We start from the raw sequence: 251,964 nt of genomic DNA, 5'->3' as shown, positions 1-251,964 counted from the left end.
AGGGGTTTGTGTCGTTGCATCCTGGTCTTCTGAAAGTGTTTTTGGCATCTGTATTGGCAACTTCAAAACCTAACCTAACCTGTCAAGGAATTTGCGGGCCATTGTATTTGTTGTCAGTGTACACCACTATATGATCTCAGCGTTAAATTATAACTACAATAAAACAAGTAAGGAAGGGCAAAGTTAGGGTGTTACCGAACATTTTATACTCTCGCATGACAAAGTGATAATCGAGATTTCATTATCCGTCATTTACATATCTTTTTATTTTGCTGTAAAATTAATTAGAATTAAATTCTGAGAGATTTACCGATATTTTCGGTGAAAAATTAGGTTAGGTTAGGTTAGGTTAGGCACTGAGTTCTTCGTGTTCGATATAAGGGACCTTGAAAAGTTATATATATGTATGTGTAAAGTTTTATTCCGCTATCATCATTTGTTCCTAATGTGTATATTATAAAGAGAAGGCATCAGATGGAATTCAAAATAGCGTTATATTGGAAGAAGGCGTGGTTGTGAACCGATTTCACCCATATTTCGAACATATCATCAGGGTATTAAGAAAACATTGTATACCGAATTTCATTGAAATCGGTGGAGTAGTTCCTGAGATATGGTTTTTGATTCATAAGTGGGCGAGGCCACGCCCATTTTCAATTTTTAAAAAAAGTTTGGATGCAACTTCCTTCTGCCATTTCTTCCGTAAAATTTTGTGTTTCTGACGTTTTTGGTTTGTCGGTTAACGCACTTTTAGTGATTTTCAACATAACCTTTGTATGGGAGGTGGGCGTGGTTATTATCCGATTTCTTCCATTTTTGAACTGTATATGGAGGTGCCTGAAGGAAACGATTTTGTAGAGTTTGGTTGACATAGCTATAGTAGTTTCCGAGATATGTACAAAAAAATTTTTAGGGGGCGGGGCCACGCCCACTTTTCCAAAAAAATTACGTCCAAATATGCCCCTCCCTAATGTGATCCTTTGTGCCAAATTTCATTTTAATATCTTTATTTATGGCTTAGTTATGACACTTTATAGGTTTTCGGTTTCCGCCATTTTGTGGGCGTGGCAGTGGGCCGATTTTGCCCATCTTCGAACTTAACCTTCTTATGGAGCCAAGAAATACGTGTTCCAAGTTTCATCATGATATCTCAATTTTTACTCAAGTTACAGCTTGCACGGACGGACGGACGGACAGACAGACATCCGGATTTCAACTCTACTCGTCACCCTGATCACTTTGGTATATATAACCCTATATCTGACTCTTTTAGTTTTAGGACTTACAAACAACCGTTATGTGAACAAAACTATAATACTCTCTTTAGCAACTTTGTTGCGAGAGTATAAAAACGAACTACAAATCTTTTATAGGAACAATAATGATTTTACGACCTTTCTTACCTTTTAAGAAATAATCGTTCGGTGGAGAAAAACAAATTTCTATGCAGTCGAGCATATTTATTGCCAATACAGTTTTCATCGATTTATTTGAATTCGGAAAAATATACAATATCGGTAAATATAATGTAAATATTGTAAAAGACAGTAACACTTATTGACTAGTAAAAAATACAGTAGATAATTATATATATCATAGATAAGAATAATACGCATGCAGAAATTTATTAATATCTAAAACGCATTTTATGCCTACGCGACAAATATCTACGACGGTACGAGTATATGTATGTATATATATTTATACTATTTTTTTATTGAAAATATCAAAATTTGCGTTTGAAAATTTGACATAATAGTTATTGTTGTATTTTTATATTTATTATTTGCTTTTAGAGCATTACCATGCAGTTTCACTGTGTACCGTTATGCTGTTATTGCATATGAGTTTTAAAGTAACGTTACAGAATATCGTTTTGTAATATGTGGAGGTGAAATTATTGCATAAAATTATTGTGAATTGCATCACAAATTATAGGTTAGTTTTCTGCGTTAAATAATATTTTTTTATTTTTAATTTATGCGCTGTCTATGATTAACACGCGCAGCTATCGACGTTATTTTTTTTATATAAAAATTGTGAGCACTTTTTCGCACTGTGTTTGTATTTGAATAATAAACAGTTAAGGTAAAATATCAATATTAACATTACACGCTTAAATTGAATTTAAAGCATTATGTAAACATTTTGTGGCACATATAATTATTTGAAATACACATAAATATTTGTTCGTCAATTATAAATAATAAATATTGCTGATTTCTGTTTTTTTTTTCTTTCAAAACAAACAATTCACCACACATAATAATTTACAATCGAAATACGTAAATGTCAACATGATTGCTTACGTAGCTAAACGTAATTCGCTGTCGTATGTGCGTTGTGCGTTTCGTGTAAGCTTTTGATTTTTCGGTTAGTAAAATTTTCTTAATGTGTTAATTTAAAATGTCTTTTAAATGCATTTACCGTGAATATCGTGATACATATGTATTTGATTTATTTACTTTTTTTTGACATGTTAGACAACACGTATTTCCTTCATAATTCTTTGGTTATACGCTTGAACGCTTGCAAACATGCCAGCTGGGCACTAGGAATTCTCTTCAACGAAGGAAAATTGTAACAATTGGCCCACTTCCAGCTGCGGTAAACCCTGCAAGTACAAATTAAAAGCTTAAATATACCTTAAATGCTTTGAAGACGCTTACCTGCACAATGATTTCGTGTATACCGGTGCCGGCGACGCGAAACAGCACTGGCTCCGCATAAGTGCGTCCACCCTGTTTCAGCACATCACAAGCATCGAATACGAAATCATCCGTTATACCCTCACATTGCTCGATATTAACAAGTTTTAGCTGTGAACAACGACGCAACAACACCAAAACGCCAATGTTTGTCACGGCGCGACAATTTTTAATGTCAAGTTCCTGCAAGTATTTTAGGCGTTCGGCGAACTCGAAGAGACACTCATCGGTTAGATTGTCATTATTAGGGCAGATTAGGCTGCGCAATTGATGCAACCTTGATAGGTAAATGGCACGTTCGTGTGTGATGCAATTTCTTGCTAATATCTCGAGTTTTTCCAGCTGCTGAGTTTTGTGTGCTGCCAGCGCAATGAATAGCGTTTCACGCACCGCGCCATAAGAGTGCACCGTAAGTTTACGTAGTGCGTGTAATTGCGCTACACAATCGTAGTTCACTTCTTTTTCACAGGATATTTTTAGCTGCTCTAATTGACGACAATTGCGCACCATTTCGCTGTAAGCGCGCGATGTAAGCATTTTGCAGTGGCGTATGTCTAGGGAACGCAAATTAAATAAACACTTGCAGATGTCGATGAAATGGCTGGTCTGCAGATTTTCACAACCGAAAAGACTAAGCTCGTGCAGCTGATATAATTTACACAGATTTTTTCCTGTAAGTAAAACGATTTTTGTTAAATAAATACAAATCAATAAACTATATTTGTGTTACAAACCTGTCAACTCGAAACTCTGATCGAGTATCAGCGCACGCAAATTGGGCAGTTTTCTTAAGGCAAGCAAAGAGTTGTCGTTCAGCGAGAAATTATGTAATTCCACATAAGTGACTGCATGGAAACGTTCCAAAAAACGCAACAAACTAGCGGATTCCACATTATTGCAATTCAAATCGACGCGTCGCACACGTGGACTTAGTTCGCTTATGAAGTCTATGCGATCTTGATAATTATAAGGCACTGCACCAAACAATTCTTCGATATTAGCGCCAGCCATTTCAAAAAATTCACGTATATCCCATAATGTCATGCCGATTAATTGATTCATGTTGAAAACTTTAGATGTGCACTTGCAAATGCGCTTAAAAATATCACGAAAACGCCGACATACACGCGAAAAGCGTATTTGATCACGTAATGGCAGATAAAGGCATATGGTTTCTAAGCACTCATCATTCAATTGCAAGATATTGGTGCGCATAGTTGTATAAAAGTCGATCAGATCACCATTTAGATTTAGCGCAGCAATGCGTGCGTTGAAGTCTACGCCGCCTCTATAAGCTTCTGGTTGCTCCCAACTCTCGCATGCATTCACAAAGAAACGCTTCTTTTGCAATTCATGCGAGAAACGCTGCAACGCCCTGCAAATATGAAACCAATCAGTAGTACAACATCAATCAATACAAGCGAAAGAAAGTGCAACGTACCTAGCTGCTGCCAGCGGGTGCGCGAAATGCACCACACCGATCGGTGGTTCCGCAGTGCCTGTTGCATATTTATCACGTTGTAAATACACTTTGAGCACATCGCCAAATTGCGAAAAGTACTTGCGGAGTTCTAATTCGGTGACCTGCAAGAGAGATAATTAATTCTGACGGCTTGCTATTAGCTGGAAATGCGTGTAATATTTAGCTCACTTTGCCATGCAATTGATAAGCTGTGACATTATATACGAGTAGGTCATCTTCTGTGTATGCTTTATCATCAAGAAAGTAGTAATTGGACTTAACTTCAAAGTAAACAAGCACAAGTGTAGGCATTTATTATTAAGCAATTGCATGTAATTAGTTGTGTATACATTGCTGCATCCAAATAAATGTACTTACGCTTTGTAAAATCCATCTGCTGTTTTTCAATCAACAACTAACAGTTTGTACACTTTCCAATCTATAAAATGCATAAATTTTTAAATATCTTTAAATCATTACTCACTTAATTGGCCACAACAAAATTAACTCATCCGCACAAAACAAATATTTTCTATTATTAAAGAGTTCTCTGCTTCTTTAACTAGTGGCATTCACAATAATGCTGTTGTAGTGTTGGAGTTTGCTTAGTATTCGGTTATCTAGGTATGCCAGTTATTTAAATCTGGTTAGACACGAATAACGGAAGTCCAATGTATTGACAGTATTGGCTTGGAGACTAACACATACACATCTCACATACACAGCACATATACACATCACATTTATAAGTAAGCGATTAGTGATTGCATGTATACAGAAGTTTCGTTTAACAGTGTGAATTAGTCCTTGTGAAACTCACAGAAACTTAACAGAAATCTCTGTTAACGCGCTGTGTAATTAAACAGTCTGTAAACCGATTGTTGGTTTGCAGTGGTATATTACGTAAATTATTCCTATTAATATGAACTTCTAAAATTAAAAATAAAAATAAAAAACGACAACAATAATACATTATTATTACTTTTTGTTTATTCATATTTTCCATTTTCACATTTAGATGTATTTCTTGATACAATTTGTTCCTTAAGTTTTTTTTATTCATTGTTTTGGTTGTATTTGCACATTGTCGTCTTTTACATGTGTCTGTCTGTATGTATGCATGTTCATCAAATGTTATGCGCTTAAAATATGACATTTTCTTTCTTTTTTTCACTTATGCTGTATTTAAACTAAAATGTTTGTAAATTCTCTTTATTTATTAATACGAATAAATACCTGTAAATATAATACAGTGACTGGCTGTAATATTCATGCTGCTCTTGCACTACTTTCTTACTTGTTTAATTCTAATTTTTTTTTTAATTATTTTATTTTTATGTAACTTATTTTATTTTTATATAACTTATTTTATTTTGTCCTTTAAATCTCGCTTTGAAGCAAAATTTTGCATTGTGTGCACAGTTGCACACGCACATGCATATGTACAGTTATATTTTGTTGTTTTTGAGCAAGTATGCGGTGTGTGTTTGAGCATGTTTGTAATCTATATTTGAGTATGTAAGTTTGTTTGTATGTATGTCTTTATTGTTTCATTGCTTGGCTTTCATTTGCATGCTGCGTTGTTAAATGTTGCTTTTACGGTTATTTTTATTTTCAAAGCAGTGTATTTTATACGCCTGCTTTGCTTGGCTTGACTTTTATGTGTGTGTATGTGTGTATGTCGCTATATACAGTGGTCTTGTATCGCAGTGATACTGAGAAGTGTGCTTAAATTTTAGTTGATTTTTCATTTATTTTTGTTTTTTCTTTCATTTTGGTTTTTTCTTTTATTTTTATTTTTTAAATTATTTATATTTTTTCATTTATTTTTATTTAATTTAAAAACTAATGTAGCAACTCTGCAAACTACCACGATTACATATAATCAGCAATTTCTTTTGGTATAATATAGTTTTCTATATTTTATTTTGGTTGTGTTTTCAGCAAAAAAAAATATATATATATTTATATTAAATATTATTAATATTTAATTATTTTGTTTTTAGCAAAACAAAATAAAAATATATATAGTTATTAATTTTTAGTTTTTGTTATGTACATACATACATCGTACATATATTAAAATTTATTTTTTTTTTTCAATATATACATATAGTATATTGTTTTAGTTTTTGTTTTATTTTCAATTATTTTTTTTTAAGCTCATTATAATATATTTTTACAACGTTTTATATTAATAATTTACATTTCACTATTAATTTAAAATTAAAATAAATCAAAATTAACAAAAAAACAAAAACATAAGCTTTATTGTGTTTGTTCTTTACTTTTTGTTTAAATTTTTCTAAATTTTCAGTTCAAGTTTTGTTCTGTTTAAAAACTTTTTATTTTATATTTTTCAATTTCATAAATTTTCTTCACTTTTTAGTTAATTTTAATTCTTTTCATTTAATTTTTACTTTATATTTTTGTTTTTTAAGCTTTATTATTACCATTTTTTATTTATAATTTTCATATATTTTTTTAAATTTTGCTTATATTTCTATTATTTGAATTTCATTATTTTTTTAATATTTATTTAATGTAATTTGCTTTTTTTTACTATATATTTTTAATTTTTATTAATAATTTTTAATTTTTACTTTTTTGTCTTTTATTTTATTATATTATATTATATATTTTTTGTTATTCGTAAATTTTATTTTTAATTTATTTCAATTCCATTTTATTTATTTTTGCAAATGCTTTTTATATTTTATGTTTTATTATTATTTTTTTTTTACTTTATAAGTTTTACTTTTTTACATTTTTTATATTTTTCTATTATTTCAGTTTATTTGTTTTATGGAAGTTTGCTTTCATTTTATTATATTTTATTTTTATTTCATTACAATTTAATTAAATTTTTTTATTTTTAATTAAAATATCTTTTTTTTATTTTTACTATTTATTTTTGTTTTAAGGTTTTACTACTTTTTATATTTTATAATTTATAATTTTTATTTTTTTAAGTTTTTTTATTTTATTTAATTTTATGTTATTGTTTTTTTACCATTTTTTTTATTTTAAGGTTTTATTACTTTTTTAATTTTTTATTTTTTTATTTAATTTATATTTAGGTTATTGTTTTTAATATCAATTAGATTTTTATTTTTTTTATTTTATTTTTTTATTTTATTTATTTTTATGTTATTGTTTTTAATACCTATCAATTAGATTTTTTTTATTATTTTTATTTTATTTTTTTTATTTTAATTGTTTTATTTTATTTTATTGTTCACATTATTTTTATCTTTTTTATCAATATTTAGCATTATATCATTTCTTGTTTTAATTATAAATTTAATTTCTCTTTCATTTATTTTAAAATTTGATTTCTCTTTTTTTTCTATTAATTTATTTAATTTAATTGTGTAATTTTTTTAAATTTTATATAATTTTTCATATTTTAATTTTTTTTTATTATCTTTATTGATATATATATTATTTTAAATTTATATTGTTTTATTATCACTATTGATTTTTTTTATTTAATTATTGGCGTGTTTAATTTTTACAAGTTATTTTATAATTTTTATTTTATTTCAAATTTTAATTTTATTAATTTTTTTTTAATTTTATTAATTTTTTATCTTACCTTTTATTGTACTTTTTTATATTTATTAAATAATTCTATTACATTTTGTTTATTTTGCTTCTACATTATAATTTTGTTTCATATTTTTTTTTAATTTTCTTATATAACATTAACTTTTTTTGCGTTTTATTTGAAAAAAAAATTGTATAACATTTTATTAAATTTTTATTTAATTTTCCTCATTTTTGCTTAGGCTTTATTTAATTTTACTTTATCATGCCTTACTATATAACATTTTTATTTTTTTTTTAGTTTTATTTTTTATTTTAATTTTAAGTTCTAACATTTTTTATTTCTTATTTCTTCTACTATGTATATTGTTAGTCTACACATAAATAGTAATTGCCCTTAGGCTTTAAAATATAAAATTATTTTTACTCAAAAGCCACAACAACGCTCGGAATGGTCACAACTCACACACTAATTAATAAATGGACTCAATTTTTAGCTCTTATGGTTTTTGATATAATGAAAATATTTATTATATATTACTATATATTTTTTTAACATATTTGTCGTTTTTTCGCTGTTTGCTGTTTGTAGCAGTTAGATATTGAGTGACCAGTTTAAACAAATGCTTTAATGCTAATTTTGGACTGCAATTAATGTCAAGACATAGTTGCTAATTAATTTTCTGCTTTTATGAACATTTATATTATATAATATTTTTTATGTATTTTTTATTTTATTTTATTTTATAGTTTTTATTTATTTTATTATATTATGTAGCCTGATTAAAAAAAATTATTAACGAAATTATAAATTATTTATTTATTTATTATAAATAAAATTTTTATTTATGATATTTCGCGTCATTATTTGTTAACATTTATTAACAATTTTATTCCATTTAATTTAAAATAAAAATTAATTAATTTTAATTACTTTTTAACATAACTTCTCTCATGTCCTGTTTACAACATAAATTCATATCTCTCCAACCATTTACACAATGTAATATTTATCTCTCTTTTTTCAATCTAATTCGCTGTGATACTCTAACGCTTGCTTTTTTCTCACATGTTGCATACAATTTACTGCCTTTTTTTTAAATAAAAATCTAGTCTTTGCGTTGCTTTTATGTATTTTTCCATTTATTTTAATTAATTATATTTTTTACTACCATTCTTCATACATACATACATTGAGTTACTTACATCAATTATTTTCCCTTACATTTAGTAAATTTCTACTTTATATTATATATATTTATTTTTATGACCTTAAACAATATTTAATATAACTTTTGTTTGTTATTTATACACACACACTCACTCATAAAAAAAATTATCATAACCAAACATTTAAATTGATTACTTTTTCTCACAACTTTTAACATATGAAGAAAATATTACAACTATTTAAATATTTTTGAAATAAATGTTATTGATTTTTGTATAAAATTTCGTTGCTACTTTTTTTAAATTTTTTTATCTCCTATTATTTCAATTGCTATAATCGCGTAAGCGGTGTCTACGCCATTGAAGAAAGTATTTCAATGTAAGCATACCTTTATTTCTTATAGAAAATAATGAATTCTCCAATTGAAGGCCATAAAGCTAAAATACTAAAATAAAAAAAAAAAACATATGACTATTTTTTTCAAAATTTTTTTAAGTTCAAAAATAAAATATTTTTGGTTTTTTAATTGTTATTTATGTATTTCATGATTTTTATTTTTACAAAAATTTGTAAAAAATGATTTCCAACATTTTAATAAAAAAATTGTTTCGACGTAATAAATTTTTGATTTTATTTAACTCAGAAATATAAAACTTTAATAATAAATTTATTAGAAAAATTTAAATATGTATTTTATTTTTAAATAATTTTTGGAATTTCAACATTTTCTTAAATTTTTAACAATTTTAATGTTTTTATTTATTTTATTATTTAAATATTTTACAAAATTTAATAAAAAATTATATTTAATTTTTTTTAATTCAAAAATTTTTTTTTGTTTAGATAATTTTTATTTTTTTTGATATTTTATTTTTTACAAAAATAAATAAATGTTTGAACATTGTAATAAAAAAATTATTTCGAAGTAATAAATTATTGATTTTATTGAACTCAAAAAATATAAAATTTTAATAAAAAGTTTATTCGAAAAATTTAAATATTTTATTTTTCAATAATTTCTGAAATTTCAACAATTTCTTAAATTTCAAAACATAATTGTTTTTATTATTATTTAGGTATTTTTAAATTAAAAAAAATTAATAGAAAAATTTTTTTCGAAATTTTCAAAATTTTTTTAAATTAAAAAAAAATGAAATAGTTTTTATTGTAGCTTTTTTCAATTTTTTTGTTATTAATTTTTTTCTAAAATTAGTAAAGGTTTCCAAATTTTAATAAAAAAAGAATTAGGAGGCAACAAATTATTGACTTTATTGAGCTAACGAAAAATTAGTAAAAAAATAATACATTTTTGCAAAAATTTAAATGTTTTATTTTTCAATTGCTAAGTATATATTACTATAATTTTTTTACATAACTGAATGAAAATTATATTTAATTTTTTTGTTAATTTAAAAAAATTAAATAATTATTTTTGGGTAATTTTTTTTGAAATATTTTCATTTTTTTTATTTTAATTTAAAAATTTTTTTTTTTTTTATTTAAAAAAATAAAATAAATATTTTTATTTTTACTATTATTATTTTATTAAATTCATTGTTATTTAAGTTTCCAATTTCCATACACTCTCGCGCAATAATTAAAAAACAACAATTTTCTTGCTTCAGCATAACAGAAATTTATTAATGACGAAAAAATTTACGCATGTAAAAAATTGTATAATTTTAACTTTTTTTGGAAATTTTACCCTGTCTCTGCATAACAATGCTTCTAAATATTAATTAATTTAGATAATAATAACAATTTTTAACTAAAATCAAATTTCAATTTTGTAAAATATTCACTAAACTCATTTTTTAATTTTTTTCATTTATTTATTTCTTTATTATTTTAAGTTTTTAGTCTTGCTAGCTTAAGATTAACAAATTATAAATATATTAAGGCCTTAATGCCTAATAAACATACTACGACGGAATTTGTTTATGACCAATCTTAAGTTACTACCGTTATTTGTAACATGTGTATGTGTGTATGTATAAATGTGTGTCTGTTTAAGAATTTTTTACAAAATTTACATACTTATGCTTATTTAATTATAACAAAATGCGAAAAAATTGTTATAGAATAATATAAAACATTTAATATGTTACTATACAAAAAAATTAGCAAAAAAAAAATAATTTTAAGTATTATAAAAATGTATTTAAAAAATATAAAAAAATTGTTTAAACGTAAAACAATTCAATTTTAAATTTAATATACGTGAAACTAAGCTCGACTGTAACAACTTATGGAACGTAACTGACAATGGTTACCGTTATCGGCCATGGTAACCGACTATTTGATGCCTGAAATTGAAGCCCGCGATCTCAGCGACATTTGCTTTCAACCAGACGGCCTCACTTCCCACATATCATATCAATCAATGGATTTATTGAGTGAACACTTCGGTAAGCAGATAATTTCATGTTTTGAGTAGATCGATTGGTCACCAAGCTCGTCTAATATCACACTGTTAGACTTTTTCCTGTGGGAACATGGGTTGTTTTAAGTATATGCGGGCAATCCTGCTTCAATTCAAGCCTTGGAGCAAAACATCACGCGTGTCATTCGCCAGTTACCAGTCGAAATGTTCGAACGAGTCATCGAAAATTAGAGTCAACGAGAATTGATTGAACGATTGAGAGAGATAATCCTCAAAAAATACATGCCATAGCTATATGATACTAGACATTACCCATTAAATTAGAAGTTTCTGTGGTTTTTCTTTGAAAAAGTGGGGAACCTCGAAGTGTATCACCCTATAACAGAGTTATTCTAATTTTGATTGATCTTGCACAATTTTTCTTACAGAAAATACATTACTTTAATGAGTCAAAGTTTAATAAACAAACAGACAATATGAAAACAAATGATAAATATTTTGTTTCAAAATTTTTTTAATTAAAAAAATAAAATATTTTTTGTTTTGTAAATATTAGTTGGGAATTAATCAAAAGCAGTTTTACAACAACATTCCATATGCTCGCTTGCTCGTTTTGCCTTTAGCCAATAAGCGGCGACCCCTGCTTCGCTGCTGCAGCGTGCAACCACTGCTTATAACAAACCCTCCACTTGCTTATGCCTTATTTGCTAATTTCTGTGTAAATTTTCATATTTTATTGTATTTTTTTTAACTTTCTACTTTTTAATATTAAATTTTGCTAACACACTCTCACTCATAGTTTGTTTTTCTGAAGCTTACTAAGTTATGTATTAATGCATTGCACATTCAGTTTTATTTTTTATATGCTTTTATTGATATTTTTTGAATAACAATTACAGTTTTCAATCGTTTCCACTTTTATATATATTTTTTTTACTCACTAACATTTTATGCATTTTTATTATTAACATTTTCTTTTATGCATTACACGCTTTACACTACACTTTTATTATATTAATAATATTATTTTGGTATAATTTAATTATACGCACAATATTTGTCACATGCATAACTTCAATCTGTTTTTTATTTAATTTTTATATATTGTTTTTATTATGTTTATTATGTTGTTTTTGTTTTCTTTGCTTTTTTGTTTACTGGCATTTTTATTTAACATTTAATGCATCAACATAAATATATTACGCAAGCACAGTTACTTTTTACAAGCATTTTACAACGATTCATTTATTCGCCTATTATTTTTTTGCTTAATTAATTCGTATAATTTATACTAGTTGTCCCGGCGCTTAATTTAATTTGGGGAGAAGCTTCACTCCTCTTTGCCATTTCGCATTTTTGTACCGTCCATACTAAAATTTCTATTTTCCAAAACAAAATTTTCCAAAATCACTCTCAAATATTTCGTTAATAATCATTTTTAACAGTTTTTATTTATGCTAGTAGGCATTTTAAATGCATACATATGATGTATATTTACAGTTATATATGTAAGTGTAACTAAACCCCACACTTAAATTCATTTTGCCCACAGTCTGTCTTTTTCAAACATAAACACCAACAGCTGGCTTAACAATTTCTGTATTTCTTCGCTAATTGTTTTTATTACGCTATTAGTTATTATATTTTTGTTTAATTAATTTAATTATTTTTAATTTTGTGGCAATTGTTTTAATTATTTATTAATTATTTTATTTATTTATTTTTATTAATTATTTTTTTATTAAATATTTTATTATTTAAAATTTTTTATTAATTTTTATTTCAATTTATTTTTAATTATTTTAATTTTTCTATTAATTACTTTAATTTTTTAATTTTTATACATATTTACTTTTATTTATTTTTATTTTTTAATTGTTTATTAATTTTTACTTTTATTAATTTTTAATTATTTTCATTTTGTATTAAATACTTTTTTATTTTTAATTATTGTTTTTTATTAAATATTTTAAATTTTTTATTAATTTTTACTCCAATGTATTAATAATTAATTTAATTTTTTATAATTATTTAAATTTTTTTAAATTCTTTTTATTTATTCATTAATAATTAATTTAATTTTTTATAATTAATTTAATTTGTTGTTAATTATTTATTAATTATTTTATTTTTTTGGTAACCTTTTAAATATTTTACTAATTTTTACTTTCATTTATTTTTTAATTGTTAAAAACATAAGCATAATTTTTGAAAAATATAAATTTTATTAGTATTTAACATTTCGAAGTTAATTAATTGCTCAATTATAAATTTAGTTGTTGCAGAAAGTTAAAATCATAGTATAAATATAATAATATAAAAAAATCAAGCAAACTTTTTTTTAAATGCAAATTTAATTATTACAAACTTAATAATTTAAAATTAATTAATTACTAAATAAAAAAAAAAAAACATAAAAAAATGTATGAATAAAATAATTAACTTTTAAATTTAATTATTGAAAAAATTAATTACAATTATTAATATAATTTTTTAATTAATTATTCCTTAATTTTTTATTAATTATTTTTTCGGTAATCTCTTTAACATTTTATTAATTTTTACTTTTATTTATGCTTTTATTTTAATTTTTTATTAACCACTTTTAATTATCTTCAATTATCTTATGTTTTTTTTTTTTAATTTTTTTTATTTCTGTATTAATTGTTGTTTTTTATTTCCATTAACTGTTTTAAAACTTTTTTTTTATTTTTTCTCAATTATTTGAATGTTTTCAATAATTATGTTTACATATTATCTGGTTTATTAATTCTTTTTAATTGTTCTTTCTTTAAATTTGTTTTATTTTAAATTTTAAATTTTTTTTATTTTTTTTAAATGCTTTATTTTAAGATTTTATGTTTTAAATTTTTTAAGTATATTATTAATTTAAAAAATTTAATTAAAGAAATTAAATAATTAAAAATAATTAAATTTCCGAAAAATTTTAAATAATTAAAAAAAATTAATTTAATTATAAAATAATTATTTAAATTATTTTTTTATTGATATTCTTTTTAATTAAGTCCATTATCGTGTATTATCTATAATTTATTCTAATATTTGCGTTCATTAATTTTTTAAATTTTTTTTAATTTAAATAATATTGCTTATTACAACATAAACATCAAAATAATTAGTAAAAATGTAAAATTAAAATTGGAAACAAAAATATAGACCAATAGTAAAAAAAATTAAAATAATAATAATAAAAATATTTAAAATATAATAATAAATTTTTTGACCGTCGATCTTTTTTTTTAGTTTACTTTTTTAATTACAAACAATTGTTGTTAATTACTTATATTTTGCATTAATTATCTTTTTGATTAATATATAAATTTTTATTAGTTCTTCTTTTGTTGTTAATTATTTTAATAATTTTTGTACCACGTAAAGTATTTTATTTTTATATTAAGTTTAATTTTTTATAGAAATTTATATTTCTTGAATTATTAAATTTATTAAAACCAATTTTTATTAATTTTTTTTAATTTGTTATTTTTAGTTTTAGTTAATTACTTTTTAATTTTTATTAAATATTTTTAATTTTTGTTGATTATTTTTTTTTATTTTTAATAATTATTTTTAATTTTCATTAATTGTCTTCAATTTTTATTAATTAATTTTAATTTTCATTGGTTATTTTTAACTTTTGTTAATTACTTTTTTGATTTTTTTTTAATAATTTTTTATAGAAAATTAAATTTTTTTAATTACTAAATTTATTAAAACTGATTTTTTATTTATTGTTTTTAATTTTTATTAATTTTTTTTAACTTTTATTAGTTATTTTAATTTTTAGTTAATTATTTTTTAATTTTATAAATCATATTTAATTTTTATTAATTTTTTTTTAATTTGTTGTTAATTACTTTTTAATTTTATTAATTATTTTTAATTTTTATGGGGTATTTTTTAATTTTTTGTTAATTACTTTTAATTTTCATTAATTGCTTTTGGGTTTAATTCATTAATTTTATATTTGGTTAATTATTTTTTCATTTACTTGAATTTTAACATTTTTTTTATAAAACCTCTACACTTTCTCACTCTCACAATGGCATATTTCTTTCTCAAGCATTCTAAAAATTATATGAAAATTATTTAAATTTACGTTTATTGAACCTTTAATTATTTTTCATACATTTATATACGCGTATAAATAAACTACCTTATATATATTATATATGTACATATGTAAAACTTAAAAATATGCAGCGTCACACATTTTGTCGCCGCAATTCAACACACAATATACACATACATATGCATCTATAACTGTGTATGCGCAGTTTCAGCTCTTAAACATGTAATCTTTTAAAAATAAACAGTGTGTCTTAAAATTAATCAGCTATGCCAATATATTTATTTTTATATATTTTATTTATGCTTAAATTCACTGTCATTTCAAGTTTGCCCTTGTGCCTTACACACATACATTTGACTTATTGTGTAATTTATAATAATATTTGTTTTCTGTAAAAATCAGCCAGTTCTGCTTTGGATAATTATAATTAATTTTCCTGTTGTCTTGCGTTTATACTTAAATTAATGACATTTATTTTGTTGCTTATATGTATATACATAAAATTATTACTTAATTTCTTAATAAATATTTTTATTTATTTATTTTTTATTAAATATATTTCTTATACAAATATGTATTTTCATTGTGTGAAAATTAAATACAATACAACCAACACACCCTGTACACCGCTGACTCGTTACCGGCTGCGTTTCACGCTGCCGTCGTCGTCGTAACCGTAGTTGCGCGCCCAACAGCTGTGTACACTCAGCTATTGTCGGCCGTTAAACAGCTGTTTCCGTCTCGTGCGTGCATTCAGCTGTCTAACAGCTGATCTCGGCATGTTTATCCTTGTAACGATCGTTGTAACCCTGTATTGTGAATGGCGCCGCCGTATCGGCATTCACCGCCGCCGCCGCAACACCATTACCATTTACAGTCGCCACACCATTCAACACACCGGACGGTCCATTTGGCAGCGTCGCATCGATCATACCGTTAATTTTTTCAACCCCACCAACACCAGCACCACCATTTGGCAGTGGCAGTTCCTTCATAGCCACATCAGCGCCAATCAATTGATGCGTTGCGTTCACCGACGACGGCATCATCTGCACGTTGGCATAGGATGAGGTGGCGGCAGAGTTCATAATGCCACCAGCGCCAACCTTATGCTGCTGCAGACTCTTGGTGAGCGTCGCCGGATCGAGTGTGATGCCGTCCAATTGTGAGCAGAATGACAGTGGCGGCTGTATGGTAGTCGGTGTCGGTTGTGGCGTATCCAAGCTGATCAGTTTGGCCTCCTCCATTTCGTGCACGACATGCTGGTCTGCATGTGGATGTTCCTGCTGGTGATGATGATGATGATTATTATTATTATTGTTGTTATTGTTGTTGTGATTGAGCTGATTCATCTTAATGCCATTCATGCCATTGTGCAATACCGGTGAATGTTGACTACTGCTGTTGTGGCCATTAGTCAAATTGCCCGCTGCTGCCACACCATTCAACACGGCATCATGTATGCTGCGCTGCGAGTCGTTGGCGTTTGTTGTGCCCACGCCGCCAACAGCACCGCTTAATAGCGGCTGATCGCTCTTGGAGTTGGGTAAGATGAAGGAAGTCTCCCAACAGTCACTGTCACCCATAGCGGCCGCGGCGGCGCCGTCTATATTGAATTCGACATTTGGTGCATTAGGTGACGCAACTGCTGGTGGTGTACAGATATTGGCGCTGCATGCCGTTGAAATGGTGGCTACGGCACCGGTCGAGTCGTATGAACCCTCAGTTGCGCTGGCATAGTCCATGTTGGCGATTAGACCGACAGCGGCACCGCTGGGTAGCGGGATCAGATAGTCGGACGTTTGTGGTATTGGTAAGCAGAATTCTTCACCGCCTGGTGGATGCAAAACAACCTGATCGCCATTGGCTGTTAGCGGATGAAAGATGCTTTCTGGTATAGATGACATCATTAGTTCTTCATCCTGGAATGGAAAAAATAAATTTTTAATACACAAAAGATTTTGATTTCAATAATGTTTGTACTTACTAAAGTGACCTCATGAATGCGGTTTAGCAGGCTGTGGAAATTTGGGCGATGTTCTGGTGTAGGATTCCAGCAATCGGCCATTATACGGTAAATGGCTGGTGGACAAGCCGGTGGTGAGCCTAAGCGTCCACCATTAGCAACCAGTTTCATGACTTGAGGATTCTGTAAACCCGGATATGGCATCATGCCCAAACTGAAAACCTGTAAGTACCAGAGTACCAGACATTCAACATAAGTTTACTGCAAAACCTTTATTTTTAGCTACGTTTACCTCCCACAAGAGCACACCGAAGGACCATACGTCGGTTTTGACCGAGAAGATGCCATCCACATAGGCTTCCGGTGGCATCCACTTAATAGGTAGCATGGCTTTACCACCTTTGCGATAGTAGTCACTGCGGTAAATATCGCGCGCCATGCCGAAATCAGCAATTTTCACCACCCTGCCGGGACCCCTGCTGCTCAGTAGGCAATTGCGTGCCGCTATGTCACGATGTATAAAACGTTTGCTCTCCATATATTCGCAACCTCTAGCCACATCCTCGGCACATAATAGCAGATCTTTCATGATGAGCTGTGATGGACGGTCGGGTTTGCTGCGGCCCTCACGTAAAAAGTTCTTCAGATCGCCACCAGCCAGCAGCTCGAGTACAATGAAACGTGGATGCCGATCAAAGCAGACGCCAAGTAGGTGTACCATATTGGGATGATTGAATTTTGACATTATGGCTGCCTCCATTAAAAAGTCTTCTTCAGCTTGGCGTGTGGACATTTCCGGTAGAGTTTTTACGGCCACCGGCATTTCAACGGTATCATTGTCACGTGCACGATAGAAACCTTGGTAAACTTCGCCAAAAGCGCCCTGTCCTAGTGCTCTGCGCATAGAGTGGGAAAGAGATGATATGAATAAAATGGGTACAAAAGTGTTGAAGCAGAGTTTGCGCACTTACTTTACAAGTCTTAAACTCTCACGTGCGATTTGCGGCAGTTGCTTGACATCGACCCGCCCATTAAGTATGCCGTCGCAGCCATAGTTGGGATTAAAGTTAGTCAGATTTGAGTCGTCAATGTTGTGGCGCAAGCGACTGAGTTGTAGATCCTGTTCCAAAAGCATCTTGTGTCGCAGTTTAGCCTGCTTTTTACGCTGATAACGATTATCTGTAAAGAGCATTGAGTGTATTCGCATTGGCAAGAGTGTTAAAACTAAAATCTTCAACAATATCGGTATGTCTTTTTTCGACTTACATAGAATGACGATGAGCGCTGTAAGTGCGGCGCCCAATAGCACAACCAGGAATATAAAGAATCCGATGAGATAAGAGTATGACGAGCTCTCCTCGGCTAGCACTACGCAACACAAAAACGAGCATTAAAAATATTATAAAATCTTCATTTAGTGCGTCTAACTTACCCTCACACGCAGTTTGGTTATCTTTCTTGAGACGCCAGCCATCCGGGCAGATACAACGCACCGACGACCGGTATTCATCCAGCGCTATACAACGATAATCGCAGCCGCAGCCCTCGATAGCAGGTATGATTATCACCGAACCGGAACCACTGCTCGCGCCCTCATAGACAATGCTGAACTCCTTCAGGCTACGGCTAACGCTAATAAACGAAGTGCCGCCCTCACCGTTCGATTCATTTAGATAGACGTCACCACCGGCATAGCCACCGCCACCACCACCAGTATTGCAACCACCACCGCCGCCACCAAAACCACCTTGACCGTGCTTGGTTACTGTGCTTACGTTGTTGTTGCCCAAACCTTCAGTGTAGCATGAGTGTCCGCCATATCCACCTTGCAACAGTGCCGCACCATACTTCAGACTCAATCTTTGATCGCTTTTGGCACGCCAACCACCGCCGGGACCAGCAGTCTTCAGATTCATTTGGTCGCCATGTATTTGTCCCGTAACGCCAAAACGGTTCGGATTCGGCTTTTGTCCATGTTGGAAATCTTCATCGATATACTGGCCAATACCGAGACCACCACCACCGCCAGCAATTAATAGCGGTACAGCCTCGTTCTTAGCGGAGTTTAGCTGTGTTTGCGCATAGTTGAGTATACTTTCTTGACTTTTTTACTTTTAAACTTACCAGGAAAACAAAGGATCCACCGCCACCACCACCAGCGCCATTCTCAATGTAAATATTCTTCACCATATGTTGTTTGGAACTAAAACTGTATTTACTCAAGTCCAGTTCCTCACCATCGGCGCCACAGCCTTCCTCACGACCAGCGCTCAAGGATTTAATGCAAGCATTCTCGCCCTGTTGGCCCACAAGTATATAGAGCTCCTCATTTTTGTGCAGCTCGAGCACGGACACTGCCATGGCGCCACGCGAGGAACCAACGCCGCCAGAACCCAAACCACCGCTGGCGCCCTTAGCTATAATGCTGTAAAAGGTAAACGCATTCATTGAAGTGATGTCGTGTCAGCTAAAGTTTTGTTGATACTCACGTGTAGTAACCTTCGTGTGGCACCTTCCATTTCTGCATACCCCTATAGTTACTTTCTTCTTCGATAACCTGCACCTCGTTTAATACGTGACTTTGATTGTTCTCGTTATAGGCGACCTCGCATTCCAGCTGTGTCGGTCCTATCATACCACGCGTGTCACATGTTGTTAACTCTAGATCTGTGTGGAAAATAGCATATTGTGAAACTTGTCGAGATAATATGGTATGGTTCCATGTAAAGTACTTACAGTGTTTATGCTCATAATCTTTATGCGATGGACTTCGGAAATTATGCCGCACGTCCCAGTAGTTATAACCGTTAAGATGCTCTTTTGGTATATTTAAACCGAAACATTCGGGACTTAAGGAAATATCATCGACTGCCACATCGGAGAAGATACGCATGCCTTTGCGCGCTTCAAAGTGTAAGAAGTATCTGAAGAAGGAAAGAAGGTTCAAAGTAAACATAGAAAAAGTTGTTAGCAACGCGGAATACTCTAAACTTCCATACGGATGGCTCGAAAATGGACAAAGTAGTTGGTGTAGGAATATGCTCTCTGAATAGGCATAAAATAACCTTTTAAATTGGCGGTCCACTGCAATATATTTCAAGCTGAGGTCTTTGCTATTGCGAAAGCCGTGGAGCTGGCTGCTAAAGCACTTGCAGGCAAATCCAGAGTCAATAATGGACAAGCAGCACTCAAGGCAGTAACGTCGTACGTATATCGCATATCGGCATATCGCGTGTCTAGGGAAGCAGGACTGCAGTGAAAAGTGTTGATAGAAGTACATAAGCAACTCTAGTTCTACTGGGTCTCATAAAGACGTCGAGGGTAATGAAATAGTGATCGAGATTGCCAAGCATAGTGTGCGGCTTACATCCGAAAACGTGATTAACATTGGGAAACCCATGCATTGTCTATACGACGAACTTGACAGAAGCCTTTACCTTGCTTCAAAACCCGATGAAACGAGCTACCTGGGTACAAAACTGCCAAAGGCATGTGGAAAACGGTAGATCGGAAGTACACAAAATTCCTATTGGTACTCGATAGAAGAGACTGAAGGAACATGATGGGAATACTAACTGCTCACTGTCTGGTGACGACACACGCCGACGAAAGGGGCTGGCAGATCGTGAAGACTGTAGGAAATGTCTAAGGCAGGACACCACGTCCCGCATTGGCAAGACTACCTAGTAAGCATCTGGGATCACCACAGTATGATACATTGGATGAGGTAGTGATAGTGAGGCCGCAGAGTCTGTTAAATCAGGCATCTTAAATGTTGACTATACCTCTTGGTCTTAGCAACTGAACTCCATTTGGTATCGCAAAAGACCAAACTGGTCTATGCGTGGCTTATTGGCATACCAGATTAACCTAAGCTAACTTAACCTTAAGGCTCTGTTTCTTTTGGAGAGTCTTATCGTCAAAGTCATCTGCTGTGGCTTAGATTCGGGTTTCGCGAAGTAAAACCGTCATATTACTTGGTTTTGATCGGATACCTTACCTTTAGTTAGCGACAACAAACCATGGATTTAATTGTAGTCTTAATATCATGGAATTTAAACACGTTCGCTTATCCAAACCTCCTTGATCAAGTTAAGAGAACTTATGAAAATTTCAATTGATCTCAACTGAACAGAATTCCTTTTAGTTCGATCTTGAGAATTGGAGTCTATAGACTCGCAAGTCCAAACTGTTTGAACCTTTTTAGTGAAGAGTTGTGGGACTTATATTTCCAAGGTCTTCAAAAGCCATTGAAAGTTTGGACCCTTTTAGACAGAAGTTGTGGGATTCACTTCTTCCAAAGTCTTTGAAAAAATTGAGTTTCTGGATAAGATACTGTTCACTAATTTGAGCTGAGATATAAAGCTGATGAACTTATTTCAAAGCTGACCTTTTTTACCAATCTTTTTTTTTGTAAATATATACTTATATATGAACTTTATCTATCACCACTTACTTGGACGTGATGTTCGGTAGTATATATTCTGCGCGCAGCCAATCACTACCCTGATTCTTACTACTCCACCAAAGCGTCGTTGTTATATTCTCCTTTTCCTTCATCTCAACAACGGATAAATTGATGCTGCCCGGATTCTTACCGAACTGATGTATGTAAAATCGTACTACGCATGAGTTCCTATACGGCGAATTCGGATTGCCGTGCACCAGCGGTGGCGGATTGAAGGTTTTACTAATCATGAACGCATTGCTGGCGAAACCGACCTGCGACGCCTTATCCGAGTTGTTCATATGTTGATTCATATTGACGAGCATATAATAGCCACCGGTGGCGTTCAAGAGATGCTGCTGTGTATGATCGCCATCGGGTCCGGTGTCGTGTGTGGGTGAGGCACCTGTATGACGCGACCACGTGAGCATCGTTTTGCCCGAGTCACGCCAACCGCACCAGTCCTGCTCAAAGTCGCAGCGGCCGCCATAAGGGATTTTGTCTGTGTGGAAGAAAAAGAAAGACAGTGGCTTAAGTGTTGAAAAGAAGATAAGCGCGCATAGTTGAATTCAGTTCTTTTTTGCCGTGTAGAGTGGCTGAAATTACTTGCTTTATGAATTTCACTCGAGCGTACTTTTGACTTGACATTGCAGCGGTCAAGTAGTAATCAGCAGCTATTATGTAAATTATTTTAACAATGACAGCTACTGTCACTCAACAACACACTCGCTCCACACTTCTTCCGTACCGTTATCTTTTTTAGTATATACTAATGTATGTATGTAGAGTCTTCAGTTCACTTACCGCAATTAAGCAGCTCATCTTCGCCGTCGTCGCAGTCTTTGGTGATGTCGCAAATACGCGGTAACGGTATACAAACCGGCACTTTATTCATCATACATTTTATTTGCGATGTACTGCATTTCTCCGATTTGGTGCCCTCTGGGAAACAATTGACCATATGTAAATTATCGATGGCCACATGCGCCTTCTGACTTTCGCCAAGTTTGGGCACAATCTCGAAAACAATGCGGAAGTCACGTGATATGCGTCCGAGCCGATAGAATTTACGTCCCCATTGGCGATAGTTGTCGCCCACAATTTCGGCTGGCACCCATGAACTCTCCTGCGAATCCATTGGTTCGACGACGACACGCGAAAGTCCATGACTCATATCGCTTTGATGCATATAGACTTCGAGGTAACATTTCTCCATGGTTGTGCTGAATTGTGGGGATGTGAGATTCACTTGCTCAGTGGTGGGCAGCAGACGCGCATATAAAAAGTGTCCTAAAACATATATTGATGTTGTGTAAAATAGTAATAAAACGGTACACGACATTCACATACCATTTCCATCTTCGGTGGCGTCTGCTATAGGGCCAGGGTATAGACCGGTCATATTCTTTTTTACTAGCTCCATACCGCTTATCACTTGAAAGCCATCGTGTAGTCCTTCGGCCCATTTCCATGCGCAAGCATTCTCAAAAGTGCATTTCACACCAAGCTGATCTTCAATTTCCGAGGAAGGTGTGGAGTCAGTCTGTGTTTCGTAAGGACTCTGTAGATGAGAAAATTTTATGATGTAGTTTAGTTGAAGTTGAGAAGGGGAAACTGTTTTTTAGGGTGAATGTTAGATCGAAAGGATTATTTACTTTAGTTCAGGGTACTATATTTATAATTTTAATAGACGTGAGAGTCATATATTTGACTGGTAATTATGTTAGACTCAGAAAAGCTGCTCTATATGACTTGTTTGGGAGCCTGTCAAAGTGGAATCGCCAGAAACTTCAAAGTCGATAAGCTCACTTGAGAGTGACGTGACCACGGTTTACCCAAATCTTATCAGATTAGAAATGAGTCGGTACTCCGCTATATTTTTGCGCTCTGAGAGACATCCCGTGATTTTGTCAAGTACTGGCAAACAAAGAGAACTTCTGCTGCTGAGACATTTTTTTAACCTTGATTGAAACCCAAGAGATCTTTTGAACAGCTAAGTATTATGACTGGAAACTGCTTAATAGGCTCACACGCAGGGAGGCTACATATTTTGAAATTGCAAATCTGTGTGGAAGAGGGCTCTTTTCAAATGTTGAGCTTTTGCCAGACAGTGACTGGGTTGAATATTAGCCGTCTTAACAAATTTGTGAAACTTTTATTGATATACCATATACGATTGCAGTGATCCATATCTGAGTATCACAAAGCACCAGCATTCACAGCTGCCCAATTGAGATCTTGTATTTTCTTTGTTGGGAGGATAAGCCCTACAACCTAACCTAATCTAACCGTGAGATGAGAGTATTAGGATTCTAAAACCAAAAGAGGCTTCGTTAGTAACTGTGCTAAGATTTGAGATATGATCTCCGAATTTCTAAAACAGTAAATTTGGCTTTTCTTAAACTGTTCGATTATTCCTTGAAAAAGTAAGATTGCGACGCGTTAAATATGATATTATTTGTTCTCATTTTAAGATACGAAAAGTAATAGGACTGAATCGATAAAAAAAAAATATTGAACTAATCGTTACAATTCTTTAAAAAAATTTCAAAATAGGCTGCTTCTGCGTCGATGCAGCGCTGCCAGCGCGGTTTCCAAGCATTGAAGTCGTCACGGAAGGCATTCTCCGGGATATCCTTGAGAGCCGAGGTACATGCTGCTTGGATCCTCATCATGGTGCATCGTTTTCACTTGAATTTGCACGGTCTTCATTAGCGGCCTCTTTCCGGCTCTGCAAAAAGGTCTGGTGCCACTAAAACATACCACTGCCGTTCATTTGCTAGTTAGGAACGCTCTCTCCTAAATCCAGTCGATTAGCGCACACTTCGACGTACAGTCGCGGCAGAAGAAAATCAGTCCTATTACTTTCCGGACAAACCCTGGATATCAAGAGCTTAAAAGCTCAAAGTTCTGCTGCTATTGTGAACTGGTCTTTTCGTTTGAGAGGGCTAAGGTTTCAGCTAACAGACACAAGATGATCCTGAACGATCGCTTGTATGGAAAAATTTTTAATTTGAAGAAATATATTCACCGAATTTGTCATGATTTATTGTTCAATCGGAATGTCGGAAGAAATTTTTCAGATCGGATTACGGTAGCCATGAAAACTGACCGACCAAAGTTCTTCTAAGGAAGCTTTTGTATTTGGATGTTATCAAGGTTAACGTTTTAGCTTGTTTTAGTCTACAAAAGCATAAAAAGCTCAGATGGCATGCTCTTAAGATTGGAAGTGGGAGCAAGTGTTGATTTCTAAAGCCTGAAAGTAGTGATCATATTGAGAGGAATTGATTGAAACGATCACATTGCTTTTGTATTCCTTGATACTAAGTAGAAAGCTCTTTCTAGAACTTCAAAGTGAAAGCTCTGACGATGGAACCGAAATAAAGTTTTTTTCTTGTTTTAGTCCATAAATAGACAAAAGGCTCAGTTGGCATGCTCTTAAGCTTGGAAGTTGGAACTGATTGAAACGATCACATTGCTTTTGTATTCCTTGATATTCAGTAAAAAGCTCTTTCTAGAACTTCAAAGTGAAAGCTCTGACGGTGAAGCACTGATCTCGGTAAATATTCTTTTTACAAAAGAAGTTATTACAGATAATAAGTGCGAACTGAGCAATCAATAAACTGTAAGGAATACATTGGTCTCACAGTTTAAGTTGGAAAGCTTTTGAAAGTTTATACTTTGACGGAATAGTTAACTCCTAGTTGAACTATAGCACTATTACGGTGAGCTCGCTGGCATCCAGCCCACAACTGCCAGTGCACTTTCCATATACGCAATTACCAAAGGTTGTCATCACACCAATCACTTTCATTTAGTTGCCATTTTTATTAAACACTAATTATTTGATTACCTTCGAGGAGCAAACAGGCAGCTGCACGAGTATGTGAGTGGGTGCTAACTTTAAAGCAATTGAATTTCACATCTCGCTCTCACTATCAACATACATATATATTTGCCTATGCACTGCACTCGACAACTGCTCTAACAGCGCTGCCACCTAATTGATTGAATTAAGCGCATTTCTGGCCTGGAACCATACACCACTTGGAACTACTTGGAGCAATAAACTGCGACAACACTGGAGGAGCTGCCAACCGCGGTTGAGCAGTTGACAAGATGCAACAACAAAAAAATTATAAAAAGAAACTGGAGGGGCGAAAATAATTTGCGCTTTAATTTAAAACAACAACAGCAAAACACTTTCTGTGCTTTTTTTTGCTTTTCTTGCAGCTGTCACCATAAGTTTGCCGCAACCTCGGCTATTTTGTTGCTTAAGCGAAATATACGCCACGACTATTTCTATGTATAGATTGTCTTTGGATCGGCCTGCCAGGCTGTCTGTGGCACGCGGCTGCTCATTAAAGTGACAGTTGCAACATGTAATGCGGTTGCGAGTTGTGTGTAAGTAGCGCGCTGTGACGTTATAAAGAGGTAAATGCCTTAAGTTCATTTCCGTTAAGTGATTACGGAGCATTACGCGCGACGCAGTACAGCTGCAGCAAGCCACAACAAGCTGATGGTCTGACGGACGCAACACATACCGCCCGAGCTGGTGGGAGGCAAGCGGGTTGGCTGCTGTTGCCTGTTGGCGTAGTCAACCAGAGCTTGTGGACGAGACATTACTGGGGTTAGATGGATGTGGCGTTCGGCGATAAAGGCTGTACAGCATATTGCAAAAAGCGCGCAGCTGCATTGATTCACTTATAGAACACACGTACAGAGAAATATTTAAATCAGTGCATTTGTTGGCAAGATTAATGTTTCGTGGATTTGCTATTTTTAGTTAATAATAAGGTGGTATAGGCGACTCACCGATTTGGGTGCTGTATTGCGCATCTTCTCTTTGATCACCTCCAACGGATCTCTGTGTTCCTCAACGTCGCCGTCATGGCCATCGATATTTCCATTGGTGACACCGCCTTCCGGTTCATCGGCTTGTCCCTGTGGCGGAAAACGTTGCTTATTCAATTTGCGTATTTCCGAAATGGAATTGTACGACTTCTTCGGGCTAACACGGAACGGCTTGGCATCGGTGGGGTCTATAGAAGCGTATAAAAAATATAAAAATAAATAAATTCGTTTTGAAAAAACTCGTAACATAATTGCCAACACACTTACCAGCTTGATTGACAACGAATGGCGTTTGATAGTGTGCTGGATATTGTGTCTCCACACCCGGACGCAATTGATCACCATAACGGTCGGCCGGTCCTAAACTGCCCAAACCATCTATCTTGCCTATGGACGAAGTCGCCGAATAGGATGGATAACCGACATTCGTGCCACTAATACCGCCACCTGGTCCGCCCACAGACGGTTTCATCAACTCTTTGCGCAACGAATCGATGCCACCACGTCCACTGTTGGGTCGTCCAACACTCGCACCCAAACCGGACAGATTTAGACGCCGTCGACTAGTTTCGCCGCGTCCACCACCGCGTCCACCTAAGGACGGTGGCGCACGTGCGCCATCCGGTCCGTCGAAGTCATCGTAGGGCAACATGCCACGCTGCGTCAACGACGACATGGTCGCTTGCGGTATTGGCATATCGCGTGTGCGTCCGTTGCGCAGCTGTTTGCCGCTGCCCAGATAGTTGTGCTGCTGTGCGGCCGCAATCGAGTTGTAGCTGGTGTGATTGAGCAGTGGCCGCTGGCACGCCACCGGCGTTAAGCTGGTCCAGCTGTTTAGCACCAAAATGGTGCATAATATACTGAGCAGCGTGCGTGGCGTTGATGTTAAAAAGATGGTGACCTGCAGCGACCGCGACGGCGTCGTCGTCGAAGCTGTGGACTTCTTGGACGCGCAGTGTGGCATTTTGCGGAAGGATAGGCTTTTATTGGCGCTCTTTAGAAGCGTGCTATTCTTGTGCTATTAAGTTGTATGTTTTTTTTTTTGTAAATTTTCAACACTTGTGTACAATTTGAAACTGTTTTATGCTTTACTACTTCAACACTTTCAAGTCTTTTGCATTGACGACTGCGCTAGTTTGGGTTTAACTTTTAAATTTATTCCAACACTTTGGTAAGACGTTCGACGACTCGGTTGGCACATTTTCCAGTATTTTATTTGCAATCGCTTTAATCATGTTTTCTTGTTCACGTATTGTTTTCGTAGAATTTGAAGCAGTGACATGGAGAATTATGCATTCAGCCACGCCTTCAATGTGCTAATAGGTGGCTTCCTATTTGGAAGCATTGTTGGTAATAAAAAAGTGAAAAACCTGTAAGGGAGAGAGAATTCAGTGTATTAGTGGTGGTTCATTTTGAGAATAAAGATGAAAAATTTAAACGTATTACTAATATTTAGATATTCACAAAAAGTTCGAAAATTTGTTATCGATCACTGTTTACATTATAACATGAGGATTGCACCGCGACTTTAGGTCTATTGTGCCCACTGTTTTTGAAAGATTTTTTGTTTATTTTTTTTTTGTGGAAGTTCAGAAAATAGCATATTTTTTATCAACACTGTAGCCTCTAAGTCTAAGTTTTTGAAGTTTTTTTATTTTATGTGCCAATCCAGCTTCATTTTTTAGATCAAAATGTTCACTCTGGCTTGCAAAACTCTTTCGTAGCTCGCTCATAAAGTCAGCAAATGTTTTAGTTTATTTAGTGCTTTAAATATTAGTTCAAATATTAAATGTCACAGCCTCGTTGCTGGAGTCGCATTGTTATGCTACTTGGGTGCTAGTTACTTCTAATTAGATGTGAATTTCAAAAATAATTTTTTACGAGTAATAAACATGTCTATAGCAATTATCTGCGTATGGGTCGACACTGGTCTCGATTATGAAGAATAAAATCAGTCAGCAACTAACAAAAATTTTATTTTTTTCGCTTGTTGCTTTGAAAAAAAAATTCGTAGACGCTTCTAAAAAAGTCCATCAAAGTGTGCGAGAACAATATTTTTTTACTCACTCCAATATAGATATACATACATAGATGTGTATATTCAAAATTATTAAAATCGACCAAATATCTTTTAGAAGTGCCACAAAATTAATGAAATAATTGTGTTTATTAAACTTTTTCGAAAAAGCAGTATTTGAGGTAATTTTGAAAAAAACAAAAAATACAACAAAAAAATATGCCAAAAATAAATAAATCAGTTTTAGTTTCAACAGCTCATTTATACTCGCGAAAATGACATTTACTCCATCAGTTGAGTTGAATTGAGTTGAGTTCAGTTGAGGTGAGATGAGTGTTTCATACAACATTCTGTCTTGTATGCTTTAATTCACAAATCCTATTTCGAACTATATCACTAAATCAGTCACTAAGGGGTATAAAATATAATTATAAACTGGTAATCTGGTCTTCAACAGTCTCAAAACATCACCAGCTTCAACATTTCTGGTAAAAAAATAAATATGATTAACAAAAAAAATTCATTTATAAATAGTATGTGCGACATTTTTTTAGGGTAAATTTTCGTAATAGAAAATATTTGTTTTTGTAAAAAAAGTTTCGTAGTCGAAAGTACTATTTTGTAAAAATTAAAAAAAAAAAAAACTTGTTTATTTGAAATTTTCACAAAAATTTTGAGGTTATTCGTAAAAGGTGTCAATACAAAAGCTATAGATCTTTTCATTAACTACAACTTTTTCATATAACTTTTTTCTATGCAACTCATACATCTTTTTTGAACTCGTTAAAAATCTTTTTTTAATCTTAAAAATTCAACCAGGTCCTTCTCTTTCCTTTTTCCAATATTGGATTGCCCAAAATTCAACTAAGTCCCTTCCCTTCCTTTTTCCAACATTTTATTGGCCGGCATTTATTTTTCTTATCATTTTTTATCATTTAACTTTTCTTTTCCAATGGTTTTCAAGTTTCTAGGAATTTTTTGCTTTCAAAAATCATTTACCTTGTTCTAGAAGAACAGACCTTTATATGAAAAGTACAGGTATTACATATATTTAGTGCTTATATCACATTTAATAGAATTAAATGGCTTGTACTCGTATAATAATTCAGGGTATTAAACATTAACCAATCTTAAGTGTAAACACTACAGTTTGGGCACTTGAGATGAGTTTTAAGGATAGGGAGTTACGTAGGATTGTAGCCCTATTGTATATTTCGGGCTCAATTAGCACTTGCTGTGCCATTTTGATGCACTAGTCGTAGGCCTTTTTATATATTGTATTATTGCTATTACGTTTCACCTTCTCGTTCAAATCATTTCGATGAAGCTACTATTGTCCGAAATTTGATGTCTGTAACCCATTCAAGGTTTGTTGCTTTATGTATTCCATTGGTTCTGTGTCGGATATTCGATAGGGCTGGGCATTCACAGAGAAAGTGGAAAATTGTTTCCTTATTCTCTGCTAATTCACAGCCTCGACAGTTGTTATTGTAGGGCGTACCCATTTTGGATGCCTGTTCTCCAACTGACTCTAATATGTTACTAGTTAATCTGTAGATACTTTTCCTGGACCTATTTAATAAGTCGTTAGAGTCTTCTTGTCATATTTTGGCCATAACTCTTTATTTATATAGCATTTTGTTATAATTTTTCATCTGTATATACTTGTATATTATATATAAATATTTGCTAAGGACTGCGTCGAATAAAATTGTCCGTTACAAAAATGAAAAAATCTTTTAAACCAGTTGTCTGATTTTTATAAACTAAAATATTTTATTAAAAACATTTATTTTAAATTTGGAAAACTGAAGAATAAACCAAAAATTATGTGTTATTAATAAATATTTTTATTTTTTCCGGAACCCCGTCCATTAGTGTTTTTATGGTAGTGTCCGATACTCTCATAGCTGCTGAAGACCACTTTCTTTTAAAATTTTGAAGGTCTTTGGCCACTTTTTTTGTTGCCTTCATCTCCCTTTTTACTAAAGCCCAGTATCTCTCAATCGGCCTTAGTTCTGGACAGTTAGGTGGATTTGCTTCTCTTGGTACATAAATCACTCCATTCCTTTGGAACCACTCTAAGGCTGTTTTGCTATAGTGACATGAAGCGAGGTCAGGCCAGAAAAACGTGGACACTTCATGTTGGCTTAAAAATGGGAGCAATCTCTTTTGTAGACATTCCTTCACATATATTTCGCTGTTGATTGTACCCGATGTAACGAATGAGCTGCTTCTTTTGCCACAACTGCAAATTGCCTGCCACACAAGAAATTTCTTTGGAAATTTTGTCACTTTTTTGGCTTTGAACTTTTCCGCAACATTTCCTCGAAAATCGGCTGTATAAAATTCCTGTCCCGGTAGCTGAGAAAAGTCCGCTAAAACGTAGGTTTCGTCATCCATTATGCAGCATTCCAATTTGTTGAAAAAATCTTTCCTCAGCTTCTTCGCTCGTTGTTTTGCAGTTTCGTTCTTGACGACGTTTCTATCTGGAACTTTCTGAACCTTGTACGTCTTCAGCCCAGCTTCCTTCTTCGTCCTGCGTACAAAAGATTCTGAGCAGCCAACCTTCCTCGCCAATTTCCTGCCCGAAATGCTTGGGTCCTTCTTGAGAATGGTAACAACTTTCTTCGCCTTCTCCCGATCATGTGGCCCCGTCTTTTTACCAGAACCTTTCTTCCTGTCAATACGCACATCTTCCTTAAAACGTTTAATAACTCGAGAAATGGTTTTAGGGTTAGCCCCTACCTCTTTGGCAATTTTTTTAAACGACCACTGCGGTTTCTTTTGAAAAAATTTAATAATTTTTTCGCGCACTTCCACTTCGCTTGCCATTTTCGCGTTAAATAAATTTTTATTGACTCTAACGGATACATAATATTCTTTGACATTTATTTCAGAGCTACTAAGATAAAAATTTGTTTATTTAAAATTTTTATATGCACGGTATGGAAAAAAATGTAACGGACAATTTTATTCGACGCAGTCCTTATATTTGTTGAAATTATATACTGAGCTCTCTCCTGATCGATGCTAGCGGGTTTGGTATTAACTCCGCCTCGGATTCGTTTCGAAAAGCTACTGCCTTTGCCAACTCGTCTGCTTTTTTGTTGCCGAAAATGTTCCTGTGGCCGGGAACCAAGATCAAGTCTAGGTTGAGCTTGTCTTCTAGTAAGCACAGTGCCTTCTTGCAGTTAAGAACTATACTGGAATTAGTCACGGGCGACGACAAGGCCAGGAGTGTCACCTGGCTATCCGTGTACTATATATTGTTGCTTTATGTATCCCCTCGTAATTATTCAAAAGAGTTTCGCAAGCCTTCTCTAGGCACTGAGCCTTCTGCTTGTAATTATTTTGCTAGCCGAGAAATGTCCAGATCATCGGATTATACTCCCGAGTCGTTTTGGGGCAAAACTTGTCCAGCAGTTTTTATGTATTGGTTTACTACGCTATCTAGACTAGACGCTGAGAAAATTTAAGAACTCTTCAGCTACTTTTATGAAATCATTACTCTTTAACTTTTGATCAAAATAAAATCTAAAAATTTTGCAAATTTCCGCGTAAATTAATTTATTTCTGGGCTTTTTAATACCCAATGCTCTGATTATACTCTAAACAGGGTATTTTAGTTATTATTATTGTTAAGTTTCGGTTTGACCAGGACCGTCATACTCGTATAAGCATCCATGACATCGCTAAGGAACTAAACATTCATCATCAAATGGTTTTGAACCCTTTACAAAAGGCTGACTACAAAAAGAAGCTCGATGTTTGGGTACCGCATGAATTGTCTGTGAAAAAATTTAATAGACATCTGTGATTCTTTGCTGAAACGAAATAAAATCGGACCATTTTTGAAGCGAATGGTGATAGGAGACGAGAAGTGTACCCAATACGACAATAATGTGCGAATAAGATCATGGTCCAAGCGGGGTGAAGCTCAACAAATAGCCGCAAAGCCACGATTGACGCTTCGAAAGGTTGTGCTAAGTGTTTGGCGGGATTGGAAAGGAAACATTTACTATGAGCTGCTTCAGCGTGGTCGAATGATTGATTTTACATTTTACTGTCAACAACTGATGAGATTAAAGCAAGCAATCGAAAAAACTGCCAGAACTGTTCAACAAAAAGGACTACATATTCCATCAGTATAGCGCTAGCCCACACACATCATTGATGACTCGGCAAAAACTGTGAGAGCGTGGCTGAGAAGTTTTGATGCACCCACCATATAGTCTTGACCTTGAATCATCGGATTACCATTTGTTACGGTCAATGCAGAATTCCCTAAATGGAATTAAGTTGGCTTCAAAAGAAATTTGTGAAAATTACTTGTCGCAATTTTTCGACGAGAAACCAGAAAAGTATTACACTGATGGAATGTCTTTTGCGGAAAAATGGAAAAAAGTGGTCGACCAAAATGGTACATAATTGATTCAATAAAGATCAATATAAATATAAAAAAAAAATAAGTTGAAGTTTGATTAATTATACGAAAAGACTTTTTCGACTACATTAATATGGAACTGCCAGTGAAGAATACCTGTATGTAATTTATTTTTGTATGAAATATGAAAGCTTCTAACGAAAATAGGCGTTACTGAAACGAAGAAAGTAAAATTTTGCTGGCAAATTTTTTTGCCTTTACGCTGGAGAATGCTTACTAATTTGAAAATTTTACTGCAACATTTTTACGCTTTATCGTTTCCGTTTTCGGTAGAGACTCTCCGAAAAATAATTAGTAAATTTGGAACTTTGAAATTTAGAGAAAAATATTAAAAATTATTCACAATTTTGTAGCGCTTTTATGGATGACCCGTAAAAAAGCTCTCTGCTGCTGCATTGTCTTTGTGTTGCAGCGTTTCGGAGTATTAGAAATGCTTCTTTTTGGTACATTCTTTTGCATAATTTTTATATATTTTCACATTTTCGACACAAAATGTTTTTGGCGTTCATTGATTTTCCTTCATACTCGTACAAGCGCTTGCATGAGGCATTAGAACTGGCTGCTAAACTTTGAATGTTTTAGGCGCAGATTGATTGCTTATAAGCAAGAGCAAGTAGTTATTATAATAGAATTGGCATTTCGTCTGCTAAACTTTACTTTTGCTATAAAATTCAATTTCACATTGCACGGCACGGCTGCTTGCTGCCTTTTTCCATTAGAAAATTGTGTCTCGCAAATATTTTAATTTTCCTTTACTTGCACTTTTGTGAGCACTTCTAGCTAACTTATTTCGTAGCTGAACTAAATTCGCATTTGAAAACTTTCATTTTCATTAAATTTCACGCTTTGTTATGCGAAATCATCACTTTCGTTTTCCACAAAAAATCCGAACAATTTATGCAGCACTCCACTTCACTCCAAATAAATTTTCACTTCGATTTGCGTTGCTTCGTTTTGTTGCGCTGTTTCATGGATTTTCGCTGCCTGAATTTGGGAGCCTCGATTTCTTGCAAACTTTTTCTCCGCACGCACACGTTCGGCTGGTGGCCATATTGCACAATTTTTCAGCAAACCGTCACAGCGTTTTCTAGCACAAATTACAATTACAGTTTCACAAACTTCAAGCAATTTCACAGAATTGCATAGATTTTCACATTTTCTCTTTTAATTTGCAAATTATCACAACTTTAATTAGCAAAGAATTAATGAAATACATTTTCGTGTCGGAGCGTTTGGAAAAGATTGCTTGCTTGCTGGCTTCTTCTGCGCAGAAATAATTCGCAAGCAAGTGCTGTGCTTGTTTTTTTTTTTGCTCGCTACTCGGCCAAACGACGAAAAGCAGTCAGAAAATTGGAAGCTGTTTTTGGACACAACAGCAGGAAGCAGGCAGCAGCAGCAGCCGCAGCGCAGCATTGGAGGCAGGCAGCGAGCGCAAGCTCGAGAGATGCTGGAGAAAAAGAAGAAGAAGAAGAAGCAGCAGTAGAAGAAGACGACGATGAGTGGAGGCAACAGCCGCAGTTTTGGCGTATAGACGAAGCGCGTTGTGCTGTAAGAGAGAGAGTTGTATTGTTCGGCAACGCGTTGTTGAGCGCGTCGACGTAAAGTTGACAGGATGTTTGGGTATTGGCCGCAGTTTCGCCGATTCCCAACAAAACAATGAGCGGAAATTTCACATCTCGTTTGCAGAAAATTTTAGGTTACACACAGTCAGTGTCGAAAAAGGCAAACTGCATTTGCAGGATGCTCGTACTATCGAACCAGCTCGCGCCCAAATGTTTGCTGTTGTCTTTGCTTGCGTAAAAATACACACTCCAGTTGGAGTTAGGGTAGGCGCTGCTACTTATTGTGGGGCGTCGCTGAAATTTCACTTTTAACATTTGACGTTAACGTTGGCGCTGACGTTGCTGTTAGCGTTGGCGATGCGGCATTGTGAGGTGTATAAGTACACAATTAGTTATGGACTGAATGATGTTGTTTTTTTATTATATGAACACATTTTATGAACTTCTTTTTTAAATTTTGAAGCATTTTGAGATAACAGCACGAAGATACGTTCTCTTTTTCCTCTCTACTTCAAGGACGTATAGCTCTGTGCTCTAGACTTTAATACCCCGTTGAACAACGTTTACAAATCGTTCAACTTACGAAAATTTACGTTCTGTAAAGAATGCTTTGCTCAACTTATAGTCAACATAATCCTAAGCTTAAGGCTGAGCTGGGTATAGCTGAGCTCAGGCTACTACCGGGGTCACAGCTGGCGGATACTGGACGGCCAATGCTAAGTAAGTTAACTGCAAATAGTAATACGCAGCCCCTAACCAAGAGCTGCAGGAGAGGAGGGCTTGGCTCAACACGCGTCACGCGCCCAATGAACCTTCCGCGAAGAGGCGAGAAGATGCCGCCTTTAAAGAAGCGGCCACAACCCCCACCGGAGCTGCACCGAGGGAGAACCTACCCACGAGGGGGAGGCAACAAAGCGACGAAGGATACAGCGACCAGCACCAAATGTGCACATAAGACGACGAAAAACCCTGAGCAAGATCCCATCAGAATTGAAGACAGTAAGATTTTGATTATGGTGTACTGGAAAACCGAAACGGATCAGATCGACAAAGGGCTGGGGAGGGTAGTATTCTGTCACCTCAGTATATAAGAGTGACATCTTACCGAAATGGCCGGCAGGCTAACACTGCCCTCACCTCCGTCTCGTTAAAACCATGGCAGGTCTTCAAGTACGTTCAATGCACGTCGTCATAATTTCTTTGGCCGTACAGGTTCAGTTGAGACGAACACCTGATTCGTGCCCGAACCTGGCTCTGAACATAAGCTCCCATAAGGACTTGTGTCAACCCTTGCGTGGCAAGGTCGTAGCTGAAAGTGTTGTACGAAGACGGGGGAGAGTCGCTTCGGTGCCGTTCTCAGCAACTCGGATTGATGTATGGCACAATTTGGCGAATTTTACGTCGAGACCTTAAATTGAAAGCGTAAATAATACAGATTGTGCAAGAACTGAAGCCGCTCGACCTTCCCACATCGCTCTATGGGCTCTTGAAAAGTTACAAGAAAATTCACCGTTTCCTGCCAAATTTTGTTCAGCGTTAAGGCCCATTTCTGGCTTAGTAGGTATGTAAGTAAGCAAAATGGATGCATTTGGGACAAAGAGCAATCTGAAAAGATTCAAGAGCAGCCCTTGCATTCAGAAAAAATATTGCTTTGGTGTAGTTTATGGAATCATCGGTCCATATTTCTTCAAAACTGATGTTGGTGAGAACGTAACCATCAATGGCGACCATTACAGCACCATAATAGCCGACCATATGATGCTTGAAATTGAAGCTCGTAATCTCGGCGACATTTTGTTTCAACAAGACGGCGCCACTTCTCAGACATTGCATCCGCCGATGCATTTATTGCGGGAACACTTCAGTGAGCAGATAATTTTACGTTTTGGGCCGGTCAATAGGCCGCCAAGATCGTGTTAAAACACACCTTTCGACTTTTTTCTGTGTGGATATGTAAAGCCTAAAGTCTATGTGGACAACCCCGCTTCTAGCCAGGCCTTAGAGCGAAACGTCACGCGGGTCATTCGTCCGTTACCAGTCGAAATACTCGAACGAGTCATCGACTCATCGGATGGACGATCTGAGACGTAGCCGTGCCCAACTTTTGAAGGAGATAATCTTAATAAAAATAAACGCCAAATAATGCACCTTCGAATGTTAATGAACATTCCCTATTAGATTTGAAGTTTCTGAGTTTTTTCTTTAAAAAAGTAGGGAAACTCGTCGGGGATTACAATTTCTAACATAGTTTTCCTAGGTGGTAAACTTTGTAAACCCTCTTGCGGGTATTAAGAAAATAATTTTCGAACAGAATAATTCGAAATAAATTTTCGAGTAAGCGAAAAATATTAACTGGAAACCTTTTCTCTGCTCATCAGTTTGTTTATGTGTGTGTGTGTATGCCAGTGATGCTGCTGTCAGAACGAACTGAACGCCAACTTCGCTGCTAGCATCTTATCGCTGCCGCCTCCTTTTTCATGCGCGCAACACAAATGTTATTAAAGTAGAACTCTCTACTGTTTTAAATACGCTGATTACATATATAATCTGTATACATACATATATACATATGTACTTATGTCTAACTCCACATTTATGGAAAATATTTGTAAACATACGATGCCGTAGCACTCGTTGGTCCATCCAGTTACCAGCTCGCTACGACTGTACATAGGCAAGACTGTCAACTACAGTTACATTGTATTCGGCCACACATGCGAGTGTGTGGGTTATGTTGTAGTAGTACGGTTCGTTTGGCTTTCACTTACATTTACGCCAAGAGTTGTGCGGCCAAAAAATCCAGCTCAGCTCAACTTAATACGAGCAACACTCAAAATGGCGTAAATGAACGAGCAATGACAGCAACGACGACAAGGACAACGAAACTACCAGCAGTGGCAATGGCAATAACGACAATGACGACGACGACGGTGACGACGGCGACTCACGAATGTGCAAAGCGAAAAATCAGTGAAAAGAAAGCAAAATCGTTGCTAAAACTGCAACAGCAACAATAACAAAGGGAAGATTTTACGCGACAACATAGACATCCATGCATTGTGTGGTGTAGGCCAAACAATAGCGCAAAGGGCAATAGTAATAATAACAACGAAGACACAGCGAGCGCAGCAGTGTACAAACAACTGTGCGAGCGCAATATGAATACGGAGTATGCACGTGAGTATATGTATGTGTGTGTTTGTGCTGCATTGGTAGAGGGAAAATGTAAATGAAATTTATAGAAAATGCGGAGAATGAAAAGGAAATACGTAAAAAAGAATTGTAGTGAAAAACTGCAAGTTCATAGTACACACTGAATAGTAACGGTGCATGTGTATTGGTTGTATGCGCGGTTGCTCATACGCCCTGCAGTACGGATGTGGATGTTGAGAGGCTGCATAGTTTTTGTTTTTTCTATGAAATAGCAGAAATAATGAAAATATGTACTGAGCTGGTGGGTGTGTTTGTTGCAATTGAAGTCATATTAAGAAATTTATACTAGCAAAGTTTAAGAATTTCATAAGGTAGATAAATACATTTTTGAAAAAATGAAAAAAGACAATAAAAACGTTAACTTCTGAAAACTTGTAATGCTGAAAACTTGTAATACCCTTCACAGGTGCATTTTTATAGCATAGAAGTGTATAAAAACATCTTTATCTTGATATTGATCGTTTGTTTTGTATCGCAGCTATATGTTATAGTAATCCGATCTGAACAATTTTTTGAAAGATTGAAGCATTGCAGTGAATACTAACTCCTATCACATTTCGTGAAGATATCTCTTCAAATAAAAAAGTTTTCAATACAAGTATATGTATTTAATCGTTCAGTTCGTATGACAGCTATAAGCTATAGTAATCCAATTTGAATATCTTCTCAGTAGATTGTATTATAGTCTTAGAAAATAACCTATGCCAGCACTCGTGACGATATCTTCTCAAATGAAAAAGTTTCCCATATAAGCATTTGATTCCAAATGTTCACTTTGTATGACAGCTATATGCTATAGTGATCCGATATCTGCGATTCCGACAAATGAGTAGCTTCGTGGAGAGAAAAGGACGTGTGTGAAATTTCATATCGATATCTTAAAAACTAGGCATTGGTTCTCTTATATAACGCTTTTCAATAAAAGTTGAAATGACATATGTAAGTATAAACTGGCCTCAGTGAAAAAAAAAATTGTGTATACGTTCGATTAAAAAGTAATTCATCATTTGATCAATTCGAAGGTAATCTTCTAATGCCTGCACTGAGATGCTCGTGCTTATTAGCAAATAATTTGGACATACGACTTTCACAAGCTTCCTTTGAAGCGATTTTTTTCCCAGCAAGATCATTCGCCAAAGACAGGAACAGCTAATAATGACTTAAGTCCTAGTCCGCACTATAAGGTGGATGTATAAGAACCTCCCAATCGAACTTTCGAAGCAATTTGCGAGTCAGTACCGATATAAGAATCTTATAATCGAACTCCCGAAACTTCTGGCGAGTTAGTATCAATACAAGAACCTCCCAGTCGAGCTCTTGAAGGTTATGGCGAGTCAGTATCGATATAAGAACCTCCTGATCGAGATCTCGAATCTTCTGAAGAGTCAGTATCGATATGAGAACCTCCCAGTCGAACTCTCAAAGCTTCTAGAGAGTCAGTATAGACTCCTCCCGCCCATAGAACTCTAGAAACTTCTTGCGAGTCAGTACCAATATAAGAATCTTCTAATCGAACTCTCGAAGTTTCTAGCGAGTTATTATCGTTAACAGATCCTGCCAATCGAAATCTCGAAGCTTCTGGATATGGAGTATGTGTGACCTGGTGTTACCCCTAGGGGTTGACTAAAGCTCACTGCTTCCGAGCTATTACTTTCTTCAGCTCATTGATGATTATTATCGATAAATATTGGTTTGGCAATCCGTTATGCCGTTGTTTTGTGTAAAGTTTAGCTCTTAAACTCACTATCAGTGAAAAATGTAATTTATGCAGACATGTCTTCCTATATATAATACTCAGGATTTAACCGATACAACCTTTTGAATCATCAGTATTTTGATCATCAGTAATTCTGGTGACTAGCGGTGCTACACTGTGCTCCCTTGCTAAAGTAAATCTTCAGTGTTCTACAAGGACGGTCCTTTGCAAACATATAACTCACCTTCCCGAGATGTATGTATATACATATATGTACACATTTGGTTCAACAGCTTTCAGAATTAATATTTATACATATACAACTCAAACTCGTGTAAAAAAATACATATATGCACAATGTAATGTTTACCGCATCCATATCATCGCTAGGGATCCCCTAAGTAAAGGTTCAAAAGACGTACAAGTACCTTAGACACAGAGCCGCAAATAAAGCAACTCAAACTATTGCTCGTATTACTTACACACTCACACATGCGATTGCACTCGCTTTTGCATAAAGTTAGGTATGTAAATTTGTAAGATTATGGGTGAGTGTGGAAAGTGCATGAAGAGAGGCGGGCAATAATTGGAACGTATGCTGCAGTGCAAATATGTATGAGCAAATATATATGTGTAAATATGTATATGCATATCAAAGTGAAGACAGTCGGCGTAGGCTGAGTTGCTTTAGAATAATACGAACTCATATAACAGATTTCATTCAGCACAGATGCACATACGGAGTATGTAGTAAATTTACAAGCTGTTGCAGTGAGTTTTTACGAAGTTATAGAGCCTTCAATGAAGAAAATATGTACTATTGCGACAGGTTAACAAAACTGTCTGAATATATATACCCGTGGGTTTTAAGTTTGCAGGATGGAGTCATGTGTAGAAATTCACGCAAGTGAAGAAAGTTCTTTGAGCGCCATTTACTTGGAAGTGGTCAGAAACGATACTTTTATATATGACTCAAGCAGCTCACGACTTCCGGCCTAAGACTAAATATCCTATGAGTAGCCAAAGAACATCCGTTTGAAGGCGAGCTAAAGTGAGAAGGCGAATCATCCTTCCGCAGGGTTGTGCGCTGGGTTTGGGACTCGCCAAGTAAAAAACAACTCCAATTGAAAGGCTCAAGGCTCCTTTTGATGACGGCCACGGCTAACGCATCAAGGAATACGATTTAATGGCATGCACGTGTCAGGTACCTTAAATGGCTAGGTGCCGCTGACCAGCTAGTTGAAGTCCTCGTAAGAGTAAAAGCTGACATCACTGCCGTCCAAGAAGGGTGATGGACACGACAAGAACTGAAATGAGTAGGTCCTTGTGGCATTTACTACAGTGGGTGCATGAAGGCGCGCAAATTCGGGATGGAAGAGAGACTCCGTCCCAGAGTTCTAGCATTCGACTAGGTGGATGAACGTCTAGCCACAGTCTGGATCAAAGCGAAGTTTCAACATATCGCTGATTTGCGCCCACGCACCGACGGAAGAGAAGGACGATGTGACCAAAGATTGCTTTTTTGAGCACTTGAAGCGCACCTATGAGAGCTGCCCCGTTACGATGTTAAATCCGTTCTTGGTGACTTTAACGCCAGCCAGCTTGGGCAAGGAAGGCACCTTTGGCACAACAACGTCGGTAAATTCAGTCTCCATGATGAAAATGAAGAAACATGCCGAAATGGGTTGAGGCAGATAGATGTCGACGGGGACCGAAATATGTTTATCTCTGCTACTAGATTCCAGCATATTCATAAAGCTACTTGGCTTTCTTCGGAGCGAAAAACCAACAGCCAGATCGATCATGTTGTGATAAATGGAAGACACGTCTCCATTGATTTAGACGTGAGTACGCTTTGATGTCCTGGTATAGGCTCGGACTACTATTCTGTTGCAGCGAAAAACGCACGTCTACAAACACAAGGAAGGTTCGACGTCGAGAAGCTGCAATCATAGCGGACAGCCGACTTTACATTGGTCGACCAAGAAAAAGTTCGAATAGCTAATACCCGTCTGAAGAACAACAAATGCGCAGGGGCCGGCCCAGTTATTCCAATATGGCGGCGAAGAGCAGTTAAGCTTCTCAGTAGAATCCGGTCGAACGAAAGCATACCTGAAGATTGGAATTTAAATTGTACTCTGCCCTATCCAAAAAAGGGAGACCCACAATCTACGCCAACCTCCGTAGGGTAAGACTCCTCAACATTTCATATGAGGTTTTTTCGAGTGTAGCGAGGAAAAGACTGAAGCCAACCGTCAGCGAGCTGATTGGATCTTATCAGTGTGCAGAAGAATTATTCTGAATTGCCTTTGGTTTAGTTAAAACTAAGAAGAAATGAGCTTTAAGCTTACTCAAAAGCAGCATTCAAGCAAAAAAGACAAACGATTTTTCGTTTCTCCCTTGACTCCTTGAAGTTGATAAGTGATAGTATACAACATTGTTAAATATAAATTTCCTTTTTTAATAAAAAAAATTATAGTTGCCTAATCGCTTTGTAGTATATGATTTCCTGCACTATATATATATGTAACACGAGCTGGACAGCATTTTCAATTTACTACTCGCCGATGAGACAAAAATCAATGCAGCACAGGAAATGGAAAATTTCCTTCTTATGAAAAATAAATATCCGTTCGGCCTGCATTTTATGAGGCTTAACAAATATACGATTGCCTTCATTTATATGTATGTATGTATGTATCTATGTATATACATTATGCCTAAGTACAGTAGCGCATTGTTGCATCACAGTGCCGTTTCTCATGCTTTGAGTGAGTACATTGCATCCGCATATAATACTGTGGAGATATATGTATGTGTGTTTGAATGTATATATGTACATATGTATGCTTCGGTGTGTGTATATAGTCCTTGACCATTTGGTATTTGGCGTATTGCAGTTGCATACAAGCGCATTGCTTGCTTCATTTGCTCCATTAAATATGTAATGGCTAAGAGGGATATTGTTTTGATGTCGGTGACAGAGAGAAATTGAAAATTTTTGGTGTAGGCATTTGGGAGATTGCTAAAAATACTTTATTTCACGTGATGAGGTATGTATACCGGTGCATGTATGTTTATTGGAAATTGAAATTAAGAAAATATGTAGCCTTCAAAACAGGGTGCTTCCTGGGTGATACTGTTTGAATGAGACTGAAGCTCAGATTTTTTTTTTGATTTTAGGCGACTAACGGCAGGTTTCTAAACCGGAGCTTACTCTTGTAAGACGCAAAGTGAAGATCTAGTGGCTTATGTTCAGAGCATACTGATGTTATGGAGGGAACACTTCTCCAGCGTGCTGAACGGCTGTGAAAGTGCAAAATCTAGAGATGGCGAATCCGATTCCCTAATCTATGACGAGGTAAAAGATGTTTCTTTGCCCGACTATGAGGAGGTTCGAATAGCAATTACCCGCCTGAAGAACAACAAAGCGACAGGGGACTATGGATTACCGGCCGAGTTATTCAAATACGGTGCCGAAGAACTGATGATCATGGATCAGATTCTTTGTAGAATATGGTCGGACGCATGTAAGATTCTATTGCGCGTACTGTGTGAAATTATATTAAAGAAAAAGATTAACTGAACGATGAATGACCACCGTCAACAACCTTATCAGTATGGTCTAAGACCTGAAAAATCTACAATCGACCGGATTTTCACCATGCGCCAAATCTTGGAAAAGACCCGGGAAAGCAAGACGATTCAGCCTACCTCTTCGTCGATTTAAAGGCTCTATGCTGCTATGTGCGAGCTTGCTATCCCCGCACAGCTTTGTAAGCTGAGGTTGAGCAACACTAAAAACTTTGTCAGGTTCGGAAAGGACTTCTCCGAGCCCTTCGTTACCAAGCGAGGTTTTAGACAAGGACTACCTACCGTGTGACTTCTTCAACCTATTGCTGGTAAAAACAATGACTCACATGTTACTTTTGACAATCATAACTTTGAAGTCTTAGATAATTTTGCCTATCTCAAAACCAGCATCAACGCCAACAACAATATCAGCCCTTCCAACAGGTGCTGCTTTGGACTGAGTAGGCAATTAGGAAGTAAAGTCCTCTGTCGACGAACATTTGGTCTTGGTCATTGTTTCAGTCTATTATTATATATGGTGCAGAGGTATGGAGAATTACATCATCTGATGAGTGAATGATTATTAGAGAAAGATGCTCTCAGAATCATATTAAGATACTTTACTATTAATGTAACTAAAGAATCTCATAGATTGTCCAATATTTGCAGTAAAACACTACAGCGATCTTTGGTCTGTTAAGCCCTCTTCTGCTACCACAACACACCGTTTAACCCAGTCAAATTAAAGCGGCTTAGTAAAGTTCCTGGATTAATGGCTGTAATATACGTATATTCTCTCACCAGATTTAATTAATCATAGCCCGACTTCTTCTTCTGGCCATCACGGTGCAATCCAGAAAATGTGTTCTGGTGTCTCTACTTTTTGGGTACAGAAGCGGCAGTGCCCTAATTTATGAGGATGACATCGCAGTCTGAAGTGACCTGTAACTCACAAGCTGCCTTAGTTTGTTTCTGGGAAGACTGATTAGTGGGAAGCAGAGTATTGAACTCTTCCAGAAATAGCCTGGCCTGTCAAAGTGCAGGTACTTGTTGCCAGTGACGTTTGCAATTGGCCCTTCCTTCAGTCCGTAGCTACTCTCGTACGGAACCGGTCCCATCAGACTGCTTGCCGCTGATTTTTTCGGTCGGAAATCGGCTTGCTTTTTCTATATTGATACCTCTATGCCTAGGGACTCATGTTAGTAGGTTATTTTTTTAGTGACAACCATGTAAGGCATTCTTTTGTACTACAGTGCCACTGTTGATTTGATTCAAATGAACAAGGTTGTATGAAGTGCCAATTGATTATCATTGAGTATAACAGTTCGTTCCCCATTTTATCTATAACAATATCTGTCTTTGACATAGAATTAAGCTTGGAAACCGCACTAAGAAAATATAGATAGACCAAGATAGCACCGCGAACTTAGATCGGTTATGCCCTCTCTTAAATCACAAAGACTCATCAGGCCCAAAATAAAGCCCCTGTTAAAGTCCAATATACTGTTAGGTGCTAGTGAGGCGATGTGATTCCTATTTGGAAACGTGGATTCCAGGGCCTTTATGCCGCGGCTGCAGGCTGCTATGCAGTCAATTAAGAGTTGTTCTCTGGAGTTTCAGGCTCCCTGTCGTAGAACCGCTTGTCGCACTATACCAGCCAGTCAATGAAAAGATAGAATTACTTATACTTCCAGTTGCTCTATAGGCAAAAAATAAGAGTTTAATATGTTTTCTGCTAGGCGGTTGATTAAGAGGCCGTTAAAGTGTGAACACCATATACTTGCTTTTAAAAGCAATCATGGTGAACTCCAGAGGAGAGCTAAGAACTAAGTTCATGCTCAAATATTGAGATATTCCTCTTGCTGTGCAAAGAATTTGAGAGACTGTGCAGCGCAACGCTTTGGTTCGATAGGAAAATAATTTTCCACTTATATCATGTGATTTTAGGTTAGATTTCTTAGACTTTTTCCTATGGGGTATGTTAAGTCAAAAGTCTATGCGGTAAATCCCGCTTCGTTTCAGGCAGGCCTTGGAGCAAAACATCACGAGTGTCATACGCCAGTTACCAGTCGAAATGATCGAACGATTCATCGCAAAATGGACTCAACGAATGGACTGTCTGAGACGTAGCCGCGACCAACATTTGATAGAGATAATCTTCAAAAAATAAATGCCAAAGACTCTCCTTTCGAATAAGAAAATAGAAATAGAAATTGTAGAATCTCTAGAAAATAAACTTGGCTGATACAAAGAATATATATAACTGTTAAAATATCGAGATATTTGATGGGAAGAACAGCAGGTTCCAAAAAGTGCTGACTAAAGCATAGGTAAACCTCAAATATTTTCTACTAAAAACAAAAATAAAAAAGATCTCATGTGTACATTTTTCCGCTAAAAGGGCAGTGCTGCACACGAAACAAACTAAACACACGATTTCGAAACGAAAAACGACGAAAAGAACGCTATCAAATCAAAAATGAACCCTTGCAACCAACAATAACAATAATAAAATGTATAGAAAGAAACAATGAAAATAAAAGCAAAAACAATGCCGCCACGACGCCAACAAACCGAAATCAAAAGCGAAGCAGCAACAAAAAAAAATCGACGAAAAACGATAAAAGGAAGCCAAAGAAGCATAGAAAAAATCGAAAGAGGATGCTCACTGCCGAATAAAATAGATAGGCTGGCAAGCTGCTGGCGAGCAGACGAGCGAGTTGGACGAGCAGAGAAATTAGAAAACGAGCAGCAAAATTAGATTTTTTACGAAACGAGCCAGCACACATAAGTAGCCGAACCGAGCTCGAGCTGCTATGATATGCCAGTGGCCAACGGCACAGCGACAGCGACGGTGGACTACGCTACGTATACGCAATCAGGAGCGCACAATACAATGCGGCTCTGAAAGCCAACGCACACACACATACATGCAGAGACTTATGCTTATTAATACATACATACATGCTTTTAGGCGAGCGTGCGTGTCTATGTGTACGCATCAATTATGTATGCGTAAACTCTGCAGAGACACACTGTGCTGTCGGACGCTGGCTGTTGAGAGTTGTGAGTGGCAAGCAGAGTTGGCGCGACTTTTAGCTGCGGCGCTGTCAATGATACGGCTACCATTTGAGTTACCACCAAGTTGCTGTGCTGCTGCAATTGGTGTTTGTTTTGTAGCGCCAATTGTTGTTTTTGGTGTTTATGTTGTTGAAGCTGAAGCTGTACAGCGGCTTAAGCGACGGCGTTGGAGTTTTTGTTAGCTGTGCCTTCAGCTTTCAGCGAACAGTGACGAGTGTTACAGCTGTTGTTGTTGTTTGAGCAGTAGCGATTGCTATGACTGTTGTTGTTGTTTTAGCAGTAGCGTCTTCTACGGCTGTTGTTGTTGTCGCAGTAGCTAACCGTTTTCGCTGCCACGCAACGTACTTTTCTCTACTCATTTGGAGTCAGCCCTAAGCATGTTGCAAATATATTGTATATACGTAAGTACATACATATGTATATACACATATTTACGCATACATATATACAGTCAGTTATACTTTTCTCGTTGCTGTTATGCCTATATCCCGTTTGGTATGTTGGAAAAGTTGTGGCGGCGCAGGAAAAAATACCAGCATTAGTTGTGAAAAATATATTATTTGCTGTTGTTGTTGTGTATTTGTATATATTCTTTTAATTTTTCACTTGCTAGCGCTAACGGCACCCAACACACACACAAAAATTTGCACACAATTCGATATGTATGTATGTATATATTTTTTTCATTTGGCAAAGCACAGCTTTTTAGCCAGAATTTCGCTTACACACACACATACACATATGCTTTCATATGAAACAAATTTTCACAAATTACAATTTTCGTAATTTTGCAGCGCATTTTTTCCTTGCAACACTTACTTTTTGCACTTTCGCATTCACATTTTTCTGGAGCAACTTTTGCACACGCTTCAAAAACGCACGGAAATTTCAGATTTTTCACAAATTTTTTCCAACCATCCCAATAAAAAAAAAGATGAAGAAAAATTCTCTACTTTCTGCAATTTGTATTTTCTAGCTTTGCTAGCAAACGCGCTGATTATGCGAACAATTTCGTTTAGTAACTGCGCATCGGACGCGTTCCACAATGAGACTGACTGCAGCGAGCAAGGATGCTGTGCTGCGCGGCGCTTGGCACGACGAACACACGCCACACACATATACCCTTACACATAACTACATATGTTCGTATGTGTTTGGTCGCTGGCAACCGATGCCTGCCTTTTTTCCGACTCGGCTAACACGAATTGTGCTGTGCGCGCTGAGTTCGAAATTATATTTGGCAGCAGCGGTTGGCGTTGCGGTGGTGTAAGGCGGCGCCGGCGAAAGCTTGATATAAATATTAACCAACGGCAGCGCTGCAGTTGCCTGTCAGTGAGCGCTAAGCGGCATAACTGTGTTTGAAAATCGCAGCAACTGTGCCGCTGGCAGCGTGCTCATTAATGCTAGCGTCACTTTAAACTCTCTACGCCTCAGTGTCAGTCGCTCTGCGGTCTGCTGCCGCGTCGCCAGCGTCAATTGTATTATATTTTCATTGATTGCAGCGCCTTGTTTCCAATATTTGCTGCTTTCATTGCATTTTCTGCTAGCAAAGCTATTTGCTGTAAAGTGACAACTTTCCTGCACTAAACTAATGGACAGCAAATTAACGGAAATTATCGCATGCCACATGAAGTACAGCAGTGTTGACGCGTAGTTTTGCGAAAGTACAGACTCATATGCAGTTGTTAATGAGATTTTTGGCGTGGACTGTGTCGAAAGTTTGAGTTTAAGTTGCAATGTTGAATTTTTGTGATCTGTGTTATACTGAGGAGTTAGCATCATTTCTAAAGCAATATCCGACACAGGTTCACTTTTAAATAAGACAAAACAACTGCTGCTGCTTGCGAGATGAAATAGTGGTTCGATCTGGAAGTTCTCTTCAGATATTTTAGAGTTGCCTTACCAAATAATTCATGTCAAATTTTGTAAGAATATCTTGTCAAATTAAAATTAAAAATTTTGATCGTTCAGTTTGTATGACAGCTATATGTTATAGCAGCCCGATCTAAATATTTTCTACACATATCGTACCATTGCCTAAGATAATAATCCTTGCCAAGTTTTGTCAAGATATCTCGTCAGATAAAAAAGTTCTTCATATAAGCACCAAATTTTGATCGTTCAGTTTGTATGGCAGCTATATGCTATAGCAGTCCGATCTGAATAGTTTCTACACATATCGTAGCATTGTTTGAGACAATAATTCATGCCTATTTATGTCAAGATATCTCGTCAGATAAAAAAGTTTTTCATACAAGAACTTAATTTTGATTGTACAGTTTGTATGACAGCTATATGCTATAGCAGTCCGATCTAAATATTTTCTACACATATCGTACCATTGCCTAAGATAATAATCCTTGCCAAGTTTTGTCAAGATATCTCGTCAGATAAAAAAGTTTTTCATACAAGAACTTAATTTTGATTGTACAGTTTGTATGACAGCTATATGCTATAGCAGTCCGATATCAGAAATTTCGACTTATGAGCAGCTACTTGAAGCAAAAAGTAGTTTTGCAAAATTTCAGAGCGATAACTCAAGAACTAAGTGACTAGTTCGCGTATGTACAGGCAGACGGACTGAAGGACATGGTTAAATTAATGCAGTTTGTCACGCTGATCATATATATACATATATATATTATAGGGTCTGCAACGTTTCCTATTGGCTGTTGTAAACTTCGTGTCAATCTTTATATACTCTTTTCAAAGTATAAAGAGTTGCTAAAGTGAATTTCAAATAAATCACTAGTTTTGGTGTTTGTTTATAGGCCGTAAGGACTGTTTGAAATCCCTTCACACCATATAGGGATTTGATATCCTACATAAGTGGTATACGGATGAAACCAGTTCTTCTTTTACCATGGATTTTTCGCTTTCCCCGGAACCGCATTCGCATTACTTCAGGGTAAGGTTTACAAAATGGACTCAATGTAGGACGGTTCCTGCGCTCCTTGCGGCCAGGAATGCCCACGATTTTGTAACTGGCATCGAGTTATTGGCTCACCTTTTACTAACACGAATTTTCTGAGGCGGGAAAGTCCACTTCTTACTCTGTTTTTCTCTAGGAGCCATTTAAAATACCTTCGTACCATATAGAGTTCGTCATCGTACATGAGTTCACGCCCAAGTCCCTTTTTCAGCACGTAGTTTTGTATGAAGGAGAAATTTTGGTGATATCACAAATCGTATTAGTCCTGAAGTCGATGAACCCAGTGAACATCCATAGCGGCAACTATGAACGAAAATAAAAAAAAAAGTCCCCAAAATGATTTTGAAAAATGAAGAAAAAAGAAGTTGAAGCTCGAAAGCTATTACGGGAACCTTTGAAGATATAAATATTTGGGAATGCGAAAGCCTTATGAAAAGTAGGTACTATGCAAGCTCATAGATTTAAAAAGAATGACAAAAACTCAGAAACTGGGCTTTATGTCATCGTGTTTTTATCCAGCGACTCATTCCTGTGTATCAGACCTCACGAGAATATTGTCGAAATTGTTTTATCAGAACATTTTATACTAGAAATTATAGCCAAATGAAAGACTGAGTCCACAAAGAAAGTAAAAAATTCTTTTAATCAATTTCTTAAGGTAGAAAGAAGGTTGGTGAAAAAGTTTACTATCTGGAACAATCAATTAATGTTATTTTAAGCTCAGATTCCTTTAGGGAAATTACTATCCATTCCCGCAGTAGAGCGCAATATTAGTCTAGAACTTAAAACTGCGGGCTTGAAGCTCATTAAGGAATGCCTGACCTTACTATCAACGGCTAGGGCTGACTTCTATATAAGTTGGGTTGGGGTATCAGACCATAGCGAAAATGCTGGCGACTGTAAAGCTGATCAATTGGCAAGGAAGAGCACCTCAACCCTTAGGTTGTTGGAGTGGGAACGGGTCAGAGATACGCCGTCCTGTTGGGAGCTTGGAGAGCACTGTGCAATGATTAAAACTTGTGCGGTCACATTGTAAAGAATCGCATTTCAACTCAGCTTCTATGTCATTGGAGTGGGAACAGGTCGGAGCTCCGAAGCCTTGAAACCTGTGTGGTTGAGAGCTGATGAGTTTGGCGTTGGAATGGGAATGAGTCGGAGCTCCGCTGTTCTGTTGGGAGCTTGTTGAGTGTTGGGCAATTTTTGCAGTCTGTACCATCACAATATCCGTATAGTTGAAGGTAAATCACTATAGAATCTGCGAACTTTTCGTATTCAACAAGGTTAGACGCTCCCTAACCTTACTAAATATCCTAACTAAGGGTTCTAACTGGTCATTGTCTTATTGGTATCCACTCAATAAAGTTAAAAATCTTACGTCTTGATTAGCCCGTTATTACAAGATCAAGGCTAAAGTACAATATACAATATTCAGGTTCAGGGAAGAGTTTCTACATAATTTACCATACTTAGTTATATGGCTTTCTATAATTTCAAAGTTTTTTTGTCAAATTATTTTTTCTAGTGTATTTATTTTACGTATCTCTTTCCTCTTACTTGCATTCACAATTGTTTGTTTTACTTCCCTTCGTTTGCATTGTTCTACAAAATTATTTGTTTTCAATCTAAACAAACATAAGCGAATGCGAAAATGAACGCTCTCACACAGAAATTCTCGCCACTCATTAACATCCACCCTCAATTTGGCTCTGACAAATTGTATACGCGTGTAAATCGCTACTACCAGTCGCAGCTAACAGTCTCATTTGTGAAATATTTGATATCCTGCGGATGCGACAAGGCAGCCGACGCTGTTGCTGGCATTGCCATTGAGCTTATAACATAATTATGAGTACCAAGGAATATATACGTATATACTATCACTATGAGTTGGTTTAGCCATCTTAGTCTTTCTGTATACATATATGCAAACTAGTCTCTCAGTTTTTGAGATATCGATTTGGAATCTTTTCGCTACTTGTCGCCAATTCAAGATACCAGGTCCAGCCAGGTAATTCTCCACTTGATCTCAACAACAGAGTGTAGGTTTTCCTCTTCCTTTGATCTCACCTGCGGAGACTGAATCGAAAACCTTTTAAGCAGTAGCGTTCTCTTCCATCCGGACAACATGACCTTGCCAGCACAGCTGCTGTCTCCTCATTCGTTGAGCTATGTCAATGTCGCCGTATGTCTGATGCAGCTCATCGTTCCATCAGCTGCGTTACTCGCCGTTGCTAATGCGGAATGAACAATAAATCTTCCGCAGAACTTTTCTCTCGAAAACTCGTAACGCCGACTCATCACATGTTGTCATTGTCCATGCCTCTGGTCTATATAGAAGGAGTGACCTATGGTGTGTGGTCTTTGATCATCGAGACAGGACTTTAGCACCAGCACCAAAGTCGCACGTGCTGATGCTGGTTCCAAGATACACAAAATCATTTACGACTACCAACAGTGATGTTGGAGCCATGTCTCGAATGCGATGACAGTTTGTTTGATGATAGGAGATATTTTGTCTTGTTCTCTTTCACAACTAGATCAGTTACGCTTTGCTTCGTTATATTATTTTCTCCAGCAATTGATTGATGAAGTTACAGAATTGGGAGTCTTCTTGCATGAAACTTCGCTTGATATCGAACGGCTCTGAGAGATCCTTCGCGATTCTGACGAAGCTTTTGGTGTTGCTCAATGTTGAAATACCATTTCCAGACATAAGTAGCGGCATAGAGGCAGTTGCTCTCCTTGCTGTTGAAGGCGGCTTTAAAATCGGCGAAGAGATCGTGTGTCCATTTTCCTTTCACTGGTCTTTTCCAAGCTTTGGCGCATCGTGAATATCTGTTCGGTTTTAGATTTTTCAGGTCTAGAGCCATACTGTTAAGGTCCAATCAAGCGGTTGTTGACGGTGGGCTTCAGTCCTACACACATTACGGCTTATCTCACGTTAATTGGCGCAGATTGTGAGGTCCCCTCGTTTGTGGATTGAACAGAGCACACTTATGCTTCAGTCGTCGGAAATGCTTTGACTCGACCATATTTTGCAACGAAGGTGATCCTTCTTTGCCGCCGTAATTCAGTAGTTCGACTGGTAATCCATTCGCTCGTGCCGATTTTGATGTTTTTCTGGCACGTTATTGCTATTTGAAATTCAGCATAGTCGGGCGATGGACCATCTATTCCTTCGTCATTTTTTTTATTTATTTGCCGCATAAATAAAAATTGAAAAGTACCAATATCATACCTAAATTTCTTTCGCCCTCACATTGCCGCTCTCATCACCAGCTTTGCTGCAATTTTCACATTTATTATTTAATGCTTGCTCTCAGCAATTCACAACGTTTGCTACCCCCACCCGTTATGACTTATTTTGTTTTTTGCCACTGACACCTTCCAGCCCCCTTTTCGCATTGCCATAGGTCACAAGTCAGCACTGAGTTTAGATTTGTTTTTGTTTTTTCTTCTTTTTAATTTTACACATCGCGACGTGCGCATATGTGTGTAATTGTTGCTTGCACCACCGAATCCTTTTTACTGGCTCGCTTACTCAGTTATGTTAGCTGCTCTGCTAGTAATATTATTAACAACCCTCATTTATAGCTTGCAGGCTGCGCAACTTGCTTGCATCTACACATTTTGCACTTCTATGTAACGTTGCTTGTATTCATGATTCGCAGTTTGCATTACTTCGTTTGCTTGTGCTTGCAATTTTTGTTGTTGTGCATGCACGACAATTTGGTTTAACTTCTGCAGAAGTGCCACCGCCCGCCAGAACCGGAATATGCGAAGCTGCAAAAGCTAGCTACCGTTAGCGATTGCAAATCTTTGTTTGCTGCCGACTGCAACCGTTTGCCGGTTGACGCGTGCCGATTGCATTTTGCTGCTGGCTGCGCTGCCAGCGACGCTGTCAACGTTGTTGCTGACGCAGTTGTTTCGTTCTCAGTGTGGCACCCGCTTTGAAGTGAGCTTACAGTTGGGCTGATGAAGAAAAAAACATTTCTTAAATGGAAGTATTTTTTCTTACTTTATCTGCTCGTTGATGCGTTTTTGGTAACCCAAAAGCACCCTTGATATGATAAGCTCCATTCTTTTTATACTGCTTCCTTAGTATTTGAGCTTGGTTTGATCTTTCATTCACAAGATTGCACAAGAGATGATCCGCTGTTTCCATGGTGTCCTGTTCTAGACATTTTCTGCAGTCTTCTCGTTCTGTCAGCTCCATCCTGCGAATGTGTGTCGCTACCGTTCTGTGACCAGCTAGTATTCCCATCATGTTTCTATAGTCCCTTCTATCGTCATATAGATAATGCATGGGTTTCCCAATGTTGATCACGCTTTCGGATGTTAGCCGTACACCATTCTTGGCAATTTCGTCCACTATTTTATTCCCCTCGACGCCTTTGTGTTTTGACGTCCAGTAGAAGTGAAGTTGTCTGCTTCTAGCTATTCTTTCCACTACCGCCCTTTTTCCCAAGAAACTTCTGGCCGGTATGTGATACCAGGTTACTGCCTTGACTGCTGCTTAACAGTCTACGTAGATGTTGACTCTGGAATTGCCTGCTGCTGCATTAGAGGCTAGCTATGCGGCTTTCGCAATAGCAAAGACCTCAGCTTGAAATATACTGCAGTGGTGTGGTAACTTAAAACGTTGCGTTATGTCTAACTCTGGACAGTATATTCAAGCACCAATTGCATCGCCCATTTTCGAGCCATCCCAGCACGAGAGACATGGTCCCTTCATCTTTCTTCATCGTCCTCTCGCCAACAAAAACCGAGTTTTCTTAAACGTTTACAGTTGTTGACAGAAAGAGAAGTGGTTATCCTCGCGTAGTTCGTACCAAATTCAGACATAAAAACTATTATCAGAAATTCCCGTAGATGTAAGAATTATCATTAACATTATCAAAACTTAACCGAGTTAAATTCTATATGAAAGCCTATCGTCGGTCAACTGATCAGCTTTTGATAAGGCGCTTGAAGTAAATTAGGCTCAAACACAAGCTTCTTTGGCTACTTCACCCTGTCAACGGCCAGAAAGTATCCTTTTTACAGAGCAAATAAGTTTCAATTTCGAAGAAGTTTTTGATAAGCAAATCGACAAAATCAACGACCAACTTCCAGAGACACAAAAAATGTTATCCCAAGGGTACAGTGAGATCTCTATCCATCCCATCCGCTTTACTTCTGTGAATAAGAGGCTAAACCAGGAGCAAAAGTATATCAGTAGGATGTTTTAGAAGGTGTGGTATTTGTAAAGCAGTTAAGTAGTACTCTATTCGATGGAGAGTATTGGATCTCCAGCAATATTTTGCCCCAGCACATAAGGAAAAAACCACTCAGTATTAGTATAAAAGCAATATTCCTGGTTCCATAGCTGCAGATAAATGGCTGACTGGAATTTCAGACTTGAAAACATTGGATTACAGTTTGTGACCACAGTTGGCGCATAAGGCCTGTCGAGTGCCTCAAAGAAATTCGGAGCGCCTCAAAATATATTTGAAATATTTGCCGTGAATACCAAAAACTGTAAGTGGTACAATTGATCAATGTAGAAATCGTTTGAGGGTTTGTGTGGAAGCAAAATATATTATAGTTTCAGTCTTATAACGGTCTGAACTTGTTGTAGATTGTTGAACTTAACACAAGTATAAGTAGTTATGTAAGTATCGGATGCATTATTCCCTCTTTTAAGTTATTGTGGTTATGACCGCTTCTAAAACCACCAAATGTTATCCAGTATTTAAATTATGAATTTAAGTTCAGACCAGTTGTAACATTAATACTATTCCGTTTTCAGATAACTAAAAAATTGCAACGATCAGCCACTTCCGGCCTATTAGTCGATAATCTATACACTAACAATAAACACACTATATAATTGTAGAGTGTATTCATATAAAAATAGCTATTCTTCTTTCGAAAATATTCGCAGATGCTGCTCTGTATGTGCTGCTCTAGTCTTCAATTTTTCGTCTGTGCTGACGTCTAAAAATAAGTGAAATGGCAAAAACGTAGACGTTGACGACTTTGTGTCCACAACGTATGAAAGAAAAATACATGCTATGTAGGTATATAGCATTTGTGTATATTTATATGGAAATATTTGCCTATATGATACATATACATACTTGTGTAGTATCTGCTTAAAAGTAAAAAATATTCTTTAAGTGTATATTTAATAGAATGTACGTAGCCAAGTGTGCTAAGTGTGTGAATAATACACTATATGGCATTGGTTCGCAAATCAACTCTGAAAAATTCCGGCCTCTTTTTACGAATAGCTTCGCGCAAATGAGGCATAACACTCAAATAATATTCCTTGTTAACAGTTTGGATCATCCAAGGAATTCGGAGTATATCAAGCCTCGATCATCGAAGAAAACTGGCAACATAGCCTTAATTTTGACCTGCTTTAACGTAATTTTTTCGGCCTCTGCTTACTTTTGCCACGATATTCGGCCGATTGATCGCCTGTTTCCGGGTCGTAAGTACAGATCCAAGACTCATCTCTAATAATAATACGTTTCGTGACAATTGGTAGTCGTCAAGCATTATTTTACAGACGTGACGCTGTTTTTCGAAAATTGAGTAATTTTGGAACTTATCGTGCTTTCACTGTTTTTAGACCCAGATGTTCAATAAAAATGGTTTTCACTGATCCATCTGATATTTCGACGATAACAGTAAAACCTCTAATCGTAAATTGTCGATTCTCTATGCAGTTCATCAGTTTGTGTTGATGACCATCCTGAACGTGGTTCGTCGTCAAGGAGTTCTGAAACACCTTTAGATTATTTGTACCAATCAAAAATAATTGCTCGCGGCAAATAATTATTACTGAAGACCTTTCCCAACATTCCGAACGTTTCGATCCCAGAAATTTTGATTCCGCACACAAGATTTAATGGAACTTCTTTATCGAACTCATCGTAAAAATCACCGAATGCACTTTATGTACTTCACAAAGACGGTCGTATACTAAGCACTAATAATGTTTTTGATATGACATTTGACATTTCACTGACAGGCATACCTGACAGCCTAGAAAAAAAATTTCGACGACTGGATTTTTGTTCGAAATTTAAATTAAAAAGTCTTACTACTTTTTGCCCATAGTAAATATTCTACGTGATATTTCAGAAACTCGACCTTATATATCATAGAAGGTGGCATATTTTTATATTCAGTTATACTACAATTGTGTACGATCATGTTTGTATATATATGCAAAGATTTTGTTATTATATATATATGAATATTTCGTGCCTTTTTCTCTCGCCGGCCATCGTCTGTTTTGAAAATCTCGGAAATTTGTTTGCACATTTTGGCGCTATGCCTTTCCACACCATTTTCGTGCTTTTAATTTAATTATGACTTTTAAATTATTATTGTTGTTGCTATTTTTATTGTTATTGCTTTTATTATAGCACTAATTGTTGTTTCATTTACAGATGGGTTGTTTGCTTTGGCAAAAATATAAATGCGAAAAACATGGAAATTGGAAAAGTTTTCAGACGATTTAAGTGCAAATATATATAAATATTTCATTACTACATCTGGGCAAAATAAGAACTGTTATAAAACTATAATGCAGCTGATATTAAAATATTTATGCTTAAAACGTATTTATTGCTTCGAAAATTCGTGTATTTATTTTGTGTGGAAAAATGAATTTCAAAAATGAAACTCTTTTCAAGAAAAAATGAGAAAGAGGTTACGACAGTATCGAGCTTTCACTAATTTTGGAATGTATTTGGCAGTTAGGTTAGATGGCTGATCGGAGATCACACGTAGACTAATAATGTAGTCCGTTGTGATGCCATTGAAAAAGAACTTCCATGTTCGGACTTGGCGAAGCGCTTTGTAGCTAATAAATAGTTACACAGACGCTTAACTTCAACACCCGCCAGTGCGGCGGGATGTCCCAAGGTATGCGCCCCCAAGTGTCTAAGTCTTGACCTCCCAAACGCGGAACAGTCAAGAAGGAAGTGCTGGCTTATTTCTACCGCATCTTTTTCCAAACAGCTTCTGCAGTCCTCATCCGGTAAGATACCCATTCTTACCGCATGTATGCCAATAGGGCAGTGGCCTGTTAAGAGTCCCACTATTAATGAGAGGATAGCCTTACTGAAGGCTAAGAGATCACTAGATCTCCTGCGATCTATCCTGGGCCAAAAGGCTTTTGCGACCGCACATGTACCGATGCTGGCCCAGCGTTGAACTTACAAAACATTATTTTATTATACTTCAACTACAAACTGCAGAATTTTAAAGAAAAAGATCACAAAAATATGTCAAAAGCTTTTTCTAGCAAGGACTGTTACAGGAAAACCGTAGGTCTTGAAACGGACCAGTCTCGATGTGACGAGACTTTGCATCCAATAAACGGTCGACCTAATCGTCCAGCTCCTTTGATGAGTTGGCGTTTCGAGTTTTTGAGAGAAAGGTTCTGCGGAAGACTTATGGCACTTTGCGCATGGGCAACGGCGAATACCGCAGTCGATGGAACGATGAGCAAAATGAGATATACCATCAAATTGACGAAAGAAGAGACAGGGGCTACGCTGGCTAGGTCAGGTCGTCCGAAAGGATGAAAACACCTCAACTTTGAGAGAATTCGACGTAGTATCCGCCGATGGAAGCACAGGAAGAAGAAGACCTCCACTCCGTTGGAACGACCAGGTGGAGAAGGACTTAGCTAAACTTGGAATCTCCAACTGAGAAAAGAAAGATCGACTGCGCTGGACTGTAACCGCGGTAGAGCATCCCCCAGCAGAGTCGGTAATTCGAGCAACCATGGATTGCTTACGCACCATATTAACCCTAGTGGATTATGCACATCCTCTGAGCGTACCGACGACGCTATTGCTGTTGTTTAGCAGAGTAATGAAGAAGGCGCGAGTGAGAATGGTCACAAAACGGGGTGGCCACCGATTTCCAGAACAAAAATTTTGCTCAGCGATGAAGCTTAAGTTTGATTGAATTGGTACGTTACTAAACAATATTGTCGCATTTGGAGTAATGATAGTTTAAAAGCCGTTATTGAGACGCCGATACACCCAAAAAAGTCAGTCTTTGGTGTGAATGGTGGTTAGCAGAAGAAATCATTGATTCATATTTCTTCAAAAATTAAGACGCCCAAAATACTGCAGTCAATGTGGAACGTTAAGAAGCCAAGGATTAGATACTCTTTGGTGCCTAAATTGGTGGATATTGATGTGGATGAGCCGTGGTTCCAACAAGAGGGCCATAGAGCCCACGAAACAAACCATTTATTAAAGAAAACTTTTGGTGAGTGATTCATCTCGCTTAGTGAGCCTTTGGCGTGGGCTCGAAAATCTTGCGATTTAACACGGCTGAATTTTTTTTGAGCTGTTAGGGGTAGTCGCTTTTCTACGCAGTTAAATCCACGACGATTGACGCTTCGAAGAGAATATTCGACTTGTTATTGCTAACATTAGCCCCAATTGCTACAAAGAGTAGTTAAAAATTGGACCTATTGGCTAGACGAGCCAGCCACGGCTGTCACTTGATACTGATTGCCTGCATTTTTCTTCAGATCTCTTGTCACCTTAAAAAAGTCAATTTATTTGGTCCAAAAATGAAACGCAATAAATTTTAAAATAAGAATTCCAGCAAAACAAGCAGACAACAATTTGTTACGCGTGCCGGTTACAAATGCATACATACACGTATGTACATATATGAATATAGTATATAGTAGTATCATACATACATATACATATATGTGCGCATAAAACATAAGTGCCACACAGACTCATTACTTCCTTGTCGTTCAAGGTTCATTTCAGAATTGCCAAAAATTTGCAGATTTATTTACATATTGTTGTTGTTGTTTTTTTAGGTTGAAATATCACAGCGTAAATGATAATAAAATTAAGTGAATTTATCGCGCTTCGTCACTTACCCCTATAAACGAATGAAATGAAAGCGATGGCTATTGTGTTAAGCGGCGGCAGCTGGCGATCGGATCGCTGATTCGGACGCTTTAGCAGTTTGTTACTAATATTTGTACGCCACACACATTAATGGACTTGTTTGTATGTATGTAAGTATATGGATGTTTATTTTAACAGGCGCTTGAACTTTCCTCACTTCACGTATATTTCTTCAAGGCACTTGCGGCACCGACCGCCACAAATCGCAGCCGCCGAGTTAATTCAATTCAAAACCAAGCAAAAAATCACACACATACGCGCATACACCAATGAAATAACAACAAAAACACTGCGCGTATATTAATACGCTTTAACAATGCCCACAATTGTATTAAAAATAAAATCACTTAGTGGATTTGACGCGAAATATGCGTAAGACTGCGAATTGCTACACGTCACAAAAAAAAAAAAACAAAATCGTCAGAAGACAACACAGAAACTTTTCGAATATCTACGTAACTGAAAATCTACACATTCACTGTCAGCACAACCGCTCGATCGCCTGTATCGCAAGAACGCTTATCTCAAACTGAACGCTGCGATCGTACTATGATCGTAAGATCGTTTGTGGCAACGGCGGCGCTGCCGTAGAGCTCCTTGCATCAGCACTTGACTGACAGACTTCGCGGAAATTTCAAATTTCTCGAAGACACCGCTGCACTGAGAGTGGGATTTGCGCAATCGGAAAGTGAAAAAGCAAAAATGAAAATACAAAAACAAAAATGAAAATACAAAAACAAGAATGAAAATAAAAGAAAATTTATGCTACATGCACTTGTCGCACAGTAGCCACCCTCGCTGATTAGCTGACGAGATGGGAAAATGCCTAGAAAAAAACAAAAATACACACAAGAAAGGCAGCAGCAGTGAGCAAGACTAACTCGATACAAAAGCAAGAAAAAGCAAACACAGTAAAGTCAAACGCAGCAGAAGATATTTTATTTATAAACACACACCCACGACTAGCTATATGTATTATATATAGATTTGTATGTCTATATATATGTATGTCTATATACATACTTGTATGTCCATATACATATATATGTAGTATATAAAACCGACATATGTCATTTGTAGTCAACACAAGTGACGTTTCTGTGAGGGTTGATGACGGTGGCGTCAGGATCGGTTCGCCAGCCAGTAAAAGTCATTGCGCATGCCTCTTTGTCCATGGCACCCCGTCGGCAAGACTTCAATCAGTTTTCATTGTTACCTTTGGCACGTTTTACGCAAGAAAAAACGATATAAATTTTTCTTAATTTTCATCATTCAACCTAGCATAGACCTTCAAAGAATATTTATGGCAATTTCATTCGCAAGTACGCAAGTGACAAAAAAAAATACTCGGAAATTGTCAATTAAATGCAAAATATTTAATTATTCATCAATATTTATTCTGTTGCCTTCAAAATAATAGCCACCAGATGTAATATTTTATTTATGCCAACGAGTTTTCAGTCCTCGAAACACTTTTCAAAAGCAGTTTTTGGGATGACCTTCAGCTCCTTTAGCGAATTTCGTTTTATCTCTTCGATCGACTGAAAATGGGTTCCATTCCGACAATTTTTGACTTGTTTGTATATTCATAAACTCATGTTTCATGGACCATTATACAAGGTTTGTCTGGAAAGTAATAGGACTGAGTCGATTTAAAAAAATTGATTGAACCAATAGTTAAAATTCTTGAAAAACTTTCAAAATTCAAGCATTGAAGGCGACACGGAAGTCATACTCCGGAATAACCTTGAGAGCCGAGGTGCATGCTGCTTGGATCCCCTCTGTGGTCTCAAAATGCTTGCCTTTCATCGGCGTCTGCGGAAGCGTTGGGATGCCGACCTTGGTTAACTAGCTGTTCACAAGAAAGACAGTGTTAGTTAGTGTATGTTAGCAACTTCCTATCGGCATCGATGTCTTGTGGCACTCGATTGTCCCTTCGTTTGAGTCTCTTAAGGACTTTCACGTAAAACTTTGCGTTGACGGTTTGTCAAGAAGCAATAAATTCATTGTGGATGATGCCTCTGATGTCAAAAAAGACAATGAGCATTGTTTTCACTTTGAATTTGCTTATTCTTCGGTTCTTCCTGGCCCACCAAAAAGGTCTGGTGCCACCGAAACACACCACTTCTTGCTAATGCAACATCAGGATAAGCCTGCTTGAACATATCAAACGTCGCTGTCACAGCTTTACCGAGTTTCACACAGAATTAAAGGCGTAGCTTTGCTCTAACGAACGCTGCATTTTCGGCTTGCACCACTCACAGAAACACTTCGCGCAAAAATGTTTGTCCTGACTGTCCAGGTACTCGGAAACAACTGACCGGCCGCTCGTTCGTTAGCTAGGAATACCCCCTATGGAATCCAGTCGAACAGGAAAGTCGCGGCGGACGAAAATCAGTCCTATTACTTTCCGGAAAAACCCTGTAATGTTCTCCATTAAGGTGGGATTGAAATTTGTACTATCAAGCATGTCCAAAGAGATTTGTTTACCGTACTCTTATTGAAAAAAATTCAGCCTTATCGAGACGTGCCAAGCAAGAACGCGTTTCATACCCAAAATATCCACCAAAATAATTAGAACGGCTCTGGAATTGTAAAGGACCAAAACTGGTCTATGAGTGACTTATTGGCCTACCAGATTAACCTTAACTAAAATAACATTTATGTCGATTTTCATCGTCCAGTTTGTATGACAGCTGTACGCTATAGTTGTTCGATAACGGCAGTTCTGGCAAATTAGCAGCTTCTCATGAAGAAAAGTATGTCTGCGAAATTTCAGATCGATATCTCAAAATCTGTAGGTCTAGACTAGATCATGATATATATTTCCACTGTTCTCGGGTCTCAAGACAGTTCGGAGTTGTTTGCTAAATATATCCCGCAAGGACGCATAATTTATGCTCCTGTTCTCTCCTCTCTCCACCCTTCTAGTGCAACGTTAAGCGGTAGCTGCTTGAATGATATATGCACTAAGATGAGAGACGAAACACATGAAACAGCCCTTTTACAGTTTTGCCGGCACCTTGCTTCGTATACACTTTTGTATGTATGTATGTATACACATATGTATGATTTCTACACATGTTCGTGTGCCCACTTGACTTCACAACATAGTACGGAAATATAATTTATGAGCAGCACTTTGTTGTTGTGCGACTAGTTGCGCTGATCGTGAGGGCTGCGTGTTTGGCTTGTTGTTGTGTCAGTGGCGCAGCGGGCGGGCAGTCGTGTGGCGTCTATAACGTCATTAAATCAAGAATGAATAAGCAAAACGAAGATGCTGAGGGAAATGTATGTATGTATATTCACCAGTACATGTGTGTTTGTATGTATTTGTGAATGTGGGCGACAGGAAGTTGTGTGTGCGTAACACAGTGTGTTAAGAGAGAGGAAAATGAGCACAAAATTTTTATTTAGTTAATATAAAGGCAAAAATATATTATATAATTTTATTGAAAGACAAAGAAAGTATGAAGAATGCTCGATGTGGATGAGATTTAAATTAATCCCGATATTTTGCGTCGATATGTGATAATTTCCCTACGCAGTCCAATCGACGATCATCCGAGTGGACTACATACGATGGACCCACAAGGTTATGGCGTCTGCATTTAGAGATGCACATGGAATAAAATAAGGAAAAGGAAGGAAGGAGGATGAATATTATATTGGACCGTCTGAAGCACGGAATCGCTGAAAAACTAATATCACAAGTCAGTCAAAAAGTTGGCAAAAATCCCTGAACTAATATTCGCATCGATTTCGTATCCAACGTATACTCTAGATCTGGTCCTCAACGACTATTTTCAGTTCTCACATCTCAAAAGAAAACCCGCTGGATTAAATTTTCGTCGACTGAAGAGATGATCGCCGAAACGGAGGCCTATTCTGAAGCAAAGGGCAAATCGTAATACAAAAATGATATCCGAAAGTTGGAGGGTCGCTATAAGCAGTCTATCACCACAAAAAAATATATAATGAAGGATTTCAGAAATACTTATATACATATATTCAAATAATTAAATAAATTGAAGATAAAATAGCTAGAAAATGGATTTGATACGTAGTCTAATTATCACCGAAAGCGTCAGTATGGTATATTTGTATCGAAAATCTAGGCTATCTGCTACTACAAAACTACGATAAAACAGCGGTTGACCACCAACTACGTAAGATGATCACTAATTAGTGCTGCACGCAGCAAAGTAGAAAAAATTCGATCCATCAGTAGCCGTAACATTTCATTCGTAGAAGTATCAATTTTCCAGGATATTTTTCTACAAATTGTTATTGTACACACATGAAAACATTTTCACAAAGAAAATAAGAAACGAACTCAAGTGGGCATCCCGCTGTGGCGCATGTCACAACGTTTGTAGTCTGCTGGTACTCGTATACAAAAACATTGATGTCTGCGGTTGCTGCGATCTTGGACTGTACCCTCGGATGGTGTCAATGCGGATCTCGAGACTGATTTGTTGATGGTAATTATTGTGGCGACAACTGTTTGTTTACAATTGGATTCAGTTTCAAGTGTCTAAATAAAGTATTGGATTTCTTTGCGACTTCCGTAGTATATAGGTTTAGTCATACTTACGATGTTAAGGCAAGAGTAAATGATATATACATATGTACATATATAGGGCGTTTTCAGGCATGTAGTTTTTAAGAATAAATAAAACGCATTTTATTTAATTTTCATGACCAAGAACTTAGGTGTATTATAAAAATTAAGGTTTGAAATTAAGTGTCAAAAATAATATCAAGAAAGTGCTGGCAGTTTGGTCGGTTCGGTATGAAATTACGAACGAACTACTATTAGACTGTAAATCAAATAGCAAATGTCAAAAAGATCGAATCGGAAAAAATCATTATCGCACTGAAAATTGCACGTCGAAAATACTTGCTGTAAAATCTAAACCGACTTCTCTAAATCCAAATCTCTTATAAGTCTGGCCGTCTATCGGTAGCGATCCTCATTCTATCATCTTTGTAACCACGTGGGTATCGTGACCTTCTTTATTCGGTCAGTTGCGCTCTTGTTATTTTCATCTGCCTTCTTTAGCTTCTACAGTTTTTTTTTTCGTGCGATAGAAGGTCAATGGGATCATTATTATTTGTGACTAATGTTCATCACCTGACGATGCATTGTACCCTGGTCAAAACCTTACGCCGGTTTTCCTTTTTGAGTACATTTCCCCAAACCTCTGCTCAATATAGACGCTCGTAGTTGTTAACATTAAGAGATTTCTCTTTTCTTGCGTGGGCTCTCCCATGTCGACCCTTAGTCTGCTAAAGTGGAGGTTATATGACGCAAGCCATGTTTTCGTCCGAATCATGATCTGATTAAGTTTTTCTCGGGCTTCCTCTGTGTCTCGGTCTAATTTTAGTGTATTACTAGAACTAAACGCGTGATACTTAGCGATTTCCACTATTATTTGCTTCCAGAGAGAGGTCTACAACTTTTCTTTGAGGAAAAATTTCTATTATCTTTGTTACAGTAAACCTCAAAGGTCAGCCGTAGCTGAACGAAGACCGTGGAGAGTCGATGCAGCGCCATTCGCAGCAAATCGGACTGACGCACGGAACGACTTGGCTCATTTTACGTCGAGATCTTAAATTGAAAGCGTACAAAATACAGCTTGTGCAAGAAGCTCTTGAAAAGTTCTAAGAAGATCCACCGTTTTCGAGAAAAAATTTGCTTAGCGATGAAGCCCATTTCTGGCTCAATGGGTATGTAAACAAGCAAAATTTGCCGCATTTGGGACGAAGAGAAACTTGAAAAGATTCAAGACTTGCCATTTCATCCTGGTTTATGGGCCGGTTTGATGCCGGTGAAAACGTCACCGTCAACGGCGACTGTTATCGCGTCATGATAACCGGCTATTTGATGTCTGAAATTGAAGCTCGTGATCTCGGCGACATTTCGTTTTAACAAGACGGCGCCACTTCTTTCAAGTCGCATCGATCAGTGGATTTATTTAGTAAACCCTTCGATGAGCAGATAATTTCACGTTTTTAGACGGTCGATTCACACCAAGATCATATGATATCACAACGTCACACATTTTTCTGTGGGGATATGTAAAGTCTAAAATCTATGCGGACAATCCCACTTCAATTCATGCCTTGGGGCAAGACATCACGCGTCTCATTTGACAGTTGCCAGTCAAAGTGCTCGAATGAGTCATCGAAAATTGTATTCAAGTTGGACCATCTGAGATGTAGCCGCGGCCAACATATGAAAAAGATAATCTTCGAAAAATAAATGTCAAAGAATGGTATAACGAATGATAATAAATAATCCCCATTAAATTTGAAATTTCTGCGATTTTTCTTTAAAAAAGTAGTAGTTCGAAATCAACCTTTATAATCATATCATGTATTCTTTTGAATTTAATTAAGTAGATGGTGCTGGCATTTATTATATTCAAAATATTATATTAACTACTATTTATAATTCCAAAATGTTACTAAATTCCATAAAATTATATCTTAACAAGTTCAGTGCATTTCTGGGTTTACAGAAATCGCAGCCAAGTTCAAGTTGCACCTGGTTGTCATTGACAGCTGTCAAATATGTTTACAACTATTGCCATGCGCGCGCATTGAGAAGCAATTGGCAGTAAACCACGAAGTAAATATGAAAAGGAAGGAAGATAAAGCACAACAAAATGCTAAACCTGAGAGAGAGAGTCACTTATATGTACATATATATAAACAAAAGGTTAGGAAAACAAATATATAGATAACTAAAAATGTTGACATTCAAATAAACAAAACAACGTAGTATTTGGCAACAGAGGAAAACGCGAGCGAAGATTGGAAGGAAAATTGGAGAGCGTACGTGAGAGCTGCTGTGTAACTGTACATAAATGAAATGATGATAACGGTATATAGAACATATGGTGGAAATTTTATTAATAATTTACGAAAGGAAATTTTTTATTTTAAAGAGTATGTTTGAGTGTATATTTTTGTTTAACATTTTTTTGAAAAAACTGAAAATGTTATTATTATTATTTTTTTTTTTTAATAATTTTTATGCAAAATCTGTAAAATACAAAGTCATTGCTTTATGATCAAGGGCGTCTATGCTTACATAGAGCGACACCTTGAATTTCAAGGGCAAAAGGGGGTAGCGTTTTCGTCATATGCCGGAGGTGAGTCCATGCCGAAACGACTATCTCACACAATAAATAAATACGTGCCACATTTCAAGTGTACGTGCCTCCAACAAACTGTTGCAGCTTATTTTGGACGCTTTGTTGTTTGAGAAGCTTCGATAACACCGTCGTGTCGTTGCGCTCGACACTCGGCTAACGAAAACTCGCACGTCGTCTATCCAGATATATGTAGATGTTGTTGTAAAGTTTTGGTCTCAGTAGTGATTTTGCTTGTAGCACCAGACCAGCTTTGAACCCGCCACATATTTATCGATTGCAAGCACTCCTGCCGAACTACCGAATTATGCGCGCGTCGTCCTTGCATAAACAGACACTCGCACACTTGACGAGTCACAAACGAACGTGCTATGTCAACTAACTGAACATTGTACTTACATAGGTATATGAATACCGTTATAGGCGCTCGGCCATGTGGTGGCATGCGAGCCAACTCCTTTTGATGTAGACACCCACGAAACACGAAGCTTCCGCCGACATCAGGCAACAGACTAAAAGTGTCCTTTGCTCGCAACGGTTGCACTCGAAACTCGCGTACGGTACTTGTAAACGTGGCTAAAGCATCTACCAAAAATACATATACATAAAAAATATTGAATTTTTGCAAATTGTAAAGTGAAATTTTGAAATCGTAGCAAATATTTAAAAGTAAATCATTCGTGTTTCGTGCAAAGCCTGCAGCGGAGAAGAATTTTGTGTTTGCTTGTTTCATTTGGCAAGGCTTCATTTGCTGCTTCTTTAAATTGAAAAATTTTTTGGTTGTACACAAGCACACATAAAAGTGGTGGTGAAATCTCCTCTAGGTAGCAAAGTCAGCAGTAAAAATATTTAATTTAAAAGAAGAAATTCAAAGTTACGCACTTCAGCGAAAACTACGCATTAGCTAAACGTTCAAAGGCTGCTCAGCACCTACACATATACACAAATAGCTAAAACTGTAGCGCGTCTGCAATTCAAGGATACAGCTTTGCTGGGCGCTGCTTTCAATTCACATTCTTTTCACACAGCGGTCAAAACGTAAAAGTAATGCAAATTTTTGTCAAAATATTTTCTTAAAATTCCTAAAATCCATTTTCGCCATTTTTTAGCACTTTTTCTCTGTTTTTCTAAATCTTACATGCACACACAGAGTTGTAAATACATACCACGCATACATACACAATTTTTGTATAACTGTTTGCCTCCTCCCTCTCAACTAACATGCATAGTTTTTGCTTGCCTCAGACAGCTGTGAAGTAATTTTTTCTTAATTTTCGAAAAGTTTTTTAATTAAATTTTGTATAAAATCTTTTTAGTCTTGAATCAATATAATAAAATTTTTACTATATAATATTTTTTTTACTTTAAATGTTTTTTTATTTTAGTAAAAAACTTAGTAAAAATTTACTTATTTTTAAGGTATTACATTCAAATAGATTTGTATCGAAAATTAGCAAAGAGATCAAGAGATCTTTTTTTTAAATGTATTCTCTAAAAATACAACATTAATCATTTCATATATACATATATACATACGTATTAATATCTCTTTATTTTCTGCAAATATTTATATATTTTTAATTATTTATTAGCATCAATTAAATAAAAAATTAGAAACAAAAAATTCTTAAGTAAATAAAAAAATATTAAATTTAAAATTAATTTAAGGAGGCATTCAAAAAAAAATTAAACTTATAAATGAAATAAATTTAATATATAAATGCTTTTTAAATAAAAAAAATATACAAAAGAAAAATTTAGAGAAATATTTTGCTAAAAAAAATAAATAAGTAATTTATACAAATCAAAAAAAAAATTAAGTTTTCATAAAAAAATAGTAAGAAAAATAAATAAATTTTAACATTAATAAAAACTTTTATATAATAAATTGTAAAGAAATATTTTGTTAAAAAAAGTATCTAAATAATTGAAAAATATTTAAAACAATTAAGAGTGGATATTATAATAATTAAATAATCTTTAAAGTAAAAAAACAATAAACTGCGAATTTATAAAAACAAAAAAAAATTAGATTAAAAAAAATTAGGTATTAAAAAATATAATAATAAATAAAATCTGATAATACACGTTTTTATAAATAAAATAAAATATTTTGTTTTTTTAATAATAAAATTAAATAACTATTATAATTAAAAAAATATTTTCAAAATTATTAAGTCTACAACTTTGCTTCCGCCGTTTTTTTTTTGTAAATTTAAGGCTTTATTGTATGAAAATGGTCCAAAAATGTTTTCCCTTATTCCCTCAAAAGGCAATGCATAATTAATACACGAATTGCTTTATGATCCATTTCTTTGTAAGATAACACAATTTGCTTTACAAAAATTCTATATTTTTTTTAATACCTAATAGAAATCATAGAGATGGTAGTACGATCGAGGTACAGTAATAATATTGTCTATGTATGTGTCAGCCTCAGTAAAGCGTGGACGGGTTCTCAGACGCACTTTTCTTGGAATTAGAAAAGAAAAGCAAAATTTCCCGCAAATGTTGAGAATTCGACTCAAAAAGTAACATTTTCAGTTGAGAATAAGTTTCGGATCCAAACAGATCTCTACAAATATTTTGTTGCGTTTATGTTGACACAAATGTCCAAGATCGATATAAAACGATTTAATCGGCCAGTGCTTGACCTTAAAGAGATCTATTGGAAAACGGCGGAAGCAAAGTTGTACACTGATAGACAAAATCGGCATACGATTCGTTAGATAAACGAAAAACATTATACTTTTATATATGGTATCGACCAAATTTTATCTATTAGTGCCAAAACCACATACTTTTAACATGCCACATACTAAAAAAACCAATCATATAGAGTATAGTCAGCTGGATGTTCGAAAATCCAAATATTAGTTATGTTAGTTTTCGCCCAATTTTAGCCATTCTAGGCGCAATGAACAAAACAGGCTTTCTTATTTTCATTGGGATAACTCACATATTAGCCGATATAAGCGGTATAAAATGATCTGGAAGTTCGAAAATCTCTATATTATTTATATGAGGCCTCAGGAAAGTATTGACCCGATTAATAGAATCACCTTTTTCAGGAAAAAATTCTCTGTGGATTTCAATTGTATATCTCAAACACTCTCCGATATTTTCGTTCAAAAGTCAATTATATATACTGTCCAAAAATTCGGTGTAGCGGCTTGAAGAGTTTTCACTTGATTTGAACAATTTCTGATTATAATGTGGCATACTCTAAACATTTGCATACATATGTGCAAAGGTTAAACCCGTAACAGTCGTTGCCTCTTTATTTGTGTATGGGAAAGAAAAAGAATTAGATAGAATTTAAAATTCTGTTTTATGGGGACTTGGTTGTAGTCCGATTTCGCCCTTTTTCGCACTGGGACATGGAAATGTGAAAGGAAAACGACGTACTAAATTTAGTCGAAATCAGTGCGTTGGAACTCGAGATATGGAATGTCACCATAAAGTGAGCGGTGTCAAGCCTGTCGTCCAATATTCAGCCCGACTCCTATAAAGTGTAAAATTTTATGTCTCTTGGGTATTGAGTTACTGGTTCATTGCGTTTTAGTGAGTTTTTAATTATACCGTTATATGGTGAATGAACGAGATTATGTATATTCCGATATTAACAAACAAAAATCTAAGTTCAACAATATAAAAATGTATGTAAAATTGAAAGAGCGCAATAAATTGAGTTTTACCCTTATACCTTTCAAAATTATGAGTGTGAGTGTTTCATATATTTCACATGCACACATACATAGGTACATATATCAGTGTGTTTATAGGTTAGCCGATAATTAAATCAAATTTTGCTCACTGTAGCGAAAATTTGGGTCAATATCTCCCAAATGAGCACCGATACATAAGCATAAATAGCAATATGCATAAGTATACATATGTATACATACTTCGAAGAGAGTATATATTAATATCCTATTATGTATCTGTACTGATGTACTCGTACTCTATGGTGAAAGCAGGAAATAGCAAAGCATTGCTTAAAAAAAATATTTAATTTTGCTAATTTTTAAATATATAAAGGATATTTATGTAAGTTATTATACACGTATGTGTATATTTATATTTAATATTTATTATGCATAATACAGAGGTCTTTAGGAAGCATTTAAGTAATTTATATATTTATTATATATTATACATATATATATATATATATATGTATATAGTCTATACAATATTCTTCTTTAAAATTTATTTATTTTTCGCCGCAAAAATTTTTTATTACATTCTTTTCCCCCACATTTTGAAATTCTGCCCCCTCTTGCACATTTCAGCGTACTGCAGTACCTCCCCCAGTGCAACAGTACCGTAACCACTGTCAGTCAAACACTTTAACCCTTACAGTACGACACCAGCCCCGAAATGGCATGTGATTCTTCTTGTGCATATTTTTAATGATTTTTTTTATTAATTTTTCTTCTTCATTTTGTTAACTTTTTTCTAAAAGATTTTATTATTAACTTTTTTCTAAATTTTTTCTCAAAAGTTTTCATTCCCTTACGAAATTTCTCCCATTTACCCCTCGCATTCGCATTTTCTCTACGTGTTTTTGCAGTTTCCTCCCCTTAAAATAAATAGAAAATAATAATTAATATTAAATTGTTTTGCCTGTTTGTATATAATCAATTGTTGATATAAAAAAGTGCATAAAATATTTGCAAAATGTTTTCCAAAATGTTTGTGAAATTTAAAACGAAATGATATGAAATCTAAGTTTCAACGGATTTTCGCAGTTCGCTAGAATCCGTTAAAAATATTGCAATTTACTGGCAACAGAAGTGCAGTAACAACAACAGTAGCGTGTAGCTAGCAATTAAATTTAAGAGGTAAGTGAGTAATAATTAAAAGTGCTTGATACAGGGTGTGTCATTTTTGCGTATAAAAAATTGGTAACGACGAAGAACAATCAATCAAGTGGTAATTATTATTGGTCAGCTGCACCCAGGTCCTTCTTCACCCGATTTTTCGGCTTGAAATGCCGTCCCACAGTTCTCTTATACCGTATTTCTGACGAATGATCTTAGAGAGTGGAATACAAGTCGAGTAGAAAACCTTTTCGCTACCGATTGCGATAGTGGCTTCTCGACGTCGTACCTTCTCTGTTGTACAGACGCGGATGCGTATCTTCGCTATAACAAGATAGTGGTCCGTGTCTATGTTAGGACCTCGGAGCGTATGCACCCCAAGAACACTGAAGATGTCGACGTTGCACCTTTCCTGCTGTACACAGGTGCGTCCGTATCCTCTCTTTAACAAGATAGTGGTCCGAGTCTATATTAGATTCTCGGAGCGTGCACATATTAAGGACACTGGTGATAGTCATTTATCACAACATGTTCGATCTGGTTACGAACTTTTCAATCCTGAGACAGTCAAGTAGACTGATGAATTTTCTTGTGCTGGAATCTGATATCACCGACAACCATATTTCGGTCCCCTGCTAAGTCATGGCTGAAATTAATAAGAGCTAGCCGCGCCGACCACGTGCTCGAAAAAATTTTTAAACATAAAGCTAGTCTCTTATCTTTTTAGTAAAGCTGATTTCATATTCTTTTTTTCTTCTTGAAAATCACATGTCTAAAAAAAGGTCTTTGCTATACGATTTAAAGCAATGCTGCTACAGAGTATAATAGAAGTACGGAGTTGGGACTTTTAGTACCATCAATTCTTCGTCGACAGTGTATATGAACCGTGCGAGGCATGAGGAACTTCGCTTTCGGAATAGACGGAATGCAGCTCCGGTCCACCGCTTTCAGAGCATTGTAGGTCTCCATACAATCTTGGAAAGAGCACATCCAGCAGTTTCAGCTCTATTGCTTCCCATTTCTCCTCCCTAACTTTTTAAAGGGTGTCTTCGGTCATTTAATACCAAGATTAAGCGCTGGCCGACGCTGCCGCCCTTGGTTTTTGAAGGTTTCTCTTAGTCAATTGGCTACAATTCCTTTTTCGGATCCGTGGGTGTAAATTGCGGTCGTTATGCCGTATAAATGGCCTTCTTCCATTTTCTTGGTAGTCCAAGCCAACCTTTCCTCTTCCTCATTCGACCGATAGGACTTGTAGCTAAGCATGTTTGTGGACTTTCACCGCCGATTTATCGATCTTTTAGGTTTGGCAACAGCGCTACAACCCCTATAAACTCATCTCAGCAGAAATAAAACGCCTCAAGTCGTTCCATAATCGTATATCAGTCCGAGTTGCTGCGAACGACGCCGCATCGAGTCTCCATGGTCTTTGTGTACAGTCTCAGCTAGAGCTGTTATATTTTCTTCGCATGATATGTCAACGAAAGGCTATTAAAAAGTACTTCCACTTGGATCACCTGTTATAAAGCTTTGCCAACAGCTGAAGATATTTTCCCGGCTTTGTTTCTTGCAATTTACTGAAGTATGAAATGTTCGTTTACACCTAAACTTACCCCTTTCTTCTTTGTTAAGTGCAGACATTTCTTGATGTAAAGGAGAAAATCAGGCTGAATTTACTTGATGCTTTCGTAGTTCCAGTTTTATCCACAGGCTTAGCGAGTTTGCATTTGTTATTAGATTTGATTCATCATTTACATTTTCATACTAACTGTACTAAGTATGTCACACATTCCGATGCATGCATAGTAAATATGTCAAGCTTTCCAATGAAGGGAAGAGATGTTGCTTGACAATACTGGAACGGTCAAAGCCGGAAGTACGCATAAGTGGCAACCATTAATTATAGGTTACAGTTAAGACTGTATCTTTGATACTATTACTGTCGTTAGTTTGGCATCATAATATACATACATCTAAGACAGTTCTATCTACCGCCTTGATTAACCCTTTTGATTAGGTAGCTACCTTAAACTCAATGTGTTTCCAAGGACCTATACATAAATAGTCAAGTACATAACGCTGATTGCTCAATAACAACAGCATCTAAGCTCAAGGTTCTGGAAACATGTACATACCTATGTACGTGGCTGTCTACTGACGTAATGCAATTTATTTTGCTTTTCGTCGTGTATACGTCATGGAGTTGCTGGAGAGGCCACAAGTGTTGTGTCAAACTGCAAGTGATTTACATATGTAGAGATAGGCAAAGGTTAGTAGCTGGCTAAAGCATACATATGTTACCCTCAATTTTAGTTGATATTGCAATAAAAGTGTTCCAATCAATGTAAGCCGGTTTGTGCCAAGTCATGCGCCCCTCTTTTAATATTGCATGAAATTTTATGATATGGAATGGAATCTATAATATTAAAGAACATTTTTTCTGGTTTTTACAGACATCTCATTTTAGTTATATCCACACATTTCTGTTAAATATTACACAACTAACTTTTACACTTTAATGCCTTTCACAGTAACCCCAAATGCCCGAAGCTCTGACACTGCCCGGCATGGCTGATGCGGAGCCAGATTTGTCAACGTTCGAGAATAAGACCGGCTTAGCCGAGGATATGAAATTTCTGGCATCGATGCCAGAGTTGTGCGATGTGACCTTTTTGGTTGGCGATACACGCGAACCAGTATGTGCGGTTAAGGTGAGTTTGGTACTATTAATGGAGACCAAAAATCTGTGTAAAAAATCGGTGAAAAGCAGATATTTCACTCATCATATGACATTTGTTGCACTGTTGAAACTTTGAGAGCTCGAAAGGTTTACCTTTACTTTCTTTCATTTGAATCGGTATTTCTATCAAAATATATGAGAAAGTAAGGTTATGTTACATTAATGAAAAAATAGAGAAGATCTTGTGTAGTCTGAAGACCATGTCCACTAAGTAGTGAAGGAAATATAGAAACCATAGCTGAGGATATACACGTAGACAGTCGATTCCACGCTCTTCGCAGTAACTTGGATTGACGTATGGAATGACTTGGCGGTTTTTACGCCCCCTCTATGAGTTCTGGAAAAGTTCTAAGAAGATCCGACGTTTTCGAGCAAGTTTTTCTTCATGTGGTTTGTGAGCTAGTGGAATCGTCGGTCTATATTTCTTCAATTATGATGGCGGTGAGAACGTAACCGTCAATTGCGACCGTTATAGTGCCATGATAATCGACTATTTGATGCCTGAAATTGAAGCTCGTGATCTCGGCGACATTTGATGCAACAAGACGCTGACACTTTTCACACATCGCAACAATCAATGGATTTATTGAGAGAACACTTCGGTGAGCAGATAATTTCACGTTTGAGCCGATCGGTTGGTCACCAAGATCGTGTGCTATTACACCGTTAGACTTTTTCCTGTGGGGATATGTGAAGTCAAAAGTCTATGCAGACACTCCCGCTTCGCTTCAGGCCTTGGAGCAAAACATCACGCGTGTCATTCGGCAGTTACCATTTCGGCTGGCTCAAACGAATCAGCGAAAATTTAACTCAACGTATGGACTATCTGAGACGTAGACTCGGCCAACATTTGAAAGAGATAATCTTCAAAAAATAAATACCAAAGAATGTTCTTTTGAATATTAAAGTTTACGATTCTGTGTTTTTGTTTTTAAAAGTAGGAGACCTCGAAATAGATCACCCTTTGGAACTAGTAGACAAATAATGAATGAAAGTAAGACCGAACGTCAGTTATAGAAATTTCTTTTGGACACTAGAGATCTATGTGAGATTCGTGTGATACTTGTTCCTAACTAAAGAAGAAGAAGGTTATGTTTACACTTGTCATGGAAAGTTTGACGGATCTTCAGCGGCTCCATCAATCTCCAACCAACTTACGAATTTTCTAAAATCTGAAAACATAAATTATTGCAAAAATATGAAGCCTTAAGTTCACAGCGTTACCACAAGTTAAACGTTTTGAATAGAGAAACACTTTCACTAGAAATGCTTTAATAGTTTACCAAGAAATTTAAGCTTTTAAGCACTGTTATTATATTAATTTCAAAATAATTAAAGTACAGCCTTTAAATGCTCTATAATACTCACGCTTTCACTCTCTCTCTCCACAGGCTGTTTTGGCATCGCGTTCGCGTGTCTTCGCCAAAATGCTGTACTCGGCGCCATCGCCGCAACGCAAACGTGAAGCATCGACCAAAGAGAATAAATTACGGCTTTTCCTTAAGCGCTCATCGGAGCCACTGTTGAATCTACAAAATGCGGCACAACAGGTTGGTTTTGGGGGTGCTTGTTATGCTATGAAAAACAACAAAGAAATATTGTATATAAGGCGTATCTATGTACATAAATGAGTTTTTTTTTTTTGTTACGGAAGTACATACATATATAATATACGAGTTTTGTGTATTGTTTTTATGTATATACGTACACAGTCTCACATATACATATCCATGTATGTGTTTTGTCTCTCTATGTTTAAGTGGTTTGAGCGTCTGCGTTATGTTTGTGCGTTAACATGTGCGTGCATAATGCTGTTATGTGTAACAGTTTGTACCCAAAAGTATTTCCCCCGCAGCATTTATGAAGAAATTTGTAATCCCAAACCTTTTTGGCCCCGCAATCATAAATTCAACAAATTTTCCTCTCCTCGTTGTGGCAGTTTTGCCGTTTTGTTGTCGAAAATAATGAAAAGTTTGTTTTGTTGTGTTTGTTTTTGCCAAATAATGCTTTAATCTCTCTGTAATAAATTAAGAAAACAATATTACATAATTGTACCCGAAAGCCTCTAGGTAATCATAGCAATTTCAGTATAGCTATGCTTGGTAAATTAAGTCTTATAAAATAACTCCTATAAATTATGGTATGATTTATAAGTGGATACCTATTTATTTAGAAAATAGTAATCTCTATAGTGTCCTTCTCGCTTCTAAGGAGCTGATTTTAGCAGCTTCTACCTTAACACTGGACGTGCTTTGTTAGTCGAACCGTCCAGGGTTAAGGTTTTGTTCGATTTAATTATGAGTTGTATGTTCTATATTCGAAGATAAAGCCTGCTTAAAAATCTTCTTTTTTGAAAAATGTGTTTTGCTAAATATTACCTTCCCTTTTCGCTTTTCACTATTCAATGTCTGGTTTCTCCCTCATAATGGACCAAAAAAAGTAAGCTCTTCGATGTCATTACTTCCTGGATTAAATCGAAGATTTTATTTAGCAGTAGTAACAGATTGATCGAAAACATGTTGTCATTTTGTATATAATTTCATCATCTTACTCTGTCAGTAACCCTTGTCCTTACTGGGAATAGTAAATTTTCTCAAACTTCTCTAGAGATGTAGTTTTTAACAACTTAACCATCCGCCATTGAACAGAACAGGTAGTAATCACTTGGTGTGAGGTACGGACTATCAGGCGGATGCATACGCACCTCCTAACTAGGCTCATGGAGCATTTGGCGAGTCACTATCACATTAGTTGTGGTCCAGCCTTGCCATGATGAAACACAATTCCTCTCCTATTGACCAAATTTGATTTGCTTTCCTCAATCGGCCCAATTGTTAACAATACAGATTCGAAATAAGAGGAGCCTCTTCAAGTATATGATTCCCTGTCAATCCCACATAGAAAAGACCATCAATACTGGCTTGTCCATTGTTTGCGCCGGTTCATCGCTGTTCGAACACCGCGATTTTTGTCTGATGTTTCCGTAAGTGACTTACTTTTCAACACCAGTAACCATCCACTTCGAAAATCTATCGATTTTGTTGCTACTCAGCAGTGTTTCTTAGATGGAAATTCGGTTAATGGGGTTCGTTTGCACTCATATATCGGTCCTTTTTTTTTGTATTCAGCCTTGTTTAATTGATTTCAAATGGATTTTTGTGCTATTTTTATTTCTTTCTCTTCGCTGTTTGGCACCAGTTGGATATTGCGAGCGAAGCCGGATCCTTTTCCACCTGGTCTTTCCAAACGGAGTGGAGGTCTTCCTCTTACTCTGCTTCAACCGGCGCGTACTGCGTTGAATACTTTCAGAGCTGGAGTATTTTAATCCATTCGGAGGACATATTCTAGCCAGCGTAGCTGCTGTCTCTGGATACGCCAAACTAGTTCAACGTTGTCGTATAATTTGTTCCATCGATTGCGATATTCGCCGTGGCCAACGCGCAAAGGACCATAAATCTTCGGCAGAATCTTTTTCTCGAAGACTCGTAACGTCGACGCATCACATGTTCCCATCGTTCATGTCTCTGCACCACATAAAAAGACGGGAATAATGAGTGACTTTTAGAGTTTGGAGCTTGTTAGCAAGAGTTATTCTGCGTTGGATTTTTTTTGTTCTTGTTAATACTGGCTCCAACATAGACGAAATTATCTACGACTTCGAAGTTATGACTGTCAGCAGTGACTCCTCCTGCGGGTAAGGGGGGACCCCCTTTGGGAAAACCGAATATGCCCGTGGTAAGGCATGCCTGGCGTAAGAGGCGACTAAAATCATGGCCGCCAGTTCAGAGTTGTGTGGAAACTCAACTGGTAGTAACTACGGTTACAAGGTCTTACCAGAGACTTTAACCTGGTACCACGGGGAGCAGTAAGCCCTTGGAGGTAACTCCAATCTGCTCATTGGGTTTGGCCCTTTGTGGAGTTTCTTGATGGCTGTGGTTAAACCCAAATCGCGGGAAGAACTGACTTTGTCAGTTCAAATGTGGAGTTGCATTGCAACCTGGCGCCGTGCACATAGTACGGAAGAGGTTTTAGATGGGCCTCGAACCCTACCAAGGTGGTTAGTGTGTTCATGCCCCACTGCCGATTGGTAATGAAAATGTTTACCCAGTTTTTAGGGCGCTGATCGACGCATTCAATTGATCCATTGTGCCCACGTTAAAACACACTGACAATTGTCAACAGTGACGTGAGAGCCAAGTTGTGAATATTTGGTTGATGACAGGAGATACTTCGTTTTGCTCTTGTTTACTACCAGATCCATTTGTTTCGCTTCCTCATCTAGTCGTTAGTAGTCGTCTCAATCCTTGTTCCTTCCATCACCCTTCTTGGGCAGCGGTGATGTCACACTTTGCTCTTACGGGGGCATCAACCAGCTGGGTAGCGGTACCTTCCCAATTAAGTGACCGGACATTCCAGGTGCATGCCCTTAAAACGTAATCCTTAATGCGTTTGCAGTCCAAGGCTATTGTTTCCTTTTCATTGAAGGCGTTTTTTACGTGGCGGGTCTCAAACCTAGCGCACAATCCTGGATAGGGATGGTTCGTCTTCTAACTTTTGCTTGCTTTCAGACAGATATTCGTTGGTTAACCAGAGGATACTAGTAAAAAGACTGGAAGTCCTGAGCTGTTGGAACCAAATCTAAAAGAATGGCGCTCAGCGAAATTTCCTTACATGCGTGAACTCCTACACATGACTCCATTCTCCATGTAGATAAATATGAGACAATTAATAAGACCCTGATGAAGCTTTCAATTTGCACCATGCGGACAAAAGTTGTATAGGGATTTGCAGGGAACTTCCTGGTCTTCCTATTCTGTTGTTTATACCGTGATGTTTCAAGTATATAATCCACACTATCTTCTGGTTATAGTTGTAACCAGTTGTAAAACTACTCTAAACTTCCTGCTCAATAATAAAATAAATTCCAAGAAATTTGTATATATAAGTATTTTAATCATTTACATATATCTTGTACCAAATTTCGATATATCTATATGTACATATGTTGAAACCATCCCCTGTATTTTATGCTCCATCGTTGTCGCCCCCGAATTATATACTTAAAATAACTTAAAACCCTTTTTATTAAAGAAATTATTGAAAAAAGTTAGAAGTCAAATTTTATAACATACAAATATCCTCCCATTTATTCATTTTATACACATAAACGTACATATATTAATACAAATAAAAATGCATAGTGTGAACACGTCATTATATAATTATACTTTATATATATATATTCAATACAGAAATACTTGTACAATCACATGGATTTTTAATGTACAAAATGTTTTTGTTTTTGTTTGAATTTATTCTTTATTTATTAGAGGAGTGGTTTTACCCAACAATTAGCTCCGATACCCGAGGTAAAAATAACAAAAGTGAATCAAATTATTAAAATTTATTTCAACTTAAATATTTATTGCATAAAATTATATAAAAATCTATACCTAAAGTGTTTTATTTGCATTCGAAATTGATGTTTAGATATTTAATTAATTTTTTTTTTGTATTGCAAAAATCTTATACTATTATCTTCTATTCGTAGACCTCAAGATTGTGCTGATTGATAGAATTTTTGTATTATTTTCGCATGTTATTGAAGCTGCAACTGAATATTTTATTTAAAAAATATCATTAATGTTTGAAAACTGATATTTTTTAATATATTGTATCTGTCATTATTGCTCTTGTAACTGTCTGATCTAGTAGATCTAGTTGTCATTATAGCTGTCAGCATTCTGACATTCGAATACTGTTGTGATTGTCATTATTGCTGTCAGAATTTTGACATCAACTACCATTGTCATTATTGCTTTGAGCATTCTGATATCCACAATCAGCTGTTAAATTCCTTTTATATCATTATTGCCATGAGCGTTCTGTCATGTAAATATCATTATGATTGTCATAACTGTTGTCAGCATTTTGACGCCAGCCATCAGCTGTCAAAGTTTCTATATAACAGTTTCTGACTATCTCAATCAGTACAATCTTTGTAGGTTCTACCTGAAGAGCTTTTCATATTTTTTGTTGTCTCTGACGTGCATTGGCTTCTTATTAACTGTGCATTTGAATTTAGTAAAAATATTGTCAAATCATTGTCAAAATGCAACGCTGTGTTCAAATGTTGTTATGAAATCCAAATTTCTTTCGATTTTCTATATTAGTTATTGCACTTTTCTGCTATACTTTATTAAAAATTGGCTATGGCTTTATAAAAATAATAGCATAAGTTGACTATGTTTAGTTTTTCAGGGCTTAAGGGGTAACATACAGTTAGAAGGTCGAAGAAGCAAATTTTTCAGAATTGTTTCAGAGAAAACTTTTAAATTTGGTGATCCAAACATTTCTACAAATATTATGGTATCTCTGAACTGTTTTTTAAGATTCCTCTCAAAAACAAAAAACGGTTTGTGGTGACCACCATGTCTTTGAGCTGAAGCCTCTGAAAAAAAAAACAAACAGATTTCGTTAAAGGAATGTTAAATCTAGTAATTAATTGAAGGAATAAGCAAAATTCAATTCAATTGTTTATAAAAAAATATTTATTGATTAAAAAAATATATTTAAGAAGCTTGTATTGAAATTTGAGACTTTGAAAACCCCAATTTTAGAAAAACGCGTTTAAAGTTTGGAATGCACTCCCAAGCACTCTGAAACGGCTGTTAACTGTATTCAAAAAAAATCTGCATCTCTACTATCGTTTACCAAACGAGCTTCGTTACTTTGATCCTTGATTTCGAATTCGATGGAACTCATCTATACTTCAACCAAGGAAGACAATATAATCTTTTTATGGTTTTCATAAAATTGTTGCAAATTTTTGATTTCGATTTTTATGTTTTGATTACAAATACTCTACAAAGACATACCTTATACCTATACTCTTACCTACATTACAATTACTTTGCATGACTTCTACTCATTACTGGTTCTTCATACTACAGTTAGTGTGTGTTGTTGTAAATATATCATATGCCATGTGAATTTTTGTATATAAAAATAGCTAAAAACATTAATTCTATTATTAAGTCATATGATTTAACTGAGATTAATTGTAAGATCTTCGACTGTGGGCAAAAAATAGTAAGACTTTTTAGTATTATATTTTGGTTTTAAATAAGAACCCTGTTCAGGAAGCCATCACCATCAAATGATGATCAATACGGCAATAAAATAAAGGAATTGGTGCTTGAAAGTCGATGATGAATAGACAGAGAACTTACTGACGTCGTTGGAATATCGGAGAGATCAGTATAAACCATTTTGAAAGATAATTTGTGCCTAAGAAAAGTGAAAGCACGTTTGATTCCAAAATCAGTAAATTTTTTCTAAAAACAGCGTCGCGTTAACGTCTGTGAAACCATATTTTCCAACTACCAGGATATCATGAAACGTATTATTACAGGCGATGTGTCCTGGATATATGCTTACGACCCGGGAACAGACGATCAATTGGCCGAATATCGTAGTAAAGCTTAGGCGAAGCCGAAAAAACCATGTTAAAGCATGCTCAAATTAAGGCTATGTTGCCAGTTTTCTTCTATTATCTATATTTTTGCCAAATTTTCAACCAATATCGTACCGTAACCACCGTATTCTCTTGATTTAGCTGCGTGTGATTTCAGGCTATGCAGCAAACTCAAACGACCGCTCCCGAGAAACCGTTTTGAGTCAATTGAAAATAAATTTTAACAGCTGTTCGAGGATTGAAAAAAACGTTGGCACAAGTGTATTGGAGCCAAAGAGGATTACTCTGAGGGGGATGACATCGAGTTTAGAGAATAAATTAAGAATTTTAAAATTATGAACAAAGTCTTACTACCTTTTGCCCCTACAATATTAGTAACTTATTTCTCTAATTTTTAAATAAAATATTTTTGATCTATATTTTCCTTTACATTTAATTTTTGTAAAAAGTTAGTTAAAATAAATCAGAATTTTTAATGACTCGTTGTAATACCCGAATGATTTAAAGCAATAGGGTTACAGCGTTGCCACTTAAGGTGTAGGAGTTCTAATATTTTTGACGGCTTGCCAACTTTTTAAATTTTCCTATTCTAATAAAAGAAGACCAAACGTTGATATTTGAGTATCAACTTATGATAGTTTCGAAAGATATACATACAATTATGATATTTTTGGGATTGGTTTGGAACTTAGCTAAGAGCTAATTTATGTTATAAGAGCTGTTATGAGTAGAAACCATTTTCGATGCGTGATTACTGTTTTACTATATAAATAACATATGACGAAGCGATGTTCACGGTGAACTGAATGGACCTAATATTTAACGGGTGATTTTTTTGAGGTTAGGATTTTCATGCATTAGTATTTGACAGATCACGTGGGATTTCAGACATGGTGTCAAAGAGAAAGATGCTCAGTATGCTTTGACATTTCATCATGAATAGACTTACTAACGAGCAACGCTTGCAAATCATTGAATTTTATTACCAAAATCAGTGTTCGGTTCGAAAATTTTTTATCGACAAATTTTGTTCAGCGATGAGGCTCATTTCTGGTTGAATGGCTACGTAAATAAGCAAAATTGCCGCATTTGGGGTGAAGAGCAACCAGAAGCCGTTCAAGAACTGCCCATGCATCCCGAAAAATGCACTGTTTGGTGTGGTTTGTACGCTGGTGGAATCATTGGACCGTATTTTTTCAAAGATGCTGTTGGACGCAACGTTACGGTGAATGGCGATCGCTATCGTTCGATGCTAACAAACTTTTTGTTGCCAAAAATGGAAGAACTGAACTTGGTTGACATGTGGTTTCAACAAGATGGCGCTACATGCCACACAGCTCGCGATTCTATGGCCATTTTGAGGGAAAACTTCGGACAACAATTCATCTCAAGAAATGGACCCGTAAGTTGGCCACCAAGATCATGCGATTTAACGCCTTTAGACTATTTTTTGTGGGGCTACGTCAAGTCTAAAGTCTACAGAAATAAGCCAGCAACTATTCCAGCTTTGGAAGACAACATTTCCGAAGAAATTCGGGCTATTCCGGCCGAAATGCTCGAAAAAGTTGCCCAAAATTGGACTTTCCGAATGGACCACCTAAGACGCAGCCGCGGTCAACATTTAAATGAAATTATCTTCAAAAAGTAAATGTCATGAACCAATCTAACGTTTCAAATAAAGAACCGATGAGATTTTGCAAATTTTATGCGTTTTTTTTTTAAAAAAAGTTATCAAGCTCTTAAAAAATCACCCTTTATAAAGAATTAGTTTAAGGGATCTTAACATTTTTCTAAAGCCAAGATGGTCTCCAAATAGAATTGTAAATTCAAAAATACTCTAGCTTCGAGAGCATGAAACGCGACGTGTTAACTATTTCCTTTTAACTATTTTCCTCATATTTATTATTAAACACTCTATATATTTCTATTTACCTGAAGGTTTTGTGTCTATATTTTATAAAAAGTATATTAACTAATTTAAGATTTTAATATTAATATAATATTTGTCTAACTGTGTCTATAGTTATACAACATCTATCGTCTTCATTCTATATACGAGTATACTGCAATAACTAACTATTTAGTTCTTCAGCTTTGAATTTGCCCCAAGTTCAGACTGATTCAATTTAATTTCCTACCTTCACTTATTCTAGCCGGCTGGACAGCAACATCAGACGCTGATTATTGAGGAGTTCGAACCGGATGTTTTCAGGCAACTGATAGAGTACATACACACCGGCTGTGTGACGTTGCAGCCGAGAACACTTTTGGGTAGGTACGAGTGATGGAAGAAATAGCAACTTGAGGGTGTTGAGTGTTATTTATATTGAAGTGAAGAGATACTTCTCGCTAAAGGAAATTGAATACATTAGAGTAATAGCTGACAAAACGCTTTGGTTTCCGCAAGTGGGAAATGAGTAGAAGTTAGTCTACTGCAGAAATTTTTAGTGGCTGTTGCAACGGATACTGTCAAAACGGATCTGTTTTGTGAGGAGTAGGAGGAGAAGAAAGTTTTTAGTTACTATTCTACCTATACATAGTATAAGTAAATCGTAAATTCCGTCTTTGACTCATTGAGGTCACTTAATAGATATTCGTTTCGATAATAGCTTTGTAAGAAGTAAACTGTGGAACTTTCATGCTCTAACTCAGAGCTTTCACGTCTTGGAAAAAGTTATTGTAATAAAACACGGATATTATTACTACCGCCTTAAGTAGCTTTCGTTCTCTAACTTAGAACTTTGACGTCTTAGAATACAGTTTATGCAATAGAGGTCCGAAATTACTAGCGCCTCAAGTAGCTATTTCTAAATCTCGAACTCTCATTTCCATTAAATTTCTTTTCTATTCTTTCTTCAGGCGTCATGAACGCGGCAGATTATTATGGTTTGGAGGAATTGCGGCGCGCTTGTGCTGGCTTTGTGCAGTGTTGCATCAATGTAGACACTGTCTGCGCGTTGCTGGCGTCTGCCGAACGTTACATTCAATACAAGTGTACCAAGAGTCTGGTACAAAAAGTGCTGGAGTTTGTGGACGAGCATGGTAATGAGGTACTTAATTTGGGCAGCTTTACGTTGCTGCCACAGCATGTGGTACGTCTGATATTGGCGCGTGAAGAATTGCGCGCCGACGAGTTTACTAAGTTTCAAGCGGCGCTCATGTGGAGTAAGAAGTACTTCGACAACAATCCGGTAAGTTAACCGGTAAATCGGACTCAAGAAATTAACTAATATCTCTACTATCCGCTGGCAGAATATTGATATGAAGGAGATTTTGGGCAATTTTCTGGAGTACATTCAGTTCCATAAAATACCGGCGAATGTACTGATGCGTGAGATTCATCCACTGGGTTTGGTGCCATACTCGATCATTATGAACGCTTTGGCCTATCAGGTAAGCGCGTGCTTAAGCTCTACACTTTGCTTTTGGCCTTTCGTACATGTTGTTGAAATACATAACCTATAAAATATAATATGAAATTGTATTTATTAACTAAATAATAAAATGTGTTAAACGGCATTGGTGCACTACCGGAACGTTCAATTTCGGTACATGTGTGCTGCTGTCGTTCCACCACCCCTTTTGTCCCCCCTTTATGTCTGATTCTAACCTTTGCAGGCAGACCCAGAAAGCATCGACCCCGGAAAGCTGTCTCCCAACTCTAGTCGAGTGAGGCGTGCACGTCAAAATCAAGGCAGATCGATGTCCGTACAGAGTTCCTTGGACCCCTACGGTTCGAATACAACATTGAGTTCAAGCGGCAGCAGCGACCCCACCAGCGGCCCGCACAATAGCAACTAACATAAGTTGAATGGCCCCTCCTCCTCTTCCACCCACCATTCATCCTCGCATGGCCGTCATAAGCATCATCAATCATTACCAAAAATTCGCAAAGCCAAATCTCAGAGTTTCCGCACACGACGCAGCCCATCAGAGCGCCGTAGCCCAAATGCCGCACCCATATTTGGTCAAGCGGCAAATTTGACATTAAACACCGCCCAATTGGCGGCCAATGATAAGAAACGTAGCCCACTTACACCAAAGAGTCCCATACTACCACAACCTGAATCGAAAAGTCCGGGCAGTACTTCGCAGAAAACGCCGACAACATTATCCCGACAGGGCACATTACGTGCTTCACATCGCCGCAAGAACAGTATGACTGGATCGCTAGTGTTGGTACAAGGGCGTCGCAGTCCAGTGGGCTTTAATGACCGCAGTCCGCAAGGACGTCGCAGTCCATTGATTATGTCCAATGATCGTCTTAAGTCTCCGAATGAATTGCCTGTACAACCTATGTTTGGTTTGGGGCTGCATAGCCCGACCGCGCGTAGTCCTACAGGCGGTGCACGCAGTCCTACGCTAAGCATGCATACACAGGAACGACGCTCGCCTATCGGTGCTGCGGCGCCTGTAGAGTTCGGCCAGCCACGTCGTAGTCCCACTTCAACTGTGCATGTGCAGGATGCACACTACGACGAGGGGGAGACAGATGAGAATGGTTTAGTGCGCTCAAGCAGTGGCATAAAGCGTCCATCAATCAATCTCTTCACACCCATTTATTTCGGTGGCGATAAACGTAGTCCACTAACAGCTATGCCTATACCACCAATCACTGTCTCCAATCCGACGGAAACTGGCAGATTAGCTGAAAAGATTGCAGAATCAAATGCAGCGGCCGAAGCGGCACGCGAACTGGAAAGGCAACGTGAAGAAAAAGAGAAACAAGAAGCAGCAGCTGCGGCTAAAGAATCAACACCTGAGAAAAAGGAACGGACAAGTGTCATGAAGGAAATACTGGCCTTTGTACGTAAACCATCTAAGCATATTTCTACGCGCACTAATCGTTTCGCTAATGCTTTCACACGTGCCGAGTCTGGCTCGTCATCGGGACCACTTATTAGACAGAGTACTTTCTCAGCTAGTCCGGCCGCTTCATCAACTGCGGCGAAAAGTGCGGTCGTAAAGCAAATGTCCGAAGTTGCATTCGAACCGAAGATGTCATTGAAATTCGCACACTATGCAAAAATGTCACTAAAATTACGTCGATCTGCCAATGACGATAAGACGAAGCAAGCGGCTGCTGCCAGCACATCAAAGCGCGCCAGTGCCGACTCCAATTTCAGCAGTAGCGGCTTGGATCCACATGATGCACAGGTAGGTCGCGCCGGTGGCAGTCTCGGCGGTGGTGCCGGCTCCGGACGTGCATCACCGCTCGGCGAACTGCCATTCGAGTTGGCGAATGTGCATTTCGAAAAGGTCGGTGAGTCTTATATTAAGCACGAGAAGATACACGAAGAGGAGTACGTGGACGAAGCCGGCACCACAACCGACACAATTGTCACCAGTTTAGTAGAGGAGATCACAAATTCGCTTAAAGTAGTATCGTTGTCAAGTGAGAACGCACAAATAACACATCATTTTCAACGACGTTCCGAAAGTCGTGAGCCAATTGAGCCGCGCATAAGCGAAGAACGGGAATCCGATTCGAATGACCTTGTAATTCCGGAGGATTTCCGAACTGAGCTAACCGAAATTTTAAAGTCCTATGCATCAGAACCAATATATGTGAATTTGCAAGTGTTGCGCCGTGAAACTGAAGAGGCCGAGGCTGCAGCAGCCCAAGCATTAGCCAAAGCAACCGAAAATAGTTTAGCGACCGAGAAATCCCCATTGCAATGTCCGATTATTGAGTTTGAGCCGCCTTCACGGCGTTCTTCATTCGACCCACCGCGTTCGCCATTTTTAGAAAATTTGCGTAGTCCCGGTGCTGATACCGATAATGATCTGATCAACTTACAGCGTTTAGATTCTGGTGGTGATAGTTTCGAAATGGTCGAGGGCGATCGTAAATCAAGTCGCGCCGAGTCAAGCTTCGACTGTCCCTATTCGTCACGTGACACTAGCTTTGACATATCCCGTTACCAATCCACAAGTTACGAAGATCAAACTTCAAGCTTTGAAATTGTCGACATGGATGATAAAAAGAAATCGAATATTGACTTGCGTAAATCGTCCATTGAACTAGTCGATGCGGAGACATTTCAACGCAGTGGCTATTCTTGTGGACGCAAGTCCTCTTTAGAAACACACTTTGATTATACACCCTCCGATGCGAGTGGCATGACACCCGCACGCTCACCCAACTTCCCAGTGAGTAAGAAGCAAAAACCCGAAACTCTGCGTGCGCTTCGCATATCACCCTTTAGTGCCTTCTCACGTGCCCGTAGCCCACTTTCCAATCAGACCTCCTCAAACTACAGTTCACGTGACAGTTACGATTCAAGTTCCTCGTATCCACATTCGGCGCCCAGTCACCACGAACCGCAGCGCAGTCCGTTCGCCGATCCGACGAAAAAGCATTTTCCGCTCACTATCAAGCAACGCGAAGAGGAAGTTAAGACTTTTCTCTGTACTGATCAGCGTTGCGCCTCGATATTTGAGCCACGCCCTAGTTCGGTATTGACGCAACAACTCTCAACTGGTTCGATGTCTACACCATCGGGTTATGGCAATGGTACACCGTGCCCGGTGGTGTGTAGTGTAGCAGGCGGCTTCTCAAGCGGTAGTGAGTTTGAACCACCATCACCACGTCGTGCGGCTAGTGCTTCTCCCAAGCATACCTTCACTTTTCGCATAGTCATGAAGAAGGTCGATAGTTCGCCGGAGGCTTTGTGCACCGAGCGACATCGTAGCCGCATATTTGATAGATACCGGCGTAGAGATAGTAGACGCAAGAGAATACATGAGGCTGGCAAGAGTTTTTAAAGAATGTAATGGAAGGAATGTTTTTTTTTTCTTTACCGTGGATTGATAAAGCATAGTTATAAGCGTGAATGAAGCTTGGGTTTAAGGGTTGGAGATTCATAAATGTCTATTAAAGTTAGCGCAACAAGTAAAAATTGTGCTTGGGTTACATTGTCTTCGCTTCTGCTACGAAATACTTGTATGAAGATTAATAATAAGCATAGAGAGGGAGCGAAATTATATACTGGTTAGGGCTGATTGGAATTATTAAGGACCTGTAGTATATATTCAACCGGAAATTTGTAAAAAATAGGTAAATCAGTTTATTAAATAATAGCAATAAAAAAGAGTTGAAGGATGCCGGAAGAAAATGTGAAGTTTTGGGAAAAAAATGCTTAGATTGCAGTAAATATTCCAGGGAGAATAGTCGAAAGGTATTTGGTTTTGAAACGTGGCAGATGAGACTTAGTATCCATTCTGACGTGGCTCAGCGACGTACGACTTGAAATTTAAGAGAAAAGAGAACATTGCAATGAGAAAAGTAAAGAGATAATTTTATCACAACTGCGAGAGACAGAGGTCAGAACTGAGATAGGTAATTTATTGAAGGGAAAACTCATAAAAAACGAACACTATAGAACTATATAAGGAAAATCGTGAGAACCTCAGCTTCGTATGAAAAAAGTGAGATATAAATGTTGGAAGAGCGGTTAAGCACAGTAGCCGAAACTTGAATGTTTTTGAGAGTTCATGTATGTAAACACTTGAAGATGAACAGTATTGCCATACAGCCACAGTACAGGGACTATTAGTAAATAATTAAATGCAACGCTGCAACTGAATTCTAAATTTAATACTCAGCATGTATGTATGTAGTTTATGAACTAGTAGGAAATTTACTTAGAAACTGTTAACTAGTTGTATGTGACAAATGAGAGCAAAAGCGAGTTATTGGTAATGAGTACAAGGAGCGAAGAAGAGTAGGTTCTGAGGAAAGTAAAGTCAATAGGAAAGATGAGGACGTAAGTCAAAATCAAAGGTAGGAAAGTAAGTCAAAGGCGAAGATAAGAAAGTAAGTCAAAAGCAAAGATGAGACAGTAAGTCAAAAAAAAAGATGAGGAAGTAAGTCAAAGGCAAATATGAGAAAGTAAGTCAAACGCAAAGTGTTCAGGAGTTCAGGAAGTGTAAAGAGAGGACCTAGAGCAGAACTAGAGAAGAGTGTAGGGACGATGGAGCACCAAAGCGTATTAAAGTCGTACGAGTGAAATTTAACAATGAAATACTGTTGTTGTAGTTAAAATAAATTAAATTTTCTTCAAAACTAGCGCAGAAGTTGCTAACAAAATAGTAAATGTGAAATACAAAAATATACAAATGTAATTTTTTTTAATACATACATACATATGTGTCGGATATGTGCTCCTTCAAGTTTTTGCAATTCTTTATATACAAAAATGTTAATAAATCATGTATATAAATATAGAGTTGGAAAAAAATTTATTAAATATTTTACTAATAATCCACATGCGCTGAACCCACTGTTCCCAACCCAGTCTTATGAATACAATCGTTATATAGGAAATGACGAACAATAATCTTAAAGAAGAAAAACACACATTGTCTAAAGTTTAACGGTACAACACTTGCAATGAATTATTAAATGTAATTCGTATGTATATGTAAATGTAAATAAAAAAAAAACAAAAATTGTTTGTCAGCCATTTTGTGCATTTCCTCAGTAAAAAAAAATAATTTTTGAATCAATGTGTCAAATTGCAAGAAAAATTAGCTATATACAGAAAAAACACAAAATCAAAAAAAATATATATATATTTACATACATATATATAATAAACAAATCAGCTGATTTACAATATGTAATAACATTTTTGCAGTACTAAAAATATTTACAACTACAAAAATCAATAATGATTCCAATTCATACTTATATACATACAGAAAAAATTTACAACAAAAAAGCAACAATAAACAAACTTTTGACAATCTTAATGTTGGGTGTATAGAAACTCATAAAAATTCATAAATAAAAAAAAAATATTTATTAAAATCAAATTTACCCTGCTATACATGAAATGGTTCTGGTTCTTAGGCTATTTCGAAATGTTTCAAATAAAAAATTACATAATAATATTCTTGCTTAAAAATAATTGCAGCGAGAATGACTTCCGTTTAATGCTACATACATACAGGCATTCGTACATATACATACATATATACGTACATTACAATTTATATGTGTAAAATATATATATTTAAAAAATCACTAACAAATCAAGCAACTTAAGTAAGACACTTAACTTCACTCAAATCAGACATTTTTAAAGTAAAACCCGTTATGTGTAGACAACTTTTGCATTCGAAATGGCTGTTGGGTGCTATCTACATATATAAAGAGTGATCCATTTTGAGGTTTCCTATTTTTTTAAAGAAAAAACATAGACAATTAAAATGTAATGGGGAATTTTTATTATCATTCGAAAGAACATTCTTTGGCATTTATTTTTTGAAGCTTATTTCTTCCAAATATTGGCTCGACTATATCTCAGTTGATCCATTCGTTGAGTTCAATTTTCGATGACCAGTTTAAACATTTCGTCTGGTAATTGGCGAATGGCACGCGTGATGTTCTGCTTCAAGGCCTGAATCTAAGTGGGATTGTCTACATAGACTTTACATATCCCCAGAGAAAAAACCCTAACGATGTGAGATCACACCATCATGTTGGCCCAAAACGTAAAATTATCTGCTCACCAGAGTGTTTTCTCAATAAATCCATTGATTGATGTGATGTGTGGGAAGTCTTGTTGAAACAACATGTTGTCAAGATCACGAGCTTCTATTTTAGGCCTCCAATAGCCGGTTATCATGACGCGATAACAATTTCCATTGCTGGTTACGTTCTCACCGGCATCATTTTTGAAGGAATATAGATCGATGATTCCACCGGTTCATAAACCATTCCATTCCTTTGTATTTTCTGGATGAAATGGTAGCTCTTGGATCTCTTCAGTTTGCTCTTCGTCCCAAATTTGGCAATTTTTCTTGTTTACACACCCATTGAGCCGGAAAAACGCAAAACAAAATTTCGCTCTAAAACGTCGGATTTTCTGGGAATTTTTCAAGAGTCCGTAGAGCGAAGCGATGTCGCTTGGGAAAGTCCAGCGGCTTCAATTCTTGCACAAGCTGTAGTTTGAACGATTCCAATTTAAAATCTCGACGGAAAATGCGCCAAATCGTTCCATACGTTGGTCCGAGTTGCTGCGAATTGAGCCGAATCGACTCTCCATGGTCTTCATGTATACCCTCAGCTACAGCTGCTATACATAAGATTTGCACCTATATTATGAGGTTTGCAACACGACTTAGGGTCTATTGTGTCCTTGAACTTTCATAAACCAAAACAACAAAAATTAGTAACCATTTTTATTCTAAAGTGATCTACGGTGGGAATTTGCTTGGAAAAGCTTACTTTGGAGTTTCTCATAGAGCTTTAGGCGTAAAAGCTTTCACTATTTCATTAAATTTGTTAAATAAGAGCTTCTCGCAGAGCTGTTTGTTTGGAAGCTTTCATTAAATAATAAATAAATCTGCTAAATACGAGATTCACAAGCAGCTTTCTGGTGAAAAGCTTCCATTATTTTATTGAAACATCTAAGTAAGAGCTTTGCAATATACTTTATCAATGAACTTTTACTACTGTAATAAAATTGCTACATAGGAACTTCAAACAGAGCTTTAAGTTAGAAAGCTTTTACCATTTTCACACAGAGCTTTCTGCCTGAAAGCTTTTAGAAAATCTGCTAAATAATAGCCTCGCACAGAGCTTTATGTTTAGAAGCTTTCACTACTTAAATGAATCTGCCTTAATACGAGATTCACACGAAGTATTCTGGTGAAAAGCTTTCATTATTTTATTAAATATGCTAAATAAGAGCTTTATATCAGATTTTATGTTTGAAAGTTTTCACTATTGTAATAAAACTGCTACTTGGAAACCTCAAACAGAGCTTTATGCTTGAAAGCTTTTACTATTTTCATGAATCTTCTCAGGTCTTATGCCTGAAAGCTTTTATTATTTTTTGGAATCTGCTTAATAAGAAATACCAAGCAACGTCCCAACAGCCATTTTAAAGTTGAGATTAGCGACACTACTGATATGACTACACAAAATGACGAATTTTCGAAATGCGTTAAGTAATCGAAAAAAATTATGAGTAGTCTCTTAAATTATACCACACTGTATGTCGTATCTATAAAAAACTGAAATTTTTGTTTACAAAACATATCTATCAGTTTTATTCTATTTCAGTTCTAGAACACAGCACATCACTACACTATCAGCACGTATTTAAATGCTTAATAGCCCAAACACAAAAAAAAAATAAATAAATAAAACATAGCCAACAATTTTTTATAAATGTGAAAAAAAAACAACTAAAGCATATAACAAATGAGAAACATTACTTCAGCAAAAATATAAAAAAACCACAAACAAAATTTAAAAATATATACATACAAAATACATAAAATAATTCCGAAATAATTAGAAAAATAGTTTAAATGCAAATATTTATCATTCACCAGAAATTTATAATAAAATATACACTATTACTATTTAGAAAAATATTGCATTATTTTTTTTTTTTTGCCAAACCACGCGCTTCTGTGTATTGAATTGAATTTCAGAAACTTTAAAAAACGAAGCTCGAAAACATGCGCTTAAATGTAGACTACAACATTGGCACGCTTCTCACGTAGTATTTTGCTTGCGCTAAGCTCGTTTAGGCTAGTTGCCTGCTGTAGTGCACTTTTCGGCTGATTCGCTTTTGAGCAAGCTGAATGCTTGTTGAGTTCAGCTTTTGTTCATTTAATTTGCGATTAAAAATTGGAAAATTGCTTGTGCTGCAAGTAGCTGCTATTTTTTTTTGGTATTTTTAAGACATTTTACTTTGTAGTGTGCATTGCTGTGATATTTGTTGTTTAGTTGAACGAAAATAAAGCAAAACATATGTATATTTATATTAGCCAGAAAAATAAATATTTTATAAAAGCTAAGATTAAGCAAGATAATGTTATTCATTTTGAAAAATATTTCGATTTTATATTTTTGTGTTTTTCTGTTAAAAAAATTCTTATTTTTTAATGATTTAAATGATTTTAATTACCCTAATGTTTTTAGTAAAAATAATATTTATCTTTAAAAAATAATGTTGGGAAAGCATTTGATTGATGTTATGCGTTTTTGGCTTTGAATTTGGTCACAATCGTGCCTCGATGCAATGGCACATTATCATCGTGTAAAATCCATTAATTGTTCTTCCACAATTGCGGCCGTTGACGGCGGAAGTTCTCACTCAAACGCCTTAGTATGGCCAAATAGAGTACCGTCTTTACCGTCTGTGCCTACGGAACAAATTTCTGTTGCACCAAACCACGAATATCGAAAAAAACAATGAGCATGACCTTGATATTTGAGGCTTTGGCGTGGGTTTTTTCGTTTCGGCTTGTTTTTTCTCCACATTTCCAATGTGCCTTGACTGATTTGCATATCAAACTCATAAACCCTTGTCGATGAGACACTTATAATGCAATCCATGAATGTGGGATCGGAATTCGCACGATCGAGCATGTTCAAAGAGACCTGTTTGCGGTACTATTCAGCTTTTTCGGGACGTGCCGAGCAAGAACGTACTTCATACTCAAATTATTTACCAAAATCATTCCAACGGGCTAGTAAGAGATGTTGTGTTATCCTGCCATCTCTCTTGCCTGATGTTTTCCAAGCACCATATCCTTCACTTTTTTAATATTTACATTACTTCAATAGGTCGAAGCTCGTCCAGAACGAGACATATCTTTAACGATCGATCGATAACGAACGAACGATGGACCGTGTTTGAAAGCTTTGTACCACTCGTAGGCTTCGGTTTTTGATAAAAATGAATCACGGTAAGCCTTCTCCAACATTCGCAAAAATTCCGCATATGAAATTTGGTCAAAAATACAAAACTTGAGACAATTTCCGATTACTTCAATGTCACAATCTAAATGATCAACGTGAAGAGCTAAGCCGATTCAGGCATGTCCGTCTGTTTGTATATTTGCAAAGTAGTCTTAAAGTATCGATATATTTTCATGAAATTCGACATGGTTTATTTGCTAAGACAATGATGGAGTTCCCGAAGACACTGTACAGATCCGATCACTCTGGCAAACTGAGCGCTTAAAATCAAGTTCTTGCGTGAAAAACTTGAGTATTTGACGAGATATTTCCACGAAATTACTTTTCAAGTCATCTCCACAATCTCCAAAGAAATTGTTAAGACCGGCTAACTATAGCTTATAGCTGTCATACAAAGTGAACTATCAAAATCGAGTCCTGGCATGAAAAACTAATTTGCTTGACGAGATAACTTCACGAAACTCAACATGGGATATTGGCCAAAGCAAATGTGGAATCTCCCAAGAAATTATTTAGATCGGTTCGCTATATTAAATAGCTGACATATAAACTGAACGATCGGAATCAAGTTCTTGTGGGGGAAAATTTTTTATTTGAAGAGGTACGAGTATCCTCACGAAAATTGGCATGAATTATTGCCTGAGGAAAAAGTGCGTTCTGCTCAGAAGCAGTTTATATCAGACAACTATAGCATATTCTAATAACTATATTCATATTCTAAAATAACAACCAGTTGAAAAATAACAACTATAGCATATAGCTGCCATAAAAACTGGATCATCACATTCAAGCCTTAGAACAATTTTTTAATTTGTGAAGGTTATAACTTGTTTTTCTTTTTTAAACTCGTTTTATTTGTTTTTTATTATTTTATATTTTATTTATTATTATTATTATTTTTTTTAATATTATTTTATTTATTTTTTATTTTTTTATTACTTTTTATTTTTTTTGTAATATTTTTTTTATTTTAATTTTTTTTATTCAGTCTTCTTACTTTTTTATTTATTTTCTTTTTTATTTAGTTTAATTTATTTTTTTATTTAATTTACTTTTTTAAATTTATTTTATTTTTTTATTTTTCTTAATTTTATTTGCTAAATTTTTATTTTTTCACTTTATTATGTAACTTTTCTTAATTTTTTTAAGTTCATTCATCCAATAAAATTAAGCCCTCGTATGGAAAGCTTTTTCATTCGTGAAGGGTAAACCTTTTAGTTTGTTTTAATTTGTTATATTTATTTACATATTTTATTTATTCTATATTTAATTTAATTTTAATTAATATTTTTTTAATTATTTTATATTTTTTAATTAATTATTTTTTTTTTAATTATTTTATTTTTTTTAATTTAAGTTTCTTTATTTTTTTATTTTAACTTACTTTTATTTTACTTATTTTTTATTTTATTTAATTTTTTTTTAATTATTTTATTTCTTTATTTTACTTAATTTTATCTTATACATATTTTATTTAATTTTTTCTTTTTATTTTATTGTACTTAATTTTATTTTATTTCATTTAATAATTTTTTAGTTTTTTATTTAATTACGTTTTTTATTTTAGTATTACTTTTTTATATTTTAATTCACTTTTATTATGTTTACATAACTTCTTTAAATTATTTTCTTAATGTTTTATTTAATTTATTTTTTTTCTATACCGATTAATTGTTTTATTTATTTTTTAATTATTTTAATTGATTTTTTTTATTTAAATTTTTTTTTATTTGAATTATATTTTTTATTTCAATTTAATTTTATTTAATTTTTTCTATTTTAATTTATTTAATTTTTTTAAATTATTTAATTTTTTTTATTGATTTTTTTTTAATTTAAGTTTCATTATTTTTAAATATTTTTTAATTTATTTTAATAATTTTTTTTAGTTTTTTTTAATTTATTTTTTTAATTATTTTTTTTATTTATTTTACTTAATTTTCTCTCTCTCTACTTATTTTATTTAATTTTTTCATTTATTTTTTTTTTATTTAATTTAATATTTTTTTAGCTTTTTATTTAATTAATTCTTTTATTTTAGTATTATTATTTTAATATTTTTTATATTTTAATTGATTTTATTATATTTACATAATTTTTTTTTAAATTATCCTCTTAATGTTTTATTTAATTTAATTTTTTAAATTTTTTTTTTACCGATTTTACTTTATTTTATTATTTAACTTAATTTTATTTAATTTTTTTGTTACTTTTTTATGTTATAAATATCAAGTTTTGCCATTACAACATATTTTATATGCATTTACAATTCAACTAACAACAAAAACAAAAACGAAAGCCTCACTCTTGAGCTTATAAAATTAATAGTCTCGCCTTTGCAATACAAAGCTTGCTTTCAAAACACATTAGCCTGTCCACGTAGACCATTTAATACTCGAATTATTCATAAAATATGAATTCTCCTTCTATTTGCAGACAAGTAAATTTTCCAATCAAAATTGTTGCTGGAAAAACGTGTGGATTCTTATTAGTTTGCTAATATAAATTATAAAAATGAACAAAAATAGCAATTACTCACTCTTTGTAAAATTTTCCACTTACAAAAAAATAGTTGTTGATCAACGCTAATTTTTAATTGAAAAGCAAATTAGCAGAGAAAAATAGACAGACATGTTTTAAATTTAAAAAATAGCTACAAATCCGTTTAAATCATAGTTGTTGCGCTAAAAGTTTGATTGGCAGCCGTTGAAACTGTAAATAACTGTTTATGTGTACTAAAAAAATGTTGTTAACTCACAGTTTATAATAAGAAGGGAAGAAAAATTATTAAAAAAAAAAATCATAACAAAATCCAAAAAAAAATATAAAAAATACGTTTTTTCTGTGTTTTGTATTTGCCCTGTTAATTAACATCATCGTTGTTGTTGGCGTACTGATTTAACTATAAAGTGAGAGTAACAAATAAACTAAAGTAGGAAATGTAGAAGAAAATAAAGTATGGCAGCGTGTAAGCAGGTCCTAAGATTGCAAAAAAAAGAAAAAAAATTATAACTCAAAATTCAAAGAGATATTAACAAAGGGTATTTGTAAGTGAGAGCAAGAGCGCAGTTTATATTTATTAACGAAAAAGTGCTGGGAATTTGCTTTGCGAAAAACTCATAAATATTTATTTCATAGCATTTCATAAGGAAAAATAAATACATACACATTCATATAATATACTATAGAGTTGGTAAAGAAAATGTAATAGTAAAATTAGAAGAAAAAAAAAAAAATTATTGAAAAATGTAATAAAAATTAAAGAAAAAAACTAAAAATAAATTTAAGAAATATATATTTAAAAGAATATTAAAATATATTTTAAAAATCATTAAAAGAGCCACAAAGCCCTAATCTTTATCACCATTGTAAACAAAAATGGTTAATTAAAAGTATTATTATGGCATTTTGCAGTACTTTATATGTATTTATGGCTAACTATAGACGAAGCTGTGCTGAAATTACAAAAAAAAAAAACACAGAAAATAACTTGAATGTATGTTTTTTGAAGCAAATAAAATTTTGTCGTTTTTAAATGAAAGAAATGAGTATTTGAAATTTTTTTAAATTTTTTTGCTAAGATATGGTAATTGGTAACATATAACCGCTGCCACCGGCGGGTACTGAGTCGAGTTCCTTCAAAGTTGTAGGGTTCTCATTCATCCGGACAACATGACATAGCCGGTGAAGCCTTTATCCCTTCATTCGCTGAGCTATATCAATGTCGTAGTATATTTCATCACAGATCATCGTTCCATCGACTGTGGTATTCGCCGTGGCCAATGCGCACAGGAACATAAAATTTCTGCAACACCTTTCTCTCGAACACTTCTAAGGCTACCTCGTCAGACGATGTTATAGTCCATGTCTCCGCACCTTAAAGCAGAACGGGAATAATGACGGACTTGTAAAGTTTCGACTGTTTGTTTGATGACAGGAGTTATCCAAACGCCTCACTTCGTTATTCGGTCTGAAGAAAGCAGAACCAGCACTGATTGTATAGAAGATTATACCTCAACTTTTTAGCTCTGTAGCTCGTACTACTTTCTGGATACACCTGTTTGTTTTCGTGCTGTTGGCTTTAAAATCGACGAAGAGGTGGTGTCGATCTTTCTTTCAAGGGTCTTTTCCAAGATTTGGCGCATCTTGAAAATCTAGTCCATAGTCGATTTTCCAGTCTTAAGCCCCACTGATACGGTAAAAACAGTTTATTGACGATGGGCTTCAGTTTTTCACATACAGCGATCGATAATAATCCTCCTCTACATCGGATATAAAGATGTTGAGGAGGATTATCCCACGGTAGGTTCCAATTGTTGGACATGCTTTCATTCCGAACATATTTTGCAAAGAAGCTGATGTAAGCAACTTGTAAGTTCTCTGACGTAGTATTTGAATACCACGAATTAGAGATTACCAGCGATGCAACTTTAAGGAACTCTTTTGAGTCTTATGACAGTAACTGAACATTAGTAATCTTTTAGGCCGTTCTCGAATAAACAATAATTGGCGCAGTGCTTGATACTAGAAGTCACAACGTAAATAATACGACTCAGGTAAAATATCTAAAATGTATGCCACTTTATTACTAATATTTGGTGTATTCACAATAATCTCTTCCTTCGCAATTGGAGAGTCAATACTCAAAACTTTTTCTTTCTTTTCCGTAAATGCGGTTTCGGTTTCACTTAGCTCTATAAACGGCAATTGATTTTGCAACACATAGTATATGTGACACTCGGAATAAACTTCCTTTATCAGCATTCCTATCATATTTTCTGCCTTGCGCTCCTTGTGCTCTTCTAACTTGGCATTTACATGTATGGCCAAGACGCCATCGAACTCATTTGCGCCCAAATCAATGTCGGCATAACCCCACTCGTCCACAACCACCGTTTTACTCGTGCATTTCCCGTTCACCAGCGCACCAGAGATCACATCACAGTAAACACCCGCTGGCAGACAAGTATGTAAACGCTCCTTCAGATCCCATCCATTGCCATTGAAGGCGATAAAACCACGATTACCACGACAGAAGGCAATTTGATTATCGTCATTGTCCCACCAATTGGACACTTCGGTGCCGCGCACTGCATTCTTGAAGCCCACCATATTATAGATTTGACGCCAGCGATGCTCACACACCCAACCATTAACACAAGCGCCATCGGCGTCGAACTGCGGTGAGAGTATTTGCTCATTTTCATCGGCTGGCGGTGCCTGATCATGATCTTGGAAATCAAAAGAGCTCATCACGCGCATTATGCCGTAAGGATAGGCTAATGCGAAAGCGTTGGCCATCTTATATTGCTTGGCATTTTTATAGGTGAGCACATTGTTACCTTCGCGTTGATTATCGTGGTTATCGACAAAGACGAAAGCGTGCTCGGAGGGTAAGAAGCTCCACTCGGTACCCCAGTTACGCAGCCACTTAAGTTGATTATAACCACGAAAGGCGCCACCTATTTCTTCCGAGAAACGAAATTCGGTCACAGCGCCTAGCGGACTGTACTCATATTTGCTGATCTGTTCGAAACCATAATCGACGACTTCCTGATAGATGAAAGGACGCGCATTGCGCGCGAAACCATGCGCGGTGTTGAGATCATGCATGCTCTCATAAATTAGCTGAAAAGAAATTTAACATTAGAATCCCTTGAAGCAATAGTCTTAGTACGGCACTACCTTCAAATCTTCCGCCGGCACATGCTTGGCGGCATCTACACGAAAACCCGCCACACCTAACTCAATGAGTTGATTCAGAAATCCCAGCAGTTTTGCACGCACACGGTCACTACTCTGATCCAAGTCTTTCAGGCGCACCAACTAACAATTTTGCACTTGAAAACGGTCGTTCCAATCCTGTATATCGCAAGTCGAATGAAAATCCTGCGCTGTATAAGGCACGGCAGGAAAGTACTTCGCGTTTGGATAGGCAATCGAGCCCCCCGTACCATAAACGACACCATCATACGAGGCAGCCATATGATTGAGCAGCACATCGACATAAATACGCACGCCAACAGCGTTACATCTGCGCACCATATCGGCGAACTCCGACTCATTGCCGGAACGTGTAATCAGTTTGTACGAGACCGGCTGATAACGTTCCCACCATGGACGTCCGGCGATCACTACATTCTCAGCGACGGGTGAGACCTGTTTGGGTTGTTTCGTGAATTTAATAAATAAACGCTCGTTGCACTTGTTATTATCGTTTGCGCTCACCTGTACGCCGGCAAAACCGCGCGGTGCTAAAAAACGCTCGCACTCTCTGGCTATATCCGTCCACTTCCATTCGAAGAGATGTACAATCGTATTGCGCTCGGCCCACCAGTGTGGCTCGTGTTGCGCCTTGACAGCGGCGATGAGTATTAGCAAGCCCAGACCGACATAACTCAAAATATTAGTTTTAAGCATTTAGAGCGCATTTGTGCTGACCGTTATACCGCGAGTGTATACACTATTCGCACTTTGCGAGCAACTCGGAGCTTTTATACGGCTTTTTTCGAGTCTTGCAGTTATCATGTGGTTATCTACTGATAACTAACTGCAAGATACTCTCGCTGGTTTGGGTTTTACAAATGCGTAAGCGGCAAAAAAGCTGCAAGTAATGCTACAAAAACAATGGCAACGTACGCTCACTTCATTAAATGAATAATTCGCTACAAGCGCTCACTAGCTAGTAGGCCACTGTGTTCTGATGACCAAGTGTCACTACAATCGGGTTCTTTAAGAATTTATGATCTATCAGAAACCCTTTGTTCTATATATTATTTAAAAGACAGGCCAGACAACCAGTGATTTTTGCAAATTTTGAACCGCTTCGTAGGGCTAATTATAGATATTTCCGGGTTAATCACTATTTAGCATGACTAATAATTTTTATTAACCAAATCAGACTGTCTGTGGTTGTATAATTGTCTGCGCGTACATAAAAATGTTTGAGTAACATTTATTTTATAAATAATTTCATCGTGATTTGGCGAAATGACAAAATTCGGCGCCGATTGCAGCAACTCGGACTGACGTATAGAACGACTTGGCGCATTTTACGTCGAGATCTTAATCTGAAAGTGTACAATAATTTGTCCAAGAACTGAAACCGCTCGACCTTCCCAAGCGACAACGCTTCGCTCTACGAAATTGCCGCATTTGGGTCGAAGAGCAACCAGAAGATTCGGGAGCTGCCATTTCATACAGAAAAAAAGGTTTGGTGTAGTTTGTGGGCCGCTGGAATCATCGGTCCAAATTTCTTCAAAAATGATGCCGGTAAGAACATAACCGTCAATGGGTTTAACAAGGCGGATTCACTTCCCACTAATCACTGCAATCAATGGATTTACAGACAGAACACTACGTTGAGCAGATAATTTTACGTTTCGGGCCAGTTGATTGGCCATCAAGATCGTGTGATATCACTGTTACTCTTCTCCCTGTGGGGATATATAAAGTCTAAAGTCTATGCGGCCGATCACGCTACGATTCAAGCTTTAGAGCAAAACAAAAGGAGTGTCATTCGCTAGTTACCAGTCGAAATGCTCGAACGAGTCATCGAAAATTGACCTCAACGGATGGACCATCTGAGACGTAGCCGTGGCTAACAAAGTTGTTCCTCATTTTTGTCCATCTTTTTTACCAGTATCCTATCAAGAGAAGCTCAACCAACAGAATCATTAAGATTGAATTTCTTCTTGCCCGAAAATATGACACATTGTTACTCCTTTTTCCAGTGAATATATTTTTGAGCAAACGCCAACCTCTACTCTCTACGCATCTTCGATAAGCTTGGTCGCCCACGTGCGTACTGACTTTTCATATTTATAAAGGCGTCACTAAGACGAGACGAGATCAACGAGTGTGCCGTTAAGACTAGAGCAAACTTTGAACACTTAGCATACACTTCTTAGCTGTACTTTATTTTTAATAGGAAAAGTGAAAAATCAATCAAATAATCAAATGTCTATTGCAGTATATGTTTGTTTTTATTAAAATAAAGAAATTTCAAAAAATCCAAAAATTTTAAGGGTTTACACCACAAGAACCCTGGATATATTTGAAATTATTTTTTTAGACCAAAATTGTTAAATCGATGACTGAATTCAAGAATTCCAGTGGTAAATGGCTCGTGGTAGCTTCAATCTCTTCAAGAGCTCTAAAATGTTTATAAGTTAACTACAGGGAAAGTAGAAGTATTAATTGGAATTATTAATATACTTATACTTGGGTTAAATAAGTTTCAAACTTTTTAGGAAAAATGAAAATAAAGGGGATTAAGATCGGTCGGCAACCTCGTTCCAACACTAATGCGGACACCGTCCACTGTTCAGTTTTTCAGTTGAAGTATACTCGAATAATTACCAAAATCTGTAAGCCAAAGAATGAAACGTTAATAAAACGTCATAAATGAGAATCTCCGGCGCTCTCGTTACGTTGTTGTTCTCGCTCTCTCTACTCGCACATTACTCTGCTTACAGATACCCGCTAAGACAATGGTTACACTTTGTCTCAAATACATTTATAAGTAATTTTCTGTGAGCTGTTTCCCATTGTTGGCACGATAACCAAACGTTTCAAGTTCTCCGAATGGGCCATTCATAACAATTGTTATATTTACAGCACGGAGATAAGGTCGTAAGGTTTCTGAAAAAAATAATAACAGCCTATAAAAAATGAGTACGAGATTAAGCGAGATAAGTCCATAAGACTTAGAAGCAGGCACAAAAGGAAAATATCGGTTAAAAATCAGTTAGGGGGTTTTTTAAAATATGCAAGGTTTAAGTGTATAGATCTAATGACAAAAATCTTCAATAATCAATAAACGTCTGAGTGTGTTAAAACTAAATAAACAAAGCGAAAGGGTCTGGCAGTGTACTCGTATGAAGACCAGTTTAATTAGGAATTGCTAGCATTTTCGTTTCTGTCTCACAAAGATGATAGTTGAATTTGATTGATTTCGCTAGCAAATCTTGGCGCTCATAATCGCTAGGCATTCAGTTGACAAATTGTTGTCGCTTATTATCAACAAATTCTCTTTTGAAGTCGCTCACTTCGGTCACATGAGCGACAACTTGTGTCGAACAATTTTCTGCAGTTTCTTTCATATCACACTATCATTCTTGTGCACTTCATGTACGCGGCGCACAAACATATTTTTGTTAAGCTATTTTTTTCCTTTACCCTTTTTTAAAACTGAGCATAAGCCGCACGGTCTCTTCGTCTTTCCTTATCGTTTACTCGCCTGCAAGAACCTTTTACAGAGAGCTCTCTATTAATTTAAGATTAAGTTTGTTAATAGCTTAATAAACTTCGTTTACTGTCATAAAAAGTGTAAATCCCTTTTAGTTTGAGAAGTTATGTAAGTGCCATAAATGATATAGAAATATATTTTAGTTACTTATTTTGTTATCTTACTATGCAATTTTTAATCGGCACTTGTCGAAATGACTACACAGTTTTATTAGGGGAAGACCATTGATATACATTTTAATATTTAACAATTACTCATTGTTAAACTCTCGGCGAAACGGCTAAAAAATTTCCGGAATGCAATACAAATTCGTATTCGTAATACTTGTGAGACATTATATTGATTCAAATAAGATAATAGTAGAAAAATATAAAGATGCAACGAATTCTGAAGAGTAAATTTTTTTATCTTATCAGGTGTCATCTAATGGAAAGAATAACAAAGGTGCACTCGATTGATAAAAAATATATTGTTAGTAAATACAAGTGTATATTATATATTTATATTTTTTTTAAATACATAATGTGAATATTATATCTCCAAAACCACTAAAGCTACATCAACCACATTCGCCTAGCAAATATTATAAAAACTTCTGTCGACAGTGTGGAAATTGATAAAATCGAATTTAGTGAAATCACATATCTCGAGACCCTTTCGCCTGTTTTCAACCAAATTGAAAACCATTTGAAAAAGCATCTCTCTACATATGATTCACTAATCAATGAGTTTTGTAGAGGTACATGTTGTATTTTTTATTAGTTTCAAGTTCTGATTTCACGCAGTGGTTATGGCATCAAGATGGGGGATATCAAAGACCGATAAACGTGTAGTACTTCCTTTAGAATACATCCTTTTGGAATAATACAAAACTTACAAGACCTTCGAATCAAAGAAAAGGATTTGGTTCCAGCGGATACGAATTTGCCAACGACCCAACTGAAACTCAATGCAATTTTCTTGGAATATTTAAGCGACTATATAGAGGACTTCGTCGTCAGATTTTTATTATAAGAATTATAAAATAAAGTAAGGAGCATTAAGTACAATTGCTTTCAGACTCGGTTACTACTCTACAACTTCGCATTCACATGTAAAGCTAAAACGCCATCGAACTCATCAGCTCTCAAATCAATATCAGCATAACCCCACTCGTCCACAACCACCGTTTTGCTCGTACATTTCCCGTTCACCAGCGCACCAGAGATCACATCACAGTAAACACCCGCAGGCAGACAAGTATGTAAACGCTCCTTCAGATCCCATCCATTGCCATTGAAGGCGATAAAACCACGATTACCACGACAGAAGGCAATTTGATTATCGTCATTGTCCCACCAATTGGACACTTCGGTGCCGCGCACTGCATTCTTGAAGCCCACCATATTATAGATTTGACGCCAGCGATGCTCACACACCCAACCATTAACACAAGCGCCATCTGCGTCGAACTGCGGTGAGAGTATTTGCTCATTTTCATCGGCTGGCGGTGCCTGATCACGATCTTGGAAATCAAAAGAGCTCATGACGCGCGTTATGCCGTAAGGGTAGGCTAATGCGAATGCGGTAGCCATTTTGTACTGCTTGGCGTTTTTATATGTAAGCACATTGCCACCGTCGCGTTGATTGTCGTGATTATCGACAAAGACGAAAGCGTGCTCGGAGGGTAAGAAGCTCCACTCGGGACCCCAATTACGCAGCCACTTAAGTTGATTATAACCACGAAAGGCGCCACCTATTTCTTCCGAGAAACGAAACTCCGTCACAGCCCCCAGCGGACTGTACTCGTACTTATCCACAGTTTCGTGACCATGATCGATTACTTCCTGATAGATAAAAGGACGCGCATTGCGTGGAAAGCCATGTGCGATGTTGAGATCGCGTACACGATCATAGATGATCTACAGTACACAATAGTTCAGAGGTATGAGTAAAAACAAAATTAAGTAAATTAAAGCAAAGCATTACCTTTAAGTCCTCCGCAGGCATATGCTTGGCGGCGTCTACACGGAAACCTGCCACACCTAACTGAATCAAATGATCGAGGAACTCCACGAGACGTTCGCGCACCCATTCACTACTCTGATCCAAATCCTTCAAGCTAACTAGTTCACAGTTCTGTATTTGAAAACGATCATTCCAGTCATAAATTTCACAGCTTGGATGAAAGTCTATTTCACCGTAGGGCACAGCTGGGAAATCCTTCGTATTGGGATTGGCAACCGAGCCGCCTGTGCCTTGCACAGTGCCCTCATGTGAACCGGACATATGATTTAGCAGCACATCGACATAAATACGCACGCCAACAACGTTACATCTGCGCACCATATCAGCGAACTCGGCTTCATTGCCAGAACGTGTAACTAGTTTGTAAGAGATCGGTTGATAACGCTCCCACCACGGTCGTCCGGATATCACTACATTTTCAGCGACGGGCGAGACCTGTTTATAGAGCGACGATTCACTAGTATATTTTCAGTATTTAGTTCGCGTTTTAAGCTTCTCACCTGCACGCCAGCAAAGCCGCGTGGCGCTAAAAACTCTTCACACTCCCTCGCTATATCCGTCCATTTCCATTCGAAGAGATGTACAATTGTGTTGCGATTACCCCACCAGTGTGGCTCGTGTTGTGCCTCGATTATGCCGCTAAGTAAGAGCAGGACGAGTGCTAAGTGAACCAAAATATTGTTTTTCATCATTTTCGGTAAATTTTAGCACCGCTATGTATTGACGCTCGGAACTTAAAAATACTATGAGCGCTGCTGGGGATCTTTGCGTTCTTTATAACATGGGTTGGAATAATAATACAGCTTATCGTCGACTTATCAGCTGATAACAGCAGTATTAAACTGCCAATTTCGATAATATAAAGAATCAAATATGATTTCGGCTGCTATAAAACCGTTATTGCTTATAGCTCCCTCACCGCAGAAGTGTGGCTGCCTGAGATAAGAACGTCCTCTGCCGCCTTGTAAACAAACTTTTGATTTAAAATCAAAATTTTTTCAATGGAATTTAGCTTATAATAAAAGTGATATACATAGTCTTAATAAAGGGTGATCCAAGATGTACTTTTTTCAGTAGCCTTTTTTTGTGACAGATCACGCGTGATTCGTATCAAGCTGTCGCGTTGTTTTTGTTCAGTATTTTTTGGCATTTCATTATGTAAATACTTACGCCTAAACAGAGTTTAGATATCGTTCAACTTCTTCATTCTGTAAAGAATCTTGAGACCCAGCATTCATTATTGGATAATATTCGACCGCATAGACCACGTAGAGAGTTGATTCGGCGCCGGTCGCAGCAACTCGGACTGACGTATGGAATGACTTGGCGCATTTTATGTCGGTATCTTAAATAAAAAGCGTACATAATACATATTGTGCAAGAACTGAAGCAGCAAGACCTTCTCAAGTGACATCTCTTCGCTCTATAGATTCTTGAAACGCTTCAAGAAGATCCGACACTTTCGAGCCAAATTTGTGTTCAACGATGAGGCCCATTTCCAGCTCAATGGGTATGTCAACAAGCAGCATAGCCGCACTTGGGACGAAGAGCAATCTGAAGAGATTCAAGAGCTGCCATTTTATCCAGAAAAGAGATGGTTTGGTTTGGTTTGTTGGCCGGTGGGATCATTGGTCCACATTTCTTCAAAAATGATGCCAGTAAGAACGTAACCGACAGCGGCTACCGACAATTTGATGCCTAAAATTGAAGCTCGTGATCTGGACGATATTTGGCTTGAACAACATGACACCACTTCATACGCATCGCATCAGTTAATCGACTTATTGAGGAAATCCTAATAACAGTTATATATTTATGAAATGAAGGCACTTTTTCATATTCTCATATCATATTTTCTTGAATCATCTTAAATTTTAATATAGTTGTTGATTTTTATATTGATATTTTTCAGAAAATATTTCAAAAATTTTTAATTGAGAATTAAAATATGTTTTGCTCTTAATTCAAGCTTTTTCAAAATATGGAATATCGCTGCTTCCACAGTCACTCTAACGCCGAAGCTTTTCACGAGCTTTTATCTCCTGCAAATAATGCTTTCTGAACACAACCGTTACATAGTAGATAACCTCGACAATTGAGACCAGGCTGATACCAACAAAGAGACTGAAAGCGCTGCCCAAATTGGCTGAAAATAATATACAAATATACATATATGTATATGTAGATTATTGGCATTAGCTGAGAATATATGGCTAGAAACTTACAAACTAGAGTCACCATGCTTGTGAGTAGATCACGACGCACACGTAGATATATTTGACTGTTGAAGTATATATGAATGACGGAGTGGTTATCCTGTACGCCGTCACTGTAAGTGTAAAATGTAAAAGTTTCTTTATCGATTTATATGTTATCGATATACTTATATATTTCTACATATTTCTTTGAAGTATGGAGTAATAAAACCAACTCTTTCAACTTACTAAAACTCATCCACTGTCGGTATATCAATCTGCAATTCGGCGCTCGTCAGCTCCACATTGTACTGGATTGATTCGCACGAATTCGGGCAATAACATTGATCTTTTCGATAACGTCCCACTAACGCGGCTATAGAGTAAAGAATACTTACAAATTAATTACAAATTTGTTACTCTTCTTATGCTTTAATTTGCACCTACTGAAATTTGCCAAGAGGCATGGTATATCCTTGATAGCGCATATACGTTCGTGGGTATGATTCGTGTAGAAGAAATACGTTATGCAACCGCACATTTTAAGCGTAGTCTCCACACGACATTCCAGTATACAATTATTACCCACATATTTCTCGAAATGCTTAAGTGGGAATTCATCCGGCAGCACACATTGCCGTTCGTCTATCGATAGAGCTTTAACGGCACCCGAACAGTAGGTCTCAACGGGTCGTACACCGAGGAAAGTCTCCTGCTTAAGTGGCGTAAATTTGATGAGAGAAGACGCACTGGGGTAACCATCATTCTCCGAAAGTAACACTTTAAAACCATCCGAGTAGAGACCCAATTCGCCATAGTCCGAGTCATTGTAGTACAGTATTAGAGAGAGACCATCGAAAAGGCCGGCGTGCGTAGTCTTTGCAGTGTAGTTCAAACTGTGAGGTTAGGCAGAGAGTGGGGCAAAAGAGTGGTAACTAACTAGGTATATACAAGTATAGCATTCCTCACCCCGGCTGATTGAGATTGAAGGAACAGCAGTAGCCGTAATATGTGCGCGATACTTCTATGATTGTCCTGCAATCCACAATTCGCCACATAAAACGGCAGCGAAAGAAGATATCTGAACAGTTCCATTGTAGATTTTGCATGAATGTCAATGTGCTGATATTATTAACGTCGATAAGTTTCTGTAGCAATACAATATCTTCCGTGGCATAGGTATAATCATCGCTAATGAAACCGAAATAGGTTGGCAAAACTGCCATTATCATGCTGGTATTTGTGTCGGGTGGAAGCTTGCTGAGGAAAGAGTGTCAGATATTTTAATTTCATAAGAGAAATATGTTAATAATTCTTTAAAAAAGTTGGTGAAATCTGACAAGCTCAAATTTTTTAATAGTGGATCTATTTCGAAATTATTGGCTCCATATAATTTTCATCGAAAATACTATTGGGAAAGAACTGATCGACTGGATTTTCACAAGCTTCTCATGTTGCGAATTTTTCTCCATCATAGGAATAGGTAGTAATCACTTGGTGTCAGATCCGGATTATAAGATGGATGGATAAAACCCTGCTAATCAAACTTTCGGACTTTCTGACGAATCACTATCGATACGTGCGGCTTGGCGTTATCTGGTGGAACGTGTTTCCTTTTTTTTTACCAAAGCTGACTGCTTCTGGGCTTTCGTTTTAGCCTTTCTGTTCTTGTTCTCTTTGCCGGTGTCCATCTTTGACGCGTGCTCAAACAAAATAGAGCCAAGCAATTGCAGAACTATCTGAGAAGTTTTTTTATTATGAATTCTTATCTTTCTAACGCCACGTAGCTTAACCCAATTGAATTTGTACAACAAGAGAGGTAGATTAAAATAAAGAACTTGTATTGCTATTATTCTGGTAGGACTCTTCATTTGTATCGGATGACATTAAGGGGGTTACAGGGTTTGAAAAAATTATTGTCTCATTAAATTATACAACATATCTATAATATTTTCCTAAAATTCCAAGTTGATTCGAGTTACAGTTTCGGAGATTCAGCCTTGAGAACTTGTGCGCTCGAGGCTAGCTTGGATAAGTGCGCCGTCACGCGTTTTTCTCGAAAGTGTGTTTTTGAAGTCGGTTGGCAAGATTTATTGAGAGCTACTCAACCGATCCTAATGAAGTTTTACACAGATCTTTGAGATACAATTTTTAAAGACCTGGATGAAGGATTTCTTTTTATTTACAACTATTTGAAAAAAAAAATGTCGAGAAATTTGCACTGAAATTTTAATTTTTTTATAAGAATGTCTGCCAAAAATCCAATTTGCAGTTTTGTTTTTCTTCCCTCGTTCAAGTTCTAAGTTAAAGTTTTAACTAAAATACGTATTTTTTCACTTTGAATGATCCTGGAAGGAGTTATCCTGCCAACGCAAGCGCATCTTTTTTCCGAGGAGTCACCTGAAATGGAGATCATAGGCTCGGTGGTTTAACAATGGGCCTCTTAAAGGCCTTCCTACCTAAGTCACAGACAAGGCAGTACACAAATACAATCCGATACTCAGACTACTTAAGCAATCTAATGGAAAAATATTATATTTTTTACTATTATACTTGTAGGATCCTCCTTTCGAGTAGAGTAACATTTGAACTTATCCATAAAAGCAAAGTATAGCACAGCTTAAAATAGAAACTTTAATGTCAGAGAAATATTTTCTTTGCCAAAATTTTTATTTGTAATAAATAAGACAGCTCCTAGATAAATATTTGTTGGAACAAATTCAAAAACACTTGTTACTCACAGCGTTCCGATGTAACTTTTTGCCTTTTGGATGTTGTAAAGTGTCTCAGTACATATAGTTACGGCGGGAAAAACCAGACTATCAATTGGAGCATGATCCTTTTCAACATTCATGCGCGTGGGATTGCTGCGGTAACTCATATAAAATGTATAGACCATTGATATTGCACAGATAAACATAATCAGCGTGATGAGCATCCAGATGAAACTGAGAAGAGAGTGCCAATTAATTTCAAAACAGTAAAACATGTTTTGGGAAAGCTGGTGATGATGATTAAATTGAGAAATGTATTAAAAAAAATTGAAAATGTATTAAAAAATTTGAATTTTAAATTAAGCAAATTAAAGTTTTTGATGAGATCTTTTTGCAACCTTCACAGTACTTATGAAAGTGTTTAAAATTTGAAAATTAAAAAAATTCATACATACATATGTAATTATATCATTAATATCATGTGATACCTACCGCACGATTTTGTTGGTCTCTCTGTCTTGTGTATACTTCAAGCCATGTATACTGCTTGAGGCACAAAAAGCTAACCAAGTGCTCTTGAGTGCGGCATAAAGTGCTGATGGCTCTTTATTCTTCACTTTGACCTGAGCCATTTTGCTACAATAAAATAATAACAATAAGAATTGTGATAAATATTATAATAAATGAAGAAAGTATATAAGAAGTAATGCTAATTTATGGTACAGCTCATATGATACTCTTACACGTCCCCGTCCTCCATGTCAAGTACCATTATATGACAAGGTAAATGAGTAGTCTAATTGTCATATATACTAGTAGTGAATTGGCTTAATATTAGAAAAAAATGATTTTTGATTGGAATATTAAACAGTTACCAGTAGTTTTAACGTGGAACGTATTCTTTGTGGACGATTCCACGGCTATCGAAAAAAGCAAAAATCATTGTTTTCACCTTCGACTTGCTCATGTGAACTTTTTTCCGGCGGGGGGCGAGCGGAGACAACCATTGTGAATCTATGCACGACTAAGAGCACTGTCACCATACACCCTTACAATTTTAGCGTACGTTTCCGAAGCTGTTTCGCCCAATCTGCCGCAAAATTTTATCGCGACGCGTTGCTCTTGATTTCGTTTTTCCATTTTCGTGACGAGCACTACAAACACACGTCTACTCAACTTGACGCAGCAGGCGAACTAAAAAAGTTAGAGAGATGCTACATATATCAATGGAGAGGGAAGGAATGCCGGAAAAAGAAAAATGGAATTTCAAGGTCACAGGTTTACCACAAGTGCGGCAATAAAATCAGTCTCATTACTTTATTGTCAAACCTCGTAAATGACTATAAAATAGTAGTCCAGAAAGCTATCATTGCTTCGACTACGACGGTAATAAGATTTGACATAGTGAGAGCCACACTTTATGCTTTTGGCACATAAACAAACAAGTTACAAGATATCTCTCTACAAAAACCCTACCATACTGATTGGTTTAACATGATTAAAAATTTGTACAGAAAATCCCCCCGAAATTTGTTTCTGCGTACGCCGCTGTTTCTCAATACATTCATATACAGTAATGTGCAAGAAAAAACACCTAAAATAACTAAATTATTTTAAAATTCACAATATTTATTTTTAAGCTTCCCCAGTTTTGTTGTGATCGGTAAGTTCAAGCTCAAGTAGCCTTATGAAAAGCTTTGTTCTTGATATGGTAGCAGGTCAGTTTAAAAGTCGTACCATAGCAAAAAAATTTTGTGCCCAAATTCGTTTATTTTATTCAACATAGTAAACTTTAAGGGTGATGCACTGTTTGTATTGACCGTCCAACTTTTCGATATAATTTTTGTAGTACGATTTGTCCTTTGATTCATATGGGGCCTCGGTTTCGACAATCACCTCTTCACTCGACCAAAATTTCTTCACAGCGAGCCTTCTTTTGAGATCTGAGTCGCTGAGGACTAGATCTAGTGAATGCGGTGTATGAGGAAGCAATTCGATGCCAAATTCATGGATTTTTGGTAACGCTTTCACTGACTTGTGACACGGTCGATTGTCTAAGTGAAGCAGCCTTTTATTTTCGATCGTTTTTCGTCGATTACGTCTATCAAACGGTGCAATAACGGTATGTAATAGTCGTTGTATCCGGTGCTTTCTTATTCAAGGCACTCTATAAAAATTATTCCAAGCGCATCCCAAAATACAGGTGCCATAACCTTGCTTGCCGACTGTCGTATTTTTCCACGCTTTGGAGTAATTAAGTCTTGTGCAGTCCACTTGGATGACTGTCGCTTGGACTTCGGAGTAAAATGATGGAGCAATATTTCATCTATTGTCACATATCGACAAAAAAACTCAGGTTTATTACGTTTGAACATCTCCGAACATTGCTTCAAAACATTAACCCGTCGTTGTTTTTAGTTAAAAGTCAAAAGCTCGGCAAACACTTTGCACAGAGCTTTCTCATATATAAATTTTCGTAAATGATATGACATAAATGTTCAATTGATATCTTTAGAGTGTCTGATAGCTCTAGCAACTTCACTTTAAGGTCGTCCAAAATTATTTTGTGACTATTATTTTGGACTTCTGTTGGACGTCCACTGCGTTTAATGTCTTCGGTGCTCATTTCATCACATTTTTACTTAGTATACCAACCTTTGCTGATTGATTTTCCTAGGTAAGAAAACTCGCCATCAAGCTTAGTATTTGGTTCAACTATATTTTTTTACTTCAAAAAGTTTTGTTTTATCAAACCGCGAAATTCCTTTTTATTCATTTTTTCACTATGACAAAGGTTGCTTCACTATAAATGATATAATTCACAAACTATTGATCCGACAGAGGTCAAATTTACACACGTGTCCCTTGAAGGTTAGTGCTAAGTAAAAATTAGTATATGGATTTTTTTCTAGTAGCGTCATCTATGTATCAGACCGGGGACTTTTCTTTTGAACTCTTATCTTCACAATATTTGTCATATTTTATTATTCAAGGTATTGCTATATTCTCTGAAGATATTATATATATTATTCAAAGCTTTATTATAATCTCCGAAGATATTTTTCATATCGGTCGATTATAGCGTATAGCTGTCATACAAACTGTACAATCGAATTCAAGTACTCTTACGGAAGACTTTTTATTTCACAAGGTTTGTATTGAATTATTCTTTAAAGTAACGCTATAATTTCTGAATAAATTTATCAGATCGGATAGCTTATCTAGTTAATTTTTCTTGTGAAGGGTTTCCTAGCTTCGGTGTCACCGAGGTTTAAGTTTTTTGTATCAGAAGCTGAAACACTCACAACATGCTGAAATATTCACTGTTTTTATTGTTGTGATTATAATATTTTAATTAATTTTATTAAATTTTAATTATCTTTTTTTGATTTTTTATTTAATTTTTTATTTTTTTTTTTATTTTTTTTTTATTTTTGTAATTAATTTTAAATTTTTTGTTTCAATATTTTTTTTTTATTTTTTTAATTTTTTAAAATTATTTTTAGTTTTATTTTTTAATATTAATTTTTTTAATTTTTTTATATTTTTTATATTTTTTTTAATTTTTAATATTCTTTTTTAATATTAATTTTTTTTTAATTTTTTTTTATTATTTTAAAATTATTATTAATATTTTTTTAATATTGAATTTTTAAAATTTTTTTTTAACTTTTTTTTTTAATTTTTTATATATTTCTCATATTTTTTTTTTGACTCTTTTGCTAAATATTTTTAAAATTCTTACTTCCATATATTGTCCTTTATGTGTGTTGATGTTACAAGTCTCCTCTCTAGCCAGCTAACAAGCTGCAAATGTGCTGAGCGCTAGCTACTGAAGTAAGCTAATATATCTCTTTATCAATAAAACATACTAATATTCAATTAAAAACGCATTAATTGCCTAAAGTACATATATTTTCCCGAAGATAAGAAAGAAGGCGTATCAAAACATGTCTACTCCACTCACATATTCATATCAACGATACCCTGATATACTTATGTATTGGCATGCTTTTAGGCACTCTCACTTCTGCCCATAGAAATCGAGCACAAAGCCCAACATCCATATACACACATATATGTATATATCTCCACATATACACATATGTATGTATATCATATACTACAATTTCAAGCTTTTATGTTTAGTATTGTCCGTGCTTTCAACAGCTTTCCTTAATACTTAGCTAAGTTCCAAACCACACGCACAAAATTTAATGAAGCTTTAATGCAGCACTAATGTCACCTTCGTTGCGTGCGTCGCGCTCACTTAAACGACATTCAACTCAAAGTAGATATCTGCCGAAATAGCTCAGTTGGGAGAGCGTTAGACTGAAGATCTAAAGGTCCCCGGTTCAATCCCGGGTTTCGGCAGTCAAATATAATTTTTTAATTATTTCAGAAACTAATTTAAAATAAACTTAATAGAGAAGCGAGAAAATTAGAGCAAGATTTAAATATATACATGAGTTATTTATTTAAACAAACTTGGTCAGCAACAAAGAGTGTCTTGTTTATTTGCGTTCGCTTGCTGACGTTCGCATTTCCACACGAGTATACAAATAAATTAGTCCGAACAGGAAAAAAGTATCAAGCTCTTGGCGAGACTAATTCGTGCTACTTACCATGAATAATTTGTTTTACGTAAGGTGTTTTGTGGAATTCAATATGCCGCTGAAATTCAGCTGACAACAGCAAAAACGACAAAGCTTCTATGGACATTGGCACGTGCATTTGATTGAATGTGTGTACTCAAGTAAATAGTGAATGTTCTCGAACGAGTAAAACATTAATTGGAGTACCTGCTAAGTAATCACGAGTGACAGACAGAGCGGATGTTTTGTATAAATTAAAATGCTGTCGCATAAAAAATAGCAATAAAGGGAAAAATGCAAGGTAAACAATCGAAGAAGAAGCGCTCGTCGCCGCTGCTGTGGTCTGTCAAGCCAGTTCATTGAACTTCCCTACGAAACCGAATTGTAAAATCGACAAATAAATCACAAATTGCATTAAATGTGGTTATAAATAATGCTAAAAATACGCTTGACCTTCAGCTAGGAAGTAATAGCGCCATTTGAAGGCAACAGACAGGCCTCCAGAATGTGGGTTTTAATTGAAGCAATATACGTATACCATATAATCTTACAAGTTTAGATATATAAATAGTGTTTCCGTTGATGTTAGTTGTCGTTTCTGATGCGAAGAAAATCGACAAATTATTCATAAACAACCATTCCAATCACCTAAATTGACAGTTTGGTGTGGGTTTTTTGTCTGGTGGAAACATCGTTCCGTACTTCTTTCGTAATGAAGCTGGTGACACCGCTACTGTCAATGGAGAGCGGTATAGATCGATGATAACTAAATTTTTATTGCCACAATTGAAAAAAGTTGGTCCTGACAATATCTGGTTCTAATAAGTGGGCCCTACGTGCCACACAGCACGTGCAACAATCGAATTATTGCAAAAAAGTTTGAAAATTCGATTATTTCAAGGAATTGTGGCATTCAATGGCCTCCAAGAAGTTGGGATTAAACATCATTAGACGACTTCTTGTGAGATTATTTGAAGTCATTGGCTTTTTGTAATAAACCAGACTCTCTACTAGTTTTAGAAGATTATATTGAACATGCTATTCATGACATACGACTTGATTTAGTTGAAAAACTACTCCTAATTGGGTTCATCAAATTCGTTACTGCAAAACAAGTCATGGAGGCTATTTGAATGATCTTATATGCAGAACAAGTATATAAGAAGAAGTACAAGTATTCAATCGGAGTACAATCGATACATTATACTTCGTATTAAATAAAAAACAAAAACATCTCAATTTCCTTAACAATTATTGTATTTCTTTATAAGAAACCATATTACTTTGGGGATACTGGCCGCCTGTCACGTCATACCTATTGATCCTTTACGACCAGATGAAGGTTAAATTTAATTTAAGCTGAAGTATTCGTCATAAAGAACGTCAACGCTTTTTGCATACTTTAAGAGGACTTCATATTATTTAATATATAATTTTCATACTTTATGTAGTCGCTTGAACTGTAAAGCTGGACAGAAGCGTAGGCGGTGTTTCAGTGTCTCTCCCATAACTACCTACCGAAAGCGTGTTGGTGATCCTGTATGTTATTAAGGTATTCCATTTCATCCTGTTTTGCCTGTCAGCCGTTTACGAAACTGCATTCAGTATCGTTTTTAACGCCTTGTTGTATGGAACTCGGCATCTTTTGCAAGGCTATCACGGGTATGCTTGCAGAAGTCCAGACACCGAACTCAATTTTCTATGGTTTTGAAGCATAAGTCGGCCGATACTGCTGCAATTTCACGTTAGATATCCGTCGAAGTTCATTATAGACCATAGACTTGACGTTGATCTACAGGAAATAGTCTAATGTAGTCTTCTAACTAGTCTTCAAATCGCACATCCGAGGCGGCCAATTGACTGGGCCACTTTCTGAGATAAGACGTTCACCAACCTTGGTTTTCAAAAAATTGATTGTGACATTCGCTGCGTAGCTTGTGGCTCCGTCCTGTTGGAACCACATATTATCCAAGTCCATATCATCCAATTCAGGCTAAAAATATTCGGTTATCATTGGGCTGTAGCGATTCCCAACTCACTATCATACAACGATTTTGGGGTCAAGTGCCATCAGTTCTTGTGTCAATTTGATCTTGAAGGATCTTGGAACAGATATTTTCGCAAAATTGATGACGACAACGTCACAGAAGATGCCCAACGCTGGAGAACGACGTGTGAGAGACTGATTTGGGTCTTTCTCAATTGATGTGTTAGCGGCAGCCTTTATTCTTGACACTACGGGCACTTCTTTGTCTCACTGGCACTGGAACATTTTGTACTGAGTCTGTGGACTTAGATTTTTCTAGATGCTCAATTATTGATCTGACAGGACGATTAAGGCGACCATAAATTGGACGTAGCGCTCTTAAAGGTTACTTTGAGGTCACTGACTCCGAACTTCGGTAGTAAATTTGAATAGTTTCGACTCGTTCTTAGATCCTATATCTTTCCATGTTGAAATGGCAAGCCTTACTGAAAAGATTTGTCAAAAGAGCGGGCAAAACATGACATCGTTTGCTGCACCTATTGGTCTACTTTTGTAGCGTCCCTTTTGAAAAACCCGTTACGAACTAGTTTCTCTGTTTTTTAGATATGAATATGAAAATTTGCTCACGTCGTGATCTCTATAAGTAGCTGCTTTTTTGTGGAAACCGATGATATCGATTCACCATGGCGTATAGCTGCCATAGAAACTGAACGATCGGAAGTAAGTGCTTGTATGGAAAATTTTTTTGACGATATATCTTCATGAAATTTGGCATGGATTATTACCAACAACTTCGAAGATATTGTTCAGATCGGATAACTATAACTATAGCTGCCATACAAATCAACCGGTCTCTATCATTTTTTGTATTTGTTAAGGCTGTTATAGCTTCGACCAGTTATTCACTGTACGCTAAAACTTGGAAAAGATCCGTAAAAAGAGGAACGACACACACGACATCTTTGGCGATTTCAAAGCTGCTATGTCTGAATTTGGTATCCCCGCAAAACTAATATGTACGGCTGTGTAAACTGACGTTGAGCAATACCAAAAGCTCCGTCAGAATCGATAAGGACTTCTGCGAGCCGTTCGATACCAAATGAGGTTTCAGACAAGGCGTCGCCCTATTGTGCAGCTTCTTCAATCTACTCCTGAAGAAAATAATACGAGCTGCAGATCTGAATAAAGAAGGTACAGTCTTCTGTAAGAGTGTACAGTGTCATTGGCCTCAACAACCACACAATGGTTTTATGCCAAAATTTTCAAATAAAAAACATTTCATTTGGTGTTTTAAACTCTCTTCGAGTTTTTTATGTTTTAAATTATATTATTTTGAAGTAAATTTCTTACGTTTTTCTAAACATTCTCGTAGTTCTAAAACATTTTTGGAAATTATATGTCTTGAATATTGTAATTTGTAGCAAATGGAAATATTTTTTTAGCATTTCGTCTTACAAATTAGATTGTCACTTATACTGTTTATTGGCTTGTTTCGCATTTGTCCGTTTATTCTACGCCTCACTACAATACTTCACACAATAACTGCATAACAAATGTATAAAATAATTAATTTTAGTAGTAAATATGTATGTAAGTGTGTTTATATACACACATACATACTTTTGTATATGTATGCTTGTTACAATTCCAGACGAAAATCGTACCGTTTAGACATTTTTGCGTTAAAGGCATTGTTCGGTTTTACTTTCACTACTTTTTTTAAACAAAAAATAATATATTTTTTTTATAAAATCAATTCACAAATACATTAAAAAGCGCTTACAGTGCGTACATTCATACATGTGTGTGTGTGTTTGTATATATAAATTAAATGTTTCTTTTATAAATTACGCTTTAAACTTAACTTTAAATAAATTAACAATTCACGGACCAGGTCCATAAAAACTTTACATTTGCACTTTTCAAAAGCAAACAATTAAAGAAGAAAATCACTAAGTTGGCACCATTGGCGTATTATATACTTTAGATGCGTTGCATAGTTTTAGCGGCAACTGTCTTTTATCCATCAAATTTTCATTCAAACTCGGCTGAGAGCTGAGCGCGAAAAATTGTCCGTTATTTATTAATGCTGACTCTTGTTTTTTAAATATACTTATTATTTTGCACGCTGAGTACCGTTATCACACTACTTTTATATTTTTTTACTTACGGTACATTTTATTTTATTTTTTTTTTTTCGCTAAGCCACACACATTTCTCTCGCACTTAAATTCACTAAGCCTTAATAGTTACTAAAGTTATTAAAAATTAGACTGCTTAAATAACTAACTGTCTGTCTGTTTGTTGTCTAACTAGCACTAGCAGCGAAACTACAGCTTCGTATAACTAAAAAACACAACCGACTATGCTAGATCAGCGCTCAGTTGCAGCTGCCTAGCCTTAGACGTGTGTTGCATGCGCTCAGTGACCCGTTTCGTTGACATTCCCCGCCGCCAAGGTCAGACCGTTATCGACGCCGGTTAGGAAACGTGGATTCGCGCCATTCGAGGTCAGTGTGGTTGTGCCAGGTGCAATGGCGGATGGTTCCTTAACATCAGTGGCTGGATTGTCCCACCATTGACGTTCGCCGGAACCGAAGATGTTGTAGAAGGTGGCGCAGAAGATATACACGAAAGCGGCAATGAAGAACACGATCTGCCATTGACCCATAGTTGGCTGGAGATTAAAAAAAAAGGGAGAGAGAGAGAGGGAGAGAGAGAAAGAGAAACAGATTTATTACTTAATGCTCACAAAACAAAAATGTCTAAACATAAGATCGCGCTCAAAGCAAATCTTACCTTATTGTTGATTAAGTTGCCGGCGGCGATGGGCGCCAACAGACCCGCCAAGTTCGCCGAACAATTTGTGATGGCCATCAGGAAACCGGCAAAACGTGGCGACAGATCCAAGTGATTGATTTTGAAGCCAGAGTAGATACCACCGTTCAGACCCACACCCACCGTGAGTATGGCAAGCGTCAGAGCACGATCACAGCCTGTGTACGAAGCAGCAATAAGCGCCAAACCTGGACCATATTGACCTATAGCGCGCATGAGTATACAAATTATTAGTAAAATTTAACTTATTTTTCTTCGCCGCTCATTTACTTACCAATACTGTTGATAATTTTACGTGTTGTTGTGTGTGTGAAGCGATTTGATGAGATCATCCAATCGGCAATTACCGAAATGAACATGGAGAAGAGCCACATAGCCAAGTAAGGTAGGGATGAGAGCAAGCCGTTGGCTTTCAAAGAGAAACGCAACACTTGTTTCATGTAGGTGGGCAATTCAGTCATTAGTGTCTCGTAACCGTAGTTGTGACCCATGTGGGCAAGCAAAATGGCGTAGAAAGGCAGGCACTTTAGAATGGACTTGAAAGGAATTGCTGGCACCTATAAGGTGTAAGAAAAATCGACAAAAGTTTATTAAAAGTACACTACAGTCATTCCTCTAAACTTCACACTGCTAACAGAAGCTGTAAAGTCTAACTATCTCTTTTGCACATGTGCTATATTCTAATAGACACCTACCTTCTGATCGCCAGTACCCCACAAACTAGTATTGATGTACTTCTTCTCCGCCTCATCGATGCGTGGATGCGATGACGGATCCTCATAGACGAACCACAAGAAAGCTATCGACCAAATCGTACCAACAGCGCCGAAAACATAGAAAATCGACGGCCAACCGCCAGAGAAACCATACTCGGCCAACAAACCGGACAACGGCATAGAGATGATGGTGCCGAATTGTGCGCCCGCATATACCGCCGCACCCATACGTGAGCGCTCATTGGGTGGTATCCATTTGGCGAGCAGCGCGTGTGTACATGGCACGATTGGACCTTCGCCGAGACCCTGTATGAAGCGTACGGCGCAGAGACCATAGACGCCACCTTCGTAAGCGGCAACGGGCACGAGGAAGGCGAACACGGAATTGACAAGCATACCCCAGCCAAGGAAATTCATGGCGCCGTATTTTTTCGCCAAAATACCGAAGGGAATCTGTGGATGAAAGAATACGAAGAAAGTGTTTATAATGAGTTTAGTGGCATTATATTTTCGTTTAGCGAAAAATGTGATTTTTTCAGTGAACTTATTGTTCTTGTGATATTGAACTAGCTACTCACTTGGGTCAGCACATAACCGTAAAAGAACGAAGATAATATGTAGCCCTGTAAACTGGAGCTCCATACAAAGTCGCCATCTTGTCCATTTTCCTAAAGGTCAAAAGAAAATAATTATTAAATACCATTTGCTTCTCATTTTCTTCATTTTTTAAATTGTTGTTGCATGAATTGATTGTTTTACTTACCACAACTGTTAGGTTTTGATCTGGGCACTCATCGTCATAGATATCCTCTTGATCAGCGGTGATGGCGGTATGATTTACCATCGCCACAATGGCTACGGACATATTCGTACGCATCACATAGGCATTGGCCATGCCCAGAAAGAGCATGAAGGTGACAAAGTATCTTGTTGAGAAACATCCTGAAAAAAATAAAAGGGATAATTGTGGGTTAGTTAAGCTAAGAATGAAGGTTTAAGGATTTTATTGAAAGGTTAAATCTATTTATAAATAAAATTAACTTTTAGATATTAAATATTTTTTTTTATTTATGTAAGTTAAAGCTCTGTATATTTCAATTTACTTGGCTCTTATATAAAGTTTTGATATTTAAAGAGAGTGTACTAAAAACTACTAAAATTAAGTCTCTTCACTATTGATTTTAGTTTCTCAAATATTATTGTAACCAATCTTTTAGAGTACTAAATAGTTTAACATTGTTTTATGTTCAAGTATTTTAAACTAGACAAGAAAGTAGCGCTAAACGTTTACTAAAAGTACTAAAACTGTACTAAAATAGAAAAATAGTACTAAAAATCTTAAAATAATATAAATGTAAACGTTCTAGAATTATAAAAAAATTTTGAAGTGTGTTAAAGCTGTACTAAAAATATTTAAGTGTACTAAAAGTATGAACAATTTACTAAAAATACTGAAATCAAATTGGACAAAAGTGCACTACAAATATTAAGTGTTGTCGAAGTGTACTAAAAATGCTAAAAGTGTACTAAAAGTTCTAAAAATGCACTAATAATTCCAAAAGTGTACGCAAAGTACTCAAGTGTACTAAAAGTACTAACAGTGTACTAAAATGCTAATATTTAATTTAGAAAAGTGTGCCAAACATATTAAAAGCGTAATAGAAATGCTTATGGTGTACTAAAAGTACTAAAAATGTACTAAAATGCTAAAATCAAATTGAACAAAAGTTTACTAAAAATATTAAGTGTTTTCGAAGTGTCCAAAAATGCTAAAAGTGTACTGAAAGTTCTAAAAATGTACTAAAAATGCAAAAATTTAATTAAAAGAGTTTACTAAATATATTAAAATTTTCCTAAAATTGTAATAAAAAGGCAAAATGTGTATTAAAAGTACTAAAAATGTGGTAAAATTCTAAAAGTGTACCGAAAGTACTAAAGTGCTACCACTAAATACTAGAATTAATTTAAAAAAAGTGTACGAAAAATATTAATAGTGTTCTAAAAGCGTACTAAAAATTGTAAAAGTGTACTAAAAGTTCCAAAAATTGACTAAAACTATTAAAAGTGTTCTTAACATTAAAAAATTTACAGGCGAAAATTTAGAACATCTCTCCCCAGCGCACCATTATTTTTACACTACTTTTCCATTACTCTTATAATTTTTCAATGAAATTGCTTTGCCTTTTGGTACTCCGCCTCCATATGCTAATTAGTTATTTGATTTACATTTGTATCTGAAAATTTCTGCTGACTCGCCATTCAATTAGCGATAGTCATGCACCGTTAGTACTTGGTTTCGCAGCTGAGGCGCTAAATGCTCGTGAATTCGAAGTAAGTGAGTTGTGTAACTCAGTCGTACCGGTAGTACAAAGAGTTGAAGGGTGGCGTAGAGGAGGTGCCACGTGCTTGTCATGAGATATGAGTGATAGAGAAGAAAATATTTGTTGTTGTATAAAAACTTGTATATTCCTAAGCTTTTCTACCATTAGTGGAAATTTCATTTCGCGTGAAAAATAGAAAATAATTATGGCACCGGTTGACGGAATTCGCATTATATATGTTCACTTTTGAGGTTATATCTGCTTGCAATTAAAATTTCCGGCTATTGATCACTGCCATGCACCGGCGTCACTGATCTTAATCAATACAAATGTTTTTGCACCAGAATTTCAAAAAAGGAAATGAAATAATATTTTTCAGCTGCGCGCTTAGCAGATTTGTGAAATGATTTCTACAAAGTGTTCAGTTTAATTAAGAGAGATATATCTCTGTATATATTAAGATGCTTTTGTATATAACTCTATGTGTATCTGCGCTGGTTTGAGCGCACATTGACAGGCTATTAAAGCATTTTTTTTGAAAATGTACTTTTTTTTTGATTTTGCACCAATTTGGCATGTTTTGCAAATTCTGGGTGAAATCATTTTTGGCAATGGTTTACACATTTTGCAGGCGGTGGAACTAATATATTGCCAGAAATAGCTGCACGCGCTACACAAATTTAGAAAAAGAGTATTGTGTAATTTTTTTGAATTCAATAAATGTAGATAGTTACTTTGGCTTTATATAAAAAGCACTCATGTTGAGCTTTTTTGCCTAGTTACAGTTTAAAGTGCCAAAAAGCTTTCATAAAACCCGGTTTGCAAGTCCATAATATTTATGCTCATAATTGCAAAAAGCTTTTAAGCTTTCACTTAAATTATCTCTATAAATCTTTAGAAAAAGCTTTCATTAAAATTGTTCTATCTCTCAAGATTTTTGGCACTAAAATTCATTAAAAGAATATGTTTTATAAATATAAATACGGTTTGGAGTTTGTTTAGAGTTAAGTTTGTAACTCTAAATAGCTTTCATTCTTTCACTAAAATTATTATAACATTCATGCTTTTGGTTCTTAGACTCGTCATATTAAATTGTTTAAAAATTTTAGCCAGTTTTGATGTTTCATTGTAATTATGACCATAATGGTAAAAAGCTTTGAAGCTTTCACTAAAATTATCATTACATTCATGCTTTTGGTTCTTAGACTCGTCATACGAAATGTTTTAAAAATTTTAAACAAATTTTGATCTTTTATTTTAGTAATTACAATAATTGTAAAATGCTTTGGAGCTTTCACTAAAATTGTCACTGCAAACATAACTTTTGGCAAAACAAGTGTTTGATCATTATTTAAATTTTCAAATTAAATTTACATTAATAAAAGCTCAGAAAACTGTTTTAAATATGAACGCTTTCAGGAAAAAGCTTTTAAGCTTACTGTGTTGTGTGCTTTCATTTTGAAATTTATATTTGAATCAACTTAACTACTAAAATACTAAATAAAATTATTGAGCTTTGAAGCTTCCACACAAAATGTAAGTAATCTGTGCTTACACGAAGTTCAACATTTGAATATACATGAACCTTAAGTCGTCAACTCAGTATTATTTCATAAATAGTATAAAACTGAAAATTGTAATATTTTTTTTTCAAGTAATGTAAGCTACTCTGGAAGTAGCTTAAAGCTTTTAGCTTTTTGATTCGATTAGGATCTTGTGAACCTTGTATAAGGAAGCTGAGTACATAATATTGCTTGATACGTTACGCTTTCTCCGTAATTTTAACTTTTTTATTGCATTATTTTAAGTTTTTTGGGAATGAAAGCTTCAGAAGCCTGCTCTGAAGAGATTATTCTTGTAAACTTAATTTAAAATAACAAAGCTTTTAAATAATAACATGAGTACAGAGCTTTCTGACACCAGAAATGAAAGCTTCAGCAGCTTGTAATGCAGAGATCAATATTTCAAGCTTAATTATAAGTAATACCGCAGTTAAATATTAGCATTATGAACATGAAGCTTTTAAGCTCTCTAGCTTTTTTAGCTATTTCTTTTTTAAAAAATCTATACTTTAAAATTTTATAAAGAATAAGAAGTTTTCGGTGGAATAGAGAATGGAAGAAAGTAAAGTCAATACAAAAATTGCACCGATTTTCCTAAGCTTTTAAGTTTAGAATGAAGCGGAGATAATAAATGAGTTTTGATTTCACTTGAAGGAGTCTCACGGTGTTTCTGAACGTAATGAACAAAAAATAAATAAAAATACATCTATATGTATATATATATACTACTGTGATCAAATTGAAAGGTGTTTTAATTTAATAAAAAATTAAATAAAATATCGGTATATTGCTAAAAATCTGTTCGGCTTCGAATTAGTATGTATGTGAAAGAAATTATCTTTATGTCACATTATCAATAGATATTATATTTATCTGATACACATGTCCTATCAAATCTATATATGTATGTATACACCCCTTCGACAGCACTTGTATTTTATCGCTAAAACAATTGGCTTGATTTCATTAAGCGCTTCATTAATAACAATAAACCACAAATAAATGCAAAAATTCAACTATCAGCAAAAGTATGGCGAAAAACAATTTCGCAATCAGCCAAACAATATACAAAAACAAGAAAAAAAGGAAAGCGGCAGCGACAGCGCACTAAGTGATTACTTAATTTCCTCTGCGAAATATGAGGGTTAATGGTAGCATATTTAAGCGCACACTTATGAATATATATATGAAGAAGTGTATATATATATACTCTTATGTATACATATATAGAAGTGTGACACAAAAAAATGCTTGCTTAAGCTTTTAGTGTCTGTCAATTTCCGCAGACGTCAGCGTGATAGTCGAGCACACGTGCATGACGGCACCAATGGAAAGCAACAAGCGTCCCACCGCTTATCTACTTGACGGATAATGAGTGAAAATTCTTGGCAAAAAACTCAACAAACAAAAAATAATAAAAAACTGAGTAGAAGCAAAGAAAAGATTATGTCGTATGAGATATAGTACATGTGGTAAATGCTTGTGGCTCTGTACATATGTTGGCTGTACATTTGCGTTTGCATTTCGAGAGCCGAATGTGCAAAAGCATATAATATGACAAAAAATATAAAAACTTTATTTAATACTTAAAAAAATGAATGAAGTTAAAACAATTTGTTAAATTAAAAAAAAAAAAAATAATAATAAAAAATTATAAAATTAATTAAATAAAAAAATAAAAATATACTAAAAATTAAATAAAAAAATACAAATTTACTAAAAAATTGATATTTATAAAAATTAAAAAAATAAAGCAACAACAACATAATATTAGAAAAATACTAAAAAATGCAACTTTATAGTGAAACAAATAAAAAACAAAATAAAAAAAATCAATAAAATAAAATTATTAAAAAAATAAATAATTTAATAAAATTAAAAATAATTTAACTTAAATTAAAAAAATTATAAATACATACTAAAAAATATATATTTATAAAAATTAAAAAAATATAGCAACAACAACATGATATTAAAAACAACTAAAAAAAATTAATTAAATTTTTTAGTAAAAAAAAATTAAATAAAATAAAGAAATCAATAAAAAAATATATTAAAAATAAAGAAGATAATAAAATTTAAAAATTTAATTAAATTGTAAAAAATATAAATTTACATATAAAGAACTAAAAAAAAATAATTAATAAAATAAAATTTAAAAAAATATAAAATTATATAAAAAACGCTAAAATGAAAAATTAAAAATAAATTAAATTAAAAAAAATAATAATATAAAATAATAAAAAAAGAACAAAAATGTAAAATTAATAATAAATTAAATTAAAAAAGGGAAAGGAAATTAAAAAAAAAATAATTAATAAAACAAATAAAATTAACCAAATCGGTAGATAATAAAATTTAATTCAAATAATATTAAATAAAAAAAATTAATATTTGGAAAAAAAAAATTGAAAAAATTTTCTATTTTTTAACAAAAATTCTTGAAGCTTGAAATATACATAATTGAAAATATTTTTAAAATTCATCAAAATTTTCAAGTATTTAAAAACAACATTATATTTCTATTGCTAGGTGTGCTTGACTATACACCTTTGTATATTATAGCATTCTGACCTATTTCGTTTGTACTCACAATCGTAAAAATAAAAAAAAAATCCAAAATTTGTATTTCGGCGATAAGAGTTTACATAATTAAAAAAATAACAAAAAATAAACATTTTAATTTCCGCGATAAAAGTTTGCATATACAAACACCATCAAAACTTTTTCGTGGAATATGACTCAAGATTGAAAGGCACTCGTACCAAATTATGTACACGGAGGCGTGCTAACGCAAACACGGCAAACAGAAACTACGCCAAAGTCTCGTGCTAAGCAAGCAAGCATAAAGAAATCATGCCGTATAACCAAGCAATATCATAAATACACGCAGTCAAAAAATATTTAGTGGCATACATGTTTAAAAAAATTCCATAAAGCGCTTGAAACGCATAGTGACAGTGAGCGGACATGGCATTTTTTTATGATAATCACAAGAAAGACTAACAACTTCTTCATTTTCTTATGATTTTAACGAGAAATAGCAACAAAGTCTTATATAAAAACTTTGCAAATCTCTGCAGCAGACAGAAAGTAAAGTGTTGTCAGTTGTGAGGAGAAATATACGCGCCAGCAATATATAGAACGAACGAGTCACCTGCTGGCGAAGCTAATATTTACATAGAATTGTTTGAGTTGCGTTGTAATGTTTACAAGTGCAACAAGCGTATAGCTAACAAAACAAACGCGCGTATATACAAGTACAAATATGACTAATGTTATGGCAACAGCTCAGATTCCACTTAAAAGCAGAATCAATGCAGGCATTTGAACAAATATTGTTTAAAAAAATTATTAAAAATAATTATAAAAAAAATTGTAATAAAAAAAGTCAATATGAGGCGGCAAAAGTTATTAAGCGGCTTGTAAGTACAGTTGAGTTGGCTGTATAGTTTTAATTTTGCCTAACTCTCCGCTCAACGCCAACAGCGTACGACGTGACGTATACGCAACATTGAAACATCGAAAGTCGAGTGCTTAGTCTATTTTGCCGTTGCGCAGGCTGTGAGTCAGTCAGTTAATTCGACTGTTATTTAGTCAGTTTAGTTCATTTTTAGTTGTCGATGTGTGTATGTATATATGTATTTATATACGCTTCTGAGCTCAGCACGTTTTCATTTTAATTACCACAATTTTTTCATAGTCTGCGCAGTTCGCAGCTTTCAAGGCTGCAACTAGTAGTAAAAGTCAAAGAATTATGAGCAACTAATGCCAATGCGAAAAAGAACTAAAAAGCGGAAATACATAATAGAAAAAAAATAAAAAAAATTAAAAAAGTATTCAAAAAGTATAAAAATTAAATTGAATAAAGAGAAAATTAAAAATAGTAAAATTGAAGGAAAAAAATTAATAAAATTAGCTCAAATGCCAAATACAAAATAGAAAAAAATACATAGAAAAATATTAAAAGTATTATGCGAAAAAAAAATTAAAAAAGTATTCAAAAAGTATAAAAATTAAATTGAATAAAGAGAAAATTAAAAATAGTAAAATTGAAGGAAAAAAATTAATAAAATTAGCTCAAATGCCAAATACAAAATAGAAAAAAATACATAGAAAAATATTAAAAGTATTATGCGAAAAAAAAATTCAAAAAAATAAATATAAAATCAAGCGAAGAAAAAAATCTAACTTAAAATATGAAATTAAATTGAAGAAAAAAATTATATAAAATTGGTGTAAATGTCAAATATGAAAAAGAAAAAATATTTATAAAAAATATTTAAGCAAAATACAAAAAAAAATGATAAAATCAAACAAGGAAAAACGTAAATTAGAATATGAAATTAAATTGTAGCAAAAAATTTAGTAAAAAAATTAGCTCCATTGCCAAGAAATATGTAAAAAATATTTAAAATATAATATATAAAAACAAAAAATAACACAAAAAATTTAAAAAATCAAAAGAAAAAAATATGAAAAACTAAAATAAAACCAAAAGAGTTTTCAAAAAGTACAAAAATTAAATTAAATATAGAGAAAAAAATTGAAGCAAAAAAAAGTAAATAAAATTAGCTCAAATGCCAAATACGAAATGGAAAACATAGGTAAAAATTTATAAAAATATAAAAAAAAATTATAAAATTTAATGGAAAACAAAGGAAAAAAATGTATAAAAATAGAAAAAAAATTAAAAAAATTATAAAATTTAACAAAAAAATTCAAATTAAAATATGAAAAAAAACTGGCTCAAATTACTCAGCAACGACCAGCTGTGCATGGCAGCGTGTAATTAGTTAATTATACAAACAGCAACAGCTTGAAATTCATTTTTTTTAGAATTGTGAATTAAAATTTTTTGATTTTAGACATGTGCTATAATTTTCCATAGATTTGCTCAAATGTGCTACCCAAGCATTGTAATAATTACTGAATAATCTACACTGCTTGATTTCCACAAAAAAATAATTCTCGAGTTTCGCACATTTTTCAAAACTAATGACACTAGTGTCATCAACTATTATTATATGTAAATAACCACTATCAAATTTATGAATCATGCTAATGCGTTGCGACACGTGAATATCATTTTAGTGAGCTATGTATATGTAAGTCCATTTCGTTTACTAGCTGTCAGCTGAAGTGAATTTGATTTAAGAGCTAAAACAGTTAAATAATATATGCATTTAGATAAGCCCGTATATATGTATATGTTTTACTAAAGCAATAAATTAGTTAAGAAATTACGCTAACATAACAATCGCAATGCTTGCTTTAGAGTCAATGTGGTCCAACTGTTGACAACAGCTGCCCGCAGCAATGACAAAACGTTTGACTCACGCTTGGCGTTGACAAGAAAAATGCTTGTGCGCTAATCTCGAAGTAAATACTGACAACATAATGCGAAAAAGTGTGTATGAACATATGTACATAATTTTTTTTTCTTTGTTATTTTAGTTAGCGCTAAATGACTCAGAAGTACTTCTTTCATAGGAGTATACATGAAGCTTTCTTTGTTTAAATGGGGTTAAGTAATAATGAAGATTTCAAGTAAGTAATAATAACTTTATAAGTTTCACAAAATTTGTTGCTGTTTTTGATAAAAGTTTCCTTTTGTAAGAGAAAGCATTGTTTCGGCTTTTTGGTTGAAATTAAAAGCCGCTGAGCGGTCACCACAATTGATAAAAGCTGAGTTGAACTACACTTGTTGATAATATTTTTAGCGAAAATGTATGAGGATACTTATAAATAGAAAGTGGAATTACAGTGGCTGAAATATGGCAAAATTGAAAATGACAAAAATTTTAAACTAAAAAAAATATAAAAAAAAAAAATATCTACTAAATTAAAACAAAATGAAAAATATTAAAATTACAAAGTTTTTATAAATTTAATATTAAAAAGCGCCAAAAAATTATTATTAAGCAAAAAAAAATTTTAGAGAAAAATAAATATCTGAATTTTTTGAAATTAAAGTAGCTGAAATATGACAAAATTGAGTAAAACCAAAGAACAAAAAAATTTACTAAAAAAATTATTAAATAAAACAAATTAAAAGAGAAGAAACGGGTTAAGTTTAAAATGTTTTTGAAAAATTTATATTAGAAAACAGCCAAAAATTTATTTTAAAATAAAAAAATTTAAATAAAACTAAATATCGAAAATTTTTGAAACAACAGTGGCTGAAATATGGCAAAATTTCTCAATACAATAAATTAAAACAAATTAAACAAAAAAAATATTAAATAAAAAAATATTGAATAAAAAATATTAAGAAATATCTATTAAAATTAAGCGAGATAAAATAAAAATTTTAAAATTTTATATTAAAAAACTCTAAAAAAAATTTAATTTAGTTAAATTTTAGTTAAAAAAAAATTATTTTAGTAAAAAAATAAATATCAAATGAAAGAAAAAACTTAAAATAAAGGTGGTTACTTTAAAAAAAAATTTATAAAAAAAGTAAATTAATGAATATATATATAAATAAAAAAATTGTATAAATAAAAATAAAAAAAATCAGATTATAAAAAATTATATTAAAAAAATAATAAAAACAAAAACATTTTAAAAAAATATTATAAAAATAATAATAAAAATAAAAAAAAAAACAAAATCAATTATAAAAAAAATATTTAAAACTTAATTTTTTCTATTATTCTATTGTCAAAATAATAATTATCAAAAAAATATAAAATAATAATTTTAATAATTTATGTAGTTGCCTAATTCCTTAGATTTTTTCAAATAAGTTTTTATAAGCATTCAATTATTTATTGTGAGTCCCCTAGGTAGGCTTTATTTATATCTAGCTGATTTTTTATTGCATTTTTAGTTGTGGATCTCCATTCTAAACTATTTTTAATGACAAATTGGCCTCTCTCTTCAAAAGTAACCTAAAAAAGTAGTGTTTGTTGATAATATGGCAGCCATTAAAACTCATTCAGTCGTTTTCCTGAGATAATACTATTACAAATTATTTGTCATAAGTCTTGATGTTTCGCCTAACATTGATTTGATTTTGCATCACCCTTCATACCAGAACCCAAAAACCGATAATTTATAATATATGTGTATGCGAACATAACCTTAAAAATATTGATTATAAAACTCGCTGTTACCCCACATTTATGTTAAAATTCAGTTGACTCATTGAACATAACTTAAAAAATTTACTTTTTGGACATAATTTTTAAGCTTTAGTGAGTTACTTAGATAGAGGGTGAAGTAGGGTTGAGCCGTCGAATGTAGCTTCCCACACACTAACTGCCTCACTAAACTTAACAGTAAAGTAGTTTAGTGCTTAAAGTATCAATAATTGCCTTAAGAAATATCTATAAGCGTTACGCTGTTTGTTTAATTAATATTTTGAATACAATTTCATAATAGTCCGTAAATTTGCATGAACCTTAAATACATAGCTAAAGTAATAGTCCTAAAGTACCAATTTTTCCCCGAAATTTATTATTTTTATAATTTAAATCCGTCAGCTCTACCTTACCGATTTTACTAGATTTTTAGAAGCTATACTATAAAAAAATTTCAAAATATTCTCATATCTTTGCATGAACCTTTCGAAAGTACATATGCGAAACATAAAGCATTTTAATTTTTCTTTTCGAACATTTGCTTTCAAGGTTATTAGCTAACAATTTGCTGACGTCCCAAGCCAGCCACCTTCAAAAAAAAACGCAATAAATCGAAAAAATCATTCATGGCGAACAGAAAGATTTCACAAATTTTGTGCGCAAAATGAATGTTCAATATGGGGAAAAGACAGCCAATAAATCGGTATAAGGCTTCCGACGGCTAATTAGTACCATAAAGTATACACGCAGATATATAATTTACTAATAGCCATTAAGAGTTGGTATATAGAAATATATACATATAATGCAGAAATGCACAAATATTCATACACACACATGCATATACAAACGCTTAAGCAACACATACATACGTTGGGGTTTCGTATCCTCGAAAATGTCACTCAAACGCGACTGATCCCAGACAAGGACATGGGCGCCACGTGAACGATTACACTGCTCCGATGACAGCAACATTTTTGCCTGCGTTGATGTCTGTACTGCTGACTGCTGGCAAGTATATATGTATGTATAAAGGTAGGTGTGTACGCGTCTGTGCGTGTTTGCGGCAAATTAAAAAACTCGCAGCGCCTTTTTTCGGGACGGCAAGTAAGCGCGTAAACGTGTAATTTAGTATTACTATATTCTTAAGGCGTTAGTTGCTGTTTGGCAACTACTTTTTCTTACTTTGTAATATATTTTATTCAGTTTTGCGTGTGTTTTGGTTTCAACACTTTTTGCGCACACGTTTGAAACATTTCATATTCTACCGACTGCTCTTGCGCTGCGCGTTGCACATTTCTTTTGGCTTCCGAAGTTTACTTTATGAACTACTTTACGACACAAGCGGTGGCAAGCAACGCTTTGTTATATGAAATTTATTTGAAATTTTTGTTGTTGTTTATTTTTTGTTAACGCTGAGTCCTGCGCTCAGCACCGTTCGACCGTTCTGTTGCGCGTTAATGTTGCTACTGAATTGCAGGCGTTCAATTTGAGCGCTTTTTGTGTTGCGCTTTTTCGTCGCGCTGTGCGGCGTTTTTTGTTGTAGTTTTTGGTGTGAGTGTGTGTAGTTGTTGTTGCGCTACGTATATGCGCGCACGTCTATTTGTACGCCTGTTGATTTAAGTCTGCTTTGCGCCACCTCACACTTTTACTCAATGAAGAAGGTGCACAAATACACACACAGACAAACATATATGTACATATAAACATATATTATTTATGTACGTATATGTGTTTGTTAGCAGTCAGCGCGTCACGCGAGACTGACTTATTGCCGTTGCCGCTTTGGCGAAATACTTTTTACGTTGAGTAGCTTCTAAGTGAGCGCTGCTGTTATATTTTATTGCTCTCGTGGCTGAGTGAGTTTTTGTTTTTTGACTTTTTTATGTGTTCTTTTCTTGTTGTTTTACACAAATTTGTTTGTTTGTCGATTTGGCGCGCCTTCTTTGCCACGTCTGACACATGACTGCCTGGTGTGTTAAGGTTTTTATCGTTCATTCTGATGCCACCAACGGCGCCGCTTTGCCATTTCGTGCTTGAGTTGTGCGCGCAGCCAATAACAATGACAACAAAAACATAGGGAAAGCACATTCTCGCACATGCTGTATGCTCATTCGCGAAAAAAGTGACAGCAGTCAGCAAAGCAACAGTTCGAGTGAGGTATGGGTGCTTATGTATGTGCATGTATGTGTGTGCATTGAGCTGCTAACCCAACGCCGCAGCACCAGCGAACCTTCAAAGGTTTGGTGATTGATATTGTGGACTTTTCTTACATACAGCATTTTGTTGTTATAAATATTGTTTAATAATTTTTTATAAACAGAATTATATTGAATTTATTAAAAAAAAATTAAAATTAGAAAAAAAATTGAAATGTTTTTTCCTATTTAATTTAAATATTAAAATCTTAAAATAAATATTTAGAAGTAAATTAATTAATTAAAAAATAATATTATAATATAAGCGCATTGTAATTATTTCATTTCCAAATAATTAAATAATTTAATTTTTTTTAAATTAGTTTAATTTTTTAAATTAATTATATAATTATTTTTTTTATAAGAACATTTTATTTAAGAAATTGTCAAATTAATATTTTTTTTATTAGTTATCAATTAAATACAATAATAACTTTTGATCAATTAAATTTTTTTTTGCCTAAAATTATAATTTTATTATTATTTTTTTTCCAAAAAAGAATATTTAACTAAACAAAAATTTACTGAAAAGGTAATCAAATAATTAACTAGTTAAAAATAATAAGATAATAAACAAAATAATAAATGAATTTAAATTAATAATTTAGCAAATAAAGTAATTAAAATAAATAATTACTGTTTTAATCTTTTTTAAATAACTAAAGAAAAAATGCAAGTTAACAAAATAATTTTAATTAATAAAAAAATTAAATTTTTAAAATTTAATTAATAAAAGGGAAAAATAAAAGTGTAATTAATTCAGTTATGTGTTTTTTATAATTAAGTAATTAATTTTTTGAAAGTTTTGTAAATTTTATTTTTATGATTATAATTATTTAATTTAATTAATTAATTCAGTAATTAGTTTTTCAATTCAATAATTTATTTTCTTTTTAAAAAATCTTTTTAATTTATCAATTAATTAAAATTAATAATTATATTTATATTGTTTATTTTTGTTTTGTTACAAAAAATGCAATATATACTAAAAAATTAGTTAATTATTATAATTAAACATTTTTTTTTATAATTTTTTTTTTCTAATATTCTAAAAAAATAGTTCAATAATTATATAATTAATTTTTTTGTCTTAAAAAGTTTCTTAAGTAGTTAATTAAACAATTAATTTTTTTTAATCTGAAAAAGCTAATTCATTGCATAAAATAATTAATTAATTCATTGATAGTTTTTTTAATTAAAATTAGTTAATTAATCTTTTTAATTTAAAAAATTATTTTCAATTTACCATTTTTGAATATTTTTTCTTGCAAAAATATTATTTTTTAATTAATTAATTATCCTAAATTTTTAATTAATTAATTATTTTAATTTTTTAATTAATTTATTAATTTTTTGCATTAATTACTATAATTTTCAAAATTTCACTTAATCACCATCAACTACTTTATTAATAAAAGCAAACAACGAAGGATGACCATCAAATTGTCGCCCCGGAAAAGGTTAACACCATCCATATCTCGCTCATATAAATTGTCATTGATTGATTCAAGCCCAATCGCAAATATTACTTTCACAACAATTGATAGTGGCAAGTAATTAAAGTAAATTGCTCGGACAGCGCAAAGGGTTTCATCACAGCTGTCAAGCGCCAACATGTCGTCAAAGCTAACTGCACAGCCACACATATCAGGCATGTATAGTGCCAAACAACGCTTACTCATTCCGATTGGCTAGATGCGCTCATAGCACAGCGAGCTAAACTCGTGCAACACTCGTGCCATTATTGTGGACACGAGTACTTACTAACGCTTACTAACACACATACTCATATTTTTGCTTAATTAAATTGTTTTTACGGTTTTATTTTACTTGTTGAATTTTCGTTGCAGAAAGTTGCTCTTTTTTAGCAAAATTTTATGTGAAAAAAATTTCGGAAAATTTTTTGAATTATTTTTCATAGAATATTTTTAATTATGTCTGGCATCACTTCCAAAAATTTATTTAAATAATTAAAAAATATATATTTTATGATATTTTAGTGGTTATGCCTACCCAAAACACTGGCAAAGGGTACAGTTTTGCCCGGAAATTTATAGTGTAATTTCCTGTTTTTGCTTAAATTATCACATGATTACCAATTAACCATCAAAATTTGCGGATATTTATTTTCAGCTACTTCTATGTGTACTTTAGGTGTATATAAACACATTATAATACCATATGTAGCTTAAAGACATGGTAGGTACCAAGAAATTTCAAGAGACACTTATTTAAATAAAAGCTTTTTATAAACACATACTTATATACAAATATTAAACACAAGAAAATTATATAAAAGTGGTTATCAAGTAATCACCCCGTTTATTGCGCTGCTTGAACCTGAAAGTTCTTTAAAATTGGTGAGTTGAATGGCCTAGAAAATACAGCAGTGTACTTTGCACTTTACAGCAATGCCAGATAATTCCGGAAGAGTGTTATACATATATATTTTTACAACAAAAAAATTTAAAGTCTGTTACATTTACGCGTTGAGTTCTGTAATTTCGCCCGAAAAGTATATTGTGTACTATTTAACCTATAAAGCGAACTGGAGCATTGATAGCAAGAGCTTGATAATCGATAAGGCGGAAATATGTAAAATAAATAAAAATATATAGAAGAAATCTGGAACGATTTTAAAATGTTTTTTAGATGTATTTTAAATATATGTATGCAAATATTTTTTATAAAGACTGTGGTTGTTATTTTTCTAGTTCATTAACTAGTTGCCTGGGCGTATACGTAACACTGCTGAGGACATGGCAAGTACACTCTGTATATGGATACATTTTTCTAAGGGATTAGCATAGATTTTATTGCAGAATAAAAAATTAATTAAATGACAAATTATAAATCAAAAATTAAAAAAAGATAATAATTAAAAAAATATAAAAAATTTAAATAAAAAATAATAATTTTTTAAGGAATAAGATAGTAATATGAAAAAAAAAAATTCAAAAAATTAAATATTATTAAAAAAAAAATTCAAAATAAAACTAACCTGATCCCTGAAAAATCTTGAATTGAAAAAAAAAAAAAATTTTAATAAAACTATCCTGATTACTGAAAAATTTTGAATTGAAAAAAAATTGTTAACACACAAAAAAAAATTTAAAAAAATTACATAACAAATCGTCCTCAAACAAAGATCAGTAAATATAAGAAAAATTCCGACTAACAAAAAATGTAATAAAGAGTTAAAATACAAAAAGAATAAATTAAACTCCGCTAAAAAACTGCTTATATAAATAATAACTAGTCAACAACACACACGCCTCTTTGAAAAACGAGAAACGAGAAATTCCATGACTCAGCGCAATTTTGTCTGTGGGAACCAGAAACTCAGTAATGATAGCGAAATAAACTCAAAAAGAGTGAGCACAAAAAAGTTATAATTGCCAATTAATTTCCCGCCCTAATTTCAAAACTCAACACTCTCCCCCCACGAAGAGATTTCTCCCATCAGCACATAAAACTATTTGAAATAAATAAAACTTTTAATTTACGACAACAAATATAAATTATAGAATGTATAAAAATAGCAATTAATTGCACGCCAACTCAGCTATAAATACCAACAGCGGCCACGATCAATTTGACTGATCGAGCAAGAGCGCAGACACCAAAAAAAAAAATTGAAGACAAAATAAAATGCGCGATAAAACAGCAACAAATTGGGGGAACGCAACAGAAGGTTGCCGTAAAAAATCACGAAAAAAATAGAATAAAACAAAAAATGAAAAAAGGGAAATTTGGACTAAAAAAATTTAACAAAATTCTAAAAAAAGTAGAAAAGAATAAAAAAAATTTTGGAAATTAGAAATGATTACCAAAAAATTAAAAAAAAAAATAATTCGAAAAGTGTAAAAAATAAATGAACGAAAAAATTAAAAAAGAAATAAAAAAATTAAAAAATAAATAAAAAAAATTAAAAAAAAAAATTTAAAAAAAATTGAAAATTGCAAATAATTAACAAAAAGTAAAAAAATAAGAATAAAATCAAAAAAGTTTAAGAAAAAAAAAATAAAATTACAAACAAAATAAACTTGTTAGCTGGCACTGCGCTGGCCCCACAAGCAAGCAGAAATAGAAAATGCGCTCATACAGTTAGGTAATGAAAGGAAAACGCGCATGAGAGTAATTGAAAAGTGTTTGTGGAATAATAAACATGTACAGTTGTCTGTTTGTGTGTATGCATTGTAAATACATTGCTTTGGATATATTTCAAATAAATAAAAATTCAGATTTATACACATATGTTCATAATTTTAATGAATTGCTCTTGATATTTATATAACTTCTGAAAGCTCGATAACTAAGTATATATATAGGCAACTGTAAAATATATTTCTGCGTATATATAAATGATATTAATTCAATTTCTGGTGATTTGGATTTTGGATTAAATTTTTTTTTTATTTTTGTTTTCATCTCTTCAGAAATTAAATTATGTAAAACCAACGCCAATTGTGAAATAGTTGCTTTTATTTGCACAGTGCGCTGCTTTTATTATATGACAATGTTCACTTCGAAAGAAAACTTAATGACTTTAAAAAATCTAGTAAAAATTTCTCGTAAAAAATTTAAAATTATTTAAAAAACTAATAAAAGTTTTTTCGGAAAAAAATTAAATAAAAATTTCGAAATTTGCAAAAATGCAATATTTTCAATTTGTAGGTATTATTTTAAATAATTAATAAATTTAAAAATTTTTTTGAAAAAGTTTTTGAAAAAAAACTCGAAAAAAAAATTTCGAAAAACAATTTCGAAAAAAAATTTCAACATTAAGATTTTGAAATAATAATTAATATTCTGAACAGATTTATTAATAATTCAAAATAAAGCATATTTTTGGTGCTCCTAAAGAATTTAAAATTTTTAAGCAAATCAAAAAAAGTATGTTTTCGAAAAAAAAAACAAATTCGTAAAGAAAATTTCGAAATAAACTATCAATTATATTGTTTTTTTTTTCAAAAAAGAAATTTACATATAAAAAAATTTAGAAAATTAATTAATTTTTAACCAAAATTTCGAAAAAAAAATCGTAAATAAAATTTTGAAAAAAATTAAAAAAAAAAACTAATTTATTTAATTATATTGTTTAAAAGAAAAATTAATTAAAATTAAAAAAAAAATATTTAAAAATTTTTTGAAAGGATTTTGTTTATAATAATTGAAGTTCTTAAGTGCAGACGAAAATTCCACTTTGAAATTTGAGTATTTTATTGCTTATAATTTATAAATAATTTTCGAGTTAAATTTTTTAATATTTGTTATATACTATATTAATAATTTTTATTGATAATTGATTTACATATGTATTTAATTCTTTTAAATAGCCCAAAACAAAATATATGCCAAACTTTTCCAAAACGAAAAGCAAAAACTAGGCAAAAGGATATTATTTTTAGTACATAAATCAATTAAAAAATTATAGCGAATTCCACCGTTACTCAATTAGTCACCTTATTTTGCACTTTTTCCAGCGCTTCATCAATTAATTTCAATTACAAAGCATAACTTAACAATGAATACATGAATCACTTGCAGCATTTGAACCTTGAACTATAAAATTGTATAAGTACACAGTATTATATAAAAATACATGGCTTGCGACGCGAAATTAATATGAAATTCTTAGCGAAAACGTGCACAACTGTACCGCTGACTTTACTTTAGCAAGTCACGAGATTTGCATAATATGTCGAAAATAATCAAATAAGCCAGCGAGTAAAGACGAATGACCGTATGCGGACAAATAAAAAAGATACAACAAAAAAAAAAACAAAAAAAGAAAACAACAAAGGCAGAAACAATATATCACAATTAAAAATATAGAGACATGTGCTTGTAAATTCGCTTGTCGGGCTTTCACAAAAATAACAAAAACAAAGTTGATGAAATGGTAAATAAATAAAATGAAACCATATACAAAGAGATATGCAAAACAACTGGCAAAAGATTGTAATAAAGTAAGCAATAAATCAGAAAAATAAAAATATTATAAAAATAAAGGAAGATTATGGAAAAAAGCATTTTTGTAAAACAAATTATTTAAAAATAATAGTAATAAAATTAATTTAATAAAAAATGAAACAACAAAAATTAAAAAAAAAAATAAAAAAGTTCAAATATTCGTGCGCATCACAGCAAGCCGGCTTTAGAAGTTTCTGGCAAAAAAAATCGAAAATTTTTATTTCCGCTTAAAATTTCAAATTTTAATTTAAAATAATATTTTTTCAAATTTTTTAACATTTTTTTTTATTTTTTTAATTTTTTATATTTTTTAAATTTTTTTATATATTTTAAATTTTTTTTTCTATTTTTTAAATTTTTTTAAATATTTTTAAATTTTTTTATATTTTTTAGGAATATGAAAAATAACTCCTTAATTGCTATTCTTCTTTTTAGTTAATGCCGCGCTCATGAAACAACCCCAAAACTCCACGCCCCCAAGTTGTCAGCAAATTGTCAACTCACGAGCACTCAAGCCACATACATACACTCTAACTCGCACTCACTCAAATACACTCACACTCACTCACACTCAGCGCGCCACTCACTTTCAAAGCCATGTGTTTGTAGTCAGCAATTGCGTTGTGCAACCGCTTAAACTTTCCACACTTGCCCGACGCAATAGCGCTTCCACATAATGAAAATATTAATAGTAAACAACCGTGAGCAGCCAACCGGCGAAAACCCAAAAGCAAAGCGTGCAAAAAATATCGCTACATTTGACTTATTGCCTCTTTTTTGCGCACAGTCAGTGCGCCACACCGCACCCTCGCACCCGCCCACCCAGAAGCGCTTCATTGCCAGCTCAGCGGCTCAGCGCAGCCTTGTGGAGCTGTGGTGTTTCGTTTGCGAAAGCACAAATTCCACAGAAATTCGCTCGCCGCACAGCCGTCGGCCGGCAACAGGCGTTCGTGTGCGTGTTCGTGCGGTCGTTATGCCGGTACCGGTTCGGGCGACCGCAAAAATCGCTGCTGCTGCTGGCTGTTGGCTGCTCACGTGTTTATCGGCTGATATTCACTGGCTATATTTATTTGCTGTCTTTGTTGTAGTTGTAAAGAATTGTTGCTACTGTTGTACTTTTTCTTTTGTTATGCCATTTGCTCTTTTGACTTACTTTCAGCTGTGTATATCGATGCTGTTTCACTTGGTGTTGTTATTGTTGCGCATTGTGAACGAATTGAATGAGTGGTCGTCGCTTGTGGTTGGGATTTACTTGCACACGAGACGTGCTCGTTTTATAAATATGCGCGGATATGTGTGTGTGTTTATATTTCTGTATGTAATACTGATTGTATTGACAAGCAATTTTGTATGCATGAATGTACTGTATAGGAACGAGAATTTATGTTTCTGCACGAACAAACGCACAAAAGCTGTCGCTTGCGGTGCAAAGAGGTAAAGTCAGAGACTGACTGACCCTGTGCGGAATTTTTGCACTGAAAGCCTTTTTGATATTTGCTTTAAAGCGTTCAAGTAAAATAAAGAAAATTCAATTAATTGAATTAAAAAAATGGAAGGAAATGAAATTAAATAAAATACAAAAATTAAAATAAAAAAAAACAATTAAATTAATTTTAAAATAAAATTAATACATGTATGTTACGCAAATTTAAAAAATATATTAATTAAATTAAAACACAAAAATGTGAAAACAAAAAATCAATAATAAAAATAAAAAAAATTATAAAAATTAGAATAAAATATTAAAAAAAAAAAATTAAATAAAGTAAAAAATAGAAATAGTGTATAAGTAGAAATTTAATTAAATAAAATAATTCAAAAAAAAAGTACAATAAACATTTTAAAAACCCAATAAGTTATGAAAAAAGTTAAAAAAATATTGAAAAAGTAAAATAAATAAAAAAAAAATATTTAAAAAAATATTTTTAAAATATATAAAAAATAACAAAGGTAACATAAAAATTTTAATTTACATTAATTAAAATAAAACAAAAGCGAATACAATAAAATAATATACAAAAATTAAATAAAAAAGTATACACACATTAAAATATATAAAATAAAAAAAGGAAATAATATCAAATAAAGAACGAAAACAAAAAAATCAATAAGATATAAAAAATATAATCAAAAGTTAAAAACTAAAATTAAAAATAAAAAAATAAAATAAATTTAAATTAATAAAATATGTAACAAAATTAAAAAAATAAGCAACAAAGGAGAAAAAAATTATAAAAAATAAAATTAATTACATAAAAAAAATTAAAAAAGTACAATAAAATAAAAAAAAATAAAAATTAAATAAAATAAAAAAAATAAAAAAATTTAAGAGGGTATACAAAACAGAATAAAGTACGAAAGCTTTAAAAAATTGTTTAATTGTTTAAAAAATATTGTTTTTGTGATTTAAATGCCTTAAAATATATATTTTTGAATAAAACATAAAAGTGTTATTATGAGTAAACATATTCCTACAGGGACTTTTCCGGACGTTTGAATTCGTATACACATTTTTTTCCTGAAATTCGACAAGTAGGCAATAAAGAACACGTTCGTAGATTGTATGTATATACATATGTACATATGTACATATATACTAATATGTGTTAATTTATCAAGAATTCGAGCCCTATATGTATTAACAGCAAAAACTGCTTAAGTCGACTTGGTAAAATTTTTTTTTTTTTCTCTTTGCAAAAAAAATTTTAAAATAAATATTTCGAAAAAAATTAAATGTTTAACATTTTTAAAAAGATTTTCTTAAAAAAATTCAAATTTTCAAGAAGAGAGAAAAAAGAGAAAGCCAAAATCCAAAAGAAGTCCCGTGAAAAAGTGCGTACGGAAAAATTACATAAAATGGAGTCACGCGTTTTTGTAGCCCAAAAAATCATATATAGATACATACATACATATATGCACACGCCTCACATGAGGCAGGTAGCGAAGCAATAAACATATGAAATTACAGTCTTGTATGTATGTATGTGTGAATTTGTATATATCTACTTATACAAACTTACAAAAAATGTAAAAAAATCAGATAAAGAATCTTAATAAGGAAATCGATGCGCCCGTAATGCTTTCAGTGCTTTGTTTATTTATTTCTTTTTTACTTATAATTCATGATAAAGCCGGTATGAGATTTAAAATGCGGACTTTGGAACTCGAATTTCACAAAATCATATTGCCGGCATGTGAGACTGTCCATAAAGCTGTTTGTGTGTTTGCATATACTTGCATATATGTATATGAAGATAATCATATGAGCTGGTTTGGTGAAGCACACATATTTCATAATCTGGAGCATGGAGCCAAACTCGAGCGCACATGTGATGTCTTGGCGAGCACACTTAGTCACACGTGCTTCGACAAGCCGCTGGGTACTTCACTACACTGTTGGCACAACTTAGCTAATGATTGTGAAAATTACTAGTTGCACAGATATATATATATATATATATACATTTATGGGTTTGTATACGTGTATATACATATTTGCATATACATATATATCGATGTTCTAGAATATATTTTTATAATGCTCAGCTTCATTCAAATGTTTTGCAAACTGAATTATTTCATAATAATCAGTTATAGTAGTGTTTAAAACAAGCACATACACATATAACACATTAATCCATATACATCCGTACATAAGTATGTACGTCATCTCATTCTCCCGCAATGACCAAACGCCCGCACATGGACTCGTGACTCTCGCTTGACGTGAATTTTTTAAAATCTGCACACTGCCACACACACACATATGCCAACACATATACACACACACAGCATACAAATTCATAGAAAAGAAACTCTGGCGATTTTTTGGTGACTTTCGCGCAAATTTTTCGCTTTGTCACAGCGCTAATAAAAAAACACAATAACAAAAGCTGTGAACCAGTCAAGTGTGTTGGCACGCCAATACAATGTATGTACATATGTATTTATAAATGTGTGTATGGCATGTTTGTATAGTATGTAATCACTTGTTGCCTTTTCTTTATTGTCTTCGGTTTCTTGAACTGCTCTATTTTTAGTGAAATGAGGTGTTTTCTTTGCTTGGCCTAGTCAAGCATATTTATGTAGTCGCAAAGTAGGTGTTAAGTATTGTTGTTATTGCATTTGCTTGCGTTGCTCGTGAAACATTTTTTAACAAATTTGTTCTTTTTGTTTTTGTTTCCGTTTGCTTTCATTGTGGGCACGCAGTCACGGTTATCTAATGGGCTGTTTTGTTCTAGCTGTTATTTATTATGTCACAAAATGATTAAAGGATTTTCCTGAATTAATAATTTGTGATAATTAAAGCAACGGAATTCATTCACAAAAATTTTGGTTGATTAAAAATATGAATGAGTGGTTTTAGAGACATATTTACATATACATATTTACGTGTATATACTTAAATATGTATGGCATTATATTTCGTAACAAAATTTTTTAAAATTATTTAAGTGAAAAATAACAAAAAATAAATGAAAATATAATTAAAAAAAAATTAAAATTAAAAAAAATAAGATAATTAAAAGCAAAAATAATAAATAATGAAAAATTACATTAAATGAATTGGTATAAAAAAATTAAAAAAATTAAGAAAATTAAAAAAATTAAGAAAATTAAAAAAATAAGAAAATTAAAAAAAAATTAAGAAAATTAAAAAAAATAACAAATAATGAAAAATAACAGAAAAATTAAAATAAAATAAAATTTGAAAAAATTTAAACAAAAAATTAAAAATAAAAAAAAGACAAAAAATGCAAAAAAAATTAGATATACATATATGTACATACATTAGGGTCTTTTTTTGAACTATTAATTTTTTTCAGACCCGTCACGAATTTTCTTTGAAATACCCCCAAAAAAATTCCCTGAAAATTTTAGCCCTTTATATTAACATTAAGAACTGGACCAAGGCCAGTAAAAATTTTTCACAGAAAATACACTACAATCGTGAGTTTTTATCTTTAAATTCCTACAGATCAGAGGTATTTTATGGCATCGCTTTGACTTTAGATGCATATTTCACAGAATTGTTCACTCTACAAAAGTGCCCAGTGCAACAAAGTCGTAACTCACACCAGCGAGGTAGTGCGGGGCTCTAAACCCGATTTTTCCAAGAATTTCGCATTTTTTTGTATATATCTCGTAAATGACAAGAGCTATAGAAAAAATGTGCATGACAAATTTGTAGGAAAGTTTATTTGCTATGAGAAGGTTGGAAGTCAAAATCGCCATCATTTATACTTCTCGAGATATTCGGCTTTTTAGTAAGGCTTTGTAGAATTTTTATAGATGGTATGTATTAAAAAATCTATGAAAATTGCATTTTTTTTATTTTTTTCTTTTCAATAACAATTTAATTTTTAATTTACCCAAATTTTTATATATAATTGAATTTATAAGTAATTTAGCAAATTCATTTTGAATTTTAAATAACCACTAAAATCGCTCAATCAGGTAACGGTTAACTAATATATGAAAAGCTTCATGTCAAAGTGCTTCCACAGTTTTAAAGCCACTTCATTGAAGTTGACTACATACAAGTGGTTTTACCCAGCCATACACCGACCCACACATATAAGCATGTTTCTAGTAGTGTGCGCTTTACCCACCACATTAACTCACCAATAACGGTAGGTAGTGATTATGAGCTTTTTTGCTTTGATTTGCTGTTGTTAAAGTTTAAGTGAAGCATGAAGCAAATTATTGCATGCTTTCAGGCGCAGGTAAAAATAGAATATGCAGGAAGTGCTCACTGCTGGAGAATGAAACGGTTATTTAGATGAATTAAATTTTAATAATTAAAAAACAAAACAAAGAGTAAAAAAAAATAAGTAAAAAGTAGATAAATAAGAGAAAATGTTAAATGAAATATTAATATAAAAATATATTTTTATAAAAGTAAAAAAAAATAATCAAAAATAGGCGAGTGAGCTTTAAATAGTTGGAAGTTATATTTTACTAGCTAATAATACATTAAAGAAATTTGACCATTTTTGAAAACATTTTAATTTATATTTTTTTATTTAAATTTTAATAATTGTTCTTCTGTATACATATTTACATGATTTTTCTATTGTTATAAAAAATATTTTTAAGACTTTTTTTATAAAATAAAAAAATTTTAATTAATTAATATTTGAATATTGAAACTCTTCACTTTGAAATGCTTGCAGAATTGCTGAAAATTCATATTTTTTATTGCAAAAATCATTTACACCACATAACTCTAACTTCACGTAAGGCCGCTAAGGCGTATGAGCAACATTTTCAAAGCACTGAAGTAATTGGATTTTTTGATTGTAAATCATCGTTGTTAATGTCATCTAATAATAAACTGTTTAATAGCATTAACAAGTTTTATACATAAGTATATTTTTCTTATATACATATATATATTTCTTATTTACTCAATCAGCCAATTGAATTAGCAACACTAACAAATTGAGCTGTAGTCTGATTGCTCGATTAGCAGGTTGATAAGAGCAAACAACTTTTATATTGATAGCTGATTTTTTGTTTGCTTTTTTAGTTGTTGTTTTTTTTATTTGTTGTTTTAATAAACACAGTGGCACATGTGTGTCGAAATCGGCAAAAACGTTCCAGTCACGAGTGAAAAAGCTGATTGTTGATGAGTCTGATAAAACATTGAAAGGGACGAGGCAGATTATAACCACAAACGTGCGAAAAAAACAGAAACTTTACAAATAATAGTTTTTGTTTTACATCAAGTCAACACAAAAACCATATCTGAATATTTTCAAAACAATTTTAATGACTTTATTATATATCTATATTTAACAATCAAGCTCAATGGCTCTACTATCTAAAAATAAATTCATCGCAAATCTACAATTATGCAACTTTCAGTTTGTTATGTACTTGCTATGTGCTCGTGCTTACTAATTATTAAATATTGTATGTCTTTGTTTGATAAAATCATAAACTATCTTCATTTTTTCTAACACCCCATATCAATGCTGCCTCTCTGTGTGTTGTGTGTAGGTGCGTAGTAGCCTCAGATAATCGTTATAATAATGTTATTTGTCAATATTGCAATTGTTGTATTTTCCAGGTGTGCTCACGTTTGCTTTTAAATTCACACCACTTTTAAAAATAAATTTATTTAAATAAGTGCTGAGCGCAAAAATTTGCACGACAAGGCTATTTGTGTCACGAAACACAAGTAAAGTGAATGACAGCTTTTCATCACCTGCGTTTTTAACTTGAGATACGACTAAGCAGGTACAGTTGTGCAGTAAGTTGAAGGAATTTTTGCGAATTTTTAGTTTTGCTGGATTTTTTAAACTCAATTGAAGAGTATGCAAATTTTGGAGGGTGAATGGACAAACTGTCTATGCCAGTGCGCTCGACAAAGAAATAGGAAAAAATAAAATTTCAATATCTACCTTTATTTATATGACTTTTTTATGAATATTTGTGTAATTTTTGCAGTACTTTTAAACAAAGTTTACCTTTGAAGAACAGAAAGTTCAAATTGTGCAATTTATTTTAATTATCCATGATGAGAAGCGCACTATATATATGTATATGGTGAAATATGTAATCCGATATATAAATTAGCACCTTTAAAATACTTTTTGGTTTCCATAAAAACGTTTTGCTTGCATATTTGCGTGGTCCACCTGCTGAAAAGTGGTTTATATTTAAGGCGTAGCATACCTTCAGGCACAAAGCAAAATTTTCTTACCTGTAAAAGTGATATTTGGTTTGAAATGAAGTTTGTAACTCTCAAGAAGAAACGTCAAAGACTCTAAAGATTATATAACTATTATAAAATATCTGGGAAAAGAGTAGAGTCGATTTGGTTATATCCATCTTGCATGCATTTATTTATTATGCATTACATTTATTTATGCGAATTAGTTGCTCAGGTTTTGAGATATCGTTGTGAAATTTTGCACACGTTCTTTTCTTTTCCAACAGCTGCTTATTTGTTAGAACCAACGATATCACACTACTATAGCAAGTAGTTGCCATACAAATGGAACGATTAAATGCATGTCCTTGTACGGAAAACTTTTTTATCTGAAGTGATATCTTGACAAAATTAAGCATGGTTTATTATCTTAGGCAATGGTACAATTTGTGCAGAAATTGTCCAGATCCGACAACTATAGCATATAGCTGCCATACAAACTGAACTAATAGAATCAAATGCTTATATGGAAAACTTTTTCATTTGACAAGATATCTGCACGAAATTTGGCAAAGTAAATTGCCTAACCTATTGGTGTAATCTCTGCTAAAATTGTTCAGATCGAACTAGTATAGCATATAGCTGCCTTACAAACAGAACGATCAAAATAAATATAATGACCCTTTAATAGCCTTTTATGATATTAGAAGGGTATTATGTATATAGGTCATTGATGAAAATTTTATTTCGAAGCTCTAATGCGAAGTGCTCAGTTAGTACTTGGCACTAAAAATTAAAAAAAATTAATAAAAATATAACTGTGCTAAAATCGTGAGTAACCAACGCTTAAAACTTTTTTTGTATGTTTAACAAAAATTTTGTTGTTTTGTGTTTTACTGCTGCTTTAAGTGCCAAATCGTGAGGCGGAAAATATCATTAAAATTATATACAATGAGTTAACATTATCTTTTAAATATTATTATTAAGGCTATGGAAATTATTAAAAAAAGAATAAGAAATAATTAAATAATAACATATATATATGTATGTGAATTGATATAACAAAAGCGCTTATAAACACTTTTAAAGCACCGTTTGAATTACAAGCATGAACTTGCATATATTTTTTAATATATTTCGTCACTTAAAATACAAAACAACGTATTATCAAAAGCATGAAAATTGTGTTTTTTATTGCTTACGATTCACTATATTGTATAACATATACAGTAGCATAAAATTTTCAGCTTCCGCTGGCTGATATAACCAATATGTAACTATTATATAAGCAATATATAACCAAAATATAACTACTTTATAACCAAAACTCAATTTTTTTGCAACATGAGTGCTTTTATAATATGTAACCACTATATAACCAATATGTAACCATTACAAAACCAATGTTTAACCAATATATAACCAAAATATAACCACTTTATAACCAAAACTCAATTTTTTTGCAACATGAGTGCTTTTATAATATGTAACCACTAAATAACCAATATGTAACCATTACAAAACCAATGTATAACCAATGTATAACCAAAATATAATCATTTTATAACCAAAACTCAACTTTTATTTCAATATGAGTGTTGTAACCACTATATAACCAATATTTAACCACTATATAACCTATGTATAATCAATGTATAACCAAAATATTTTCAATATGAGTGCTTTTTATAATATGTAACCATTATATAACCAGCATGTAAGCATTATAAAACCAATATATAACCAATATGTAACCATTACAAAACCAATGTATAACCAATGTATAACCAAAATATAATCATTTTATAACCAAAACTCAACTTTTATTTCAATATGAGTGCTTTTTATTATAACGTTTTTCGTTCGCCCGTTAACTTATGAAGAGTGATGTTACGTTATTTTGCATTTTAGGCGACGATAGACACGTAGTGTTGTTGCATATTCAATACTTGTTTTATAAATAAATAATTTACATTTTTATAGGCATTTTAAATGTCAGGCACGGAGAATGAATATCTAAATAATTGCTTGAACTAGTTTTTACAAAGAATTTGCATAACTGCATGTACTTACTTAACATTATTTTACCGTTAGGGGATTTTTAAAATTAAAATATTATAATATTTATTTATATTATAACGGGTGATTTTTTTGAGGTTAGGATTTTCATGCATTAGTATTTGACAGATCACGTGGGATTTCAGACATGGTGTCAAAGAGAAAGATGCTCAGTATGCTTTGACATTTCATCATGAATAGACTTACTAACGAGCAACGCTTGCAAATCATTGAATTTTATTACCAAAATCAGTGTTCGGTTCGAAATGTGAAAATCCGCTTTTTTATCGACAAATTTTGTTCAGCGATGAGGCTCATTTCTGGTTGAATGGCTACGTAAATAAGCAAAATTGCCGCATTTGGGGTGAAGAGCAACCAGAAGCCGTTCAAGAACTGCCCATGCATCCCGAAAAATGCACTGTTTGGTGTGGTTTGTACGCTGGTGGAATCATTGGACCGTATTTTTTCAAAGATGCTGTTGGACGCAACGTTACGGTGAATGGCGATCGCTATCGTTCGATGCTAACAAACTTTTTGTTGCCAAAAATGGAAGAACTGAACTTGGTTGACATGTGGTTTCAACAAGATGGCGCTACATGCCACACAGCTCGCGATTCTATGGCCATTTTGAGGGAAAACTTCGGACAACAATTCATCTCAAGAAATGGACCCGTAAGTTGGCCACCAAGATCATGCGATTTAACGCCTTTAGACTATTTTTTGTGGGGCTACGTCAAGTCTAAAGTCTACAGAAATAAGCCAGCAACTATTCCAGCTTTGGAAGACAACATTTCCGAAGAAATTCGGGCTATTCCGGCCGAAATGCTCGAAAAAGTTGCCCAAAATTGGACTTTCCGAATGGACCACCTAAGACGCAGCCGCGGTCAACATTTAAATGAAATTATCTTCAAAAAGTAAATGTCATGAACCAATCTAACGTTTCAAATAAAGAACCGATGAGATTTTGCAAATTTTATGCGTTTTTTTTTTTTAAAAAGTTATCAAGCTCTTAAAAAATCACCCTTTATAATTAATATTTATAATATATAAACTCACACGCTTAATTAGGCGTTACATGAGCTAGGACAGCCAATTTACGCCAGCACGTTGGGGCGTATGAGTAACAAAGTCATGACGGCAGCTAACACAACTAGATTTGCATATAGCGTTATGAACAAGTCACAATTAGTGCATAAATTTTTTTTGCATTAAAATATAAAATAGAGAAATAGATGCAAAATACTACGACTAGAAAATATATGCAGATCAGCTTGTTTACATAATTTCTACGTCAACAACTGGCTGCTTATCTAAATCGTAACAACTGTAGTGATCGACAAGTGAGCAATTACCGCAATCACCGCCTATAAATGACTCATTTGCTTGCACTATAAATAGTTGCAGAATTAATTGCTTCATTTGCTGTGGCATTGCAAGCCAGTAAAGTCATTGACAGCCGCCAAGCATGTGTGACTTTGTCGCGGCAGGCGGAAAAGCAAGCATTTAAACTTGTAATTCAATTAAAAAAAAGAGCAAAACAGCTGACATCAGCTGTCAATTGTCAGCTGTCAGCCAGACGTTAACCAACTAGCGTAAAGTTACAACAAATTATGAAACAACAACATACTTGTAGGCAACTGCAAGCCAGATATGGAGCAATGCACCGTGTTGAACTGCCACAAAGTCAGCTGTGAGCGGCGAAAGACAGCGCAAAAGGCATGGCGACATTAGCAAATATAAACAATGCAAGCGAAAAGTACTAGCAACGCAACAACAACAACAACAGCTTGCCATAATAAGTGCATACAACATTTTGCCGGTAACCGGTTTGGCCACACAGCAGCCTTGTGGCCGCCTGCCGCGAGCGGGTGGCGGTCAAACACATAAAATATGCATTTTATTACCTGTTCAACAAGCCATGCTCGCGTGTGTGTGTATGTATGTGTGTAATAAAGCATATATTGCTGGTGCATTTGTTGCTTGCATTTGCTATGCTTTTTTCACTTTGCGCAAATGTTTTCGTTTTCAGCGTGTTTACTTTGCGCTTCGCGGTTTTTTTCTGGTTCAGCTTTGGAATGTGCCATAACTTGGCGCACAGCTGTTGTTGTAGCGTCATGCGATACGGTTAAATAGGTAGGTATGGAGCAGGGTGCTTGTAATATGACTAGGTCAATAAGTGGTGTTTATAATACACACATACATATACATATGTATAATATATAATATTTCATATAAACTCAAAAATATGTTCGCTTGTCTGCTTGTAGGCTTTATATACAGGTTGTGTGCACTCGTTTGCAACCGCATTGCAAAAAATGGTGTCAAGTGCAAATTACAGCATTGCCACATTGTTATTATTATGTTACATATTTTCTTCTTCTTTCGCTTTATTAATGCATGTAAGTAAACATGCTTTTTATTGCGTTTTTTGTATTGCGAATTTTATTGACTTTTAAGTGCGCGACAAAAGTGTGAATTTTATTGTTTAACACATTTTTTTTGCTGGCAATTTAGCGGAAATACATTTCATTACTAAGCATATTTCATTATTTTATGACGGCGCAGAAATGTTTTATTGCTAAAAATTAAGTTAATAATGTTAATGCAATTTACGGTATTAATTTTTAAATAGCCGCTTGAAATGCGTGAAATTTTGCAAGGAAATTATTTCGTTATTGTAAATTAATAGCTTTTTTTTTTTAAAAATCAATAAAGGCTTATGCACATTTTTTTTCTTTTTAATAATTTTTTTTAGATTTTCAAAAAACATTTTCGAAAATATATTTTTTTTTTAATTTTTTTTAAATAAACGTTTCTAAAAAATTAATTATTATATTTACTCTCAAACGCAATATTTTATTTATAATTTTTTTTAGAAATATATGCTTATGGTACTTTTTTTAATAGACGATTTTGAAAAATTATAAAAATAAATGTGCTTTTAAACAAAATATTTTAATTATATTTTTTTTTCAATTTTTAGAAATAAATTTTATTTTATTTTTTTCAAATCAAAAATAGATTACTCTCAAACTCAATATTTTCATGAAACTTTTTTTTTCAAAAAGTTTTTGTAAAATAAATTTTGGTTTTTGAAAATTTTGAATTTTGAAAAATATGTTTATGGTACTTTTTTTAATAAACCATTTTTAAAAATTATAATTATCTCTTAAAGTAAATATTTTAGTTTTTTCAATTTATAGAAATAAAATTTTATTTTGATCAAATTTAAAGAAAAGTTAAAAAGTATAGATTACTCCCAAACTTAATATTTTCATTATAATTATTTTTTTCAAAATATTTTAAAAATAGATTTTGTTTTTTTTTTTTATTAAATTAAAAAAAAAGTGAAAAAAGGCAAAATAGAAATATTGAGTTTTGAAAAATATTGTAAATTTTTTAACCAACCATTTTGAAAAATTCGTAATTATATTTGCTTTCAAACTCAAAATTTCGCCATCTTTATTTAATCAGAGTTTTTGAAAAAGAAATTTATATTACATAAAATATTTTTTTAGTTTAAAATTAGACTTTGTGTATTTTTATATTTTTTGAATAACTATTGTGTTGCAAAATTAAACTTTTTTTTGCTTTTTAATTTAATAATTATATTCGGTTTGAAATTAGTTACAATACAAATTTAAATAATACACTTTAATTTTTTTTTTAATTTTTCCAAAAAAATTTTGAAAATTAGGCACTTTTGTTATTTTGAAAATTAATCATTACGTTTGCTTCGAAATTAATTAACTTTAAAAAGAATTTAAGAAAATTATAAAATTTTTTTTATGTTTAATTTAATTTTTTTTTTTAAATTTACAAAAAAAATTAAATTTTCAAAAATTTATGTTTAAATAAAAAATCTATAAGTATGCTTTGAACTTTGCTTTTTAAACAAAACAACCACGCTACACAATTAGTATCAAAATTATCATGTGCCTAGTTGTCAATTTTCAGCCTAGTTGCCAATATTCAACTTTATCGCCAATTGAACCTTGTTGCCAATTTTCAGCTTGAACACTTTTGCATAAATTTTGAAGGTTATAAATCTTGACTGAAAAGAATTCTATAGAAATTTTGTTTATGGAAGCAAAGATAACTCAAAATTTAAAGCATATAGTGCGACTCTAATTAAGCTAGATTGCACTAGAACTTCGCTAGAAATTAAGTGATGTAAAACCTGCTTTAATTGCATCACAAAGCTATGGCAATAAACTAAGTCTCAAATGAAGCGCTAGCAGCGGTGCCACTTTTATAAAATAAACCACTACGTAGATACAAACATATGTGTACTTACTCATTGTAATTGAAATCGTCGACGAGCTCTTATTATGATATACACAATTAATATGTTTTTTTGCGCTCTTATTTATTTATAATGCCTTACATTGCCAAAACAGATTTTAATTCAACATTTCCGCTGATTCGGTATCTATTTTATTAGCGCACATTTAAGTACTCGGCGCAATTGAGTGACTGTGATATACTACTGGCATACACTTACATACAAATATATAAATTTACATGTACATGAGCAACAAATAAATATTTCAATTTCACTGGCGACAAAAGCTTTTGGGTAATTGCAAATAATTGCTGATTAAATTTATTGCACACAATTTACAAGTTCTTTATTTCAGCTTTGTCTGCTATTTATATTGATATATGTATATGTTCTATATATCATTATACATATATTTATATTTTTTTGTGTACATATGTATACATATCTATGTGTACTTACATGTATATAATATGTAAGTATGTGCTATCATACGCTCATCGCTTTCATTGTGCGCCAACAACAAAGCCTAGACATTTTTTAAATGCTAATTTATGTATGTTTATGTTAATTTGTATAGATTTATTTATATTTTAAGACAAATTTACGACATGATTCATTTCGAGGGTATTTCAATTATTTTGATTGAGCATCAGCTGATTGGGTATGACTAAAAGTGGAAATTCAGTAGCACTTGGTATTAATGTAATGCTCTAATGGCGCTGATAACTCGTGGATTATTCAAGTTGAGTAATAAATTGCGATTTTTCAATCTATTTGAGTTAACGGAGTGGCTTGGTATATTTTTTAAAGCTTAAACAATATCAAAGTAGGGGGATTTGGAAATGATTGTAAGATTAAATTCCTGCAGGAGGTCATATGGCTCCTAATTTAATAGCTAGAGATATACTTCTGTGAAAAAAATTCCCAGAAGAAAGATACGAGAAAATATCTTCTGATAATTTGAAATGTCATCTGTTTGCTCGTAAAGCTTAAGCTCTGCTTTGTTGCCCAATTATTTTTTATAAACAATAAAAATGTTATCAAGTATGAACTCAATGCAAGCGAGTTTTAAGATAGCTCATTAAAGTGGCATAAACTGTCACTATTCTACTTTTTCATTATCCTCTTTTCTTTCACACATGATTTATAATAATTGCTTGTTCGTTTCGCCACTCTCTTACTTAAAAAATCTTAATAAAGCAACTTAAGTGTAAACAAACACCTGTTTTCGCCTCCTTCAACCCATTTGTCCATTAGCTCCAGTATCTGACGAACTCAGAATCCCTCTTATTTTATGTCCACCCTTATCTTCCTAACTAACGCTTTCTGCAAATTTATTTTCAATTTCCTATGCAACTAATGACAAATTTATTTAAGTGTGCATATATTTCTATATTTAATTTCTAATTTTAATTTCTCACTTTGACACGCTTCACGTAGTCAAAGATTTCGAAAAATGCCTGCAGTGTCTGCGATTATGCAAGACGCTTGAGTGTGCCGCTGCCTTGACAGTCACATTGACACTGAAATTGCATGCAATTTTGGCATGCCATTTTTGTATTATTGGCTAATTTGCGTTGAAGTGTGTGGCTAATTCAAGCGTAAAAAAGAAAAATAATAATATTGACTCGTATTTTATAAAAAAAAATAAATTCTTAAACATTTTTTTCATGAATAAATTTTTAATTTTATTTAATGCGAATATTTTTCAAATATTTAAATATTTTTATAAAATCCTTTTATTTGAAAGAAACGTATTTTGAAGGCGATTATAATTACTTGTATTGAGTCTGGCTCAAATTTGATCAGATGGTGTATTGCATTTGGTTATGAAAAAAAAATAAAAATTTTAGTTAACTTATACAACACGTTATTATTTTACTACATGGTAACTTTTGTTATGCCTATATATGTATATGGCATAAGACGACAGCAATGATGATGAGAAAGGCATTTTCCACCCACTCACCCGCAAAAAAAGTATATATATTTTTTTATATGTTTTATAGAAGCGCGCATAAGAATGCGGTGTGAAATTGCTGTAACTGCTATTTCGTAATTAAAACACCGTTAATAATTTAGTACAGAGTCACGTACGTACATTCCAGAGCGCTGTACTCGTACAATGCTAAGAATTGCAGTCAGTATGTGGAAATGCCAGCGCTAAGCTGTGTTAATTTCTAAAATATTATTTTTAGATCTAAAACTTAGAGTTCTTGCAGCTTAGTAAAGCCAATTAATTTCTATGTTTCACTGATTTATTAACTTATTTGCTAGCATAATTATTCTATTGTTCTTATTGGCTGTGAGAAAAAATGAATGTAGTATTACAGATGTGATTGTGAAATAAAAATAAATATTAAGAAATTTTTAATAGTATACATTTTTTAAATTTTTTCCACGTGAAATTCTTTTTTGTTGTTATTTTAATTTATTAATAGTTTTATAATATTTAATTTTTAATTAATTCATTTATTTTTTTTTTTAATTTTACTTCAATTGAATTTTTTAATAATATATTATTTATCATTTAATACAATTTTTTATTTTTTAGTTCATACTTTACGTAATATTTATTCTATATATTTTTATTTTAAGTTACTTTTATTATTTTAAATCAATTTTTATTTAATCAATTCTTTTGTTTTATCTTATGTACTTTTTATTTATTTTTATTTAATTTGATTTTTTAATTAATTAATTTCATTTTTTTATTTTGTATTTTTCGGAATATTTATATAATACTTTTTTAAATATAAATCTTTTTAATTTTATTTTTTTATGTATTTCATTTTGTTTAATTTAATTTATTTATAATTTTTTCCTTTTTAATTTTAATTAATTTTTAAGCTATTTTTTTTAATTAAGTCTTATAAAATAATAAATTAAAATTTTTATTTTATTTATTTCTTGCTTTTAATTCAATTTTATTTTTTAATTTTTTAAGATTTTTTATTTAATTATTTTCTGATTATATTAATTTATCAATTTAATTTTTTATTATTTAATTTTATTTTACTTTTAGTTCAAAAAATTCTGTTAATTCACTTAATTCATTTAATTTATTTAATTTAATTTTTTAATTTGTTTTATTTATATTTAATGTTTTTTCGGAATACTTATTATTTTGTTTTGTTTTTTTATATTCTACTTAATTTTTATATTTGATTCAATTCGATTTAATTAATTTTTTAATATTTTATTTTTAATTCAATTTAATTTTTTATAAATTAATTTAATTTTATTTTTACTTTAATAAATTTTGTTAATTTACTTAATTTTTTTTTTACTTAATTTGTTTTTTTTTAATTTTTTTAATTTGTTTTATTTATATTTTGTATTTTTTCGGAATACTTTTTATTTTGTTTTGTTTTTTTTTTATATTTTACTTAATTTTTATATTTAATCTAATCTAATTTAATTAATTTTTTTCTTAATTTAAATTTTAAATTTAATTTTATTTATTATATATAATTGTTTTATTTAATTTATTTTTAGTTCAATTAATTTTTTAATTATCTAAATTTATGTAATTTTTTTAATTGTACAAATTTTATCATTTAGTTTTTTTAATTAATTTAATTTTTTTTTAATTTGTTTTGTTTATATTTAATGTTTTTTTCAAAATATTTGTTTTTTTATTTATTTTTTTTTTAAGTACATTTTTTATTTGATTAAATTAATTTAATTGTTTTCTTATAAATTTAATTCTGAAATTAAATTTTATTGATTTTTAATATAATTTCTTTTATAAAAATATTTTACTTAATTTAAGTTATTTTTGGTTTAATTAAGTTTTTTTTTTAATTTTAATTAAATTAATTTAATAATTATTTTAATTTGTTAAATTTTTGTCTTTAATTAACTTTTATTTTAATTTCTTATTTCTCCTTCTTTTATCTTTTTATTGCTTTTTATTTAATCCTCCAAAGCCTTCGAAAAAGAGATCTCCTCTAAACCACACTGATAAAGTAATGCCCGTATTGTGGAGACTTTCAAGTGGATTGCATCACAACCGCTCATTTATTTTTTATTGCACTTTTGTGAAGTTAAAAATCACTTTTATGCTCATTGAGTAAATAGTTCACATCCCCATTCATATCACTTTCATTCACAGCTGTCAGTGCTACTTAATGTCTACAGCAGAAGCAGATAAAAACCCGGCTGAGCTGTTGAGAGCTTATCACTTGGCGAATCAGCAAAAGTGGAGACGCTGCGGTGTGCTTTATTTTTAAATTATCTGCTTGCAAGTGTGTGTGTAATAAAAAGTCATTGAAGTAAATGTCGAAAATATATACTTTGTACATTATGTAAATACATAGGCAACACTTAGTAAGCATGTAAAGGGAATTGTCGCGAAGGTTAATAAAGCAAAATAAAAAAAAATAATAATAAAAATTAAATTGGTTGTGCCAGTGTAAGGTGCAAAGTGCGCTTATTTTGGTGGATTTATTTATGTGAAACAAGCTTTTATTAAACCAAGTGTGCTATAATTCTTATGATTTATGGCAGTCATAATTCAAGCGAGCCGCAATAATCATTTACAGCAGCAATCAGCCCCAAATAAGCACTGATCTGCTTAGATAGCGTTGCTTTTAGCCGATAAGGTTGCTTTAAAGGCAGGGAAATTTTTAAATAAAACGCACAAAAGGTTTAACTAACTTAAAAAGTAACAACAGTAAATACCGTTAAGTCTAAAATAAAACTAATTATGACGCTATAAATATTGTTTTATTAAAATATGCATGATGGTGACTGTCAGCAGTCAGCTAAGGCCTCCAAGCACACAATCACAATTCATACCTCACTGCTACATGCGTGTTAAAGTACCCACATTATCTGCTTAAGATATAAACACTTTATTTATACACATAATTGAATTAAAGCCTAAGTACCGGCAGTGAATTAAGTGCCTCCGGAGTATGGCTGCCATTGTGGCTTTTGATTGAATAATGAGTTGGTCGACAGCGCAAAATGTTGAATTTTTAAATTGCTTCAAAGCGAAAACTGCTAAATTTTGTGAGCATTAATAAATAACTACAAAAGGCGAGCATAACGTGTAACTTCACTTCATTTGATTGGCATATTAATAGTGTTGTGGCAACGCAAACACAGGGGTTACTCATACGCCGTGGGGTGCAGTGGCAGCAGTGGAGGCAGTCGCACACAATACAAATTGTTGAAAGGTTTCGCTTGAATTCAAATGTTTTGACATATAACAGTTGAAAAGATAAACGGTATACAAAAACATTTACAAAAACAACAAGAAAAGCAATAAAAAATAAATAAACAAACTGCGCTGCGGCAAAGAAAAGAAATGCCAGCGCGTTTGTATGCGAGCGAGTGTGTGAATTTCCCGTGAAAGCAGCAATTGTCAGGCATGTGTTTTGGTTTTTTCCAGCCTTTTTTGTATTTTTTTTTTTTTTGTAAATTAACTTCGTTGTCATATCGCTATGTATATATGTACATTGTACAAGCGCAAGCAGCGCACACAACTACTGTTTACTAGACTGTTTAGAATTTTATTTGCTTTATTTATTTTGCTTTTTTGCATTTTGCTTTTTTTTTTACTTTTTTCGCTCTACTTCATATGGCGCTATTTTCCGTTTAGCGCACGTTGAGTTCACGTCTCAAATTCGAAACGGAAGCGCTTGATTATGCGAAGTTTCATTGCTTTGATTCGCTTTAAGCAAAAAAAAAATTAAAAAAAAATTAAGAAAAATAAAACAAAAAAATTAAAAAGAAAATAAAAAAAAATTTAAAAAAATATAAAAAAAAATTGAAAAAGAAAAAAATTAAAAAAAATTAAATGGAAAAATAGCAGCCAAGAGCAGGTTGTTGCAACTATGTAATATTGTTTTTGTAAAATTTATAAAAAAAAATTCCAAAAATTCAAAAAACAAAAAAATTCGCTGTGTGTTTAGCGTCTGCGTGCGTGCAATTACCAATTGCTGACAGTTTGGTATGCGAAAAAACAGCAACAAAACCAATAATAATAAAGCAGCGCTTTATTAAGTGCGCTTGGCACCGCAAGTAATAAGAGCAAAACCATATTAATTAATCAACCGAAAATTGTATTGTTGTCGCAGCCGTGCTGTCACTGTCACAACAAAACGAGAATGCACGTAAGGCTAGCATCAGCAAACAAAAAAAAAAAACATATAAAAAGATGAGTAAGCAGTAATGTTTTTGTGTAAACAAAATTAAACTTTTTCGCAATTTTTATTGCTTTTTTTATTCTGAAATTCTTTTAAGGCGCTTTTTGCGTAATTTATGACAATAAAAATTATAATTAATTGCTTGGTTCCGATTACACAATTATTGCCTGCTTTTTGCCTTTTTCATGTATTATGTAATCAAAATTTGTGCTAAAATTATATGAATTTCAAAAGCCTTGACAGAACCTATATTAAATGAGCATGTATGATTTTATTATTATATTTATGACGTGCAGATATTATCTTTAATACAAAGTCCTCAACGAGATAAGCAAACAAGTAAGGTGTAGTACGGTTTTTTTGTTAAATAAAGGTTACTTAAATGTATATTATTGGGTAATCGAGTGGCTCAAAAGAAAAAGAAGGGAAAAAATATTACAAAAAAAATTATAAAAAGAAAAAAAAACAAAACAAAAATTAATTAAAAAGTTACAAAATTTAGCAAAAATATCATATAAAAAATTTATAATATAATATTAGGTAGTCGAAAAAGTCTTTTCGTATTTTGTCAATACTACATAGATGTCGTTGCAGTCGTTTGTCTCGAGTGTTAACAATCACATTGTGACATAACAAATAGTGATGGAAAGGAGAGATTTTAAGCTTCATTTATACGAAAACAATATAGTTCGGGGAAGTTGAAAAAAAGTTACAGCTGATTAAAAATAATGAAGAAATTCGCAAATGAAATGAAATTGATACATTTCTAAAGCGAATGGTAACAGGAGATGAAAAGTGGATCAAATACGACAAAAATGTGCAAAAGAGATCATGGTCCAAGCAAGGCGAAGCTCAACAAATGGTCGCAAAGCCAGCATAGTCACCTCGAAAGATTATGCTGAGTGTTTGGTGGGATTGGAAAGGAATCATCCACTACGAGCTGACTCAGCCTGGTCGAACGATTGATTCTGGTGAGATTGAAGCAAGCAATCGAAAAAACGGCCAGAACTGATCAACGAAAAGGGCTTCGTCTTTCATCAGGACAACGCTAGACCACACACATCTTTGATGACTCGGCAAAAACTGGTAGAGCTTGGCTGGGAAGTTTTGATGCAACCACCATATAGCGCTGACCTTGCACCATCGATCTGCCATTGGTTTTGGTCAATGCAGAACTACCTCAATGGAGTAAGGTTGACTTCAAAAGAAGTCTGTGAAAATTACTTGCCGCAGTTTTTCGCCGAGAGACCAGGAAAGTTTTACAGTGATGGCATAATGTTTCTAGCGGAAAATAGCAAAAAGTGGTCGACCAAAATGGTAAATATTTAGTGCATTAAAGTTCATTATAAATATAAAAAAAAATAAGTTGCAATTTGAGTTGAAATACGTAAAAACTTTTTCCACTATTTTCATCAATTGAACAGCTGAAGGCCGTAAAGAACGAGACATGTCTTCAGCGAACTCTCGATCATCATTGAAGGATTGGTATCGCTAGTAGGATTGTGTTTTTGGTAAAACTAAATCACCGTAAGCCTTTTCCAACATTGTCAACGATTCCTCACACGAAATTGGGTTAGGAATGCAAAATATGGGATAAATTTTTTGTTCGATATTTTTTTCCATTGAAAAATTTGCAACGAACTATTGAGGTGTATCAACTTAAGCAGCTGCTATAACAAACTTAAAATCTGGAAATTTTAAAATGTCTGTAAATCTTTTTAAGCCTAATTTCTTTCTATAACTATGTCATTACTCATATATGGAATGTGAAGTATAAAAGAAATAGCAGTAAAGCTGAATAAGGAAAAATAATAAATAAATAAAAAATTTCGATTTTTAGTGCTCATTTCATGGAAATTTGTTAAAGTGGAATATATTTATTTTTTACACTAAAAATTTTGTTCAAGTTCAAGTATAGCTAATTTTCATTACATATACACCTGCATATACTCGTAAATATATGTATGCCAGCTCATTTGCCATGTCGCTCACATTTACGCTAACTACCGCATTCGCTCTGAGCTGAGCTGTGCTCTGCATTTTAATTTTCTAATTTGTATTGAAGTGCTGTAATTTCGGAATATCGGAAATTCTTTTGCGCTTTGACATTGATACGTTCAACTGAGGTTATATTCCATATTCTATATTAAGTAAGGCATATATATGGCTGCCATACAAACTGACCGACCAAAATCAAGATCTTCCAAGCATTTTTTTGTATTTGTGAAAGGTGCTTTAAGTAAATAATAGCTTTTTAAGCCGTCTTAAAAAATGTAATTAAATTTTAGTTTTTCATTACTTTTCTAGTTATCTGTCTAACAGAAAGCAATCAAGTCGAAATATTAACAAAAGTTTTCAAAAAAAAAAATTCTGTAAGCATTTTAATTGCTTTTGTAGGCATAAAGCCGACACAATTCACAGCGACAACTACAGATTAAATAATAAAAGCTTACAACACTTTGGTGATGTAGGTTTTTATAGCAAATACCAGAGAGATTTATAATCATTAATATATCGAGCTGCCAAAAGTTGAAGCACTGCTTGTTAATAACTTAATATTAAATAAAAAAAATTCCATTTTAATGTTTTAAAAAAATTAAATTAAAAAAAAAATTAATTAATGAATGAAAAAACTAAATTTTTTTTTAAATCATTAAATATTTTATTTTTAAATTTAAATTAATTAATTAAATTTTTAATAATTTTATTAATTACTAATTTTTAAATGATTACTTTTTAATAAATTTAATTAAAATTAATAATTAATTAATTATTCGTTAAAATTATAACTTTTTTATTATTGTTTATTATCAATGTGATTTAAGAAATAATTTTTAAAATTAATTTTTATTTTATTTTAGTATAATTTATTGAATCTTTTTTTAATTAGCTGATTAATTTGATTTTAAAAACAAATTTTTTAATAATTTTAACAATTAGTTTGTTAATTTTTTCAAAAATAAATTAAATTAAAATTTACAAATTAAATTAAAACAAAAAATCAATAAATTGAAAAATATTTTTTTTTTAAAACTACCCAATTGTTAAACAAATATATTTTTTTGTTAAATTAATTAATTAATAAATTGAATTTTTAATAACTATTTTTTAATCAATTCAATTAATTAATTAATATTTAAGATAATTTCAAATATTATCATTTTATTTATTAATCAATTTGTCTTAAAACATTATTTTTAAAATTAATTATTAATTTTAAATTCATTTCACTGTAATTAAATATTTTTTTTTATTTTTTCTTATTTATTAAGTAAGTGAATTTTATTAATTAATTTACCTATTTTAAAATTTTAGTTTTTGAGAAAACATTAAAATAAATTAAAATTTGTATATATATTTTTTTTAATTATTAAATTCTTTAAATTATGAAGAATTAATTTTTCTAATTAATTAATCGATTTGACTCACAATTCTGGTTTTTTAAATTAATTTTTAATTTATTAATAAAAAATATTTTTAGAATTAACAGTTTAATTTTGCTTTTTAGATTTTACATTTTAATTAATTTGTTAATTTTGTTATTTAATTTATTTATAATATAAATTTTAGTTTTTTAAAAATATCAAAATTAAATTAAAACTTTTATTCATTTCTTTTAATACTGATTTAATTAATTAATTTTGTTTGAAAATTATAATGTTTTTAAGATTTCCATTTGTAAATTTATTTATTTATTGATTAATTTAATTTTTGCTTAATTTAATTAAAAAAAAAATGGTTAATTAATTTTAATTTTTTTAATTAATTTATTCATTTTAACAACTTAATTTTTTAGAAACATTAAACCAGAACTCCATTTTGGTAATCAATTTTCTTAGTAATTAAATTAATTAATTATTTTTAAATTAATTTAATATAAAAACTTTAACTTTGTAAATTAATTTACGTAAAAAATTGTAGTTTTCAAAATTTGTTTTTTAATTAATTTGTTCATTTTAACTAAATTTTTTTAGAAACATTGAGATAAAACTCAATTTTGTAAATAATTTTTTTTAATAGTTAATTATTTTTAATATAAATTAATTAATCATTTTTAAATTAATTAATTAATTATTTTTAAATTAAATTAAGTAATTATTTTTAAATTCATTAAATTTAAACCCTTCACTTTTTTAAATTAATTTTTATGTAAAAAATTGTATAATCATTTTCGCTCATCACTCACCTTTCGGCTTGTCCAAGTCATTGTCCTGACTGGCGCATATTTGCTCCTTGGATGCGGACATTTTGCTAATTTGTGTATTTATTGTTGTTTTTTCAACGTTTTGTATACTTCACGACCTTTTCAGCTAATCGCTGTTGTTTTTATTGTTTGTTCAACTGTTTTGTAACAAACTAATACTGACTTGCGGTTGATTATGCGATTTAATTATAATTTTATTTGTTGTTGTTTTTACTGTTATTATGTGAAAATACTGCACTTTTTAGTTAGGTTGCGTTTGCTGTTGACTTATGGCGTTTAGAGGTAGCGCGGTTTGTTGTTTCAATATATTTTTGATTTAAAAATTATTTTTTTTTTTTTAACTTTTAAGTTTTTATCAACTTTCATATATTTTTTTTAACACAATTTTCTTTCAATTAAGCAAAATAAAATGCAAAAATACTTTTGGTTCCGTTGCGTTAAGAAAAAAGAAGAAGTTTAAGTTTTCAAAAACTGTGCGAAATTTTGTGCCTTTCGCAATTTTTCGTGCAAAAAAATGGAAAGTCTTTTTTGATTGTATTTCTCTTAAAATTGCCGCTCACAACGTTTTTAACAACGACGACTTGTCGTGTTTACTGCTACGCGCCGTCGCTTTTCGCCTTCGCTCACTTAACTGCTTTTCTACACACCGTTGTTTCGCGTTGCGCGTCTGGCAACGTTCTGATAAGTTCGCGCACTGACGCTGAGTTTTTCAAGTCAGTTGGAAAAAAGGCACAAATCTGCGATACAAACGGCTGAGCGTCTGCTCTTTGTAGGCATATATGTTTGTATGTATAAAATAGTGTATGCAAACACTCACGTCGTTACGTTACATATACATGTGTGTGTGTGTTAGGAGGTAGTAGATAAGCCAGTAGTTGGTTGGTAGTTAGCTCAGCGTGTATGTATGCGTCTGTGTGCGCGTAAGTTTATTGCTGCGCGCCTGACTCGTCAAGCTGCTGATTGTCGGTTGACTTTTAGTGTCTACTGTCGCCGCTACTGTGATGCGTTGTTGTAAGCAGGTGGCCTGTGGGAGCGTTGTTAGTTTCGCTATCGCTGTGACTGGAGTGTCAACGAATGCCGACGAAGTCACTGGTTATATCTAGTCGCCAGCTGCCGTTGATGCTGCTGTCAAGCGAAGGCCTGCTGTTGATTGTTTTGATTACCTTTCTTCCTCAACTCCACCAAACGTCTGCTCGCGTGTGTGTGTAAGGCGTGTCTGTCGCATTAATCTGTCAAACAAATGAGTAATGTAAACTGATTTTTAATATGATATATTTATTTAAGTGAAGCTCATGTGCATATGCTTGTATGTATGTATGTTTCTGAGTATAAAAGTATATATATAGTAAGTACACATTCAATAACCAGTAAACTGCGAAATTGCCCTCGAGTATCCTGCCCATTTATTGAATTAAGCAATTCACGCGAAAAGCCGACACGAGATTTTTGGAATTTTTTTGCGCAGTTTTTGTCTTCTTTGCGCATGCGTGTAGTCAGGGCCAACGCATGCAAAAGGTTATATGCCTCTTCCAGCCGTTTAGCAAATTACAATGGTTGGGTAAGGTACAAGCACCCTAGAGACTGGTTTAAGATAAAGCCACAAAGATAAAAAGCACCTTGAGTTTTACTGAAATTCTCCGTATGACATGTTCTTATATATAAGTATGGTAAGGTGAAGGCTTAATTGAAGTTTCTGTTTTTTTGAGACCTTATTTAAGTAAACAATTTGAGAATATTGGTAAATCGTCTTTTACAAAAAATTTCGCTTTTAAACGCAGCCTTCTGATCACTTGTCAAACCTTGAAGAGATCGCACTAAATTCTTCAGTCAAATATTTGAGACGATGACTTCTGTTAAGCTTTCTTACTCTCTGTTACGTAAAAATCCGACACCTGCGGAATACGTTCTTCTAAATTGGTGTGGTAGTTGTAGGTTGAGAGTACTCTCTCTTTGCGCTGGTCGGCTCTGAAGGCATCTCCCCATAAGGGCGTGCGTCAACCCTCGTCTTGGCCTCATAACACAGATAACCTTGGAACCATTAAATACCACTCTTTTCGTGACCGTTATCACGACAGTCGGGTTTAAGTAATCGGAGTGGACCTGGATTCTTATCCGGCCAAGGAATAAATTGGCACCATACCACGAAATTAGTCCAGAAATGCTTTCTGAAGCTAGCGGTTCTGTGTGGAGACCCAATAGATGTGAATAATAAAAGGACAAAAACTAAATGAACATGGGTGGAATTGGGTCGAAACTGACCTTGAAATCGGACAGTGCCGCGGGTGAGTCATTCCTGAGTCGGTGGAATCAACATCCGCGAAAAGCAGCGAAAAACTTACTTTCTGAAATCTGGGTTACTAAAGAACTACTAAGGAGGTTATGATAGCCAGCAGTATATAGACAGCTGGATGCATGGGTAAGGTTGAGTTGCGAGACGGGGTCGCCAGAATCAGCACAGGAACGTCTGCTAGGATAATGGTGGGTCCAGGGACCACGTTACAAGCTCCGGAAGTAAGCAGGCAACGCCAGCAAAGGGGTTGAAGTCCGACCGCTGCAAGGCAGTCTACGGTGGCAGGCAGACTGTTCAGTAATCTGACCACCAGGCCAGCCCAATTGAGTGTATTAGAAGGGTGTTTATCGGCGACGAGAATGGAAAATCCGCTTGCTCGATTGAGTACCGACCTATAGGTGAGAGAGAGACCTTTACGGTAAGAAAATTCTCATGAGAAACGCAGCGATGTTCAACGAAATCGCTAAGTGAGCTGGCGGTGACAATAGAAGCGGGTCTTCCCAAAGAGCACTAGAAAATAGCAATCTCCAGATGTTCTAGATAAAGAACCAGTAAAAGATTTATAGGCTATACATTTACGACATGATTGGCGATTCGACTGAGTTCAAAAAAGATTCTAAAAAAATGTAAAGAAATAACTTGGCTTTGCTGGACAATACCAGGTAAAGAATTACTTCAGAAATGAGAAAAATACTGCCGTTGCATAAAGTCAAGGTCAGGACTAACTCTGAATTAGTTCGGATTATCACCAACCAAAGAGTAGCCCAAAGGACACACCAAAGAAGAGGAGAAAATCCACAAAAACCCTAGCAAATTCGTTAAGGTCGCACAATATATGACTTCCATTTATCCATTTGGAAGAAGGAGACTTCACAGAAGTAAATGTACTCCAAAAGCTCTTTACTTCGGGAGAAAGCGGATGATTCCTAAAAGTAAGACAGACATATAATAACGCCTAAGAGTCACATTTGGCTGACTCAATCGTCTGCAGCTTCAAGCAGGAATCCGTAGTACAGAGAGGACCAGGAAACTGTGACCCAAAAAATATTTTTTTTAGAACAAGCCTACTTTGTACTGTTGTTACTAAGCGCAAATCTTAATACACCAATTGGCACTAGCTGATATCTACGACACATGTTTTGCTTTCTGCTCCACACACATACACTCGTGCAATTGTTATTATTAAATTTTGTTATCACGGGACTCCAGACACGATCGCTGTCGCTTAACTTAACCATATTTTTATCGGCTGATATTTTATTTTTGTATTATATTAGATGCTATCAAATGGCTCAGCGCTCAGCGGCACGTCAACGTGCTGCACATGTGTTCATGCCGGGGCTCGCCATGTCATTTACGTCAATATTTTACTAAACAATTCTCACCACACTCAGGTTTAGCAATAAAGCATGAATTACATATTGACAAAGTGATTTCAGAAAATAGAAATCTGCAAGCAAATCCCTATTTATTATTTACATACATCTTTTTGTCACATTTGTAGCTATTTGTTATAAATTTGTAGTTTGCTCGTGTTTTTTTTCCATTTTGTTTTACAACTCAGCGAATTTTTATTGACGGTGTCGTGTGATAACAGATCGAGATCGAGATTGAGTGTGCAAAATATTTACTTTCGTGTTGAGTATATTAAGTTGTGCGATATAATTAGTGCGCTCATAAGCATATTCTAGTTTACAATTATATAAGAGTTTCAGTGTATCTAAATAAAGTACTTAAAAAATTAATTTTTCGCTGAATCATTAGATATTTAGCTAATTGTCGACAAAATTGACAACTAACCTACAAAAACCTAGCACCTGTTACAAAGCAGTGTAGCAATATCGTCGTAGAACTATAGTGTGAGTAGTAAACTGTTCTAGGAGTGTCGAACTGCAGGTGAGTAGTTCACTTCATAATGAAATTTAATTCCAACTGCTCTCGGAAGAAGCTGTATTGTCCCCACGTAGCACTACTACCATATATTTTTATTTGACATCGCAAAAAATGTTTGTGGGTGGGAGTTTAGAGCGAATACTTAAGTGAGTTTTAGTTATCTGAACTATAGCTTAGGTTAAGTTAGGTAAATAGGCTGAGAACTACTGAGAACACAAAAAAATACCACTTGGTCAGCTAGGGACGTCTGTTCGTTGTGCTACACAGAACTCCGGGGTATGGAACAAAAACCTGTTGGATTTCGACAAACCGCCTAGAGTCTGCCACAAATTTATTGCCGCGGATAATATGAATTCCAGCCAATTCTCCGAGTTCGCAAAAAGTCTGCAACCGAAATATTTGAAGCTGTAGCTTAAGCTCGACACTGGAGTAAAAAGTATCCAGATGTTTCCACCTCTTTTTTCTCATTGCAATTCTAATAAGTTGCGTCCTCCAAAATCGTTAGTCTCATCGCGTGACTGTCAATCGGACAGTGTCTAGCTAGGACGACTATCACTGCCGTGATGTGAACCTGGCTAAGAGCTAGCAGTACATTTGGCGTTCCACTCTGGGCCAGAAGGCTTTCGAAACCACACAAGTGATTGTTTCAGACCGACAAATCCATCGTCTGGATGCACAAGAACATGAGAGCCTCTGCTTGTTTCAATCTTTATGGCTTTACAATTTAGACAATTCCGCTGTGGCCCGGGACTCCTACTAGTTTAATATAGAAGTAGCGTGATGCTGCTGTAAGGTCATGCTCTCCTTCACTAGCTTTGTGCTCACATTCAGCGAACGCAAGGCCTGTGTAGCAGCTATGCTATCGGCTAAAATCAGCTTCACTAGGGAGAAGTACATCTCTTGCTACCTTTTTGGCTGACATTTTTGCTTGAGAGGGTTTCAAAAGAATACTTCTAACTTGCTCCTTGAGCTTCGATCCATCCGTGAAAAAGCCTCTTTTCCAGCGACTCCGCGCGACCCACATTTTTTTGGAGGTATGTGCGTGAGGAAGATACCGCTGGGGGACGTTCCGCGGCGCAGTGGTCCAAGCGCTGTCCAAGGGATTTAGTCGAAGTGGGAGAGGATTTCGGAATATTCCTCTCTAAGACCTTTAATGTGTCAACTTTCCCGGAGTTTGTCAATGCATCTGCCACATCTATGTTCTCAGGTACTATAGGTAACAGAGGGTCTACCAACAATAACGACGAAAAAACTAAAATTTGGTCAAAATGGAATTTGAAAGCTATATGAATAATTTTATGTCATTGATGACTAGAACAAAATGTCGGATCCGTTTGCATAACTCAACCCGTTTACGCTTACTTTCGATGACCCGGTGCGGTATTTCGATTGGAATTGTGACTATAGTGCGCTGTGCTGTCCTTAAGCTCCTCGAGCGTTGCTGATTGATTGGCGTAAACGTTGAATTTAATACAACCCGAGAGTAAGCAAACATGGTCGCCCCGAGCCAGCAAAAATCACGTCATCGCTTTGGTAGACGTTGCATTATACAAAAAACTCTGGAACTTGTATTGTGATATCGAAGCCTCATAAATGGAAAATTTAAATGAAGGAGGAAAATTATAGTTGGAGAAGTCCGAAAAAGCAGTCCAATATAAGAGTAAAATTCGAAACTGAGGCAATTTTATACTCTTAGCTTTTTTAAAGAGTACAAACTCGACAGTTTTTCATGATTCAAACATTTGTTGAGTTACTTGAACTGAGTAGTTTGGAGGAGCAGTCAATAAGCTTAGAATAGAATTAAGCTGATGTGGTCTTCCGAAACTGGTCTTCCGAATTAGGATTTAGATATCTAAAATAAGGAAAACCGAGCGTGGAATATTCAACTGAACGTTTCGTTTTTCTATTGAGATTCTACTAAGAAATTTTCTTATGAACTAACGAATTAGAGTGATATTCGAAAATAAATTCGCTACCATGAAACAGGTGGTCGAGTACACTTAACAATGCTTTATTCGGTTTTTTATTGCTCAATTCGCGAGCTATCATTGATCTGCTAATGAAATGTTAATCAAAATAAATCAATTTGCGAAAAATGAAAATTAGCAAGGCCTATTTGAAAACTATTTACACAGATTAGCTTGCTGATTTTTCAATTATCATAAATAATTTACGGTAGCTTAACGATAATCTTTGAAATACGACAATAGTGAGGACAAAGAAGCTGTGACAGTAGCACATTAAACGCCCATGAGTTAGCGCAATGGGCGAATCAGGAATAAATAAATTTATTGCTGAGGTGTGGTGGGAGACGAAGTGGCCGAAATTACGAGTAAGTTCATAGTCTTTTATACAAGGAAACGCGTGTAAGTTATTTGTTTCTTAAGTGAATGCATTTAAAGTTAAAAAAATATATATTAAACTAGCTGACCCCGCAGCCGTTGTCCTGCGTGAAATTATATGCTTTGAAATGAAAAGAAATTTGAAATGAAAATTCATATTGTGTTGATATCATTTAATTGAGATTTTTCTACATTTTTTTCAATGTAACGCAGCTTGATAAACAACATTTTTTGGTTTCTGTCCCGGTGCGTTAATGTACAGAGAAGATGGTTTTCCAACTCGTGTGCACGCCACTTATATCTGGCCGTGTGAAAAACATAGCATTTTCAAATTTATGTCACCCACTATGCGACTATCCTGTTGATCGTCATCTCAAATTCTATTTTCACTGGAAACGGAATACATTTGAGCTGAAATGGCAAATCGTTAGAACTCAAAGGAATTCGTACAATCAAGCATTCTGCGCCCTTGTTTTCGATGGGTGCTTCACAATCAGTCGGGTTTCATTACACAGTTTCGGTGCATGAAGATTGCGAAACATAATAATGACAGGTCCAACTTTGAGACGCACAGGATGCGGTGGCATACCAAGCCTCTCCAAAGAATTTAGAAATTTCACTGGATAATTGACGGCGTCGTCGTCATTGTCAAGATGATCGATTGATTTGTATGAACGCAAGTCTCCCGGAATTTGACTTTGAATCTTCCAGTTTAAGTCATCAACAGCGGTATTTTTGGCAGCTAACATTGCGCGTGCACTTAAGGAATCGTAGTTACGATAATTTGGCCAATGTCCGAACATTCGTGATGAGTTCATCTTTCGTGAATTGATAAAGGGAAGATGGAATTGATATCGAACCACCGGAAGTATCAACCGTTATTGTACCATTTCCAATTTTTAGCGAAGACGATGTAAAATGTCTTTGACAATCTTTATATCGAAAAGTATGCGAACTTCATTTTCATTCCAGTGATTAACGTGTTCCAGCATTTGTAATTGCTGGCTTACTTCTCCAAAACTTTCACATATTCCCATATACCATTCACAGTAAACAATGACTCAAATAAAGTTGAACCGCGTACCTTAATCAATAGCAACCGAAGGTAGAAACAATCGTTGTTTTTCGGGTGGATTGTGTAAATTCGCCCTAATGCATTAGTTAATAAGACACCTCGATGTCAATCTACTGGTTCGCCTTGCTTTCTGCGTAACTATTTCTTCGGCGATGCATCCCAATTATAATATCAAAGTATTTCCGAATGTCCTTGCAAATGGATCACTGACGAAAGTTGTGCTTCCTTTGGTCACGTATTTCCAAACGTATTTTATCGATTTCACCAAACTGCAATACTAAACACTGATATGAGTTTTGAATGTGAATTAGACAATAATGGTGAATACAGTACGATCCATGTGTTGTCAACTTCGATATTCACTCTTCTAAGTTGAATGCTGAACGTTCTGTTATCTGGTGAGCGACGCCGATAGAGTTGATATCTACCATTTCTAGTTTGTGCTTCCGAAAGAAAAGCAGAGTGAATAGTGTTTCGTGCATTTATTGTCAGACATACAAACCGAAGTGGGATTGTAATGTCCGCAAGGTCCATGAATCATATTATGGTGTAACCATCATCCAAAGAAGAATGTGTGCATGCAAAATAGAGGTTTTTGCCACTCAACAAAGTACATCTCATCCAACAGCACCACATATACGTTGCTTCAAGATAAAGACAATCAAACATCGTAACTGTTGTAGGAAAAGTCGTGCTGTAACATCGTGACGATCACTTGCTGATTGACCGCGAATTATAATTCCGAACGTATGTCTCCGCATCCTGGGAGTACTTCTTGCCTTGCCTTGCCTTGGCCTGCCATACTTTGTTGGCAAAAAGAACACCGACCGATATTAGGTCGACCTCTTGGTGGCTTCGTAACAAATTTCAATCTGCAATTGACCTCTTTGTGTGAAACACACGTAAAGTTTTCACTTAATAATTTTAAATAATTTTTCTTTTGAATAGACGAAAAAAAAAGCAAGCGACCGAAATTGAACGAATCAAATAATTTACAAATCAAAATATTGAAAAACAAAATAAACAAAAATTGAAAAAAAAAATGTGTATGGAAAAAATTTACTTTTTAGAAATGTCCAATTTTCCGACTTTTCCTCATAATGATATATGTATATCCAACGATATCGCCTTTTACTTTGGCATCGTTTTGTTTCATACACGTTTACGCCAATTTAAGGTTTGAATATTGGATACTGCGATGGTAGCGCCATCTATCGATCAAACATTACAAAATTAAAAATTGATTAAAAATGAAAAAATAATTTAAAAAACATTTTCCAGTGGACCAAATTGTAAACATAAACCTTTCCCGAATCTCCTTGAACGTACAGACAAAATTTCATCAAAATCGGCCCATCCGTTTAGGAGCAATCTCAAGGCAAACACACGGTCAGAAGATTTATATATATAAAGATATGTAACTATAAGAATTAGAAATAAGTAAGAATAAGAAAAGCGTTGGAAAGGCTCTGTACAGAGCGCTTGATTTAGAGCTTTGAAGTTTCCATTTTATATTTTTAAAGTTTAAAAAATTTTAAGAGATTCATCAGGAGTCTATTTGGAGCACAGTTATTTCTCAATTACAAAGAAATTACCATAAATTCTGTTACAAAATAATTGATCGCTTCTCACAAGTGTTTACAATTAATGATAGAAAGAGAAGTGGACGTCGTCCCATGATTCGAATTAATTCAGTTAGAAAAACTGTTCGTGAACTCCTTCGAAGAAATCCACTCAAAAACAAGGTCAAAGGAAATGGACATATCGCTAAGACTAGACATTAGTCTAGTCATACAATACACGAGCTAATCTGATATGAAAACCTACATCTTCTGATAACGCACTTAAACCAGATTAGTCTCAACAGATGCAAGCGCCTTCTACTTATAGTTTCACACCATCAACGGCCATGAAGATATCTTTTACAAAAGGAAAAAACTGTTGAAGACCCCCACAAAACCTACGTAAAAATTCCAGACACGTAAAAAATTGTGTTCCAAAGACCACCAAGACTACACGAAGCGCAGAGTTGAGGACGAGCCACGGCCAGGGCAAACATCAACTGATGCTCAACACGACAATCAAATAAAAGAATTGGTGCTTGAAAATCGACGATTAACAGTCAGATATCTTACTGGCATCGTCGAAATATCGGAAATATCTGTGAAAACTATTTTGAAAGATCATTTGGGCCTAAGAAAAGTGAAAAACATTGTTTCCAAAATCACAAATTTTTTTCAAAAAGAGATATTACTTTCAGAGGGACGACAATCTATGTATTTTGAAGAATAATTAGAGAATTTTAAAATCATGTACAAAGTCTTACTCTAAGTAAAACTTGCTGAAAAAAAACAAATTTTTAATTATTGATCAATGATTCCAAAAGAAGCTCAACAAACATGCTATTTCAATACCCATACTTATATTTACTTTTCTATTTATAACCCTTTACAGCTCAATTGTAACGCGTAATGGAAAATAACTTCGAAATTTGCGTAGCAAAAAATATATTCAAACAGATTTCTTGCATTGAACATTATTTGTTCTCGCTTATTAACAAATAACGAACCCAATACAAAAGACTTTAAGCTTCGAAAACTAACTTTAAAAGCAAATTACACATAATAAAATAAAATAACAAATAAACAAAGCATTTTTTTTATTAAAATGATGAATTTCTATTATTTTGTTTTTTGTTTTCTCGATCTGGTCGACTACATTTTGGCACTTCTATGGGTACGAATATGAATACAAAAGGAATTCCTTTGCTTTGCTTACTTCGCTTACTTATTTACCACATTTCGAACAGTCTTTCATTGTATGTTTGTGAGTATACTCGAAACAGGTTTACTGATAAAAATTTTTGCAAATTATGTGATGATTAATATATGTAATCATTTACTTTTAACGCACATTCACAGTTAAGTGGCATAGAAAAGAAAACCAATTGGGCTTATCTGTATGGAGCACAGAGAGTCAGGAGCGGAGCCCGGCATACGAAATATGAGATTAAATGGTAAATATATAGAACCGCATTTCACTTTATTCAAAATATTTAAGCTGAATGAAAAATTTCGTTCGAGAAAAGTGCTTTTTGACCGTCGACTAGTATTTTATTAGTTACATAAAAGCTTCAGAGTTTTTTTTAAGCTTTTATTAAAGAAAGTGATTGCTATGATCATCAGAAATGTTTAAAGTTTAATCCTATTCTCATAACATGTAAACTTTCTGTATAGAATTTATCATCCTTAAAAGCTCTCATTTAAAAGGTTTATGCTACCAAATCTACCTCTTTAAACATATTTAGAACTGCTTTATATTTCTTTAATATTTGTTTGGTTTCAATAAAGATTACGGTCCCTAAGCATTTTTGTAAGCTTTTATTTGAAATAAGAGCTTTTTATCATTTAGTTTTTAATACACCGAAATATTATGACCACTTTCGCTTTTTGTAAGCTTTTAAGAGCTATTTACCATATAGTTTTTATTTTCAAAAATAATATGACAATTTTCGCTAATATAATATTAAAAGTTTTATAAAAAGAGAATTTTTTAGAAGAGCTTTCACTTTTATAAACAGCTTTAAGCTACTAAAACTATTCTTTAGATTTCTATAATTAAAACATTTTCCTAAAACTTTTTTAAATCATGCATTTTTTGAAGAAAAAGTTTAAGTTCTTTGTCTTTTTAGAAAAGTGGAGCGGAACTTTATTAAAAAGCTTTTATTTTGACCACAACCGTTTTTTGAAGATTTGCACAATTATTTTACACTTTCAGTTAGTTTCAATGGAAATTTTGAAACTTTAACGTCTGAGCTTTTAAGCCACCATGACGAGCTTTTAAGCATTTACATATTTCCTACAAGCTTTGTAATATTAACTATATTATTTGTGTTAGTGCTCTATTAGATTACTCATTCTTAAAGAAACGTCTTACTAGAAAAGCATTTTAGGATGTTTTTGTTATTTTTAACTTCCGAATTGTAGCACTTTTTTCAAATATCTCAACCACAAGCTGCATTTCACGATCTTTATTGAAACCTATCATATAGTTTAGCATGCTCGGTAACTTGAAAAAATATCGCCTATGAGAATGCAAATAATATTTTCAAATCGAGCTTTTTTGAAGCTTTCAAAGCTCGTATTTACTAAATAGCTTTTGCATTTAAGATTGCATTACGTCGTACATGAAGCTTTTTTTAGAGTTGTATGCATTAAAATTTAATATAAAGTTTTGTATCGGGTGAGTCATCTAACGGAAAGTGACAGATATTCAGTAAAAGTTACGAAATGTGCCACTAATCACTATTCTACAGTTCGCAGATTGGGTAGAAGATCGTTTGACCGAGGATGGTCAATTTTACCGAAAAATCATCTTTTCGGATGAGGCTCATTTCCATTTACACTATCAAGCATTTTTTAAGCTTTCAAAGCACACAATACACAATACACAATAGCTTTCACATTTAAGATTTGTATTACGTAAGGCTTTTTTCAGATTTGTAGGCATCAATAGTTCAGATAAAGTTTCAAACAAAGGTTTATAAGTTTATAGACAGGTCTGAAGAGAATTATCATCCTAGCGGGGTACAACTCCATTAATGTGTTATACCCACATTTCCACTACATCGAACACCTTAGGCCTTTCGCTTATCTTTCCGAAAGGACTAAGTCTTCCTTTTGTAATTTTTACTAATAACTGTTCATTATTTTTCGGTTGGTTGTCAATTTATAAAATAAAACTCTAATAAGTATACTCAAAAACAAGTATATTCAATAAATACAGCATCGCACATACTCGTATTTATATGGCGCATTGTCAGCTTGACAACGAAAGCGCTTTCATAGTTAATATTTTGGCTCATTTGTTAGCGTGTTTGTGTATAATTCATTCATTTTAGCTATCGTCATTTAGCGTCTGCTCTCCGATTTTTGTTTATATATATTTTTTTTGTACATTTTTACTGACTTTTTTCTTCTTTTACCAGCAACTTTTTTCCCGACTTTTCGTGCACCTTCAGTTTTTGAATACAAAATACGTGTTTACCGCAAATTTTGCCAAGCTCCAAACGCCTGACACAGAGTCACGAAAACAATGCTTAATTGTTGTTATTTACTTTTGTCTAAATTTTTTTATGTTTTGTTTCATTTTAGAGCAACAATTTGCATATTTGTTTTTGTGGTTTCTTCTGTTGTTTCGTTTTGTTTACTAAGTGTTTCGGCGAATTCGCGTTTTTTCGGCAATTCACAGTCACTTATGAATAATTCGGAAGGCGTTTTGTTTTTATCTAGTTAAAATACATTCGGTGTTTTGAACAGGTGATAATGGGTGGCATAATAGATTTCTTTTTGGTTGGCGGAACACATGAATTAATTGTTGACAATATGCCAAATTAAAAGCTTTTATTTTGTGCAGGAATTAATGTGCTTAAAGCGTTTTAGAAAATATTTGAATAGTTAATGATTTGTTGATCAATAATTAGTTATTTCATTTTGACTCACTCGAGGCTTTCCGAAATAGTTTCGTTGATCTGCAAAGTGGTCAAGTCAGCATAAAAACAAAAAGTCAATGAACCTATGTATGTGGGATGTCGGGTGGATTCTAAATTTGAACTTAATTAATTTCATAAAAAAGTTGTATAACGATATTAAACTTAAGAGAAGATAGTTAACAAAAGCAAAAATTCGTATATTTTTCGAGAGCATTTTTCACAGAAAAAGTCGAATAAAATTTTAATAGCGAAGCTTCTCAGTTTCGGAAAATTTGTCTTAATAGCTTTATTAGAGAAAGCAATTGCAAGCATTTTTTAAAGCAATGCACATTGAGCTTCTATGTTACTTTTAGATCCGATGATATATGCTACTTTGAAAATAATATTTGTATATTTACTTAAAGTATAGGTATTGGAATACAGGCAAAGTCAATTTCACCAAAAATTCCGAAATCGATACGCTAGACGGAGAAGTAGTAAAGCCTTTTTCAAATACGAGTAATCAGACTTAACAGAGTTCAATTTTGCTGTTGGTTCAATTACGTAATTCAAAGTTAATTACCTGATTAAGTATTAAAAAGTCGCCTAATTAGTATTCAATATTAATTAATTACCTAATTAAGTATTTAATTACTTTATTAAGTTTTATAAAATTAATTGCAAACTAATTAGTTAACTAATTAAGTATTAATTAATTACGTAATTGGTCTTCAATACTAATTAATTATGTAATTCAAAACTAATTACATAATTAAGTATTAAATTATTGTCTAATTAATATTTAGTATTAATTAAATACATAAATTAAATAATTCTCGAATTAGTACTCAATATCAATTAATGACCCAATTAAATAACGTTTCAATACCTAATTAAGTACCAAATAATTATCTAAATAGTATTCAATACAAATTCATTACGTGACTCAATACTAATTACCTAGTAAAGTAATAAATTATTGCCTAATTAGTATTCAATACCAATCAATGACCTAATTAAGTTTTGAATAATTAACTAATTAATAATCAAATAATCAAATAATTATCTTATTGATATTCAATACTAATTAATTACCTTAATAAATATTAATTAATTACGTAATTAAATATTAATTAATTACCGAACTAATTATTAAACTAGTTCCTAATTAATATTCAATAGTTATTGAGACTTAAACAATCACCTAATTATTATTCAGTACCAGTTAATTACTTAAATAAGTTTGAATAATTAACGATTCAATACTAATTATTTTGCTATTAAATATTAAATAGTGACCGAATTTGTGTTGAATACTAATTTACTAACTAATTAAATATTAAATTATTGCTTAATTATTATTCAGTATTAATTAATAACCTAAATAATCGTTAACTAATTAAGGATTCAATGCCAATTAGCTACCAAATTAAGTTCAAGCAATTACCTAATTGGTATTCAATACTAATGAATTACCTAAATCAACAATATATACATAATTAAGTATTAAGTAATTATCTAATTAATATTCAATACCAATTAATTCCCTAATTAAATTTAAAGTTATTAACGATTCAATACTAATTGGCTACCTCATTAATAAAATAATTACCTAATTAGTATTGAATACTAATTAATTACCTAATTCAACACTCATTACATAATTAAGTATTTAATTGTTACCTAATTAGTATTGAATATTCATTAATTACCTAATTAAGTGTTAAGTAGTTATCCAATTATTATTCAATACCAATTGTAATTAATTAATTAAGTTTTTAATTGGTATTCAGTACTAATTAATTACCGAATTCTAAATTAATTAATCATAATTCCTTTATGGTATGATAAATTAAGTAGAACTAATTAATTGTCCAATTGAAAGTAGATATTTTTGGTTTAAGAGCACTAGAGTTAATATGAACTAATTGTACAAGGTATTGTCGAAGATCTCTGAGTCAAAAAATATGGCTTGTCTGTTAACAAACTGAAGTCGACAATGTTCGATGGGTGAAAGGAGAGCCTTGAAACAATGTTCAGCGAGACACTTTCAGTCTTATAAAAAAATTATCTAATTATAAGAAGACTGTACTTGTGAATATTGCAAATTTGAAGTCTAAAAAATAAGAGTTATTGCTGTAAGCTCACAATGTACCAAGAATTTTATTAGGCACTGTAACTACTGTCTGATTCACCTGAATTTCCGTCTACCCTTGTTCAACCATAAAATGAGCGAAAATCGACGTTTGATGAATTTGTTATCAGCTTGTTACATGTAGCGCATAAATAAAGCAATAACTTGTGGAAAATTACATGGATATACATATGTATGTATATTGAACCACGTTTGTATAATAAGGTTACACAAAATTTTGTGTGTTGAGTTTCTTAACCCTAATACTACAGAGCTTAAAGTTTTTATTTACTAAAATGCACTGCTGAATTTCGATATACTTGTAGACTGGACTCGATAAACACCAGAACTAATATTTAGAATGTATTTTTAAAATTCTGATTACATCTTTGTAAAGATATTAAGCTTCCCGTTTTATTTCCAACATCAAAAGTTTTCATTTATAAATAAAATAAAAGGTCAGAGCATTCTTCAGATAATGTTTATTTCTTTTTTTACCTCGAATAACTATAAAATTTTGTTGTAAAGGGTGATTTTTTAAGAGCTTGATAACTTTTTTAAAAAAAAAAAGCATAAAATTTGCAAAATCTCATCGGTTCTTTATTTGAAACGTTAGATTGGTTCATGACATTTACTTTTTGAAGATAATTTCATTTAAATGTTGACCGCGGCTGCGTCTTAGGTGGTCCATTCGGAAAGTCCAATTTTGGGCAACTTTTTCGAGCATTTCGGCCGGAATAGCCCGAATTTCTTCGGAAATGTTGTCTTCCAAAGCTGGAATAGTTGCTGGCTTATTTCTGTAGACTTTAGACTTGACGTAGCCCCACAAAAAATAGTCTAAAGGCGTTAAATCGCATGATCTTGGTGGCCAACTTACGGGTCCATTTCTTGAGATGAATTGTTGTCCGAAGTTTTCCCTCAAAATGGCCATAGAATCGCGAGCTGTGTGGCATGTAGCGCCATCTTGTTGAAACCACATGTCAACCAAGTTCAGTTCTTCCATTTTTGGCAACAAAAAGTTTGTTAGCATCGAACGATAGCGATCGCCATTCACCGTAACGTTGCGTCCAACAGCATCTTTGAAAAAATACGGTCCAATGATTCCACCAGCGTACAAACCACACCAAACAGTGCATTTTTCGGGATGCATGGGCAGTTCTTGAACGGCTTCTGGTTGCTCTTCACCCCAAATGCGGCAATTTTGCTTATTTACGTAGCCATTCAACCAGAAATGAGCCTCATCGCTGAACAAAATTTGTCGATAAAAAAGCGGATTTTCTGCCAACTGATTTTGGTAATAAAATTCAATGATTTGCAAGCGCTGCTCGTTAGTAAGTCTATTCATGATGAAATGTCAAAGCATACTGAGCATCTTTCTCTTTGACACCATGTCTGAAATCCCACGTGATCTGTCAAATACTAATGCATGAAAATCCTAACCTCAAAAAAATCACCCGTTATAATTACCCTTAGCTCATCCCCAATATATTAACAACAATTTAAATATGCCCTCCGTTCATTAGCACTGAACTAAGCCACTTGATAAGAACCAAGTCAATAAGCAAACTAGTTGGCAAACACTTCACGTACAAAATGCACAAGCGCTCACATACAAATGTACTTGATTACAAACCGGAATTGCATATATATCAATATCCAGATAAAACTACAATGTTAGTAGGTCAATGCACATTTGGCAATTGAAAGTAAAATTGTAAACAAACTACTATATCCCATACAACACTGAAATTAGCGCGCTAAGTAAAGCAAGTAAGGCATTAAGCACTTAAGCACAGGTATTATTTCGAGTGAAGTATGAGTGTTGACAAATGACTTGCACAGTGCTGTTATCGTTATCGGAAAGCACTGCTAATAGGTTTACGATACTTTATCCATTGTTGGCCTTTAATGTGCAATTGATTGGTAATGAGGGTTTAAAACATTGTTTGCGCAAAGAACTGATAAGGCAATCGAATTCGTATTCGTATTTGTATATTAATTGATTGATAAATTTAATTTTTTTTAACGCTCACGTGATAAAATGGACACGGAGAGCGAAAGGATTAATCGGCCGTTTTCTGAGCAGGAGTGAGGAACTAAAATTCAGAGTTCACAGCAGTATATAGAAGTTACTGCATTCGAGGACTTTCCCGGCTTTATAAATTTTCGACAGTGATATACAGATATACGCGGGGTGAAATGCTTTTTCCGATTTTTGAGGTTTCAAGAGTTCTCGAAGGTGAGGTCGACCAATAAGCGCGCACTACTGTCAGTTTTAATAAATTTTCAATCCTTTCTAAATTCTTGAGGATTTTTAAAATTCTTAAAGAATTTCATCTTCAGTTAAATTTTTACTTTTATGAATATTAAAGGAAGCAAGACCATTGGACGCAGTTGGAAAAGTTCCAGACCTGCCAGAATACTGCACTTCAGACTATAACAGGTTATCCCTTGATGTCTGTCGAACATCTTCATAGCAAGCCCCGGATGCTTCCTTTGTTGGAGTATAATACACTTCATTCCTAGCAGTTTCAGCTTGCCTGTTTTCATAGAGGCCATTTCTGCAGTCACCTTCTTTAAGCGGAATCGCTTTAGGAACATCATTCCTACATCATGTCGATGAACTGGAATAATATACTGACAAAATTTCGACGCGACTAGTACTGAATGCCATTCAAAGTGGAACTATTAACACTTTCATGAACTTTCTTCCATTTAATGGCGTACTTGGAGTCCAAATACTATGCATAGCAGAACAAGGGCTCGAGTAGCTTAATGAAATCAGAGTGACACTTGCGCAACTTCGTTCTGGATTCTGAAGCAGGTTGAACTCCTCCTTATCCAGATTACATCCAGACACTAATCACCTCTTGTCCCCAATGAAACTTAACTCCCCTTTCACGGAGCACAACCCGTCCAAATAGCTCGTTTAATAGACTTAAAGTTAAGTAACTTCGATAAAAGTTAACCCCTTTCCGAAATCTTGAATCCATTGCTATCCGACCACAACAAATTCCAATTAAATCTCTAGTTTTAGCTTGCAACAGATGGAGCACAAAGGGCAAACAGAAGTTTGATGAAACAAAACATAAACGATTTATTTTCAGGTTAGAATTTAATACGAAGATACGCAGCGAAGTTAAAATTCAATAATGTGATAAGGAAATATGAAAGCGGTTTCCCGAAAATCAAAGAAAATAACCAGAACGAATCACACTTGCTCTAACGAAGGTTAGTGAAAGTCTAAGTTTAAACAATAAAATTTTAGTAAAATGTTTCATACAAGAACCACAGCTATGTATAACTGACTGAAAGTCACCACCAGTATTTTTCTCAGTAATTTTTGGCTTAAAGATGGTTGGTTCAACTAACGAGGACTTTTCGATGCCTTAGCCAACGATATACGAGTGACGACGGTACTCGCGAACATCCCAGTCGAAGCGTTCCAGAAATGTTACGAAGCATGGAAAACTCGCTGTAATCGCTGTATAGCTGCCCAAGGGGACTACTTTGAAGGGGATGGCAGAGTTGTAGATTAATTTTTAAATATACAGTTTTTATGGAATCAGTCTCATTACTTAATTGTCATACCTCGTATTATTACTCGAAAATTAACATGATTAGAAGAACGCACTTTGTGGTAGTTTTTACAGTTCAAAGCTCTACAACTAGACGAGGCGCAGTATACCTTTTTAACTGCCGACGATGAAAAGAAGCACTGCGAACAATAAAAGCAACCTGAGACAACTGAATACAGAAAATCTAGCAGGAATAGTTGATAATCAGCGACGAAAACATGCAACGAATTTTCTCAAATATTGCACCTACTAAGAAAAGGAGCTGAACACAGACTCCCCGGTACCGAAGAATTAGAGTTAATAGAAGGTGAACCAAATTGCTTGATGCTGGGAACAAAATCGTAGGTATCTCTGGACATAGGAAAAGTTGAAACGGAACTGCCATAGGTTATGGAAACCTTTCTCTGAAATAATACGTAAAAGGGAAAAATTTATGATAGAAGGGGGAAGTGTTTTAGGGCAAACTACTCACGTACGATGACGATCCATATATGGTGCAAAGGCATTGTAAACTTTTCTTACTACATAAAAAAAGGAAAATGCTCTAAGTTTGGACATATAGTTGAGCGGCAAATATGTTAACTAGAAATGCATTATTTTCTGTATACTTATCTACAAAACCTTTACTTTAACTTTTTCCTTCCTGTAAGCGTATAACAAAAGATTACTCACAATATGTAGTAAAACTAAAAAATTATAGCAGCAAAATGAAAAATGTACTTCTTTTACAGAATTAGGCATAGAGTAACCTTTTAAGTTGCCAGTTTACTACAGTATATCTCAAGCTGAGAATTTTGCTATTACGAAAACCGCGGAGCTGGCTTCTAATGCACCTGCAGCCAAATCCAGAATCAACATCCACCAAGGCAGCCAAGCAGTGATGGGAGCAGGAAATAATGAACGAGATTGCCAAAAAGGCTAACAGCCGAAAACGTGATCAACATTGGGAAACCCACGCGTTGTCTATACGACGCTCTTGACGGAAGTATATCAAAGAAAATCAAAATCCGATTGAACGAGCTTCCTGGGTGCAAAACTACAAAAGTCATGTGAAAAACGGTAGCTCGGAAGTACACAAAATTCCTATTGGCACTCGGTAGATGAGACTGGACATGAAAGGAACACTGACTGATCACTGTCTGGTGGCCATACACGCTCGCAGGATGGGGCTGACAAATCGAGAAGACTGCAGGAAATATCTAGGGCAGGGCATGAAATAGAACAGTTACCTTACATCATGCTTTCATTTTGCTTTGCTCTTTCATATGATTTCTGTTCTTTTAAAGGCTTCACATGTGCACATCCTAAGCATCGTTGAAGTTGTACTAGTATAGTTGCCAATGCAAATATATTCATATCACTAGCTCTTGTAATATTTATTATCTAATATTGTGGCATATGTATGTTAAAAGCTCTTAATTTATTTATTTCATAATAATTTATACTAAGCACGCAAAATATATCAATTAGCAACTAAACTATACCAACAAATTATATTTAACGATCCCTCAAAAAAATTAAGTAACAATAATATTTGAGTAGAAAGTAGTTCTTATCGACGCACAGCTCATAAAATCATAAACTTTTATAACGCTTATAAATTTTGCTTCGAAATTCTTTTGTTCGCAATTATTACCCAGGCATTATGTTCTTATACACATACGTACATATATGGTTTCTATGTAAGTAAGTTTGACGCAGTGCCATAAAATTTACAATGGGAAAATATTTTTAATTTATAACACAATGAAGCGTAGATTAGTTGAGTGGTAGGAAATTTGTGTTAGGTAATTTTTAGTTAACCCTTAAGTGAGCAATTAAACGTTTGAAATAAGGTGCCTATAGGATTAATACATCGCTGTGGTCAAGAGAGTGGCAATTAGACTGGATTTAGAACATTACTGAATAGATGAGTTCATAATTTGATTAATTATACATAAGTCACCTTGAAGTTCGAAATTCGTACGATTTTATACTCACACTCAAAAATATAGATAATTACTCAACAATATAGATAATTTCCTCAAATTACAAATGATTGCTCACAATTATAGTTGGTGATGTTAAGTAATGATCTATATTTTTGAGTGTGAGTAATAAATTTGTCACAAAATGTTAACGGTATTAACGGTATTCTCTTCAAGAATTTTTTTTGACAATGAGCACAAAAATTTGCCAGCTCAATTGAGTCTCTCCGGCACCCAGTATGCGCACATACAGGTTAAAGCAATCATATCCAAAATATTATCAACAACAGCTCATTAAAGATTACCCAGTAATCACTATATTATAAACACAATATCGTTTATCAAATCTAAGCAATTAAAGTGTTAAAGCTTTAATCGTTTGTTATTGCAAATTTCCACAAACTTTTGTCTCAATGCTACTGTTTATGGTGTCGACTGTGTGATTGATAAATCGCTAAATGGTTAATAAACCGGCAGTTGAGGTAATGCCTTTAAGCGCTTAAGTAATCGCCAAAGCTGACGACTATTATACGATAATGCTATACAAACACTGTTACTTGGAGGAAAGATTACAAATTTTGCTCACTTGACTGAACGGCGGCTGAGATAATGCGCTCACCAAAAGTTTCCCGCAATAAATTGATTGATTCATTGGCTGTTTGGAGCCAGGTTGGAAGCAAAGGTCGTCCACAATAACATCCTACAATTCTGGTACGAAAAAGTCAATTCTGACTCTATAAAGTTCTTCATGGACTGTAAGGAAGGCATCATTTATGAAGAGATATACATGATTCGATCTAATCATAGAACACACCACATATTGAATTTTTGAGGATGTATTGACGTCTCTCTTAATATGAGAACATTTTTTTTTTTATTATGAACGATAAGTGAACCTGGATATCGTTTTGTGATCATTCGCAGAACGTGTGATGCGCTTAGGAGACATTCGGCTTTAATTTTTCCCTGAGCTGGATTTTGTAAGCCCGCAAACCAAGAACATTTCACAAAATCATCTATTAAGTGTATGCTCACAGCTCGATTAGGTTTCGGCGATGGTGGGTGGACTCAAGTAATATTCTGTTCGAGAATCGCAGAATACCGACTCCACAGCCGCAATAGCGTTTTCGGTGCGCACTGTACAGCATATCTGAGAATGCGTATTGTGTTCTAGAGTAAACGTGGTGTGATCCGTCATTGATCGAATTACCGACCCTACTGAGCGATTATGTCGACTGAATATTGAACTATTCTCACGACAGTCGGGCCTACGTAACCGGAATGGAACCGGATTCTTATCCGGCCAAGGACTGTCAACACGGAAGAATTCTGCTGCTACAACAACAACAACAACAGCTGAATATGGAACGATACCTCTAACCCTTATTTTTGTAATAAATTAGCACGATTCGCAGACTTTTTTCCAGAGTAAGTTCGTTCATTAAGAAATTGTAAACTAAACTGAGTATAAATCCAGTAACAGTTGTCAAGAAGACCAACCTCGAGACTAGTGTTGTCTCATTGAAAAGCACACGTCTAAAAAAACCACAGTTTATAAGTTTTGGATAGATCAGGTACGAGGTCCAAAGATTATTTATACAGTGGCTAACGCTCGGGCTCATAATTGACCGATCCAAAGTATCAGAAATCAATAAAACTGACGACGGTTTCTTCCGTATTGGATTTCCAAAAATGTATTCTCGAGTTAGGGCTCTAACAAAAGACAAAGGACTACACATAGCACTCCGCGTACGATCTTTTTGGTTAGCCATCTAACCTAACCCAGAGCTTTAACCAACTTTTTCTTGTTCTCAAACCTAAAAAAAATGTTAGACTCTGAAATCCGCTCCGATTTCGCTTTCAAATCGTTTGCTTTTGGCACATTTCAGCACTACCTCACTGCAGTGGCAGTTGATTTATGCTACAAAGAGCACAAAGTTCTCCCACTCAACTGCCTAGATTGCTCGCATGCATGTGCGCTGAGTAATTTACAATCCCTAGCAGCAGATAAAGGAACGTAAATACAATAGACACTGAAAGGCAGCTGAAATTTGCTCCCAAGCAGGTGAATTGTAAATTAGCGCATTGCAAGCGATTGTTTATGGCGAAATAGTTTGCTTATGTTAATTTCATTCATTTGTTATACATTCTTTTTTACCGTTTTTGCGCCACTCACACGGTATAAAATTCATTTCGGTTCGGGCGTGAGTTTGCTTTGCGGTTGGGAAAAAGCGAGTGCAGCACGTCCAGTCGAGCGGCACGTTTTTCCACAAGTTGCGCGTTTACGAGTATCTACGAGTGCATTACGAAAATACACTTGAACTTGAAAAGCGCAGAAGCTTGCAAAAACTGTGTAAGATGCTTCGAGGTTTGTTTTATGCATACATACATACATACTTACGTAGCTGGCAATCGCAAATATATTTGGTATTATATAAGTAACACTTGTATTAAATTGACATTAATTAAATGAAATAAAGAAAGTGTAGCAATGCGGTTATTTATGTGTACATATGTATGTGTTTATATAAACTGTTATTAAACGTGAATGTGAAGTGTTTATTGGTTTTATTTAGTAATGATTTTTTATTTTAATTAAACTCAATATTTGTATGTTTGCAGAATGCTCACGAGGGATTGTAACCAAAGCGTTGCTTATGTGACGAAAATATATTAAAGGAAAATAATTGAATTTACTAGAACAACAAGTAAAGAAGAACTAGGTTCGCGTGCAAAATAACCACTTATATACTCATAGGCGAGAAAAAATTTCCAGGTTTTGGCAAAATTTTTCATTAGATAAGAAAATATATGAACTTCTGCCACAACGAAGCTATAATACCATTCACAGTTGCATTTCTCATAGCAACTAAATCTGAAAACGTAACCAGTTACGGTTACCTAGCATTCATTATTGCATAATATTCGACCGAATAGACCACGTCCAGCATTCAGTGAAGAACAATAGCAGTCGTAGCTGAGAATGTCGACGAAGACCGTGGAGAGTTGATTCGGTGCCGTTCGCAACAACTCGGGCTGACGTATGGAAAGACTTGGTGAATTTTACGTCGAGACCTTAAATTGAAATCGTACAAAATACAGCTTGTGTAGGAGCTGCAGCCGCCGGACCTTTTTAAGCGACATCGTTTCGCTTTATGGGCTCTTGAAAGGTTCCAAGAAGATCCGAAGTTTTCGAGCTAAATTTTGTTCAGCAGTGATGTCTATTCCTGGCTGTATGGATATGTAAACAAGCAAAATATTCGCATTTTGGACAAAGAGCAACCTGAAGAGATTCAAGAGCATTTCATTCAGAAAAAACCAATAATTTGATCTAGTTTGTGGACCAGTGAAATCATCGGTCCATATTTCTTCAAAAATGATACCGGTGAGTACGCAACCGCGTCATGATAATCTTCAAAAAATAAATGCCAAAGAATGTTTCTTCGAAAGATGATAAACATTCCCCATTAAATTTTAAGTTTCTTTGTTTTTTCTTTGAATAAGTTGGGAACCATGAAATGGATCATACTTTAGACAATCATTAAGACGAATTATGACCAAGGACTTAGCTCAATTATGAGGATAAGTGTTTGCCTTTATGTTTTAAATCATTTTTCAGAAAGTGGTTGCCGCGACTGGCTCGAATAAATTCCTCCTAAGAGGACCAATTTTCGACCTTTTTTTGGCAGAGATTGGGGTGTGCAGTGGTTTGAAATCGCACAAGATAATGTGCTTACTAAAAGCGTCCTTCAATAAATTGATGGCTTTATTAGCTGTTAGACATGGAGGATCTCCTGTTGGAATCAAAGTTTCAGGTATGAAAAAGTCATTAATCATGGCTCTATAGTGTTCTCCATTTACTGCAATTTATATGGTCGCCTTCATGAAGTTATGACGATGATGGATGAAATACGAACAAATGATTCCCTGTGCCCACAGATCATACTCAGAAGTGACTTTTTGGTTTAGTAACGGTGTCTCTACAGTGGCTTGTGGGTTAACACCCCTCCAAATGCGACAATTCCGTTTATTAAGGAGTTACAAGGGTTTCACAGTTTCCATGGTTCTATGATCGAGATCAGCTGCCAGCTTGTTTAGGGACCTTTCAGCGAACGTGCAATTCGCTTGGTATTCATTCGGCTTTAATTCTTGCACGAGTTGAGTTTAATAGTTACGTATGAGGGCGATTGGACATATGCGTGTCTTCTTCTATACACTGTTTCACAGGCGTAATAGTGTCTTCGGTGTGCACTGTACGGCTTCTCTGAGGATGCAATAGCTATTAAAAAAGCCAACTCCAAAAAAAAAACTATTGTCTCACTGAATATTGCAAGTCTAAAAGAGTCAAATTTCAAACTTTATTATAGGGATGTGTTGATATTATGCTCTAAATTTGGTTGACAGTGGTCGAGTAGTTGCTGAGCTATACCATATCCTAAAAGTGGGCATTGCCACACCTATGGTCCAACCTTAACATCGATTTGACGGCAATTCTATCGGTTTATTTTAAAAGTTCTTGTAGTTATCGAATTTTCATACACGTTCTCATTTCATGTTTTACCTCAGTTGCTCTCTTTTAACTTTTGTTGACTTGTCAGCCAGCTGACTGTGTCAGTCAAATTCAAATACCTTGAGATTGTCATCCACAAAGCTGATCAGAAGGGAGTACGGCTGACTTCGCTTCTTACATTAGCTGAGTTTTAGATATTTTATGCAAGCTGTAAGCTAACTTAAACTTAAAGAGTTGCGAATCGAACAAAACGCTGTGGTAAACCCGAAAATTGCCATAATCAAATACAGATTAAAATTTAATAAAATCAAGACGCCACTTTAAAGAGGCGACAGAGAGAGAGGTGCACAATCTCTTCTATTTACTTTAGCGGCATCACATTATTGTTTTCGGAACTGAAACAAATGGTAGCTCAGAATGCAAACATAGCGCGCAGCGCGGTGACGAATCGAAGACACCTATTGTTGTCTCATAAAGTAAATAAAATAATTGCCTTATGGCCTTACACATATTCTAAATCAAATACTTCACATGATTAATATAAAATAATTATTTACTTTGATGCATCAAATAATGCGCTATTTTTAGAAATTTAACATTTTAATTTGTACAACAAAACATAAATCTTTTTTATCTGACACATTCCGGCAGGCAAAACAGCTGTGTGTAGAATCAGCTGTGTGTCGGTTTATTTATCTAGCCGTTTGAAGTTCTGCAGTTTTATCAGTTGAACAGTGTCTGATGGGCGCAGCAAACGCGATCTGGTCACGCATGCCATTTCGCTGATTAACAGCAACAAACAAAAAAACAAAAATTTTCAAACTCAACTCAACACTCTTCACCTTCCATTTTTCACTATAACGGTTGAGTGAATATGACAATAACAACACCACCAAACAATAACACACCGTCATGGCTGAAATAAGATCTAAATACGAATCTGTAAATGCGAGTCAACTCATAGCAAATTCGCGCTTATTGCCAGTGAATTGCTGAAAAATATTTACAAAATGAATTGTCGCCGTTACAAATTGTCGCGTTTGCCAATTACAAGCGAGCACTTTACTTTGTATGAGTGGTATAGTGCAACTAACTAAATGGCGATAAACTTTTTCTGATTACCTTCTGGCATGAAATTTCGATTTTTTTTTTTTGCCTTCGCATGTATGTAATGTCATCATAGATGCTCTAACATGCATTACAAGTAATTTGCTTTAGAAAGATTTCATGTGTTTGTATGTATGTGTGTGTGTGTGCGTTTTAACCAGTTCGCTGCCTCGGCTTTTACAGCATTTGTGCCAGCGCGCCAATAAATTGTTTATTATTCACACAATTTTGTGGTGAGAATTTCATTGCACGAGTGCAAATTGTTATGCCAACAATAATAAAACGTGTGGTTATTATGACAACTATTATTTTGTATTGTGTTGTATTAGATAAGCCGGCAATTATTTCATACAAACATACGAACTTTGTTCAGTTGTCTGTCATTTCGTCATTCACAACAATATTAGCATGTTAATTGCGCAGAAATTTTGAGAAAGTATTTGAAAAACATTTTATATTAAAAGAAATTGAAATTTTTTAGAAAAAAAAAATATATATTTTTTGTTATAATTAATTCAATGCATTATCTTTTGATGATAAACTAATATTTTAAATATATATTAATTTCAGTACATACCCTAGTGGCCACGCAAACCTTACCACTCAAATTTTTCAACTGTTGTGCATATTTGTCTAGCCTTTATAGCGGTACTTTTTGCGGCATAGAAATTTTTTATTTAGAAATAAGTTAATGACATGTTATTTAACAAAAATATTAAAAATTAAAAACAAAACACATTTAACTATAGAAAAAATTACTTGAAAGTTAGTGAGCTTTACAAAATGAGCTCGAAATGTAAGAGACTGACATGTGATGAAAAAATGATATATATTTTTTTTAATTTAATTTCATTTACACTATATTTGAAATACATTTTTTTTTATTTCTTTTTTTTTTAATTAAAACACGATGTTTAGTAGGGGTAACACTTAAAAACAATAAAACCGGCTGCTTTTGTTGAGCACAGAAAAGCTAATTTGTCTTTCACTCATTAAACGTAATAAATTAAAAACTATAATTATAATTAGATAATAATATAATTAAGTTTACTTGAGCTTACCAAAATCATTAAAAAACAAAAAATTGAAAAAATCTCGAACCAACGAAAAAGTCCTAAAAAAAACTTAAGTACAGTGGTAAGGTTTGCGTGGCCACGAGTGTATATACATATAATACATATGTATGTATGTATATCAGTTGCAGATTCAGAATGGACAAATGGGGGATCCCACAAATAGTCCCTGCATTCAGCTCTACCTGTGATATGTTCGATTGATAAATTTTTCCGCCCTTTATCCTCCTAGTTTTCCAACATAGAAATATTAATAACTGGAAATATAAGGAAACAGCGGGCGACGATACTCATGGCAGCCGCGTACAAATTTAAATTTATAATTGGAATTTTTTGCCTATGTGATATTTCATATTCAACTCATTCACACAGCGTGATTCTTCAGCTAGAAACGATAGATCTGGCAAAGGCATCAAATATGATAGATACGCTGCTTGTAACGTTACGAAATCGAAGCCAAAAAGTTGAGGAACATTTTCGCTGCATTTATTCAGATACGAAAAAAATGGCGACAGAACTGAAAGTTGACGAAAAACCACCAAAAATCTGCGGCCGACAAACAAAACGCGAAAATTTCTGCGTGAGAAGAATACTACAAGGTTTCAGTGTACATTCGTCTGTTGGCTAAAATCGGCGAAGAAGACGACCCATCTTAATAGGTGTTAAGAGGGATGCTTCGCAACAAATCTGGTTGATTTAGCAACAGTGGTTGGGTATATTTGTATATTAATGAATTAAGAGGCCGCCTACTTTTAAACAATTTTTTAGCCCAAAAGTGTGCCTCAGCACTGCGATCTCCAGTAACAAATTATCTTAATTTAGATCTTAGGTAGTTAAGGCACTTTATGGCTTTACGTTTATTGTCGTTTTATGGGCGTGACAGCTGTCAGATTACGTCCATCTGCAATACCAACATCCATTCAGTGCCAAGGAACATAAAAGCAAGTTTTATCAAGATAACTCAGAATATCACTAGCACGAACGGCGGACCGACGGACAGACTGACCAACATTTACTCGGTTTTCAACTCGTCTCATCATTCTGATCATTTATATATATATATAACCCTTTATTTTATTATATCTATTATATAACCTCATGTATGACGGGGTGCTAAGAAGACAGCAACCAACAGATGTGAAGCTAAAAGCGTATGCGGGCGATCTCATGGTGGTTGCAGTGGCTAAACAATTAGTCGACCTAAGAAATAAATGCGATGTTTGCTTAAATGGTGTTTGCTTAAGTTTTACTTATAAGCATCAGGAAGTTAGAAGAACGAATAGAGCTTACCATCTTGTACTCCCCAGATTACTTCACAGCCGCTGCGGAAGAAGCTGGGAATAGTATTGGATTCCAAATTAAAAATTTTAGGAACACCTGGCATATTCTTCCGGTAAAGCAACAAGTAATTGCAGTTGCAGTTCTGCAATTCGAGTAATAAGTGCTTTCCGAACTATACTTGTATCAACCGATGCTGCTGAAGTATTAGCCCGTATGCCGCCCATTGACGGCCAGGGAGATTAACTAGAGCGATTATATCAGCTATCAACGCCTAAAACAGTATCAGCAACGACTGAGAAGAGTAGCAAGAGCACTAAAATGTGGCAGGAGGGGTGGAACTCTTCATCCAAAGGGCGCTGAACCCAGCGACTTAAACCGGACATCCACTCGTGGATAGATAAACGATATGAGGACCTGTCTTGCCTGTCAACTAAGTACAAGGCTGCTTTAGTAGCTGCCTTAACAAATTCGTCTGACGTGTACAGAGTATATAGAAGACTCTGAACATGTTTTACTTCGTTGCCTTCGATTTTCAAATACAAGAGAAAAACTTAAAACCGCACTTGGTGGTAACTTTACGGTCGTTAATTTAATGACACTCATGTGTCAGTTGACTGATAAATGGAAAGCTGTTAGCGAAGCCTCAGCATTCATGATAACAAAACTGAGACTTAGAGTTCGTTAAGCAGCAACATTGTTTCACTGCCTTTTCGCTACATTTATAAGTCAACACCCAGTCCGCCATGCTTCGCTTATCACCTGCAGGTGATGTCTACATTAAAAATAATCGCAGTCACAAATTTTAATTTCACAGCTGATAAAACGCTTAGTAGCAATTAAAACATAATTAAAATATTGACAGGAAAATTTTGAGGCTGTTTGGCGCACAGACAAATACGTGCTTCCATACATATTTACATACATGGATGGAAATGTAAATCAGTAGATATCTTGTTGACAATGGCAGGCAATTATTTATATACATACATACATACCTAAATAATTAACTGTTTCACTTTTTCGCAATTTCAGACACCATTTCATACTTTTGTTTACGCGGCTTTTGCACTTAATCTTTATTATGTTTTTCACCACTTTTTGGTGGAAAAAACCGTGAGCAGCATGTGAGCTACAACTGATCAAAGAGTGAAATAAATGATGACATTTAAGCGCACTTTCACTTCAATAAAAGTGATTTTTAGGCTATGACGTCAATAAATGTCAACATACATATTTTTAATATTTTTTTTTTATTTGAGGAACGCTGCTTTTATTAACACAATGAAAATGTCACTTAAATCAAACGAAATTATTAATTCATTTGTGATTTGTCAAATGTCGTACATTGACAGCTGTAATTCAACTCTGAGTATATATTTGTCTACATAAATGCTCAATGAATAACCAGTTAAGTTGTCAGCATAACGGATTTTCTGTGACAGCTGTCAGTTCGATCATTATTCAACGAAAATAAACGGCAAATGACTAGCAATTTATTTACTTCAACGATTAGGTGTTAATCAAAATATAATTTGGTGGAATACTATATATATAACTAGATGTACTTATATATCTATTGTGTATACTTATTTCGAAAAAAATTTAAATGTATATGTAAATAGGTATGCAGCTTCTAGCTAGTCCAATATCAGCAATAATTAGAGCATTCATACACATTCATAATTACAGTTTGAACATGCCCAATTAGTTATTTACGCCTAACAGCAATTATTAGCTGTTTTCCTATAAGCATATTGATTAGATAGAATGCTCTGCTAGTTGGTATTGAACTTGGCATTGTGTTGAGCAAATTTTTTATAGCAAGCATAGATAAAGCACCGAAAATACAGGGGGCTGCTGGAAAACGGAACGTTTTATTGATTTCCTGCAGGGTTATTTTTAGTAAATGCAACACTGCGCTTGTCAAATAGCAGCTGTTCCTTAAATTTGAAGCAAGCTATGTATGACAAGCTATACACTTTTTTTAAATGGGGAGAAGTAAAATGTGGGTTGGACATATTTTGGATATTTACGTCTCTTTATTAATTTATTCAACAAATCTGTGGAAAAAATTTGCGAGTGATCTGCTAAGAGGTCTGTGAGACATTCGAACTGTCTTGATTACGAATTTGAGTTCAAAAATTGTCCATCACGTAAAGCCATTTCCATCATTTTAGTTAATGTTGGTTGGTTTGGCCCCTACACCCCTTGACTTTAACACACACAATTCTCAGTGGTAGGAGATTTCTAATATCGCTTTCGGGCTTAGCAATCCAAAATTACCAAACATTTTATTATCACTTCGGTTTTAGCATCCCAAACTTAGCAAGAAACAGCCATCATAGTCGTGAGCTTACTTTTGACAAATAAACAACGACAAGTTGATGATTCGGAGCAGTTTTTGGAGATGTTCAAGCGTTATAAATCCAAGTTTTTGATCAATACGTATGAATGGATGGCACATGGCTTCACTATTTCACTTCGCAGTTCAATCGATGGTCATCCGAGTGGACTGCGCACAATGAACCAGCTTCAAAGTGTGGAAAAACCAAACAGTGGACAATCAAGGTTAAACCTTCCGTATTTTGAGATGCGCAAGGAATAATTTTTATTGACAACCATGAAAAAGGAAGCATCATCAAGGAAGAAATCGCCGAAAACTGGCCGCGTTTGAAAAAAAAAGTTCTGTTTCACCGAGAAAACGCCCCGTGTGACGAATAACGTGAAAACGATGGCAAAAAACTATGAATTGGGCTACAAATTGCTGCCGCGTCTACCGTATTCTCCAGATCTGGCGCCCAGCGACTATTCACTGTTCTTAGATCTCAAAAGTATGCTCGCTGGAAAGAAATTTTCGTCGTATGAGGTGATCACCGAAACTGAAGCCTTTTTTTGAATTAAATGTAGAAAAAGTACAGTTAATACGTTAATTCATTAAGTTCTTTAGGTGAAGAGTTTTTGTGGTATTTTTTGTTTCTCCTACATACTTTGTCGGCAAAAAACATATTTTGCCTTGCGAAGCGTAACATGAGAACCTGCGAATGTTACTCGTGTGGTTATACATTCGTCATTGATTTAAATCAAACATGGTGATGTATGGCAATATGTAATATCTTTATGAAGCTACTAAATAATGAAGACATGATTTTGCAGTTGCGATAGCAGTAAGATCTTCGAGCTCGAGGGACTCTCTTTCTTCAAGAAATCTTAAACGAAAAATAGAGACTTCATATCGTCACCTAAAATGCAAAACAACGTTTCACCAAAAAATTAGAAATTCTTCTATCATATATAACCAATACATAACCATTTATCTAACCATTTTATAACCGAAACTCAAATTTTGTTTCTATACGAGAGGTTTTGCCTGTACTCTTAAAAAGTGATGTTACGTTATTTGAAATTTTAAGTTTCCACTATCATATATAACCAATAGATAACCAATGCATAACCATTTATCTAACCATTTTATAACCAAAACTCTAATTTTGTTTCCATATGAGAGATTTTGCCTGTAAACTCATAAAAAGTGATGTTACGTTATTTTAAATTTTAAGTTTCCACTATCATATATAACCAATAGATAACCAATGCATAACCATTTTATAACCAAAACTCAAATTTTGTTTCAATATGAGTGGTTTCCATTATATCGTTTTTCCTTCGCCTGCAAACTTATGCAAAGTGATGTTAGGTTACTTTTCATTTTAGGTGATGATACTCGTATGTTATTGCGGCGAACCCTAAACAAAGCTATCGTGTCAAGAAGTGATTACATTGTAAAAGCAATATCTTCAAGTTCAAAATTTGCTTAGAGTTAAGATATTAGTTCAAACTTTTTGAATTTTCCTTAAGTTAACCTAAAACAACCTGCTGGTCATCCTAAACTACCCAGATCCGTGTGAGCAACTTAGCTTTATCATTGACTAGAACACACTGTCTTACAATAGGGGCCCCTGTTTTCAAACTTAAGCTTGAACTTAGCCTCTGTGTACGTCATACGTTGCCTATTTTATACTTTAATTAAATATTTATATGTATTTATAATTAAAAATCCACCTTTCAATTTGATCACAGTAGTATATATCTTACATGACAAAGGTGTCTCCTTGTTATTAGTTTTTCGTCACGTTTAATGATTGCGACATTAGAAAACTCATAGCAATAATTATGCCATTATAGACACACAATATCTGCCACAAATTTGTTGACACTTTCGTAGCAAAAACATTCCATTCTTAGTAAATATAGCCAAATATGAAGGAAACAAAGCAAATCAGCTAAGTAAATAAGCAATAGACAGAAAACATGGAATTTTTTGCAGATAATATCACAAATATCGGCAAAATTTTTTTGGTTCACGGCTGAGAATGGAGGGTGAACGTATTTGGGTTACTCAGTTGTCAATGAGGACTTAGAGTTTTCGTTGGAAATTTCAGAAAAATTTAAAATAGTAGTTTTGTATGCTTCATTAAATATGAAAAAATTAATGATACTCATCAAATATGAAAAATGTTCACTAAATCGGAGTTGTATGGCCCAATTATTCATAAATATGTACTTCGCACTTTGCAAATACCTTTAGTTGAAACTCGGCCTAACTCTTTCATAGTTGATAGGTGACAGTTGCTTTGCAGCACATCGCACCTAAGCAAACATGACAGGTATCTAAGCACTTGTCTATAAATATTAGCTGTTTGAACAAAAAGATATTTGTCTGTGTTACCACAAACTGAATATGGATTCAGAAATACCTGTAGTATGAATAACCACACAGTAAGTGTTTAATGGCTAAAGTTCCATGCCATACTAGATTTAGTGGTGAACAATGTCAAAGTGTTTGAAAAATTATATTAAAAACAAAGTTTAAGATCCTATCAGCAGTTTTTGCTTCGCCGCAGCTTTGTGGGATTGTTGAATCGAACAAACAGCTGTCTTAAATCACACCGAGTGGCATAATCAAAACGTTATGGAATAGCAAGCGCTTATACCACTCTACTACACACTCAGAGAGAACCCAAATATGCTTACTTAGATTCTAAATATTGTATAAGAAAGATATGCATTAACTAACGAGTGCTTGCTACTCTCCACTCTCTTCTGTAGAATTCAACTGTACGAGTATTACTTTGTTGTTGCCTTACGTACATTGCATAACAAGAGAGCGACACTCAAACTTAGCGAGCAGACGAGCGGTGAATCGAAATGACTACTCAGAAATTAATTTTTTGCTATTTAGTTAATTTTGACATTCATATTATTCAGTTTTATCAAAAAAAAAGCAACCCAACGAATGGTATAAAGACCTTAAAAAACAGTCGAGAGATCGTTGAAGACAAGCCTTGTTCTGGACAATCTACAGCTATGGCGCTTGAAAATCGTCAGGCAGGTGTTAGAGAGATGGTAAGAGAACTCGACATGATTTTGGTGCATATTTTGGGTATGAAATGCATTCTTACTCGACTCGTTGCAATAAAGATGATTTTTTTTTAAAGAGTAAAATTGCAACCGAATTTAAAGCCAAAAACACAAAGAATACCATTGATCAGCCATCGTATTCACCAGATTTGGCGCTGTGTAATTTTTTCTTGTTACCCAAATTGAAATTGCCGCTCCAGGGTCAGTCGATCGAAGAGAAGTTCGCTGAAGGAGCTGAATGATATCTAAAAAATATTTATGAAAAGTGTTTCGAGGACTGGAAAATTGTTGACATAAGCGTATTACATCTGGTGGGGATGGCTTTGAAGGCGACAAAATAAATATTGATGATATATTTCTGAGTACTTTCTTCTCACAATATACATCTAAAAATGTCAACCACATTTCTCAATCTTAAATATGAGTTTGGAAGGATAACTATCAGTAAGACCAGACTTAGAGGACACATTCTGTAGCTGAAAAGCTTTTCTGTTACGACTTGCTGTAACAAGCTTAATTATGTAAAATGCAGTTCGAGAGCAAGCCAAACTCTGCCATTCCAAATTCATTCGAAAGCTGAGTCGTCTTAATTTGTGGATGACTAACGTTTGACGAAGTATGCAATATAAAGAACAAAATTATTAAATAATAATAACGAGAATAATGAGAATAATTAGGAAGAAGAATGAGTAAGCAAACTAAAACAAATGCGAATCAAACCAAAATAAAAGATTAAAAGCAGAAACAACAGAATCGAAAGAGGGCTTAAGACTAAGCGTAAGCGCTCACATCCCTTTGAAACCCAGGTAGCGACAGAAGGCGAATGATCCCTCCCCAGGGTTGTGCGCTCGGTTTGGGACCCGCCACGTTAAAAGCATTCCCAATGAAAGGAAGAAAATAGCCTTGGTTGAGAGATCCTTCTTTTAACGACGACCACTGCAACTGTGGTAAGGGTTACGGCTTAAGGCCATGTACCAGGAATGTCCGGTCCCTTAATTGGGAAGGTGCAACTGCCCAGCTGGTTGACGTCATTTAAAGTAGTAGACCAAAAAGAAAATCAATCTCTGACTCTGAATGACGGAAAAATTTGAACAAATGATTCGTTGAAGAGATTCAAAAAATTTATTTGCACTGGTTCCCAAGAATAGATTTGGAAAGTTCTAACACCACTAAAAAAGCAATAAAAAGAAAATATATGAACTTAGCAATAATTAAACCGGATAGGTCTATATAAGTCCAATTATTGAAGGAATACCAAGAGAATATTTATAAAAACGTCTTAAACTTGATGAGGACTACGTCAAACAGTTTTTACTTGCAAAGAAACAAACTCTGAATAGACATAGACTTCTATTCCGAGTTTAAATCTGAGCTCCACGCTTTACTTAAACAAAAATAACACTTTTTTTGTAACTGTAACTTGTTAAAAATATACTGATTTGCACTTACATCTGAACACGGTTGTTTCACGTTTTTTTTTAGCACTCACTTCGTCTGCTTGAACCAGTTTGCGACTATTTACGAAATCTTCGAAATATTATTGAGCACGTCAAGTGGCTTAATACCGGTTCACACTTTGCAGGACGACAAAAAAATTTGCTTTCAATTGTTATGCAAATGCAATACGCGAAGAAAGCAAACACGAAAATGAAAATCAAAACAAAGCAAATGAAATCACGAGCAAAATTCCGGTGTTCTAGCAACAAAGCACTTCGGTATGACTTTGTATGCGCACGAGCCGAAAACGATTCCTTTGGGAATAAAAACAACGGCACTCAACACGACACGTTTTGCACGAGACTTCTGCTTCAGTCGACAGCTGACGAGGCAGTGAATTAACTTGGCTAATTGATCGTTTATGTATAATACCCGTGCAGGCCTAACCGGCGACTGTGACCGACAGACAGCTGAGTTGCTGTTGATGGCAAGCGCACGAGCAAATAAAGAAGAAGAAAAAAATTTAAAGCAAATAAGCGACAAAGCATTACCACAGCAACAATAATAACAACACCAACACAAAAACAAAGCAGAAAAAAAAACATTGCTGAACGACACTGCTGACGCCGACAGCGACGTTGGCGCAATATTTTTTGTTGCAATTGCCATTGCGCGCTCTGTTATGGTAAACGTTGCGTTGTAGTTGTGGTTGCCGCAATTAAAAGAGCGCCGAAAACAATACAATCACGCGGGCTGTGGCGCAAAAAAAAAAAATAAAATAAAAGTAAAAAAAATCAAAACAAAAAATAAAAAAATCAAAATAAAAATAAACGAAGAAGCAAAGAAACTAAGAAAGCGTTCACTTCGGCGGTATCGCAGCTATTATACCCCTTACAGTTGCCTAAATAAGTAAAATAATAAATAAGCCTTGCCGGATAAAAAAAGTATTCGACATAAGTTCTTGATTTTGACCGATATAGCAGATAGATATACATATAGTATGATAGCTGTACTCTATAGAGCCACGATCTAGACAATCTGCTTGGAGATTATACCTTTGCCTTCGAAAAAAATTGATGCAGAATTTCAGCTTTAAATATATGTCTGTAGTATATGCTTAGTATCCGATATCAGCGATTCTGTCAAATGAATAATTTCTTGAGCAGAAATGAACGTGGACAAAATTTCAGATCGATAACTCAAAAATTGTGATCGTGTATATATAGATGGACAGAGGGGGATTTCGTTTTCCTTTTCATTGAGAACGATTTTTACTTCGTGTGTCCCACACCCAACACATTTATAAAGCGAGACGCTTTCTTTTAAGATCAACACTCGCTCGCAACCGCACCTCTGCTGAACAGACGCTGCAATTAGACTTCAGCGTGCCCTTAAACCGAATATGTCGGAGTGGCTCCGCTGATGCTTCCTTTCCTTTAGTCTTGACCCCAGGCTCCGCACAGTTTGGCTACCGCATCTTATACAAGGGTTACGTACGCTTCCAGGGTGCGCGGCGAGAACGCAAGAGTAGGGATTTGGTTCTACGACCGTAACTGCTTATCCAGAGGCATGATTACACCTCCGAAATCCTACTCAGAATTACTTCCATCAACAGGTGCTACTGGACTGAGTAGGTAATTAAAATGTAAAGTCCTCTCTCGACGATAAAAGAGCAAACTCTATAAATCACTCATTATTCCCGTCCTGCTATATGGTACAGAGGCATGAACAGTGACATTATCCAATGAGTTGACCTTAGCAGTGTTCGAGAGAAAAGTTTTGCCGAAGATTTTTGGTTCTTTCCGCATTGATAACAGCGAGTACCGGAGTCGATGATGAAGCTGCGATGAGCTGTAAGAAATATACGGCGACATTGCCACAGTACAGCGATTTAAGAGACAGCGGCTACGCAGGCTAGGTCATGTCGTCCGAATGGATGAAAACGCTCCAGCTCTGAGAGTATTCGACGCAGTACCAGCCGGGGTAAGCATCGACTCCGTTGGAGAAATTAGGTTGAGAAGGCCCTGGCTGCACTTATTATCTCGAATTGGCGACAAAGAGCGAAGAGAAGACACGCTGTTGTAAATTAAAAAAGAACAAAACAACAGCTGATCTTTGATTTGACTAATTTTTTTCGCAGCCAACTTCACGCTTAACCGCTGTACTGTTATATGTTTGAACAGCTGATATATTAAGGTTCATTAGAGAAGAAAAAATTATGTGGGGTGTATGGAGCATATGTATTGACCGAACACCAACGCCAAAATGCAAAATTTCGTTCCGACAATTTCGATCTTGAGGATGCATTACGCTTTGGAAGGACTCTTGAAGCCAATATAGATAAAATTAAGTCGTTGGGCGATGCAAAAAGTCGAATAACAACTCGAATGATTGCAGAAAAATTAAATTTGTCCAACGCGATCTTTCAAAAGCGCATGAAACGTCTAATTTCGAAGCCTGACGTATAGATTCCTCAAAAACGAAATTGCTTCCGTGCATTAAGGACTGTAATTTCCATTATCAAACTTCAAAGAAATGATGCAGTGAAGAATCGTATTGTTACTTCCGGCAAAAACTGGATTGTTTACAAGATGGTGAAGCGTCAGAGATCATGGTCTAAACGGGTTAAACCAGCTCAAACCACTTCGAACCTTCACCTCAAATCAGCACGGCAAAACCCACTTGGACCACTTTTTAACCTGCAGGGGTCAAATATTTTAAGATCGTGGAATCAAAAATTTCTTGCTCGAAAGCTATCAAACGGTATTAGGTCTAAATGGAGAATATATAATTTCATAAAATGTTTTATACAATAAAAAAATTCGCGTTAAAATTGCAGTAAGAAAGGAAGTTTCTTAAAGAATGACCCAATATATATTATATACTTGAGATTTTCCGAAGTTTTCTTCTGGGTATTGAAACTTCGTGGAAAATTTAATATGCAAATGTATGTACCCCGTTCGGGGTATAAAAAGTGCAACAAAAACGGCAACAATGTCAATAAGAGTTCGGTGAGTGAGCAACACTTGTCGAATGATTACACCGAGCGACCAACCACGACACACATACATATGTACATATTATAGCAACGGAAACGTCAACGCCGACGCTGACGTTGATGTGCGCCGACATGTGAGAATTGGTAGCGTTCATTAACGAAACTGTCTTGTAGACATAACCAGAGAATGTTAAAATTCTCTGACATAACCTATGAACACTGTTTGCCGGCGTTTTGACAAAAACAGCCGAGTAGCTGTCAGCGCTTCGGCAGCCCTTAAGCTCGTGCATGAAAAGTTTTTGTTCGTTGCTCCGCACCTTTGACTGCGTGCATTTCCAGACAACGGTAAATTTCAGCAGTGTCACGAGCACTGATTTGGCCACAACAAGCATATTTTTATATGTTAGTGTTATTATTATTGTTGTTATTTTTTTTTGTTAGCCGGCGTAGCTTTTATGGCCGCAAATGACTGGTGGGTGCCTGACACCACACCTCGGACATTTTTAATAATTTGTGGTGTATAAATAGCACTCAGTTGGGAGGCTCAAGGTTGTCGAAACTATTAACTGATGGAATTACTTTGTCATGTTGACCACTTTGTAATGTGCTCTCTTTTAGTATGAGGGTAGGTATGGGAAAGAGAAGTCAGCTCTCTCTATTAGTAACTGTTTCGCTTTGGTTTTTAGAAGCAAAAATTAGAAGGATGAACTAAATACTGGCAGAAAGTTGTGGGCGAACGTAGATGAAGTTCACTTAGATATTTTGCTTTATGGAAAAGCCTGGGCTTATATGCAACAATTGTCTATTGAAAAGTCGACGGCCTACCATAGTAAAACACATTTTTGGAAAATTCGTTTGTTTTATTCAACAAAGTTCCTTGCAAGGGTGGTGTACTTCGATACCATTTTTGTGGTACGATTGGTCCTTCCCTGCAAAAGAGGTCTCAGTTTCGGTTATAATTCGACGACAATTTCTACCCAGCGAGCATTCTTTTGTGACCTGAGAATAGGAAATAGTCGCTATGGCCCACATCAAGAGTATGCGATGGCTGCAGAAGCAATTCGAACCCGATTCATGGCACTACGTTGTGGCGGGATGCATTTTTTTGTGAAACAACACTTTCTTTTTCTCCACATGCGGCCATGTTTCGGCGATATAGTCCTTCAAATGATCCAATAACGCTATGTAAGAGCCGCAGTTGAGGATCCGTCCTTTTACAAGGTAGTCAATAAAAATTATTCCATGCGCATCCCAAAATACGCACGACAAAACCTTGTCAGCCGACTGTTGCGTTCTTTTTTTCTTTACAATGGACGACTGTCGATTGGACTTCGGACTAATATGATGGAGTCATCATTCATTCATTGTCACATATCGATGCAACATCTCAAGTTTATTTCGAACAAACGTGAGCTCGCAAGGCACCCGTTCCTATTTTCATACCCAAATATTCGTGAATATTTGATGTCTACGTTCAGTTGATATCTTTGAAGTGCCTGCTATCACAAAAAACTTCACTTTGCGGTCATCCGAAAATAGTATGAAAACTTGATGTTTTGATAGATAATAACCAGAATCCAGAATGGATAAGAAAGCGTAACAGATGGGTCAGGCAGTGAACAAGGGCAAGACGAAATATCTCCTGTCATCAAACAAACAGTCATCGCACCCGCGACTAGGCTCTCACGTAACTGTTGATAGTCATAACTTCGAAGTCGTAGATAATTTCGTCTATCTTGGAACCAGCATTAATATCAACAACAACGTCAGCCTCGAAATCCAACTCAAAATAACTCTTGTCAAGAGGTGCTACTTCGGACTGAGTTGACAATTGAGAAGAAAAGTCCTCTCTCCACGAACAAAAACCAAACTCTAGAAGTCACTCATTATTCCCGTCCTGCTATAAGTATATGTGGTGCAGAAGCATGAACGATGACAACATCTGATGAGACGGTGGCACAAGTTTTCGATGGAAAGGTTCTGCGAAAGATTTATGGTCCTTTGCAACGATGAGCTGTATGAGATATACGACGACATTGACGTAGTTAAGCGAATTAAGAGACAGCGGCTATGCTTACGAGGTCACGTCGTCCAAATAGATGAAAACACTTCAGCTCTGAAAGTATTCGCCGCAGTACCCGCCGGCGGAAGAAGTGGAAGAGGAAGACCTCCAATCCGTTAAAAGGACCAAGTGGAGAAGGACCTGGTTTCGCTTGCACTCTCCAATAGGCCCCACCTTGCGAAAAGAAGAAACGACTGGCGCGCTGTTATCAACGACCACTTAGAATGGTTACGCTGTGTTGCACAATCCCAGATAACTATATCAAATCTGTTTTTGCTATAAACAGCATATTTATACCCCGAACAGGGTATATTAAGTTTGTCACGAAGTTTGTAACACCCAAAAGGAAGCGTCGGAGACCCTATAAAGTATATATATATAAATGATCAGTATGTTGAGCTGAGTCGATTTAGCCATGTCCGTCTGTCTGTCTGCCTGTCTGTATATATACGAACTAGTCCTTCAGTTTTTCAGATATCGTTTTGAAATTTTGCATACCTCATTTTCTCTTCAAGAAGCTGCTCATTTGTCGGAACTGCTGATATCGGACCACTATAACATATAGCTGTCGGAATCAAGTTCTTGTATGGAAAACTTTTTTATTTGACGTGATATCTTCACGAAATTTTACATAGATTACTGCTTAAGGTAATAATATAATCTCCGAAAAAAATTTTCAGATCGGTTAACTATAGCATATAGCTTCCATACAAACTGAACACATAGTTACCAAAAGAAATACACCTGTGAAGGGTATATTAGCTTCGGTGCAGCCTAAGTTAACGTTTTTTCTTGTTTTACTATTATCTGTTATGAAATGCATTTTTATCTAAATTGGCAGTGATTTGGTCAATATTTGTGGGCGTAAAGCCTAAACCAGAAGTTCCAATATATGTAAACAATGCCTAAAATTTAATTGTAGATAATTTATTTCCAGAGAATCACGTAAGGAAGTATGAAGTTCGGGTAGCATTTTTTAGTTGCCCGGTTATTATAGGTATATGAAGAGTGTTAGTTGACACAATTTTGACAGCTTGCGTTGTCAAATATAATTTGTATAGACAGCGTTACTTTAGGATGTGATTTCTAATAGCTTACAAAGTTGCATGGATGGACGACGATTATAATTAGAGTTCGGCATGTTTTTGGGTAGATGATTCCAGGAGACTCTGTAAAATTTATGCAGCACCATGTTCCGAAAGTAAATTGTTTGTGTCATCAACAATGAGATCATTTATTTGGCATAGTAATCATTGTAACGAGCATCAACGTTAGAGCAACAAACCATATGACCATGAGTGCAACAGAGATGTCCAGGGATTTACAACTTTCTAAAAATTCCATTATACATACACACATCTGTACAATATATTTATATGAAAGAAGAAACTTGTGCAAACTGCAGTTAGTTCTTATTTTGTCGTCATTGTGGGTCGTTGAGAATTTGCTAAACCGTAAAATGCCTAACTTGTGGAAGTTTTTGTCGATTTTTTTGGTGTTCAGTAATGTTAACGGTAAATATTTCCCTTGCTGTAATAATTTAGTGTTGCACAAAGGATACAGAGTATAATAGAATATAAAATAATAGGGTATAAACTAGCATAATTAGTGGCTCTAAAGTGCGACATAGCTAACCAAAAATGGGCGAAATCGTAGAAAAACTCAAAACACGTTCCAATTCGTATACTTAAGGGGTTACATGGCTTTCCTCGGGAAAATAGGTTTTTTTCAACAATTTTTTCTTATGTAAAAATGAAATATTTTATTATAATTTTTTATTGCTACATACATACACTATTAAAAAAGAAATTCTTAAATTTTTGGAAAAAATATTTTAAACTCGGCCACTGCGACGCCATTTCCGGTGACCCCACGGAAAAGCGATGCGCTCGCGTTGGCAGTATAACGCCTTACAGGATCATCTAAAGTGAAAAAATACGTGTTTTAGTTAAAACCTTAACTTAAAATTTGAACAAAGGAAACTGAAACTTGAATTTTTGACAGTAATTTTTACAAAAAATTTCAATTTCAGTGAAAATTTTGCGACATTTTTATTTTAAATAATTGTAAACGGAAAAAAGTACTTCGGCCAAGTCTTTAAAAATTGTATCCCAAACACCTGTGTAAAATTTCATGAAGAACGGTTAAGTAGCTCTCAAGAAGTCTTGCCAACCGATTTCAAGAGCACAGTTTTCAAAAATGCAGTATGGAGAAAAACGCGTTTAAAGTCCCCACACTTATCCTAGCTAGCCTCGAACGCACAAGTTATCAAGGTTGTATCGTCGATCGATACTCAGTATTAGGACCTCCGTGTCTCTGGCTGCCGTACGATATCTGAAAATATTTTTCTTCTTTTTTTTAACCAATCTATATATATATAATTTTCTGGCCTTCACAGTGATTCTAGACTGATTAAGACCTATTAATTTTTCCATATATCTTTAAAATTGAAGCCAACAATTGCACAATTGAAATGCCGAGGGATGCGCCGCAACCGACACCTATTATTTTGACGAGAGACGGATTATTCAGACCTACAAGCGATGTAACTACAATTAGAGAGTTTGACTCTATAACACTGCTTTGTACTGGAAGGAACAATACAGTGCTTGCTCTTAATAAAGAGATAGTACCATTGGAGTGTAGAAATGGTAAATTTCTCTTTATGGGAAGACCATTTGCGCTCAAAGATATGAAATGTAAATCGGTACCGACCTCTCAGCTATGGCAAAACGGCACTTCTTGTGCTGCAGGCAATGGTGTATTTTATGAAGTTGGAGTTAGCTCCAAAACAACCTGGCACCCCATTTTCAAAATTTGCTTCAATCAACGCGACCAACGCACAGTCTACTCACGTAATTTGATTAATGGCTATATGCAAAATGGTAAAAAATATTATTCGTATATTTAATATTTTCAATTACTTATATTTAATTTTAATATACAGTTCGAGCGAAGCGTAATTGCCGCCCATCTTCTTTTAAACGTGAAGGTATGAGTAATAATCCTGATCGTTTATATCAAAAGGAAAATCAACGAACCCGCTTCGAAGCGCTTTTTGGTGCAAACCAAAACTTCATCAGTGGGGTCAGTTTCCTTGCACGCGGTCATATAGCACCATTTGCGGATTTCATTTTTTGTTACGAACAGTTTGCCACTTTTTATTACGCGAACGTTGCGCCCGAGTGGCAGGTCGTGAATGCCGGTAATTGGGTACGCGTGGAGAACGCTGTGCGCAAGATCGCCTCTTCGAAGCAGTCCGATGTATTGGTATTCACCGGTACCTTAGGCGTATTACAATTGCGAAATCCACTGACTTCTCGGGATACTAGCATATATTTGGGTGTAAACCAAACGATTGCTGTGCCAAAATGGTTCTATAAAGTGGTGATGCATCGTAGTTTCGCGTATGATATCGTCTTTATCACGTTGAATAATCCATTTGAAAGAAATGCTGTAGGAGGGGAGTTTTGTAACAATATTTGTAGCCGATTTTGTAATCAGCAAAGCTTGGATTGTTCCAAATTTACAGATACTAACAAGGGCTATACGTTTTGTTGTGAGTTAAAGGACTTTTGGGCCAATGCTATGGGTGTTGGAACTCCATATTACGAACTACCAAATGGCTGGAGTTATAAGTAATAACTTTTGCTATACATATATGTATGTATGAATTTATATTATATTATATATGACTACTAGTGGATCCGGCCACGCGTTGCTGTGTTATCCATTTTATACTATTAATCACTTAATAAACTATTCAAATCAGTAAAATTTTCGAATAAAGGCGAAACGGTTAATAGAGTTGTCCGCTTAACAGAACATCCATTTAATAGAGCTTTCACTGTAATTTTTTTATTTTTGAAAAATTTTTACTATCCTATCTTCTAAGTTGGTCCGAACTGGATATAGTGTGCTTAATTTTACTAAAATTGGTTCAGTAGTTTAGGAGTCCATCGCGGACAAAGAACGTGACACGTACTTTTTATACTCTCGCAACAAAGTTGCTAAAGAGAGTATTATAGTTTTGTTCACATAACGGTTGTTTGTAAGTCCTAAAACTAAAAGAGTCAGATATAGGGTTATATATACCAAAGTGATCAGGGTGACGAGTAGAGTTGAAATCCGGATGTCTGTCTGTCCGTCCGTCCGTCCGTCTGTCCGTCCGTCCGTCTGTCCGTGCAAGCTGTAACTTGAGTAAAAATTGAGATATCATGATGAAACTTGGTACACGTATTTCTTGGCTCCATAAGAAGGTTAAGTTCGAAGATGGGCAAAATCGGCCCACTGCCACGCCCACAAAATGGCGGAAACCGAAATCCTATAAAGTGTCATAACTAAGCCATAAATAAAGATATTAAAGTGAAATTTGGCACAAAGGATTGCATTAGGGAGGGGCATATTTTGACGTAATTTTTTTGGAAAAGTGGGCGTGGCCCCGCCCCTTACTAAGTTTTTTGTACATATCTCGGAAACTACTATAGCTATGTCAACCAAACTCTATAGAGTCGTTTCCTTCAGACATTTCCATATGCAGTTCAAAAATTGAAGAAATCGGATAATAACCACGCCCACCTCCCATACAAAGGTTATGTTAAAAATCACTAAAAGTGCGTTAACCGACTAACAAAAAACTTCAGAAACACAAAATTTTACGGAAGAAATGGCAGAAGGAAGCTGCACTCAGGCTTTTAATAAAAATTGAAAATGGGCGTGGCGTCGCCCACTTATGGACCAAAAACCATATCTCAGGAACTACTCGACCGATTTCAATGAAATTCAGTATATAATATTTCCTTAACACCCTGATGACATATACGAAATATGGATGAAATCGGTTCACAACTACGCCTTCTTCCAATATAACGCTATTTTGAATTCCATCTGATGTCTTCTCTGTATAATATATACATTAGGAACCAATGATGATAGCGGAATAAAACTTTACACAAATACGGTATTTGAGCTGAGGTATGACGTTTAAAAAAATATGTAAATGACGGATAATGAAATCTCGATTATCACTTTATCATGCGAGAGTATAAAATGTTTGGTGACACCCGAACTTAGCCCTTCCTTACTTGTTATATATAAAGATAAGTATGATGAAAATAAATGTATATCCTTTTTATATGTTTAACCTATGGCAAGGGTAACAAGGTAAGCAGCTTTCTCACTTTATTTCCAATATTGAACAGATTATAATAGGTGCTTCAATAAAGTGGACGAAATTGGACCTTTGACGCGCCTACTATCTACACGAAGGTTGGCATGGATTATTGTCTATTATCAGGTCGAATCGCACGGTATATGATTGCCACAAAAGAATTCTGGTATGAAATCTTTTGCATTTGTGATGGATATTGTAGCTTCGGTTCAACAGAAGTTAACGTTTTTACTTGTTTCATACCTATGAGGTATGACAATTAAGAGTAATGAGACTGATTCCATAAAAGCCGTATATTTGAAAATTTCAGTAGAACTCCAATTATCCGAACTCCGACTATCCGAATCGCCGATTATCCGAATCACAATGTAGGAGAGTGGATGGCTTGTGACACGTCTGACCCTGGTTTTCAAATTCTCAATGACGATGAAATTGTTGTAAGTGTGAGAGAAGATGTTGAAGTGGAAGTGGAAGAAGAACTTTCTGCTGATTTCTATTTCTAAACTTGTACATAAGTACATTTTATTTATATTTAAAACATGTGAAAATTTCATGTTTCTTGCATTTAATTCAATAAAAAAAATAGTGCAATATCAAAACGTAGCTTTTATTCTCTCCAATGGCAATTTAAAAAAAAAATCCGATTATCCGAATATTTGATTATCCGAATGGGTCCCGGTCCCCATTAATTCGGATAATTGGAGTTCTACTGTATTCTACAACTCTGCCATCCCCTTCAAAGTAGTCTCCTTGGGCAGCTAAACAGCGATTCCAGCGCGTATTCCATGCTTCGTAACATTTCTGGAACGCTTCGACTGGGATGTCCGCGAGTACCCTCGTCACCCTCGTAAAACATTTACAGATAATTTTAGTACAAAGAAGAGGCCCTTATAGTATTGAGTATACGCATAGACTTAGAAAAGTTTTGGCCAAACATCGATAATTTTTTTAGAGATGCCACACTTTAGAGCTAGTCTCCTCTTCTTTATTGGCATATGCACCATTTTCGCGGTTATTGTAGAGTTAACAACAGCGCGCCAGTCGTTTTTCTATTTCGCTGTTTAACGCTATTCCAAGTTTAGTTAGGTCTTTCTCCACCTGGTCTTTGCAACGGTGTGGAGGTCTTCCTCTTCGATATTTCATCTTGCTCTCATTCACTACTAGATCCATTTACTTACTTATCAAGTCTGAAGAAAGCAATATAACGGCGCGGTTGTTAAGGCCAATAATATCAATATGATAGGCGAACGCCAGCAGGTGTTCACTCTTCTAGAAGATTATACCATCTCTAATTAGCTGTGCAGCTTGTATTATATTCTTCAGCAATATATTGAAGAAGACCTCTTGTCTATAATCGCTCGGAAAGGTGCTTTCTGACGAAGCTTTTGATGTTGCTCAACGATGCATGGTGAAAATCTGGTCGATTGTGGATTTTCCAGGTCTATAGCCACACTTATAAGTTCCAATAAGTTTGTTGACGGTGGGCTTTAATCTTTCATAAAACTCTTTTTTTGTCAACAAATGCGTCTAGCTTTCTGCTTGAACTCTCGGTATCCATCCCATCCCGCACGTGTTGAGGCAGTTTTTTCTCCGCACTCCTCATCATACCTCTGTTCTTTCGCATTTTCCGAAAACCAATGGTTTCGGTTGCAGCTGTACGTAAGGAGCTTAAAATGCCGTCACACAGTTCCCTTATACCGAGATTTTGACGAGTGCTCTCAGAGAGCAGGAATGCAAATTAAGTAGAAAATCGTTCGGCTATCTGTCGTGATTGCAGCTTCTCGACTTCGAGCCTTCTTTGTGTCATAGAGGCGGGTGCGTATCTTGATTGCAACAATATAGTGGTCTGAGACAATGTTAGGATTTCGGAGCGTACGCACGTCTAAAACACTGAATACGTGTCTTCTGACTATCACAAAATGAGTGATCAGCTTCATTGCCCAGTTGTTAAATTTATCAAAATCTGTGGTTCATGTCATTGCGAGGGTGCACAAGGTGTGCGCGAAGATGGTATAATAGTATAATAGTATAATTCGGAGACAAAGAGGCCTTTTGAGATGACAGAGGAAATCCAATCAGCATGCACCTCGGCTCTCAACCCTTGGAAATCGCGCTGGCAGCGCTACGTCGACGTAGAATGAGCATATTTTGAAAGATTTCATAGAATTGTACCAATTGGTTCAATAAGTTTTTTTAAATCGACTCAGTCCTTTTACTTTCCGGTCAAACCCTGTATATATATCTAATTTCAATCCTCTGATTGAATGACTCACAAACTTTAGACAACGTACGGCTGGCTGAATTTTCCGTCGCTACGTGGTTCGGCACTCATTTTTATTTCGATACTAGCTGACCCCGCAGCCGTTGTCCTGCGTGAAATTATATGGTTTGTAATGAAAAGAAAGTTAAATTTCTCATTTCATTCTTTTTTCAATGTAACGCAGCTTTATAAACAACATTTTTTGGTTTCTGTTCCGGTGTACAGAAAAGATGGTTTTCCAACTCGTGAGCACGCTACGGTCGTGTGAAAAACATAGCATTTCTAAATTTATGCCTCACACTATGCGACTATATTTAGGTCCTGTTGATTGACATCTCAAATTCAATTTTCACTGGAAACGGAATACGTTTGAACTTAAAAGAGAAATCCTTAGACCTCAAAAGAATTCGTAGAATCAAGCATTCTCCCCTATATATTTAAATTTTTTTCGAAATAAGTATACACAATTGATATAACGGGTGATTTTTTTGAGGTTAGGATTTTCATGCATTAGTATTTGACAGATCACGTGGGATTTCAGACATGGTGTCAAAGAGAAAGATGCTCAGTATGCTTTGACATTTCATCATGAATAGACTTACTAACGAGCAACGCTTGCAAATCATTGAATTTTATTACCAAAATCAGTGTTCGGTTCGAAATGTGTTTATCGACAAATTTTGTTCAGCGATGAGGCTCATTTCTGGTTGAATGGCTACGTAAATAAGCAAAATTGCCGCATTTGGGGTGAAGAGCAACCAGAAGCCGTTCAAGAACTGCCCATGCATCCCGAAAAATGCACTGTTTGGTGTGGTTTGTACGCTGGTGGAATCATTGGACCGTATTTTTTCAAAGATGCTGTTGGACGCAACGTTACGGTGAATGGCGATCGCTATCGTTCGATGCTAACAAACTTTTTGTTGCCAAAAATGGAAGAACTGAACTTGGTTGACATGTGGTTTCAACAAGATGGCGCTACATGCCACACAGCTCGCGATTCTATGGCCATTTTGAGGGAAAACTTCGGACAACAATTCATCTCAAGAAATGGACCCGTAAGTTGGCCACCAAGATCATGCGATTTAACGCCTTTAGACTATTTTTTGTGGGGCTACGTCAAGTCTAAAGTCTACAGAAATAAGCCAGCAACTATTCCAGCTTTGGAAGACAACATTTCCGAAGAAATTCGGGCTATTCCGGCCGAAATGCTCGAAAAAGTTGCCCAAAATTGGACTTTCCGAATGGACCACCTAAGACGCAGCCGCGGTCAACATTTAAATGAAATTATCTTCAAAAAGTAAATGTCATGAACCAATCTAACGTTTCAAATAAAGAACCGATGAGATTTTGCAAATTTTATGCGTTTTTTTTTAAAAAAAAGTTATCAAGCTCTTAAAAAATCACCCTTTATATCTAATTTCAATCCTCTGATTGAATGACTCACAAACTTTGGACAACGTACGGCTGGCTGAATTTTCCGTCGCTACGTGGTTCGGCACTCATTTTTATTTCGATATTCTCAGAATGATTACAATTGCACTCTATTACAAATAAGTATTTAAAATACGTTCAGAGATTTGTATTTCATCACGTAATTTTTGTAGCATATAAATAGGCCACTGGCGTCGTCGATCAGTTTTAGAAAACAATGATGCTATAGTTCTGCTACAATAAGTAAAAAGAGTAGCAATGGAAATCATCCTATTGTCGTAAAAAGCAGTCTGGTTTTTTTGATATCTACGTTCCTCTTTCGGACCTCCAACGTCTTCAGTGCTTTCGTGGCCTATACAAAATTTATGCAACCACTTATAGAGGCTACTCTGCCTGGTAACTTTTTCAAATCCATTTTTGCTGTAAACAGTATTTTTCATTTTACTCTCTCATTAAAATTTCAATATAATTGATTATCTGTTATAAAATATACTTTTATCTACTGAACATTGTATCATTTTATAAAATATAATACAATAACCTACCCCTCCGATATCGGCAGTAGTTCGCTCAATATTTGCAATATGCAGGCTTAACCCCTTTAACAGGAATTCCAATACATAATAATGCATACAATTTAATTGTAGATAATATATTTCCAGTGAATCACGTAAGGAAGTATGAAGTTCGGTTAGCATTTTTTAGTTGGTATACTCGGTTGTTTTCGCTTTATGAAGAGTGTTATTTGACACAATTTTGACAGCTCATAACATCAATTACATTTCGAATACACACCGTTACTTTGGGGTGCGATTTGTAATAGCTTACAGAGTTGAATGGATGGACGACGATTATAATTAGACTTCGGCATGTTCTTTTACCAGATGCTTCGAGAAATTTCTATATAATGTACGAAGTGTGTTCAAAAAGTATCACGAGTTTTGTGTTTTTTTTTTTCAAAATTATTTATTTATTCATGAATATCTATTTTGTCCCCTTCAAAGTAATCCCCATGAGATATTATACACTTGTGCCAACGATTTTTCCAATCTTCGAAGCAATTCAAAAAATCATTTTTTTTTTTATCTTCTTCAGCACCTCCTTCGATGCCGTCTTTATCTCGTCAAGAGAAGCGTAACTTCGTCCTTTCATGGGCCTCTTCAGTTTAGGGAACAAGAAAAAGTCACAGGGGGCCAGATATGGGGAATACGGTGGCTGCGGCATCATTAGTGTGTTGTTTTTGGCCAAAAAGTCGCGCACAAGCAACGATGAGCGAACAGGGGCGTTATCATGGTGCAATTTTTTTGATAGGTAAAAATCGAAGACAATCCAAAACACGTGCAAGCAAAGCAGCTGTCAACAATTAAATGAACATTCAAAATGGCCAAGCTTGTCAGCATAAGTGGGAGACATGAGTACCAACATAACGCCACAAAAAATTCGAAATTCGAATATGCGTAACCCGCGAAAATTCAAAATTCGCGATACTTTTTGAACACACCTCGTATGCACCAAAGTTTGAGGAAACTATTTGTCTCATCAACAATGAGATTAGTTATTTGGCATAGTGATCATTGATATCGAGCATCAGCAGTTAACTCAAACGTTGGAATAACAAAACCATTTTACCATAAGCGCAACCAAGATGTCCAGGGGTTTAAAACTTGTGAAAAATTCCATTATGCATACACATATCTGTACAATATATTTATATAAATCAAAAAAATTTTGCAAACTACAGTTAGTTCTTATTTAGTCGTCACTCTGAGAATTAGCTAAACCGTGAAATGCCTAACTTGTGGACGTTTTTGTCGATTTTTTTGGTGTTCAGTAGTGTCTACGGTAAACATTTCTCTCACTGTATATACTTAACTATTACACAGAGGATGTAGAGTATATAGGATATAGGATACCAAAATAATAGAGTATAAATTAGTATAATTAGTGGCTCTAAAGTGTAACATAGCTAACCAAAAATGGGCGAAATCGTAGAAAAACTCGAAACACAGTCCAATTCGTATACTTAAAAGGTTACATGGCTTACCTCGGGTATAAAACAGGCCTATTTCAACAATTTTTTTTAATCTAAAAAATGAAATATTTTATTACAATAGCTTCGGGCGCACAAGTTTTCAAGGCTGTATCTTCGATCGATACTGAATATTAGGGCCTCCGTGTCTCTGGCTGCCGTACGATATCTGAAAATATTTCCTTTTTTTCTTTAAACCAATAGATATACAAGGTCTGTCGCAAAAGAAACAGGACTGTTAAAAAAAATTAACAGAAAATTAATATTTTTCAAAAGTTATATTTTTTTATTCAAAGTAGTTTCCTTGTGCTTCAATACAGCGTTTAGTCCGGTCAATTAGCATTTCAAATGAGTGTTTAAGGTCATTTTTCGGAATGCTCTTGAGAATATCGGTAGTCGCCTTGTGGATAGCGGAAATGCCCTGAAACTAGTGTCTTTTCATGGGCAAATGAAGTTTTCCAAATAGGTAAAAATCACAGGGTGCCAGATCAGGTGAGTAGGGTGAGTTATTAATGGTTAATATGGAGTTTTTTGTCAAAAAATCAGTGACAAGCGTCGACCGATGACACGGTCTTTATATGCATTTTACGACCGATGACCAAAAGCTGCTGTCACTTTTTGATTGATAACATCGATTGTAGTTATCCAATTGTCTTAACATTTTTACGAAATATCAACAAGAGATCAAACTTTTTATTTCATATACCCACCAATAGGTGGCGACACCAGAAACAGTTATATTTAAAAAGTTCTGTTTCTTTTGCGACAGACCTTGTATCATTTTCTGGCCTTCATAGTGATTCAAGTTTCATTAAGTCCTATTAATTTTTCAATATATCTTTAAAATTGAAGCCAACCATTGCACAATTAAGATACCGCAAGATGTGCCGCAGAAGACACCTATTATTTTGACGAATACTGGATTATTCAGACCTACTAGCGCAGAAACTAGATTTGAGGAGAATGACAAAATAACACTGCATTGTACAGGAAGCAACAATAAAGTGCTTGCTCTAAATGAAGCGATAGTAACATTGGAGTGTATAAATGGCAATTTTCGCTATATGGAATGGACGTTAAAAGATATGAAATGTGATTCGGTACCGACCTCTGAGCTATTGCCAAGAGGCGCTATTTGCGCTGCAGATGCTGGTGTATTTTATGAAGTGGGATTTAGCTTAGGCGTGAACTGGTACCCCATTTTCAAAATTTGCGTCAATCAAACCGACCAGCGCACGATCTACACAAGTCATTTGATTAATGTCTTTGAGCGAAATGGTAAAAACTATTATTCGTATATGTGATATTTTCAATACCTTATATTTAGTTTTTACATTTAGATCGAGCTAAGAAAGAATGCCGGCCATCTTATTTTAAAAGTGATGTTGTGGGAGGTAATCTGAATGTTTTATATACAAAGTTAACTCAACTAACACGCTTCGAAGCGCTTTTTGGTGCCAACCAAAAGTTCATCGATGCGGCCAGTTTCCTTGCACGCGGTCACATCGTACCAGTTGCGGATTTCATTTTTTGTTACGAACAGTATGCCACTTTCTATTATGCGAACGCTGCGCCCGAGTGGCAAGTCGTGAATTCCGGTAATTGGCGAAGTGTGGAGAACGCTGTGCGCGATATCGCCTCGAAGCAATCCTATTTGTTGGTATTCACCGGTACTTTAGGCGTATTAGAGTTACGAAATTCACCGACTGATCAGTATACTAACATATATTTGGACGAAAATCAAACTATTGCTGTGCCAAAATGGTTCTATAAGGTGGTGATGCATCCTAGTCTCGACGACGATATCGTCTTTATCACGCTGAATAATCCGTTTGACGATGAAAAAGAAGAGTTTTGCAACAATATTTGTAGCCGAGTTTGTAATAAGCATAAGTTGGACTGTTCCACATTTACGGATACTATCACAGGTTATACGTTTTGTTGTGAGTTAAAGGACTTTTGGGCCAATGCTGCTATGGGTGTTGGAACTCCATATTACGAACTACCAGTTGGCTGGAGTTATAAGAACTAACTGTTGATATATATGTGTGTATTAATATTGCCTATGATTATTGCTTTAATTAAAATAAATGTTTGAAATTGTTTCTTGATTTCTATTGTATATAAGTTTATATGGTTACATTTAAATTTCATACGTAAGTAGGCTCTTGTTTTTGTATATTGGGTATTCGGAAATGTTTTTTCATATTTTGACAATAGATGTCGTGGCAGTCGTATATCTTCAGCGCTAATTCTACCCGATTTTAATACTTCCTTACCTAGTGTACTGGAAATCGGATATCTTCATTGATATTTATATTTTCATATGTTAATGCCTGATGTAAAGTTTACGCCCCCTAATTAGAACACTAAATAGATATACATACATACATTCATATGTATCTTGTGAAACAGAAATAGTAACAGATGTTTTTAAAAAGTTTTTGCTATGGCAAAACAAAATAAAAATATAGATGAAAAAATGAAAGTGGATTGGAGAACATGTTGTCCTTGTTGAATGAACAACTGTTGTGGCATTAGGAATAGGCTAGGAATAGTTAAGGGGTTATATGGGCTTATGGGTTTTAAAAGAACGATTTTTTTATTGTCTTATTGAAAACTACAACATCTCTATAATATTGTTCTAAATTTTCAAGTTGATCCGAGTAATAGTTTCGGAGATACAATTTGAGAACTTGTGCGCTCGAGGTTAGCTAGGCTCGAAACTGTTTGAAAATTGTGAATTTCAAATTGGTTAGTAAGATTTCTTGAGAGCTACTAAAACGATCTTCATGAAGTTACACAGGTCTTTGTGGTTCAATTCTTAAAGCCTTAGAACGAAGGATTTTTTTTATCGCGAAATTTTCAATCAATCAGAACTTTTTAAATATAACTTTTTCTGGTGGCGTCACCCATTGGTGGGTATATGAAATAAAAAGCTTGATCTCTTGTTGACATTTCATAAAAATTTTAGGACAATTGGATAACTACAATCGATGTTATCGATCAAAAAGTGACAGCAGCTTTTGGTCATCGGTCGTAAAATGCATTTTGAACAAAGAGCAAATATTAAATTTTGTTTTAAACTTGGGAAAACGTTTACTGAAACATTTCAAATGATGATAAAAGTTTATGGTGATCAGTGCCTATCCCGTAGTAAAGTGCATGAGTGGTTTAAACGATTCCAAGAAAGTCGTGAGCACCTCTGTGACGATCAGAAGTCACCGAAAAAAGTCGTCTTCAGAAGTCAAAAATAAAGACAAATCTGATTTGTTTTTACAATTCCGAGGGTATTGTACATCGAGAGTTCGTCCCACCTGGCAAAACGATTAATGCTGTGTTTCACCTTGGTGCTATGAAGCGTATTTTGTCACGCATTCGTCGTGCTCGACCACAATACCGTGAGGCAGGGTCCTGGCGCCTGTTGCACGATAATGCGCCGTGTTATCGGTCGACGCTTGTCACTGATTTTTTGATAAAAAACTTCATATTAACCATTAATAACTCACCCTACTCACCTGATCTGGCACCCTTTGATTTTTACCTATTTGGAAAACTTCATTTGCCCATGAAAGGATACTGGTTTCAGGACATTTCAGCTATTCAAAAGGCGAAAAAGAAAACTCATGATTGAAGCACATAGGAATCCGCTCATCTCTGAGCTAATTCCTCAGTGATTATTTTGGTGAGCTTTTGGTATGCCCTGCTATTCGGCAAAATATCAATTAAAGTTAGGTTAGGTTAGGTTAGATGGCTGATCAGAGATCGCACGTGGACTAGGTGTAGTCCTTTGTGAAGCCAGTGAAAATAGAACTCCCGTGTTCGGACTTAAAGATCGGTAAAACGCTTAGTAGCCAATACAAATTTGCAAAGGCACTTAATTCCTACGTCCGTCAGTTCGGTGGGATGTCTGAAGGTATGCGCCCCCAAGTGTCTAAGTTTTGATCTCCCAAAAGCGGGACAGTCAAAAAGGAAATGCTGGCTAGTTTCTACCGCATCTTCTTCCAAGCAGCTTCTGCATGCGGCGTCCGGTAAGATTCACAGTCTTACAGCATGTATGCCAATAAGGCAGTGCCCCGTCAAGAGCCCCATCACTAATGGGAGGATGGCCTTACTGAAGGCAAAGAGATCACTAGATCTCCTGTGATTGTTGGGACAAAAGGCTTTTGCGACCGAGCAGATACCAATGCTGGCCCAGCGTTGACCAAGCAGCCGCGAGGCCCGGCTTCTTCCCTCCCAAACCCCCCTCGTCGGTATATGAACAGAGAAGGAGCCGCCGGAGTTTGATATGGCGACTCCATGACCCAGATGATCCGGTATGCAGTCAAAGCTTGTGAGGATATTCAAGTGTTCAGATACACGCTCCATTAGGAACCCAGATTCCCTGAGCCTGATAGCTTTTGCGGCCATACCCCTTTCGGCAATGTCCACCACCGTTATGTTCAGAATTACATTAATTGCAATGGTTGAGGTGGACCTTAATGCACCGCACATGCTGATGAGCGCAGCCCGTTGAACGCTCTCAAGTTCCTTTGCAAGTGTGGTCTTCTGTAAAGCCTTCCACCACATAAAGACTCTATAGAACATTATGGGCTTGACTATGATGTCATAGAGCCAGAGGACCAACTTCGGTGAGAGGCCCCACCTCTTGCTAATAGCTGCTCTACAGCAGTATAGGGCAATCGATGCCTTTCTGGCTCTTTCCTCGATATTCGGCTTCCACGAAAGCTTCTTATTCAGGATGAGCCCTAAATACTTCACTGTATCCGCCAGTTGGAGGCAAACACCTCCCATTTGTGGCAAAGGTGCCACAGGGATCTTGTATCTTCTACTAAATAAAACCATTTCTGTTTTATTTGGATTGATGGCGAGTCCGCTTCCGATCGCCCATTTTGTTACCACGGTGAGATATCCCTGCGTCAACTCATACGCGGTGCTAAGAAACTTTCCTTTCAATTAAAGTTCGTAGGTGGCCAAATAAGATATCGCAACTTTTATGGCGGCTTGGGAAAATGAATTCAGATGTTTCGGCTAGCTATAACTATACAGTAAATTATTTTCTGGAAGCCTCTTTCTCTCCAAAATGGGTTCTGTCGATTTTAGCTCGATTTTCAACGTGAATTTAAAAATAATCAGGAAATGTAAATTATGCAGGAGGAATAGTAAAACCTTGTTCAAAATTTTGAAATTATTCATTTATTCATCAAACTCCATGTCGCAACTTTCAAAGTAATCCCCCTTGGCCCCAATGCAATGTAATATTTTTTCCAATCTTCGAAACAGTTGATAAAGTCATTTTCCGGAATAGCCATCAATGCGAGTAGCGATTCCACTTTAATGTTTTCAATTGACTCAAAAAGGTTTTCCCAGAGCGATCGCTTGAGTTTTCTGAATAGCCCGAAGTCACACGGAGTTAAATCAGGCAAATGTGGCGGTTGCAGCACGATACTGGTTGAAAGTTTGCCGAAAAACTCACGAAGAATTAATGCAGTATGCGGACGGAACATTATCTTGGTGTAAAAACCAGGAGTTGTCGGCCCATAATTTCGACCTCTTTTCACGAATAGATTCGATCAAACGACGCATAGCACTCAAATAGTATTCCTCGTTAACAGTTTGGCCTGTCGGATCTATTTCGGACCTGCTTTGATGTAGCTTTTTCGAGTTCACCTTTGCCACGCTATTCGGCCACTTGGTCGGCTGTTTCCGGGTAGTAAGCATAAATTCAATACTCTTCGCCAGCAATACGTTTATGATATCCTGGTGGTCTGAAATCACTGTTTCAGAGACTTTAATGCGATGCCGATTTTTAAAGAAATTTAGTGATTTTTGAACCAACAGTACTTTCATTTTTCTTAGGCCCAAATAATAAATAATAATTTGGCATAAAGGTGATAGCTTCTTGTCCAACCTGCTGAACATGATTTATATTGACCTATTGAACCGAAAAGTCGCGAATCATATAGCTCTAGGAAGTAAAACTGAATCCAAGTTCAGTCTTATATGATGATTTAACAGTAAAATTCACTACTACAGGGTAGGCCATTTAAAGTTGACCCATCTGGCAACGCTGTAACTTTTAACAGCGCTGACAAATCGGCTAATGTCATACCGCGTTAGAAGCGTCATTCAAAGACAATTTATACCATGGAACAGTACACTCCAAAAGAACGCGCTGAAATTGTTCAGCTTTATATTCAAAATAACTTTTCAATTGTGTTAACTCAACGAAAACTCATCATGTCAGACGAGGCACATTTCTCGTTGAATGGAGGCGTAAACAAGCAAAATTGCCGATTTTATGCCACCGAAAATCCTCAATTAATTGAAGAACAGCCTCTTTACGACCAAAAAGTAACAGTTTGGTGCGGTGTTTGCGCGAATATGATCATCGGACCGTATTTTTTCGAAGACGATGATGGAGCCACGACAACAGTCAATGGTGAGCGTTATCGAGCCATGATAACGGATTTTGTGATACCCATTATTCGCGAAAATGACATGGATAACTTCTGGTTTCAACAGGACGGGGCTACATGCCATACAGCTCGACCAACAATCAATTTATTGCGACCATTTTTCCCCGGGCGATTGATATCGAAAAATGGTGATGTTGACTGGCCACCGAGATCACCAGATTTGACGCCACCAGACTTTTATTTGTGGGGTTATTTGAAATCCAAGGTATACGCTAATAAGCCAAAGACCTTAGCTCAACTGAAAGCCAACATTCGACGTGAAACAGCCGCCATATCATCCGAAACATTGGCCAAAGTCATGGAAAATGTCGAAAAAAGAGTGCATTTAGCTGTCAAAGCTAAAGGTGCCCATTTACGCGATCTAATTTTTAAATATTAGCTGAAACAAATCCCCTTGGACCAAAATAAATTATTTTTGAAATGAACAAAAAACATTGTTTTCTTTTGTTCTTTTTTTTTAGAAACAAATGGGTCAACTTTAAATGGCCTACCCTGTACAAAACCGTGTGGGTTCTGCAGTAAATAGTTTAAAGCACTACTTTAAGGAAAATAAATAATGGCATATCAAAAATGTTTACCATTATACTCATCAGCTATTTAGAAAAAAAGGAGCGTTTCTAATTAGCTGTCAACAGCTGTATCACTATACCTTAATTTTCTGGACTTCACAGTGATTCAAGTTTCATTAAGATGTACTAATTTGTCCATATATGTATCTTTAAAATTGAAGCCAACCATTGCACAATTAGGATACCGGAGGATGTGCCGCAACCGACACCTGTAATTTTTACGAATACTGGATTATTCAGACCCACTAGCGCAGTAACTACATTTGACAAGGATGACAAAATAACACTGCTTTGTACAGGAAGGGACAATAAAGTGCTTGCTCTAAATCAAGAGATAGTACAATTGGAGTGTAGAAATGGTAGATTTCTCTCTATGGGAAGACCATTTGCGTTCAAAAATATGAAATGTAAATCGGTACCGACCTCTCAGCTATGGCACAACGGCACTATTTGCGCTGCAGGCGCTGGTGTATTTTATGAAGTGGGATTTAGCTTAGGCGGGAACTGGCACCCCATTTTCAAAATTTGCTTCAATCAACGCGACCAGCGCACGATTTACTCACGTAATTTGATTAATGGCTTTGTGGTAAAAAGTAAAAAATATTAGTCGCTTATTTGATATTATCGCTTACCTATATTTATTTTGACACTTAGATCGAGTTAGACAAGACTGCCGCCCATCTAATTTTAAAATTGAAGGTATGAGTTATAATCCTGATCGTTTATATCGAAAGGATAATCAACGAACACGCTTCGAAGCGCTTTTTGGTGTCAAACAAGACTTTTTGAATTCGAATAGCTTCCTTACACGCGGTCATATCGCACCACTTGCGGATTTCATTTTTTGTTACGAACAGTTTGCCACTTTCTATTATGTGAACGTTGCGCCCGGGTGGCAGGTCGTGAATGCCGGTAATTGGGCAAGTGTGGAGAACGTTGTGCGCGATATCGCTTCTTCGAAGAAATCCGATTTGTTGGTATTCACTGGTACCTTAGGCGTATTACAGTTGCGAAATCCACTGACTTCTCGGGATACTAGCATGTATTTGGGTGTAAACCAAACGATTGCTGTGCCAAAATGGTTCTATAAAGTGGTGATGCATCCTAGTTTCGCCATTGATATCGTATTTATCACGCTGAACAATCCATTTGCAAGAAACGCTGTAAGAGAGGAGTTTTGTAACAATATTTGTAACCAAATTTGTAATAAGCATGAGTTGGACTGTTCCACATTTACGGATACTATCAAAGGTTATACGTTTTGTTGTGAGTTAAAGGACTTTTGGGCCAATGCTGCTATGGGTGTTGGAACTCCATATTACGAACTACCAGTTGGCTGGAGTTATAAGAACTAACTGTTGATATATATGTGTGTATTAATATTGTATATGACTATAAGTCTGATGAAAGTACATAAATGTTTGAAATTGATTCTTGTTTCCTATTGTACATTCTTTTTATATGTTTAACGTATGACAAGGGTAACAAGGTAAGCAGCTTTCTCACTTTATTTCCAATATTGAACAGATTATCATATGTACTTCACCAAAGTGGACGAAATTGGACCACTGACGCGCCTCATAAGGAATTTAATCGGAAATAACTAAACTATAAAATCAAGTTTCGCATGAGGGTTAATGTAGTTTCAGCAAATGTTGCCATCGTTCTTGGCTCTGCACTATATTGCACGACGGGGATGATGAGTGACTTGTAGAGTTTAGACTTTGTTCGTCGAGAGAGGACTTTACTTCTCAATGATCTACTCAGTCCGAAGTCCCTGTCCTGCTTTGGATTTCGGAGCTGCTGTTGTTGTTAGTGTTGATGACAAGATAGAAGAAATTATCTACGACTTCGAAGTAATGACGTTGGACAGTGAAGTGGGCGCCTAGTCGCCAGTCTATGACTTCTATGCGTTCTCTATTTAGCAGCTCGTATTATTTTCTTCAGCAATATATTGAATAATTCCCCTTGTCTGGAACCTCGTTTGGTTACAAACGGCGCGGAGAGGTCCTTCCTGACGAAGCTTTTGATGTAGCTCAATGACAGCTTATACAGCCGTATTAGTTTTGCGGGGATACCAAGTTCAGACATAGCGGCAAAAGGCAGTTCCTTTTCGTGCAGTCGAAGGCGGCTTTAGAATCGACGACTAGGTGCACACACCACCTTCATTTCACTGGTCTTTTCCACGATTTGATGCATGGCGAAAATTTGGTCGATTGTGGGTTTTCCAGATTCTTCGTCGCCGTGTTTGAATAGCTCGGCTGGAAATTCATTGACCCCGTCGTATTGTAATTCCTTAGAAGAGTAATTATTACTCGAACTTCTTTATGATCCATCGTCATCGATTAGGGAATCGGGTTCGCTTATTCCTAGCGTTATACTTTCACTGCCATTCAGCAGGCTGGAGAAGTGTTCCATCCATAATTTAAGCATGCTCTGAGCATCAGTCACTAGATCACCTCCGGGGTTCAAGAGTACGCTCCCGTCTTGAAATCTTCTGTTAGTCATCGCATCTTTTTTTAGAATTTTCGAGCATTACCCCTGTCAGCCAGCTTGTCAAGCTCTTCGTACTCATGCATTTTGGCGTCTCTTCTTTTTTGTCAGCAAATGCGTCTCGCTTCCTACTTCAACTCTCGGTATCCATCTCATCCCCCCGTGCTGAGACAGTATGTTTTCTCTCCGCGCTCCTCATCGTACCCCCTGTTCTTTTGCATTTTCCGAAAACCAATGGTTTCGGTTTCAGCTGTACGTAAGGAGCTTGAAATGCCGTCCCGCAGTTCCCTATACCGAGTTTTTGACGAGTGCTCTCAGAGAGCAGGAGCTCAAGTCGAGTAAAAAACGTTCGGCTGTCTGTTGTGATTGCAGCTTCTCGACATCGAACCTTTCTTGTGTTTGTTGACCTGCGTTTTTTGCTGCACAAAGGACCTTGGAGTGTTCACACGTCTAAAACACTAAAGACATGTCTTCCGTTTATCAGATAATGATCGATCTGGTTGCTGGCTTTTCGATCCGGAGACAGCCAGGTAGCTTGCTGAATTTTCTTATGCTGGAATCTAGAACTACATATGTATAATCATATTTCGAGCCCCGGCGAGGTCGATCAGCCTCATTGTCCAGATGTTAAACTTATAAAAATCTGTCGGTCATGACAATGTGACGGAGCACTTGAACATGCGTAAAGTGTGTGCGAAGATGATCCCAAAAGTGCTCAATGACGACCAGAAATTGCGGCGAGTGAAAGTGTGCCAAGAAAATTTGAACATGTGTGAAAGTGACGCCCATTTTTTAAATAACGTAGTCACAGGCGACGAGTCATGGATCTTTGAGTATGATTTCGTGACAAAGACGTATTTTGTCCCGGGAATCCAACCAGTATGCACTTCGGCTCTCAAGGTTATTCCTGAAAATGCCTTCCGTGACGTCTTCAACGCTTGGAAATGCGCTGGCCGCGCTGCAGCGACACAGAAAAAGCATATTTTGAAAGTTTTCAAAGGATTAAGTTAAAATTTTTTCTTGTTTTACATAAACTTACTCACATAAGGACGCACAAGTTTTAGCCACCGTACGGCTGCCTGTATTTTCCGCCGCTACGTGGTTCGACATTCATTTCTATTTCTATATTCTTAAAATGGTTGCAATTGCACTCTGTTACAAATGAGTATTTAAAATACGTTCAGAGATTTGTATTTCATCACATCATTATTCTAGTATGTAAATAGGTCACTAAATTTTTCACTATACTCTCCAATTTAATTGATTATCTGTTAGAAAATATATTTTTTTCTAATGAACATTGAGTCATTTTATAAATAATAATATAATAACCTACTCCTACGATATCGACAAGAATGCGCTCATTATTTGCATTATGTAGGCCTAACCCCTTTAACAGGAATTCCAATATATATGTACTTAGTAATGTATAAAATTTAATTAAATATATTTCCAGTGAATCAAGTAAGGATGAATCAATTGTGAAAAATTCCATTATACATACATACATCTGTACTCATAATTTTATATAAATGAAGAAAATTCTGTAAACTGGAGTTAGTTCGTACTAAGTCGTCGCTGTGGGTCGCTGAGAATTTGCTGAACCGTGAAATGCATAACTTGTTGCAGTTTTTGTCGATTTTTTTGGTGTGCAGTAGTGTTTACGGTAAACATTTCTCTCACTGTAATACTTAACTATTACACAGAGGATATACAGTATATAGGATGTAGGATACAAAAATAAATAGTGGCTCTAAAGTGTAACATCACTGACCAAAAATAATCGAGAACGTTGGAACACATTTCGAACTCATTCGTGTACTTCACATCAGTACCTTAGGCTGAAAATATTTTCCAACTTTTTTCCATACTAATCTCTATACGCTAAACAAATTTTCTTGCCTTCACAGTGATTCAAGTTTCATTAAGATTTATAAATTTTCCATATATTTTTAAAATTGAAGCCAACCATTGCACAATTAGGATACCGGAGGATGTGCCGCAACCGGCACCTGTAATTTTTACGAATACTGGATTATTCAGACCTACTAGCGCAGTAACTACAATTAGAGAGTATGACAAAATAACACTGCTTTGTACTGGAAGGGACAATAAAGTGCTTGCTCTAAATCAAGAGATAGTAATATTGGAGTGTAGAAATGGTAAATTTCGCTCTATGGGAAGACCATTTGCGTTCAAAGATATGAAATGTAAATCGGTACCGACCTCTCAGCTATGGCAAAACGGCACTATTTGCGCTGAAGGCGCTGGTGTATTTTATGAAGTGGGAGTTAGCTTAGGTAGGAACTGGCACCCCATTTTCAAAATTTGCTTCAATCAACGCGACCAGCGCACGATTTACTCACGTAATTTGATTAATGGCTTTGTGGTAAAAAGTAAAAAATATTAGTCGCTTATTTGATATTATCAATTACTTATATTTAATTTTTACATTTAGATCGAGTTAGGCAAGACTGCCGCCCATCTACTTTTAAAAGTGATGGTATGAATGGTAATCTGAATTATTTATATACAAAGGCAACTCAACGAACACGCTTCGAAGCGCTTTTTGGTGCCAACCAAAACTTCATCAATGGGGTCAGTTTCCTTGCACGCGGTCATATAGCACCATTTGCGGATTTCATTTTTTGTTACGAACAGTATGCCACTTTCTATTACGCGAACGTTGCGCCCGAGTGGCAGGTCGTGAATGCCGGTAATTGGGTACGCGTGGAGAACGCTGTGCGCAAGATCGCCTCTTCGAAGCAATCCGATGTATTGGTATTCACCGGTACCTTAGGCGTATTACAGTTGCGAAATCCACTGACTTCTCGGGATACTAGCATATATTTGGGTGTAAACCAAACGATTGCTGTGCCAAAATGGTTCTATAAGGTGGTGATGCATCGTAGTTTCGCGTATGATATCGTCTTTATCACGCTGAATAATCCATTTGCAAGAAATGCTGTAAGAGAGGAGTTTTGTAACAATATTTGTAGCCGAGTTTGTTATCAGCATAAGTTGGATTGTTCCAAATTTCAAGATACTAACAAAGGTTATACGTTTTGTTGTGAGTTAAAGGACTTTTGGGCCAAAGCTATTCGTGTTGGAAGGCCATATTACGAACTACCAGATGGCTGGAGTTATAAAAATTAACTTGTGTTATATGCATATGTACGATTTGAGTTCCAAAGTAAACAGGACTTTTCAGCGCCTACTGCTATCTTTAACGGTTGTCCAGTGAGAGTTTAAGTGTCAGTATGTTTGTGTTATCGGTGCGAAAATGAGCTTCGAACAAAGAGCCAACATTAGATTTTGTTTTAAAATTGGTAAATCGTTTACCGAAACGTTTCAATTGATGAAACAAGTTTATGGCTATGATCGCCCATCCCGTAGCAGAGTGCACGAGTGGTTTCAACGTTTTCAAAGTGGTCGTGAGGACATAAATGACGATCAACATGTGGGCCAATCAAAATCCGTGATCACTGGAAATTCCATCGAAACTGTGTGAGAATTCATCAAAAATCAGCCGAAACCGAAATTCATGGAAATAGAATTGAACATCTCCCAAACATCGCTTTAACGCATTTTGAACGAACATTTGGGCTTACGAAAGTTGTGTGCACGGTTTGTTCCGCACAAATTGACTGATGACCAAAAAATGCTCAAAATCCAACATTCGAGGGACATCATTGGTGAACGATTATTTGATTAAAAATCACTTCTGAAGCATTAAGCACTAACCGTATTCACCTGATATGGCAACGTACGACTTCTTCCTTTTCTCGTTCGACATGCTTTTGGACCATGCAAAGAGCTGTATTGAAGCAGAAGGAGACTACTTTGATTAAAATTAACTGATTTTGCCGAAAAAACCATTTGTTCTGTTTTTTTCTTTAAGTCCTGTTTACTTTGGAACGCAGCTTGTATATATATATTTTGTATATTGCTATAATAAAATAAATGTTTGAAATTTATTCTTGATTCTTGTTGTATATATGGTTATATGTCTACATCTTATTAAAATTATATTTTTTTCCAAAAATTTCAGAATTTCTTTGTGCATAGTGCATGTTTGTAACGATAAAAGTTTGTAATGAAATTTTGGGTAGTCGAAAAAGTCGTTTCGTATTTTGTCAATAGATGTCGTTGCAGTCGTATGTCTTCAGCGAAATTTAAATTTGAATTTTGTATAAAAAAATCAATAATGTCACGCAAGTCACCATGGAAAATTGCGGAGCTTACGGAGACGATGCTGTATCAGTTCGAAATTTCGATTTGGTGTGAACCAAAATTCAACCAGTCGGCTGAAATCCTAATATTTTATCTATCGGAAGAGTCCTTTTATATCTAGGAAAAGAGGGGCAATATTTCCAAGAAGGTGTTGTGGGGTTTATATCATATAGTCGTTCGATGTCTTTAAGATAGCTTCTTATTATTTTCATTAAGAGTTGGCGATGCTTTTCAATTGGATTCTCTATTCTATTCGAAACCTCAAAAACAGCAAGGAATTTCCAATTTTCAGAATTTCAAAACCTACATAATTATCATGCAGGGAGACAAAAATTTCCACTATAAGCACTGAACAGAGAAAATCGCAGCGCACGTCTAAAACAAGGCTATGGTAAATAAAACATAAAAAAGTCCACATAATCCGTGAATGGCGGATTGAAATTCCATTTGGAGACGACATAAGATATTGCATCATAAAGAACAGAAATGCAGAGCAATAAACTTCACTTGCAATTTCATATCACGTGAGATTAAAATGTTAAACGAAAAGCTGAGCAAATAAACATAAAAAGAACACTCCGCGAGTGAGTGTGAAAACGTGAACCAGAATCTCTCTAACGCTCGAAAGTTGTAAAGGTTAATTTCTTTGCTTCACTTGTTTGAATAAACGTCTATCTAATAGTACATTAGGGTGTTCCCAAAAAGGATGATGCACCCAAGTCACTCTAACATTATTTCTTGTATTACTTGTTGGGAGAAACCGATGAGACCTGTTGTGTATCTTGAGTAATAAATTTGATATAATGGTTATGTTTCCTAGTACTGGATCCAAGTTCCATTTTAAAAATATAACTATAATATAGAGATCTATCAATATTTATCATACCTTCGATAGAACTCAAACCAAATTCAGAGGAAATATTTATAAATCCACTACCGGAAAGGACTAACCAGGCACTAAAGGACTAACTAACACTAGATGGAAAATGGAAGAGAAAACACGGCAAGACAATAAATTGCTTTTTGCATGGATCTATTTAATCAACACAACCTTCGAGCAAGTAATTTATAGAAAATTTCACAAATGCGGCACATAAGAAACCGTTCATCTCTCAGCTAATACTTCAATGAATATTTTGGTAAGCTTTCGGTACGCCCTGCTATTCGAGCGAAATTTCCATGAAAGTTCGTAGGTGGCTAAATACGATATCGCAACTTTAATGGCGGCTAATAAAACCACACATTGATGCTTTAATAAATGCAAACAAAGAAGTAAGTAACGTCATAGGAAAAATTAAATAATCGCTGAGCAATAAAATATAATCACCGAGTTATACTGCTCTGTTTTTTCGGTCGAAATGTACAGACATACACGAGAGTATGATACAAGAGAACTGGTGCGAAAATCGTCCAGTTTGTAAAACTGAATTCGTATGTTACGACAGTGTATCTATACTGTAAATTGTTTTCTGAAAGACTTTTTCTTTCCAAAATGGGATCTGCCCGTTCTGACTTCTATTGTCTATAGCCGAGGTTCTCAGTTAATTCCAAATATTCAGGGAATGTAAATATTGCATTAGGAATAGTAAGACCTTGTTTATTTTTAAAATTTTTCATTTATTTTACAAAACCTATGTCGCACCTTTCAAAGTAATCCCCCTTGGCCCGATAAGTTTGTGCCAATATTTTTCCAATTCTCGAAACAGTTCTTAAAGTCAATTTCCGGAATAGCCTTCAGTAGTTATTCACGTTTAATGTCTTCAATTGACTCAAAAAGGTTTCCCCGGAACGGTCGTTTGAGTTTTCTGCATAGCCAAAAGTCACACGGAGTTAAATCAGTCAAATTCAGGGGTTATGGCACGATGCTGGTTGAAAAATTTAGCGAAAAACTCACGAAGAATCAGTACAGTATAAGACGGTGTATTATCGTGGTGCAAAAACCAGGAGTTGTCGGTATTTTGGTCTCCTTTTACAAATAGCCTCGCGCAAACGACGCCTAACACTGAAATAGTATTCCCCGTTGACAGTTTGGTCGGTCGGAAGCAATTCGGACCTGCTTTGATGTGGTTTTTCGACTTCGGCTCACCTTTGCCACGCTATTCGGCCGCTTGGTTGACTGTTTCCGGGTCGTAAGCAGAGATCCAAGACTCATCGCCAGTAATAATACGTTTCATGATATCCTGGTGGTCTGAAAGCATTGTTTCACAGACGTTAACGCGACACCGATTGTTGAACAAATTTAGTGATTTTGGAATCAATCATGCTTTCACTTTTCTTAGGCCCATATGATCTTTCGAAATGATTTTCACCGATCTTTTCAATGTTCCAACAATACCAATAAGATCTCTGACTGTTTAGATTTTGTCGATCAATAGATCGTCGATTCTCAAGCAGCAATTTCTTTATGTTATTGATGTGTTGATCATCTGTTATCTGTTAATGTTGATGGCCATCCTGAACGTGGTTCATAGTCAACGTGTTATCGTCCCTCTTAGAATAAATTCTTCCAATCAAAAGTACAAAAAATTATCACCGAAAACCCTTTCCAACATTCTGAACGTTTTGGTACCAGAAATTTGATTCCGTGGAACTTCTTTATGTGAATTTATTCAAACCCATCGCAAAAGTCGTCGAATATACTTTATGTACTTCAAAAAGACAAACGTATACTAAACACTAATCATTATTTTGGTGCGACATATGGCGTAAATAATGTGGCTTCTTGTCTCACCTGCTGAACCGCTTATCACATATATGAATTATATTGACTTACTGAACCGAAAAGTCGCGAATGGTGTGATTCTAATCCAAGTTCAGTCTTATATGATGATTTGACAGTAAAATTTTATATATAAAATTTTCACTATTTTGAAGCCCCGTTCCGGTATGTATACAGGATTTATAATATTCGCAAAACCAACATAACATTCACTTCAAACATATTTCCTTTGACAGTTGGTTCGACAGCCATCCTTTTATGAAAATCTAAACCCTCTTGTGGAGGTTTGGCAGTTGGTTTGACAAACAGAAAATTTTAAACTTGTGGTTTTTTTGGTAGTTGATTCACATCTATCCCTATAGGAAATTCTTAACCTCCATAAGTGTCCATTTATTTGACAGTTGGTTTCACAACTACTTTGATAGTTAATTTACAGCTAACTCTCTTGGAAGTTTTCAAACTTTAATGTGTTTAGTTTGACTGTTGATTTAATAGCTATACTTCTATGGAATCCTAAACCTCCACAAGTGTTGACATTATCGTTTGACAGAAGTTCTGAACCTTCACATATGCTTACTTTGACTGTTGATTTGACAGCCATCGTTCTGAGAAATTCTAAATTTCCAAATCAATTTTTGATAGGTATCCTTCTAGAGAATTCTAAGCCTCCATATGTTTTTGTTGATTTAACAGTTCTCCCTCTAAGAAATATAAACCTGTATGTTTAATTAGATAGTTGATTAGCAGCTATTCCTCTAGAAAATGTTGCATGTTCCCTTTGACAGTTTGGTTTGACAACTATCCTTTTGTGAAATTACAAACGTACACATTTTTATTTACTTTGACAGCTGTCAGACCAAGCTGCCGCTCTGAAAAATCTCATATCGCGAAAAAACCCCTAAAAGTACAAAAATATTCCATAATAATTTGGCATTCATGTCTCTATTCGGTGATAACTAAGTATTTTTGGCACCAACATAATTAATTTGCCTATTTATTGTTAGAGAATGTGTTAACCGTTCTGTAAATATCCATTGACGTATTCTAACAGACTGATCTAATAATGAGGCTTATGTGCCAGACTACATCTACTATTTGTATTTATAAGTCTATGTTCATATACACAGTTTCGTACAAGCAATTAAGTAGTGCAATTGCACAAATAAATGAATTATATTGCAGTGTCATAGAGATAAAATCGCATGCGTTAATTGTCTATATAACAGGCAATTATTCAATTAAAATAATCAGTTATTGTTGTTCTTTATCCACTTTGTGTTTCAATATGTTTCATATGTGTATATATACATATATACACACACATTTACCTATCTGTCATAAGTGTCTACAAACATATGTTAGTGTGCCGACCGTTGGAAAATTTGTTTCATGATGTCAAATAACGGTTTTTATTACACTAAATTTCATCTAACGCTTGTGTACGATAAGGCAACTGGAAATCTGTACGTTTGACGTCTCAAGGTCATGTCTGCAAGCTCTCGGCTGCTAACTCAGCGATGGAACTATTTAGCAAAGGATCATAAATTTAAGCTCCGAAATCTTATGGACTTCTGAGGCGGCAATAATCATTACGGATCATGTTTGTATGAAGCTTACTCTGCTATTATAATTCAGAAATTTTATGAAGAGTAGAATAACATATTTTTACTAAATTTCTCACAACTTCCCACAGCATTTCTGGGATTAAAGCGTTGATTTCGGTAGGAATGTTTCCTTAAAAATCCAATTGTTTTTGTATATTTATGAAATATATATCATTACAAGGTAAAGGTTTTTGTCTTCAGGTTTGGGTGGTCAGTCATATAGATTGATATGTTTTGTTCGAATAAATGAAATTCAGTACTTTCAACTTGAACTTCAACATTAAACCAAAGGTCCATTGGAAGACAGACAGAAGAGAGAAAGAGTTGGAATCTGAAGTATGCAATGTGAAGATTATTGGTTCCATCAGTATTTGTTGGGCTTTACGAACTACAAGAACTATGGCATTGCTTCATATAGTAACGGAGAATATAGGCTCAAGGTCGCGAATGCTACCTTTAGACTTTGGACACTTTCATTCCAAAATATAATACTTGGACTACCAGGTCGCCGAGCCTAGCCCTGGCAGTCGTTTTCTGCTCATGTACCTTCGAAGTAAGAAGGGTGGAAAAAAACTCAATGTAGGCGAGGGCGGTGAAATTTTTTATGAATGGATCAAAGCTTGCCGCGAGGGTTGGTAGAGTAATACACTGTTGGAAAACTTTACATCAGCTCCAGTTATAGGTTTCCTGTCCAAACCTCTTCTTCAAAGAGGAGCTGGTTGCCTTAAAATTCGTAGTCTACTGCTCCGAAGGGCAGCCTCTTTCAGAGTGGTAACTATCCTTTCTGAGGGTATGGTAGCAATATTAACTTTGAGTTCACTGATTGTAATTTAGTGAAAAGATGTCTAGACTATTTTTCTCAAGCACCGAGTTATTTTACGATTAGACAGGTCTGGGTGCCTTGTCATATCGATATTACAGAAACCTTTAATGCTGATGAACTTGCTAAAACAGGTATTTTAGTCTCAATAACTGCGGAATGTGAACTATTAATCCGTTTCCTTCTTGTAGTTCACTTCTGGATGGCCTCAGATCGGCTCAGCAAGTTTTGGTCAACGACCTGTAAATCCTGTGAATAGAAATATAAACTGTTAGGAGTTCCGTTGCCTTCTTTCAGTTTAATATTTAACCGTTTGGCTTCGGACCAGCTCAGAAAACGTTGGTCAACTACCAGCAGCTGTGCAATCTCAAAATCCTTCTGGCTAAGGGTAAATCCTAGGAGTTCTAGGAATGTCAATGCTTGTGGGAGCTCTAACTGTTCACGGTCCATTAGAAATGCATACAGTAAGATTGAACATCGTACCGAATGCCAGTTGATGAGATAGAATTACCTTAACATTTCCTCTTCGAATGGTCCCACTTTTGCCAAATCAAGGCACGAACCCCTTAGATCTCATACTTTTAAAAATCTACGTGAAATAACGGAAGTAGAAATAATACACCAAAGGAAATCTTTGATATGTTCAGAACATTTTTGCCAATAGATAGCTGATATCCAACAACAAGTATTTTTCATATGATTTCATAAAAGATTTTACTTTCTAAGTATGATACCCCGCCTTTATGAGATGAGATTAGCCATGCCTAACCTACCCTAAGTAAGCAACCGCCAGTTTTGGCCACTAGGAGAGGAATTCATCATCAGTACAACGTTAGGCTACAAATACAGCGATAGAGACACCCTGGAACCGGAAGCTTGGTTGGAAGGTTCTTAAGTGTCCACTTTATATTCGTAGTCCGAATTTAGTATCAAGTGCATCGTTTTACTAGATTATATATGTGAAAGCAGCAATTAAGTAAATTTAGTAAAAGAATAAATACATGGATAGTAGCGGAAAGTTTCCAGTTAGATCCAGAGAGTTCCCTTCCATCGAAAGTCCGGTTTACATAACCGAAACGGAGTCGTATTTTTATCTGACAAACTAAAGTCAGCTAGGGAGCGGCAACAAAAATGCAAACAATTAGATTGTTCTAGTAATAAAAATAATATTTTTATAGAGGAAACGTTCCAGTACAAATTTTATGTGTTGTTTTAAAAATAACTGCAAAAGTTTTCATAACCATCAACTTTTTGTTTTCTTAAGAGCTGATTACATATTGTGCAAACATTAAAATTGTCAATATAACCCAATCAATTAAATATATAAAAGTCCAATCTAAATAGATCGCAAGCTGATAAAAAAATTATATGAGCAAAGTTGTGCCTATATAATCACATTTGAGAAGCAACACGTTTTTAACACACAATATGGTGACTGGCATAAATTTCCAACAACTACAAATAGCAATTGTTTATTATTATCAGCTATTTTTGAGGCATATTTATTTAACATTTCAATCAATAGGGGAACATCAAATGGAGTACTTAACAAATATGGCAGTAAATATAAACACGAGCACATATAGTGCAGGCAGCACGTGATCGAGCGATTACAGTTAGCAACAGGCCGATGTTTACTTCGCCAAAAAGTAAAAAAAAAAGAAAAAAAATTGTTTCACCTGCAGTGAAGCTGTAATACTCATCAGAAATAAAAAAAGTTTGTATACAAGAACTTGACTTTTTTCGGTCGCTTTGTATGGGAGCTATATGCTATAGTCGTCCGATATGAACAATTTTTTGGAAGATTGAACCGTTATTTTAGTAAGTAATCCCTGCCAAATTTCATGAAGATATCTGGTCAAATGAGAAAGTTTTTCATACAAGCACTTGATTCTGATCGTTCAGTTTGTATGGCAGCTATATGCTATAGTCGTCCGATCTTCAAAATTTCTTGTGAGGTAATACATTTGCTTTGAGTAGTACTTTGTGTCAAATTTCGTGAAGATATCTCGTCAAATGAGAGAGTTTTCCATACAAGGACTTCATTCCGATAATTCAGTTTGTATGGCAGCTATATGTAATTGGGATCCGATTTCAGAAATTTCTTGGGAGGTTATATCGCTGTCTTGCGCAATAATCTGTGCCAAATTTCATGAAGATATCTCGCCAAATGAGAAAGTTTTCTCTACAATTGCTTGTTTCTGATCGTTCAGTTTGTTTGGCAGTTGTATGCTATAGTAGTCCGATCTGAACAATTTCTTGAGAGGTTATACCGCTGTTTCGAAAAATAATCTGTGACAAATCTTGTGAAGATATCTTTTCAAATAAAAGCACCTCCTATACAAGGACTTGATTTTCATCGTTCAGTTTGTATGGCAGCTATATGCTATAGTGGTCCGATTTGCACAATTTCTTGGAAGGTCGAATAGCTGCTTTGGACAGCAATCTACGCCGAGTTTCGTGAAGAAATCTCTTAAAATAAAAAAAGTTTCCCCTATAAGCACTTGATTTCGATCATTTTGTTTGTATGAGAACTATATGCTATAGTTATCCGATATCGGTAATTTCGAAAAATGAGCAGCTCTTTAGCAAAAAAAAATGACGTGTGTAAAAATTCAGATCGAAATCTCATAATCCGAGGGACTGGCTTGGTCGAACCGACTTAACTCGTCACGCTGATCATTTATATGTATAAACATACATATAAACTTGTACTATATTTATTTATTATAGGGTCTCCTGCGTTTTCTTCTGAGTGCAACAAACTTCATATCAAACTTTATGTACTATATAGTACCCTATTCAGGGCATAAAAACGATTCGCACTGTGATCTGCAGAAACCACACCCAGAAACATGAAGGGCTGCTATAGAAAATATATAAATATGTATGTATGTATATATAAGTGTGAGTTATTTACAACCTTTAATTCGATTGGTGCCATATTCCAGTACAACACACATACATATGCATTCATACAATGGCGATTCCAGAAAATCGAAAGTCTGCTTTCCTATACAAATACATACAAATGTCCATTCAATCAATTCGTTCCACGGTCGTTAAGATTGATACGTACGACTCGTATATAGAGGCTCGTAAATCGAAGTGCTCGCTTGACCATGTTATTTAGTGGCCCTAATAAACTTCTGATATTCAACTGATAGCAGCGACTGCCGTGGTTAATTAAGTAATTAAAATGTGTCTTTGTTTGTGTGAGTTTGCGGTTATTGAAATTACCTTAAACTTTTTAATTTTCCTTTGCGCACATTTAGTAGTTGGTAGTTAGTCTGCAAGCTCTCGGCTGCTAACTCAGCGATGGAACTATTTAGCAAAGGATCATAAATTTAAGCTCCGAAATCTTATGGACTTCTGAGGCGGCAATAATTATTACGGATCATGTTTGTATGAAGCTTACTCTGGTATTATAATTCAGAAATTTTATGAAGAGTAGAATAACATATTTTTACTAAATTTCTCACAACTTCCCACAGCATTTCTGGGATTAAAGCGTTGATTTCGGTAGGAATGTTTCCTTAAAAATCCAATTGTTTTTGTATATTTATGAAATATATATCATTACAAGGTAAAGGTTTTTGTCTTCAGGTTTGGGTGGTCAGTCATATCGATTGTTATGTTTTGTTCGAATAAATGAAACTCAGTACTTTCAACATTGAACGAGAGGTCCATTAGAAGACAGACAGCAGAGAGAAAGAGTTGGAGTCTGAAGTATGCAATGTGAAGATTGTTGGTTCCATCAGTATTTGTTGGGCTTTACGAACTACAAGAACTATGGCATTGCTTCATATAGTAACGGAGAATATAAGTATGCTCAAGGTCGCGAATGCTACCTTTAGACTTTGGACACTTTCATTCCAAAATATAATACTTGGATTATCAGGTTGCCGAGCCTAGCACTGGCAGTTGTTTTCTGCTCATGTACCTTCGAAGTAAGAAGGGTGGAAAAAACTCAATTTTTTTATGAATGGATCAAAGCTTGCCGCGAGGGTTGATAGAGTAATACACTGTTGGAAAACTTTACATCAGCTCCAGTTATAGGTTTCCTGTCCAAACCTCTTCTTCAAAGAGGAGCTGCTTGCCTTAAAGGTCGTAGTCTACTGCTCCGAAGCGCAGCCTCTTTCAGAGTGGTAACTATCCATTCTGATGGTATGGTAGCAATATTAACTTTGAGTTCACTGATTGTAATTTAGTGAAAAGATGTCTAGACTCTTTTTCTCAAACACCGAGTTATTTTACGATTAGACAGGTCTGGGTGCCTGGTCATATCGGTATTGCAGAAAACTGTAACGCTGATGAACTTGCTAAAACAGGTATTTTAGTCTCAATAACTGCGGAATGTGAACTACTAATCCGTTTCCTTCTTGCGGTTCACTTCTGGATGGCCTCAGATCGGCTCAGCAAGTTTTGGTCAACGACCTGTAAATCCTGTGAATAGAAATACGAGTGTAAACTGTTAGAAGTTCCGTTGCCTTCTTTCAGTTTACTATTTAACCGTTTGGCTTCGGACCAGCTCAGAAAACGTTGGTCAACTACGAGCAGCTGTGCAATCTCTGCCTTCTGGCTAAGGGTAAATCCTAGGAGTTCTAGGAATGTCAATGCTTGTGGGAGCTCTAACTGTTCACGGTCCATTAGAAATGTATACAGTCAGATTGAACATCGTACCGAATGTCAGTTGATGAGATAGAATTACCTTAACATTTCCTGTTCGAATGGTCCCGCTTTTGCCAAATCAAGGCACGAACCCCTTAGATCTCATACTTTTAAACATCTAGGTGAAATAACGGAAGTAGAAATAATACACCCAAGGTAATCTTTGATATGTTCAGAACATTTTTGCCAATAGATAGCTGATATCCAACAACAACTATTTTTCATATAATTTCATAAAAGATTTTACTTTCTAAGAATGATACCCCGTTTTTATGAGATGAGATTAGCCAAGCCTAACCTACCCTAAGTAAGCAACCGCCAGTTTTGGCCACTAGGAGAGGAATTCATCATCAGTACAACGTTAGGCTACAAATACAGCGATAGAGACACCCTGGAACCGGAAGCTTGGTTGGAAGGTTCTTAAGTGTCCACTTTATATTCGTAGTCCGAATTTAGTATCAAGTGCATCGTTTTACTAGATTATATATGTGAAAGCAGCAATTAAGTAAATTTAGTAAAAGAATAAATACATGGATAGTAGCGGAAAGTTTCCAGTTAGATCCAGAGAGTTCCCTTCCATCGAAAGTCCGGTTTACATAACCGAAACGGAGTCGTATTTTTATCTGACAAACTAAAGTCAGCTAGGGAGCGGCAACAAAAATGCAAACAATTAGATTGTTCTAGTAATAAAAATAATATTTTTATAGAGGAAACGTTCCAGTACAAATTTTATGTGTTGTTTTAAAAATAACTGCAAAAGTTTACATAACCATCAACTTTTTGTTTTCTTAAGAGCTGATTACATATTGTGCAAACATTAATATTGTCAATATAACCCAATCAATTGAATATATAAAAGTCCAATCTATATTGCTAGCTGATAAAAAAATTATATAAGCAAAGTTGCGCCTACATAATCACATTTGAGAAGCAACACGTTTTTAACACACAATATGGTGACTGGCATAAATTTCCAACATCTACAAATAGCAATTGTTTATTATTATCAGCTATTTTTGAGGCATATTTATTTAACATTTCAATCAATAGGGGAAAATCAAATGGAGTACTTAACAAATATGGAAATTAAACATATGGCAGAGGTGCAGAGGCGTTCACGAGAGGCATTAAATATAAACACGAGCACATATAGTGCAGGCAGCACGTGATCGAGCGATTACAGTTAGCAACAGGCCGATGTTTACATCGCCAAAAAGTAAAAAAAAAAATAGTTTCACCTGCAGCGAAGCTGTAATACTTATCAGAAATAAAAAAGTTTATATACAAAAACTTAACTTAGTTCGCCCTGTTTGTATGGCAGCTATATGTTATAGTCGTCCGATATGAACAATTTTTTGGAAGATTGAACCGTTATATTGGTAGGTAGTTCCTGCCAAATGATCATGAAGATATCTGGTCAAATGAGAAAGTTTTCCATACAAGGACTTCATTCCGATAGTGCAGTTTGTATGGCAGCTATATGCTATAGTCGACCGATCTTCAAGATTTCTTGTGAGATAATACATTTGCTTTGAATAATAATCTGTGCCAAATTTTGTGAAGATATCTCGTCAAATGAAAAAGTTTCCCATACAAGGACTTCATTCCGATATTTCAGTTTGTATGGCGGCTGTGTGCTATAGTGGTCTGATTTGAACAATTTCTTGAGAGATTATACTTCTGCTTTGAGCAATAATTTGTGCTAAATTTCTTGAATATATCTCGTCAAATGAGAAAGTTTTTCATACAACCACCTGATTCTGATCGTTCAGTTTGTATGACAGCTACATGCTATAGTATTCCGATCTGAACAATTTCTTGAGAGGTTACACCTCTGCTTTGAATAATAATCTGTGACAAATCTCGTGAAAATATTTTTTCAAAAAAAAGCACCTCCTATACAAGGATTTGATTTTCATCGTTCAGTTTGTATGGCAGCTACATATATGCTATAGTAGTCCGATTTGAACAATTTCTTGGAAAGTTGAATCGCTGCTTTGGACAGCAATCTACGCCGAATTTTGTGAAGAAATCTCTTAAAATAAAAAAGTTTCCCCTATAAGCACTTGATTTCGATCGTTTAGTTTGTATGACAACTATATGCTATAGTTATCCGATATCGGTAATTTCGAAAAATGAGCAGCTCTTTGGCAAAAAAATGACGTGTGTAAAAGTTCAGATCGAAATCTCATAATCCCAGGGACTGGCTTGGTCGAACCGACTTAACTCGTCACGCTGATCATTTATATGTATAAACATACATATAAACTTGTACTATATTTATATAGTTATTATAGGGTCTCCTGCGTTTTCTTCTGAGTGCAACAAACTTCATATCAAACTTTATGTACTATATAGTACCCTATTCAGGGCATAAAAACGATTCGCACTGTGATTTGCAGAAACCACAACCAGAAACATGAAGGGCTGCCTTAGAAAATATATAAATATGTATGTATGTATATATAAGTGTGAGTTATTTACAACCTTTAATTCGATTGGTGCCATATTCCAGTACAACACACACACATATGCATTGCTATAATACCGATTACTGAAAATCGAAAGTCTGCTCTCATATACCAATACATACAAATGTCCATTCAATCAATTCGTTCCACGATCGTTAAGATTTTTACGTATGATTCGTATATAGAGGCTCGTAAATCGAAGTGCTCACTTGACCATGTTATTTAGTGGCCCTAATAAACTTCTGATATTCAACTGATAGCAGCGACTGCCGTGGTTAATTAAGTAATTAAAATGTGCCTTTGTTTGTGTGAGCGTGCGATTATTTAAATTATCTCAAACCTTTTATTTCTCCCTTTGCGCACATTTAGTAGTTGGTAGTTAGTCCCATTCTATAACAGGCATTGGCAGACGGCATATTTTATGGCCCACACAAGTTTACCAGCAGCTTACTATCTCTATACTGAATTTTGACAAACTTTGCTGGCAATCGGTATCAGTAAGCATGTGCCAGCTGTGTGATCAATATCGTTTACGCAAAAGTGTGAAACAATTGTCACGTGCTCAGCGGGCAGTACTCTTAAAGAAACACTCGAATAGTAGCAATTTAGAATATGTTATTCGAAAGCTCATTACTAAAGGTCAGTTTTATATATTGCATCTACTTTTTGCTTATACTTTCCATATACTCCCCTTTAGCAACCGACCGATATTTAAACATTGACTAGGAGTAGGCTTCAAAGTCTCTAAAACCGAAACACAATGAAATTTCCGAAAAGACTGACAGGCTGATCAGGTGAGATCGAATGTCTTGAGGACAGGTAGGATTGCCAAGATAATGAGCAAGAGGCCCGAAGGAAAACACGGAAGCTTTTTACTCACAATGTCTTGTCTTCAAGCACCTGGAGAGTCAGGATAAACATTTTCGCGCGACGTTTTTCTATGAGTATTGATAGCCGAAAATGCAGCGTTCGTTAGAACAAAGGTACGCGATTAAAATCTGAGTGAAACTCGGTAAATCTGCGACCGACACGTTTGATATGAACAAGCAGGCTTATCCAGGTGTCGCTTTGGCAAGAAGTGGTGAGTTTCGGTGGCACCAGGCCTCTTTTGAGCGCCGGAAACAGGTCGCTGATGAAGACTGGAGCAAATCCAAAGTGAAAACGATGTTCACTGTCTTTTTAGATCGAAGGGTCAATCGGATCCGACAAGGCATCGCAACCGATTGAAAGTTGCACCACGACAACGCCCCGGCTCACACCGCCTTTCTTGTGAACAGCTACCTAACCAAGACCGGCATCCCAACGCTTCCGTAGCCGCCCTACAGGTGTGGCTCCCCAAAAAGGCGAGCATTTTGAGACGACAGAGGGGTTCCCAGCAGCATGCACCTCGGCTCTCAAGAGTTTTTCGGAGAATGCCTTCCGTGACGCCGTCACTGCTTGGAAGTTGCGCTTCATCGACGCAAAAGGAGCCTGTTTTGAAAGTTTTTAAAGAATTGTAACGATTTGTTCAATAATTTTTTTTTTAATTGACTCAGTCCTATTACTTTCCGGATAAATCCTGTATAATATATATGCATTATGCATAAAGTGCAGAAAATAGGCATGGAAGAGACTATGAAATAGCTTCTTTGTTTTTATTAAGCCTTATCTAGAACCCGTCTTGCATATCTAGGAGCTTTGCAGTTCGAAGAACTAGATGATATATCAAAATTAGATAACAAGACACTCTTCAAGTTCGGAAGAAAGTGTCATATTACGAATACGCTCAAACTGAACTGAACTTCCAATATCTACCAGAAAGAGAACAATAGAGAATCTTTTTGTAGGCCATGCTGGTAAAAATGTATAAAAATAAAGCCTTCGAAAAAAATTCAGTATTGACTTCCATATGTATGTATTTATTCAAATTTTTTGTTTATAGAACCTCTTGAGTCAATTGTGAAAACAAAACTTCTTTATTTTCTTTTGCAAATAGTTTAAGGGAACTTCATTCACAGTTAATAGTATTCATTTACAGTTATTATTATATTGTTTTCTTCGATTTACTGTGATAATTGACAATTATCATTTGAATATGGTAATTGTAAAAACAAATGTGAAAAACTGGTGCTTTGGCAGCAATAAATTTTTTCAGAAAACAATAACAATACGAATAAAATCCAAATTGACGTAGTTATTTTAAATAAAAATAATTTAACTAATAACTAAACAATGCCATAGGTGCGACTATGCAAATATTTTGCTAATTTTCAGTCGAAAGCTCCTGTTAGATGCTTGTTGTTTGTCATTAAAGCAGTGACAAACTTAGGCCGAGTTTATGGCTTTGTAATATAATATTCTTAAATTTATACAAATAATTTTACAGAGTGTGCCATATTTAATGGCAATTCTTAAGCTCTGTTTAAACTTGAAAGAAAAACTAACTAACAGTCTCCTAAAGGGTACCTCTAAACTTTTTCAGTAGTTTATAGTGACTCGTGTCAAGCTGTCATGTTTTTTTTTTGTTTTGTGTAGTATTGTTTGGAATTTCATCATGGAAAGACTTATGACGGAACGCCGTTTAAAATCGTTCAACTTTATTACAAAAACTCATGTTCTGTGAAGAATTTGTTTCGCGTGCTTCACTCCAATTATGGGCCTACTGAGCGTGCTACTCGCCACACCATCACCCATCTTGAGACCCAACATTCATTATTGAAATGTCTTCGATCGAATAGACTACGTCCAGCACGCAGTGAAGAAAATATAGCAGCCGTAGCTGAGACACGTACACGAAGGCCGTGGAGCATCAATTCGGCGCCGTTCGCAGCAACTCGGACTGACATATAGAAGACGTGGCGCCTTTAACGTGCTCGAACGAGTCAAAAAAAATTGGACTCAACGAATGGACCACCTGGAACATATTCACAGTCAACATTTGAAAGAAAAAATAAATGGTAAAGCATGTTTTTTCGATTGATAATGTACATTCCTCATTAAATTTGAAGTTTCTATGTTTTTACATCTCAAAGAACTTTATAAAACATCAAATTAGTAAAGTTTAAAGATTTGCAAAACTAGATAATGTCAGTCAAGTTTCCAAAGATTTTTTTTTTTTTTTGTAAAGACTGGAAAAATGGATTAACAGTTTGATAAAGTGACTGGCCTGCTTAGGAACGTACGGTCAAACTCATATTCACATATTTACAAGCAGACATATTGAGCTCACATCCATCGATATCGTCTTCTAATGACCGTTGAGTTTTTATTTTGGATAAAGTAAGGCTCAATGGTCAGCTTTGAAATCCAACACAGGATAGCTTTTGCCAACAGGTGCCACTTCGGACTGAGCGAGTAGCTGAAAAGTATAGTTCTCTCTCGAATAAAGACCAAATTCTATAAGTCAGTCATCATTCCCGTTCTGCTATATGTTGCGGAGGCATGGACGATGACAACAACTGATGAGTCGACGTTGCGAGTTTTCGAGAGAAAAGTTCTGCGAAAGATTAATGGTTCTTTGCGCTTCGGCAACGGCGAATATCGCATTCGATGGAACGATGAGCTGTATAAGATATGCGACGACATTGCCATAGTTCAGCGAATTAAAAGACAGCGGCTATGCAGACGAGGTCATGTTATTCCAATGGACGAAAACACTCCAGGTCTGAGAATATTCGACGCAGTACACGTTGGGGAAGAAGAGGGGAAGAAGGAAGAGGAAGCCCTCCACTTTGTTGAAAAGACCAGGTGGAGAAGGACCTGGGTACACTTGGAACCACCAATTGGCGCCAAAAAATGGGAAGAATAACAGGTTGCAAACTCGGCTAAAACCGCGTAAGTGGCTTCTACGCTAAAAAGAAGAAGAAGATGTATCAAAAACCTTACAAAAACTTGTGTCAAAATCTCTTCTGATGTCCATTTAATTGATAGTCAATGATTTTTTTCAACGTATCAAATAACAAAACTTACTTTCTATTTAAGGTTAGTACACACTCATCATAAGTATGTATGTATATCGTAAATTGTCTTTCACCTTTTTTATAACATTTTCATTTGTTGACGCAGAGCACACAGCTTACCGTCTAACAGCTAAACTGTCACCTACACAAGCCTCCTAAAGTGGTGCTGTCTTACTTACAACAACACACATATCGGCAGTATTTATACAGTTGTCTCACATGAGTTGTTGGATCAGGTTACTATCTAGTCTGCTAATATGCCAGCTTATCACTGCCGCTAATAAATCTATTAACCTCGGCATACGGAGAAAACTAGAAAATAGTAACAAAATGCAAATATATATAGTAATATATATGTACATATATGCATATGTATATATATGTTTGTATGTTCCCGTTAACCCGCTATGCCGTTAGAGCTAATAAACTTCGACGAACACATACTTGCATAAGTATTAAACTGCTTTTGAAAAATAAAAGGAAGCCAGCAAAAAATAAATATATTTCATAAAAATGTTTATACTTTTCATAACAACAATAAAACAACAACAAAAATGCCGACTGCTATCAGCAAATGTTCTTTGAGTGCAATTGAGTTGCTAGAAACAAGCACGAGATTCTCTAGATAGCGAACGTGATAAGTAGGCAAGCAGCGAACGTAGGGGTCTCAGCACATCACGTGAATATCGCCAGTGTCGATAACAGAGAATGAAGTATTTATACATATGTGGGTCCACATATACTAGTGCATATGCATTGTAATAATATACATATATATGTATATATATACATAATATGTAAACATAACAAGTATGTATATATAACAGCTGACAATAATTCGTCAGAGAGATAAGTATAACTCGCTTTCTTGATCGGCTTGTTGGCTGATTTTTAGTTAAACTAACTAACTAACTAGCAGTAACTCTAAATGTAGCCTTCCCATGACGTCATGCACTAGGGTATTTTGTGTCGAACGCACATCAAAACAAGTAAAAATGTCAACTCCGCTCGGGAATAAGGTTAAACTTATTGGTTCAGGCCGGTTTGCCGATAGCTAATATCTAGCCATAGACGTTTTTCATGTGACATCCCAAAGGACTGAATAAACACTCTAAGTGTGATTGCTCCGCCATGCCGAGGGATCAGCCATCTGACCTAACCTAATCCAGCCTATTAGTCTACATTATTTGCACGCCTTCAGTATGCGTACGACTCTCACCTCACTCGGACGAATAGTTAAGCTTTAAACCTCTTCTATATATTGTTATCAGGCAAGGTACCAGCGGTGTTGATATATTTTACATCGTGCCTGATAAAATACCGAAAGTAACGAAGTCTCTCATTACAAAAAATATTTAGTTCTTCGTTATGATATCGGAGGGGACGTACTCTAAGCTATCTTTAACAGGTTAGATGTTTGTAACGTCCGTACACCATAAAAAATGCGCATTAACCACGGGTTTCCAGGATGGGGTCCAGTGTGCATCCTGTCTTTCAAGGATGGAGTCCAGTCTGCATCCAGTCCACTGCCCAGGTCTTCCATGGATGGAGTGGAGTCTGCATCCAGTCCACTATTCACATTTTTGCGCAAAAGCCCAGGAGTAGTCAGGTGCTTGGATAGTAAGTTTCTAAGCCGAACTACCTTGCTTGTATTTTCCAACTTGCTGCACAAGCTCCACCACAGCCTCTTGGCTTTACGAATCTCTTTTTAAAGCTCCTTATGTGCATCTGTACATTCCTTCCCCATTGTTTTCTTCTTGGCTGATCGAAGAGCCTCTTAACACTAAGTGATCCGTGCTCCTTGTTCCACCAGGGCGTCGTCGAGCTACGCTATACATGTACTGGAGTGCACGCTTTTTGAGAGTGACTGTCCGTTTCTCTATTTCCAAGATTGAGTCATATTTCACGAGCCTAATTATAATCTCTATCACTAACTTACTGTACAAATATCAGTTTTGTGGTTTTAGAACTTCTGAGGTCTGAGAGTTATACTTAAAATCTCACATAAGTCTTATCAGAAAACAAGGGTTTACGAAGCACATCACAACGTTCTCCAGTCCGATATAGTTATATCGGTTCCTCCCTCTGTTTGCTATAGCTCGATTACTTATCATTCTAAAGTTTGGTAAGGATTAAACCCTTTCGCTGGTATCTCCGTTACCCATACTGCGTGGTTCACATTCGCGTATATGCCTCTCATCAGCAGGAGTAGGTTCTCATTCTAGCCATTCTTTAGGGCTACTGCTATCAGGTCATCACTTAAATCAATTTACATACGAATACATAATTTTCTTAATCAGTATGGCTATCCTCAGCTTGTTCGTTACACTCGGTAAGTATGTACTAGTATAATTTGTTGACGTGTTTAGTTCAGATATCATGTTTCCCTAAGCTGTCTACGGTTCCTGAACTAGAGCCGCGTTGTCTCTAAATTCAGTTCTGCAGAAGCGACCTTGCTTGTAGGCGGGTTTATCATATGAAGAACATTCACTCTTAACTTCGGGCTTGTTCTTAAGGTCGGTTTGAATCTTCTTCTCTCCTTACCTGCGTCTTGGAACTTCACGTTTGTCTCTATGATCTCTCCTAGATACTTCTTAACCTCAAGTTTCTCTGGTGCCTGCTAATTACGGCCCAGGTGATCTTCCCAAACCTTTCATATTAAATCGGTCCTCCGACTCGTTTATTTTAAGAAGGTAGTTTTGACTGTCATCCACTATTTTTTGTTTCATGCTTTTTCATATTGAAGATTTTTTCTTGTCTTAATGGCCTCAATCCATTCTTGAGATTAGATCTCTCAGCTTCTAAAATTTATAATATTGAGTCAAAATTACAAATGTTAGTTTGGTCATCGAAACCCAAATAAATGACTGTTCTCAAGACTAAAATATTTACTTAGAGAAAAATGGCGAACAATTGTAAAGGTTCTCTTATTCTTCTCATTCATGTACTTATGTATGGCTTTATTATCATTTCGATTTTCTGAGAGCTGGGAGTTAGAATAATTATTTCACCATTTCTTACAAATTTAAGCCGCTCGATAACCCTACTAACTATAAACTGATTGCTAATTGACTGCTTTTAATATTGAGCTTTCTCACCGCCCTCACTATTCAATCTTGACTTTTATTACAGACTTTGTGTTATCTAAGCGACTTTTATCCGACTAGTACTTCAGGCAAGCGCTAAAGCATTTTTCGCTTTAAACCATTAGCCAGTTTAAGTCTCTCTAATTAATGTCTATTTAACGAGTGGCTTATTCAATATTGCACACGAATCATATATTTATTGTTGATGCTCATAATATCACATAATAGCCGTTTTCCTTGCCAACGAACTTTAAATTTGCTTAAGTATTACTTAACTTACTTAATATTCATAAAATTGTGGTTTTAGAAAACACTCCGTTACATAAAAGTTTACTAAAGGGGCTCGTAAGTATGAAGTTTCCTAGAAACATGCTCATTATATTCACATACTGAGAGCTATAATCGTATGTACACGGTTGGCGCGGGTGTTGATGCCGCATGGGTTCGATGTACGTGATAATTGACAAGTAGAAGCCGGCATTACTTTATTTGGACCAAATCACGTAGATTTACTGGAAACTCAGCTGTTGTTGACTCTGCTTGAGATGCTTGTTATAAAACTATGCACAAATATGCAATGTATCACAAGATAACCAGTTTATCATGTCCAGGGTTTCAAGTTGTGTCTGAGCAAAAACGAAAATATAGAAAAACGGTACGAATCATCAAAAATAAAGAAAAACTTTGATAAACCTCTATTTTAAGGTTATAATCAGCATAGATACCGCAAATAGTAGAGAAACTTTAATAATAACCATGTCATGCCAAAGTATGGCATTCTTCAAACTATAAAAATGAGGAATAGATGTATGCTCAATTACTCTTGCCAACTGACGCTACTTTGGACTGAGTAAGCAATTAAGAAGTAAAATCCTCTCTCGAAGAACAGATACCAAATTATACAAGTCCGTCATCATCCCCGTTCTGCTATATGATTTGAAAGCGTGGACAATGACATCATGGGTTTAGTCTGTCTTAGAAGTATTCGAGAAAAAAGTTATTGGAACATTTATGGCTCTTTGACCTTTGACAACGGCGAATACCGCAGTCGATAGAACGATGAGTCGTACGACATTGACATAGTTCAGCGGATCAAGAGACAATATCATATTGTCCTGATTCGTGAGAACACTCCAGTTCTGAAAGTATTCGAGTCAGTAACCGTCGGTGGAAACAGAGGAATGGGAAGACCTCCACGTCTTTTGACCAATAAGGTGGAGAGGAATTGACTGCACTTGCTATCTCGAATTGATGCCAACTAGCGAAGAAAGAAGAAGCGTCTGCGGTTTGTTGTTAACTCGGATATAGCCGCGTCAGAGATATTTTCGTCAGTGAAGAAGAAGTAGGCCTTGAAAAATCACCTGCGTACCACAAATTATTTTCGGTTAGTTTGGATAATGTATAGATCAAAATGCTTTCTTCTAGTTTAGTCAAGAGAAACCTAGTACAGTCATCGCACCTTTAAGATCACTTTATATTAGTAATCGTTGGAATACAGCGCTCGCGTGTTAGATGGTGGTGGTGGTGGTGGTGGTGCTACGTTGGAACATTATCACTTGCACAGTCTTCAGCTAGTTGGGACAGGATGTCTTTTATAGCTCTCACTATTCTAAATCAAGTTATTGAACTTCTTTAGGATTCACCGGGAAACATATTGAACCTCATGAGTACATACTGTTTCCTCGACAGTCGGGTCTACGTAACAGGAACTGACCCGGATTTTTTCCGGCCAAGGACTGTCAACTCGGCAGAATTATGGCGTTACAACAACATGATTCCTTAAATGCATAATCTTACGGCGGACTTCCTTGCGACCTTCTATTTTAAGGAATCTACCTATCAATCACTACTTTATCGATACTTGATGCTTGCAATAAAGCACGATTATTCCCACACAGAACTAACTCGAACTGTATTCATAATATTTTTTTTGAAAACTCGCATACAAAAGACATTAAAATTTTATTTATTTTCATAAAATTCAAGCAACTTCGCAAATATTTTGTATAATTTTCTTTTACATTGTTCAAATACCAAGAATTAGTTACAATTTTTATAACAATTAATTTAAAATGACATCGATGATACCGACCGCACGTTATCGGCCCGTGGTGCGCATTGGCAATTGGTTTGAGGACATTTGTTTGGAGCAGGTTTGAGCTGATTTTACTATTATGTCATAAATCTATTAATTCTCGTACGCCTACAAACAGGAAAAAGTACAAGCCTTCAAGAGCCTACGTGACCGCGGTCAATTGTTGGTGGAGAAGACACGTCGACTCTTCGACAACTTTCACAAAGCCATCGAATTGGAGGCGCCCAAAGAGAATGTCTACTTCGGCGCCATCGTACAGTTAATGCCGATGAAAATGAATATCTGCGAAGAGCATGTCAAGGCACAGCCCGCACTCTCAGTCATTATCAATGAGCGCGTTGTGCGGCATAGTCAGAATATCAATGAAGAGTGTGAGATAACCATCGCGCCGTCGGTAACACCCTGTGTGCGCAATTCGTTTCGTATAGTCAGTGGCGATGAGAAGGATCGCACCAATGAGGTGATCAAGTATGGACAACAATTTCGCTTGGAATGTGTGGAGAGTCAAGATGATATGCTGCTGCTGTATAGTGCACCGAAATCGGCGGATTTGAAGAGCATGATTTATACCACATTTGATTCGAGAAAGTGGGGCGAAATCAATCTGCCACTGGGGTTATGTAGAAAAAGTGTAAGTTTTGAGCTTTCCTAACTAAGTCAGTGTTTGGAAAAAAATTTTTGTTAATGCGTACATCGCTTAGAACTGTGGTCCTGGCAAGGAGATACCCTCGGCATATACAAAATGGTTTTGCACTCATATTGAGCCGAAGAAGCGTTTCGAGAGTCATGGTGCGCCAGTGCCGGTGAGTATTAGAGAGGCTTTAATCAATATTATTGAACCTTTAGTAGGTTGTATAGATAATGAGATCTCCACTTAATATATTTTCTAAAGCACACCTTAAGCTTAGCACTCATCTAACTCTTTCAGAGCAACACCGCTTTGGTTATCACACATGTCCCAACTAATAAGAATCTTGCGGCGGAGAACGTAGTCGTGCAAACACTTTTTGGGCCGGTGAGTATTATGAACAATATATATTTTACCTCGATTCTTTTGCGAGGAAGTCGGAAGGGAAGATCCACGAGATAAAAGAAGGCTTAAGGTAGATTGGTAATAGAAAATAACGGGGTTTTCAATAAGAGCGTTACAAAAGTACTGAAGGTAATGAAATACTTTATTCCTATGAAAGTACATTCGATGCCATTATGTGTGGAACTCTGTTTCTTTCGCATGACCACCACGGTCACGCTTGTAGAAGTCCAGACGCTGAATCCAATTTTCGACGGTTTTCAAGTATAAATCGGCCGATATTGCTACAATTTCACATTCGATATACGTACGAAGTACATCAGTCGTCGTGGGATTGTTGGCATAGATCATAGACTTGACGTAGCTTTACAGAAAATAGTCTA

The 251,964-nt window shown here is 34.8% G+C and overlaps 9 protein-coding genes, 1 long non-coding RNA gene and 1 other non-coding gene across 28 annotated transcripts in view; 5 read left to right on the top strand and 6 right to left on the bottom strand.

The window, feature by feature from the left end:
* Nucleotides 1-1,796: 1,796 nt before the first annotated feature.
* On the bottom strand, nt 1,797-4,808 carry LOC105226692 (F-box/LRR-repeat protein 2). The gene is made up of 6 exons (XM_011205697.4): nt 4,549-4,808; nt 4,360-4,451; nt 4,150-4,292; nt 3,443-4,083; nt 2,670-3,379; nt 1,797-2,614 (listed from the first exon to the last, which is right to left on the bottom strand). The coding sequence occupies exons 1-6, from the start codon at nt 4,562-4,564 to the stop codon at nt 2,552-2,554; spliced, it is 1,665 nt and encodes a 554-aa protein (XP_011203999.2). The 5' UTR covers nt 4,565-4,808; the 3' UTR covers nt 1,797-2,551.
* Nucleotides 4,809-15,134: 10,326 nt separating this feature from the next.
* Nucleotides 15,135-59,628, bottom strand: LOC105226691 (tyrosine-protein kinase receptor). 3 transcript variants are annotated; one of them, XM_019990468.3, is made up of 15 exons: nt 59,074-59,628; nt 26,898-28,000; nt 26,592-26,818; nt 23,127-23,337; nt 22,581-23,066; nt 21,786-22,278; nt 20,066-20,253; nt 19,819-19,996; nt 19,454-19,754; nt 18,762-19,398; nt 18,596-18,697; nt 18,301-18,508; nt 17,622-18,225; nt 17,351-17,551; nt 15,135-17,285 (listed from the first exon to the last, which is right to left on the bottom strand). In XM_019990468.3, exons 2-15 carry the CDS (start codon nt 27,592-27,594, stop codon nt 16,125-16,127), a joined length of 5,694 nt encoding a protein of 1,897 aa, XP_019846027.2. In that variant the 5' UTR covers nt 27,595-28,000; nt 59,074-59,628; the 3' UTR covers nt 15,135-16,124. The 3 variants fall into 3 exon arrangements, with proteins under 3 accessions (XP_019846027.2, XP_011203998.2, XP_049307631.1); XM_011205696.3 differs by lacking the exon at nt 59,074-59,628 and adding an exon at nt 47,039-47,280; XM_049451674.1 differs by lacking the exon at nt 59,074-59,628 and adding an exon at nt 46,103-46,817.
* A 7,134-nt stretch (nt 59,629-66,762) lies between these two features.
* LOC105226688 (serine-enriched protein) lies at nt 66,763-88,228 on the top strand. Of its 10 annotated transcripts, none has more exons than XM_049451061.1 (10): nt 66,767-67,311; nt 70,844-71,114; nt 73,622-73,801; nt 75,222-75,380; nt 79,161-79,199; nt 83,461-83,578; nt 84,167-84,498; nt 84,560-84,700; nt 84,926-84,975; nt 85,153-88,228. In XM_049451061.1, exons 3-10 carry the CDS (start codon nt 73,631-73,633, stop codon nt 88,073-88,075), a joined length of 3,933 nt encoding a protein of 1,310 aa, XP_049307018.1. In that variant the 5' UTR covers nt 66,767-67,311; nt 70,844-71,114; nt 73,622-73,630; the 3' UTR covers nt 88,076-88,228. The 10 variants fall into 10 exon arrangements, with proteins under 10 accessions (XP_049307013.1, XP_049307018.1, XP_049307016.1 ...); XM_049451057.1 differs by having other exon boundaries at nt 66,770-66,936; nt 67,092-67,311; nt 84,926-85,245; XM_049451056.1 differs by having other exon boundaries at nt 66,763-66,898; nt 84,926-85,245.
* Nucleotides 88,229-98,546: 10,318 nt separating this feature from the next.
* LOC105226715 (alpha-amylase-related protein) lies at nt 98,547-100,580 on the bottom strand. The gene is given in 3 exon segments (XM_011205727.4): nt 98,547-99,665; nt 99,723-100,196; nt 100,266-100,580. Coding segments are annotated over 3 exon segments (1,770 nt in total). The 5' UTR covers nt 100,458-100,580; the 3' UTR covers nt 98,547-98,561.
* A 3,689-nt stretch (nt 100,581-104,269) lies between these two features.
* On the bottom strand, nt 104,270-106,044 carry LOC105226687 (alpha-amylase-related protein). Its single transcript, XM_011205691.4, has 3 exons — nt 105,795-106,044; nt 105,256-105,729; nt 104,270-105,188 (listed from the first exon to the last, which is right to left on the bottom strand). The coding sequence occupies exons 1-3, from the start codon at nt 105,984-105,986 to the stop codon at nt 104,361-104,363; spliced, it is 1,494 nt and encodes a 497-aa protein (XP_011203993.2). The 5' UTR covers nt 105,987-106,044; the 3' UTR covers nt 104,270-104,360.
* A 1,111-nt stretch (nt 106,045-107,155) lies between these two features.
* On the bottom strand, nt 107,156-114,042 carry LOC105226714 (sodium channel protein Nach). The gene is made up of 8 exons (XM_049451054.1): nt 113,949-114,042; nt 110,696-110,839; nt 110,231-110,437; nt 108,459-108,749; nt 107,937-108,385; nt 107,739-107,865; nt 107,520-107,623; nt 107,156-107,440 (listed from the first exon to the last, which is right to left on the bottom strand). Exons 2-8 carry the CDS (start codon nt 110,833-110,835, stop codon nt 107,304-107,306), a joined length of 1,455 nt encoding a protein of 484 aa, XP_049307011.1. The 5' UTR covers nt 110,836-110,839; nt 113,949-114,042; the 3' UTR covers nt 107,156-107,303.
* Nucleotides 114,043-114,504: 462 nt separating this feature from the next.
* Trnaf-gaa (transfer RNA phenylalanine (anticodon GAA)) lies at nt 114,505-114,577 on the top strand. The gene has a single exon. It is a non-coding gene; the product is annotated as a tRNA-Phe (tRNA).
* Nucleotides 114,578-118,619: 4,042 nt separating this feature from the next.
* On the bottom strand, nt 118,620-199,995 carry LOC105226686 (putative inorganic phosphate cotransporter). 2 transcript variants are annotated; one of them, XM_011205690.4, is made up of 8 exons: nt 199,436-199,995; nt 163,831-165,077; nt 121,102-121,280; nt 120,917-121,006; nt 120,318-120,791; nt 119,897-120,179; nt 119,584-119,825; nt 118,620-119,461 (listed from the first exon to the last, which is right to left on the bottom strand). In XM_011205690.4, exons 2-8 carry the CDS (start codon nt 163,889-163,891, stop codon nt 119,207-119,209), a joined length of 1,584 nt encoding a protein of 527 aa, XP_011203992.1. In that variant the 5' UTR covers nt 163,892-165,077; nt 199,436-199,995; the 3' UTR covers nt 118,620-119,206. The 2 variants fall into 2 exon arrangements, with proteins under 2 accessions (XP_011203992.1, XP_011203991.1); XM_011205689.4 differs by lacking the exons at nt 163,831-165,077; nt 199,436-199,995 and adding an exon at nt 132,182-132,784.
* LOC125777869 (uncharacterized) lies at nt 170,011-174,505 on the top strand. Its single transcript, XR_007422436.1, has 3 exons — nt 170,011-170,363; nt 174,206-174,274; nt 174,370-174,505. It is a non-coding gene; the product is annotated as an uncharacterized LOC125777869 (long non-coding RNA).
* Nucleotides 199,996-205,873: 5,878 nt separating the features above from the next.
* On the top strand, nt 205,874-228,898 carry LOC105226713 (uncharacterized). Of its 6 annotated transcripts, XM_049452019.1 has the most exons (4): nt 205,874-205,997; nt 206,937-207,368; nt 207,431-207,675; nt 227,618-228,898. In XM_049452019.1, the coding sequence occupies exons 1-4, from the start codon at nt 205,943-205,945 to the stop codon at nt 228,068-228,070; spliced, it is 1,185 nt and encodes a 394-aa protein (XP_049307976.1). In that variant the 5' UTR covers nt 205,874-205,942; the 3' UTR covers nt 228,071-228,898. The 6 variants fall into 6 exon arrangements, with proteins under 6 accessions (XP_049307976.1, XP_049307981.1, XP_049307980.1 ...); XM_049452024.1 differs by lacking the exons at nt 206,937-207,368; nt 207,431-207,675; nt 227,618-228,898 and adding exons at nt 216,226-216,651; nt 216,714-217,484 and having other exon boundaries at nt 205,880-205,997; XM_049452023.1 differs by lacking the exons at nt 206,937-207,368; nt 207,431-207,675 and adding an exon at nt 222,583-223,014 and having other exon boundaries at nt 205,882-205,997; nt 227,373-228,898.
* A 21,426-nt stretch (nt 228,899-250,324) lies between these two features.
* The window catches only part of LOC105226685 (cilia- and flagella-associated protein 161), a 3,421-nt gene continuing 1,781 nt past the window's right edge, over nt 250,325-251,964 (top strand). Inside the window, exons 1-4 of the mRNA XM_011205688.4 lie at nt 250,325-250,609; nt 250,670-251,182; nt 251,253-251,354; nt 251,480-251,566. Of these exons, the coding sequence (XP_011203990.1) occupies nt 250,529-250,609; nt 250,670-251,182; nt 251,253-251,354; nt 251,480-251,566 (783 nt within the window). The 5' untranslated portion in view covers nt 250,325-250,528. The remainder of the gene's footprint in view (nt 250,610-250,669; nt 251,183-251,252; nt 251,355-251,479; nt 251,567-251,964) is intronic.

This window comes from Bactrocera dorsalis, chromosome 3, assembly GCF_023373825.1.
Source record: "Bactrocera dorsalis isolate Fly_Bdor chromosome 3, ASM2337382v1, whole genome shotgun sequence".
Classification (NCBI taxonomy): Eukaryota; Metazoa; Arthropoda; class Insecta; order Diptera; family Tephritidae; genus Bactrocera; species Bactrocera dorsalis.
The sequence above is the reverse complement of the archived record's forward strand: the minus strand, read 5'-3'. Positions and strand labels throughout refer to the sequence as shown.

Coding starts and splice junctions, on each gene's coding strand:
- LOC105226692 (XM_011205697.4), bottom strand. Junction 4,293..4,359: donor CTTATCAATTGCATGGCAAA/GTGAGCTAAATA, acceptor TCTCTCTTGCAG/GTCACCGAATTAGAACTCCG. Junction 3,380..3,442: donor TCAGAGTTTCGAGTTGACAG/GTTTGTAACACA, acceptor TTTTACTTACAG/GAAAAAATCTGTGTAAATTA.
- LOC105226691 (XM_019990468.3), bottom strand. CDS start 27,594: ATGCCACACTGCGCGTCCAAGAAGTCCACAGCTTCGACGACGACGCCG. Junction 23,067..23,126: donor CGCCACCGAAGATGGAAATG/GTATGTGAATGT, acceptor TATATGTTTTAG/GACACTTTTTATATGCGCGT. Junction 19,399..19,453: donor GTGGATCCTTTGTTTTCCTG/GTAAGTTTAAAA, acceptor GCGCAAACACAG/CTAAACTCCGCTAAGAACGA.
- LOC105226688 (XM_049451061.1), top strand. CDS start 73,631: ATGCCCGAAGCTCTGACACTGCCCGGCATGGCTGATGCGGAGCCAGAT. Junction 73,802..75,221: donor AACCAGTATGTGCGGTTAAG/GTGAGTTTGGTA, acceptor CTCTCTCCACAG/GCTGTTTTGGCATCGCGTTC. Junction 83,579..84,166: donor GCAGCCGAGAACACTTTTGG/GTAGGTACGAGT, acceptor TTCTTTCTTCAG/GCGTCATGAACGCGGCAGAT.
- LOC105226687 (XM_011205691.4), bottom strand. CDS start 105,986: ATGATGAAAAACAATATTTTGGTTCACTTAGCACTCGTCCTGCTCTTA. Junction 105,730..105,794: donor GCGGCTTTGCTGGCGTGCAG/GTGAGAAGCTTA, acceptor CTCTATAAACAG/GTCTCGCCCGTCGCTGAAAA. Junction 105,189..105,255: donor TGCCTGCGGAGGACTTAAAG/GTAATGCTTTGC, acceptor TGTGTACTGTAG/ATCATCTATGATCGTGTACG.
- LOC105226714 (XM_049451054.1), bottom strand. CDS start 110,835: ATGGCTCAGGTCAAAGTGAAGAATAAAGAGCCATCAGCACTTTATGCC. Junction 108,750..110,230: donor AAAAGTTACATCGGAACGCT/GTGAGTAACAAG, acceptor CTCTTTCCTCAG/CAAGCTTCCACCCGACACAA. Junction 107,866..107,936: donor ATGCCTCTTGGCAAATTTCA/GTAGGTGCAAAT, acceptor TTTACTCTATAG/CCGCGTTAGTGGGACGTTAT.
- LOC105226686 (XM_011205689.4), bottom strand. CDS start 132,284: ATGTTGCTGTCATCGGAGCAGTGTAATCGTTCACGTGGCGCCCATGTC. Junction 120,792..120,916: donor ACGGTTATGTGCTGACCCAA/GTGAGTAGCTAG, acceptor TTTCATCCACAG/ATTCCCTTCGGTATTTTGGC. Junction 120,180..120,317: donor GGGGTACTGGCGATCAGAAG/GTAGGTGTCTAT, acceptor TACACCTTATAG/GTGCCAGCAATTCCTTTCAA.
- LOC105226713 (XM_049452019.1), top strand. CDS start 205,943: ATGCCTAACTTGTGGAAGTTTTTGTCGATTTTTTTGGTGTTCAGTAAT. Junction 207,369..207,430: donor TAATGGCTATATGCAAAATG/GTAAAAAATATT, acceptor TTTAATATACAG/TTCGAGCGAAGCGTAATTGC. Junction 207,676..227,617: donor ACGTTGCGCCCGAGTGGCAG/GTCGTGAATGCC, acceptor CCCGAGTGGCAG/GTCGTGAATGCCGGTAATTG.